The sequence below is a fragment of the Pezoporus wallicus genome, unplaced genomic scaffold (genome assembly GCF_028554395.1).
Source record: "Pezoporus wallicus isolate ANWC-B61680 ecotype Strahan unplaced genomic scaffold, APGP_CSIRO_Pwel_v1 contig_2439, whole genome shotgun sequence".
Taxonomy (NCBI): Eukaryota; Metazoa; Chordata; class Aves; order Psittaciformes; family Psittacidae; genus Pezoporus; species Pezoporus wallicus.
In genome coordinates this window covers 1,114,704-1,403,061 of record NW_026638501.1, presented here as the reverse complement: position 1 = coordinate 1,403,061, position 288,358 = coordinate 1,114,704, and the positions used below count along the sequence as shown (strand labels likewise).

General features: G+C 41.9%; 1 protein-coding gene across 10 annotated transcripts; it reads right to left on the bottom strand.

The window, feature by feature from the left end:
• Positions 1-49,605: 49,605 nt before the first annotated feature.
• On the bottom strand, positions 49,606-247,458 carry EPHA5 (EPH receptor A5). 10 transcript variants are annotated; one of them, XM_057411047.1, is made up of 18 exons: positions 247,187-247,458; positions 231,955-232,019; positions 201,062-201,725; positions 140,271-140,426; positions 134,472-134,807; positions 103,402-103,526; positions 100,420-100,579; positions 96,385-96,490; positions 87,193-87,258; positions 80,327-80,394; positions 78,736-78,861; positions 77,535-77,720; positions 72,977-73,038; positions 71,960-72,169; positions 69,979-70,128; positions 65,116-65,309; positions 61,209-61,364; positions 49,606-52,977 (listed from the first exon to the last, which is right to left on the bottom strand). In XM_057411047.1, the coding sequence occupies exons 1-18, from the start codon at positions 247,311-247,313 to the stop codon at positions 52,872-52,874; spliced, it is 3,063 nt and encodes a 1,020-aa protein (XP_057267030.1). In that variant the 5' UTR covers positions 247,314-247,458; the 3' UTR covers positions 49,606-52,871. The 10 variants fall into 10 exon arrangements, with proteins under 10 accessions (XP_057267030.1, XP_057267031.1, XP_057267035.1 ...); XM_057411048.1 differs by having other exon boundaries at positions 96,385-96,487; XM_057411050.1 differs by lacking the exon at positions 49,606-52,977 and adding an exon at positions 56,656-57,618.
• Positions 247,459-288,358: the final 40,900 nt, after the last annotated feature.

Below are 288,358 nucleotides of genomic sequence, written 5' to 3'. Positions count from 1 at the left end.
TTAAGTGGAACAACTTTGGACAGGATTTGCTGGTTGATTTGTCCTGCCTTCAGACTGCAGTGTGCTAATGCAAGTGTGCCATCAAGCGGTACAGCAAGAAAGAACTCTTTAGCTTAAGCCTGGAGACCTGGTGTTCCCTGAATACCACCTTTTTATCCATAAATAACAAGTGACAAATATTGATAAGCCACCATAACACTAGGTGGGAAAGAGCTCTGTGGCTGGGATTACTGGGCACATAACTACAAGGGCAAATGTCTATTAACAGGCTTCAAGACTCTTCTAATAGGCTTACATAGAAACCTAACCTTTTTAAAGTCTGTCAAAGGCTCTAATAATCACAGAGTGTGGTGTATGCCCTATGTAACAGAACAAAGCAGCTCCTGAATGACCCTTCTGAGTAACTGATGAACATCCTGGCTTGCTGAGATGATGCTGATTTCAATGTACCTCAAGTCAGCCCAGAAGGGAAGCTGCCACTGTCATCTGGGACCTACTGATAGTGCCTGCTTGGTGCCAGACACGTGGAGGCACCAGGAGATCCTCCATTCTCCTTCCCTATTGCTCCAGTCATGCTGGTGCTGATGGCTCAGAAATGTCTGACTGGGATTAGGGATACGAGGGGATTAATTTAGGTACATGAAGAATTCTTGTTCAGGATTTCTTAGAAACCTACACCCTTTCCATCATCACACTACCTCAGTACCTTAAATCTCAATACGTGCCTATGTCACTATGAGGAAAAGTCTTACTGCTTTGCTCTTTACAGCGAGGTCACTTGAGCGCATGCAAAATAAAGTTCATACTTCAAGAGCTGCTAAGGTGCCTGTACTCAGTAAAATCACTAGAAATTAACTGTCCCTAAATACATTTATAAATATAGTATTAGGCAATATGCCCCGGCATACAAGTACATACATTGTACACAGTTATCCTAGGTGAGGGGGTCTTAAGACCAAAAGCATCATAAAGTGGATCTGCTAGTTTTCCCTTGAAACTCATATATATATATATATACACACACACTCACACATATATGTTAAGGTAAAGGTTCAGTAAAATTATTGAGACAAAGTTGCCTTGCAAACCAGGCAGAATTCTTCTGAACTTCACTCTTGAACAAAATTTCCTCTGGATATTGTCTGATGCCAAACACATCTCAACACTGCCTCCTTAATTTGATGAAAAAGGCAATGCAGTTGTATTAGAGTGCAACTGTAAGACAAACATCATGGTTAGTGGGTAGTCACAGCTGTGCTGAAGCAGATGTTTGAAATAACAGAATAGGTAAATGTCAAGGAAAAAAGAACAGTATGAGCAAGAACTGAAGAATTGTTTGGAGAGCATCAGTAAGTTGTTGTTAGCAACACAGGCATGTTTGAATCAGAACCGCAGTCATTTATTTCCTAAGAAGAAACAAAACAAACCTTTCCAAAGCAGCTTGTTCTCACTGTCAAAAGCACTAAAGAACATTCAGCTTTCCTCTTTTTCACTGACTGTGAAGACTTGCACTCAGTGCAGTTACCCATGGTCAGCTGAGCTGGGATATCTGTCTGCATCTGTGTTCTTGCCCACAGCCAACCTCCCCTGGCAAAAAAGTCACAGAAGCATAAATGGAGCCCTCATTTACTCCTTGGGGAGCATCTGTAACACTGGCATGCTGAAATAGCTAGGTGTGGCATTCTCTTCATTGTCAGTATTTACATGGAGCTAGAGAGGAAGTGGGAAAGCAGAGATAAAGAGGAACCAGCAACTCACTGTATGTCAAATAGAGGAATGTTGCTTTTAACAGTTCAGTGGCTGGAAGAAAAAAATGAGACTTTGCAAAGATTTTAAGTGACCATGCTATATGATTTGTAGTCCAGGAAAATCAGAAAAAAAAAGAAAACAACAGATGGAGTTTCAGTATTAGTATCATAAAGCAAACAGCAAAACCTATTAAAACATATTGCATACTGTGGACTTTCTAAACTGCCAAGGAACTGTGACAGGGAAAAGTTCATCAGAAGACAATGGTGGAGAATGAAAGGTAATTTAGTAGGTGTATACCCAATTACCTGGGAAAGCAGGAAAAGGATGAACAGAGCATTAACTAAAAATAAATACACAGCTGAAAGCATTCATGATTAAAATTGCAGTTATTCTCTCCTTACTTTAAATGCTGTTGGAAAAGTAAACGTGCTGGTTGGTGAAGGTATGGCTAAGACATGGGAGGCTTGGAAAGTAACAAGTGAAAAGCAGAGGCTGTGCTTTAAAGTGTTCAAAGTAAGTGAACTTCAGAACTTCCCAGCCTCTTCCAAGAAGCTGCCTACCATGGTGAGCAGTCCTTCTGTCTGTTGTGCTCGAGTGACTGCAATGCTGGTTCATGGAAAAGGCAATTTACCTCTGCTCTTCTGTTTTCTTTCCTCTTTAAAAGGCAAACTTTGAATGAGCTTTTCTCTCCCCACACTGGATAATGTGATGTATAGTCCTATACAGCCAGACTGGCCTAGGCTCTGTAGAAGTCAGTCTGTTGCTGCTAACAAATCTGTACCAAAGAAGGGTCATCAAAGCTGAAAGCAGCATTAGAGGCAGCATCACATATATACTCTTGGTCTTGCAATATTTGCTATAAACCCTATGCTGAGCCTGCAGAATCAAATGAAAATACTCCAATTCATACAAACCTACTTCCCAACAATGTATTATTAAGAAGAAGCTTTCAAGCATCTCTGTTTATGTATGCAAACCTTCCTCAGGGAAAGTGGGCCCAGAGTTCAGTGAAACTAATGGTCTCTATGTACAGGTTGAGCTGCTGTTCAAAGGTTCAGAGGATCAGAGCTAATGGTGTTAGAAATCTAAATGGCAGTGAAGTCTCTCAGAGCAGTAAGATGGAACTTGTCCACCTCTCTTCACTGTCTTAATTATGAAGTTGACTTAAATCAGGTTTTAATCGAATTTACCTTTTCCTTTCACCTGCTCTTCAGTCTTCTTATTTCAACTTTTAAGCTTCTCTAATTTCCAAATTGATTTTCTCATAATTAATTAATTGGACAATTAACTGTAACTTAGTAATAATTTATCAAGTAGGTTCATTATGCAAATATCTAGATATCTAAAATATAACACACATGGATTTAATAACAAGGCCTCGCTGTGGATATTACAGAACTCTTCTTCACTTGCACCAAATATTTGAAAGGGAAATGTTGGGATTGTATTTCCTTTCACAGACCTCATAGGGTTTTGAAATACGTTGTAGAATAAAATTACTGCATTGATTGGAGACTAAAAAGCTCTTGAAGATATTTTAGAAAAAAAAAAAAAAGTGAAAATGGTTTGAAATTTGCATGACATTTCCAGGCTGATACAATGGTCCCTTGATGTCAGTTTCAGTATTCAGCTTAAGGAAGTTGTAGGGAACATCACAGGCAGCAGTGCAAATTCCCTCTGGCAGTGTTGTTCAGTGTAGTAAGCTTTCTAGGCTGCTTTATAGGTGTAATCCTAATTTTTAATGTCTCCATTCTTCAACTCTTCTTTTCCCCCTTTAAAGCATGGCAGTAGTTCAGTTACCAGAATGTGCTTAGTACACAGTACAGGAGAGGGTATTGGGTGTGTATATCACTGCCAGCAAAAAAGAACCAGCAGAGGCCATGCTGACCACTGAGTCCAGTTCTCTGTCTTCACAGGACAGCAAGCAATAGCCTATTATTGCTGAAAGGTCTGTAGACCATCCCTTTCATGTATCTCAGACCCTACCTATGAGCCATAAACCATCCTATAAGTTATGATGGTGGCTCCTGGTTTGTTTGAGATTTGTTGTTTTTTTTCTGTAACTGTCAAAATTACAGCATGCTGCATGAAGGAGTGAACACGAATTTAAAAGGTCTTGGAGATCTGCAGTAGCCTAGCTGCTTTTTCTCTGTTAATTATCCCCTCCCCAGCAGCTTTCTAACTTCATAAATTGGATAATTCTTTTTGCTATGTTGGTGCATGTCCTAAAACACTCCTGAAAAAATAAAATCAGTGTCTTCCTATCAGACACTTAAAAGCTCAGCTATACCAAATCAGCTTACGGTTCTACATAGTATCCTGTTGTGCATCTGCCACATTATTAAATCATTCTTTCTGCTCTTCCTTTTGTAGAAGAACTCCCCTTCTAATGTACTGTTTCTGTACCTGTTCTATCACTTGCATTCCTACAGCACTTCTGAGACACAGCCATGTTGCAAGCTCCACATAATTTGATTATTTTCCTTTATTTTGATTAGGCTGATGCTTAGGCTGATGTGAAGTGCCACAGCATTTTGGATTGAATTAATTATATTATGACAACAGGTAATGTTCTGAAAGAGCAAGTACAAAAGGAGGAACAATTTTACTTTTAATGACCTTGGTCTGGGTAGTTCTTGTTTCCATGCTTTATTCTTTTGTCTTCCCCCTTCATTCATACCTCTACTGACCCACGGTATGCTGATGTTTCATATAAAGAACCAAGGAACCATGAATGGCAATTCTTGCCACTTAGTCTCATTTGAGAGTCCCTCCTATGTCTATAAATCAGTGCCAGTTCTGCACTTCTACCTTTTTTGCTGCTGTTTTCCTATCTACTTTACCATGAGCCGCTCAGAGGAAGGTGAGGACACTGAACTGGAAAAACTTTGAAGAGTTATATGGCAGTTCCTGTGATTGGCTGTTTTTATTTTTATGACAGTCTGAGAGGCAAAGCATTGGAAATACCTGGCCTGCAGTTATTTGGGAGTAATGTTAAAACGTCAATCATCCTGACTAGTTGGAAAGCCTGGAAGGCCGTTTTCTGTTTGGAAATGAAGTTGTATCAACATTTTCTTTAAGAACAGGGATTCTTCCTGAATGTTTGATTTCAAACTTGCTCCCTTGAGCACACCCTGCCAAAGGTTCAGTTCTTCCTCCCACGGATGGCTTCCTTTGTGCATTGATCAATGCTTTGGTTTACTAATGAGAAGAAAAAAAGTTAAGTATAATGCATTCCCTAGGGTTAATGCTGATAAATCCTTAGCAGCTTTTGATGGGAATCTGAAATTAAACTATTTAGCCAAATTCTATTGTCATATCCACCTGTGAAGTCTAGAGTCCTCTACTGAAGTCATTGTGGATCTGTTTTGGTATTTAGAAGATAAAAATCTGACCTCTTACTGCTATACCAGCAGTACACTTTGTTAGTTCAGTCACTGTCTGCTCCCATGCTAAGCATACAATATCTTACCTTAATCACATCAAGATAAGATACAGTGGCACTCAGTACATGGAATTCCCTAGTGTCTGTGGTGGCAGTCAGGTGAAACAGTTCTGTTGCAGCCTGGCCATTAATAGTGTCCTGTGAGTAACACCAGTGAAAGGGGAGAGGAAAGGACATGTAATACTGTGATACAGTATGATGATTATAAAAATCATAGAATGGTTTGACTTGGAAGGGATCTTAAAGATCATCTAGTTCCACCCCCCCTGCCATGGGCAGGGACACCTTCCCCTAGACCAGGCTGCTTAAAGCAACTTTGGCTGCACAGGGTGTCATGTGCCAAATAGCACTTTAATGCGTAAGAATATCACCTCCAAAACAGACTTTTTGTGTAGCAATTGCTGATCAGTCATGAACGTGTGCCTACTGTTTTGGGCTACTCAGCCACCCAGGTATCTCAGAGGCTGTAGCTATAATGTGATCACTGGTCTAGCATTTGCACACCCATTTCAGGTCATCCTTATCAGTATGCCCTGTGATATTCAGGGAGGAAAAAACATGTGTAACCTATGCTTAAAGCACAGTTTCTCTGAAGAGTTGGTGTGCTCCCATTCTCCCTCTTCTGGGAGCAGTATTGCTGTACTACCAGCCTTCAGAAGGCATGCACCCTAACTGCTTGAAAATTATCAGCTAAGGCATCCGGTAATGAGATCGAGGGCTTTGCCTGACAAATAAAATCCCAGTGTTTCTTCTCATTGACTATTAACTGTAGACAGATGCCACTTCCAAGTGTCTTTCTGCAGTGCTCAGAAGAGGTGATGGTATTAAAGAAAGCTGAAACTTCACATGTGGGAATCGCAGGAACTGGCACAGGAGTGAATGACTTTTCTTCCTGGTTGTGATTATAATTAGCCACCTAACTACTTTTCATAAAATCAAATGTCAAGTCTCCTGGAGGGGAAGAATCTGTAATACTTGTGATAATGTTGTGAGATTTGGCATCAACTACCGTGTTGATAATGGGTAGGTCTTGCCCTGCAGGTGGGATCCAGGCCACAATCCAGGCAGACATGGCAAGCACAGATGGGTATGCTTTGCAGGGTGACTGGTGTAACTGGCTGCTCTCTCAATGCTGGTGGTGTAAAATGTACCTGCTTGGCTGATGACTTGCTGTGCTGAGAGATCTGAAGCTGTGCTGTGAAGTGAAGCTTGAATTTCAGTCTGTGTGCTTTGTGATGCGACTCTTGGGGAAGAGGGTAAGAGACCTCAGATTGGTGCATGGGTATTTATAGATGATGATGAAAAGATTGAAGTCTGCATCTGAATTGCAGAATACAGAAATGTAACCCAAATGGGAGTCTCAGAGGGGTCTGGAGGAACTGCACTAATGATGGTTCAAGATTTCTCCATCTCTGTGCATGGGTGTTTTGTCAAAGCGGGTGCATTTTGTTAAAGCAAATCAAATGACAGACAAGAAAGAGATGAAGACAGAGTTTCTGTGTGGATTAAGCAGTTGCTACTGGGTCGTGCCTTAGACTTCTTGGTAATAAATATGAATAGTGTACTCTGAGCACTGTTCCTGCTGCTTTAGAGTACAACTGCTCCTCCAAACCCTGGCAGCTCTGAAGACACTTGCTGCCTATGTATAGGAAATGTAGATTGTATTTAACAGCCACTGAACTGTGACAATGGGTGAAGAAAGGAGCTGGGACCATTCAGCATCTGACTAAGCACATGTATAGATACAACTTGAAGAGGGTGCAAGGACTGAAAAGAAGTCAAGCCCATCATGTCTCTATCTAAATGCCATATCTGTATTCACATGGAGCTTGATTCTGAGGATGGCTAAATTCATTCAGCTACTTAAAGAAACCTGCATACATGTAGTGTCTTTGGAAACCAAGTTATTTCTGTCACTGTCTAAAGACCCACAGGTTTTAAAGTTTTTGGTGAGATTCTGATGCTACTCAGATGTTGCTGATATAAAAGTCCTGCATATGTCAGAAATACTGTGACAAATGTATTTAAAGTAGTATAACTCCTGGAAGATGTGTATATAATGCAGAAAGATGTGATAAATCTTTATTCAATTTTGATTTATACATGAATCTAGCCTGTATAAAGGAATTTGTATTCATCAGGCTTTGCTTTCAATGGTAACAAGGCATTTATTCATACTTCTCTTGACTGATGTGGAGTTTCTCATATCTGCCAAAGGTAGTAAAGCACAGTAATAAGGGATTTGGCATTTGAATGCCAGCAGTTGCATTAGAAGATGTGTGGGGCAAGGAGTGACAGACAGCAGAGCTCATCTGGGAATTTTTCATCTTCAAGACAAATCCCACTGATGTTGAGAGAAAACTGTACCCAACTCCATCTTCAAGTATAGCAGTCTCAGGGCAAGTTTCAGGTCCTTGATGTAAAATTACAGTGGATGTCAAGCACACCCATGTTTTATTGACACAGAAACCTTAACAAGGAGTACTATTTTTACACATTAATTATATCCATAGGACATTAAAGTGGGAGACTGAAGGAATACAATTAGTTCTACTAAACACAAAAGCTGATGGAGGTGTGAATTGGCAATAATGTAGAAACAACTGGAGTGTTAGTGTGGGGGGAGAACCTTGATTTAGGTTAGGAAGTCATTACTTTTAGATTTAAAAAAATCAACTATTAATAGTGAGGTCAATTAACAACTGAAAATGTATGAGAATATTTGCTTGGTTTTTACATTACTTAATGGTCTCAGATCAGATGTGTATCTGTTTGAGCATTGTGTTATTAAATAACAGGAATATTTTGGCTCTTTTGTGTCCTTCAGTTTGTAAAGGACGTCAAATGAAAAGGTATAGTTGACCTTGATATTTAACACTTCTGGACTTTTCTTCTGGCACAAATCCATGTTTTCTCAAGAGCTATGCTAGCAGAAGATGGGTCTAAAGGTCCCCTGCTTGTTCCAATGAATGAGAGAGGTAAGTATGAAGAGCAGGAGGCTTTAGTAATTGGACTCTAGAGCTCAGGAAGAGTGGGGTCAAGGATTCCCTTTTGCCACTGTGAACGCCACTCAAGTAGTTACAGAAATGCACAAAATCATCTTAGGACGGACACCAGTGAGGAGTATGTACTGTATGGGAACAGCCATGTGATTATGTGAGTATTGGGGAAGGAAAGAAGGCAAGAACAATGACAGCAAAGGAAGGTCAACATCAAAGTGCCAAAGTCAGGAGAAAAAGGAAGATTAAGCTCAAAGGATATACTAAAATCAAGGTGTCCAAACTCCACTAACTCTTACTGTCATTACAAAAAGGCTGATTCACTAACCGCCATTTATTTTGATGTCAGTTTTGCTTCAGCCTTAATAATGAGGTGGGAGAGAAGTTTGCCTTTAAAATATCTTTGCCCAATCAACATGGTTAGGAGATAATCACTTTTTGAAGAGCTGAAGATGTTCCTGGAAACCTCAGAGATTTAATTGAGGCCTTCTGTCATTAAATTCATATTACTGTGCAATGGAGCTCTGCAACAACCTAAATTAAAATGAGTCATCTCAGTAGAAGCTGGCATCAAGATGGATCCTATCGATATTAGCATAATGAAGGCTTTCAGATAAACATTCAATTAGTTTGAAACACAGCAACAGAATGGCTTTGTATTAGCAGAAGCAGAGTAGTGTTACTATTGTCTGGTTTTGTGTTTGCTGAACGATCTTGAAAAGTCTGCTCTTTCTGGATGTAAGTTTAGTTCTTAATAATGCCCTCACTGAAAAGCATATAAGATATGAAATCCTCTATGGATTTGCAAGTTAATAATAAAGAAGGATTGATTTAAAGCTCAACTGGCTTGCCCTTTCAAATGCCAGAAAAAAAGACATTAAGAGCAGAAAAGACCAAGTAAATTAAAGACCAGAAAATCCACACAACATATACGCTTCCCTCACCCCCATTCAGGCCCGATTACCCATGTCTTGCCTGAAGTAACAGCATTTTAATTTTTGCAGCCACAGATGGAAGAGTGCCTAATATTAATTGCTAGTGGAATTAAGTGACTAGTCATCAGAGAAATGCTCGGGCGGAGAAAAAGCAACGTGTATCTTCATAGTCCAAAGTGCAATGAGAATGCTCCCATGGCTCTTCAGTAGACTGATGCAGACTTCAAAAACATGTTTATCAGCTCATATATAGATGTCACTCAGCAACTTAACTCTTCAGGTGACACCTTCTTGGGTAATTGTAATAAAAGATTGGACTGCAAGTAGGTACTTGAGGTTTTCTGCAGAAAACAGTTTTTTTAATAGAGAAAGTGTTGTTTCTGTGGGATATAAACAACTCCCTAGATTTATTTATTTTTTTCTGTAAACTTTGGATTAACAGAAAAATGCATGTGGAAATGCTGTTGACCTTCCCTATTGCATCTTGCTTTCTCCAGTTAGCTTGAGTATGACTCTCTTGTGCCCTGTAAACTCTAAAATCAGATGGACCTTTGTAGTTCATCTGATACCCATACAAATGGGATGCAGATGCTCTTAGTGTTACACGGTGTGATAGAGGAAAAGCCAGTTAAAGAATGGTGATGCTGAGGGGAAAATACTAGTCCTTGTAACAGTACTTGTGGTTTAAGTGTTGTTTTTTTTTTGATAGGATTCACTTGTGTTTCAGGCAGGCAGGAGGACTTGTGCAAGCCGGCAGGCATCACTAGGTGGTGCAAGCAGACCACTAGCTCCAGCACGGCTCTTCTTCCAGCCTGAAGGAATCCCCACATTAGCAGGAATGGATTTGGGTTGTTTGTTGTTTTAGTTTTTTTTTTGTGAAAATCCCATCTTACTATTTTTATATTTTAAACAAGCTTTTATTTGAATATTTTCAGGAAAAAATATACTGTTAAAAATTCTTGTACAGGCCAGTTGACTTCGTTTTCTTTTGCTTACCAGCTGTTCTCAAAACGCTGACAAGCTTACAAATCTCTTGACTAAGTGCCTTTTTTAAAGTAGGGTCTATTCAAAGTGAGAAGAAGAGGCAACCAGTGACCACACTGAGGTGACTAAGCCAACTGGACTCCAAATTTTGAAGGTTATTGAGTTCCCATGGGATGTGAACAATTTAACCACCTGAATTCTGCTGTCTTGATATTTCAAATGGATTAAACTCCATCAGTTTCGTCCCCTAGCAGAAGATTTGCCAGTGGCAATAGCTCTAATAGCAATTTCAACGGTATTTGTCCTACTTAGTCATAGTGAAAATGAGTAAAAGAAAACAAGGACAAAGGTGGAAGAAGCTCTAAAAATGCTGCACAGAATCCAGACTTCCTCTGTGTCAGCTAATTTTTCCAGAACTTTGGAATGGGATCACATTACTTTGGTCAATTTAAGTTAGATATCTTAGGTTAGAGGTCTCTTCCTGGAAGGCTGGTTTAGGGTTAGGGTTAAGGTTCGCTCCAAGAAAATTTCTGAACAGCTGCTGGAATTAAAAAAGGAAGAGTGAACAGGATGTTCCCATTAGCCTCTGCCTTGGATAAAACTTTATTTCTCTATTTATGTGCCAGGTCTGGCAACATCAGTCCCTTGACAAATATGAACTGTATTCTCTTCACAGGATCTTTCACAGGGTACAAAGCAAAGCATTCCGTCTCAAAGCTGAAGAGGGGCTAGAGCTTTCAAATGGCAGCTGTACATGAGAAAAAAAAGCATTTTTGATTACCATGACCAAACTCTTCTGCTCCTGACATGTGAAAGTGTTCTTCTGAGAATGAAGCGGGACATGGAGTACCTAACAAACCATTTGGGGGTCAGAAAAAGGATGTGGTGTTGACACTCATTTTAAGGAACAAAGCAAAGAGTGGTAATTTATTTAAAATTTCAGCCCTTTAGGATGCAAACAGAATCTGTTCACATATAGAAACTTGCTCCTTGATTGAGTTGTTTCATTAGCTGTATGAAATCAGACAAGGAAACACTTGGGAAACCAGTGAGATTTAGAGGCAAAGAGTGAATTCTAAGAGATTATTTGAAGGTTATGTGGTAAAACGCTCAGTTTCTTCAACTAATTAGGGCTGCTGGGACTGTTGGGGAATGTGCAGTTTCTAGGTTGTATTAAGCCTAAGAAGCTTTTTTAGCCAATTGAAAATTAAAGCTTGGCTGAACTGTTTTTGCGATGAAGCTGTTTTCCTCTTAGGTTATCTATCTTAATTTAAGCGTTTGGTATGCTTAGCAACCAAATAAGGTAGAGGCAGAAACCAACTACACCAGTTTATTAAAATCTGAAGTTCATCTTTCCTTCCTCTCTTGAAGACCCCTCAAGTAATTTTGAACTGTAAAACTTTGTATATACAGAACCAATGCTTAAAATGTACTTGTTCATCTGCACCTTATGACAACTGCTACTGCTGAATTTCCTGTACTCTGAAAACATGACCAAAAAGTCCTTATGAGTCATTATGGCCTGATCTGGGGCTCTGTTCATCTCAAAAAGCTGATTGCCTCAGTAGAGGATGTGACCCAAGATTTCCAAATGGAAGGTTCTTGCTTAAGAAGTCTTTGCTGCTGCTGCAGTGATACAGCGTCTGATTGTTCCAGACTCAGGACAGATTCAAGTCTGTAATCATAGCTGATCCTGCCATTCCCATCTTGCACAACCATGTAGTGTCTGTGAGCACCAAATCATCTTTTGAGCTTCTGTCAAGACTGGTTCAACCCTTCACACCTCAATGCTCCAGTGAGTTCTTCTCTAGTTATGTATCAGTGGCATTATCTGTTGTTTGCAGGCCCCTGGCATGGCCTGCAGGCAGAGAAAAGTCTGGGATTAAAACAGTGAGAAAATTAATCCCATTGAATAAAATAGTTAGGAAACGCAATTTCAGGGTTTTTTATTTCATTTTTTAAGTCATCTATGAAAAACATTTCTTTTATTTTTGTTCCTTAATCAGGAGTTGTGCAGGGTTGTTTTTTTTTTCTGATAGTGGACTCAGTCTTTATTTTCAACTGCTTCTGCAGTTTGGCTATTTTATTTTTTTTTTTTCCTTTAAGAAATCCAAAATGAAGCTGGAATTTTCACCTTCCAGTTGTGTTTCATTCTGTATTTTAATAAGCAAACAAAAAGAAATTTCCATTTCATAATAAAATGGAAATATAAATGCAGCTTGTAAGCAGGCTTTTTTGCCTTATCTAGAAATATTTACAAAGGGTGTCAAAACTCTTACTTCATATTTTGTGAAACAAATGTCTTTGGGCTTTCAGTCACCCTCCAGTCTACCCAGGTGGAAATGTAGCTCTCTCTGAGCCATTGGTTTCTGTCTCATTCATTAATTTCTTGACACTATTTTTAACTCAAAGCCTTTTATTTAAAATTGAAGCTTTCTATTTCTTCAGATAGCCACCTGAGCTATAGCTAGAGTACATGGTGTTCATTTATCATGACACCTGATTTTTGCAGGAGCGGTACCATTGTCTCAAATATGTCAGCAATGAAGGATATATTTACTGTCTATTTCTATAACTTCTGCAGTGCTGGCTCCTGTGGTCTGTTGGCAGGTAGGATGTGGAGAGGATGTCTCCTTAGGTGTAGCCTGGAACACAATGCAGGTCTTCACACACTCTTTTCTTCTGTGCTGTTCCCGGTATTATCAATGCAAGACAAGGTCTGTAATTGCAAGGCCTGCACACATTCAGGACCCCTGAGAGATAGTCAACTAGCAGGGCAGTGCCACAGAGATCTGGCTAGGATTTAGTTCTGATTTTCTCTCCAGGAAAAAAGTACACAATGGAAGAAAGGGGCAGCCCCTGCTATTCTTTGGGGTTTATTTTATGTACCACCATGCATGAAAGACAGTTATTCCTCTCAGATCTTTTCCTTTTTCTAATAAAAAGTCTCATTTTCAAGAAGACTGGGGTGCAAATTACCTTCTCTATTCAATTACAAAATCTGATCACTGCCTTTTCTTTTTTTTTCACCAGTAATAAAAGCTATTGAGGTAAAGCAGTCATCTCTTGTTATGGAAAAACAGGCAGTAAGTCACCTTGAGATTAAAATACATATTGCTATACCCTTTCCTGGGAATGTAGTGCAGTAATTGCTTAAGACAATGACAAAAGGGACTAGAGGAAACATTGCATTTTTGTGGAACATTTCTAGGGATAATGGATAAAATCTTCCACTGGTTTAAATCAGCAAAGCTCCACCAAGCTGCCACTCTGGCTAACATAAATTATCATCTCTTTGTTGAGGTCAATGGCCCACCTCCTCCAGCTCTTGTAACCTGAGATATTTCCTTGAAATATAAACTATAATCCAGTCATTTTAGATGACTATGACAACCCAGGTGCAGCAGATAAGTAACTAATGCTCTAGGCTTTGTGCTGGGATATGCTTTTAGGACAGGGCAGGAATCTGCTGTGGCCTTTGTTACCCATGTTACAGGTTAAGGAATAGCCAAGCAAAAAAGTGCCATATTTCCAGGCTGTCTTGCTGCCCATCATGGCTGAAGGGGCAAACCTCAACTAATTGCACCTACACTTTTTTCTGGAAGAACAAAAGGTGATGGGGAGTGTAGGAGGGCAGTAGGGGCTTGAATTGATAAAGCTTTTTTTTCTACTGTTTATGTTCTTGCTGAAGTTCTGTTGCAAGAACTCAGGTGATCAAAGAACTGGTGAAGCAAATAGTATCATAGAATACTAAGTTGGAAGGGAAATCACAGATCATCTGGTCCAACATTTCTTTGCAAAGCATGACCTAAACTAGATGTCCCAGCACCCTGTCCACTCAAACCTTAAAAACGTCAAAAAAGGCTTGCTCCAATGCTGTGCTGCTAAAGTTTGATGAAAAAAAAGAGACCTCACCCCTGCAGAGTGAAAACTAGAGATTCATCACAGTAATAGGAAGCAGAAGCCAAGAACAGATTAGGGACAAAGTGTTACAATCAGATACTTGAAAACTCAATAGAGCACCCTTCAAAGGTCAGGCTGTCTTATATATTAAGTATTTATAGAAACACTTCAGAGATGGGAAAGCTCAAAGTAAAGGTCAAATGTTTAACCCCTAGCTTTAAAAGGTTCTACATGCATCTTACAAAAGGAGACAGAAAATACACACTGGTAATTTTCATATGATATATGAAGGGATTTTGTTGTTGTTGCTTTTTTAACCCATATGCATGCATAGTTTTGCAGGTCTCTTTAAATATGAGATACTGTTCTGTTTTGTCAACATATGATCTTCATTGCATTTTGAGTGTCAGAGAGCTGCCACTTAGCTTTTAGACCTTACAGATTCGAACCAGGGTAACTTGGCTACCTCTAGCAGTGTTAGCAGAGACAAACCTTTAAGCAGTTCAGTTTGAACTCTGAGATGAAGCCCTATAGATTCATATGCAGACCTCACATCTTACCATGAATTAACCTTGTCCACGTAATGAATGCCAAGCATAGTGCTAAGTTTTACCTTTCTTCATAATAAATTCATGACAAGCCTTCCATAGCAGTCTTTTGAAAAATTAAGAGATCAAACATGAGCTTTAAAACAGGATTCCTTATTGAATTTCTGTGCAGAGGCACACATAGAGTGAAATCATGGTATTTACAAATATTAAGGCTTATGTTTGTGTGGCCTTGGACTCTAGGGCCAATGGTGGCTGGTGCAGGGAGACAGGAGAGAAATGTATTCCATGACTGAAGAGACAGCATTAAATTTTGACTGGGACTTTGCCTCATCTTCTTTAAATATCTGCCTAGCACGATACTAGAAAGCCGAGGTTCTGGTTCTGACCACCACTGACTCTGAAAAGGGCTAGAAGGACAAAATCTATTTGCAGGCTGGTTTTGGGCTGGGTTGGGGTTTTTTTTTTTTTAGACTTTTGTGTAGAGTGAAAGGCAGCTTAGGCCAGTTGGAGCTGGCACATAGTGCTCCCATACTGTATGTAGGTCCTCATTCTGACACCACCAGCTTCTCAGGGTGAATGTCTTCTGGAAGTCGCATTCGTGCACTATTGGCATTAACCCTTAAAGCAAGGCTGGTGACACCACATGATCTATCTTGTGTGCATGCTCTTTGGAAATAGCTGTCTGATGCAATGGGTCTTCTCTTTTGGGGTTTTGGTTGCTAGGATGAGTAATGAATGCCACAGCTAGAAACATTAGTCCAGGTTATCCTGGCCTTATGAAGGAACCATTTCTAACTGACCTCATGGCAAAGTTTCAGCTGAATTTAGGAAGGAAAATATCAGCCTCTCTGTGACCCTTCCCTTGTCTTTGCCAATTCAGCTTTTCTTTTCAGGTGTGTACCCCCGCCACAGGCACGAAAGTGCTGATTTCATTTAGTGTACAAAGCAAAAATGATTAATGGAAAATACTGATTCTGGAAATTAAAATATTTACTTTCCTGTACAACTCCATTGCATTCTCAGCCTTGCAAAATGGTCAGTTGGAGTCAATCATGTTTTTAATGCATTTTCTCCTTTTCTTCCCTGCAAAAGATTCTATTTTCTAACCTGTGTCACAAAGCAGATGTCCTGGTTTCATCTAGGATAGTTAATTTTCTTCCCAATAGCCAGTGCAGTGCTGTGGTTTGGCTTCAGTCTGAGAACAATGCTGATAACACACCAATGTTTTAGTTGTTGCTGAGTAGCGTTTACCCTGATCAAGGACCTTTCAGTCTCTCATGCTCTGCCAATGAGGAGGAGCACAAGAAGCTGGGAGGGAATAGAGACAGGACACCTGACCCAAACTAGCCAAAGGGGTATTCCATCCCACAGCACGTCATGCCCAGTATATAAATTGGGGGGAGTCACCCAGAAGGGCAGATAGCTGCTTGGGTTGGGCTGGGTATAGGTCAGCAGGTGGTGAGCGGTTGTATTGTGCATCACTGCTGTTTATTATTTTCCTTTCCCCTTTATAGTTTTATATTCTCTTTCTCCTGATATTTTCCTTGTTATTATTATTATTAGTAGTAGTAGTATGTTGTACTTTATTTTAGTTATTAAACTGTTCTTATTTCAACTGATGGGTTTTACATTCCTTTGATTCTCCTCCCTGTCCTGCCCAGGGAGTGAAGAAAAGGAGGATGTGAGCAAGTGGTTGCATGGTATTTAGTTAACAGCTCAGTTTAAACTACGACAGCAGTTTATTTTATGTTGAAGTTGGAATAGGTTCATTGGTCAATGAGTTTTTCTCTCTCCCCCTATATATATATATATATATATATATATATGTATACAGAGTGATATATCCCGTTCTGCCTTCATTCTGAATATGAAGGTGAAACTGAGATAAGGGTGGTCTACCACCAGGAGAGTACATTCCTAGCCAAGCAAACATTGTAGTTGCTTTAAAGCGTATCCTGAGCTCTTTGAAGTTTGCCTGCTACGCTAGTAATTTGAGAAGCAAGTGGACCAGAGCTGATGTTAGCACATCAAAGAGCTTGCTCCATTTTCACAGTGAAAACTCTATTTGAAGTTCTGTGTTTAATGGTGTGGGACTCCACAGACCCCTGAATTGCATGCTATTATTCCAAGTGTGCATTGTCTCTATAGGAATGTAATTTCACAGTCATTAAACATCTTAAGTTCATCAAGTGCTAATGATAGCAGAGAGCACGACAGCAGAATCTTCAAAGCCCCAAAGGACAGAAAAGCCTATTGATCATTCAATTGATTTTTATGACTTGGTATTGAGTAGCAGGGCTGCTTGCTGTTGTATAATCTGTTTCTTTTTTCTTTCCTGATCATTATACTAGACTCATGAAATCGCCTAGCGTGCTCTGAAACAGGACATTGAGTGGCAGATCACCAGTGTAGTGTACTGTATTCCTGCAGCTCCCCAAAATACCTGTCAGTGCTACTCTGTCTTCTGGAGAATGTGCAGCTTTTTCTAGACCTTTCCCCTCAAGCTATATATTCAGTGGTGACGTCTAAGGGACTGAATTGAGTTCCTCGCTCCTGGTGTGCTGTTGTTGATTTGCACCAGCTCCATTGGTTTGGTCAGTTTCTGGTATGGGAGGGGAAGGAGAATTTGGCAGTGTGCTGAGACATAGTCACTCATTACGGTTTTGGCACAGCTCCTGGGATTTACTGCATGTGATCTGAGTATTGACTCACTAGGAGCATTGATCAGTCACAGTATAAAGCCACTTGTCTTTGCTATAGCAAATAAGCCAGAGAAGGGTGTTTGCTCTACTAACTGCCACAAAGCTGTCAGATTTCTACCAGGATCCTGGGGCAGAGGCAAAAGGGAACAAGAGGTCCTGCCATGCCTGTAAGCTGCTGCTCCTTGTGACTTGCTATGGCTGATCTCTCCCCTCTTACACTCTTTTCTCTGTTCTGTCTCTGTTAGTTGCTGCTTGCAATGGAAAGATAAACATAGATACCTGCAAACCTTCCCGCTGAGGAGTTAAGTGCACAAATGAATTTTGATGTTAATGAACTACATAGAGTAGGCAACAGGCAGCCACGGAAGATTCACCAGGGGCTTGTGCCAGATACCTGTTGAAATAATTGGAAAGATTTCCACTGATTTCAGTAAGCTCTGGTTCCCTTCCTAATTGCACCCTCCCGTGTTTCTCAGGGATTTGAATCTAGGAAGCTATATATGCTGTACTCATGTACCCACAGCTCCCTAATGATCTTTCTGTGCCAGGGCTCTAGAGAAACAGGTTGTATCCTGGCAGCACTTTGGTCTTCTGGGTACATTAGTCATGCACCTTAGGGCCTCAGTTTCCCCATCTGCAAAGATAAAGGTAATGATAGTTGCTTCTTTAAAAACAATGGCCAAGGACTTCTTATTTGTTGCATAGAGAAGCTGACTGCTTCCATTGTTACTTTGAGTGATGGGACAGTGAGAAAAGGAGATAAGTCAGACCAAAATGGGTATATCTAGTATAAAGGGAGCTACCTTGATAATGCTCTAGGACTCCATGGGGTGACAGATGAAGATCAGACCACTGCTGGGCCAGAAGCAGTTAGCTTAGCTAAACTGTCTCTTTGCTGTAAACAACCTGTATTTAGGATAGTATATTTGAAAGCTGCCAGGATTGACTGAGTGTAATCATGCTGAAATCAAGTGCCAAAACTGAACTGCATTAGGAAGGAATGTAGATTACTGCAGATCTTTGTGGTAAAGAACATCCTGAATGTACAATCACTCTTTCGAGGTAAGGATATTTCTGCTAGCCCCTTCTGTCAGTTGTTTTCTTGAAGAATTCAGGGCAGACAAAGAAAGAAAAGAAAGTGCATTTAAGATTCAAGGAGACAAAGCCATGTTAAGTTTCATTTACAAAGATGAATTGGGAACAGGTGCTTCACATAACTGAGGGGCACCATTCTCTGTGAAAGCCCTTGAGAGTCAAGAGAAGGGAATTACAAAGAACAACAGTATGTTCAGAAAGGTAACTACAATCAAGTCCTTTCCATGTCTATTAAGGGTAAAAGACAGCCACAAATGCAACGGAAAGATTAAAACTGACTTTGTAAAAAGCCATTTTTTATTTATTTTTTGTTTCTCTGAAATAATTTCAAGACTGAAGGCAGGAATAATTGAAGCATTGAGAGAGTATATCAGTAATACATCATTATCCAGCTTTGCTTCGATCCACTGATTTCAATTTTCTTTTGAACAAGCAGCTTTTATCAGAGAACTTAGCATATGAATGGGGAGGGGGGAGAAATGTAAAATACATGCTCTAGATTTACATGTCTTAGGATGCCAAATAGCCATCATAACTAATTGTTTCTGAAATGCTTTATAAACCTTATCATATGTGTTGACCCGAATCAGAGCAATTAATTTCACAACAAATTCTTTCTACATATGCCCTATCTTATTATTATCCTTAGTCTAAATTAATAACATCATGATAATAACTAGTAGATATGAAATTGTCTTTTCACTACTTCTCATAGCATGTGGGCTTGATATAAAAGAACAAGGATGATAATTAGAGAAAAACATGTCAGCTGTATTGATTGTTGTGCACCTTAACCCTAGCATCTGCAAAACAGGCATTATTCAAATGTGAATGTCTTTGATATTCTCCCTGTACTTCTCCTTCTATTTCAACAGTTTTCCTTCCTGCAAGAGGCAAACATCTCTCCCTCAAAGCTCACTATAAAAAGCTTAAAGTAGAATTTTAGGGCCTGATTCAAGGAGTGCTGATGCCAAATTTTGGAGGAAATGAGCAATAGGGACCTATGATTTAGGAGAGCTTCAGCATCTGGAAATCCATCTGTAATCTCTAAATCCTACTGAGGTTTCAGCCTTCCAGAAATCTCAAGAAAAGTGAGTGGACATCCTTATATCTTGGACTGTGGTTTTATGGCCTCATTAAAACAAATTAATTTGAGTAGGGCGCTGCTGTCACAGTACCAGATCCATTCCTTGCTCTGTGTCACTACCTAACTGAGAAGGTAGTAGAATTGCCCATGTTTAGAAGAGTGTAAGACAGACATGGAACTACTGCCTTAGCCTGATTATTACTATTGCCTTTCTTGAATACATTATTGCGCTTCAATCAGTTACTGAAATAAGCCTTCTCTATTCTCTGAAAGTAAAAATCTCTTCTGCAGGCATGCCTTTAAGATGATAGCCTCTGTCAGTCCACAGCCCTATCTTTAGGTCCAGCTCTGTTACAGCCTTAGAATTTCCACTCTCCTTTATTCAAAGTCACTGTTCCAGCCTGTGCAATCACAAGAAAACATGGCACACCTGCATTAACAAATCATTGCCTAAAGCCAAAAGCTTGAACAGGGACTGAAACAGGACAAGGCACATGGAAGAATTGCCTCAGAATGTTTTATTCATGCACCTGACTGATGATTTATGGTCTACAGGTTAATGGTAATAAGGAAAAAGAGATCTTTTACGTGGGGTTTTTGGTTAATTGGTTGGTTTGGGTTTTAGCATTGTTTCTTTTTTAAAGAGGTAACGATCAAGACCATAGAATATTAAGCACAAAAGGAGAGTCTTCTCTGAAACAGAAAATATTAAGTCACTCGGTCCTTCAGTGCAAGCAGAAGAACTCAACCTCAGCTTCTGGAAATTGAATTTAGGAGAACACATTCCCTTGATGCCATTGCAAAAAGAGATAGCTAACATTTCCCCTGCAATGCAAAGTATTTTGAAGTTTCGCAAAGAAAGTCTGTGACAGAATCCACTTGCTGACAGTCAAGATGCAGGTGCAGCTGTCCCTTGTGTGTTTCTTTCTTTTTTAAATCAGTAGTGAACTGTCTTTGTATCTTTAAACTATCTTTGAATTTTTGAAATGAGCATCTTGAAGTGCTGCCTCTATCACAAAATCAGCAATTCAGCATGAAGGTTAAAATGTTAAGCACAAAATGTGCTCTTGATACACAGATAGTGAATGTTTCCTTATTATTGGTGATATTCATGGATTCCTAGATCATCAAACCAAGTTTACTGTCTCCTGGTGCTTTGTGCTGCATGCATGGGTAGTAGGAACGATTCAAAGATGCTCTGGACTGCAAACACCAGGGGTATAAGTAGGATGCAACCGTGACCTGCCTGATATACCTTTCATCTACAAGGCAAGGGCCTACAGCAACAAAAACATGGCACAGGCCACAAAATCCAGAACCTTTAGAATGAATACTTCTATAGAAACAGTGATCAAACAATCTATTTCTGGTTTATATAGTTTGTCCTGATTATTTTTTTTTTCAATCTTGAAAAAAAGAATTAAGATAATGGGTACCCAAAAGTTTACTTCACACAGTTTTCAAGTATTTAATTTTTAAAAATGCCAGAAATTTTTCCTCACTTTCAGTTTTCAGACCAAGAATATTTGCCAAATTCTACTGAAATTTTACATTCATTTTGGAAAATAACCCAAAATTCATTTCCATTGTGTAGCAGGGTTCACAAGCTGCTCTTTAATCTGAAAACAGAAGCTTCTTTGGCATCCTCACCTATTGCCTACCATGCTCTGTGGCACAACAATCCAGAGTTGGGACTTACTCGTAGCAGCATGTCCATAATGGCCTCTGTACCAGAAGATGGCAGCAGAACTTACAGTGGTATCTGTACTTGTATATAGCCAAATAGATTTCAATGTATGTAATAGTCATCTCCCAAATTTGCTCCCCTTTTTATTTTTTTTAACAGCTCTCCACTAATTCCTCTGTCATTTATATGGTTACTCTGGTCCTCTTATGCATTCACTTTATCTTTGGCTTTGGTTCAGAATATACAGTTCACACAACTGAAGTTAATGTGACACAGATGGGTTCCTTCTGAAAGCTATCGTTTACATGTAGGGACCAAAAGCCCTTTAGTCTGATTTACTGTCAGGTGAGATCTCGACATTATCTAAGACACATCTTGTGTTTTTCAAATAACAGAGGCTGATCTTAGCCTCGCTTTAACTCGGTTACTGGCAATAACTCCAACTTCTGCTCTATTAAATTTTGTGAAATGATGTTGATTTAACCACCTTGACGGTCAGGTGCTCTTGGGACAGATATTTATAAACAACTCAGTTCCTATTAAGGCACTTAAAATCTATGAACATTTTAAGTAATAAGACACTAGTGGTCACTAAAATCAGTGGGGTCTGCAGAGCTGAGAAATTTTTGAAAAAAGCTGTCCATAATCTGGGCAACCCAATGTTCTGGTGGTTTAATGGTGTTGCGCCCCATGGAGATTTAGGGACTCCGCAACATAGTTTGTGAATGCCTTTGTTCTCTAAATCCAGTGAGGTGAATAGCCACACAGTAAAAACAGTGTGCAAACTTCTCTCTTAGTCATACATCAGGCTTGTCACTTGGGATGGTCTCAGACTGAAGAGCTTTCTAACTGATCTTCAGGCCTGTAGAATCTGTCAGACGCATCTCTTCAGAGCTGTAGGCAAGCAAAGGGACTGAGATGTGGAGGACTCAGCCCAGAGCCTGTGTTTCTGCTTCAGTTCCACTAGAGTGCAGTTTTGCCACAGCCAAAGCTATGAAGAGTAGGTAAGACCAGAGGTGCAGCATGCAAATTCTCTCGGTTTGTGTTTTATCTCACATACTGTTGTCTCACTGAGATTAGGATGCACGCTCTGTTCCTTGGTTTTCTACACATCCATATTCAGTTTTTTGAGCAGAAGTAATACTAAAGACTAGGTCCTATTAAAGACCAAGTATTTACTTATTTTTTTTAGATTTGAATCAGAGAGTTTGATTATACTTTGAAACACAAGTTTAGCATTGGTTGTATTGAAACTACACAAATGCTTAATGTTTGGCATGTGTTTAGTGGTACAAGTTTGAATTTCCTTGATGAACCAGTATTTCCTTTAACATAAAACCTGGAAGTGCAGGAAATTTGCCAGAATTTGGTAAGACATGGTTAGCCGTTGAGATCACACTGAACAGTAAGTTATGTTGATCCTTTAACAGAGAAAGCACAGCTGACTTCCTTTGTGCAAAGGAAGAAAACAAGTACTTGAGTTCTGATACTTTATTAAAGAGATAGTTGCTTCTAAACATAGACCTTATGTTTCTAAAGCTGCATCATCAATTCATGTAGTGCTTTTGTCATTTATCAAGAAAAAATTTGCCTTCCCTCCTCCAGTTTCACAGGAGTATTTTTACCCAGGCAAACCTGTTTCACTGAAACTTGCTGTTCTGTGTAGCTGTACTGTTTAGAGTATTGCTAAATGCATGCTGTATACCATGGTCATAAGGTGATTAAATTCCCCCTCTGAAAAATGTACTTTATAATCAGGCTTCCTGTGACCTGATTCATACCATAGTGAAAGTTGTAGAGTTTTCCTCCCCAGCCTTCCTGCAGCAGTTCTTACATCCTTTTTATATATCACTATATAGACATGAGCAGTTCCAGAACAGCAGAGCTGGACAGAAATATTCTGTATAGAAAGCTTGTACAGGAAGCTCAGCTAGTACACAAGCAAGTCTCTTATACACAGCTGAGAGAAACTGATGGGAAAATGAAGGGGAAAAATAATGTTACTTTACCTGTCTCTCAACTGCAGGAATGAGTGACTGGTCAAACCGCACAAGATAAATGTGAATTCAAACTGGCTGACAAGAAACATTAGTTTATCTAAGGTGAGTCGTGTGGTTTCAATTAATTTCACGTAGGCCTGTCAATTGCTGTAACAAATACTAAAATAACTGTAGTGTTTTTCAAATTTAAAAAAAAATAGGTCTATAACTTTCATAGAAGCTACACACATTCAGCTGTGTCTTCACCCAGCTCTAAAATATTGTAGCTTACCAATTTTTTATGAAATGTCAGCAATTATGAAAGTGCTTATAGGGATGTCAGGAAAACTGTTTTTCAGCTGCTTCTACTGGGGAATGTTAGTTTTGTATTAGTATTAGCCACACTTGTGAAATAATTTTGCTACAAGCAGGTTTTCAAGAACTGGGTATTTCATGAAATCATCTGAATTGTCCTCACTTGCATCATTGCCTTCTGATTGGTTATGTTGCATTCTGATAGATTGTCTTCCAAACTGTTTGTCCTGCAGCCTGCCAGGCACCTGCTAGGGAAGGCAGTTGGCCCAAAGTCTTTTTGTAACCCTAATCCCTACTCTTTCAAACATATGCTTCTAGCTCTATGCTACAGAGTCATGCTTTCAAAAAAGGCTGTCATGTCCAATAACCAAACACAGATTGGATCAAGCTTACTATTTCATTGAGAGAATAAGGGCCCTAGCTGAGCACTTTACAGGGTAGCCTGAAATATCATCCAGGTCCAAACAACCTTGGTCCAGGTCTAAATTATGCAGAAAGTCAGAAACTCTTCCAAAGTATTTCCTATGTTGGAAGTGCTGTCTGAGCTGCTCAGACTTACGCAACGTTTGCCTCAATACAGTATCTCAGCTGATTGTGAGCATTACTTACCATATCCTCTTAGAAAAACCCAGCCTTAAAAACTGACAGGTGAGCAAAGGGAGAGAGGAATACCCTGAGGTCTTTGTTCAACAGAGTGGGTATCTGCCAATTGAAACAGAGCCAGTGAATGCAAAACCTGTTTCTGTAATAAACAGTAGTTTTCCTTATGCCTCCCAACAATGTTTTGCCCTCACCAAGAAAAAACCCCAGACATATTACTACTGGGTTTAGTTTGTGTATCTAATTAAAACTGGAATGGCTTACAGCTCACTGCAACTTTCCATCACGTAAAGCCTCTTGCCACTTATTTATGTGACTGCTAAGTGACACAGAAACACATCCGAGGCAGAAGCAGAGAGGAATAAATGGCTAAAGAAAGGTCAGGTCAATACCACATGGCTGCTTGGCTGCTTCCTAGAAAGGGAAAGAGAAATTCTGCTTCTTTTGAACCCCTCCTTTTCTGTTCTTTGTTAAATTAGATTATGGGTTGTGACAGTGAGGGCATAATTTTACTTTTATTGCTTTGGAGAGGCACAATTACACACAGAGTGATAAAGCAGAAATATAAATGTAGAGGTTCTCTTTTAAAAATGCCAGCTGTCATGCAGACAGCATCATTTCTGTTTGTGCTTTATGCTGCAGACACTCTCAGATCAGGGCAAGACACTTAAATATATTCTGTGTATTTCAGGAACGTGTGTTGGAGTATCATCATTTGAGAACAAGTTTGCCAACACCCATCATAAATGCCACTAATACATGTTTATATCAGGACCCCAAGCATATAGCAGGGGCTCAGCATTGTCTTGAAACTTGTGGGTTTTGTCATGGTATACCAGCCTCTGAAATCTAGCAATGCAGGAAAAGGTCTACAGTGTGATCAGTGGTACAAAACAGGTTTTGTGAAAGGAGCAATGTAGTGGATGAGCAGCTTCAAAGCAAATATAAGGAAACACTTTCTCATACAACATACAGTTAATCTGTGGAACTCCTTGGCATGGTGTGGATGCTAAGAGCTTACAAAGGTTCAAAAAGTGACTGAATAAATACAAGAAAAATAGAAAAATCACTGGAGACTGCTAATCCTCATCACCACATCCTATTCGAGGGGCCTTATGCCTTGGATTACTGTAAACTCCATTTTACCTAGGAAACAGCACTTTGATCTTCCTTTGGTCTTGTCCTTGTACATAGGCATTTGCTATTGGCCAGTCTCCAATACAATCCGAAACCAAATAGAGTTTTTTTACATTAAAGAGAGCAACAAATTTCACAGATGCTTGTTCTGAAGTTAGATCCTTAAAACTAAACACTTATGCCACTTAAAATCCCTTTGCATATGATCAGTCAGGAAATTTCCATATTAACTACAAAGATTACTGAGTGGCATGCCCAGCATATTTCTTTCAGCATAACATGTTATTTCCTCTAAAACCAAACCCACATAAATACGAAATTTATATTTTGTGGACTTAAAAAACAATGCAATGACACAGGACTATTTAAATCTGCAGAAAAATTCCACTCAAAACATCCTTCCTGTCCTGAAGGACTTCTAGCCTTCAACTCTAGCTCTTCAGATCTGGGGCTTTTATGTATGTTATCATGTTTGCTCCAGGTTGATATCAAACAAACAGAGGCTGTGACAAAACAGCTTCATCTATAAGAAGACCATTATGATAATGCAGATTAAGGAAAAAACTATTCTAAGTCTCTCCAGCTAAGGCCAGAAACACAATAAAATTAGGTTTTGAAGGGCAAAGTGAGAACACAGAAAATGAGGAGAGTTAAGGGAAGGAAAAGAGTTCAGTGATGTTAGAGATGTGCTAAAAAGATAAATAAAAAAAAAAAACAGCATTAAAAATCATACCGTGAAGAAAAAGCCAATGGCCTTGTTGATAGACTGATGTTTTTTCAGGGCAGGGGTTGGACTATGTTACACTTCACAGCCCTGACTTGACCTAGGCTGACTGGCAGTCTTTCTTCCCAATTGCACAGCCGTTAAGGATTTAATTTGGTTCACACTGCCTCTGTTCTCTCCTGAGTGTTCATTTCTTCCTATTTAGAAAAATGCCATGTATCCTGCAAGGGCATCATAAGAAAGTATGTCAGTTTAACACAAACGTCAGTTTAACACAAAAAGCAATCCAGATTCTGACTCTCCATCTCCTTTTAATTTCTAATCTGCACAATCGGTGTGTCTTTTTTAGAAGTGAACTGACTTTGCCATACCCACTCTTTGCAGGACATGAAATAGCTCTGAGCTGTTGAAGGTAATGTATCTTCAGTCTGATAGAAAATGTGTACTTGTGCAAATGGAATTCAAAAACATTGTGCTTAGATATTTACATTTTTGTTTGAGATATTTTGGTCTCTATCTTATGCTGTGTTGACTTGCAAAGGTTCCAAGTCAGAAGAAGGCTTGACTGTGTTAAAATGTCGTTGACATAATTTGGCTCCTAGATGATGCTTAAACTTTAGCAAGAGCTGTGTAAGGCTAACACTGAGCCCAAGTAAGTCTGATCTGTTGAGTGGGATCTTTCAGAGGTAAACATTCTGTTAAAAGGCATTAAGGTCTTATGAAAATGTGCTTACTGGTATCAGCTGATATCCACGGATTTTTGTCAGGTCTTGAGAATGCAAAACAAGGAAAGCAAAGCACTGGAAGATATTTGTGGATCTAAGTGTTTCTACTTTTGTGGTGAAGCACGAATACTACATTACAGATAAACAGCTTTCCTCTGCCATAATCATCTGAAATGAAATCCCCAGTTTTAAACTGATATGCACTGTAAGAAACCAACCCCATCATGCAGAACAACCAAACAGCAATGCCTTAAAATGAAAAAAAGGGGAAAATTGTGCTGGGATTTTCCAAGTCAATTATCTTTGGTGTAGCCCTTCTATGAATCGTGTCAACAAAATTAACACTGACTTCAGTGGAGCAGACCTCTCGGTTAATGCAGAACAGTTATGCTTCACACATAAGCGTGTAGTGCCAGTTATATTTGACCTAAGCAGTGGCACACACAGCTTGGGCTCCTCCAGCAGGAGTTGCTGGTGCATGTAGCTGTCAGTCTTCATCTCCTAGCCTGACAGTCTAGTTCAGGTCTTAGAAAGCTACAAAAGAAAACCGTCCCCATGCTGTGAATGAAGTTGCATGGCTCACTGGTATCACCAAGAGTTGATTAATGATTTTAAGCACACGAGTGCTGGTGTAGAACTTACGGGAGCTAGTCATTTCATATGTCTGAAAGACGGCGTGACAGTGTTTGTTAGGATTTCCCATACCAGGGAATTGGTAATGCAATGCCCTCAACACATCGCCATAGCCATGTGGTCCCTTCAGCCCTTTATCTGGTACAGTGCCTAAACAGTCATAAAATATATTATAGTAATACCCAGAAGAAAGAAAACACTGCACAAAATACAATGGAATTTTAGCAAAACACTTGTTGGCCTTGGCACTGGTGGCAATTCCTTTGACGGCAAAGCCATTCAGTTTCTGCAGGCAATAAAGCCTCATTGCATTCCCTCCCACTTCTTTTCTCTTTAGCTTGCATGCACTTGCAGTTAACTGCGGGGAAACTACCCAAGATCTCCCTCTCGCTCTGTTTTAGGGGAAACAAATAATTAATTTTTGCTTCCAGATCTACCAGCCTATTCTCTAAATCTCCAATTGACTAGCACCATGCAAACTGCAGGAAATGCACAGGCATTCATAGTCGCTGCCAAAACCAAGGCCCTTTCTCCCACAGCTAAACTCCACCTTCCTTGACTAGGAAGGCTATTGGTGGGCTGAGTCCAGGGTCTGCTGGAAGGTGAGAAATATTTCATTTATCCTGAGATGTGTGAAAATTAGTAGATGACGTAGTTGCTCTACTCCCAAGCTGGTATCTGCTCTGTAAGGCAGGAGCTCAATTCTGAAAGGTATGTGTATTATAAAACAATCTCTAGGTACTGTGTTCCCAGTGTGGAGAGCATTTGTATGCTGACCCTGTGGCCAAGCTTCTGAAAAAACTTTACAATACAGCTGTTCTGACCAGCTGAATGCTTTGCGGTGTGAATAGGCTTGTTCAGAACTGCTCTGATCACTGTTGTGATCCAGTGTATTACCCAAGGGGCAAAGTGCTTGGCAGAGCACAGTAGGCACACCTTCTACTCCTTGCTGTAGGGAGGAGAGGGTGGTTTGGAGAAGAAACTTAATTTAAACCCACCTGTAAGATAAGTACCTTCTCTTTAAAGTGCATTGATATCTCCTGATGAAAAGAGCTAGGTATTAGGATCATTAAATAAGCGTTAAAGCCTTCAGATCTTTCTTGTTTCCAGTTGCTTGAGCACTAATATGTTCATCTGATGGGAAACTCACCTGTGGTTTTCCCTGCATGAAGCCTATATTAACTTCTCCTAGGTAGATTCATAAAACATTCCTCATAATCCCCATTTCAAGCCATTTTGCTGCTCTGAATAGCACAGTACCTCATGAAGAACATTTCCTTTCATTCAAAAACAATTTGCATTTTATTTATGCCTCCGAGAAAGAACAATCCAAGCTGACTACAATCTACAGACACTGTCTGTAATAAAAAAAAAAAAAAAATCGTATCAATCTTTTTGCTGTAGTGGTCTTAACAAATCATTTTCAACTGGTCATTTCTCCACCTGCTCACCAAGGCCCAAGCAGCTGAAGCAAGCACATCTCTGACACTGACTGAATACCAATGAAGCTGAGGTCACTTCAGTGTCAAGTGAGTGGGAGAATAGCACCCAGCAAAAGATGTCGGTTTTGGACCAGCAGCAATCATTATGTGATAGAAACCAAGTAAGTAACAGGAACACAAATCTTAGCAAACACGCATTGACAAGCACATGCATGCAGAAGAAAAGTTGAAAGGGGAAGGAAGGATGTGTCTAAATCAGAATAGCAAACAAAGGTTGGTCTGGCTCCCTTCATCTGAGACATCACTTGGCAAGTATTGATGGCAGTCTTAAATCAAGATTTGCATGCTGGCTCCAGCGCTAGTGATTTGTTCTGCCAGGTAAATCACTCCTATAGAATACGTATTTATCAAGACTTGATTTCTGCTCTCTAGAATCAAAGCTGCTAAAATACAAAGGAAAAGTAACCATTAAAATTCAATATTTCACAAAGTAAGAAAAAAAAGGGGGGGGGGGGGGGAAGGAACAGCGTGATGATGGCTGTTACCTGCCTGTATCAATAACCCTGGAAGAGAGTAAAAGCATTTTATGTGCTGGGAAAGTTAGGGTATTCCATGTCAAAATGTGAAAAAAATAACCAGAAATGGCAAAAGAGTGTAACTGATTGATATTGGTTGAAATGGCTTGAATTTCCAAATCCTTTTATGATTTGATCAGAGCCCTGATAGGATTAGAGGATGCCTGAATTTCAGCCGTCTTTTGGAGAGTTTAGTCATCATCTACATAGCTGCCTGAGAAAATGCTTGTTTATATTTCACCACAATTTTAGATTGGTTTAGAAGAGTCACATATTTCTCTGATCAGGTTTTCTTTTTCTGCTTATGTATATCCACGTTCCGCAAGTAAACTAACCTGTGCTTTTGAAGGAGGATATTTTATCTGTGGGGGTCCAACATAACACTAGGAACTTTAAGAAAAAAATAAAAATAGAACACACAATTATTGAAAATATCCTGTAGCTCCCTGTGTAGCAGAAGAATTTAAATTGATTTTTTAAAATTGATTGTAATCATTACTTTTAATTTTCCTCTAGAAAGTGCTTACTACAGTTCAATAATGGAGGAAGGAAACAGCTGGTCTGCACATTTGTGAGTGAGCAGCATTTAATAAGGTAATGTGTTCATTTTCTAGGTGTCAAGAATTATGAATTTATGCCAGGTCAAATTAATGCACATGCTTTCAATCAACACAGCCAAGAGCTTTGTAAGTGAGCGCGGTTCTATTCACTACATCTACTCCTGCATGAATAAAAGGAGAGTGTCTGTATTATGGGGATGCAACATTTTATAACAGAAGTGGCAGGTCACATCTAACCCACATCTCACTATTCCCCACCAAAACCAAAACCAGCAAAACCGCTGGTCATAAAAACATTGGGCTACATTTGGTTCATAAACCTCAGGTTCCCATCCTTCTTCTGCTACAAAGTGCCCCATAGTGTTTCAATAATATGAATAAAACCTAATTTTCCTTTGCCTGCCTGTGCAGCAGTGTGATACTGTGTTTGTAGTGTAGATAAAAAACAGATATCAAATGCTATTAAACTTTGGGCTAGACTTTTTTTGCTTCTTCCCAAAAGCAAATAGTAAATATTGACTGAAGTAGGCTTATCAATATTTATCTTAAGGGGAAAATAAATCTTCCTATCTGGGAGAGAGATGAGTCAGATGGTAGGTTTCCCAGCAATAGTCTTGGTGCCTTTCAGCAAACGGGCACATTAAAAGGGAATGATCAGCTAGGGAATATTCAAAACACTCCCAGACACAACAAGGTGCTAAGGGCAGGTAGGTGCTTTCTTCTGCTTTTAAACAATACCATTTTCAAAGCCACAATGCCCTAAACTTCCCATTTAGGAGATGATGATCTGTTTGTGTATGTAGAGAGACAGGAACTGCATGGTTTGGGCACTGCAGTTACCTGGGTGCAGGATGTGATACTACTCACCCCTAGCAGATATTTACCTCTCAGGGCAAACACAGAGGCCATGGGCCTGTGAAGGAAGAAGAGGATGGAGAAAGCAAAACTTAAGTGGGCAGTGAAAGAAATTCACTTGTCAGCCCAGAGAGATCAAAGAGGTGTAAGACAGGAATATAAACAGATAACAGTCTGCACAACTGTAACTGGAGACAAAGCAACTGTCCTTATGGAGCTAATGAGACATGAGCCAGCACAGGGAGGGAGGCAATGTTCCTTGTACCAAGGGCACCCTGACAGCAGCAGCAAACAGAGCAGGTATAGTGGAAGAGGGACACAGGCTGAGGCTCCCTGACCTGGCACACCAGAGACAGTGAGAAGGAGGTTCAGAAAATTGTACCAGCCCCTAATTTCAGCCCTGGTGTTTCTTTCTTTTCTACATAGATGTGCGCTTTGTATCTTTGCCCATGCTCAAAGACTTAGTGCATTGACACATGTAAGGGAAAGGTCTGAGTCAGCCCTGAATTTGCTGACACTTGGTTAGAGGAAGTAAATTGTGGCACTGAACTAGATGTAAAAAGGGCTTTGCACTTACTGAAGTCAGGCCAGGATGTTGCTACTATGCATTTTTTGAGACTGTACCCTAGAATAGAACAAGTTTCCCTTTTTCTTCCACACTCTCATTGGAAAATCCCATTATTCTCGGTGGTACAGGTTGGCTTCTCCTTTCTTCCTACTCCTCCACCCTTGCACAGAGAATGGAAAAAAATGATTGTCTTGAGACCCCTAAATGAAGGGTTCTGACAAAATGCTGAGTTTATAAAGTCAATTATTAAATGTTCTATAGCCAGTGACAAGGAAAGGAGGGGATGGATTACCAGATCAGTGACACATTGCAAAATAAGCTTGGCTGAGATGCATACTGACTTGTCAGGTTAATTACTTCATTTGATAAGATAGGAGCATGTGGAAAGGTGCAAAACATAATCCTGCATGGGGTAGGATTCAATTAATGATTTTAATAAGCTGATTCTAAACTACGGATCTTGAACTATGAGTCACCTTCCTGTTGACCTTCAAGAAAGTGCTTGAGTGTTGGGATGATTTGGGAGGCTCCAAAAGGAATGTTCTAATCTACTTAAGTTTTCAGCACAGAGAAATAAGTTCTGACACCTTGAGGTATTACTCACTGAAGTATGGTGCATCTGGGAGAAGAGGTTATAAGAGGACAAATGCTTCCTTAAGAAATATTAGGCAAATTTTCTTGACTGGTTTATATGTGCCTGAAAGATGAGGTGGATTAATAGTGGGATGGCTGGCAGTTTCTGCAGGAGTAAAAAACCAAAGCATGTCAAAAACCAACATGTGGTCATCATCTCAAGATATTAAGGTGGATTGGGTAACCAGTATCCCTCATTCCTGTGTCATCACAAGAATGTATGCTGTTGAATTACAGGCTTTTGTTTTTTTCATGGCCTCCAGAGTTCTAGCCTAGTTTCTTCTGAGACCACACTGACTCTCAAAATTGTTTCCAGTTATCAAACTCAGTATCCTAAGCTTTGGTCTAAGAAGGATGCCAAGACCCAGGAACAGTGCCTCAGAGATGTGTGCTTCATTTCTGAAGAAGAAAACAAAAGCAACGTGATCCAAGTCTTTGTCCTTGTGCTACTGCTGTTCTGCATGAAGGTTGAACTGACAAGATCTGCATAAATTGCTGCCAGAGAGAGGACACAATACGTAGAAGAAAAAGCACATAGCAAAATGGGAATGTATAATAAAAGAAGCACCAGCTAAAGGGGAGGAGTTTTTAAAAATATTGCCATAAAATGCAATGAAATGCTAGTTTTGCGTATTGTACAGAAGAGTTGCCTTAAGGTCATGTTCTGCCATGGCAGCATTTATCTCCATAAGTGAGCAGAGACAAGGGACAACTGCCAAGAGGAATAGCCAAAAGTGAGTTATTCTGTCTTTTTGTGCTAGCAATGACAAGTGGCAGAAGGGAGATCATCATCGCTCTCCATGTCATACTTCAGAATTAAAGCTGTTTTATGCAGCAGCTGGAGGGGATGGAAGATGCTTAGAAAGGTGATCATGTGAGATCCTAACAGCTAAAGGCTTTAAGGATTTTCCCCAAATTAAGAAACTTGTTGAGGTGCACAGCTAGAACGACATGAAGGTCCAGAGTGCCCATCCTCTTACTCAGGCTTAAGTATCATCCTCTTATGTAGTGCTGAAGAGTAAAACTGCTAGGTTTCTCTCTGTGAAAGTGCTGTTTGGTATTCTTAAAAAGCAATTCCAAAAGCCTTGTCTGATCCAACTGTGGATGCCTCAAGGACCTCAGATGAATCTCCAGCAGGGGATACCTTGGAAGTGTTAAAATTTCTTCTATAATCATCCTTGTTTTGTCTTTTTCTTCATTCTCTCCTCTTCTAGGTAGACTCCCTGATTGTATTTTTAAGCTTTGTCATCAAATTGAATACTACATTTCAGTAATGTAAAAGTAATTTTCTATAATATCTTCACACGTGTAGCTGTGGTGTCATCTATGAATTCTCAGCAACGTGGCCCAAGTCAATGCCAGGCTTAAGGCATGCCAGAGGATAGCAAGAATCTAATAGAGAATGATAAGATTTCTTTTTTGTGATAGAAGGGTGAGGATGGTGATGGGGATATTGTGCAGAAAAAGCTCTGGGGAATTATTTAAAGCCATGTTTGCAGATTGAGGGCTTTAATAAAAAGAGCAAAGAAAATATTATGTGTGCTCTGATGCAGAGTTGCGGGGTCTTGCTAACTAACATTCACAGTCACCCTCTCTGAAGGAATGGAAGGAATCTTTATTTCTTGTTGGAAATAAAGATTTACTGGGCCAAGTAAGGAGAAGAGTAGTTTGACCTTGGCAGACTGGTGGTGGAATATGCAAATGGAGGAGGTCCTCTCTTCTAGTCCCTATAGGACTGTGTTTGTCCTTTCAAAGTGCCCTTTGGGACCAGTGCAGAGTCCTGATGCTGGTTGGTGCATTTGGATGCTACCATAACACTAATGGATGAGCTAATTGTAATTAATAATTTATTTTATAAATTTAACCCCTTTAAACATTTGTATTGCACTGTTTGCAAACAAGACTCATTTTTTTCCATCTTTTAAGTTATTAAGCAGGTATTTTCTACAGTTATATTTCAGCCTACCAGAAATAATTGCTAAGATGTATTTGAATTTGGTGTTTGTACTGTGTGATTGGTCATGCTGTAATTCAAATCTGTATTCTTTCACATTTTGTCAGAGACCAGTGAGCTCTAATTACCCTAAAAGACCTAAAAGGTGGGATTCTCCACCCTCACTGTCTGCTCATTGGCCAGGAGCTCCATTTAGTCACAAGCGCAGGCCTTCAGTCTTACTGGAGTAATCCTGAGGGGAGCATTTAATACAAGACATCAAAAAGAATCTCTACCTAACTTGGTTGAAGGCAGCATTTTGAAAAGTGTTGAGTGCTTGGAAGTCTTTTTTAGCAGTAATTTTGCCATTTCAGAGAAGAAGGTGGTATATAATTTGAATGAAATTCTACATTTCTAACTGCCTGACTGCAACAATGTTTCAGTTTGAAGAGTTGAAGAGTTTCAGTGAGGAGAAGAACCCCTATCTGTTCATTAGATTGCTAAGGCCAATCAAAACAGACAGCTTTTGGAGGACCAGTTGTTTTAAAATCACTTTTAGCGGTAATCATGTTTTAGATGGATATGTAACTCTTTTAACATTTGGGTGATTAAAAAACTTCTGTCTAGAGGTCAAGAAATCTTATTGAAGGGCAAGTTTTCCAAATGCATTGGAGTTGCATAGCACCCATGTCCCTTTAAGAGTGATGGAAAGGGTGCTAGTAAGAGATGGTATTCTATTGGGGAAGAAGAGGTGGACCCTAAAATGTTACGTTTGGCCAGACTGAGCTTGAATATATTTGGTACAGAAGTTGATGGGAATGCTCACATGAACTACAATGAGACCAAGAAGTACCAGGCACACGAGTGAATCCTGAACTACACAGGACTTTTAGCAAATTTTTGAAAATAAGACCAATTTTCTGCTAGTGCAAATCAGCTTACTCTTGCTGAAATCTATGGCCTCAGTTGCAGTAATCAGGTTACAGGCAAGTACATTACTTTGCTATGTATTCCAACTGAGAATCTGTCCTAGAGTATGCACTAACTCCCCTAATAGACAGCAGATGTTTCCAAGATGAAATACTGACCTAAACATTACCATCATCTCTTTAATAGCAATTTTTACTGCATCACATGCCTGGCAAAATATAGCTAGTACAAGATGAAGCGAACTACTGCCAAGACGGACAATCAGCTAAAGGAGTCACTTTTAAGCCTTGAAAATACACTGTGAGAAAACAAGCACTTGCAAAGGACCTTGGTGAATTCTGGTCCATTGTTGGAAATATTGCAGCTAATTAGCAGCTATAGTTTCCAGAGAGAAGAAACTGACATGATGGAATGGCTATTGGAGTCTCAGCCCATAGGTGTTTTGATGCTGGCACAGTTATTGATGTGACTTCTAGATTAAATTAATTTAAAGAGGGAGCCACAGCACAGGGCTTTTAAATGAAATAAATGTTCAGTAGCTAATGCTCTGCTAATATAATTTCACATAGGAGAATAGCCATGGCTATCAAGCATGGATTTTACTTGTTTCAGTCTGAGAAAGGTACTGAACAAAATAGCTCCATGTGAAGAACTGAACCTGTGGTTGTGTTTGCTTCCTTTTTGTAGCAAGGTATTGCAGTCTCAACCAGAACAGAACATGCCCACTCAGCAACCCCAGCACACTGTTTTCTCATGGTCCTTCAGAGCAATCCAAGTCTCAGAGCATATATATTCTGACATGTTTCATTGTCAGGTGCCAGAATAGAAATCAGAATTTCTGTGGCTTCTACCATTTATTTTCTCCTCCTCTTTTAAAGTTATTCAAAAATAATTCTAGGTGCACACAATCATCTTCCAAGCTAGGAGAGGGAAACTTGATTCTCAATTTTAAATTTAACTTATCTAGCCTTCCAAGGGTCGAGGAGGTGGAGAAAAGAGGAAAGAAGAAAACTATTTTTCTAGAGTAGAGAAACTCAAGCATTGCTTTATCTGTCTATTAAAGTTTTTAAAAAGGCTGTTGGTTATCACTCAAAGGCATAGAATAGAGTTTTAGGATCATGGGAACGCAGGTCCAAGCCTACATCCACTGTCTTTAGCGTCTTGTCCTCTACAAAACCTCTTCCCTTCCCTCAAAATGGGAACAATATTGCAACAACTGTATTTGCTGCATTCCTTACCTAGAAGGAAGCTGTTCTGATAACCACAGCTGCTAAACAGAGCAGGTCAATTATTCATCCCACAGTCAGGAGAATAAATGCACGCTTGAAGGCAAACAGGAGTGTTTCCAGTAAGTCTCTTGGACCCATGTGATGATTCTGTCCTTTATACTCTCAAATGGTGAGCAAGCAACATGAGGAGGATACTGCTAAGATATTTTTCATCATTTTCAGCAATCATTGTAGTTTATGTCCTCCGTTTATATTAATAACCCTTTGCAATCTTGACACCAAAATCTGTTTTCTTTCCAGGAGCATTCACCTCCATCACTCATGCACAAGCTCCTGGCTAATGGAAGACTGCTGGCAGGAAAATTGCCTTTCTTTTTTAATTTTTCTTTTCCTTCCTTTTCTTTACACCACTAAACCCCATGAGACTCTCTGTCTTGAGGAAGCCTCTGGAAGGATACTCAGCACTGGAAAAACAAGTGGAAAGCAGGAAAGTCAGGATGATGAGATGATGGCTTTGTGTGTAGGAGGAAAGGTGAGCCTTTTAGAATGTATATAAGACTTGATGACGTTGTGCAGATAAGAGGCCTTTCCCCGATTTAAATATCTTTATCCCATCCTTCTCTGCACATGGTGGATCCATATAGAAATGGACACATCTCTTTGCAAGTTACAACTGTGTTTGCAAGTTATTCCCCACCTAGCCCCATATCACAGAGGTAGATGCACAGGTAGGCACTGTCAGATCAACTTTGCCCCAGTGGCACAAAGCTAACATAAAGCAAGGCATCAAACATGTAAAACTGAGTTTCTAGTTGCTCTGCTGTGTTAAGTATGTAGCTCATATGATAGCAGGGAAATCAACCCACTGTTTTGTTCATAGTGCTGTCCCAGCCAGGGATGTACAGCATCACTGTTCATTAGTAACTGTCTTGCTATGACTTTGGGTTCCCTCAGTTCCCATCTGCCTGATGTTTCCAGTTGCTGCTTCTAGGTTGCTGTTCTGGCAGTTGCCAAATTTGCTGCTGACCCAGGCAACACATCTAGCAGCAGCTGGAGCATGGCATTGCCAGCACCACACATTGTCCCCATCCAAGCCTCTGGGAAGGCAACTGCATCACCTCTGGATTCCCTAGCAGAAAATACCTTTATGTGAAAAGATCTGTCACAACCTTTTTAACTACGACATGGAAGTGGGGAGGGAAGGGAGGAAGATATTAACAGGTGAGGTCTGAAAGTGGTGTTTTCCTTGTATAAATCACTTTATTACGAGTCCAATAAAATAAATGGAGGAGGTCAGAGTGAGCACCTTCTCAATGCACAGACATGGCTGGAACTTGCTTTTGGGGTTTATTTTAGAAATAAACTCTGAAAAATAAAAATGGGATCCAGTCAAGTGGAATTATAGCAGGAGACTTGGGAAGAGGATCTTTGTTGAGTGATTTTGGTCTCACTTGGATAGCCTTGCTAATATTAATGAAAGACAGTTGTAACTTGGCTGTTACTTTGCATGATTAAGAGCAGTGTTTTACACCATCCAAACTAAAACATTAAAACAAGTCATTAGCAAACAGTTTATCCAAGACTAAGACAAAAAAAGACAAAAAGAAATGGGAACATGAAATATGCCTTGTAGCAAATCCTGGAACAGGTTTTGCAGGCCACAGTGCAGATATTTCAAATGTGTCAAAAGCAGCCTGACATTTCTTTAAGTCAAAAGAAAAAAGAAATGGCCATTGTGGGAATCGAGCTGAAACACTCACCTCTTCATCACCCTGATGTACAGCAGAAGGCTGAGGCTTATTTACTGGAAACTTGAACTGAAATTGGTGACCTGTGTGTACCTTATTGATGCTTTGCATCTCCCGCAGGAGTTAGAACACCAAATTTCCCAACACAACCCACTGCTCTGTGCAGTACTGAAGAGAAGTTTAACAGGAGCCTAGCCTAGACCTCCTCCTGTAGCATGCCATTAAACTGCTGGCACTTGGGGTGGTGACTGCACTGGTCTCCAGTTCCTGACCAGTTGTGTCCTGAATGGTTAAAGTGAGCAAAAGGCCGTGGAGGAGGTAAGGGGAGGATGTGCACCGACAGGAGTGAAGTATCTGCAGAATCCTCCTTTTTGGGGGAGAATTGCCAGGAAAGCAGAGGCTGAGACCCAGGCATCTCTGATAGACCACTGGGTCCACGGGGGACCGGGTGTGCACATCTCATTGCTGGAAACCCTTTGAGGGCCAAGGTTAAACTCAAGTAATGGAGCGGGGGGACATGCTGCCGGTTTGGTCCATGGGAGTTCCCTGCGTGCGCCCAGTTCCAGCCCCTCGCTGCGGCTTTGGACAGAGCTTGCACAGGCAGCCCTCCCTGTTCCCGTCCCCGGCCGCTCCTCCCTTCGGGGGAGGCTGTGAAGACTTGTCCCAGCTCTGGGCATGGCGCTCCCGGAAGGTTTGGGGAGGAGGCGAGGCCGACTGGCCCCTGGCTACAGCAGCGCTGCCGCTCTCACCCAGGTCTCTACACCGCCACAGCAGAACCCCTGACGGGGGGCAGCGCTACAGCCCTGCATCCCGGCCACTGCCTCCGCCCGGGGAGGTCGAACCCCGGTGTCCGCGTCCCGTCTCTTCTCGCCCGGCAGGGGGCGGCACCAGCCAGGCCCAGCTCCAGCAGCGCGGCCGGTCAGGACGGGTGAAGAGCGGGTACGGGGTTTGGGGCCGCGGCTTGTGGGGCTGCGGCCGGCGTGGGCAAGTGCCGGCGGAAGGCGGGAGCCCGGCGTCTCCCGTCCTCGCCCGCCACACGGGGTCCCCCCGGACAGTTCCCGAGCACCGCCGGGGGCTCTCGGGGAGCACTGGCGAGGGGTTGGTGCTCAGCCCCGAAAGTCAGTCGGGGGTGTTTGTGGAACCCGGGACTAGGCTCCGGAGGCCGGTTTTGGGAGTCTGCAGCACGGAGCGGATCGGGCGTTTCCCAGGCTGGAAAACGAAGTGTAAATCGTTCGGGTTTGGGGCTGGGAAATGGGCTCTTGGGGCTAGGCTGGGGGTTGGAGCAGAGACGGAGTCCTGTGTATTTGGTCTTGGAAAGACAGTCGGCTGCTTCTGGTGTCAGACCAGGGGGGCAGGTTGGGAACTGGTGCATGAGATTGGGAGGGCATCCGGGACTAGGCAGGGCGTATGGACCTTGCTGGAGAAAGGGGTCTGGTCGTGTTGGCTGCTGAAGTTTGGGAGGCTGGCATGCACCAGCCTGAACTCAGCATCTGAGATAGATATAGATAGATGATAGATAGATGATAGATTAGATAGATAGATAGATAGATAGATAGATAGATAGATAGATAGATAGATAGATAGATAGATAGACAGTCAGTCAGTCTCTGGGGGAAGAGACACTTTTATCACCATCTTCTTGTCCAACTCTTTATTCAAGGCATGTACAACAGCCAGAATAGTCATTAACTCATTAGTCCATATTTAGACAATGTACAATTATGAGAGTTCATATTCATGTGTAAGAGTTCTGACACTGATTGATTTCCAGCCTTGTGAAAAGCCATGATCATTTGAACAAGCAGAAATTAACTGAACCCAGTACTGAAATGAACTAAAGAGGGGCTGTGAACAAACTTGAGCTGAAATCAAGTGGAGCCATCTGTGAGCTGGACCTGAAAAGAATCAGAGCAGAAACAAATGGGAGCTGTCCATAAGGTGGACGCAAAGCTGAACTGGAGCAGAAATGAGCTGCAACGATCCGCGAAGTACAGCTGTCCATGAACTGGACCTACAAACAAACTGGAGCCCAAACTAAACTGGAACCATCCATGAGCAAAACAGAGGCTGAAACAGCCGACAAAGCTGCAGCTGACTTGAAGCTGCAGAGGAGTGTCTCCAGGCATTCAGAGCTGGTCTGTCCCCAGCCATGTGCTGTGCACGCATTCTTCATGGGGGATTCACACCCCACACATGTCTTTTGGGCACAAGAGGCTCCCAGTGTGGCTGGGGCTCTTCTGTCTGTCCATCTCTGCCCAGGCTGAGACATGGCAAAATCAGAACTCCCTGAGGCACCAGGAGCTGCTGCCCCTGCAAACCCTACTGTCTGCAGCCATAGGCAGCTCCTCTCAATCCCTCAATGACTCTTTCAGCAGCACCTCCCTGGTGCCGCACACCCATGCTTGGCGAGGAGGGAACAATGGATCCGGGATACCATAAATATTCCATTTCTTTCTGGGATAGCAAATGAGAGTCAGGATCTGGCTTAAAACCAACTGCCCCTGGCCATCGGAGGAGGTCACCTCGGTGGGCACCGATCCCGTAGTCCTCAGCTCCTGAAGCACTGCAGTGGCACCTGCCGTGACCCACTGGTGCTGCCCTGCTGGCACTAGGAACCCTCCTTACTTCCCAAGGGCTCTGCAAGGGAGCCCTGCAAGGAGACGGTACCTGAAGGGGCAATGGCGGTGCCCCCGTTCCCACACCGGAGCCAGCGAGTGGGAGAGAGCGGGTGGTACCTCGAGGCCAGACGGGACACGGCGTCGCCGGCGGTTCCCCCCTGCTGGCTGCGACTGCCCCTGCACCGCGGCCCTGGCGCGCCGGCGGAGCCCCGGGGACACGGGACGCCCGGGACCGGCGCGCCTGCAGCCGGTGTCCAGCACAACGGCACCCTCTTCCCGGCCCGCAGCACGACCGGGGTGGAGGGAGGCGGAGGCGGAGGCGGCGGCGGCACGGGCAGCAGCAACGGCGAGGACCGGGCCCCAGCACGACCCCGCTGCCAGACCCGCACATCGCTCCTATGGCGTTGGCGCCGCGATGAGCACTCGCCTTACTGAAGCCTCAGCTCAGCACAGTGGCGCCGCCTGGCGGCCAGGGGGCGCGACACCATGAGGACACCCTTGGGAGGGGGACAGATGGGGGTATAGGAATGGGAATTACGAGACCTAAAGAAGCCTTCCAGAGTCTTTGAAAAGACATCGCTGGCCTGGTTTTGGCTGTGATAGAGTTATTTTTCTTCTTAGTGGCTGGTGCAGTGCCGTGTTTTGGCCTTAGTCTGAGAATAATGCTGATAACACACTAATGTTTTAGTTGTTGCTAAGTAAGTAGTGCATTCCTGTGCTACCAGTGTTAATTACTACTAACAGTGCGCAGTGGGGATTAAACCTATCTCAAGCACTTCCCACACTAAGCAGTAAGCCTGAAGAAAAATAATCTCTGAGATCCTTTAGCTAAACTCATAATCCTGCCTCTACCCTGGATGAAACACAGTGAGAATCTTGCCTTGATATCTGGCAGGTAAACTAAGCAACGCTTTTTATAGTATGGACTTCCTCAGCTGGTCAGTATAAAGCATGGCTCCTGCCTGGCTGTAGGGAGCTGGTGTTTTGTGGGATGTGTACAGACAAAAGGCAGTCTCACAAAAAACTTGGGGTTTGCCTGCTCCCTCCACTGCCAGAAAGCCTCTGCACAAGGGATGTTCTAGCATCATCTATCTGCTGGTTCTACCTGAGGGCTTTGCTTTGTACCATTTTCCTGTTCCTCTTGTACCCTCTTGTCTTTCCCTCTCTGTAAAAGTAAGTCCCATGTAACACAGATAAGGAAACCCACCTGCAGCCACCATGGCCAAATGACCACCCGCATCCACACTTACATCCCGAGGAGGAAGAAGCACCCAGCATTGCTTCCAGGCAATGCAGACGTTCCCAAAAGTGTTGCAGCAGACAGTGCAGTGGTGGAAGAAGATGCGGTGAATAGGGCTGGAAGTCACAAAACCTCCTCAATATTTCCCAGTTGTGCAGGGATTGCTCCAGCGTGAATGCAAATGCTGCTAATGCCTTCTTCTCCAGAGCTGACATTTCCTGAGCAGAGCTCTCTTCTTTGACCTCCTTCTGTAAATATTGACATTGCATTCACATGGATAATAGATTTCTGTCTGCTTTTACTGCAGCCAAATGTTTCCACTGGGACTCTTACTACTTCTTATGGCTGGAAATTCACCTGCACCAGATGTGAGGTTCAGCATAAAACCCCTGCCAGCCCAAATCCCCAGGTCTCTGAACAGACTACTGCTGCCTCATCGCTGCAAAGCCCCCATTCATCTTTGGACAGGGTGAAGAAATAATAGTCTCCTGACCATTCCTCTTCTTTGGGAAAAAAGAAAAACCCTCACATTTGCCTGCCTTCTCCTTAAATCACTTCCTCTCTCCACAGCACATGCTCCCAAAGCAAGTATCCAGCCTGAAAAGATACTTGCCCACCACACACAGCCCACACAGTCTCCTGAAATAAACCCAGGAGCTTCCCAAAGGAGGAATAACCTGAGGTTTTGGTTTTCCAGTAGTAAACTGGCTGTTTGTAGCTGTTTCTCCCCAAAATGAAATCCTCCTCCACCCATCACCCAGGGATGAGCCCCAGCACTTGCTCTGTGCTTTGCCTCCAGCAAAGCTTTGCTGCAAAGCATCCTGCTCCCCTTTCTGCTCAGTGCAGTCTCTCTTACCATGCCAAATAGCCTCCTTTAAAAGCAAAATGGCTTGGTGATGCTTCTTAAGCCTCTGCTTTCCTTAGTATTTTGCTGGCTTTTGGAGGGTTGCTCCAGGCAGGGCTTCAGAGAGCCAGTGCTGAACAGCATGCAAGAACTGAGTGGTCCACATGATAAAACAGTAAGCACCTAGGAGATGGTTTTGCACAAATGCCTGGGTTTACCAGTTGCCTCAGCAGCTTTGCTGTCATATTCAGCCCTTTTTTTCTGCTCTCTCCTGCTGTCTGGAAGGTGCTGTCGGAAGGCAAGCTGTCACCTGGCCAGTATACATGACGCACTGCTTGTCCTGCAGTTCTGGGAGCTGCAGCTTGACTTTTCAAATGTACTTTAATATTCTCTGATGGCCAGATTATATCCTCCAAGTCTGGACCATGCAGCATCAGCTCACTCCCTTTGCATACACCACTTGGCCTGCAGCCACAAGGAAAAGGCTCTTTAAGAAAGAGCATCTGAAGTGCTCCCTAAACTCATCCTTTGCCTTTCACAGGGGCACACAACAGGCTCGTGAGGATTTTGGTGTTCAAGGTGAATGCAGCTGTGTGAGCAAGGTGATTCTTCCTGCTTTCCCTTGCTCCAAGCTTCCCATGCTCCTGCGCAGAGCATGTTATGGGGGTGCCAGGAGTATCCCTCCCTTGTGGGCAGCTCTGGCTCCATGCAGAGAAATAATCACTCCCTCTTTTTTAAAGACATCTGGCATGCACTGAGCAGGAAAAATATGGCAAGCTGGAATTTCTTTCATTGGGAGAAGCAGACGACACTATTTGGGCCAAATCTAAAGTTTCTCCCTTACAATTTTTGCATATGAATGGGAATTCAGGCTTGGTCCCCAGCGGGCCCATTATTATATGTATTAACAGGCAGCTGGGCTTTAGAAAAAAGGAGAAAGCAGAAAGAAAATAGATGTTTATTCTGTGCTTAGGCAAATTCACAGGAGACGAATCATCTCCCATTCTCGCCAGACAAACACTTTGCTGTCTATAGGCTCTGAATGCATTCACTCATCAAGGCATATTGGGTAACTGCTTATTAGCACAAGTTCAGCTCCCTTTGTGCATCTCTCAGCTACACACAAATTTAAGTCCTCGGTATGGCAGGCCTGGTGAGATTATTTTGCTTTCCCTTTCTTGGAGGAAGCACAGGATTACACTGCTAGAGCTTTAACTTTGATTTGATAAAGACTCTTTGTTTATATATATGTATATATATATCAGAATATCTGTATATAAAATATTTATATCTGTATATACATATATGTATGGTAAACATTCCCAGGGAATATAAAAGGGCTTTGCTATGGGTCAGTTTCAGATGAAGCTAAAATCAAATCACAGGGCTAGGGGAACCAAAGAAATGCCATTTTCCATTTGACTCCTTATTTATTAGCTCCTACAAACCCACTGCTTCACCAGTGGGACATTTCTGCAGTGTAAAAAGCAACCTGAAGCACACCTACCATCCTTTTCATCTTTCCTTTAGAAAACAAGACACCTCTTCTCCTTGAATAGGTGAATAATATCATCAAACAAGAATGTACATTGAGAAAACTGTCCCCTGCCATCACTGGGGACCAGATGCCTGTACAACACCATTGCTTATGGAGGCATTTCAGCTCATTGCTTGGCTTCCTGGCATTTTTCTCCAAGAAAACAAACCTTTTGCCTTTTTTGTCTGTTTTTTGTCAGAGTTTTTTATTTATTGATTGATTGATTGGTCTCAAGGGAAGCCCAGTTTCAAAGGGAGCCATGCTACATTGTACAGCCTCCCACTGCAGCACTACGGCTGCAAGGGGAGGGCTGCTACCTTCCTTTCCCAAAACTCAGGTGCACTCAGGCTTTCCAAATTTTGAGGCATGGAGGGGTCACCAGGACAATTAGCTGGGTTTAGTCTTATTTTTACACCCAAATCCACTCCAAACCATAAGGTTTTACCTCTTTTTTTTTTCCCCCTTTTCAGTGCTTACCTATCAGCTTGCAAAACCCTGTGGCCTGTAAATTCCTCCCTCCCATCACAAATCCCAGTGGCAACACCCACAAAGGCACCTGCAATAAGCTGATTTTTTGAAAGGAAAGGTCTGGCTTTAGACTAGGATGCGATGCCAAGAGAGCTCGCAGAATCCCTGGGTGGCACCAGGGGTATCAGCCCCTCATTACAGGCATTGCTACCGTTGTTAGAGAAGCTGGCTGCGTATCGGCTATGGCCATAAGGATCACAAGAGCCTGGATAATAAGCTAGCAAGAGGTAGGCCCCTTTTTTCTGTCTCTGTACCCACTGTGGCTAAAGTCTGTATCTGAATGCAATCTCTTGCCATAATTTATTTCTCCATTACATTTCTGACCCAGGCCTGGCTTTGCAGATACCGCTGTCAGCCTTTTGCCATTCTGATTAGGCTAACAGCAGCACCTGAATGCTAATTGCCTTCCCTGACAAAGAAATCACCCACTTCCAGGGCATTAGGGAGGAATGGATAATATATGAAGGCTTTACCCCCGCCTGGATCCTCCCTTCAGGATGCAAAGTGTGGGGACTAACGGTTTGATGTCTCTCCAGCTGCTGCATAAAATTGGAGGGCAGTGCAATGACCCACAGCTCTTAGTTAGATCTGGGGGAAGGATGAAGCTATTGCAGGGCTGATTTCTGTGCCCTGAAGGAACTATCCTCATTGATTTGGGATGCTGCATGCCCATTACTGCCCTCCCCACGAGCATCCAAAGTTTTCCTGTACTAGAGCCACCAGCTTTTCACCACACAGAAGACTTACAATTTTATTATTTCATTATTTTTGTTTGTTTGTTTTTTGTTTTTTTTTTTTTTTTGGTTTTGTTTTCTGCTGGAAAAGTTGTAATTGCTGGTGCAAGAAGACCTATGATTTTGGCTGTGCAGCCAAAACCCACGCCTTCTCAGCCTGATCACTCCTGGGCTGTTTGCTGCCAATCACCATATCACCTGGTGTTCTGCACATGTATGCATATATATCCTTCCTTCCCTCCCCATCTGCACACATACATCTCCTTTCCCTTCCTCCTACATTATCTGGGTCCAACCATAGATTTTATCCCATCTGAAAGATATTAGAAAGCCCAGTGGTCCTGAGCTACTACACGTCTCGTGGAAAGACACTGCAGGAAGCCACTTTGTCGGCGTTTTTCTCACCAGATGGGAGAGGTTGTTGCCTATCTTATTTTTTAAATGAACATATCATTTCCCTATCTTCTTTTTCTTTCCAATGAAATACCATTTTTACCTTGCATTCCCTTTGGCTCAGCAGCTCCACACTCTTGAGGAGTAAATGATTAAACTTTGGAGCCTGGAGTTTTGTGTTTAAATGTCAAGCTTGAAACACAGCAGCTCAGAAGAGAAATCGATAGGATTTCAATTTTCTTGTAATAAATATGGCCTTTATTGGGAGCAAACCAAGAAAATAGCTGGCAGCCTATCTCACAGTTTTGCTGCTTTTTTTTCAGCTCAGATTTTCCTTTTGGTTTCAAAGTTAAAAAAAATAAGCTTTGAGAGAAATGTCATCTTCACCAGCACAAACACATCCATTGGCTGCTTATGGGGAAGCTTAAAGAGTTTTGTGGTCAAAAAAATCCTGGTTAGAGCTGTTAATAGGTTATCAAAGCATCACATCACCACAGAAAAGCATCTTCTTTCTTTTATTATACTTTATTTGCTGCATATCGCTAATACTGACACTACAAATAGCAGGGCTGACCCCAGCTGGAGGTGAGGGAATGATGGGGTAAGAAAATCATCTATATGTGGACACCTTGTTCTCCTCCATGGCTGGCTCATAAACCTTTCCAGGAGGAAAATAATCAGCCATACATTAATGGGTTATCACAGCTCACTATAATGCAGGGGTCTGTAGCCATCAAACCCCCGTGAGTCCCGAAGGACTTGCCCCAAATGCTCCAACTGGAAGTCTTGTTATAGAGGCAATCAATCAGTATATTCAGTGAGCATCACCCTTCCCTGAGTTTCTCCGAGGCTTTTTCCCCAGAGACCCTCTGGTGTGTAGTAACTGCAAGCACACCCTGGTTTGCTCTTGGGGGGTGCAGAGTGAGCCTTCTGCTGGCCATGTTGCTCTGGCTCCCATTTCCTACCCTATTATCAGCCCCAGATTGCTTCCTTGCTAACCATCTTCACCCACGAGGTCTGAGCTCTGACAGCAAAAGAATAATTGAAAATGCACACTTGGAAGCACACACGCCCTGCTGAGGGAACTGCCACCTTTGTAGCAGTGTCCCCACTGCAGCCCTGTGCTGAGTTATCCAGCGTAGCCCTTTTTTTCCCAACTTCCTCTGTTTTAGTTGTTTCTGCAATGCCTTGATGTTGGTTCACTTTCTGCACTGGCCTGTCTGCTGGTGCAGTGGCTTGTCCTAGAAGCTCCCTAAGTCTCATATTGCAGTGGAAGCATTGTGTATAAGGTAGATTCTCCCGTCCCACCCATCCATTTTACCAAGCAGGAACAGTGTATGCCCTTCTCCACTCCTCAAAGTCCAGCTCCCTCCTCATGTTGGCAAAAATTAATCACCCTTGGATCAGCTCATGCTGTTTCTGCTGCTCCTTAATGCACTGGAGGGTGACTTTGAACAGGCCCTGTTGACTTGAATAAATCTATCTCATTCTTTCATCTCTTCTGCTTGCTGGTCCCCTTCTTTGTGGAAGTATCCAGTCACAGTTTATGCATTCCATGCTATTTATGCAGTGCAGCCCATGAAAAATACATGAATAGTCCTTTGCTCTTTCTCCCCATGGCTTCATAAATCTTGCATCACTTTCTGCATGGCAGCTCAGCTTCACCGGGTGATGGGGAGCAGCCTCCCCATACTCCTGCCCCAGAGCTGCAGCATCCTGTGGGGATACTGGCACTATAGGCTCAAATCCTGTCAGGCTAACAGAGGAGAAGAAGGGGAGTGTTCAGAGCCCTCTGAGCCCTGTTTTTAGGTTATTGGACAGAAAAATAAGACAGAGGTGCTAGTTCAGTGCCTTGCAGTGTCTCCAGCACTGGGAGTCACCTCACTTTGCAGTTTGTTTTGGATTTACTGAAAATCAGAGTGATGCAGAGAATAATTCCCCTCTTCACAGCCTGTTAAGCATCCTTGAGAGATGGCATATGTGACTGGAGATAAAGCTGTCTATTTACTGCAGGGACCAGCTGGAGACTGTGTAGAAGCACACCCAAAATGTAAGCAAGTCAGGCACATGCTTTAGGACCCACTTTGCATGTAAAGCACCTTACCCTTCTGAGCAGGTTAAGTTTATTACTCTGTGGCCACAAAGTACAAGTGCCTCTTCTCACACTGAGCCCAATGGCAGAAAATACTAAGCAAACCCTGATTCGAGAGCTCTGTAAGGCTGGTCCCAAACCAGGATGGGCACAAAGGCTCAAAGAAATTGCCTAATTCCTTAGTTCTCACTTAAAATGGAACATTATGGAAGAAGTTTGCATCCAGCTCTCATTTTTACTTTCTTTCTTTTTTTTCTTCTTTGCATTGAAGCTGCTAGCAGTGGTGAACCTCCCTATTTTCCCTACAAGACTAGCCTCAGCTCTCAGATGCCTCCCCATCACCTGTAAAGCTATTTTGCATGCAGCCCCTTTAAAGAAGTTTCCCCATTTTTGTGTTTTCCTCTTAGCAGGCTCTCTGCCTCCATGAATGATGCTGCTAACATAGGGTGAGTTTTTTCCCCATCCTCAAAGTCCCTCTGATCCTCCCAACGTCTGTCGCTATCGTGGTCCAGCAGCAGATAACCGTGGGCTGAATAAGAAAACACTGCATGGGGACTGCCGTGTCAATCCAGAGTAAATTTATCCAAGTTGCTGACAAGCTCAGTTTGCTAACCCAATTGACCTTATGCTCCCTTTAATATATAAAGCAGCATTCGCCTGCTGTCCCAGCCTACCATGCCTTTCCTGGCCACGGTATGAGTGTACCACCCACTGTTGGCTGTGGTTTCCCAAGATGTTGGGAGAACCAGCATCCTAATCTGCAGCTCTCCCATTTGTTCTCCAGCAGCGGTCATCATGCAGGAGCCAGAAGATGCTGGCTGCCCACCACCACCTCTCTTAGACCTTTCCCAGGCTGATCTTTTACACCTTGCCCCTCAGCCTTTCCCAGCCATGGCTTTTCTCACTGCTCTTTAAGACTGGGACATGTGCCTTTGCAGCATGAGGTTGCCTCAAATCCATGGGGCGGGGGGAATGGGGTGGGGAATGTTGTGATGGGTGCTCTGGCCAGCCATGGGTCGGCTGGGGTACCTCCCCCAAAAAAATCAGAGAAAAGCAGTTCTTGGAGGAGGGAAATCACAAAACCATGGTATTTCTGAGGGATGGAAGAACGGTGTGGCCAGGAACTGTTCTGAGTCTTGATTGGCTTGGTGGATGCTTTGCCTCACAAGCCAGACTAAAAAGATTCCCTTCCCCCCCAAAATAAAAACACAGGAAAGAGGGAACAGACTGTAACAAGGTAGGATGGCTTCACGTAGGGTCTACGCATCTTCTTTGTCCCAGAGGCCCCTCTCTTCCCTAGGGACCACAAGATTAGCACCAAGTCTGTGTTTAGGAGAGAAAAAAATAGAATTTATTTCCTTTCCAAGGGGAAAATCATGACGCTTTGTGGACAGCGAAGGAGCACGTGTGCGTGTGATCCACAACTGAATGTCACTGTTAGTCAAAGTTTTTTATTTTTATGAAAAAATAGAAAATTTCATATCTTACACTACAAAAAAAAAAAAACAACCCATGTACACAAACAAAATGCACAAAGATCATCCAAGGAGGTGGGGGAGTGGGAAGGAGAGGAATAAATACAGCAATGCTAGTCTCCTATGAGTTAACACGCTGATGCGAGGAGACGCAGCTGGACACACCAGCTCCCACCTTACCTGCCCTAAGGAATTACAATAAAGGACTGGAAACTAAGTGTCACTCCTAAGACTGCTACAGATGTATGTTAACATATGCCTTAACTACTAATTTCAAGACCACAGCAGTCCAAGGAGTTACAATTTTTTGACCACTGGGACTTTCTACATTATACTCAACACTGAACAGACAAAAACAAAAAGAAAATTGCCTTCATTTTTTGTTCTTCTCGCCACTAACATATAGAAGGAATAAATAAAAATTTTAAAGTTTTTCTTTTTTTCATTTAAAACAGTCTTATTTTTTATGCTCAGGTTATTTTTCCAAATGGTAGCTACACAGTGAAAGGGAGTTAGTCTACACAAGCCATGCTTGGGGACACTTCCTTTTCCCAAAAGGGTAAACTACATTGAAAAGAGCCTTTTCACGTCCCAGATCCTTTGAAATACCTTCCTTACAATTAGCAGCAAAATATACTGGGAAAAAAGCACCCACTGGACCAGCCAAGCAAGATGGAAAAGAAAAGAACTTGGACCCACTGCAGGCAGGCAACACACCTAAAGTCTTTACAAAGAGCATAACAAGTAAAATATTACTGTCATCTCATTCTGCTGCACTCCATTATATATACAATCATGCCAAAACACCAACTACTTCCAGTTCTTGGACGGGAACCAAAAGTCTCCATTGTCTCTGGTATTTGCTTGTGGACATACAAGCTGTAACTTTTGGACCCTACTCATTAAATTACCATTTTATTGTACTTTTAGCTCCAAGACAAAGCCTATTATAATGGATCCGTAGCAAGAACAGCTCTTGAAATAAACAGAAAAGATTATTTGTTTATTTAAGGAACTGAGGTGTCCTATTTACAAATGCAGTCTGGCTTAAGGACAGTTTGTTTTCCACCAATTCATAATCTTGAATGTTACTCCAGCATCTGATGTACACCCCAGCCATATCACATATGCCTTTAAAACTCCACGAATGGTGAAAAGGGAATTTTGCTGTTAAAAGGTAATGAGAAAAGACCAAACCCAAGTCCGACAGAGCCAGTAGGTAAGGAACAAGCAGAGAACGATTCCTCCTGATGAAATAAGTTGTTTCTGCCTTCCTATGGATTATTTTCCCAAGCGCTGCAGGCAGGGAGGCACAAATCCCAAGACTGTTCTGCTGACAGCTCTAATAACCTATTATATGACAAATCTCTTTCTGTGCCGAAATTGTTATGTCTTGATTCCCCCTCCTCTTTTGTGGTCCAGTGGCTGCCAAAATGAAACAACAGGATGAGAAATCACAGTATCAAGATTTGTCAGACCTTGCTGCAGCTCCTTTCCCTCCTATTTCTCCAGATTCTTGAGTACTTCAGCAGCAGCTCACGGAAAAGGAGGAGGAGGCCATTCAGAACAGGCAAATACTGCCTGAAGAAGCCCTGCTGAAAGCGAGTAAAGCCCTGGTGCTAAAAAAAAAAGCCCACCTAACCCTCTCCTCCTAGACCTTTCTCTTTTCTTTAGAAAGTGTGCTTTGTATCAAATCGCATCTGAAGACTTGGGGGAACTGGGAGAAAGACCTCTGAAACAGCTGAAGGTGGCATTCAACACCTGCTCCTGCAAGACATGAAGGGACACAGGCCTCCTTTCAGCACTGGATGAGCTCTTCAGGCTTGGCAGCACTGGGGATGAAGGGAGCTGCGGCAAGTCAGTATGTCAATGTTATCACCAAGGAAGTATGCTACAAGATGCTACCCAAGCTCTAAGGAAGCAGTATATTTACAGAAACAGCAAACACTTGCCATCCACTGATCCACTTTTAAATCCTTATCTTTACCAAAGCCTTCACCAAAAAAAAACCCACCAACCTATGAATTGCAAATTAACTGTGCTGATTAATCCTATGTGCAACAAAAGGAGAAGGACAGCCCCAAACTGTTTCTTGGTGGGATTCCCAGGTGATGAGGTTGAAAACAGCTCAATCTGAAAACAGCAGCCATGAGCTTTAGTGGACACATTGAACCCCAACTACAAGAAAGTGCTGATCTGAGCTATACCAGCCCTAGACAGATGGTACCTTCTCACCCATGGGATGCCACTGCTGTCATAATGTTGTGCTGTTCTGTTCTTCCCTCCTCTCTGTGCTCTGCCCCAAAGTGGACAGGTCCATACCCAAAATCAAAATGCCCCGATACAACTTAAGACAGCACAGTTCCCAAAATAACCCCACTACAACCACCCCACCACTGCTTTGGGTGAAATACTGCAAAATCTCCATGCTGGATGACCGCAGTCTCACCTCCACACTCCACCCCAGGACTTAATCCCCTTCACGAGAAGAGGCATAGCAAAATCCTTTCCTTCCAGCTCAAACCACGTCATGGTTTCTCTTCTGGGCTCCAGTGACAAGTGTGAGGGCTGCATGTGGTGATGGCTGCCAGTTTGAAAATGCTGGTGTGGAGGCAGTCCCACAGGATCTTGGGTAGGACTCATACACACAAAAACCAATCCCATGCTGTTGCTGGAGGCCACTGAGAAGCAGATGTTTTACTTTTCTTCTTCTGGACATTCCCAGTCCATGGTGGAAAGAAAGAGGGGAGGACATCTTTTATTTATGCAGACTCCTTCTACCTCATGTATGCAGTCAAAACTCCTGAAGGCTTTATATGTTGCTCAAACCAAACAGCAGCAAAAATACAAGGCATAGTGTTAACACAAAAGGGAGCCAAAGCAAAGCAAGAGGGAAGAAAAGCACAAACCAAAGAAAGAGCCCAAATTTTGTACCTGATGCGTAGCAAACTGTACAGTATATACATCTTCATCATGTATTATCCTCCCAGAAGAGCAAACAAAAAGAGCTTGATAACACAGAGGGAGGGAAAAAAATATACACCCTGTATTGTATTTACCATGGAGCAAGCAACATGTTTATACACTAGTATCCATAACTTAATGCTGTGTAACAGCATTTTTTTTTTCATTTCTTTCAATTTACAAACAAAATATCGAGAAATAATCTAATCATATTGCTCTTCAATACACTTCTGTAGACAAGTAAGACTTGAAGTGAAATTTCAGCAAACCTCAGCTTTTGGGAGCCCACAAATGGCTACGAAACTCCTCTGCTCAAGTCAGTCCTTGGAAGTATTACCATGTGCTGCTGTAATTAAGTATATAAAGGTGCTATATATATCTCTCTATCTCCCATGTACAGACAATGTGTGGTGGGAAGGCTTGCTGTAGTCATTGCTGAAGCTTAAGAGATGGGTTAACCTCATGTACAGCAAATTCGTTTCCATGTTCCATGCATCTTACATTTACTTCATGAAAATGAGGACACAAATAGGAAAAAAAGGAAAACTTCAGTCAAAACACTGCTTTAGAAGCGCTGCAGCAGAGGCCAATATCCTTCAGTTACAGAAACCACTGAATTTCCCTTTTTATCTTTTTTTTTTTTTTTAGTCAAAATAAATCTCAGGGCTAGTGTACAAAGTGCAGGACCAACCCACTTGAGGAAGCAACTTTAAAACCAAGTTACAACGGCACCATTCCATTCACCAACTGGACCTTCATCTCTTGAAGGCTGTTCATTATCTTCTTCTGGTGACCAACAAGTGTCACTCCCAGCCGCCTCAAATCCCTGTGGGAGAAAGCAGACGTTGGTTCCAGGGGCCTCTCAGGTACACGCCGCCACACACACCACGCACCGCATGCGCCGATGCTGCTGTCAGCGCCTACTTCTTACCATTGGCAGCTCCTGAAGCCGAGTTTAGTTGGCAAGTTTAGTTTTCACTATTTCTTTTTTTTAATTATTATTCTTTTTAATGGTATCTCAGAGAGGTGACAGAATTTGACTGAGATCACCTCGCTGGCCAAGAAGAAAAGCTGGACAGCAAAGTGCCAGCACCACTTTTAGCCAGGGAGTCTGCTAGGTGTGAAAAGTCCTGTTTTCAAGAGAAAAGCTATGTAAGAAAGCCTGTGTTGCAGTTTCCTCTTCTTGGAAAGGCTGATATTTCATCTTGGATACAAGCAGTGAGGAGTGAGGTCAATCCATGCTTCCTTCCTCTTCCGAAGAGGCAAAGCCAAAGATACACAAACCACAATCCTAGAGCTAACTGCTACAGAGAGCTGAAAGGCAAAAGCCTCTGGAAGAGCCACTAGCCCAACGACCTTCTAACATGAACTGGCAATGCAGCTCCCCTCTGAGCCTTTGCACATCTTCCCATAAGCCCATGTTTGTTTTTTTTTTGGGGGGTAAATGCCAAAGGCATTTGTGTTGAATCTGTCTAATGGGCAGCCATTACAGAAAAGCTGTAATATAAGACAGTTTTATGTGAAAAGCAGGATTAGGAGGAAAGATTGTTTTCTCAGAAGCTCAGCCCTCTAAACTTTAGGTGTATAGATGATGATAATCACCAGGGTTCACGTTGATGGCATGAAAGAGGCCCCTCCAGGCAACAATTTATCCCATCCAAAGACAGGAGTACAACAAATTGTCCCCTGGAGATACTACAGCAGGACACTGGGTGATCAGAGACAATGACACACCTAAAGCCAGGTAAGGCCATGGGTTATGGTAGAGTATAGCTGTAGGGATTTCTTTCTGGGGGGAAAAGTGTTAACAAAGAAATTGTAACAATAGTATATCAGAAGAAACATCAGGACAGGTCCATGTGTTTCCAGCACAAGACAGACTGTTAGAGAAGCAGTTTGCCTTAGAGGAAACATGGTATTTTGTCTTAAGACTTTCACCAGAAAAATATCAGCCCCTTGCTTTCTACCTCCATGCTGGACTGAATAAAGGATGTTTTTGAACACCCTTTAGGGCTCTACAATTTTTGTAATACACACATGAATCCCAGAGCTGCTGACACCCTGTGGCAAGTCTTTGTGGAGAAAGCTCTCCACTGAAAGCCAGTGGGAAGTGACCTCCTCAAACATGCAGGTGCTTTTTGGAAACCACACTGGCAGGTCTGATGTGTGCGAGAGCTGGAGATTTCCAACAACACTCAGGAGCCCAACCATCACCTGAAACATACTGCAAACCTGGCCTATAGCTAACATCATGGCTGCATGCTGGAGTGCAGGTGAACGCACGCAAGTGACCACCAAAACGCTTTCATGTAATGTTGCGTGAGCTACCTATGGAGGTATACCTCTCTCAGCAGCTTCACACTCTGGACAGAGTCCTTTGAATACAACCAACCACCTATGTCCAAAACTTATACAGATGAACATTGCTTTGAATAAAAACCAATCCTGTGTGAAGGTTGATACATCAACACACAAGCTGATTGAAGCCAAAAGCTAGATCTGTTGTTCTCAAAGATTGTCATGCTTTCAGCCTTTTCATTGGGAAAATATCAGATATTCTGCTCCAGGTTAAACACTTCATTTGATTATCATACTCTTATTTGGCAATGCATCTTGCCAATTCATAGGGGAAATAACAAATATAACCAGCATGGAGCAAGGGAGGTCAATAAGACACATCAGCAATGCTCCTTAGCTGGCAAAGAAAGCAGCACCTGCAAAAGGTGCCTACCTTCTCAGGGGGACACACTTTCATTTCTGCCTCCACTGAATTGTGAAACTAATTCAGCAAGTCATCTAAATAATAAAGGAAAATGTAGTAATGCTATTGTTACATGCAATTTATTTTATGTACACAGCACAGTTGGAAGTTCACACCAAAGATCAAAAAAAAAAAAAAAACCAAACCCAAACGAACCCAGTATAGGACCTGATTTTAAAAGAGCCAACATCCATCTTCCCCCTGCTGAGTGCTGCTCTGATGGCAATTTTTGAAAATTCAGCTTTTTTTTTTTTTCAGGTATGTAAAGTGCAAGCTGAGCTCTTTTGAAAATCCAGCACCATGTATTTCACAGATGTACTGTTTCTGATAGTCTTGCATGTTATGCAGGAAAAAAATAGCTTGAAACTTGTGAGAAAGGCATGTACATCTTGGCATTTCACATCCCCTCCATCAGTCTAACAAAAAACCCGAAACTACTTAACTACACAGATTTCCCCTCACCACTTACAGTAACCCCTTAACTCAATATCCTTGAGGTGTGCCTTCTGATTACAAAAGGGAAAGAAGAAAAAAGACTTTCTAGTTTCAATCCATTAGCTGCTCACCAGGGGATCCAGTCTAATTTTTCTTTTTTGAGTATCAAATTCTCTCAAACGCAGAGTCACCAGTCAAAAGCACAGGGGCTCCTCAGAGAGGAGAAAAAAAAATTGCTACTGTGGAGTCCTTCACCTCCACAAAGACACACCAGAAGACAACAGCTCCCGAGCCAGATGCTCACCCAGTATAAAATTAGCAGCTTTATTCAAAAGCCACTTCACGCATTGCAAAGCCAGCAACAAAACTTACAAAACACTGCCTAAAGGTTGCATGAGCTTTAATTCCTTTTTCCCGACCATGTCTTACAGCATGATGCACACTCCCATTCAGTTCTGAAGGACTTAGTGCAAGGCAGAAGCCAATTTAAACAAAACCAGGTGCACAAACCAGCTGGTTTTGGGACAAACTCCTCCCCCTCGCCCAAACAAACCCCAGTTTCTGTGCTTAAGGGCTTCCAAGCAAGTGTTGTCAAGGTCCAGTGTAGAGCTGCCTGGCTCATCCGAAGGCAGCCAACTAGTAATTTCAGTGGGCTCAGCACAACAGAGATGTGTGTGGCTGTCTGCTGGGGCTTTGAAATAGAAATGTGCAATTCCCTCTAAGAAAAGGCACAGCTAAGACCCGTGGACAAATGACACTTGCGATCAGGATCCAGGCTGCATCTTGCTGTGCAAGGGGTCTGATCACCAGTGTTGGGTTTTGTGTGTGCTACTGCAGCAGCAGCACAGGCACCCCCCAAGGCCATGGAGATGCAGCAGCGCAGGCACCACAGAGGCCATGCAACTATGTGCTGTGGTGTCTCCCTGCTTCAAAATACTTAACCTCCCTAAGCAATCAGACAACTTTTATTTTTGTTTCAGGGATTAGTTTTCCCTTTGCATTTGTCTTTCATTTACATAGGGCTGAAAATGGGAACAGGCAGGAATTCAAATTACCTGCCAACAGAGTACTAAGAAGCTGACCTAAGTTGACCAAAAAGCCAAGGGCAAACTGGTGACCAAAAACAAAAGGGCAAATTGGTGTTGGCTCATCCAAACCAGCCTGTATTCAGCTGCATGCATGCTGCTCTCTTACCACTGCCTTGCACAGAAGCTCAACTGCAGTGTGCCAGGGACAACATGGTATCTTCTTCCTTGCAATATCCTCTATTTGCAAGGGTTGAATTCACAGTCTCCACATAGTAAGAAATATATTTAAACCATTTTATTTACAAATAGAACTACTTATACACCATGGACCAGTTTGTCAAACACAGTGTAGACTAGGACTGGTATGCCACATAAAATATAACCCTCTTCATTAGCCAGTTAGTCATGCAAACAAAAGGGCCACATTCATGGAAGATCTCAGTGGCTGGCACTAGTAAACCAATCACAGGTATTTTGTATTTTATCTCCTATCCAGGCCAGATTTCACCACCTTTATGTGGTGTAACTCTATAGTTGCCTCATCAGACTGGGACTACTCACAGAGTTAGTTGTTAGTTTGAATAAGCGATAAGAACAACCTCAAAGACCTTCAGGAGATGCTAAAGAGAGAGGAATCCACTTGCTAGGGACTTCAGCATCAAATAAGGACTTTAAGAGTTCATCTGCTCTTACTCATTATTCCCATCCTACTTGATTACGAGATGAGAACTGGTTTGTTCAGAAGCAGACACAGTATCACAATTTCAGGACTGAGATTTCAGGTTAATAATAAGCATCTAGAGCAGGTGAACTCTTAAACTCTTCAGTATAACTTTTAATAAATATTTTATTTTAGAAGGAAAAAAATACAATGCAAAGCAACACAGCACATATTACAAATATTCAGAGTTCTCCATCTAATAACAAACAAGAGGGTGTCCTGAGATTCAGTGAGTACAGATCTTTCAAAAGGTGGAAGTATGTAGTCCACATGGTTAGTAATTGGTCCAGTCAAGGGTCAAACTGAAACTCATGTCATGGATCTATCTATTCTTGAGTATTGTCCTGGTAAAGTTATTCTTGCAGTGGATTGAAAGAGGTCCAGACACACTCAAAGTCACTAGGTGATCCACAAGTTTAAAGAGCAGGTCTGATCCACTGGAAAGGTTGCCTTCAAGTCTGATATCCAGTTGGAAAGAGGGGGTGGAGGGTGAGGCTCCACTTTTCACAAGGTGATTCATCCCTTTGCAAGAATTAGAGCTAAATGTAGAAATCACTCTTTGTTTGAACACATACATTTTCAGGACTTTGCTTAAGCAGGCAGAGCTCAGGACTTGGGGCGATATTCACCAGTTTTAGCTTTTTTAATCTTTTGCTTTCAGAAATTTGTCACTACTACTATTCTTTTCTGGAATAAATGCATCCAGACATCAGTTTGAAAAAAAAAGCAGTGCAGTAATTGGGATTTTGCTTTGCATGCGAGAGGGGGTGGAAACAGTGGCAGAATTTAAAAGATGTGCTGAACATCTACCTTTTCAACCAGGTCCTGTAAAAAGGCCACAGGCTAGGTGCCCACAGTCGGCAGTCCCATCAGCATTATGGCCAACACCTACTACAGTGCTACTAATTTTTTTCAGAAGGTTTTATGAATCCTTTACATTAATCTTTTTTTTTTTTTGGCTTTTCTAGCAGCAATTCTCCTGTTCTCCTTTCTCCATTTGATTTCCACATCTGTCTCCTATGCAGTTTAAATTTGGAAAAGATCATTTTGGACGGTATTTGGAGGCAACCTCTTAAATTGTAAAGAATGTTTTACTGTTGTCATTTGGGAAAAGCTAGCTACTTTCAGATGTTCCGTTCACCTTTTCACCTGATCCCCCCAAGTCCCAGCTCTGGAATATACTGAACAGTTGCCTCTGTTAAAAATGACAAGGAACATTTAACGAAAATTCTCTTTTGCAGAGTACAAAATGGTTTGTGGCTCCCTTTTTCAGGGAGAAAAAAAAAAAATGAAAACCTACAGAAAACTGAAACCCCCAATATATCAACCTTTAAAGAACTTCTGTTGTTGCAGTGTTTATGTTCTGGAGAACCCATGAGTCTCAGCTGAGCCCACCCAGGAGCCACCCTTTGTTGATTTTAAGGGCAATCTACAAGTTTACATCATCCTGAGCATGTAGTTCAAGTTTTCAACATGGGACACCTTTCCTCTTAAGCCACTATGATGGTTTCTTCGTCTTTAATAGTTGAGAATGTAGTCTTTTGTCTTTTTTACTATACCTGAGAAGGAGGAGATAAGTCTTGATTTGGATGCTTGGCTAGCTTTTTAATGAACCTTTCACAGTTATCCCAAAATAGTTCCAAATAGGGTCAAGCCTTTTTGTTAATGCAAAGATGCGCTGAGTTGCTCAAGAACTAAGCCCGACTCATGCATCTTTGTCCAAGGCAGGGGAGGAGTTTATTTGCTGGCATAGATATCTAACTATTGGGAGTTAGTTTCAACATTTTCACTTTCAACTGAAATTCAAAATGGATTCATGAGATGTGTTCTTTTAGCTTAAAAGAACCCAACCCACAAACAAAACTCAGAAGCTCCCCAGGCATCGGCTCTACTGCACTGCTCTGCTGCTGTAAAGGCCCTGAAGAAAGCTGAAAGCTCAGACATGTGGTCTCCACTGGGGCTAGTAAAGGCCAGAGCAGGATGACACTTGTGCTATACAGCACATACTGGGACCCATTGGAGTGGGCCTTAGAGGCAGTTTGCAGCTGGTGAGGGTCAGAGCATCTCTGGCAGCCATAATCTTATTTAAAGACTTTTAAACCAACTTGCCTTTCTGGCTAGAACTGTACAGATAATGGCTTTCTTGGTTCACTGCCAACTGGAAAAAATGTTTTGAAATACTTCTTGAGTATCCTGAAAAGATTTTTTCGGGATACTTTTAAGATTTCTGGAATATCAAAGAGTAGGGAAATATTTAGATTTTTAAGTCAAATTAATGACATAATTTCGCAATATAAAATGTTGCACTCAAAAAAATGAGGGGTTTTGTCAGTTGGATGAGATGCTAAGACTGCATCAGCATAGGGGGATGCTAAGACTGTTTAAAGCTGCATGAGTAAGTAAACTTCTACTTGACTGTCAAAAACAACCATTAATTTGGGGTTGAACCCAACATTTCTCTCACCCAAACCAAAACATTTCATTTCTGAGCATTTCTTTTAGAGCTCTTGAATTTGCATAAAACTCTAAAGAGGAGCAAACTGGAAGCTTTATTGAGACTTAATTTTCTTTTTTAATTCAGCCAAGCAGCAATAAGTCTGTGATATAATTTAGACAACCTTCATTTTCTACCAGAACTTGCACTGGTAAGACGTGTGAGCTGGCACAGCAGAGGGGAATGTTCCAACATTTTCCTTTTCTTTTAAATTACTGCCTCATCCTATCCCTCCTCTTTCCACTCAGCCTCTATCTGCATCTTTCTGCTGCGTGGACTCTGACCACTCTGTGGATGGACCTCTTTCTTGGTCAGCATTTGTAGATCACCAGTCTAAATGGAGCTCTGAAGCCTGGGTGTTTCTGTGAGTAGGTAAGGAATGGTGGAGTGCTCAAAAGCCAAAGTAACATGGCACGTAAATGCAGTATTAGCTTGGAAATGGCATGTAAGGGTCTCAAGGCACACAAAAGAAGATCTCGGCAGAAATCCATGCACCCTGAGGTGCATATCCAGGTGTAAGGGATAAATATTGGTGATGTGAATGGTGCAAATATCTAAGTGAGAGCAGATGCACACATGGAAGGAGTGCAGGAATGTCATGCAAAACTGAACTCCATGGAGATGCTGCTGACCTGCATCATGTGCAAAGGACCTCCTATCCTGTACAGTGAGCTTCAAAGCAAGCCCTGTGCCAGGCAGGCAGAACTGCTGTGGTTCTGTGGAGTTTTTTTTGTTTTATTCCTAATCCTCAGCATGGATTCTGTATATGCACTGGCAATTAGCATGTGGTCAGAAGAGCCACAACCTTTTCCAGAGCAGCACTGAGCATAATCCTTCCCATTCTGCCTTAACGCCTGCACTAAACTAAGCTCAGATTAACCCAGCCAGAAAGGCAGGCTTTGGGATCAGTTTGAGTAAGTGGCAGGAGGAAAGTACAGACACAATTACACAAGCAAGGCACGCAATTCAAAGTGGAACATACCAAATTAGCAGCCATGAAGTTTTTACCGAGTCATTTGAATGCTGTCACGCCGATGGTAGTCATACCCATGTGCAAAAGCCAAGGGCGCATTCAGAGGGAAGTCTTTTGATGAGGGAGCCTATCCCCTAGAGCTGTGGGTTTGCTGACACTCTTCTGTTGGCATCAGCTGTATTTGTGCTTACTTCTGTTAATGTTGAATACTGTTTCTTGCCTTTACTGGGCTTGACTGGTCAACTGTGAAACCAGCTAATCTGGTGTAAAGGCAGTATACCACAGCAGGGACTCTAGCTCCTATCCATTTAATAGTAGGGTGGGTTTTTTTATTTGGCAATAACCCCAAATATTCAACTGCTATTATGTCAAGAGGCATTTATTCAAACTGAAGCATTGATTTCTGTGACCAAAGAAGCCAAAGAAGTGACTGTTAAGTTAATGACTGCCAATGTAGTGACTGTTAAGTTTTAGTCTTGCCTGTACTTGTTATCGTCAATACAATGCTAAAACTGCTGACTGCAAACGAAGGGTAATGGTTTCCTCTCTGCAGCGTCATCACTGCATGTTTTCGAATGGTTTGTCTGTCTTACCACCCTCTTAAATTCCAGAAAATGATGTGAGAATGATCTGGGCAGTACTCACTCTAGGGTCACCTGAGCCACAGCATCCATCGAACTGTATCCATTCTCCATGAAGATCTCTGTGTACCGGCCCATTTTGATGGCTTCCAGCCACTCACCCACTGACCTGTAGGTGCCGCTCCCAACTGGACTGTGCTCTACCAACAGATTTGATACTCTAAAAACAAGTGAAAACATAAAAGCAAACAGAATCAGTATTGAGAAGTACCCAACGTGACTCAGTTGCTCACATTTTCATATGGTAAAGATGATGCTTTTGTTACGGTTTCAGTGGTTGGTGAAGCCTAAATCCTCCCAGAAGGTTTGATATGCTGTGTTTCAAACATCCTGTGACTTCACCCACTTTAGACTCTGTTCCTGCCATTTCTGGTCCTCCCTGCAAGCAGAAAATGGAGAGGACTAACATCTATCCCCGTTACCTCTCACCAACAAGCAGGCTCACTCTTACTTCAAAGTCTCCCATTTCACTCTTCCTGCTCTGTTTTCCTCATCCTTCTCCTTTAAAGCTCATAATTAACTTAAGATAGGCCAGAGCCTAGAAGCTGTAAGCCAAATTACATTTCCCAGCAGTGGCCATCAATGGCAGGCTGCTGTTAACACTTCAGGGACTGCTTCAGCGAAGTTGGGTGGGGATGTCAGATACAAGCAGCATTCGATGAGCCCTGCAGAGAGCAGCAATGCTCCAACCATGAATCCAGAGGTAGACTCCTGCTCCTGAACCCTTGCTTAAGGCCTCTCTACTGCAATTGTAACCTGCTCAATGATGCCATGCACGGAAGAAGCAATTCAGGCAAATAATAACACTTCACCGCAGCAGAAACACTGATACAGTACCAGGCACAAGCGACCAGTGCCACGTACAGGTCCACCACCCTACTAATGATGCACAGAGGAAAGAGGGCTTGTCCACGGTCAGCCAGGAAAGAAACTAGATTTGTCCCTTGCTTTATAAATCAGGACATACAGCTAATGTAAGCCTTGCATAAAGATTATTACCCACAGGTAAAAAAAGCCCCATTTTTTCTGGGTCAGCCTCTGACAGTGAGAATTGTACTTAAAAGACTTTCAATTGGAAGGAGAGCTGGGATATTATATTATAGCACTTCAGGAACCTTCATATATTTTACGAGCACGTTAGTATTATTTGTTTATTTAATAGTAATGCTGAAGGATCCAATAAAATGTGAATACTTGCACTACCAAGAACATAATGGCTTCCCATAACATTTTATACACATAAGAAATTCAAAACTCCTAAGTAATCATCATGAGAAGTGGATTTTCATGACTAATGTCAGGAGGCACCTACTGATATGCACATGCTGTAATGTAGAGAGTGACTTCCTCCCTTATTTGCATTAATGACAATTTCCATAAAAAATAAATTACATATATAAAAAAAATCCTTTACAGCTGCTGTATGTTGAAACTGTGATTCATTTGGAATTACTGTGGTCTGAGCATGGCAATCTGTAACAATAGAAACACATTCCCAAAGCCTTGCTGCTCAGGTGCTCCATCCATATTGGAAATACCCACAGAAGCTCTGAAAAGGAAAGGCTTGGAATTGCATAGACATGTTCATGGAATAAAGCATCAGGAAGGTGCTTAGCAGCTCAAGGAAAGGTCTCACAACCTATTTTCCTCTTTCCTGGCATAACAGTTTGGTATAAAAGACTGCATGAAACTCTGCATAACAGGCCTGGAAAATAACTTGTTCTAAACTGAAAATGAAAGAGAAACACCACATATTTTATGCTATCATAAAGCTTTCCCTGCAGGTTTGCTGGGACTGACACTACATCTAATTGCTAATAAGAGTAATTTCTTCTTCAGATGGTAAATGATACACGCAAAATAGCTGGGTGAATCAGATCTACCTTTTATTTAAATATTAACAGAGATTTCATGTTTCTTCTCTTCCAGTGAATGACATGCCAGCACAGGGATGTGAAGTTGAGCAACAGCAGTCGAGCAGTTCAAGCAGGTGAAATAAGCCACATGCAGCTGTGCAAGACTCACTCAAATGGTGCTCACAACAGTACATATGCTTGTGTCCACACTACCAGTCCAACCTCATCTTAGATCCCTTTCATTCCTGTCCAAGGAAAATGATGTGTCTTTTTTTTTTTCTCCCCAGAGAATAAGCTTTTCTAAAGGGCCTCTTCCAGTTTAAATCAGGGGAGTTCCACTGCCATCAGTGAAGCAGCAATGACTTATATTCATCATTTCTTCATGACCTTGCAAGCCACTGAGTGATTAGCAACACGGATGGCTCAGAAGTAATACTTGTGTCCTCCCAGTGGAAATAGAAAAAGCCTCTCCAAGATTCCAGTATGGTGGAGACACTGTTACTAAAACTCACAAAAAAAATATTAATCTCTCTTGAATAAAGTGCAGCTTTATTTCTTGACCATATTTACCTTATTGGAGCCATGCAGCTATTCATATTCATGTTTAATTGTGCACCCGCTGTTCTATTAACTTAATGTGGCTTTAGTAAATAGTTTGTGTAGAACTTTGGGAATCACAGAGATCCTCTTGTGATTACCAAGACTATCACAACTGGCAGTGGTCGCTAGCATGCCTAGGAATGGTTGTGGGAGAATGTACTTGGGTATAGAATCTTGGACATAGAATAGAATTGTCCGAGTTGGAAGGGATATTAAATATCAACTAGTTCCACCCCCCTGCCAAAGGAAGAGACACCTGCCACTAGATTAAGTTGCACAAAGCTCCATCCAACCTGGCCTTGAAAGGGGAACCAGGGATGGGACAGCCACAGCTTCTTTGGGCAAACCTGTTCCAGTGCCTCAGCACCCTCACAGTGAAGAATTTCTTCCTAATACCTGACCTAAATCTTTCATTTTAAAGCCATTACCCCTTGTCTATCACTACATGCCCTTGTAAAAAGGGCAGCTTTCCAGCTTTCTCATAGGCTGTTTTTAAGCACTGCAAGGCTGCTCTCCAAGTCTCTTAGCTTGTCTTCAAAAGGAGGTGCTCCAGCCCTCTGATTGTTTTTGTGGCCCTCCTCTGGACTCACTCAAGCCTGTCCATATTCTCCTTATGCTGGGGACCCTGGAGATGGATGCAGTACTGCAGGTGGGGTCTCAGGAGAGCCCAGTAGAGGGGCAGGATCACCTCCCTCAATCTGCTGGTCACAGTTGTTTTGATGCAGCCCAGGGATATGTTTGGGTTTTTGGGCTGCAAGTGCACACTGTTGGCTCATGTTGAATTTCTTGTCAAGCAAAACTCCAAGTCCTTTTCTTCAGGGATGCTCTCAAGTCATTCTCTGTCCAGCCTGTATTTGTGATTGGGACTTCTCTGAACCAGGCGCAGGACCTTACACTTGGCCTTGCTGAACTTCCTGAAGCTGGCATTGGCCCACCTCTGAAGGTCCCTCTGGATGGCATCCCTTCCCTCCAGCATGAGGACTGTACCATCCAGCCTGGTGTCATCAATGTCTGTGAGCTTTGCACAGCCTAAGACTTTCCCCGAGAGATGCTCTTCATTTGCATCACCAATATGAAGTCAACAGGCAAATAAGTTGAGCAGTGTTTACTACCTGCTTCCTGCTCTCAAGTCTTGCCCTCTCTAATCTTGTTATAGAGCACAGGTAGCTTTATCATAGAACTATAAATACCACTGAAACTCATGTTTCTGAAAGACAGGTCACAGTAATTTTCTTTGTGGCAGCAGCACTGCATTTAGACAGTAAGTGAATTGCTCACCTGCCTGCCAATTTCAACAGAAGTATATTTGGGAAAAATCCTCTAGACATAATTAAACTGGAGTAACATCCACCTGCAGACACGCAGAGGCTAAATAGTAAGTGGTAACTCAGCCCCAGGGGCAGGTATTCAGACAAGAATCTCACTCTGAGAAATGGCTTTGGCCCTAACTTGTACCTGCTCGATGCATTAACCAATGTCTTCAAGCTGCTTGGGTTACGGATGAGCTTGTCCAACATGCTGACGATTTCATCAAACTTAGGCCTGCTGTTGCGGTCTTTCTGCCAGCAGTCGAGCATTAGCTGGTAGAGAGCAGCAGGGCAGTCCATGGGACTTGGCAGGCGATAGCCTTCCTCCACGGCTTTAATCACCTACGGGAGACAAAACACAGGGCTGATGGCTTGCTTTTCTTCCTCTCGTCTTTTCCCCAAATGCAAACTGACTTAAACAGAGAACTCTGGGACCACCAATATGCTCAAGCAAAATCCCACAACTCCCCAGCTCCACACACAAGAGGCAAACCTGTCTTTCATACTGTCTATGGAATGTGTTGAATAACTTAGGTTTTGGTCACTGCAAAATGAATCCAGAAAGCCACAGCACTGCTGCAACCGGGAGGGCAGATTGTCATGTCTCACTTGTTCAAAGCTCAGCCGAAGGCTGTAGGTTATATACCAGGAAACTCCAAGAGCCTACCCTAAGTCCATGAAAAGCAGCCTACGGGGCTTTCTGGCATCTTCTTGAAGTACAGTGATTTTATTTATTCAGATGTTGGCTTCTTTCTAAATGAAAAAGCATGTGCTAGACCACAAATTTGTATTACAGTAATAAAAGTCTGACTGCATTTCAAAAGAGACTTTGAATGCTAATTGATGGATGGATTCAAGGCAGAGGCAGAATAACCATCTCATATATCATTCAATACTGTCTGGGTCTAGTTGTTTCTTAGTGTGGCCACATTTCTGCCAGGAATTTAAAATGTCAGCCCAAAAGTATATAAATTAAAACCAGGGGAGGGTTGTTGCGCTGATTTCAGATACAAACCGTCTCTGGTTCGGTATCTTAAACAAGTGGTATGCACATGTGCTGCTGTCCCTCTTGAAAGGCAGAAATGGATAAATGAGGGGAGAATTGAAGAAAGCAACTTGTTTTTTTCCCAGTTTGGGGCAGATTTACAGCAGGGCTTCAAGCTAAGCAGTTCTCATTTAGAACCATTACGACTTTCAGGAGAACACAGCTTGTGTTTCAAGCCACAGGGGTCTGTGCTCATGCCAAGAGTCTCGGCAGCCCATCTTCACACCCTCTACTCCCAAGATTCCTTGTCCAAAAGGAGCTGGAAGCAGCTATTTGCAGTGTGGAAAACCACAGCGCTTGACTGCTTGACTCCAAGAGCTACATCAGATACTATTCATTCTAGGCACCATCTCATGATTTGAAAACATCCTGTGTTCAAAAAGAAGGTGCTGTGGTTAGCATGGAAGTTGTTTTCTTGATCTTTAGTCTCTATACATGCAGTACAGGAAGAGCCGTGTCGAGCTGGCATTGCATTTCAGAAGGCTCTGAAATTCAGGACCACATGTATCACTTTAAAATTATCCTCCACCACACAGCTTCTTGCCAAGTGGAAGCGTCTCAGGAATGAGCTGGGCTGGCTGAGCAGCAGTAGCAGGAACCTTAAACTCCCTACGGATGTATGTAGTTGAGAAGTAGGTGAGGCTTTGTAATCTTCTCCAAATGCAGTGAGCACATCTGAAGATTTGGCCCACAAGACCTGCAGTGCTTTTGTGCCCATTTAAGATTTCATCTGTCAGTAGAGCAGTTGCACTGCTTTCTACCTAACCTGTGCTTGCAAAGTAGTCTCTTCGATGACCTGGCTCTTGCTCGCAATATCAGAAACCAGCCCCACCACACTATGCTATCTGCACTGTCTGTTCTTCACATCATGCTTTTCAGCTAGTCCCTGATACTAGATTTGTAGCTGCCCTATTAAAAAAGAGCCTCATTGTGGCACAGCCACAAGATTATTATTTGCTGTGTCCACATCTGTATTTATAGCAATAACGGCTCATCTTCCAGGTGTAGGAGAAAGAAAATAGTAGCAAGACAGGGAGTAGACCATCTGGCACCAGCTCAGACTATCTGAACTACATCTGCAGTAGGGTTGTGCATGTTTGATATTCCTGGCAGTAAGTAACATCACAATCAATGTCTTTAACTTGATTTACAGGATGTCGTTTGTTCTAGCGATACAATGTAAATGGCATCAAAGCACTGTGAGGAGCTAGGATACTGAAATAGACTCTTGCATCTAAAGGTGCCTTGGGGGTCTGGCATTAAAAGGAGCAAAAGAAGGAAGCAACAGAGACCAAGTCACTTGTAGCCACCACAATAGTTAGAAAATAAGAAAGTGGCACATTCGCTGTTCCATTCATCAGTGTATACTGCTTTGTAAGACTTGAAGAGCTAAAATTTGCACCCAAGGAGGCATTTTTGTCCCTGTTCTTCTTCTGGACAAACACTACTCACTTATGGATTGGGGTCACTGAACTGGGTGTTTGGGAGATGATGATTTGGGATAGTCTATTCCAGTAAATCAAAGCAACAGTTCTAGCTTTCTTTTCATAAAACTACCAGTGTGAATACTAAAAAGCAACCACTGTGATCATTTAGCTTAGCAACCTGTGTAACACGCCACAGAATTCCTCCCAACAATTCCTGCATCAAAGCCTTATCTTGTGGTCAAGTCAAAGCATATCTTTAGAAGGTCATTCAGAAACTAGCATGACTCTAAACCATGGTCTGTAGCCTTTACAGTAACAATGCTGCCTGCCCTACAGCACTGCATCTCCTTTAAAGCAATCCAGCTGTAACATGGTGAGAATCATTTTGTTCATTACTGACTGTGCTTGCAAACGATGTGATTTAATTACAGCCCATGCAACAAGAAACTCCTGTGCAATGGAGTCCGAAATTCATGTGAGTAGAGACACCATGTCCTCCGTATGAAAGCTAAAGCTGTATTTAACACCACTGATTCTTCTGTCAAGACAAGCAGGGGAGGAAAGAAGAGGCAGCCTTCAGAAGATGGAGAAGGAAGCCATAAATCACATAAGAAACATGCCACAGCACTGAATCAAGTTTCATAAGCCTCCAGCATCCAGGCACTTGCCACCTTCAGAGGCAGAGGTAACCCAAGCAAAACCTGAGCAGAACTGATGCTCATAAACATTTCACCAGTCTTCTACTTTCTGCTGCTAAAGAAACCAATCCCTCATCCACTTCCCTTCAGGCAAGCATGAAATTCGTCGTGCCCCACAGTGCATGGAGGCATTTGGGCTTTTCAGAACAGTTCTGCAAAGTGTGGATATTCATAGCAGTATGGTCCAGACATGGGACTTCCCCAGCCACAGAGCCTTATTTTACTGGCACCAGCTTGAATCTTAGCCTGGCATTTACTGAACAACATCTGTGCTATGCTGAGGCATCAGCATTAAAGATAGTTACAGAGCTCAGTGTGACAAAAAAAGCTTGGCTCTCAATTGCTGCATTCTCCGCACAGGCTATGCAAAAAAGTCTCTGTATTTGACTGAGATAAATCCCTACGTAAATACATGCTGCGTTACCAAACTCCCTGCAAACGTGACAGCTTTGGCAGTGCAGGAGTGGTGGGGCAGTCATGCCAAACAACAAGCTTGTCTCCCTGGCAAGAAGCATGGCGTGACCGTCTCAAAGGTACCACTCATTTCCACGCCTGGACTCAAACTGAGACGAGACAGCAGCTTGGCGTGACAGGTAGTAACGGTAGTAACATCCACTGATAGCAAAGGCCTGCAGAGAAACCACAGGAGAAACAGAATGCTCAGCCAGAGCCTTTGCTGCCAGTGAAATGACAGAAACTCACAGGGATACTGCTCAAAAAAAAAAAGATGAAATATCAGGTGTTGTGACCAGAGGAAACCATGGTGGAACAATGACCTGCTTGCTTTGCCTAGCCGGCAGCAGCACCTCCACAGGCAGCAGGGCTGCAGAAATGTAGTGGAAGGTATGAGGAATGACTCTCTTTTCCACACACAGGGGTTGCATTGTGCTCCACATCAGAAAGCTGCTTTGGGTGGCCCCGCATGCTTTATGGTGATCCCTATGTCATGCACTAACTGGCATTCTCAGAGACCTCCACACATCATGGTTCTCAGAGATATGAAGAGGAAGGTGAGGCACATAAAATCTGGCAACCCCAGACTTAATTTTTTTTAGCCTTAGACAAGGACAGATGTTTATGATGAGCTCGGGGTTGGATTTAGCCCTGCAGCAGGATGAAGGGATCCATACACAGGCTGGGATCAGAGCTGCGACAGGAGGAAGACAATGTCCCCAGGCATCTCCCTGTCTGGCGAATGCTTCAGAGGGTGGCCTTGAGGTCAGAGGCTCAAGAAAGCAGGGGCACAGGAGCAAGGGAACTTGAGGGTGCTGTACAAACAAAGCATTAACAGCTTGCATTAGGACAGACTTACAAGATGCTCACAACAGGAACAAAACTATTCTCTTGAAATCAGCAATGCAAGGGCAACCAAGAAAGCTCTCTGGACTGCTGTCACTAGATCAAATCACCCAGCTTTTGTGCAGAGAAACAAAGCCCTTACCATGACTCCCCTGAGTTTCTGCTTTACGCGGCAGCAGGGGTTTGAACACACAATTGAAACGCTGCCAGTTTATCAGTATCTATCCCCTGGCAATCTTTGTCATTAAGCAGAAGAGGGACAGGCTCCAGCTCTAACAGCATTAGTGAAGCTCCAGCAGTCTGCTGGGGGAAGCAGGCTTGCCTCTGTGCAGACACATTTCCCTCTGCACACAGTCAGCTCTCTGCTGCTGCCGCTGCAGAAAAGAGCACCAAACGGGAAGAACATTTTTGTCAGGCATAGGGAAGCAAAGCCATTTTTACAGCAGCTCTCCTCCTCTTGTCCCCATCCTGCCTCTCTGCTTGCAGAATGAACACCAAAGCCCTCAAAGTCCCAGCACGCGGCAGCTGTCACACATGCTTACATCTTGGTTTGTCATTTCCCAGTAAGGCCTCTCGCCGTAGGACATCACCTCCCACATCACGATGCCGTAGCTCCAGACGTCACTGGCTGATGTGAATTTGCGGAAGGCAATCGCTTCGGGTGCTGTCCATCGGATGGGGATCTTCCCTCCCTAGAAGCAAAAGAAAAGGGAAAAAAAACCCAAATCAAACAAAACCAGATTGCAGAGGAGGGCAGAAAACATGCAAAGGAGGATGAAACAGAACTTCCTAGAGCATCAAGGGATGTTATTTTCTCTCTGGAAAGAGACATCGAATTTTAAAGTAAATCTGTTTGACAGCATGGGGCCCTTTTTCACATTATCTCAGCCCATAAGCATTTGTAGGCTGCCTACTAATTGGCTGTCCTGAAGGTTTGTTGTTTGAATGCTGTTTGAATGCTAGGACATGTATAGGATCAACATCTCAATTATGTTGTGCAGGTTGGTAGGGGAATACAGTTCCTCCATTTCTGAGAGCGAGCTGGGGAGGAACAGACAGCTCTGAAGCTGAGGAAGACTTTGATCTAATGCGGGATACATGCAAATTGCTGCAGAAATAATGCCTTTTCTTTTTTTAATGCAGTCCTGATCCTGCAGAGAAAGCTTCGTAGCCAGCACAGGAACCTGTGTGTGCAAAGACCAGTCGGCTTGTCCTCTGCCATGGGACTGAAAATGATGCCACAGCTGTCAAATGCGCTTTGCTGTTCCTTTTCCCCTTTCTACCATTTTAGAAATCAAGCTTCAGACCAGCTCTGAGAAGGAAGAAGGGAGGAAGAGGAAAGTTTGGATTAAGGAATACTTTTCTCATTGGGTTTAAAGAGGTTGTCTCCCTTGATTTATTTAAAAATATATTTTACTGTGAAGTCCATCCCTTTCAGTGTTGAGCTAAGTACTGGAAGGTCTCCCTGAATGCTCCCTAACAGTGTTTGTTATTGGAAAAAGGCAGAATTTGGAATACATTTTCAAAGTAGATTTTAAAAAGTCCCTTCTTCCAATAATTATTTATTCACAGGCCTATCAGCACATGCCTTAAGTGATGGGCCAGATTCTCAGCAGTGCCAATTAGCACATGGCAGCACATTGGAATCACAGCAGGGCTGGCCAAGAGCCCTCCAACCTGCAGGGAAACTGCAGTCCAGTCGTGCACTGAGTCCCATAGTGGGGCTGTGACTGCCAAGAGCTGAAAGACCTTTCCCAGATCTCCACAGGAACTGGGAATGTGACCCAGAGCTCCCACTACCTGTTAAATAATACCCTTGGAAAAGCACGCTAACAGGACAAGTCTGGGTGTGCCAATCCCTGCCATGAACACTGGAAGCTCTCTCCAACCCTGTGCTGCTGAGGATGGATCCTGTTCACCCCCTGTCTGTAGTGCTGGGCTCATGTGACCTTGCACTGGGATAGGTGGGCTGAGGCCATGAAAGGATGAATAAAGGATGGAAAGGGGCAGAGCACCGAGGCTGAAGTAGCTCTTTCTCAGACTGGGGGAAATTACCTTCAACAGAGTAATGTTATAGACCATGTGCATCATTTGCAACAATATTACATGCTCACCAAAGTTTCAAAAGGGTCAAATTGTCCAGAAGACTGTGGCTTACATCCTTGCATGGGTGCCCAAGCAAAGCACTTACTCTTTCCTTCCTTCGGTATTCACTAAAGAGGACAGAAGGAAGCCTGGCACCTTTGCAAAGTTTACTATTCCAACTCAGGTGCTCAACATGAACTTAGTTAACATAAAGTTATTAGTTAAGTTCTGCCTTATTTGGCCACCTCCACTACGAAGTAACAGGCATTTGCAAAATTAATCTGACAACGATTAACTGGTAATACCTGGCCAAACCCTTGTGCACAGTTTAAGGGCTCTGGATTTGTAGAAACCTCTTTGCTAGAAAGCCTGAATGCCAAAATTTGGCAGGAATATGTTTTACTTGTGCTCAATCATTTTCTTGAGCTCCTAACTCACCCTGGTAGTGTATGCTGCTTCGGGATCATCTTCTAGGACTCTGGAGAGGCCAAAGTCTGACACCTTGCAGACTAAGTTGCTGTTGATTAGAATATTCCTGGCAGCCAGATCTCTGTGTACGTAACCCATGTCAGACAGGTACTTCATTCCTGATGCAATGCCTCGCAGCATCCCGACCAGCTGAATGACCGTGAACTGCCCATCGTTCTTCTGCAGAAGGAAGGAGACATTTGATCAGTTAAGAGTCTCTGCACCCTCAGCATTGTGTGTGCATGAATAAACTGCAAAGGCAAGTCTCCAGGGAAGAAAAACAGGGAAATTAATAATTCATTACTCTCATGCTCTGACCATGAAGCTTTTCAAAGTTTCATTGTTTGGATTAGGATCTCTAGAAACAAAGCTAAGGAAATGTAGTTCTTTTAACTGGAGATCAAGGAACAAGCTATTTCTACTGGTGACTGATAAAGAGATGGTGACTGCGAGTGAACACATGTAGTTATGAGTATAAAGGAAGGGGAGTGGGCTGTCTCAAAGTCAGCCAACTGAATGGCACCAAGTTGCATAGAAATCCTACCTGCAGAAGTCCATGTGTGAATATCTGGTGTTAGGGGCTCTTCCCCATGTTGCCACACCACATTTCTAACCACTTCCCCTATCCTCCCTTCGCTAGCTCTTATGTTTAATGGAAAAACTGACAAGTCTGGGGTTTGCCATGATGTAGTGTGGATGTGCTCTTGAAACACATCAAATTTTGCAGGATAAGTTAATCATTTCCATGCAGTAGACTGCCTTCTAAAATAAACATCCTCCAATTTATTCTTATCTGTTCATATCAATGTACACACCAGGTCCTTCATGATGCTGTATAAATGTAGATCAGACAACCAAGCTACTCCTGCCTCCAGACAGCATCAACAGCTGGACCACCACCCAGCAAACACTTTCATTGATATTAACCATCTGCAAAGAACCCAAACTGTAACCAAGATCCCCCTGGAAAAAGGGTCTAAGAATTACCTTTAAAAATGTATCCAGAGAACCATTCTCCATGTATTCAGTTACTATCATTACTGGTTTGCCTGGAAAAAAAAAAGTGCATGAGTTTGTCAGCATTTTATTTAAAATAACATGAACAACAATAAAGTCTTTTCATAATGCACCTGAATGCGAATATACAGCCATGCAACAGTAAATCTACAGAGACACTGCTGTCCCAGCAGGATAAAAATAGGTTTTGCCATAATATATGTAGACATAGGGGAACTGAGGAGTAGGGGATGAAAAAGAAATCCTGTATTATAGGTGGGGTACCAAGCCCTAAAGCTTATAGGCAATGCTTGAGGAAGAGGTTGTAAGGATAATCTGAAGTATCTGTGTGAGCTTGGTAACCACCAAGACTAAGACCAGGACAGAATGGTATTACATCCCTTGTAATTCAAGTAATCCCATGTGACTATCCTTGTAAATACATCTGGAAGAAAGAATAGGAATATTTATGCTGCAGAACAAAAGCAAGTTAAGTATGGAATGAGTTGAGTGGAAATCAAAATAAAAGTTCTTAACAAAAGACCTGGTCTCCTATTGTTGACAGGAATAATAATGTTTTTCCAAATCCATTTGATTAATTTTCATCCCCGAGTCATTTTAATGGTAATTTTATATAGTTTTTGCTCAGATTTTATATCTAATTTCTCGCTAGCTTGCCACAATGACATAGCAATAATTAATGTGGTGTGCTCCAGCCCTTGTAAATTCAATGAAATCTTATAAGCACACGTAAATTATTTTTTATTTAAATCAATTTCCATTAGCTAGCATGAAGCACAGACAAAAGAGGAACTGTCAATTATTTGTAAAGTGCATTATAAATGTTTTTCATAGAAACGATCAACAAGAGTTGCTGCATGTCATAACATGCACATGAAGGTAAATGCTCCTAAAAATCAGCACATGTTCTACCATTTAGATTGATCTTAATCTTCCCACTTTCCTGTTATCTTAACTATTTGCCTAATTTACTGCTTAATTATCCACATAATAAAGGTAATTGTAAACTTGTCAATCAAAACACTCATTGTGCAGATACTATTTTTGCAGCATGAGGGACCTGAGCTGCTTCAGTTCTTTTAAGCTAATATCACTGTTTCTGCCTGAGCTTCTAAGCTTCCTGAAAGTATTACTTTTGATATGAAAAGTGCACCCTGGGGACATGAAAAATACCCTTAATTCCCAAAAGAAATAATGGGCTCCATCTTCAAGAATGACAGCTGTCTGTCTATGCACATGGGCTGCATGCAAGAGGAAGGAGAGATCTCATGCAATGTTCCCATAAGTTGGCAAACACATCAGTAACTACACAGGGAAGGAAAATACCAGGTATACCTCAATTTTATTTTATTTTTTTATTTTTTGCTTTTAAACATTAAACCCTGTCCTGGGTTCAGCAGTAGCAGTCATTTTTCTCCTTCTTAGTAGCTGGTGCAGTGCTGTGTTTTTGACTTTAGCCTGAGAATGACGCTGGTAACACCAATGTTTTCAGTTGTTGCTAAGTAATGCTTACTCTGACCAAGGACTTTTCAGCCTTTCATGATCTCCCAGTGAGGAGGAGCACAAGAAGCCAAGAGGAAGCAGAGACAGGACACCTGACCCAAACTAGCCAAAGAGGTATTCCATACCACAGCACGTCATGCCCACTATATAAACTGGGGGCAGTTACCCAGAAGGCCAAGATCACTGCTCGGGTCAGACTGGGTATCGGTTGGCAGGTGGTGAGCAGTTGTATTCTCTTCCCTTGCTATTTCCTTTATCATTATTATTATTGGTGGTAGCAGTAGTGATTTGTGTTATACCTTAGTTACTGGACTGTTCTTATCTCAACCCATGGGATTTACATTCTTTCGATTCTCCTCACCATCCCTTCAGGAGCAGGGGTGGAAGAAGAGGGGGAACGAGCGAGCAGCTGCATGGTTCTGAGTTATCGGCTGGGCTTAAACCATGACAAACCCTCAACTGTAGCATGAGGTCCCTTATCTGACACTGCAAGGCAGCATTGCAGCGAGACGGCATCTTGTTACGTGACCATTCTGGAGGACCTTCAGACTCCTGCCTTTGGTTGCCATCAGAGAAAAGAAAATAGGATTTCTGGCACTTATGTTTCATTACCTGACTGCTGCAGGTTGACAGTAACTGTGGTATAAATTAGCCCCATATCCAAAAGCATGGAATTAAAAGATACAAATAGAGTATTTTTCAACAAAGTAAATTAAAAGTAAACAGTGGCCCTTCTAAAGCAGTAGGCTGATTCTCAGTATCAGTAGGGCTCCCTCCTGGCATTACAGGGCCATAAAATATGTGTAGATGTCATTCACATCAGTGTACTAATGCAATGCACACACCTTCAGTGCAACCAAAAGGATGCAAATGAAAACAGGACTGTCGTTACCTTTGTAAAGCAGAAATAGCTAAGGGCTTGTCTGCACAGGGACAATGAAGATGATTAGTCCAAATTAACTAAGGTGTGCATTTGAACTAGATTAGTTAAATGGTATTAAGCCCCTGTGTGGATATTCTCATTCAGAATTAAAAATGGCCTAATTCAATTTAACTTAATTTACTTCCAAAGTAAATCATGATGCAGCAAAGACATTTTACCCTAAAGATCTGAATCTACAACAGCCCAATGACTAAAATACTGCAGGGAAAAAGAAGTTAAACAATACTTGGAGATAGCAACATAGATTGGGATTCATAAAAGCTGGTTTGGTCCATTTAAAAGAAAATAAAAAAGCTGGGAAGATGCTCCAGATGCCTGATGGAAAAAAATTTGAGTGCAGTAAACGAGCATTTACTCAGCTAATGAGGAGCTCACGGTGAACATGTGTCCTTGCATCCAAACTACTGTTGCCCCAAGTTCAACTTAGAAGCAAACCTCCCAGCACTGCCATGGCCTTTGGAGCAGACAGCCACATTATATAAAAGAAACCTCACTAGGGAGGCACATCCTCTCTAAAGTGGGATTCCCACCCATCCCCTGAGGCCTCAGCAGACAGAAAGACTCAAGCCTGTGTCAGCAGTAGCCTTTATGAATGTATAATCATGACTAGCTTCTTGCCCAATATCCCGCATCCCTGCAGTGCTAGAAATGGGAGCTTTTATGCATTAAGGGGTATACAGGGAGACCCTGAGAGATCTTCATATTTATTCAATTTTCGGGGAGAAACCTATCTTGGTCATTTTTTTCTTTTCTTGAAAGTTTTAGGAAATGCAATTTCAAGGAAAAATGCAAGAAAAGGCTTTTGATTGCAAAATAGCAAATTTTGGAGATGCTGACTCTGATGAATGACAAACGGCACTAACCATAGCCGCATGGCCCCAAACAACAGCATTTGAGCAGTAGTAGCTAAGCTCTGACATCACCAATCATGAAGAAAAGGGGGAAGAGATTCTTCTGCCCTTATCTTTAATGAATACAGTAATTTAGAGAAGAACTGGGCTGCGAAAGCTATGGAAGATTATTTTGCTAACTGAGCGGTCAGACCTTAGTAACTCTCATGCTTACATGTTTTGCCAGCCATTTCACATTTTCCCCAAGCCTTCAACCCCTCTCATAATCTATATGCCAGCATCAGCAGCAACTATAACTATGGGCATCACCAGCAGATCCCAGAGGGAGCTTGCCTTAATTGTGGTTGTTGTCCTGTTGTCTTCAGCTACATTGCTGTTCTTCTTCTCTGTTTCTGGAAAGGAAAACTTCCGCTAACTTCTGTCCTTGCTCACATGCCCTGTGAGTGATCACAAGGCTCAGCACTACCCTCCTGTGGGCTTTGCTTCAGTAGTTTCTCAAAATATGATGGCTGGAAATCATCAGGAATTGACGGGTTTTCTTTTTTAATATATTTATTTACTTTTCCCAGACTCTTGGTAGCAAAATCCTCCCCGTTTGCCTGCTAGGGAAATTGCTTCTTGGCACATCTTTGCTCACTCTGGAGCCCACGTGGTTTGAAAAGCAAACAAATAACGGCAGGAATAAGAAGTAAGCCTTCTCAATAAGCTTAGCGGGTGGCTTAGCATCACTGCGTTCAAAATGGTTTTGCAGGCAGTAGGTGCTGCTGAACTACTCACAAGGCAGCAGTCAGGCAGTACACTTCAGACATCCCAGGCTTACTGTTGTCTCCATCACCTGTCCACTGCCTGAGGCTGGCAAACCATATAATCTCCTATTTCTGTCTCATTTAATTTTGGGCTTCTGAAGAGGGATTGCCTCTTAGGCCATGCGCATCATGCCTAAGTGAGGCAAGGTTTGCAGAGGGAGTTAACGTTTCTTATCGGTTTATCCATTATTTATCCTTTCTAGCTGAAAGAACACCAACATCCTTTGGGCCCAAAACCTCTTTACAATGTTGGGGAACTTGTTCTTGTCTGGACCTACAGGGTATGAGGTAAAGCGAATTCACTGCTTTGTGAGAAATTAGGAAAGGCACAGTCAAACACGTTACCCAAGTCTTACTTCCTCCCCTCACCCAACTCTCCCATCAGCCAGAGTTCCAGAAGAGCAGTCCACAGAACTTGTACCTACTTTTTGTTACAACACCTTCCAGGTGGATGATGTTGGGGTGGTCGAACTGCCCCATGATGCTTGCTTCTCCCAGGAAATCTCGCCTCTGTTTCTCTGTGTAGCCCACCTTCAGAGTTTTGATAGCCACTGGAAACTCGCGCTTTCCCTGCAGCTTCAGCCGCCCACTGCAGACTTCCCCAAATTCACCTTCAGAACAAAATCAGAAAGAATGGGATCACGTGGAAGGAATGCATGGCACGTGTCCATCTACAGCAAGCAGTCCAGCCCTTATAGACAACTGATCAAAAGCACGCAGGGCTGTTCCACAGTCACAGATGTGGAAAGCTGAACATCACAGTGATCACCCTCTCAGTCAGTGTACCACAAGCCAAGAAACTCATAGACACACACAAAAAAAAACCAAAAACAAAAAACAAACTAGGAAGAAAAAAGTAATTTTCCTATATTTAAAGAGCTATGTTCCATAGTCTATTGTTTTTTTTCCTAATTTTGTCTAGTAGATGAAAGAGTCCTATCACATCCTATATCATCGCCCTGTGTAGACAGCTTGCGTAAAACACAAGCTACTTGCTTCTTAACCTTCCTTTAGTAAGTTACATAGATGGAATGCTGTTAGCCTTTCACAGCAACATATATTTTTATGGACTATAAACCCTTTCTGATTTTATGACCCAAAATGGATTTTTTTTCTTTTTTTTTTCTGGTGAACAGTAAATTACCTCTAAAACCATAATTTCAGAGGATAGAAAATATTCCTAAGGTTGGATGCAAGTCCAAACAAACAGCTTAACTAGAAAGAAAATGGGAGTTGCTTCTTTTAACCAAGGAAGTTGAAAGCTTTGGACTTTGGTTTGTGGTTTTTTTTTTGTAGTTGACTTCTTATTCTTACTTTTTGTTTTGAGACTGACCTTAATGGGGAGGAGAAAAAGGTTAAAATGGTGAAAAGAACCTGAACCCTTAGCATCCATCAAAATAACTCAGCTTGGCTGAAATGTGACCATTTTGTGCCATTTTCAGTTCAGTCCCTGAGTTTCAAAACTGCAGATAATGGCAGGTTTTGTTTCACACTTCAGCTGGAACATACTCTCCATCACTTGCAGGGTACCTAACAGCGCAAGTATTTCACGACCATTCCTTGATCTCTTGTGTTAAGAAAGCCAACCCTCTATGCTGCTAAGGATCATGAAATGCATTTCCATACCAGCTCCGATAACTCTTTCAATGGTTATGCATGAAGCTTCAATCTCCTTAGCAAACTCATGGACAGCTTGGTTAGGGTCCTCATAGGTGTGGGGGTCAATGTAGGTCCTTACTCCAGGCAGCTTAACTGGAAACAAATTGAAAGCATTAATGGCACATGGCATGACAGAGGATGGGCAATAGACATTCCTGTCCTTTGCACTTTGCTGGAAAAGCAGGAAAACTGCAGCAGGGAATGTTATTTCTATTAAAAAAATAAATAACTTTCTTGGAAAACGACATTCAGTTTATATGTGACATACATGTAATTTCATTTGTTTAGAAAAGCACATGACACTGCTTGAGCTGGAATGATGCACAGCTAAAATTCCCTCTCAGTGCTGTGTAAAGGGCCGGTCCAGGGTCTGGTACAAAAGGACCCTTTTCTGGATCTGGAAAGGGTATGCCAGGAGGAAAAGTACAAAAAGCTAAAAGTTAAGTGAACAATTTGCAGAGCAAGTTGGACAGATGGGGGGTGATGAAGACCTGCAATAAATTATCCCCTACTAGTCACAGATTAGGTCATCAATCAGCCACATTATTTCAGACAGAATTACTGAGATAGAAATGAACTGAATGTTTGCAGTGCAAATCCTGTGGGTTGTACCAATATAAATATAATCAATAGCAGGCTTTTTCTGCAGGACATGAGAGAAAAAAGAACTATTTTCATTATCCATATTATAAGTTTATTTTGACAATCATTAAAGTTACTCACATGAAGAACTGCTCATCAGTCTAATGAGACAGCTACATTACACTGTGGCTTTTAATTGATTTGCTTCCTGCTGCCTTCATTACACAGCACTAATGGAAATTTGACTTTCACAAGATGTGTTTGCCTTTTCCACCCCAAAAGGCACCTTGCTGTTACCCATTCCCAGTTCCCACAGCACCGTACAAAGGAATGCTTTTCAAACAACACTGGCTTTGGGTGTTCAGAAGGACTGACAGTAACCATGAGCTGTATTTTCTAGCATCACCACAAAGGGTTTCGTATACAAGGGCATTAACACAGAATTTCTGAAAACTTCCTAGGAGCAAGATGTAGGCATTACTTCTCATGCCTCTGCAGAGGCATCCAAAGCAAAGAGTAAATGTGGGTTTGGTCCTTATGGCCACCTATGGGGGGTGGAGTAAGGGTTTCAAGCAGGTATTCTGGACTGACAAGTCCCGACCAGAAAAATGTAAAGTTGTTATGCGCTGACTGGGCAAAATTAATAGCACCTTGGGTCACACAGCAAAGACAGAGGACAGGAGAAAATGTCTTGCTAGAGAGATCTGTTGGAAGTGTACAGGTGTGGATAACTGGGCACATATAAGGCCTGTTCAAATGTTCAGTTCTCCATGGAGCTTAGAGCAGGGGCAGATGTGGACTTACAAAATAGCAGAGCAAAAAAATCTTCTGTGAATTACCAGCAAACCCAAAATTTAAAACAAACAAAACACAAAAAATCCTTCCCCAAACCAAACCAAAGAAAACCCTCTCAGTTGTATGTCTTACTGCTACTGAAAGTCAAAAACACATACGTGTGTGTTTGATCTTTACTCACTGTGGCCATTATGAAAATGCATCTTTTCTTCTTCTGGATCTTGTTTAGCCTTGCTATAACCACATCTCCTGGAAAAAAAAAAACGACAAACAAACAGAAGAGTGTTTTTGTCTCTTGTATGGCAGAACCCCACTCTTTACTTCAAATCACACAAAGCACAGAAACCCAGAGCAGCGATAAACCCAACCTCTCTAGCAGCTGTATTGCTGCTGTCCCAGTTTTAGCTCATCAACTACTTGCAATTTCCCTAACGGGATTTAGGGCCCAAGGCCCACTGATTTTCAATTGGACTTGTGTTTGCAAATCCCACAGATGATTCTGAACAACTTCACTCTACTATACATCTAATTCAACTATTATTAAGAAGACAAGAAGGCAAGGACAGGAAGGACATTAAAGGGGAATGGGATGAAATATCAGAATCACAGAAGCAAGATCTACTGGACCACAGAGCTTTTTGCAGGCACCATGTTGTATGCATTGCATGCTCCCCTCCATCCACTGTCCATTTGCATAGAAATTTAAATTTCAATACTTTAGAAAAAAGCCCTGTGTAAATATTATACATGTAAAACCTTAAACACATGCAAAATAATGGCTTACAAAGCAAAAAAAAAACCCAAACCATTGCCTCAGTGCCTTCAAGGGTCTCCTATGTATTTCTGGGTTTGAAGGGGTTTTCTGCATGTCTCCTATCTATGCAGGGAAGCTACAATTCATGCAATCCCCTCTGCCCAGCACCAGTAAAGATGAAAAAAGACATGCAGTCACTGCCTGATTGATTGCTCCCATGTTAGCACCCGGAAGTTGCAAGGATACTGCTGAATCCTAGCCACAGAGTTGCAACCACAGCCATATGAGAGTCGTACCTTCCACAGGACATCTTCCTCATATTAGCCTTTGGCTGCTCTTCCCTGACTCGTCCTTCACTCTTCTCACTGGTTCTCTAGGCAATGTTATTTCATTAGCATTAACTGAATGCTTTGGTGGCATTTATGAGATCTGCTTCACTTAAGACTACCATGTAAGAAGCCACAGGGTAACTGCATAGGCAAAACCTGCTATATACTCACATATATATGCACATTTAAGAATACGGAATGCGGTATGTACAATGCACATACATGCACATATGATGCCAGTCTTTCCAAGGACCTGATGTGATAACTGGGTACAGGAACTGGACTGACCTTAAAGCAAACTGCATGAACATGAGACAGAGGGACATTGCCTGGTAGAATGGAAAACCTGGAATAGACACCTACAACCCATCTAGCTCACAGTGGGACTGCTAGCTGGCACACTTCAAAGAAAGCCTCAGATTACCACGAAACCACGTAAAGCTGAGAGACGCTGGGTCTTTTCCATTGCCCATGATTTTTGAGATAGGGGGATGCAAGCACTCCAGCACCACTCACAGCAAGGAGGAGCATACAATTAGCAGAAACAAAACTGCAATTAGGAATAGGCAGTAATAGGCATCTGCATGAAACATGCCCTCAGCATGAAGTCCTGCTGTCTGCTTGAATGCATGGGGCCAAGCATTCTTTCAGCTACAGGATTTTGGCACTGGATCTGTGAAATGATCACAATTACAACAAAAGCCCCAACACAGTGGGACGCATGCACCGCTGCTGAGCTGGCCCCAGCAGAGCTGGACAGACAGAGAAGGAGAAAAGCAACTTGAGCTCCTTGGGTTACTCCAGGGAAGGGGAGCAGGCACTTAGACTTACCTTGGGGAGAAGGGGACACCTATGCCAAGGGGAGAGGAGGAAAAAAGTCTGCAAAGGTTGTGCAAATGCAGGGGAATGGATCGAGACAAGGTGCAGAAGAAAAGGAAGGAGGCTGACAGGCAGTCCTGGGACACGGGCAGAGAGACAAACAGGTTGCACTTGAGAAACAGCCAGGCTATCTATCCATGCAGGGCATGATTTCAGCAGCAGAGATCACCACACTCTGAATGCAAAACCTATGAGAGTGGCAATGAGGCTCAGTTATTTGCATGTCAGTACTCATCACCTTGCTCTAGCAGTGGCAGTGCCATTTCCCCAAGGTGGGGTCCTGCCTAATTAACTCAAAACCTAAGGATTAGGTGTACACATTGAACCTGGGAGGAAGGGTCATTTAAAAGCATGTTTTGGTATTCACAACCCTTGGGTGAAAATGGGTTCTTCTTCATCATACTGCCTCCCCTTAAAGTGTATAAACTAGAGTGGTATTATCAATTCCCACTTCTGGCAGTCCCAGATTTTTCTGTTCCAAATTGTCAAAAGTTACAGCCATTTTCCACAGAAGTACTTTTCTGGATTGAGGCTTATAACTCAGTTCTCCTCTGAAAAAAGCACAAGTGTTTCAATTCATCCTTCTACCAAATGCACATATACAAGACTGAATCTGTTTGCCTTTTCAGAGCAAATGCCCTTATCACTTCCTCAGGTGTGGAGTACTTTACCTATAAATAAGCTTTCTAACATTATCCTATTTACTATCCTCATCTACTGGTTCTTTGACCACGAAGAGAGAGGAGATAGAAATGCGGAACGTGCCATTGCTAGCATTCAGTGATCCAAGAAAAAGCATGCGTTGATGCATGATGGTCCATATTTTACTGCCCAGGGACACACTCAATGAGACAGTGTGAAACAGTTGGCTCTGGCCGTCCCTCTTTCTCAAGCTAGGTAACACATACAGCAGCACATCACATCAGCATATGAAATAAGGCTCTGGGACCCGCAGAGCATCATTAAAAAAAGTTCTGACAAGACACACTGAAGTGAAATGGCAGTAAGTGGACTGCAAACAGCAAGCAACAGTTGGGTGCCACTAACAGCTTGCTGCAAAACCTATCTGTTGCAATCACTTGCACCCTTTACATACTCACTTCCTTAAACTACCCAGAGAAACAAGCCATTTACACGTTGACTGGGGCTAAACTGCACTTCTTCCCTTCTTGACCTTCAGATGCTTTAAATAACACACACAACTATTTTTTTGTCGAAAATCTGCTGTTTCAGGTTAACGGTCCTGGTTCACGATGTAAATCTTACTGGCAGATAAAAGTATCTAAATATTGTGGCTTTGCAATGTATTTTGATGAAAGAAAAAACACACACTTGTTTATGAAATAATCCATTTCTGCATGTGTATTGCTCTTCATATTTATCGGAAATGCTGCGAGTCAATAGCCTCCTGATGGAAGACTCATTCTCTAGTTTATTGTCATTGTACAAACCATAGATTTCCTATACCTTTTCTATATCACGTACAGCAAAAGCATAAAGATCCTGACACTTGCTTCATCTCCCACTGAGCTGGAGACATTCAGACAAAGAGTTAATGCAATTCAGCAGCACACCTGAATCTCAGCTCATTTACTCTTGTTGTGGATTTGTCCCAGTTTCTCTATCTAGAAAGCAGATGTCTTCATTGCACAGCTCTGTGTTTTTCAATAAAAATATCAGAGGGAAAGAAAGCGAGACTTTAAATATTCTTAAGGCATCATGTCTTATTTAAAAATGAGTTGCAGATTGGCAGGCAGCTCATAAAATATTTATGGAGCAGATTATAAAAGTGAAATTGTAAAATGATCCCTATATAGGTTTATAAAATATAAAACAGACAGGTAGAAAGATGAAGAATCCAGCTGGGAAACCAGTGACCACTTCCTTGAATGGCAGAAGCCAACTCATGGAGAAAAATCTGTCAAGAAATGAGGCAGGAAGATGTTTTTTTTCTCCCTGGACTGATAAAGATACTCTGTGTCTGACCCTGTGCTTTGGGGTGCCCTTACCAGGTGGAGTGTGGTCCCTCAGCCACCCAAGGCATTCCCAAAAAAACACAGAATACCCAAGGGAAGCGGTTTCCTCTTCTTAGCCGGGGCCACCACACTGGTCACAACCCACACAGGACACAGTCAGAGAACTGTGGAGTTGGGCCTTGGCCATCCAAGCCCTAGTAAGTGATGTGGGAGAGTCTTTACATACTTCTTTTATAGGCATAGGCCAAAGCATTTCAGCACACAGCCAAGCTGTTATTGGAAATGCACAGGGGACTGCACTTAAGACATCCCCAATGAGGAAAGGGACCTCACCTTGCTAGATGCAGTCAGTACCATTGAAAGGCTTGTGTCCTGAAGCAGCATGCAATCTCCCATCCCAGTCCTGCAGAGAATCATTCATGTATTTAATCTCTTAAATATGAGATAAATGAACTCTGTGCATTTCTCTGAAACAGCGACAAAATGCCAGTTTCTTTTCAGGGGCCAGACCTCCACTCAGAAGCACATCTTTTACAATAAATCAACTTTGAGGAATGCATCAAACCCATCTTGAGCTGTCATTTTACCAGAGGTTTGTGAGAACTGCAGGACTGTTGTTTACAAGGGGTTAATGCTCATTTCATGCCATTGATTCCAAGATGTTAAAGTAATAAGGCTGCATACGTGTTGCAGGGCAGGACCGTGTTCCACCCAGAGGAACAAACAAAAATGGATCCGTCCATCTGGCCAAGATCCTGTCGCCTCAGCTCTGGGTCTGGAGACAATAACTTGTTCAGCAAACAGCTTTAGCCTGGATAAACAACACCAATCCTGAGAGACAGAGGCAAAAGTCTACCTCTAGCAGTGTTGGTCTATGTTCAGCATTCACCTTTTCTGCTTGCAATTCAGTATTCAGTATTGCAAAACCAGGGAATACTCAAGGGACTGGTGTAAAATGAACAGCTTTTATACTGGAAGTTGTTTCCCATTTTTCTGTTCACTTTCCTCCTGCATTTTTAAATGTCTATAAGGAGTTGCTTCCATCGTGCTGGATCAACCTTTCACCTGGAGTAACTTGGAGCAACCCGTGCAGGCTGGGAATATGACTCATTCAACTACTTTATCTACTCTCAAAGTCCTATAATTTGGAGAATGGGATCAAAAGAGCAGGAAAAGGTCTTGAGGTGACAAGCTAAGACATTCATCTCAGTTCAAAGACACACTAGACAACTGGCCTGAGGTAGGGTCCCTTCAAAACCACTGCAGGCTCACTGGCCTTCGCAGCAGCTTTCCCCAGCCACTGCTGTCCCCCTCTACACAATACTACCCTGCCTTGACCTCTGATTAACTTGGATGCCTTACAAAGGAAGTTTCACTGTTCCAGCAGTGGTATTTTTAGACTTTAGTCTTTCCCTGCCTTCACACTGAATGACTCCTCACCTTCCTCAACCACCACCAGAACAATTGAAAATAAACAAGATCCCATTTCCCCTTCTTGCAGGAAGCTCCCTCTGAAGTGATCTCCATAAATCTCGCTAAAGAGGTTGTTGTGCCTTCCCACAGCACAGCTGACAGCATCCGTGCCTTGTAGTCACTTTTCCCATTTTCCCCTCCCAGTCTGCTGCCACATTAGTTTCTGCAGCTTAGAAGGAAACCTGTAGAGAATGTTTTCCAGGTCAGCCAACTTTCTCTTTGTAGCCGTTCAGTCCATTGCTGGTCTGAGAAGTATTTTCCATTGCTGCCACTCTCTGGTTGGGAGTCTTGCTGAGCACATCTGAAGCATGACTTCCACTGAGGGACTGCTTGTGCACTAGTGGCACAGGCACAACAGACAACAGAAGTACTGGGAGGTTTTCTTGTAGCACAATCGTTGCTTGCAGGAATGACCGCACATACCAGAAGAATAGTTTGCAGCCTAACGCTTTGAGCTGAGCTTCCTTGCTTATTAATGTTGCTCTTAAGCACTCACAAAGAAAACAATTTAGAAATGCTCAAACAGGCAGGAAAAAAAACAAACTCCTCCGCTTTTAGGCCTTTGAGATTTGTATTCGAAAACTCCTGCCTGGTTCAGGCCTCTGACGGAGCCAAAATACAGCATTAGAGAACCCAAAGGTACTATCACTAAAGCACACATGACTGCTGTGCCCCACAGCCAGGGACTGCACCATCACCCAGCTCCCACCATATAAATCCTCAGTATCCCTCAGAAAACACAGTAGAAGAGTTTCACACCTCTCACCCAGCTGTGCTGCAAATCCTTCCCAGTTTAACAGCACTTATGGGATGTTTTAATGCTTCTGTGGTCTCAAGCAGCTATCTGATGGGGATGGTGACTGCATGAGTCTCCTTAAGGCTTAAGAAGATCTTTGTCAGCACAGATTACAGCTCATTGAAAGACCTAAAATATATTCCTTTCAGGAAGCAACCCAACTCACGTCCAGTCAAACCAACAGAAGTTAAAATTACTCTTCTTTTGATTAGTTAGAAAAGAGAGAAGAGTACAAGAGAGCAGGATCTGGTGAGACATCTCAGATGGTGGCAGAACAGGGCAGCATGCAGCACGGATACGCAGCTCTCGATGCTCGCAGGGATATGCCCAATGCTACTGAAGCATATCATTGGCAAATAGCATCATGTCATTGCCATGTAGGTCATACATCGACACGTGTCGATGACAAGCTGTTCGTTTCACTGACATGCATCTTACATGCCACTAAATACCTTTCCACTCCCACCTGCCTCCCACCTCCTTTCTGAGGGCATGTTACCTCCCCCAGCCCCTTTTGGTGACAAGAAGCAGAAGAATGTGTCCAGCTTATATGATGGTTTATTATGACACATGACGTTGCTGGTGCGGTGTCTGGATCAAGCACAGCATAACACATTAGTTTGGTGGGTTTTTTCCCCTTGAGACCCCTGCTCTTGCTGGAGACACACTCTGCTTCAGGTCATGCTATTTCCAGTTGTTGAGATAGACATACTGGGTGCAGAGATCAGAAGAGAAAGCGATTTCCAGGCCAATACAAGAAAGGCACGGAAAGGCAGACCATGCACAAAAAACATGGAGGGAGGACACGAAATAGGAGCCAGCATGGGTGGGAACACTGACCATGTTAGGTTTGGATAGGCAACAGCACGCAGAGAAGAAGCCCACCCACAGCCATGATCGCAGCAACTGAAAAGCAAACAAAAAGGCCCAGGATAAGGAATAATCCCACTGCCCTGGCAAGGTGAAAGTACATTTTGCAACATTTCTATATGAACTTCTTCCATCTTATTGCAATTATTATTTGGACCTTAACACCCTGGGCTGCAAGAATTTCATGGCATGTACTACTGATGGGGAAAAACGCCTTGGGAAGAATGCATGGATCTTGGTCCTGCAAAGCAATTAACCATATGCTTCCTGTACTTGAGTACAACTGTTAGGATTAATGGGGCCACCCATGTGCTTAAACTTAAGCATCTGCCTTGGAGCAGGCAAAGGGACTTTTTCCACAGGTGTGTGGAATAGTACAATTTCCTTTAACAAAAAAAGCACTGCATGAATGCAAGCCCTGCTTGCGCATACCGTTATGCATGTACTCAACTACGCAGCTCTTTCTGGATCTCCTTGTATCAGTGAAGCTTTTTGCATGTGCATTATATGTCTGAAGAAGCAGGACAGGTTGTGTGTGAGCATTCAGTCTAAATAAACTCAAAATATGGTGAGTAGAAAGGTACTGCGTGCATCCACAGCTTGCTTTTGAAGGCTGCTGAGCCCTTACTCTAGTCCAGTCAGAGTGTGAGTTCATCTGGCATCAGTCCACAACCCAAGGTTGGCTTCACCTCAGTAACTGACCTTTATCCTTGTCACAGAACTTTGCATGGACAATTTTTAAGTTACCAAGTCTATTAAGGTAATTCATCCTGAAAAAGAACACACTGCAGAAAAAAACAACAGGAAGAACTTCAGTACAACATACAAGCAGCAGCCCAATGGTACAGACATACTCTGGCTGGAGTCAGCTGAAGATCTCACTCATCACTTCTCAAATCATCATAACATTTCATTCTTGAAAAAAAGATTGTGCCCATCAGATTTTTATAAAGCGTAACTTGCAATGCCAGAGCATGTTAAAATAGCCTATTTAGACAAAATTAACATTCTGCGACTGCATTGCCTTGAATTATGTTTCAAAATAACTTCAGGCATGCGATGGTTTACAGAATTACATACTCAATTATGTGCTTACTTAAATTAGAACTGGTGCAGAATGTCTCTCTAAGCTCCTTTTGCACCAGCAAAACAACGTGCTAATTTTCTAAACAACGTGCCAATATTTTTTTACTGTAATTGACAATATTTTGTATATTCATAACGCCCTAGCTTGTGCAGTCATACTAATATGGGACCAGCTCAGCTTCACAAACCTCTCCATTGACTCGAGTTAATACCAGAGATCCAAAACTCAAAAGCACACAAAGGGAACTCAGCCATTATATATTTGGAGTCCATTTTGCATTTTCTGGGTTTGACCTTGCAGGATTTGAGTGCAGGGAACTGGCAGTCTCCAGAAGATCACTATGGCTCTGGCAATTCAGCTCATATTTTAGCTAGGAGGCCCTTTTCCCCAGGTATTTTCTAACGCTTGCTGTCACCAGACCTTCCCACACTACCCAGCAAGAAAAGTCAAGGGTTTTGAAACCATAGTTCAATTAACCTGAAAAGCAACCACCCTGTTAATATGCAAAGAGCTCGTTGTTTTTTTACACAAAGAAAACTCTTTGAGCACCTCATCAGTAACTGGGCTGGTCTGAGACAAAATCAGTTCTCTGCACTAAATGCAAAACACTTCAGATCTCATTTGCTCCCTTTATGGAGAGCAAAAAAACGCTCAAGTGTAAGGGAAATACGTCAAATGCAACCTCATGCCTGCACAGCCGTCGCATAATGCTGTGCACTTAGGGTGAAAATACTCTGAGGTGTAACATTAGGGGAAATCTAAAGCTGTTAGAAACAAACTAAACTGGATCAGCAGACAACAAAATCCACTTTCCAATCCCAGAAGCGCTTGGCTAAGTAAGTCAATGGACTACTTGGCTGGCACAGTTAAGACAAAGGAAGATTTATTACTGCTTGTGTTAAAAGGATGGCTTGATTTGGCAGACAAATGTCAGAATATAAAAATCCTGAGGCAAACAAAACTGGATATTAAACCGCAACAAACCTGCCGTGCCCTCATGGCCACCGCATCTGGGTGCTGATGGCTCCTGGTAGGGACAGAGTTTCCCTGTCTTCTCGCTGCACACAGGTCTTGGTTTAGAAACTAAGAAGGTGAGAGCAAATGCTTTCCCAGATGAGATCAAATGCTGTGGCAGGATAAGAGATTGCTGCTTAATGACATACTTCCAGACCTTTCTGGGGTTTTAAGATCTTTGACCGGCAAGCTGACCTGTACTGGGGAGCAGTCAGAGTTGAACCAAGCACTGTATACATCAAAATTATCTGCAAAGTCTCCTCCAGCATCATTGAACTGACCAGCAGACTACAAGGAGAGCTTGTGGGGACTGCCTCTGGCCCCAGTGGGCGGTCAGGAGCCCCTCCAATCTGCTGCAGGTTAACATGACACATCGAGGCAACATGCACCAGTTAAGGCTATTGAGAGAACATCTACAGTGTTAAATCGCCTTTGCTAGGAAAGAATGAGGTGCTGAGGTAGCAGTGTCTCCAAAAGCCAAGCTGGCTTGAAACAAAATGTGACTCCTGCTTTGAGGCCTGGCTTCAAGGAAAGGGCTGCAAGGTGGGCAAACACAAAGTAGAGGAGCCTGGAGCTGCAGCTGCACCTTCTGAACCTCTGTGGCTGGCTGGCACTGCCCCACTTTTTGGCTAGATGAACTCTACCTCTTCCAGCTATCTCATGTACACAAAGCTGATACAGTTCTAGCAAAGGTGACCCCCACAATGCCTATGTGGTTTGCAAGCCCAACTGTCCAGAGAGCAAAGTTTAATAAACCTGTGCTAGGAGGACTTATCAACACCCTTGGCATCATTTCAAACCCTGGGCTACATACTTTGTTAATGAAATGTATATATCTGATGAGCACCAACAACTGTGCCTGCAATCAACGTAATTAATTTACCACAAGTCAGCAGATGACCCAGACAGCATTCGGAATTAAACTACATTTCTAGTGGCTAGATAGATCTCGGAGAGGCTGTGCCTTATCTAGCTGTGGCTTTTAAGAGTTATAAGTTGAACACTCAGAGTCATGATAAATGAAAACCTCATTTGTTGCTTTTAATAAGCTACTCTAATGGGATGTTCTTCAGAGGCTTGTAATTAGAGACTGAAATACTTGAGGATGCCTGGGAAGATTTTTCTAATCCTTCATACAGCCTTAAGCAATGCAATGATTGCTTCCTGCATCTCCAGGTCAGGAGGCCAGCACTACACCTAGCACCTTGTGAGTAAACATGCTTGCTTTAAACATCAGAGCAGCAACATTACACACTGTGAGCTGGCAGAAATATATTTCTACTTTGCCCAGAACTACACAAATGTTTAAGAAGTCATCTCATTGTCCTACTGAGCTATACCTAGTTCACATGTTAAAGCATGCCTCCACACTGCCCAAGCAGACGATATCTATGCAAACACTGTGGGGAAGAAAATGCCCTTGGAAAGACCTCTGGCATTATGTACACAAGGGGCTTTCACCAGTGCTCAGCAGGAGCCTAGAGCTGCCACCACTGAAGTCAGGCTTGAAGGGCCATTTTCAGCTTGAAGGGCCACCCAGTTCCTTTCTTAATGTGGAAATGAGATTTGCAAAATGCCATCAAATATATCATCTGAATGAAGGTGAGGAGCTTTCATCACTGACTGCTGCACTGCCCCATATTTCCCCTGCTCAGACAAAGCTTATGCCACCTGCTCATCTGTTCATGACGATCCTGCTCCATTCCCTTGGCTGCTGCCAGAATAACTCAGAAATGATCCTTTCAAGGGCAATGCCTCATGGGCTTACAGACTTGTTCAACTCTCACCTGTCTGGGCCAAAGTCATCTGAAGGCAGATTAGCCTGGGTCCTTAAACCCTCCTTGAAACTGCAGCAGCTCAGACTGGCTTGTGGAGCCCGGTGTGTTTGCACAGATGTACTAAGCCAAAAAGTGCTTAGAATAAACAAGAAAAAGGTGTTGGAGCAGCCAAATTTGCCAAGACAATCTAGGCAAGATGCTGAGATGGGAAATACAGGCAGCAGATTTCCACACTGGCCCTTGGAGGGCATCACCCTGTGCAGAAGGGTGCACTGGAGCACTTTTTTTTGTTGGTGAAGGATCCTTTATACCAATGGTGCTAACACTTATCCCTGAGAAAACATACTGCCAAAGAGCAGCGAGGCTGCTAACGTGATGGCGGTAGTAAAACCTTGACCCAAACAGAAGCAGGACCAGGCCCTCCTGCTCTTTGTGGATGGGAATTTTGACTTGGCAGAGCAATAGCTTCTCTAATAAAATCCTCTTGTCAGGTGAATCACGGGGAATATTTGGCAGTAGGCGGCATCATAAAGTGGCTATAAATCACAGGAGACAATGTCCTGTAGGAAGAAGGAAGAGCAGGGAAGAATGTAGATAAAAATCCTTTAAAAAAATCACAACTAACAAAAACTGTGACTCATGCTGGAAAAATTCTCTATGAGAAACATTATCTACAAACTGTCTCCTGTTTCCTACAGAAATATCAAAAAAGCAAACTATTTTAAGCCTTGACATATCTTGGAAAATAGGATGGGGGCAGGTTGTGGAAAAATTCATCCATTTTGACCTTCCACATCACAGAGGGCTGCAAACTCTGGCTCAGGACCTAGGATATAAGCCATAATCCTTTCATCTTCTCTACTCCCTGAAAGTCACTTTTAACAAGATGCACATATTTGTGTCCAGAAAGTAGCCCTTTGCCACCACAGGGGCTGATATTTAAAAGTCTAAATCAGCTAAGGTCAAGGATGGATACTCCAGTGCAGAAGTCTCTAATTGCCAATACCCAGATGGCAAGATTTGTCTTTGCTTTGTCTTTTGAGAGCTGGTTCCTCGCCAGAAAGAGACCTTCTGCGTATGCACGACACAGGGTGAGGGGCAGTTTTTTGTTGCTTCAAATCTGCTTTTTTCTTAAGTTCTATGAAAATCTCCCTCTAGCTCGTTGGAAGATCACTCGAGATGGAAAGGTCATCTATAATGGCTATAAATGCAGATGCACAGTACACTTAGTTATTTTGAGTAGTTTTTCCAAACATGTACAAGCATTGACCTAATAGCATCCACATTTTACTCTGTCAAAGCCCATGCCTTTGTTTAGTGGTACAAAGTTCAAATGCTTAGAGGACCAGCAGTCTCTTAACACTCACCCTAATACCCTGTCAGTTTTGTAAAGAGGGTTTCGTTTGAAGGACAAAGAAGGTGAACTGTTTTAGAGCAGTGGGTCTCCTTCCCACACTGATGCAAACCTGGTTTCCTACTTCAGTTTGTAGGAAGAAAGGGGCTGATGCCACAATGACAACTGTGGCACCTTATTGTTCCTTGCAAGACGGAGAGCAAAGATCTCTGCGACTGGCATTGTCTGATACAGACTGTAAAACAGAAGTCTGTAATGATTTTAGATTTCAGGAGCAATGATCTCAAGCAGCATCTAATTCAAGCATTGTTAGGAAAGCAGAATTTATAGCCTTGCTCTATCTGTAAAATACATTGCACTTTTGAGAACACAATATCCTAACAAAACAAAGATAATAACAACTCCGTGTTCTTTAATTCAATGCTTGTAGCTGGTTTAATAATAGATTTTCAATCCACTTCTCTTTTTTTGCTGAGACAACTACAGTCTGATTTAGTGAATCTTTTTGATTTGTAATCCTCATCGCTATATTATTAATATGCCCTTGATGCAAATAGCAGGATAACTTAAAAAAATGATCAGCTGTTTTTCTTGGCATTTATGACCTTGGTCAGAGGATGCATTATTTACAGGAAGAGTTTTCTGGAACATCTGCAAGTAAATCAGCTCTGAAACGCTGTTTAATTGTTTAGGGCAAAGCACACTTAGTTTCACATTCCCAGGAACCTCCAGCTACAGACACAATGTGTTTCCACAGATGGACACTGGCATGTGGAAATGCCACTGTGACTACCGTTCAGCTGACCTTTGGTTTAGGGCCAGCTGCCAAGGGGAAATGCCAAGCTGTTACTTACATTCTTTCAAAAGAAGCGAGAAAACTAGAGAGATACTTGAAAGCAAAAAAAGGGGAAGAGGTGTAAAAACTTCTGCCTCTGGGAACCTAGCAGAAAATAAAATCCCTGCAGAGACCAGCAAACCCCTGAGTCCTACAGCTGGGAAGATATTTTCCAAGATGCTGAGAACTGAAGGACATCCCCTTCTCACTGCAGAACTGGTCTCAAGCCGCTTCAGCCTGACATTTGGGAGGATAGGCACAAAGAGATGCTATACAAAATCCTAGGGAGGAATACCCTAATTCTGAGGTGTCCAGGGCCTCCCAAGCATAGAGCCAGCAACAAGGAGCCTGTTGGCATGAGCTGGCCAGGCTATGTCCTCAGTGCTGCAGAGCAAGAGGGCTTTTCTCCTTAGTTTTGCTACTGGACTGTATATGCTTTCCTATGTTAGCAGGAAAGACTGAGCTTGGGCTTTGCACAGCTTCCTTGGCATGGAAAGCAGTGGTGGTTCTAGCTGCAGCGCCTCCTGAAGTTGAAAATGTCTGGTTTTATAAAAGCAAGTATGGGAAAGAATAGGAAAGGAAATTTAGCTCTCTGGAACTAGGCACTGGAACAACGTAACCACTCCAAAGATACAGGGAAGTGTCTTCCAGAAACAGGTTAATAGTTTCAGAAAGGGATTAGCCTGTGACTTGGAATGTGTTTATCACCCCCGCAGAGTCACAGCAGGAGAGTGACCATTCACTCCATGAATTGTCTCAAAATTACATCCAAGGCAAAGCGGCATGAATGACTCACTTCCAAACAGGAGCAATTTTTTTGTTTTGCTTTGTTTAATTTCAAATTGGCTGTCAGCTTTCTGGCTTCTAGGGTTTATTTTTCTGGTCTCACAAGTCACTCCACACATTAGATGACCTTTAAAATTCATGGGAACTCAAGCCAATTCTCTACTGATGGACCAAACCTTGATACTGGAAGCTTCTACACTACCTCCAGCTGAGGGATGAGGTTCTTCCCAGTTTAGGGGAAGGGCTGAAAAGATAAAAATAGATCAAAAGCTCAGCTCCCTCTGCCTGCACTTTTCCATATGTCCAGTGTGGCACCACGGAGAAGCTCCATGGGGTCCATGGAGAGAGGTGTGAGTACCAGGTAGGCAGATTAAAGCAGCAGCAAAAGCAGTGGTAAAATTCTAGCCAGAGAAGACAAGGGCTTTTAAAAGCATGTCAAGAGATAAAGAGACAAGAGGAAGCACATCCTGGAAAGCCCATTACAGCAAAGGACAGAAAGAGATAACTAACAAGAGTTGGTGACAAATGGCTCAGGCTTTGAAACTGTTCAGACCAGAAACGGTAGCAGCAAAAAGGAGACCTGCAAGGGCATGTCTTCCCCTTTGGGTCCCAAGCACTTGTCAGTGACTGAGGGAAGAGCAACAACTGCTAGTTGCCATGCAGTTCCTTATGGCCACAGAGGGATACATGTCCCTCCACCTGCGATTCGCTCCCCTGGACTCTTCCTTGCAGAGGTGCCAGATTACATCTGTAGCTTCCCTATGGCCACGCATGCATCCTCCCGTTTGCATTGATACAAGCACACATTCAGGCTGGGGAGGCCAAAGTCCACATCCCCAAGCTCTGTTTAAGGAGGGATTTGACTCAAAACATCCAACATTTAAGGAGAGACTTGAACTCCTGCCTACAGCGTTCAGAGCCCAGACTTTCTGGCTACAGCTTTCCTGTAGCCCCTGGTGTGAATGGTCTGTAGTCATTCACACCCCTCATGCCACTGCATGTTTCTTGTGGAGACAGAAGTATTTACTTTTCCATTTTTAAGCCCAACAAGTCACTCAGAGCAGACAACAAGAGCTCAAACAGCTGAGCTGGAAGAGACTGTCAGTCTCTGACCTTGAGTGGAGATGAGTCTGGCAGCACACTTACCTTTCAAGACAGGAAATAACTCTGTCCTTCCATGAATGCCTTTTGCCTGGGGACACTGCTGCTCAGCCTGGCTGGATTTCACTGTGCTGAATTCACAGATTGATACCCTACTTCCTCTGGGAAATAAGACCCTCAGACAGTATGTTCAGTATCAGTGCAGCTCCTCTGTATCTTGCAACTACTCTTAACACTTAAAACATCCTGTAATTTATAGCCACCATGATAGAGCTGAGCTATAGACAGATCTGTTTTATGAAAGCAACAGTGGGCTGATGGATACCTTAGAAGCATAAATATTTACTTTGCACTGAAAATAAGCTCAGCCTTATGAATAGATGCACTTCACATTGTTTTACATTGCACAGGTTTACTACTGCCATTAAAAAAAATTACTAATACACAAGTAGTATATGAAAAAAAGTGTCTTGTGTGCTGGCTGCTACACAAATTTAGTGCTACAGTGCAAACTGATCCTGATACAAGCCAGATTTTCCCCAAATACCACTACCCCTTGTTCACCAACGAGTTCATCAACTTCCATTACAGTTGTCAAAGATGGTATAGCCCAGACTTTCATTACTTGCCTATGTTTAAGCACATGAGAAGTCAACAGGATTGCTTTATGGCTTTAAGCAGAGTGTCTCCTTCCATGGATAGGAGCTTTCTGTATAATCTGCCAGCATTGGGGTACACATTAGTGTCCTACATATGAAAAATGAAATGCAGACCTGACCAAAACTTGTGACATCTGGCCATTCAGCTGGGTTTCTTCTTTTTTTCTCTGAAAGTGTTTTCCTGAAGTCAAGTTTTGTCTGTGAGCTGAGTGTAAACATATGGGCTTCAGGATATTTTACCTGTAATAACATGTCCTGCTTTTTTTAAAGGAATGTGAAAACACTCCAGTGAGAATCAAGTTGAATAATTAGGGCCAGTATATCGAGAGAGGAAAAACCATTGGGAAGTGAACCACATTTGTGAGCAAGCCTTTGCCGCTCCTGCCTTTCCAAACAGATCAATCAGCCCACACTCGTGCTGTGCTACAAGACTACTGCTTGACAGATTCATGCACGCGCTGCTTTCACCTAAAGTGCACTAACCAGCTGGTCAGATAAAAGTTATTACAGAAGTTGGAGAAGGATAAATACACAGTTTCTTCTCTTACCTTCCACTGAGAAGAAAACCGATAACAACAGCCAGCAGAATGACTCCCACTGTTACAGACACAACAATTATAGGAATCTGGCTCTGGTCGCTGGATGCAGCTACTGCTGAGATTAGAAACAGAAAATGGAGATTAAGGTTAAAATGGTAGTCATCACTCACAGAAGTCTTTCTAGTGAGGCTGCCAGCAAGGTTTCAAGTCTTACCAGTTCACTACTTCTTTTACGGTTTATGTTTTCCCCCCTAGCTGGCTGTTTCTAGTTTGGAAAGGAAATGGGTGGAAAGAAACCAAACACACATGCAAAACCAAGCCAAAACCCTAACAAAATTGCATTTCATCGTTGAATTCAGAAACAAAAACACTGCAGAACTCATCCTTTGAGTTTGCAAACTGAAGTTTGTCTTCCTGGGTTGGCTGCATTAGAAATCACAGAGATAAAGGACGAAAACCTAACAGGTTCCGTTTTGCAGAGAGAACATTTATGGAATGTCATTGTTAAGAGACATATGCCTTACTTGTGCTTCAAGAAGCTATAAACAATTACAACCTCTTCGTGGCATCTGTATCACATGGCCAGAATGTGCACTCTGTAATACAGGAATTTGCTAAGACACATGTAGAGGTTGGTCTTTTAATCAGCTAAGGGAAGCAGAACTCCCCCACCCATGCCTTGTAGAGAGCTTTCATGCCAAAAGGCAGAAGACAAGTCCTGTGATAAAGATACCAGCAGAAAGCTCAGGAAAGCTGTTTAAGACCCGGATTTTGTCACAGATTAAGTAAAAGCATGTGAGCAAGCTCCTGCAGCCTGTAAAATGGACATGCTAACATCGCCTGTATCGCATTTATCTGCTTTGCACTGCAGGGCAAGGAACCCACATGCCCCAAAGGGTCCCCATGCAGAAACTGAACTCACCTCACCCTGCTCTTTCCATTGCCGGCTTATTTAGCTGCATACATTTAACCACTCCAGGATACAAATCTGACTTCCTCCCTGTAAAACTAGCTCTCTGGCATAGGCACTGCTGCTGGGCGGGGAAAAACCTCATTATAGCTCTACCCTTGTGCCAACCGTGGATGAAGCTTCATCCACCCCAGGGGAGCAGCAGGTGAGCAGCAGCAATCGATTGCACATTGAAGAAGCCTTTAACTAAATGACTTAAGTAAAAACGGGTCCTTAGCACAGGATTAACTTTATGGAGGCTATAAAATAACTGAATGTAGTGCCATATTATTTCTTAAGAGAAAGATGAAAAGGTATGGCATTAAAAGTTGATCTGCAATGGGTTTCAAGCAGCTCTTCATACAGGAGCTCTTCAGCACTCAGTGATGAGCAGTGTGGACCTGCTATGGCAGTGTAAATGATTTCAGAAGGATTGGCCATGATACACTAAATATTTAATGTTAACTGCTCCAAACTCATGCCATCATCCAGAGATTTTATTAGCCTCACTAATTTATTGAGGCTCCTTAAGATGATGTTTTATTGCTTTCTTGACAAAATAATTAAAAAGAAAAACATTTGAAGGAGAACGTTAAGCTGTGACTGGTGGTTTTTTGCACAGCTCTAGGTATGGGGAAATGAGATAAATCTTGCTGTGATCTATGGCAGCTAAAAAGCCCAAATTCATAAGCTAAGTTGGGACCCCCCTGCCTTTTAAGGCTGGAAAGAAGCCGCATTACCCTCCTTGACTTGATGACATGTTCCCATTCTCGCCTAGCAGACTAGCTAGATTAGTTCACCAATTCAGTAAAAAATCATCTTTTGGCCAGGTTAGTTTTATCAGGGTTAGATGAGTTTGGTGGCATTTGAAAAGGAGGACAGTAGTAAGTGGATATACCTAGCAACAGTTTCCACCTAAATAAAAAGTAAAAATTGAAGCTGGGGCTGCATCGTGGTGCTTTGCAGAATTGCACATAATGGCAGCAGTATGTAAAAAAAACCAGAATCCGGAAAAAGATAAAAGTCCAAAACAAGTTATGGCTTCCCCCCACTGCATTTGCCAGGCTGTTGTTTCATATTTCCTCTAAGTGCATTAAATATAACTTGCAGAAACCTTGCAAACTGGAAACAAAACCTGTTTCTTGGTCCAAATGATTTTGGAACCTGTTTTTGCATCCCGCAACAGTCACTGAAAGGTTTTCATTTGTGCTTGAATCAAAATAATTTGCTTTGGCTCTAAAAAGAGGTGCAGATCTGAACTCTGATGTAGCAGTGCGATTTCAGTCTGTGCTTGCTTTCAGATTCCCTGGGATGTGCAGGAAAGCAGTGGGAGTCTGGTCACACACTCCAGCCACTGATACTGACTTTAGATTGGGCCTTGGAAAATAAAAGAATAAATAAAAAATTGATTCTTTTAAAAGATTTTACATGTCAAATGGAGCTGCATCATGCATTATACTGAGGCTTACATTACATTTTAATTCTACCAAGCATTTAAACATCTGGTTAAGTCCTGCTTCAGCCAGAGCTCAAGTCCAACAGAGGAAGAGTTCCCAGATCCCACGCAGTAGGTATTCCTCTGACTACGCTGGCAGCTCCTTAGTATTAGAGAATTACCTACTCCTCTGTCTTTAAAATGCTAAAAAGATGGGGGTGCAGGTGTGACTAAATGACTAAAGGGGGTTTGGGTGTTTAAAGATTTTAACGTGATGTCCTCAAAACATCCTCGTTAACACAGATACTTACATGATGGGCTTTATGAAAGTGCCATTATTTTTGGACCAGGATTGTAAGTACTGACAGCACTGGATGAAATGTGCATATATTTAATATATTATATGAATAGTCTTGAACACTATTACTCAAATGGCTCTATACTAGAAACTTTCCAACTGCTAGCAAAATTCTCCTTGGTATAGTGCAGTATAATTTTTGGCATAACATGATTTTATTGCTATTTATAAGGCACAATTAATGGTTAATAAAATAAGAAATACATTAAATGGACCATTCTTACTGCATTAATGTTTTCATTGTGATGCAATTTGCACTGTATTAGTTCAATCACTGGCTCCACAGCTACATCTGCTCGTGTATAATGACTCCTTTAAAATCTATTACAGCTTCAAAGGTAGCATGCATTGAAAAACCAACTTGACATCCTCTTCTCAAAGATGATGAATTTTAAATGAACTGGAATAACAGTAATCAAGGTATTGACAAATTTAAATTTTCAAGGAAAACATACAGAAAATAGCCTTTTTACCACAGGAATGAACCACATATTCCCACTCTTTTCTGAGGGAGAAAGTTATTTTGACACCTCTGGAAAAATTTGGTAATTGGGACAAAAAGAATTTCCCCACAACTGTGCCTGAGCACAGGAGAAAGAGCAGCTGAGCCTCTGTGTGCCTCAGAATGTGCTGCAGAATCCAGACCTGGATGATCAGATTTATTTAAATACAAGAATTTTCAGTTAAAAAAGGTAAAAATCAAACCCCACAGATTTCTAACAGGCCAATCCAAAGTCCTGTGCCTGCAGTGTGTGTTTTTCCTGTTTCTGATCACAAGTCAAATGCCTCAAGACTGTGGCACTGGCAGCAAACAGAAACCATCTTTCAACTTGACAGAAACTTACACCAAAGGACACTAATGCTGGTTCAATTCTTCCCCTTGCAGAAAGACACCATTTCAGGGTTTTTTCTTCAGATGCAATACTTAAGAGATCTCAGCAGACTCCACAGATCTCCATTAAGAGGCGGGGAGGAGCAGGTCCCATCCCTCTGTCCCTCGTGAGAGGAGGACCTTTGTCTTCTTGCATCAGCTTTCATAAACGCAGAATTTTTCTAAACAGAGTGTGCTATGAATTTCTGGAACCTGAACACCTACTGAATTCACCCCCTGCTTCACTATGCAAGTTGAGGAGGCAAGGACAGATATGCCTGTCCACTGCACGGTCATAATGTGCCTGATGTTTCTAAAGTCAAGGGATGAGGCCAGGACAAGAAACAGCTCTCTGCAAAGGTATTGATCCCCTGACTCATTTCTGGTAACTGTTCCAGCAACACGGGCTGACAGTAATTAAAAGGACTTACACACTGGGCTGGTTTCAAACTCAAATCTTCGGCTGAAGCCACCATAGCCAGCAGCTGTCCGGGCTCGGATCTGGAAGACGTACACTGAGCCTGGTTTCAAGCCATCTGCTGTAATCGTTGTCAATTTGGATTTGATGATGGTGTAACTTGTCTCTTCATCCTTTTCCCAACCCCACCCAAAAAAACATAAAGTTCAAACATACATACAAATAGTATCTCTCAGAGAAAATAGACTCTTAACAACCCTCACAGCAAAGTTACAAAGGATGACCAAAATATGCATTTTTGAGAGGATACCTCTTCCTCCCCCCCAAAGGCCCTTTCTGCAGTACAAAATGTGAGATATGACTTTCTCCTTTTTAATCAATGGCTCTAGAAGGAAACAAAGAAGAAGGACTGTCAACCCACAAATAATACGGGGACCAAACCAGCATCTGCAGTAGGAGCAGATTTCTATTTCTTGAGATGAACATGGCCCAGAGCAATGGAAAAGTTCATCCTACAAAATCAATCTCAAGGCATGGGGAAGAGGAAAAAAGTCCCATTGCCTTAGAGAGAGATTTTAATTTGTAGCAGAATGACTTCCCAGTAATGTAATTAGACCTAAAAAGAGAACAATATATTATATATTTTACAAGTTTATGCTGGCATTTCTAGAACCATGAATTAGACCTTGGGAAGGGAATAATAAACCAAAACTCCAGGAAAATATCTAATTTTGCATTGTTCTTCTGAAGCAACAAACTTAAGAAAAATTGCTGAAATAAATCTTCATTTACATCAGTTCCTAATGCGAAAGTGTTTCAGTTCTCTGATTAAAATTTCACTCAAATGCTTGGTAATTACTCTTAGAGTTATTTACTGTAACACATAATCTAGACAAGAGCTCATAAATTCACGTCTACAAACTTGGAAACTGCTTTTTATTCACCATATCCTCTCAGATCCAAATTATTCTGAGGTAAAGAGGAGGTCTTAGTAATTTCCTACCAAGATTTCCGTATAGCTCTGAACTGATTTTATTTTTTCCTTTTGAATTTAATGGACAACTTTCCATAGACAATAATATGCCTGGGTAAGGCCATGGGAATTTCATTGAAGCCTGTAGCTACACAAGACTGATTTGTTGAAATGTGTATATGTGTGTGTGTCTATGTATGTATATATATATATATATATATATATATGTCCTTTTTTTTTTTCTTGTTAAGGAGTGAGTTCTCTTAAAGGAATGCGATCTGACAAAACCTAATTTTCCAAAACACTTAATATAGATAATTCTAATCCCTTGGAAATGAATGCTGCAAATTTACCCTTATAAAGGGCTGAAAACCAAGAGGATATAAAAGACAGTAGCAACAGAAAAAGAAGAATTAAGGATGACATCCCAAATCTAACCCAATGACTGATTAAAAAGCAATAAGTGAATATTAGGTCACATCTTTGCTTGTATGTCAGCCCAATTAGGTTTTCAATACACTGTTGGCTTCTGCAAACACTTAAACACTTGAGCATTCCTACAGAAAACATTAAGCTTTGCTATCAGTCAGCGAGAAATATATCAAGACAGCATAAACTCGGACTGGCTGTAGCTACCTCCCCGTGAAAGACTTGCACTTGAAGAACTATTTACTGAAAATATTTCAGACTAGTTCTGAACCACAAATACATTTTAAGCCCCTCTTCCCCCAATTTGTTTGCGAACAAAGTCAAATGACCCAATACATGGATTTTTTTTTTTTGCTTTAATTATTTGGTCATTATCAAGGTTTCTAGAGGCTAGTCTTTCCAGGCCACTCCATGGGAAGCATTCAATATGCCACAATGGTTGTTCATATAAATTATTAAAAGAACCTGTAATGGATTATTTCCAGCAATACCATATCCTGATTCTTGCTTTGTGCTTCTATCTTTTTGAAAACCTCAGCCCTATTTAAGCCACTCACACATCTTGTGCACTTGCCCAAGACCCCTCAGCTGCAAAAATGATGTTGATTTTATCCTGATGCAGAAGACTTCTGAAATTCTTTCCCTGCTTCAGCAGGTCCCTCCCATGATCACAGCAAGGACAGAGGAGTAAGGACCCAGTCCTTGTCCATGTTAAGTGGTTTCACCTGGATCACAGGCAGAACGAAGGGAAGATCTTCCTTAAAATAGGAATTCAACCACTCCCCTCCATCCCCAAGTGAATTGTGACTCAATTTAATTATTTTCCTCTTGTTTTCAAGTAGAAGGTCTGGCTGTTCCAAAATTAAAAAGAACACCTTACAATCCCAGCTAAGGCAAGATACTGCTATTCAGTCAACTCTTGCAAACCTGATTTTTGGAAAGGGAACATTTGAAAGATGTAACACTCCATCACTCATAAGATGCTAGTTAGAAAAAGTGCATTTGTTACTGTTTGCATTTAATCTCCATTAATTTTGTAGGAAGGGAGCAAGTCACCATTTGAACTGAAGACTAGGAGAGGCACATTTTGTAGGAAGAGAGAGTATTTCCCATTAGACCAAGAAAAAGATCTGGAAAGCCTGGCAAGCTTTTAAGCCAGGATACCCTTCTTCATGTCAGAGCAGATACAATGTCTCCATAAGACCTCTTTCTTCTTCTTAAACTGTGAGTGTAAAATGAAGTGAGAAATTGAAATAGTAAAGGCAAGGACAGCCTGATGATTCTGGGAGGAGATAGACACTCAATTCCCAACCTCTCCTATTTTTAACAAATGACCGGGCTCTATCTTAATGTGATAAGGCTGGTGAGGAATCTGACATGCAGATTTAATGTATTTGATCTACAGAAGTGACACACTAATGGAAAACAACACTCTCATTTCAAGTCTTCCTAATCATTTACTGCAAAATCAATCTAACATTGATTTATGCATAAAATTGCTCCATTCCCTTCCATGACTCGAATAATTATCATTAAAATAAGAGGACAGTAAAGAGAAGGTACTTGGGATGCTCAGCAATCAGTCTGTCACACCTTTTCAAAATATTTGATTTCGTATTCCAGGATGATGCCGTTGGGTCGATCTGGCTCCTGCCAGGAAAGGGAGATGCTGTTTTTAGTTATCTTCCCTTTTTTCACACTACTGACTGGAGAAGGTGCTGCAAAACATTAGAAAAACAGAACAGACAACGTACATGGTTAGTAAGATGGTCTGCCCCTGCTGAAGTCAAACTCATCAGTGCATCCTCAAATGCAAGGCAATCCTTAGCTACTGCAGATCAGCAGGCTTTGTTTTCACCTTGGCGGTATTTACCCATTTTTAACAACTGGACTTGCACAGATTTTCAGCTGCTGAGGATCTGACCAGCATCACCCACCCAATGAAAGTAATATGAACTACCATCAGCAGCTTACATATCAACATTGTCTTCTCAAGCATTTTCAAACACATCAACCCCACACCTTGCCTTTTCAAATGTGGCAGGGGTCTACATTATCAGAATTATGTTGATTATACATTGCTTTCTTCCACCTGCTTTGAAGGTACGTATTTTTCAGAAGACCTTAGATTAAATGGGCTCTTAACTATTCCTTTCTTTTGGCTTGTACAGTAGTAGAAGCCTAGGCATCTTTCAGACCCCTCCTTCCAGATGGAAGGAACAGGGTAGAAAGGCCATTACAACTTATATAATTCAATTGCTCTCAATAAATATCGCTGGGGTATTATAGCTCACATAGTGACGCTAATTCCTTGCAAATGCCAACTGTAAAGATTTTAATGGCAATCATGGTCTGGAATTTCGCAGCATGCTTGGGGAAGCAGCAGCATGAAAGTAGATATACCAGCTCTGCTTATTATTTTAAGATTCAGCCCTGAAAGGTTATCTGCCCTTTGCAGTACACATGTGCATTAGACACAGGCCTGATCCTTTGTTTTCAGTGCACTATCTGCAGGGACTTTTCAAGTTGTGGTCATTGTCACCCCTGCCAGCTCCCTAGCAAAAGCTGCTATGGGCAATGCAACCCTAAAGCCCCAGGTATTTTGTGCCAGAGATTAGGAAACAACATGGAATGAAAAGGGGATTGAAGAATTTCATAGTCCGTAATTCACAGGGCCAAGACCAGCTTCTCCAGATTTAAAAACAGCTCATGCCTGGCTGAGGGCCTTTGTCTCACCCTCCTGACAGGCCAGACCTTTCCAAGGATACTGAATGCAAAGAGCAGTAGCAAATGACCACATTTTATCTTCTAAAATGTATTTGGAACTTAAAGAAAAAAAAAAACAAACCAAAAAACTTCTATACGCAGGATATTAACTAATTATTATTATACTAAAAAAAAATAAAATAAAATAAAGTCATTATGTAAAATAAAACCAACAAACTAATTTTGCCAGGTCTGATCTTCAGCCAAAAAGAGTAAGCAAAGAGCTACAGTCAATTATTCCTGGAACAAAGGCTAGCAGCAAGTCTTCGCTTATAGCAAGCTCCTGCATCTCAGTCTCTTTTTCAGCCTCAGGTTTTCTCCCTCCTGTTTACTAATCTCTCCCCTGCTTGGTTCCTGGGAGGATCCTGAAAGGTCTGGCTATTTCCATACTGTTTTCTGCTGGAGACCTGGCATCAAGCTGCACAAACAATGCTCAGTTTTTAGCTTGGTGTATCCTATACCAAGCTGATAACTGCTCCACTGAGCAAGTAAAAACCACCTTGATTTGAATGATGATCATGTTATATATGTAGGCATTGCATGATGATCACCAACAATTTTTCATCCGCAAAAGTCACCTTACCCTCGTCTGATGTCCTCCACAAATTCTGGGGCTATGTGAAGGCAAATAACCATCTAGACTCAAATTGCTAATCTGGTATAGGAGTTCCCATTAAGTCATCCAGGTGCCTAAATATGCTATGAATGCATGTGTACAGCAAGCTGAGTTGTGAATGCGAGGTATATGGTCCATGCACATGCATTTAGTCAGATGTGTTAGCCCAGAAGACATAGCAAGCAGTGAACTCTGTTAAAATAGCATGAACTTTCCTTCTAATGCAAAGGGAGATAAGATGGTTTTCAGAAGCATCAGAAAACAAGTCTCACCACAAGGGGTGGTGATGCCAAATAACAGGCAGTTCTAACCCCCTAGTTAAGTAGACCATATTGATCACTTCTTATCATGAGCCACTTGAGTGATGTATATAAGGGATGGAGACACACCAAAGTACTCAGAAGAAGGAGCCCATGGCCCTCTGGAACCGTTCCCTGCAATGCCTATCCCTTGCTTTCAGAGCTGGCAGCAGAGGTCTGGAAGGATGGAAAAACTCAGCACTGAACCTTTTTAAACTCCTAATAGCAAAAGCAAAGTTGATGAGTGCAGCAAGGGGAGACCTCAGCTCTCCTGGTATTGAACACCTCTCAGGAAGGTGAAAACTACGCAATTCACAGTCTCAAGGTTGCCTGACCAAATAATGGACTTTTCATCCACATTACTGAGGTTTCCTGAAGTGTTTATAGGACCGAGGCTCACGGGTCCTTTAAAAACAACAGAATGATGCAAGTGCTACTGAACTCTGCTGCAAAACCTTTCCCTGGGAGGTTCAGAGGCATTAGCTCTCCTTCACCTGCATCAGCACGGTACAGTACAAGATGCACCATCAGCCATCCAAAAGCACCCATCAAACCCCCTACTCCCATAAACCATGGCATCCTCTTTAAAAAGCAGTGTGTGAAAAGCTTGGCTAGTTAACAGCTTCATGGACTTAAATCCCTGCTGTGCAAGCCTCTAACACGTTCAATCATGGCTTTGCAGAACGCTCTGCACTACCAGGAAAAGGAGGGAAGATAAGAAAATAAGTAACCCAACCCCCAAAGTAAATTAGAAAAGGAGTAACTGTATCCTTTTTGAATCTCCTTCAAAAGAAGCGTTGAAATGTAACTGTGAGATAAAGGCCAATTAAGTAAATTCAATAAATCCCAGCGGTGCCGGGATGATACAGCAACTACTCTGCATCCTCCATGAACGGAGATTACGATACTCTGAACTGACGGAAGGAAGGTATAAGTATTTTAGAATTTTCTTTGTCAAACAAAACGTAATCCAATCCAGGCAAGCGGACAAAGCCTGCAATCATTCCATCTTAAAAGCCTGCAACTCGATACTGTGCTATATGATCTCAGAAAAATAAAAGGATTACTTGAGACTTGCTTTTCAAAGGTCACTGCTTCTGCAAGGGCAGCATCCTCTTAATAGAAAGTAACCAAGCCATGGAGCATTTCCATTTGGAGTACAACATGTAAAATATAAATTCACCTAAGAGTCACGATACATAAGAAACATGGGAGATTTATGTAAGGAGGCAGAATTCTTGTTCAAATTCCTGCCTTGACACTACAAAGGGTGGATGTACAATGTGAATTGATCAATTGTTGCTGTAACAAGTAATTTGCACATATGTATTAATTTCTTAGCAAGACACTCAAAATCAGAAGGATGTTACATCATTTATGCTTATGTTTCCCACTCATGAAAACAGCCATTCGTGTGATGAAAGCAAACAGAAGATGTAACAAGATGTGAAATTTCTAATGTACACTTTTGCTTTCCTGAGACCAAAATTAATTGGGACACAAATAAAAGCACAGAAAACTGATTCTAACTTTTTTTTTTTTTGTGTTCCAATATTTCTTAAGAAGAATAAGGGGACATAATTTTTTGCAGAAGACGTATCATTAGTCACATCTGAATAACTGTAGGAAATGATTTTATGAAGAATAGACCTCTAAGGACATTCTTGCTCTGCAACCTTTGATAATGACATTAGCACTGAATTAGCCACCTAGGCAGCAAACCCAGTATTTACAACACACTGCACTGTGTCCCACTAACATCTAATGTACAATGATGCTTACTGGAATAAAATGTTAATTGTATTTTAAAAGAAAATAATGTTATCAGGTGAATGACCACTGCACCTAGATTAAAGAAATAATTCAGTTTCTGCATTTCATGGCCTATCTAATGCTCTCTCCAGCCCAATTACTTTGGTATTTTTCACTCTGGCAGAAACAACAGCTAATGGCTCACCATCCCACCCTTAGTCCCACGGCCAGTAAAGTTTTCCACTTCTTATCAAAAAACCCAAACCAAACAAAAAACTAGCTTCCTTCACCTTTTGAGCAAAACTCAAGCCAATAGCCCAGGACCTTCAATCCAGCTTTAACTCCTGCCAGGACAGGTCCTCAATTGGAGCAACCCAGAGTATCACAGGAAGAGATGCTGGTTTGCATGGGCAAAGGGGCTGGCACCTCTTCATCCCTTGCATCTCTAAGTACCTAGGTTTCAGGTCCCTTTCCAAAGATAACTAAGGTATCAAAGAGAAAGATCCTGCTACCACCTCTGTCCTGGCTGCTGTTATAGACACTTATATTACAAATGTCTACAGACACAGACATCACCTTTACAGACATCTATGCTGTGGATTTAAATGTTTTCATGCATTTGCAATTTCTTTTACTGTGATTACATTCCTGTATGTGAAAATGTTTGGGATCCAACACTTCAGACTTCTCAATACACCTTGGAGTTCCTCCCTCCATGTGATGGCACATTTTTTTTGCAGTCTGAATTTATGCCAGAAGATTTAAAAATCAAATTCATGCTTGTGACTGAATCAATACCTTCACCTGTTACCATATAACCAAATAGTTATATTATCATTAATGCACCTATAAAGCCAGGTTTAATTGAAGGAAATGAAACCTGTCAGAAGAGTAACCACAAGACAAGTAATTCTGATTCCACTTCAAAAGCATGGTATACTGCAATTTTTCACTCAGTTTCTAATAAATGACATTATTGATTTTTTTTTTTTTCTCAGGCTTTGGTGACTTCAGAGTTTGGAGCAAGACCTGCTTTATTCACCAAGTCACACTAAAGGCATGTGAAGCTGCAGATGGCTTCAAGCAGTAGATTCATTTTAAACAAGATACACACATTAGTTAAAATAGAAACACTGGAGAATAAAAAAAAAAAAAAAAAAAAAAAGGCTTCGCTATATTATTTCTTTGCATTTTTTGTACAGAAATTATATACTTTTAGAAAAGCTCAATACCCAATGGCTCCCCTAAAGGTACATTTACTAAGGATATTATACATTGGTCAAAACTTAACATTTCAGTCATAACTTGACTTTTAACTAAGCATAACTTGAGTATTGGGCTTCAGTTTTTAATATCCCAAAGTGTACCCCAGTTTGACTGATAATGGGTTTTGAAACTCTTTGTTCCTTGAGGACAAGTAGTTGCAATCCATGCCTGGCTAGTTAGGCAAGCAGATCAGGCCTCAATTTGTGGGTCCTTCTAAGTGCTTCTGAAAACTGAGTCCAGGGAATGAAAGGCCCTTGAACTACATAGCATTAAATGCCATTTCAATTCAGAGATCTTACATGGGATTTTAATGATGCACAGGCCCTAAACAGTGCAAGGGGTTAATTTTAGCCCCAGAATTAAATCCAAACAGCCTGCCAAAAACAAGCCAAATACTAAAACACAGGTTCATATATGGAAATCATCTTCTCTTAAATGAGTTTTCAAGATATCTCTTCAGTATATGGGGACTTCACGCTGGTCCTTTTTACACATCAAATACCAAAAGAAGAACACAGACGTCTTCAAATTTACTTGACAATAGATATACAGTGTTTCTTCACATCTCCTACCTCCCAAGATGAACACCTGAGGTAAATGCCAGGTCTTAGGCCAATTTACAGTCTGTTACCTCCCTTCATTTTTAATGCCTCCAAAACCTGAGACGCCTTGATGTATACCTTGAAATAAAAGAGGTCACACAAAAGAGAGCAACTCAATTCAAGCACTCATTGCCCACAACAGAAGGTAGGGCCCCATTTTTGTAACATGAGTCCATGGATAACCCAAGCAACCAGATTTATCTCATATGAAAAGCGGTGATCTTTCAGATGGTTCCTACCCTCGTCCCGAAAAGATTAAACACAGCTCCTTGAGCTTGACAGCAGGTCATCACTTGAAGCCCAAGGTGGTCACAGAGCTATGCTGCTTCCAGACCTTGCGGCCTCATAGCTGGACATAGGGTTGGGGTGGTGCAAGGTGAAACCCGAATCGCTGCCTCTCTTGGATAGCCTGTTCTTTCTTTGGCAAAGCTTTCCTCAGATAATGACTCCCTAGACTTCTAATCCTTGGATTTAAGATACTAGAAAGGTACCCTTGCTAAAGGCAAAGAGAGCTGGATGGATTCTGTGGGTTTGTGGACACTGCTAACCTGATGCTTGTAATTACCAACATCCCCACTATAGAGAAGTGTTCATAGTTGGAAGAACACAAAACAGGAAAAAACCTCCAATTCATACTCCGAAAGATAACAGAAGTAATCTGCATGCAATTTGTAGTAGCACAAGGATAACAGTTAATCTCTCACTTCTGATCTATGTAATAGCTCAGGAGATACGCTTGGTTGAGACTGGGACTGCAATGCACCAGTGTGGTCTAAGGCTTCAAATTTTACTGTGCCCCAATACCCTGCTCTTGCTGTAATTACACTGTGCTAGCACAACATGGGAGAAGGAGGGGTGCGTGCACACTAAATTCACCTAACTCAAGACCGCCTTTCCTCTGAGGATCTCCTGAAGGAAGTTGCAAGGAGAGAAGCTGCAAAGAGAAAAATCAGGGGAAACTAATCCTCTTCAGTTTCACAGCAACTAGCTAACATCAACTGATCCACCCATAAGAACTGACTGCTTCTTGCCACAAATCTTTTGATGAACACTCCATATTTAGCTACACCTATAAAATGGTATTATAAGAACAAATAGCAAGAGAGCAGTACTACAGCATGTAAAAATCACTACTCAAATCCTTGTTATATTAACTTGTGTTATTAAAATATATCTATAAATATACTTTGTTATTAAGACTGATTACTGATTTTTGATGCATAAGGTATGAAAACAATAACATGCATAGCTTTAAAGCATTTGTATGAAGTCTTTTAATCAAAATACGGTGTTAATTGAAAGCAGGACTTAACACATATTCCTCAAAGGACAGCAGATGCAGCAAATACAAGCTTTGCCATTCACAAAGTATTTTGCCATGGCAAAATACTGCTAAGACTTATTGAAGTACCTACCTTTGTGGAGGTGAGTCAGGCAGGGGTAGCGACATTGTACCTCCAGCCCTCCTTTCTGTATGCCCTATTGCTGACTGCAGAAATGTTTCCAAAAAGTTACTGCTTTCATCACAAAAAAAAAAAAAAAGGGGGCAAATAACTTCTAAAAAAAAAAGTTTAGCATAACGAAGATATGCCATGACACATTTCATATGCTGCAATTGTGACCAGGTTACCAGCAGAGCCTAAAGACATCACAGAATCTGGGCACCAAGCTACAGAGCCTTTGGGGCAAGACTGCTTTTGCATTCCTCATGTGCACACCACCCTATGTACAACAGACCTAGGATATTTAATGGAATCTATCATATATCACTGCCATCTCCAAGTACCGCATAATCTTGGGCAAGACTCTTAAGTACACATGATTTCAATAAATAAATTGGATTCTTGCCATTTGCCTTCTGTTTACATACTTTCAGCTGCTGGCAATCTTGGATGTGAGACGTGTACTCTTAAGTGGAAGCCGCCTGCAGATTCACGACTTGCAGGCATGGGGCTTTAGGTAAACATGACCAGATATCGCAAGAGAAAATTACAGGTGATAGAACCCTGTCTTTCCCCAGGCAATCTTAAAAGTTATACATGAGAATAATGGCATTAGCGGTAGCTTATCTCCAGATATTGCGAGCTAACTAGCATGTAGCATAGTCACTATTGGAAATGCCAGCTGTTCTACTGTTGGAATGTAGAGAATTGAGAAATGTCCTTACACTCCAGTTGTTGAGCAATCCTTTATACTCCATTATTTTCATTTCTTTTGTGATTTACAAGAAGACATCCTAGACAACTGTAGAATATAGAGCACACTCATCTCGATGGGAGGGGAAGTATTACCTCCAATTTGTTCACTCAACAAACACATTCAATGCCTTATCAGTAACACTAGCGTGTAAGAATTTTAAGGACTGTCTATATAACAAAGGCTACAAGGGCACCAAGCTCTATAACATTACTAGAGGTAATTTTTTGCTCTTGAAACCTGAACACTTGCAAACACTCACCTGTATTTTGCAGGAACTCCAAAGCCGGACTCACAGACATCATGGTGCAAAATCCCCTTAAAAAAGCTACAAACAGTTTAAAAAAATATTAAAAATTGGCCTAGCAAGATTCCCAGGGCCATAATTCACTTTTTGGGAAACTTCTTTCCAATTGCCAAGCCTAGCATACATTCATTTGTACTTACAGCAGCATCAGCCCTAAGTTCTGTGCAAACAGTTTATGTTCAGCTGTAACTTACCCTGATCCCAGAAAGGAAGACGTAAACATTAGGGCATCACGGTTTGCCTGGGCTCAGAGAAAAGGGCTCTTTGCCATCCCTAGCAGGTGCTTGCACTCGGGGCTTAGATGCACTCAATATGAAGGGCTGCCAGAGCAGAAGGGAGGCATGAAGGAGTATCTTGCTATGGGGTGCAGATCCACAGGGAATTGCAATACCAGGTTTTGTTTTTCTAGGGCCTTTGGAAATCGAGATACTAAGTTTTTCTCAAAGCTGGGGAACAATTTGTGGTTAAGACCAGAGCCAGATTCCTTCATGCCACAGCAGAGCTGTAATTTCCTTATATTCCATTAGTGGTTTAGTTGTGAAGCCTGTGAAACCTAAGAATAAATACTATTGACTCACAAGACTCTTACTATAAATTCACTCCTAGCAAGGTGATAAGGACTGTAGCTCTGATCCATCAAAGTGCTTTGGGAAAATGCTTAACTTTAAGCTCATGAGTACTACTACTGCTGTCAGCACTTTGCTGGATCATAGCCACAGGGCTCAGCATTTTGCAATAGAATCCTCATTATTGAGTGAATTTATCAGGTTAGCTTCCAGAACATTTACCAGTGCCTCTCCTATCATTAGTAACCCAGTATCTTATTTGCATGTAAGCAAAAGCTTCCTTTTAAAAACCACATGCCATTAAAAAAAAAACAAACCTAAAACCATAGCTACTGAATAAAATGCATAAAACATGCAGGTTCCTGCTCCCTCCCATAACTCACCTTCTTAATTCCTATATTGGCTTCTTTTTTCATACATGACTCGCTGCATCCTTCTTCCAGCTGCTATCAAACTAAACTCAGTAAATTCACTGACCATTTTTAAACTGTGCAGGAAATTTCTTTCTCTGCCAAGCCTGCCACTCTATATAATATGCCAATCAGTCTTGCTGATGAATTCTAATATTAAAGCCAAATTACTAAACACTCCAGTGAAATCAGAGGCAGCCAAATAAATTCCTTATGTTTCCACTTGAAGAACAGCTACTGAAGAGTTGTAGCAGGTCAGAGGGAAGAATGGGCAAAGTCCTCAACTCCCACAATGCCTAGTTTTGGGTTTCCTATGATACTTAGTCTCTCCTACCACCACTGCTCTTCTCTCACATCTAACTCATAAATGGGAGAAAAGCACAAGCCCACTACCTTTGACAGGAACCTGAGCTGGCCGTAGCTTTGCAGAACCATGGTCCAGACCTCTTCCATAAGCAAGTTCCCTCCCAACAATGAAGACCAGAAAGCTTGAAATAAAATTCTTAAAGATTAAGGATATCAAACAGTTTATATTAGAATAAAAACCTAGAACAGCAAAACATCAGTGACTAGAGCTGAAATGGAAAGGTTTATATGCCTGTGATCCATAAATGCACTCCCAACCTATCTTTGGTTTCAGAGTGACAGTGGCTGGTCTGGAAATGGGCAAATGCTGCCCAGGCTATCACTGTTTTTAAGGGAAATGGCAAACAAATAGAGATAAAACAACAGATCTCATCCTTGCTGCCAGCCCACACATACTGCCCCGTCTTTTGTTACTTAAAGTGTGACCACAGGTACTGTTTGCCCTAAAATCTCAGGTTCCAAGCTTTGAAATGAAGCTAACTAGCAAATGCAGCATAGATCAAAGTGCACTATGGGTGCCTGGGAAAACATTTCTTGATATTACCAAAAGAAAGTTGGGTACATTCAGCTTCCTAAGAAGTAACCTTTGGAGTGTGAAACATGGGAGCGTGCAATGCCCCTGGATCAGGAGGCAAGGAAGAAGAGCTACAGCTTCAACCTGGGTCTTCCAAGGAGGCAGAGAAGTGATTTATCAGAGCCTTGGGGAGAAGGGGAAAGTACTTGAGGCAGTTGGCATCTCCATACTGTGCCCCATTTTGAATGTCAGAAGAAACACAGTACATTTTGAGGGAATCAAAGAGGGAACTGGAGAAGAAGCACAAGCTGAGAAAGCTATGAACAAGTTGAGAAAGCTCAAAGAAGCAGAGCTGTTCAGTCCTGGGAACAAAGAGATCGAAAGAGAATATGAGCCCCCAGATAAATAAAACACTGCTGTCTCTAGAGCAAGACAAGGACAGAATTAAATTTAGGAACAGCTTTCTAAGGACAAAAATAATGAAGCACCAGGAAAAATCACCCAGTGAACCTGTGGCACCTGTGTCTTTGGAGGTTTTAAAGCAGGTTAGATGTGCACATCCTGAGATCCTTCCAGACACACACCTACAAAGGCAGCTGGGCATAAGGTGAGTGATACAAAGAGAAAGGATCTTGAAAGGCAGAGTTCAGGGAGGCATAGATTTTGTACCATTTACCAGCCTGCATGTTTGTGCCAGGAGATATTTAAGGAAAAACCTAAATTGTTGAAAGCAGCTAGTTGAACAAAAGAATGGCACTGAGATAAAAGCATCAGAGCAGAGGAAATAATACTTTTCTTCCTGGCTCTGCCAGAGACTCGTGGCAGGATGACCATGAGCAAGTCACTTCATCTTTCCCTGCTGTTATCTGTGCAATGAAGATAATGGTAATGCCTTTATCTATTTTGACTTGAGGGGCAGGAACTAACTATTCAGATGCTTCCAGAACAATTTTGCTATGGCCTGCAGGCACTGCTGTAAGGCAAATAAAGAAAAGAAGGAATACCTGCAAGCTTTACTCCTGGCAGACGGCTTCTTCTATTTAAATCACAAGCAACTTGGCGACACCATGCTGAGCTCAAACATGGAACAAAAACCCTATATGAGTGACAAAAAGGAAAATTACTGGGAAATATGTGGAAAATGCTTATTTTCATAATTTAATAACTCTCTCCAACTTCTGTTTCCAAGCAGAAGCACTAGTTGTGTGCTTGAAGATGAGCACTGTGTAAAACTACTTTGCTGAGGTGAAACTGCAGTGATCACAACTAAGCAACACAAAGCCTGGGATGAGCAGTGTTTTGAATGGGATAAATGCAGCTGCATGTGAAAGCATAGTTCTTGAATCTCTTGCCCTGCAGAGGCATTACTTTCCTGCAGGAAGCAAGTGAGAGAGAGACCCTCCTCTGACAAAACAGGGCAGGCTTTTCCAATCCAGTTGGTTTCTGAAAGGGTTGAAAAAGGTTTAGAGACAAACTCAAGAATACTCCAGAACAATTCTGACATGAAAACGCAATTTACAGCCTTTACAGGCACTCTCTAGTCCCCTTTACTGCTGACAGGGTATGTCCTAAGCACTTGCCCACTTAACTGGGTCACCACAAATTCTGGAGGTCAGGGCAATGCTACAGGAACAGGAAAACAGCCCAAGCATCTGAGGCTAAAAACTAAATGGTCTTAACAGAGATCTCAGATGTTTTAAATTGCAGTTGCACATATAATGCATAAATCAACACATCTTTAGCTTCTCCTCAGCATCAGAACTCTTGATCAAACAGGTTTCTGTTTGCAACATGCTGCTTAGTGCAATCTGCACTGGTTGGTGGCTGGTCCTCCCATTACACTATTTTTCACCACTTTGTGTATATGGCTGGTCAAAAAAATCAGGCGATTATATATGCATACAGGATAGCAGAATGAGAATTTTCTGCCTTTTTGGCTTGCATTTCCAATAGCGCCACTCTCTGAAGCCTCAGTGGAAAAAAATGAACCACAAATCCACATTTTAGAACCATCCACCTCCTGGCTACAAAACAAAGCCAGTAGCTTCACTATTTCTAGATATAGCCTGGAAGAGGCTTACAGGAATCAAGCAACGTACTGCTTCAGAGTAAGCATCTGTGAAATTGCAGTCTCAAACACATCTTGAGGCTTTGGTGACATCGCCTCATTCAGCATTCCCAAGCCCTCATTATAGAAGGATAGAGGCGAGACAAGTCTCACTGCATCCAGATTCTTCTTTAGGTTCATGACCACTACAATAGGGCTACAGATCTGGTTTTGGCAAATTCTCATTATGCTGATTACTCACCTCCTCACAGCTTTGCAACTGCTAGAAGAGAAAACAGGTTTTCAACATGATCAGTCACTAGGGGTTTGTCCTTCAGAGGAGTTTCTTGGTTCTCTTCTCCAATGTGGACCAGGGATCTAAAACCTTGCTTAGATCTTAGACCTAAGTGCCCTGCTCCTTCCAGATCTTTCACCTGCATTCATCTATTCAGCATGTGGACTAGACCACCAATATGTTTAGTGAGGAAATAAAATATGTACTTGCATGTCTCCATACATGCAATACATAAATAACTTCCCTATTTAGTATTACTGTGCACATTTATGACTCCCCCTTCATGCTACAAGTGCTCACCTCATCCAGTAGATGGATGAAATTGTACCTTGAAGATGGTTGAAACTAGCCAAAGCAAGGCAGGCAACAAGATGGGGTGGCTACTAATGCTTGAAGCACAAATACCAACTGCTCACAGGCATTTGCCTGCATCCTTCACAGGTCTGTGATTATGTTAGCTCCCAGTTGCTCTTGGAAAAAAACAGTTTAACAGCACCACTGAGGGCTATCCACCCAGCAGAGGTGGGAGTTCACAAAGGTTTTCCTTCAGACAACAACTTGAGTCATCCACAGGGCTGTAATCTCAAGATCAGATGTGTAGTATAGTTTGTCTGCATGGGGCCAGGGATCTAGCTACTTAGACTGAAGAGCCAGATATTGAACCCTACAGGTTTCTCCACTATTCTATTCCCCAGGACATTGCCTAATAGGATGACTTTTCTCTCCTTAAACGTGCCCTGCATAAATGTGAGATGATAACAGTAAGCAGCATTAAAAAAGTGAATGATGAATGGTATGCATCAGGCAGGATGATTAAATAACTATGTGTAGATTCTAGGGTATACTAGCTTCTCCGCCTTCTGACATTATAATTGATCATCCTTAATCTACAGCAGAAAGAAAACAAAGATTACCTCCTCTCAAACAATTCAGCTTCTATTCGCCTGTTTATTCCACCCTCCCACCCCAAGGGGAAAGCCCATTAACTAGCTCTAACTGATTTTAATTCACTGGTATTGAAAATGGGATCCTAGGAAAGCATGTAATCGATCCTGTTTTTAAAGGACCGCCTTCCAAGGACTAGCAAAAGTGAAACATTCACATTATCAAGGTCATTGCAGTAAAGGCAAGAATAACAGACTTGAGTTTGCATCAGGATTCAATTACAGTGAAGTATTCAACTGTTGCTAAACTGCCCCCCCCAAAATGAGAAGTACTCTAAGAGAGCTACACACGGTTAAGTGGGCTTACAGAAAGAGCAATATTTGAAATAGTTTAGTTAAAAATCTGTACAAACACACTGGACTAAACCAGAATATGTTTTATGTTAATTTAACTTGAATTCACAAATTTATAGGCAGCAGGTAAGGCAAGATAATCAATTTTAAATCAATATCCCTAGATTTTAAGGCCAGAAGAGGTAATTTAGCCCTCCCACAAAACACCACTGAGTTTTCATCTTTCTTTAAATCAATAACGATTCACCCTGGGGCCAGTTTACCAAACTTCACCATCTAGTGACTTGCTGGATTACTGCCCATCTTGCCCTGTGTTCTTAATTACAAAACCACATTTACATCTAATAGTGATGTATGTTTGGGTAAAGAAAGGACAGAATTTACAAAAGGGAGTAAACGGTTAAAAAAAATGTAAAAATTAAGAGATAACTAAACTTTGTTCTAGAAATTAGTACAGAGGACAAAAAGCATAAAAAGAAGTATCAATACAAGTTACTTGCTGAGAAGCTGAAAAAGAAAACAGAAAAGGACAGTTTAAATACAGACATACACACATACATACTTCCATGAGTCACCCAGGAAAAAAATTAAGAAAAGCCTTAAGTAAGGATGCATGCTACAAGTGTGTTTTTTAAAGTTGAACGTCCCTTGAAGATTGCCAATTAATTTGCAAGGAATTTGGCAACAGTTATCAGCCTATAAAAATTATAAAACCAGCCTGATTTTAAAAAGCCTGCAGATACTGAACTATCTGATCAATGCAAACTGTCCACACGCACTTTCATAGTATTTAGCACTAGTGTACAGAATTCAGCTCCATGGATTACCCTCTCATGTGTCTCTTCCTACCAGTGATAAATGCACCTGAGAAAAGTGGAAATATATTTTTATCAGTGTTATCATCCATTCAAATGTTATATAGTCAAGAAAAAAAAAAAAAATCCCATCCAGTTGTACAGCTGCCAAGCAACTGCTTTCAAAGACATGTATTACTTCTTACGCAATCGCTTTATTTATTGTACTCCAACAAAAATTACTCAAACCATTAATGCCCATCTAACACCTTGTGCATTGCTCTGATGAGAACTTCAAATTATTTACTTCTTTCTCCTGCTAAATGAAAGGCACGCCAATCATGCAAGCACATCTTACCTTATATTTCAAGAACGATACTGCTATCATTCTTGCATGGTTTCCAATGATGCTTAGCCTTGTATCTGCTGAATAAATATGGACTGCAAGTTCCCACTGGCATCACTGGGGTGCTGCTAATTTTAAAGCTGCTAGAGCTAGCTGCATTCTTTTTTTGTTTATTCTGAGACTATGGCCTTTAAAGCCTAGATGTGACATTTAAAGGGCCATTAAATGCCATATCCTCTCTCAACCATGAATCTTGTCTAACAACAGTATATTATAATCTCAATGATCTAATTCTCGAGATCATCTCTTTATTGACAAGACCCAGAATGGTCACTATGATAAAGCTCTGGGAACTCAAGAAATCTCAGTCACTGACCCAATGATAAATCTGATGCTCTCTGCTTCATCTTTTACTCAGTAAGGCATGTCAATTTATATACTACAACTACATACTAAATGACCTGGGCAAAGGGATTTTCAGAAAATTGTGGAAGAAAGAGACACTACATCCTCAAAAGAATGAAAATCAAAATTATTACAATTTCATGCACCAGAAAAACTTGCTTTTTTAACACCCTGGGAAAATTTTATCTTTAGAGCCAAAATTTCTAAAGCCCAAACAGAAACACAAGCAGCAGCTGTAAAGACATCCAGAGGAAAAAGTGGGAAGATTAAATCTATTTGAGACATCAGGCCATATCTTCCATTTGTCCACATGACAGACTATTCACAGACTTCATCAGAAGTAACTTCCATATTACTAAGACAAGAATTAGAACCACTAGGGAAGAAGAGACATAATATATCCCTCCAGGTACTGAATTAGCCAAGGCAATTAATGAAAGAGAAGACCACTTGGACCAATGGCCAGCTGCAGATTAACACAGAAAAAAATTGTTCTTCCATTGTGGAAGAGATCCTATCTATGGTCTCAAACTGTTCAGCAGTCCTTATCAGGAACAACTCAGATGTACACCCTAACCTTAACAATCCCTAACCCTGTATTCCTTCACAGAGCACTAAAAAGTAGTCAAGAAACATGAGGGAAAAGAGAAGGACACAAATGAACTAAATTAACTTTACAGCTCAACCTTGACTCCAGCAAAGCGCAGTGCCACCAGACCCCGGTGACTTTTGGTCTTTTCCTAGCCCCACTGCTGAACTGTTGGGTGACCTTGGGAAAAATCACTTCACTCTCTCTTGCAGCCTGTAAAATATGTGGGAGGAACATTCACGTCCCTTGCAAAGCACCACAAGGTTCATAGTTAACATGTTCCACTGAAGTGCGAACAACTTGATCTTTGGTGGTAGCTTTAGGCCTGTGGTTGAAACAGTCTCTCCCCCGAGATCCACCTTGTCCATCCCTTCCCAAACACACTTAATTAAAAAGGCTAAATTCTGAGCTGCTAATGATGATCTTTTATTGGAAATCCTCTTCCCGTGGCAAGTTGCTCCTGTCTTATTCCCAGACATGACTTCCAATCTTGCTTATTTCCACAATAAGCTGCTTCTACTTATACTTTATTTGATTGACTGACAAGAGAACAGGTTTAATCCCCAACAATATTTTTTCTCATTTAAGACTGCAGAGCCCTGTGCCTGTGATGTGTGGCTGGGGTTATTTCACAGACAAGCCTCTTCTCAGGACTCCAGGTTTCTCTCCTCCAATGCTGGCACACAGAAACCCCCTGCACAAGAGAGTTCAAATGAGATAAACACTGCTCCTTTCTGGCCCTTGCCAATTTTGGTTATGCTTTTGCCTTTTTTTCTTTCACGTGTGCATATAAAACAGGCAGATGTGAATACTGGAGCCAGCTATGGGGAAACCTCTGGAAATGCATAAATATCAGGGATCCAAAATGTCATGGTAGTAGGGCTATGGGAAACATTTGGTGCCTCTCCAAGCGCTGATAAGAACTTCTCTTTGACTTAAGTCCCCTAAACTTGACTAATACATGTGCAACATACAGCAATGCTACAAACACATCCTAATGGTCTGAAGCGCCAGCTCCCATGATAAATATATGCATCCTATGTGCAATTATGCCTGTTTCTTAATGGCATTAAGATGGCTGAAAGATACTAATTACCAAATAAGAATTTTGCCATTATACTCCATCATACTGTACTCCTGACATAGCTACTTTTAAATAAACAAGGATTTTTATTTCAACATCACCAAAGAAAAGGGAGTTTTCTCCTTTGAGCCATTTAACTTTTCCAAGAACAATTGTGGAATTACAGAAGAGCAAAATTTCCCATTTGTTGAAGTAATGCCAGGCTTTCAATGCAGCCATTTCACTGCTATTAAGAAACATTGTTAGCTCTTTTATTAACTACTGTGAGGAATGATGCTATCTGAGATGAAAACAATATCATTAGGTAATTCCTAGTATTCTCCAGCCAGGATTTCGGTGTTTGTCATTAATTGTTTGCAGATTTACCTTTGCTTTAATCAACAATACCACCAGATCCAAAGTACTCTCCATGCCTAACACCAATCACATTAGACAAAACACATCTCTTACTTGCCTCACCTGCAGAGATACTGGGAAACGGGTTACACCACAACTAAAGAGCACAGAAAATCCTCTTTCTGCGGCACGTGAGAGGGATGTAATGAGAATTGTCCAAAGCCACTCAGACACAGGGGTACCAACCTTGCAGTGAAGTAAACGGCAAAGTCCCTGGTTGAGTACACTGGAAAGCGAATTAAGCCAGAGCTGAGCAGTTTATACATCTCCCCTTTTGGTTTTACCTCCTGACATTAAAACAAACAATCATGGTCATCTGGGTAAAAAGCCAGCTGGGTGAGATTATAACAAGGGTAATGTGAACTCAGTTCAAACCATTCTGTGATTCTAAGTATGGGAACCTGCAGCATTAAACACAATTTGAAAGAATGCACTAATGATAGCAATATTTTTCTACTGGTCATGCGAGCACAGAGACAAATGTGCAATCTGTCTCTGCCTGCCTTTTTGCAGTACTGTTTTATGACACAGTTAATGATTTGGCCAAAAAAAAAAAAAGAAAAAAGCAATAGCCTTGTACCGCAGCAATTGCAAATGATCTTTGCCTTCCATCTTGGAAGATGAGCAACAGAAGTCTCTGACCCCTTTATGTGCATGTTGCTTGTGGTGGAGGGAGAAGGGAAGCTGGAATAAACACCTAAAACATATATGCAGTAAGTGTACAAATGATGCCCTGACGCACAGCTACCTTGTTTACCATTATCCTTAGCCACAGATTCATCACCATGCTTCTTAATGCATGCTGTACATCTTTCCTTTTTTTTTTTTCCCCTTCCCTTCTAATTGGAACTCAGTCTGTGAAATGTAATTAAAGCTCCCATAAATACTGCCAGTGAGTGCACCTTTTTTCTTCCAAGTAACTACTTATATCTTCAAGAAGACCTCATCAACCACTGATAGGAGATAGACTAATGTATCTTCTCACACACACTGCTCAGGATGGAGAAGTCAATCTTTCCACCTTCCACATAATTAAAGTCACCCATATTATGTGCTTTTGCTTTGCCAATCCCTCCTCTTCTCCAACACATGTATCACCCTGTCATCAGCTCCTTTCCCTTCATCTGATTTATTCTGTTTCTAATCACTGAAAAAAAATATAGTGCTTATGCGAAGAGCTGGAGCAGTCCTAGGCACGGCTCACACCAGCCTTCTTTTCTCTTGGCTCCTCCCATCTTATATTAAAAGACAGCGCTTTTAACTCTCCTTTAAGAGGGATTATTTCCAGCAATCTAGAGAGTTTATTCATGCCTGCAAGTGAAAAAAAAATATACCCTCTTCTACTCAGGGTAAATGACTGAGCCATAAACAGTAAAATTCAATGGTACTTCAAAGACTCCTTTGGGCCCTAAAGAACATGTAAGGCTGCCTGGGGACCGAACAAAGCCCAGTTATCCCAACAGGTGGCTTCATTTGGTCTGTGAAAAATAGCTGCTACTTTTCTCGGAGAGGAAAACACTCCTGGGTTCAGCAATAAAAACGTCTGACTTCAGGCATCTCTCAAGTTTTCAAGCACCCACGTGGCAAAGGGAGAAGGTGGCTGGTGTGTGTGCCAGAGCACTGCTCTGGCTGTAGCACCAAATTTCTCCTGCTATGGAAAAGGGCATAGTCCTCCCAGGGTCCAATGGTTTAGGAGCCACACGTGAGCCCTGTCCCCAGAAGTTCATCATTATTTCTACGAAGCAGTGTAGCTGGACCTGGATACATGGAGGCAGGAGACCTGACAGCTCCTTTCTTCAGATATTTGGATATTATCCCACCAAACCACCAGTGGAGCAGCTCCTCAAGCACCTGCCTAGGGCTTAGCAGGGGACCAGGGAACAGAGGGCTGAATGACCCTGGACCACATCATCCCAGGGGAGGACAGCCTGACACAGCTCTGCATGGTGATGCCTCTCACTGGAGGACAACCCCCACACCAGCCACTAGCAGATGCTGTCTCATGATCCAGAAGAGGCCGAGAAACCAGGAGAAGCTGATGAAATCTTTGCTAACCTCTCAAGAGAATAAACAAAGTGTCAGCATCTTTAGCACTTCATTACTGTTATCCCTTGATTTTGTTAAGTGCTTTTTTTGGACCCTCATCAGTGAATAGTTGCCAAGCCATTCTAAATACTATTACTGCAGAATGCCAAATAAAATTCATCCTATTTACTGAAGAGGTAGCAATTGCTCTCCTGCTGGATAGGAAGTCAAAAGGATCAGGATTTTAGTTACATTTAATCGGCTGGGCATGGGAATTTGCAACCACTTGGAATGGATACTGTCACATTATTAACGGCTCCATTTTTTGCAGACAAAGCACTGTTCACCAACCAAATGTATTGCAGGCAATACCTTGCACCCAGTTGAACTTGGATCAAAGACTGTCTTTCCTGACTGATGGTGTAAAAGAGGGAAGGGAACTGCCACTATAGCAATTAAGATTTGAGAGCAAACAGACCCCCTGCCACACTTTTCCCCAAGTTATTCGTCATATTTCAGCTCACTAAACACTTTGGATAAATATACTATTGACTGACATGTGTATGAAACCACAGTAATACTGAAACCAATTCAGAAAAAAACCAAACAAAACAAAACCCCAACCAACAAGCCTATCTCCAGAGGACTCTGGCCAGCCTCTTCTATCAACTTTTAAAGTCAGTTTGGCAAACAGGTTAGGAAACATCTCCAATGCAGGTCAGGGCTCCAGCCTTACAGCAAGGGCTCAACACAGGCAGATGAACAGCAAGAAGAGTCCAAGAACAGGTACGGGCCCCCTAGCCTGTCCCACCACACCTCTATGCCTCAGTTTCCCCATTAACAAACACAAGAAAAATCTCCTTGATGAAAGGCAGTATAAAAATTGTAGGCACTGAAATAGCAATTTACTGGCAATCTTTTCAGTATTGCTGTATCCATCAGGTCTGGATAAAAGAAAGCTGAGCTAAGTTGCATTTATTTACTGTATATATTTGCATAATGACCATGTATTTCACATCCATATTTTGTCCTAAATGAAGAACCAGACACTGTACCAGCTGAATTTAAAACAGCAGTCTTCATTTCTTGGCTAATATCAGAAGATACAGGAATGGTGTGAGGTCACAACAGCTGCACAATTGTTATTTGAACGCATGCAATATTTATCAACTGCCTGACTACTTTATGGTGATTTGCTTTATTTTACAGAGATGTTCTGCAAAGGTTGAAAATAGCACACAAAGCCCTACAAGCCTATCTGACTCTGGCAGAAGCCCCCCTCAAAGCCACAGCCAACATGTAGGAGAGAGTTTGGTGCATCACCTTGCAGAAAGCACAGGGCATTTTGTCCTTCATGCACACCAAGCTTTGCTAGTTGCTAACTGCAATTTTGGAGAAGGCAGAAATGGACCTGAGCCTTCATGCGCATCCTTGCTCAGCCATCCTCCAGCTCCTTTCCATCACCTTGCAAGGACCAAGTCACACCTGGTACAAAGAGATGTGCAATAAATTAAATTACCTGGTCATTTCTGCAACAATAATCTTCCAGTTTACTGAACTGGGTGAGACCACCTCTCTGTGGAAACTGCCCTTGCATGGTCTTGTGCTTAATGGCTCACACCATACGTCTCTGGCAAGGTCAGCAAGTGATTTCATGCTCTTAGTGCCACCCATCAGGAGTACAAGGCAGAACCACAGAGCTGCACGGTTTAATGACCCAAGGCAGGAACCCATCATGGGGAAGGCAGAGCCCTGGGTAACAGGATGATAGGATAACAGTGCAGTGCAGATCAGTCCCTTGTAATAAGCCACACTAATGCTGAACTGTGTGAAAGACAACTCAGGAGACAGCACCATTAATAGCCTACTTGGCTGAGAACCACTTTCTCTCCTTGGACTGAGGCTGATTGCACAAAGCTGTGAAGAAGCTATGAAGGCATTACACATAGGGTCCCGTAAACCCTTGCAGACCAAAGGTGGGAAGGCAAGCCTAGTTTTCTGCTTTTTACCTGATTCAGTGCTGCTTCCTTTCATCTCACTTAGGAACAAAGAGCAAAGATGTACAAGTTTTGAACACAGGATGCAAAAGCACGCTGGACAATTACAGTGTGTGTTCCCAGGAAGGTAGCAAGCAGGTGCTGGTGCCCTCCAGTAGTATCTTCCACGTAATTCTGCAGATTTGCTTTTGGGGCATCTTTACCTCTTTCTGCCAAATACCATGCAGAGCTAATGGGTCAGGAGCAAAAGGCCTCTTCTACAACTACTCGACTTATCCACCACCACTGGCCAAAACCTACAGAGTGGATTTTGCCAAATTCATAACAGAGTTTGCAAATTTTTCCATCATTTTCCACAGGGCAGTGATCTCTCCAAGGCTAAGTGCTCACACACAGGATCACATCAGTGTGCTCAGCACCCTTCAGCAAGAGCAGTGCTCTGGCTTGCTGCATTGCAGCAGAAAAACACTCAAGCAGCGGTGCCACAGCCAGTGGGTGTCCTGCATCGATTCACACATGGCCTTTGATCAGACCCAGTATTCTTAAAAGTTATCAAGCCTGAGGAAGCAAGAAAATAAATAAATAATAACACTTTCCTTCTGGTGATTTCTATTGTACTGATCTAGCTGGAAATCCCATTAGTTACTCGCCTTGATCAGGACTGTTCCTCCAGGACCAGGAGATGCAGAAAGCATTCCACCACGCCAGCAAATGAGCACATCTGAAGTGCATTTTAATTAAAGCCTTCTAACTCTTGAGCTTTTTGCAGTATTTACATGTAGCTGAACTTTGGCCCAGGTGCTGTGTTTAAGAAATATAGTTTACTGCTGCACTGTCTGTCACCTTAGTGCTGCTCTCGGCTCTCCTGATAGAGGTCTCCTGCCCATTCCAAACCCCCAGACGTGGGGAGAAGGGGCAGTAAACAGGGATAAAGCACTAACCAGCTACATTACAACTATTATGTTAAACCTTTGCAAGCAATTACAGTGCCAAGAGTAGCATTTCAGAGATCTTTCAAGGAATGAGCAAGGGGGTTGCTACTGTAATAGCAACCACACTAGAAGACATGGAAAAGCCTTCCAGGCCTTGCTGAAACATGATTATCCAATAAGAAGCAAGCCAGGGAAGAAAAGCATTTCAGCTCAATACTGTAAAATACTGATTGGGAACCCATAATTCATGCATATTGCGAGCTGGAACTCAGTCTGGATACAGAAAAATCCTTCCTGAAATGCAGAAACCAGCTTGCTCCATAGGCGCATCAGCAACTGAGGGGAAAAAATCTGGTCAAATGAACAAATAGATTAATTACAAACTACATATTAAAGAAGGTCAGGCTGAAGGCATCATAAAGCAGGCAGGAGGAAAATACAGCAAGAAAACTGTCAGGTGGCCTTGCAGTACAGTCACCCTATGTGAACATGGGCCCAGCTAGCACGCAATTTGGTAGCAGGGCAGCAAAGCAAAATGCATTTCCACCACCTGAGCTTTACAAAGCTGTCACAGATATCCACGTAAAACAAGGGTGGGTAACCTTCATCTTCTGCTTGGCATGTCCCCTGCATGTTCGTATTACACACAAACATGTACACATTTCCATGTGCGTACTTACACCTTTATGCTCATTCAAATTCATATTATCAACATGGCAGTTGCATAGGAAAGGAGAAATGACCTGTAAAGTAGCTATAGCCTGAGTGGTGTTTCTATAGCACAGCTCACTCAATGCCCAATTACTGAAATGCAGATGTTGCAAACTACTCTGGCTCCTCCACCATTATATTTAACCTTTGAGGGAGATTACTATAAAGAACTTACTTGGTATGGTAAAGAAGACGCAGCCAAAGAGCAACTGGGATGTTTATTAAATGCTTATGAGTCCCCTGCTACTTCTCTAACAGGGCTGGAAGTATTTTTATATTGTTTTTTTGGCCATTGAGTCTTGGTGTCTTACGAGCACTTTCACACATATCATCTACGCAGAGTGTTAAAACTATAAAACCACTTTTAAAATGAAAATCAGAGAAATAACATATCAGACAAAGGAATTATCAGCTTTCAGACTGAGACAAAAGAGCTGAATAGGATTTTATTAGTAGTAAAATTCAGAAGCTACATTTATGTTAAAAAATAATCTATACATTGATGAGCTGTTTCTGGGCAGTGAAAACATTTTAGATGCTTTACTTTTGCTGTCTGCCAGGTACTATGCTCAACACAACACAAAGAGAACTCCTTGGCCAAAAAGACTGGTTTTTAAACAGTCAGTGATCAGAATTAGATTAATATAAAATTACTTGGCAATCCTTTAAAAAGATGCCAGCAAAATGGGAAATAAAATTTTAAACCAGCACTATCACTCTTGCAATGGAACATCAGTTATGCTCTACAAAAACACAAGTTTTTTACAGCTCTGACCTTGTGATGCTCTTAGCACATCTGACTGCAGCACAGACTGCTCTATGACTTTGGGAAAATATCAATATTTGCTCCTCATACACCTCTAAAAATCTAGACTTGGGCTGTTCAGTTTCTGCTACTTTACCCCAAGGCAGAATCTATGTTGCTGGTGGTGTTCCCTGTGGCTCTGGGATGTTACGGAGCAACCAGTCAGCCATGCTGGCTGCAGGAACTCAAGCAGTGTATTTTGGGCAGCTTTTGCTCCCTTATTCCCAGCTGCATGGCACCACCTCTGTGCAGTCCATAGATAAATCTTCCCCAGGTGTAACCTGGATCCTGCCCCTCTATTCTGCTCTTGTGAGACCCCAGTGGGAGAACTGTGTGCAGTTCTGGTGTCCTCAACATAAGAGGGACATGAAACTGCTGGAGCAAGTCCAGGGGAGGGTCACGAGGATGATCAGGGGACTGGAGCACCTCCCGTATGAAGACAGGCTGAGGAAGTTGGAGCTGTTCAGCCTGGAGAAGAGAAGGCTGCGTGGAGACCTCATAGCAGCCTTCCAGTATCTGAAGGGGGCCTATAGGGATGCTGGGGAGGGACCCTTCATTAGGGACTGTAGTGACAGGACAAGGGGTTATGGGTTGAAACTTAAACAGGGGAAGTTCAGGCTGGATATAAGGAAGAAGTTCTTTACTGTGAGGGTGGTGAGGCACTGGAATGGGTTGCCAAAGGACATTGTGAATGCTCCATCCCTGGCGGTGTTCAAGGCCAGGCTGGACAGAGCCTTGGGTGACATGGTTTAGTGTGAGGTGTCCCTGCCCATGGCAGGGGGGGTTGGAACTAGGTGATCTTAAGGTCCTTTCCAACCCTAACTATTCTATGATTCTATGATTTATTTTTCGCAGCTCATGCAACTACCTCACAAGCAGCATGCTCTGAAGGAAACTTACTCCTTTAAAGATATTTGTCTTGCTGCCACTGAGAGATGGTAAAACCTGCACTCCACTGCACAACACAGAACAGATGTCATTGATTGAATTTCATAACAAGAATTTCAGTGCCTTTCTCTCTCCCTTTTTTAGGAGGAGGGCGTATGGGGATGACTATTGCTTACTATTTTTATTTTTATCTATAAATAAGACATTTTAATTTCATGTCAAAATTGAAAGGTCTGCCTGTAGATGGAGGAAAACATTTTTTATTTCAGCTTTTAATGTCCTCATATATCAACAACAGGGTTGTCTTCAAGAATAAAAATGACCTCTAACTAAAAGTCATATTGTAATTCGGGGGATTTTCTTTCATATTCTAAAATATTCTTTCAATATTCAAGCACATATTTCTAATACTCCAAGTATAACAAAAAGACTTATAACAAACTATGAAAAAGTAGCAATTACCAACTGGGGAGTTATAAATAAAACTGTAAAATATTCAGCTGATCCATAATTCATTTGGTAGCAGACACCCAGCCATCTGGGCTGGGGTGAACTCACGACCCTGGAATAAGACGGTGGATGAAGATTTTATATGCAGAATAAATGCACCCATCACATTCACACACACAAAAAAATCAAACAATAAACCTTTTGTGCAACACTGGCTTTCAAGTTTTACTTTGCCAGCCTATTTGGTTTTTAACTACGTGTGATTCCATCCTCTGATTACATGTGATCACCTTCAAAAAGAGCAAAATACTTCTTGAGGCTTATTACCAGCATATGCACAGGACAAATGAAATTAATCTCTCTTCCTGCCTGAACCCTCACGCATAGCTTGATACTCATTTTTGCATCTCCCTGGACATGAAGGGTGTTCACAACTAGCAGAAGGATCCTGCTGCAAGGTGCAGCCATGCTGCCACACACTGCAGTGTAGGGTGCACCCGAGTTTAAATGGAGACCATGGTCTTCAAGGAGTACTAGATTACCTCTGCTTATTAAAATACTCATGTACTCACCATCCTTGTCTGGATGATTATACTTCGCTTTTAAGAGCACATTATTCTAGGTTAGATGCTGCAATACCTGTGTTAATGCATTGGAAGCTAGTGCGGCATCTCTAAGTAACAGTGCTTTCCAAATAGGTAGGTAACTGCGAGCCTTAAACCCTCTATTTATGCCACTAATAGCTCCTCTCTGACCCACATGAATCTAAAGCACAGCTTAAACTATCAGACGTACCAAATTCAAACAGGATTGCCTGCAGCTGCTAAAATTTTCTTGGAGTTCATAAAATGATGAAATTCATGGGAGAAAAAATCCATTAAGGGCTATAAAGCACAAAGACATTGATCCTAGAGGTTTGAAAGTGCTCTAAGCAAGCATCAGTGTCTGCCTCATGCTCATACCCTTTCTGTGGTATCCTGACCATTGCTGAGGAGATGATGCACCTCATGGATCAAGTTCTCTTACAATGGACATTTGCAGGGAAGCCCTGCTCATCACCCTGGCAGTGAAAAGAGTGCCAAAACTAAGCATCTACTTAAGCTTTCACAGGCCCTAGGTCAGTAGTTCTGCTTGAAAAGTAAGAGCTGCAAAACCAGCCTTCATGAATCATGTGAGATGCATGAAACACACTGCATCTACTGGAGCATCCTCTTGGAAATTTTTTATTATGTCTAAAGAAAATAAGCAAACTCCCCCTCACCAAGCCAAACCAAACAAGCCTGTGAGGCTTGAAAGTTCCAAGAACCAGCCCCTGAACCTTACAGGACTTGAACCTGATGGCAATCTCTGAAAACACGCTTCCCAGCACAGCCATCTTCTTGTCTCATTTTCTGATGTTTTCTTCCCAGACTGAGCAGGGCTGCACTCTATTGGTTTCAAAAGCACACAGCTGCTGATATAAGATTACAATAAGCTCTATATTGCAGGTTTCCCTTTCTGAATTGCCTTTGGCTGCTTTTCAAAGACTGGTACATCCTGAGTGCTAAGGAAAACACCTTCTCCATTGTTCTCTCCCATTGCAGCATCCCAGAATGCAAAATCAGAGTGAAGATCACGGCTCTCAGCACACCTCCCTGTTCCAAGAGCTTTCCAGCTTCTCCAAGCATCCAATGAGTTGTTGGGATTTTGTTTTGTCAAGCAAGAACCTAGCCATGCTTCCCAGGCAGCAGCACAAGTTGCCAGGTCCTGTCCTGTAACCCATTTACTTGAACAGTGTTACTGCACCATAGGATGCAACTTGTATCTCTGGTTTGGCCTCAGGCACACACAGACTTCTTGAGGCATTAGACACCTTAACACCTCCTCTGTTAGCAAGCAGATCTTGATCTTTCTTCTTTTTCTCCCCCAAAAGGCTTAAAAATATCGTACAGGTCACAGGAGAGGATTGAACACTGCTGACTTTAAACAGAAAACAGGCAGGCAGCTTATCTGAAAACACACATAGATAAGGTCTTTAAACGTAAAGGACCCTGTGGCATTTGGGATGCCAGCAGGAGAACCGCCCCACTCTCACACCCCCTGCCTCCAGGCCAGCACCATGCCTGAAATCATACCCAGCATGGAGATGCTGGAAATGAAAAGCAAAGAAAACTGCTTGGCTGTTTAGACTTAAAGTGAGTATTCTTGGCAGGTTTTAAGCCTAGAAAGGTTTTATACATGGCATCTTCTCCATGTACTCCTACGATGATACAACCAGTGTGCAGGCAACCATGAATCACAACTGCTTTCTCTCTACAGACCCATTACAAGACACACATCTCTGACCAAGACGTCATGGTAGGTGCTTTCTATAAACAGGGCAGATAAGAAGAAAGGCCTCGAGGGAGATGCACATCTCTGTCTAGAGGACAGCATTACTTAATCATTCATCCTGGTGAAATTGCTGAGAAAAAAACATCACGTGGTTGTCACTTGAAAAGCAAACTTCAGTATTAGCTGCACGCGGAGACTGCTCTCTGGAAACCATCTAAGTAGGTGGCAGTTCCAAAAGTATGGAAACTTGAGCAAAACCATGAAAACAAAAAGGATGAATAACTTAATACTATCATTACAGCCTATGAATTATTCACTGGGCTCCAGCCTATGTGCACAAGGCACATTTTTTAATGCACTGTGAGAGTGCATTACAGATGGCTCCCTGCCATCTGTGCTGGGAAGTCCCTTGGGCATGTATTTTGCAGCAATCCCACAAGAGAGAGCCATACTTTGGCCAACCCATGGACTTACAAAGGGAATAAGGTCCTCTGCCTGCAACAGCTCTAGGGTAGTCACAATGGAGGCCACTGCACTTTCTACCTCCCCTTGCTTGTGGCATTGCTCACCCTTTCTAGATATATGTTCTCTCTTGAAAACGTCTGCAAAATCCCACAGAAACAACAGAGGCTTAGGGATTGCAAGAGGGTGACAGAGGACCTAGTCCTGTACTTGGAGCCTAAGGCCACTGCGTCCCACATGGACAGTTGCATCTCAAGTATCACCAGGTCCCAAGGGACTGATGGAGCAGAAGCATGCTGGAGTCACCAGCTGATCTGCCTCCTCTTGTGCACAAAACGTTACTGCTTCCTTGATGTTTTTCCAAATCTAATTTCAAAAGTTCAGTGGAAAATCAAATCCGTGTAAAAATGCTAGACTTACTGCCAGTGCAAATTCTTTTTCTCATTAAAGTTGGTGAAAGGGGTACAAACTGTTTTGAAGAAAAAAACATTATTTTCAGGAAGCAATCCCTTCAAAAGCCCAACCCAGAGATAGTTTCTGCTGCCAAAAGCTCTCATGCACAGAAAAGGTCATGCACCCAGCACCCCATTGCCTCTGCATTCTCTGCAGTCCTGAAATTCACATGGTCTTTTTGGGACAGACAAAAGCCAAACCAAAAAAACAAAACCTGGCATTTCTCTGCAGTGCTGGGTTAGTGAAGAGCTGCCAACAGGACTCCAGCAGCCAGACCTATCCCGCAGCATGCAATTTTTTTCATTTTCTGCAGCCAGCATTTCTTGCAGCAGGATTTCTCCTACTGCTGCAGTTGTCCTTGTGTCTACACTTCTAGTGACTCAGCTTTGTTACACCAGCCTTCATGAAAATATAATCATACCACCAGAAAACCTGTGCGAGGGAAAGGATGAGGCCCCAGAGCTGTACATCTTGGTGGTAATTTCAAGTGGAAGACGAGTGGGATGAGACTTCCTGAAGCCCCATGTGCCCTGCCTGCACTTATTTGAGAGAGGACAGCTGAAGGTGAGGCTCATTCAGGGATATCCAACATCTTTGGCCATGGCCAGGCATGGATCACTCCACCTGCACACTTCCATTACTTGCCTCAAAGGATACTTTTGGAGGCAGCTTAAGAAAACAGATATTCATTTTCCATCTGATTTGCAAAGTCTCCCCCTCTATGGCTGCTTTGTTTCTGGCTTGAACAAACTGATTATCATCCCAAGGAGTACTGAAAGAGCACGTTACTGGGAAGGATATTTGATGCTGCAGGTTCAGCAGAAAGGCCTGGTTCTCCTCCTGAACGATATCAATCAGATAGATAGACAACAAAATACAGTCACCACTCCTGTTGAATCAAACACGAGACCATAGAGATGCAATTTCAACATCACACAGTGAATTAAGCACTCATGGCTGGATCCATTAGTATATCTCCTGACTGCAGCTCCACCACGATAAACAGCGAGACTGAACCAGAAACTACACTTACCCACTTGTCCTTAGCATAAGACACATTCATCACAGGTCTACCATTTCCTGTAACAGACCTTTCAATACAAGGTTGAAGGATATACCTGCACAGGGAGGTTATTCTTGGCTTGATGAACAGGAAGACAGCTACATGGATAAATCCTACTGAACCTATGGTGAGTTTGGGATGTAAGTCATGAATTGGGACCATTTCCTCACAGTCTGCATGGATCAGCAATGTATCATCTCCCCCCATGCACCTACACTTACTGAGATTTATGTGGATTTAACTCCATGTATCAGGGAAAATCCATTGCCAGCAATGAAATACTAATGCAAGCCCACTAACAGGAAAATACACCTTTTCCAACAACAGTTATTGGCAGCAGCCTTCACAATGGGAAAAGAGTAAACAGCATCATGACCATGACACCCACTGATCTGCATTAAACAGGTGCCCTCAACAGGTGTCATACTGCCATCCACTGATGCTCCTCCAGGAGATTTCCAGACACATCCATCAGGATGCCTTTATTTCCTCTCCACTCTAATTACCAGCACAGGTATCTGATGAAGTGTGATGCAATCACACTCTTGAGCTGCTGGCTGCCAAGCCTGCACATGTTCACTTGGGTAGCAGAAATGAAATGCAGCCTTGCTTTCAGATAGCAGTTTTTCTGCTCTGCAGTGAGGATCTGTCAATCTCCATCTACCTGTTATAATGCATAGTGCACCAGACTTTCTGGCTAAGCCCTGTCTGTCAGGAGAAGACAAGGGGTTCACTTCAGTGATCTGGCAGCACGGTCCTCACAGCCCCAAACACCATTTGTTCACATTCCTGGAAGGACTCCACAGTGGACGAGTGTCACTGGGGAGCCCTGAATTAAAAAGGCAGGAAGCAAGCCAGGTAAGCAAAGGTTAAGACCCTAAAACAGAGAGCATGATGGACAAGAGAAGAACAGGCAGGTCTCCAGGGCTTACAGAAGCTATGTGATATGCCTAGTGTGTTGTTGTGTATGGAGGGACATGGAATCATGTTCTTGCCTCCCATCACAACTCCAAATGACAAGGCACAACGGCAGCTCCCTGTCTGTGTCCAAGGCAAAAGCTCTTTTCAAGTGCTGGGCAAAGGAAGGACAGACAGACTAAGCTCTGGACAAAGGAACAAACCAGTCTACATCTCTGCTGGTACAGGGCAAAACCAAGAAGTACACAGTACACAATGACATGTCAGCCCTACCTTGTTGGAGAAGCTGTGACAGTGTATCATAATCTTACCAGCCTGAGTCCAGTCACTTTAGCATCACAGTGCAGAAGAGGGATTAAATTCCCTAAAGTCACTCAAAGCATTTTTCTTCAGGTAGCTGTTTGCAAAGGTAGGACATTTTAACGACTGGAATTCGGAATTAAAATGAACTCTTAGAAATTTCCCTTTCTCAACAGGAAAGGCAACCGTTTTCTTTCTGGTTTAGCAGGTGGATCCAGCAAAACGCAAAGAAGCGGAGGGATCTCCAAGTAGCTTAGTGTAAAAGGAAAGAACCAAATATCCTAAAAGCGTGTCCTGCTGGGAGGAAACATGCTGAAGACTGCAGTAATTGTAACCTATGAGAGACAACCACCCGCACACATATATTTGCAGATGCCACAGTCCAGCCCTTCATGTTGGGGACTTCCACCCGTTTCAAAGGGAGGTCTGCACAGGGTCTGACTGGCTCAAGCTCCCACCCCAGACATTTCCCCATGTTGAAGATTCACTTACCTGCCTGGTTTGTGGTTACATTTACAGACACAAACTGCCGGGCTCCAGGGTTCTGGTCGGATACTCCATTCACTGCCTCAATTTCAAAGGTATAGTTTGTATGGGCAAGCAGATCCACCATCATGACAGAGGTGTTTTTCAGGCCGGTTTGCTGGGGGAGGTACCTGACATGACTGCCACACGCCTCACACAGACCTGAGTGTGAGTTGCACTTCTTGCATGCAATATAATAAGACACATCTTTCCTTCCACCAGTATCAGCAGGGGGAATCCATTCCAGAAAGACACTAGTCTCGTTAACATTTGAGATGGCACTCCGAGGAGCAGAGGGGGGTCCTGGTTTGTAAAGTGAGAAAAACACATGGTAAAAACAGTATTATCAGTCATCCTGCTCTCTACTACTCACTAGGCTGAAGAGAGATGCCCTGTTGCTCATGCGCCAGAAAGTACACTTTGCAGAAGCACCTGAAGAAGTGGGAAATGGGGATTTGAGTATTCCCACCTCTCCTCAAGGGGTCTGTGCTGGGATGCAGCCACCTGCATAGGAGGACAAGGCATGGGGCTGTCTCAATCTCAACAGGAAGAGAACTCCATCCCGGAACATTGCCTCTCATGCTCTCCTTACCCTTCCTGAGAAGAGAGCTGCAAATCTTTGCTCTGCGCAAGTCACTGGCTTTGCCAGCAGCAAGATTCCCCCTCTGCACCCCACTGGCCCTATATTACTCGCCCTAGGTCCTAAAAAAGGACATACGCTGTGGCATTCACACTCCTTCAGTACTCATCTCAGACACCAAATCTCTCCTCTGTGTGCACCCGCCTCTCCCCATCAGATATTTGGCAACAGTGAAACCTAAGCTTGGGCATCCAAATCACACCTAAATGAGATGCTCAGTGTAGCCCAAAGCAGATGGTGATCTACACGGGTCACTGGAAACATGGCCATATCCAGCTACTCAATGGCAGCCTTCTTGATCCCTGCCAAGCTCTAGCACAGTTGGTTAGCCACACTGTGCTTGCTTATTTTGCCAAGCCTCCCCGCTCAGGATGCCAGCATGGTGCTGGCAAGGCTATCAAAGGAGAAACAGCTGCTGCAGAGGTACCAGAGCTCCTGCAAAAGATGAGCTGTTTTCCTTCATCCTGCTGGGAAAGACCACAGCTGGGCAAGCAAAGCCCACCTGGAGACACCTTCAAGACTACTTACTTGCAGAGGTGCTGCAAGTGTTTTTAACAGGCTTGTGTTGGAGATGAAGGGCAAGCTGCATATACACCCTTGAAGACAATGTGAAAGGACAAGCAGGAATCTCACGCAAGAGATTCATGTGTTATATACTCAGGGAATGCTAATGAATGAGGAAGAAAGAGGAAATTTATCAAAGCAAGCCAGGAAGGATTTTAGTCACAGTACCACCAGAAGCTATGAAGCAAAGACTGGGATTTTTTCCAAGGGAGGTTGATGAGGGAAGGCAACACACTTCCCTTCAGTTTGAATCAAGCTGTCAAAACTCATGAGCAGCTCATTGAAAAGAGCCCGACAAGTAACTTCATCACCTAGAAATCCATATGAATTCAAGTCTGTCTTAGGTTGTCACCTTCTTGTTTTGTTGTAATAATTAAACTCAATATCATATTTTAAAGAGGCAGTGTTGCAAAACTGAAACTACCTTATAAACCAGAAGCACTTTCCTCTATTTCCCTTTCCTATTCCCCTATTTAAGTCTATAAAATTGGTAACACTGATAAAACACTGCCATGATTTCGACTCAAGCTGTTATGACTCAGTGAGAAACTTACAGAGGAAATAAATAATACTGATTTTTTTTTTCTCCTTGGGGGGAGGGAGGAAAGCAGTTGAATACAAGAGCTAAGTTAGTTTAGGAAATAACACATCTGCCTCGTTTGTCCTGTGATCACTTTAGATCATGGGAAGCAAGCCACTCGCAATCTGAGCCACAGGGACCTACTGCTACTTAGCTAATGACACCAAGGTACAGCCCAAGTCAGGACTATTTTCTGCACTGTCATACTCATACTGATACAATGGAAAGTATGAAATTCATCCCTGGAGCTGTGTGGAGTTACATATACTGCACTCAGAGGTTTTCTATATGTTTCTACTGTTTAGATTGGCCTATTTTTTCTTCCAGTGGATGAATGCCCTTTTACTGCTACCAGTACCCTAAGAAGAAAATAAAGAAATCAGGCACAAGAAACACTTACTGGACAATGTGTCTGTAATTAGGATAAGTTACTACTTTTGTAAATTCACCAGAGAATTTTACTTTGTTTGTACAGAAGAGTCAGCTGCTGTTCTTGAAGGCTTAAAAACATCAACTTCAGTGGAAGCACTTTGAAGCTAGCGGGACTTCATAACCTATAAAATTAGAATTCTCACAGGGGCTCAGATAAAGGTCTTTAGTAGTCTACAGATATCTTACAAGACCTACTTGACGAATCCTGAAGCCACAATGGGTAAAATTCTGATAAATCACAGCTGGGATAACAAACCAATGTTTTATCTTTGGAAGAGGGGGCCCTAGGTCTGCTAGAAAGGTCTGTTTTAATTTCCAACCTCCTTTTATCAAGGACAAAGATACTAGTTTACAGATATATATATATCTGTGTGTGTGTATATATATTCATATATATGTATATATAATGTATATATCTATATTATGTATATATGTGTATATATATGTATATATGTATATATATGTATATATATGTATATATGTATATATGTATATATGTATATATGTATTTGTTCGCTATTTTATAATCTAAACATCCCTTCTGCACCACCGTTTACTGACTAGACTAGAGGCAAACACTTTCTGAAGACAAACATTAGTATTTTTCCTTGATGGACATCAAACCTGTTATTTGCTGATGTATATATTTAAAAAAAATAACCTGAGAATTTACCCTCCAGATATAAAGATGTATATGCATGCACTCAAAATAAAGTTAACTGTAAACTTCTTGTGAGTAGTACATTACGCTAAATACTATAAAATCTTCAGTTTGTCCTATGTTTCATACTACTAAACATATTTCCCCAATATGCTCTGAACAGCCATAGGGTTTCTTCTCTGAGATGGGAGGCAGGGGGAAACCAAAGGGTGTAACTATGTATTAATTTCAAAAAGATGATGTTCAAGGAACTGAAGCTAGGATTACTTAGCTATAATCAAGGTCAATATATAATATAAGGTCAATAAATATTTCAGACTGCATTAGAGCAGTATTAATTTCAAAATCACCAAACATTACTTATAAAACATGCATATGGAACTGGAAAAATTAAATTAAATCTATTTTTCTTTTCCCTTCAGTGTACTTAACTGAGCAGTTAACAGTGGTGTAGCAGTTAGTTTTCTTCGGTGATGCTGCTGGTGGTGGGGAGACTCATGCAGCTTGGGACTGAAAAGCATTTGCTTTAAATAAGGAAAATGTCATTTCATAGCTACAGCAACTGGCAAGGGGACTTTGCAGATATAGACCTGAATTGAAGATGGACACTGATAGATTCTCTAAAACTAACAAGATTTCAAGGTGAGGGAAACCTACAAATATTATCAAATTCTGTGGTAATAAATATTAAAAACATACCAAATCTTTGCAGTATTTTCCTAACAGTCACGACTGAAGTCTGTCTCGCTGTATTTCAGTTCACAATGAGATGTTCCTTTTCAGATCTATTTGAACTAGCTTTAAACGTTAGTGTCACTACCTTCTCTTCACTGTCTCTGACAAAATTTACTACCTACTTTTTTATTAAAAAAAAAAAAAAAAAGAAGAAGAAAAATAAAAAGCCCAAACAAACACAAAGAGAAAATCCCATAGTATGTGCAGAATCAGAAATTACAGCCTTTACCTACAGGATTCAAATTGCACCAGAAACCTGGGGGCGACAGGCACTCCAGTTGTACTACTTTTTAGTATGAGCTGGTCACCAAGCTTGCTTGTGCCTCTGAAAATCCTGCCCTACACTCAGGTCATAGGCACGCATAAAGCTCTTCCTTGGGGACTCCAACTCCTTCCCTGTGTTGCTTCGCCAGCAGAACAGGCTGGATGCATACCCCTCCATCCTGAGAAGGGACAGAGAGCAGTATCATCGATGATGGACAGGAGGTACTGCTGACACTGGCAGCCTGGCATACCTGTGTCAGTCCCTAGCTTTGGTTCTGCCTGCATAGAAAAGCCAATTTTATATGTGTTTCCAGAGCTTAGAGTATTCCACTCCCTTCCCATCTCCCAGTACCATGCTGGACCTAATCGTCTCTCATTTATCTAAGTCAGGCCAAGGGGCAAAATGGACATCAAGAAACCCTGGTAACAAAGTTTTTCATGCTGTAACCCACCCTAGCTACTGCTCCGAAAGACACCAGCATGCCTATTAAATAAACTGAGAAGTGCTTGCATGATTCATCCCCCTAGACCACTTTGATCTGACCGCACCAGCTGCCTAAGGCCGTCTTCTCCTTCCCTGTAGCACACCTTCCAACAGGCACATGCTTTATGCTCCTTTGGCTGGTGAAGAGCAAACACAGAGTTCAAGGGCCCCGATTCTATTCTGAGTGCCTCCTTCAGGCAAGCAGAGACCTGCCGAGGGCAATTTCCTTTGCGTCTCTCCAACAGGAACAGACTTTCTTTCTGTTTTTGAAGTGCAAGCTTGGGAAGATAGGAAGGACATCTGTATTCACTGGGATGAAGGCACAATAAACCATGCTTTTGATGAAGGCACAAAAACCCATGCCCACATGATGCAAGGAAACAGTATGGAAGGCACCTCTGCACTATGTCCCAGCGGCTCCAAGCATGCATGGACTCGTACACCTACTTTTTCCTCCAATGTTTAAGTTTGTTGGAAGCTCTATCTCTTCCTGCTCCAGTAGCTCAGCTTCTCTTTGGTCCCTTTTAACCTCTTTTGCCCCACAAAAAATTTAATTTGGAGCATGAGAGACCCAGAAAAAAAATGTGGTCTGTGCTACACTCAGTGGGACTAGCTGGAATGTGGCAAAATGTGGCCCTCAGAATACTAAACATAAATTGAACAAGAAACTTTCGAAGTACAGCTGACAGGACAGCTTACAGATGGCAGGAAAAGGGCAAAATTAGTGATTCCAAAGACTCCACCTTGGACTTCCAATACCCCAATTTGCTTGTTATCTACCCTCCCCTTACACCAAGGGGAAAAGCTCTACATTTCTGCTACAGGTTTGGAGAAGCAGTTTCCATCACAGTTTTGAGGCTACCCTGAAGAATGACCTTCTCCAGATGGACCGGAAAGTTAGGGGTCTCTCCCTGATTGCTTGTTGAAAATGAGCTAAGAGAAGATACTGAGCAGGAACATGTAGGCTCTATCCATGCCTAGCACTGACAGGTGCTACCCATCATTTCCTAGATGTGTGTGCCCCACACCGGTACCCATACACACACCGATGCGGGTATCTGAATGCCATGCTGCTGGCTGAGTCTGCCCATAAGTGGCTGGTGAGAGATGGAGCATTTGCTCATTACAGAGTCACAGATCACAGAGTCATTAGTGTTGGAAGGGACCTCTGGAGACAAAAAACACTTCCTGGGTTTAATGCCAGCTTTTGAAGCAAAAGGCTTTGAAAGTTTATTCTTGTGTAACCAGAGGTCTGGTGGACAAAACCAGACATTAAAAGTGTGTCAAGGCTAGTTCAGACTCCAGCCCAGAGCCTGTAAAAGCACATTAATTAGGATCATTATGTCCGGGCATAGTACAGGAACAGCTTGAAAGGATTAAAAATAACCCTATAAGCACATGCTTACTTGTACAGGCCATTGTAGGTGGGTCTGATTCCTTCCTAAAATAGTGTTCTTCACACAGGCAAGATGTGGATGCTTCATCAAGCGTGTAGCTGTGAGGGGGACATTTGCTGCAGGATGGACTGTGGGGTGAAGCTTTGAAGAACCCAGGTCTGCATACTGTGAAAAGAAGAACCACAGGCTAAGCTCTCCCATCATAAAATTAGTCTCTTCACATTTCCTTAAAAAAAATAAAACAAAACAAACAACCAAAAAAACCCCAACCCCAATAAAAATGTATGTTCAGCTAGAAAACAGAAAAACACTTGCAAGCTATTTGGTTTGCATATTTTAAAACAGTCTTGGACATTAGCAGTCAGTGAATACTTAAATATCTGCATGAAAAGAGAATGTGAAGCTGTTGATTGTTCTTTTTCCCCTAGCATCTGCCTTTGCTGAGCATTTCTTTTCCTTGTTGAATGCATTAGAGGCAACATCATTTGGGCTCTGCTTTAGAAAACATTACTGTGCTTGGGGATTTTTTCATTCAGTCTTAGAAAAACGGGTAAAATACATCTCATGTTTTTTGTTTAAGATGTTCTACATCCAGAAATCAATGTCTCAGCAAACAAATAGCAACACGGTGGTGGAAGGACCTCAAGATTGACAGCTTTAAGACACTGTGATAAGGTTACTTCCCTAGGGTCTTTTCCTCTGCAAACCTATGATGAATTTTAAAGTGCTCCATACAAGACAGACTGCTCTGGGTATAGCCTGAACCAGGCATGCTTGCCATACAAGATATTCCTCCCAGCTCCAATATATATGCATGACAAGGCACAAAGACTTGATACAAGAGCTGTTTTTTGTTCTCACAAACATATGGATTACTGTAACTTAGGAACATTTCTTGTTTTCTTTTTTTTTTTAATAATTTGAAGTGAATACAGTAATATCTTGTTCCCAGCCTCCTGAAAAATGCACTCCTTCACCTAAGCACAGCACTCTGCACTTCACCTGTGTGCGTGCAGTCAGCCAGAAGCAGTGACAACCATAGGTTTGCATGTATCCACCCTGGCATTAGCACAAAAGCAGCTGGCCCTGTAATCACACTGTTATATGCAGAATTACAAACCCACTGTTAGCAAAAGGAGGAAAACTTGATTTTGTGTTTGTCTCAAAAAGCAGAGACATGGAGATAAGTTAAAGCAGCTCCGGAACGCTGCTACTTTTTCCGTCAGAGATGCTTTAAAATGATTTTGCCCAGTGTGATACCAATGATGCCCAGGTCTGCTGTCAGACTTACAGAAGTTACCTGGAAATCCCATCTGCATTCAAACTTCCCCAGTTGTAATCAGTTTGCAAAGAAAATGAGCTCACAAAAAAAGCATTAATATTATCCCATCAGGAATGTCCCAGACAAACACAGAATGAAGATCAAGTGCTAAAATTCAGCCAGTAATGACAGAATTCATCTTCATGGTAGATAAAGTACAGTTCATTGCTAGAGATCCCTTTTCCTCTGATGGACCAACTAAGACAACTGCTTTTAAAACTGGATATGCTTCCTGCAGTACCAGAGAACGGTCTCGACATCTTCACTTTTATGCCACTAGCTTCACCGAAGGTGAGAGACTTGCACATCACCTTCTAACTCCTGGAAATAACCAGTAAGTCTGTTGATCAAGAACACTCACGAATCAAAGGGGTGTGATCCAAGAACATCCAGCAGACTTCCCCCCGACTTCAACTCCACAGACATGCTCAGAACATGAAGCTCTCCCATTGAATACCATGCAACCCTGAAGCAGTTCACAAGCCCACCACAGGCTGCCAGATCTCCATCATGCATATGCAGCCTCTCCATCTCTCTATGGGACACTCATTTCCAGCACCCCTGCTGACCTCCCCAAACCGGGCACCCTCCCATACCTTCCCCAAACTCTCTTTTCTTCCCACAAGACAGGCAAAGAAACTAGTAGAACTGGAAGGATTTACAGGCTTAAAAAGCCCTGTAATTTTCAAAACTGCGGATCATCCAACTAGTGCTCTACACCTAGGCTGTGAGCTCTGCAGGATGCAGTCATCTGCTTTGTGTCTGTACACCAGGATCGGTGAACAGACCTAGGGCTGAATTTATTCTTGATGGTTGTTAGCAGACTTTCCACGAGCTTGCCCTCATGCTTTATGGCGCATTCCTCAGTTTCTAGCACAGAGTTGAGTTCTTTTATTTACTGCACAACCACCTTCAAATGCTGCCCTTCCTACAGCAAGGACTTGTTATACAATCGCTGGGGAATCTTCTGGGAGAGGAGACCACCAAATGGCTCCTCTATACCCTATAATTTGTATTTCAAAGCCAAATCAAACTCACTTGCACCTGCAGACAATAGGGATGGGGAAATGAAAGCACAAAAATGTGCAACGTTAATGAGGGCAGCCCACGTCTAGCATGTACTTGATGTAATTAGCCTTCAAAAAATGACTTGAATTTGCCTCATTATGTCCCATCAAGACAGACAGAAAATCATTACAGCACAAGAGTTTAGCATGTTTCTATTTTGTGCAAAGCAGCAAATGAAGAATAAGTCAGTTTTCCTTGACAGACTTTCAACAAGGTGCAGCTTGTTAATGATGGTATGATACGTAGCTCAGCTCAAAGGGAGTGTTTGGTTTTTATGAATAAGTATGGAGTCAACAGATGTACAACACTAATAACACATGTTTTAATAAGGCATGTGAAATAAAACTGAACTGGACCAATTTCCGTATAATCCATAGATTCCCATGCATCAGGCAAGTCCCTTCTCTATCCAAAAGATATAAGAAAGAACAATCAAGAACATTAAATAACACTGAAGCCAGAAGAGTAGTGTGCTATCACATCTAAGCGGAATACTCTTGTGTTGGATAGAAAGGAAGAATTCAGGGGGAGGAGATGGGATATGCTAAAAAAGGAAGGACAGGAAATAAAAATAAATGCAACAATTAGCATAGCAAGTGGTGGCATGCCAAGTCCATGCTCCTGCATCAGAAGCTGTGGGGAGGACAGAACAGGATTTGCAGGGTGCCCACCACATAGCCTTCCAGCCTCTCATGGCTAGCAGGTTGGGGACCACTCCTGATGGGAAACACACTTGTGCTACCATGCTCAGGAGCAGGAGCAGAAGCAGCTGTAACTGCAAAGGGGTTTCAGACATAATTAGTATCTATTAAAACACTTCTCTCTGTATACTTTCCTATGTTTGCTTTGTACCTGACACAAGGGAGAGGATAGATGGATGAGATGGTTCAAGCAACAATCTTTTAATAAACAGGAATGCTGTGATGGATACTGTTAGATGAAAGCTGAGCCAGGAACATCTTATGCCTCCACACTGCACAGCAGGTATCACGGTAGCCAGATGGGCACAGACTTGTCTGAGCTCAACAGCCAAAAGCAGGGGCTGGTACCATATCATTTTTCTGCCACTGGTGGTAATATCTCATGTATTTTGGAAACTGGATTCAGAGTAGAACAGGGCCACAAACAGCCTACCTTGCACATACCTTGGGTTTTGGTCTTTAGCTCACTATTCCTCTTCTGACAGTCAACCTTACAATCTCTTCATAAAGTATACATGACTTTTTTAAAATTACATGCATGTCTTGGGTTTCATTTCTAATTGAACCTTATTTTAGTCTTCTTATATTTTTATCTTAGTATTTCTAATTCAACAGCTCTTGAAAGGATGTGTAGAACTAGCACCGTACAGTCACACATGTAAGGGCACTATCTCTTTTCAAGGTGGGGAGAAAAGGAGGAGAAATAAGATGAGCCTAAGACTCCCCACAATCTGCTGCAAGACAGCTAAAAAAAAAATTAAGTTTTAAGCTGTTGATGAGATCTGCTTCTTTCTTCCTAATATTAAAACTGATAACTCCTTAACTGATTAACAGCCACTGATGTGTGAAAATAGACTTTAAATGAAATTGGTTGCTAGAAAAAAAAATAAAATAAGAGTATTTTTAGACATAGCAAATACGCATAAGCAACCTGCTGGTGTTAGGTACAAGTGATGTGTTTCTGTTAGTAGCACATCCATTATTAGCGATTAATTTCACTCTTTTTATTCTTAGTAGCAACCACAAAATGTTGCGGGCACAGAGCATTAACATCTGTGCAGTCTTCTGCTTGCCCGCTTCCGGATGGGCCAGTGAGAGATGGCTGCAATTAACGATGGCAGTAAGAACCTCCTGGGACACCAATGGTGTGAACTGATCCCTTAAACTGGCAGTGATTGGATTAGAAACTGGCTTTGTGCTTTGCAGACAGAATCCCACAAGAGCTGTGCTGAGAGAAGCTGGCTCTTCAAATGTGGGTGGATGGAGGAGGGATCACCTGTACTCTTACAATGAAAACCACCCTCTTCAAACGGTATGCTGAGCTTTTATGAGCTGTATCAGTGCTAGAGACAGTGAGTACCAGTGGAGGGTGCGAGGTGGGGGGAAGCAGGCAGAGTAACAATCAAACAGCTGGGACTACTTGACAGATTATATTGTGCAAGCCTTAACATCAAATGATTCACTGCAACAATCACTGCAACAATCCCTGAGCTTCATTCAATGGGCAGGGCTTCTCCCCTCTCTGGCTACCCTGTGCCTTTTCTGCACAACAACCCCAGCCAATAAGTGCTGGAAGCAAGAACCACCTTCAAGTCTTTCCATATCCAGAGGCACATACATGGCCATGCAGGTAAAGCAATCCAATTAATATTTAGTAGGAATTCCAGTTTTGTCCCTGGAGATAAAAAAGCTAAGAAACATGACCCTATATGTGTTGAAACTCTAGGAATCATGAAAAAGGTCCAACCTAATAGTCCCTTTGCACTCTCCTAATGCTGGGAGGATAAGCTCAGAGGACTTAAGTGCTTAAGATCAGCAAACTGACCTTTCATATATCACAGAAAATAAAGCTCAAACAGGCATTACAATCTCTCTTGCAGAGCACCAAATTAGTCTCCACAGTAATCAGAAATTACAAGTATAATTCATAAGGCAGTGCCACTAATCCATAAATAAAGCTAATGGACAAAATCTTACAAAAAAATAATGAGGATAAGGATGCCTAATCTAGACAGAGCACAGGTTATCCAGCTGAAACAGGTTACCACCCCAAAACACAAAACCTCTTTGCTTTTTGTTCCAGTCCTTTAGTCTCATTTGCTTTCTCAGACTGCAAACTTCTGTCAGGGACACACAACTCAAATTACCACAGTTCTTAGAAGCAACTACAGCATAAAACTCTGCCCCATGCCAGACCCATAATCCACATCGAGCAGGCTCTTGGCAGAAATACAAGCAAGACGTGGTGCATGCATGTGTGCTCAGTAGAAAGGAAAGCAAGCAGCTCTGTATCTCATCAACTCTGCCTTCATTAGCACATCGCTCTGGCACAGGGAATATGGCTCAAGAGTTGAAAGATTTGAGCAAAACCAATCTACAAATAAACAACCCCCTGTTTTCATCTCTGGAGCTGCCATGCCTTGAAGCAAGAGGGGGCTGCTGCCTGTTAGATGCATCCAAAAACTAAAGAAGGGTTTAGGGAGGTACAGGTCTTTACAATGTGGAATCAATTATACTGCTGAGCAGCTCCAAGCTCCAGCTTGTGCTCCTGACAGACTTTTACTTTCAGGAAAAAAACAAACCAAAAACCACAGCAGACTGCATTCGTATCTTCCAACCAATATAAACAGATGATTGCCATGCTCTTCTAAAAAGTATTCCAAGAACTACAGCAACCCACTATTGAGCATCCTCCTGCAGAATTCACAAGCAGGCTCCCAAGAGCTAATCCTGCCTTCCCTAACAGCTCTCTTTGAACTGCAGGCCGACATTGAAATTGCTGCCAAAGTTATAAAGCCATAGACAAATGTGTAAAATGCCCTGGTGATATCTCCTTTAGGGCTGGTCTCTCTATCTGCAATGGTGCTATGTTGCTTCCCGCAGCACACCTTGGGAATTTGAAGGGAATTAAATAAAACCCCACTAATAAAACACTGTAATTCAAAGTTGCTGGTTTGCTTGAATCCACTGTACTTGCCATCATCCTTCAGCAACTTCAACACCCAGTGCTGTAGCCCAAGACCTCGTAAAGGTTCTTTTAAACGGGTTCCTGGAGCTTGCCAAGTGGGGATATGTGGGGCATCTGAGGGCTTTGCACCTTGAAGAAAGAGACTTGGACATAAGTCGATTCATGCATCTCAAGTGGGAAATATTCGTGTTTTTTTTTTTTTTTTGTTTTAAGAAAACAGTGCCTTTTGATGCTGTTCTGTCCAACCTTACACTAACTCAGGCAGAATTACCTCCACTCCGCATTGAAATCAGCTCTAGCTCGGAATACCAAAACAACCTTGAAAACTTGAACAGAAATAAATTAGTACTTGCAGTTCCTCCCTTTGAAATACCACTTTTTGTACCATGTGACTCACTAAATTGTCACATGGCAATTTATGACATGACCATAGTTGTTAGAAAACTAAGAATTAACTGCCACTAATGACATTAATGTGTTTCTTCTAAATGGCATAAAACTTCATCACATGGCTTCATTCTGAAAAATTAATCAAATTCCCAAGTCAGCCACATTTGCAAGCCATAAAAATACTTGGAACACAATGCATTTGAAAATGCCTATGATTACATTAAGGTCTTAATGGCCTATATTTCTGCACATTCCTATGCTGCTCCAAAGAAGATTTTGAAGCAATCAATGAGGCAAAACCTGAATCAAGCCTAAACTCTCATCAGTGTGACAGAGAAGCAGGGAAAGAGATTTATCCTGGCATATATGCAAACCCATGCTATCATTTGGGTTTAATTTTGCAGAAGGAAAGCAAGCTATGGAAAATAAATGTTTTTAGGGGAAACAGAAGATTTCTCAAAAGCACTCAGCACCATGCAAGGGTACTCTCACCAGCTGTGTTGACAGTGGGGCTAGCTCAAAGTGGTTTGTTTTTTTTTCATTTGGTTTGTTTTTTTTTCCCCAAACTTGGTTTTCCAAAAAAAAATCAAAAAAACAACAACAACAACCAAAAAAACCTAACTGTGAGAAACTGGACCATTTCTAGAGAAAGCACTGCTTCAGATGAAGTGCCATTTCCTAGCAAACCCAAAATTTCTGGGGCCAGCAGCTGCATGTACAAGGGCTCCTTCAGCTCTCAGTCCAGGTGGCACCTGTGTTTCTCTTTGCTCTCTGGTTACAAGAGAGAGACCCAATTTGGTCTCACTGAGCCCCAGCTATCTGGCATACAGTAAGAAAAGGCAGTCCATATCCTGTTGCTCAGACTTTCTGTCTATTATAGCTATAAAATATCTCCGTAATTTTCTAAATCTCTATCTATAAAACCTATATATGCATCTTTACCTTGTTCTCCAAAGTATGGGGAAAAGATGAACTTAAATTATGCTCAAATTGCTGTTTTGTTTTTTTTTCTCGTAAATCAAGACAAACTGAAATAATTTTATTCTCATAAACAGAGGAAGCAATGATTTACAATGCTGCACCTAAGGGAAAAATACGATTTAAGATACAGAAGGCAGCAGGGACACATTTGTTTCTGCACGCTTGTAAACATAACTTTAGATGCCTGGCTCCACGTGTAATCCAAGAGACACAAGAGTCTGCTTTGGAAGCTTCTGTACGCATAGACACACACCCCAGTTTATCCTTTGTTGTGTGAATGGCAACTTAAACATTCAAGCTGCATTGCACTCTAAGTGAAGGGAGGATTGATGGACAAGCTGCAGAACTCCCTCAAGTTCAATAGAGGCATTGACTGAATAGCAAATAGCAATCATCATCCCTAATGGCAACAGGGTGATGGTATCAAACCTGAAAACAACGCAGACAAAACCCCGCTATATCTATCTGTGTGCAAGTATTACGGAGAGTAATGCAAAGACATGTTGGAAAAATCTCTTGAAAAACAGTGCTCTTCAAAGCTGCATGTTTGTTAGCACAATTCTACAATAAAAGGGCTTTAGTCTTCTGGTTCAGTCCGCCATAGGGATCTGGAGCCCAGCCAGCAAAGAAAGAAAGATTCTATAATTATGCTGTGGCTTGGACAATTGCAACCCATCGTGGTTAAGAAATATGACATTTGGGATGATTTATTGTCATGAGTTATGTCATGTGTGTTTACTTGACCAACATTTCAAGGTTTTAGCCTGAACTAATAGATTGCATACATGCAGGCAGTAAAGAGAAGTAAAACCGCTTAAAATATTTCCTTCTACTTGGTTCTATCTTGTGAAACTTCATTTATGTGGACAACATTTCTAAGTGGTATAAAATCAGCCTTTCCTCTGCTGACTATTTTGGTCCAAAATAGGCAGCATCCCACCAACCTACGGTGATGCTGACACCTACGCAAAAGGATCCTTTCAAACCCTACCTCAATGTTTAAAGACTTGTTTGCTTCAAGCTTTACGATCATCCGCCTCAGGAGGTAAATGTGGTAGGACTGGCTGCAGACAATTTATTTTAAAATTGTTCCTCTGTAATTTATAGTTGAACATATGTCACACCAGACACATCTATTCAAATTCCATCACAGGGTGACAGAGATGGATCGTTCACAGTCCTTCTGACCAAAAAAAGATAGGAAGGATTTATCTAGAGTTGCCTGGACTAAGTGTGCTAAATGGGTTTATGCATGTAAAAGTGACTTCAGGGAAGTGGGGTTTATTTTGCAAATTTAAGATACAGGCGCTGCTAAGCAAAATTCTGCAGCAGGCTGGTGGCTTAGAAGGACACAGAAGGAAACGTGAGCATGCCTCTTGGAGAATACCTCCCTTCAGTCATGCTGTATTCCACAGAAGCTCATGGCTTTTTGCATTGGAGCACAACGGTTGGAGTTACAGATGCAGGTCTCACTGACCTAAATTCTCCCCCAGTATGCATATTCTGAAATACTTTGACTTTAGTTAGGAGGCAATCAAAGGGTGGGTACAACGAGGGTAAGACAAGTATTAATACCCTGAGAAATTTAATGAGGAATGCTGAGCAAGCTACACTACATGCACACAGAAGTGCAGAAACATCAAGTGGTTATCCCATCACATGCAGATACAAAAATTTCTCCCATTCCTATAGGAAAACTTGCTGCATATCAACAAACATGCGCAAACCCCAAATGAATCAATACAACTTGATACTTTAAACCTCCTGATTTTGGAGCCGATCACAATACTGTTTGAGTAGATGGCCTCATGGCTTTTGGATGCCAGAATTGGATCATCTTTGCCACAAACGAGCTAGAACTCCTGTGATTCCAGACCAGTCAGAAAAACACTAAAACCCCAAAGGAAAAGAGAAAACCAAACCCAAACAGTTCTATTTCAAGAAGATATTTTATCAGACTATAATCAGCACTTTTCTGAGACCAAGGCATCTTAGAGTTGGGAGGCAGATGTCCTGCTAGCATCCCTGCCCACTGTCTCTTCTCATGGGCTTTGTTCTTGCCCCCAAAATGGCTGTTTGACATACACAACTGATCCAGAAATTCAGAAGTGAAGCGAAAAGTAAAGCAAAGCAAACACTGCCTTCCCTCTTGCTACATGAAACCTCACCACAACCTCCTTCCCACCAAATCCGTTTTCCCATACTAGAGAGCACCAGCACAAAGCACGCTCTGCAGCAGTGACGTTGGCCATTCTCAGGTTTTTTATTTGAGGTTTTGAGCTGCCAAAGCTTGACTTATGGAGATTTAATTATTAAACTATTATATAGGGATGCTGTTGCTCACATGTAGCTTAGCTGGCTCTCCAGCTACATGAAAGAAGTAAGCATTGCCTCCACAAGCCTATTTACCCTGGAAACCCAGCACTAACTTTCTTTGCAATTTACCACTGCATCTCTGCACCCTTGCATCTCATCAACTTGAACAGTCTTCCTAAGGCACTTTGGGGAAAAAACCCAACACTTGTGTTTTATAGAAACCATTAACATTTGATTTGTTCAAGAGAAGACTGGAAAATAGGAGAGGAGAAAGGGGAAAGCTGGTGTGGACACAAGGGCATTGCACCCTGGGCTTGGTCTTGCAAGAGACCGCAACCTGTTCATCTTATGCCTCATACACAACCACCCCAAACAGTTTGCCATCCCACAGCTCTTCCACATCTTGTTTTCAAAGCCTTGTCAAGTATTGTGGCATCTATCCTGGGATACCCAGCTGGCAAAGGTGGAACAAGGGGATGCTGCTTGTCTTCTTGGCAGCCCTGAAAGGTGGAGACTGAAGGAGAAGCTGAGGAATCAGTTTTGTTATAAAAAAAAAAAGAAAGAGTTTTTTAGCCTTTTTGAGAAGAAAGCCTGAAAATGCAAACACCAACAGATCAACCAGTAGAGGGCAAATATAAGAAGCCCACTATTTATTCTTTTATTGGAAGTGGTATGCTTTGGACTGAAAGACCAAATGGGAGTTTCCTGCATCAAGTAGGGACTGGTAATATTTTCCTCCCTGCCACTTGTCCTCCCCAGTATCCTGCATCCATTCTACACAGATGTAATCCTGATTGTAGGTTTCTTTTCAGATGCACTAGAGAAGCTAGGAACTCCTGAGGCCCAAATACTATTCACAGTTGAATTCTTTTTAAGTTGTACAAGTCACAAAAACACACGGTTCGTTATTCCACACAGAAATTCTCTCATCATCCAGCCAAAATCGAAAATAAATAGTTGCAATTAAACGCAGCACTACATTATTTATGTAGATGCATTCAATTTTCAGAAAAACGCTATAAAATATTCCCCTTCAGTACAAGGGAAATTTATTACACTTTTATTGCATAGTTTCTTCTCCCTGCCTTTTATTTTTCCCTGTGTTACTTAACAGATCATTTTCTAGCCACTGTTTCTGCTGCTTCTGTCTTTAAAGAATGAGGGATTTAATCCAAATCCAAGTGTTTCTTGATTATTTGTGAACAAGGCTGCTGAATGATTGCTAGGCAGATAATTCCAGTATTTCCCTTGCAATCGAGGATCTCTCCTCGTCTCTGCATTTTGCTCTTACAGCTGCTGTGTAAATGATATGCACCGAGGCTGTCCAAGGCTTCCGAGTGCATATTAATTCTGCCAGGAACTCCAGAGACTCTGAAGAATTGCTAATTCAACAACAGGCTGTGAAATTATATTTTCTTTGTTTATTATCCACACAGCTTCCCATTGTAGGTCTTTAGATGGGGGCATTGTTTGAACTGTTTTATTACAGCAGGGCTTGTTGTGATAGGATGAGGGGTGATGTCTTTAAACTGAAAGAGGGGAGATTCAGGCTGGATGTGAGGAAAAAATTCTTTACAATGAGGGTGGGTAAAACACTGGCACAGGTTGCTCAGGGAGGTGGTGGATGCCCCATCCTTGGAGACATTCAAGGCCAGGCTGGATGTGAGTCTGTACAACCTGATCTAGTTGAAGATGTCCCTGCTCATTGCAGGGGGGGTGGACTGGATGACCTTTGAAGGTCCCTTCCAACCCAAACTGTTCTATGATTAATTGCTCGCTATTTGAAAGCTACTTCACAGCCTCAACTGTCTTTCGATGTGAGGAAAAGGGGGCATTTCATCCTTCCAGGAAATAACTGAAAGCTTTCTCCCCAGCAGTCCCTATATTCGTAACCAAATACAAATATGTGAAACAAGTGCTAATAAAAATAGCTTAACTTGCTGCAGGTGCTCCTCTGTCAATTTTTAGGGGTGATATTGGCAAAATCTGACAGGGAAACACAGTGATATATTTCGCTTATGCTTTGACATTTTGATTCTGTTTGTTAGGGTGTATGTGCAGGGATCTGGCTTTTTCTCCAAGACCTCTATAGCTGTCAGTCTGTGCAAACAGGATTTGACAAGATGTCCATTTAGCAGGATGGGAGGGCAAAGGAAAGGTAAAAAAAAAAGAGCTGGAGAGACCAGGTATCAGGGTAAAGCTGCACTGCAGTGCAAAAATGGATGCTCCTCACATAAGAACCTGAAAAAAAGAGCAGCTTGATATGCATGCTCTAAGGCAGTTTGCATCCTTTAATCAATAGCTCCTTCAAGAAAGGTGGCCAAGAATAATACAAAGTGGAGGAGAAAGAAGACAAAAGGCCAGCACTGGAGAAGGCATTGGGATCACTGTACACTCATTCACAGGAAGATTTTTGGATGGTTGTCCTGGGTTCAGCAGTAGCAGTCATGTTTTTCCTTTGTGGTAGCTGGTGCAGTGCAGTGTTTTGACTTCCAGCCTGGGAACAGTGCTGGTGATACCGATGTTTTCGGTTGTTCCTAAGTGATGTTTACCCTGACCAAGGACTTTGTGAGGCTCATGCTCTGCCAGGGAGGAGGGGAAGCCAGGAGGAAGCAGAGACGGGGCGCCTGACCCGGGCTAGCCAGGGAGGTATTTCATACCACAGCACGTCATGCCCGGGGTGGGGGGTAACTGGGAGTTACCCGGAAGGACACGGGCTTCTGGGTGGGACTCGTTTCTTGGCCGGTGGTATCGTATTCTCTTCCCTTGTTATTTTCTCTTAGCATTGTTGTTGTTGGTAGTAGCAGTGGTGATTTGTATTGTACATTGGTTGCTGGACTGTTCTTGTCTCAACCCGTAGGAGTTGCACTCTTTCGATCCTCCTCCCCGTTCCTCTGGGAGCGGGGAAGGGGAGAGCCGGGGGGGGGTAGCTCGATTGTTGTCAGCCTGGCACCACTCACTGGGAGTGAGTGAACAAGTTGCCTGACTGGGTTTAAACCACGACAATGGTCTTACTTCTTTTTTAAAAGGAGAAATGAAAGGAAGAAAAAATAAACCTATCCTTTGCTCCTGAGAATTAAATTTAAGAAGAAATCTAAATAATAAGTTTTGCTTTCCAAGGCTGCCCTCTTCCAGCCTGAGAAAAGAAGCAGAAGGTAATGAAGCTGTCTTCCAGGAATAATATTGGAACATGCTCTGCTTTTGGTGCCCTGAATTTAGAAGCCCTCAGTTCACCTCTCCCTGCAAAGAACTTTGGACCAGAAGCACACAGATGTGTTAGAATCAAATACAGTAAGAATAAGCTCCAAAGATGAAAACAGAAAATGAATGTAGCATTTAAAAGAGACAGTAATCAGAGATGAGAGATTTAGTAAAATGATGAAAGGAGACCTTGGCTGAGCAGAGCCAGTTGTGCCCTCCTTCCCTTGCTGCTCCACCAAGATAGAAAGCATGTATTACTGAAGCTGTAAGTGCTTACAGTTATGGCCCCAAACCCAGCAATCTCCACTGATGTAGGTAAATTGCTGACCGCTCTATCACTGTTATTCATGATGCAAAAAATCCTTGTTTTTTCTCTGCAGCTTAATAAAACCTGTTGGGAATCAGTGCAAGGCTTTCATTCCTTATAGCTAGCCTTTAATGTTGAAGTCTAGATTTCCTGGAGGGGAACTGAATAGTTTAGAATAATTAGTGATTTACATATAGAGTTGTCAACAAAGATAAACGGTATTAAGTTACCAAGATGAAGGGTTCCACTTTCTCAGTTGCTAATTTTGATTTTATTTTATTTTAAAATTCTACATTTTAATTCCACTCACATTCTTCTATCACTAGTAAAGTGGCCTGAAATGGACAGCAAGAACAGAGTGCTAAATCAAAGGCTTAAATCACTTCTTCCTCCGTTCCCTGGCAGATTTAAAGAGCAACTTGGCACTAACGCTTTCAAATAATATACTGTTGGACCTGACACAGCAGAGAAACTCTGCTTCAAATCAAACAATAGCCCAGGTGACTGCACAATTACAATTAACCTTGTGCCTGCTGTGCCTAATGACAGATGATCATGTAAATGATAGACTCAGGAAAGAACCCAGGTATCAAAACCAAAAAAGCTCCCAAAAAGTCAGATTCTTACATATTTAAAAATCCATTTTCAGTTCGGAAGAAGCCAAGGGACACTAATTTTAGTTTTCCATCCAAAAGAAATTAATAACCCTTGATAATACACATGCAGGCACAAGCACACACTGTCAGCCTACTAGCAGTAAGAGGGATGCATGGAAGCCTACCACCACAGCGCTGTAATCGGAAAAGTACTAATATCCTGCACTGCTATAAATCTCAGCCCAGCCCAGAGAACATGAATTTTGCCCATGCTCGACTGAAAAAAAAAAAAAAAAGTGATATAACCTCAAAATAGCATGAAATACCTTTTGGCACATTTACTGGGCCCATGGGTTACCATTACAGGGCTACTAACTGGAGGGGGTTACCCTATGTTGTCCCATCAAATTTTGTGCTTTTTCTGCTTTATGTCCCTTATTCCTTACTTATCTCTTAAGCTCCCTTTACCATGGAGCATCTTCCTCTCTCTAACATAACATCTTCAGGTGTAAGCACAACTATTTTCCAGCTTGCTCCCTTTGCGGAACAGAAAAGCACAAAGATTGTCCCATACTGGGAAGAGCCAAAGGCACCCATTTCTTTTCTAGTACTAATGTTTAACGGGAAAGAGTTTATTTGTCCCAAACACTCTCCTAGTCAGAAGTTACTGCCCCTCCAGATCTGCCTGCAGATCTGCAGCAGAGCAGATCTCTCCCTCACCTGCTTCACTGAAGCAAGCCCAAATTTATAAATAATTCATGGGTTTTGTTAATTACTCATTCTAATTAGTGTTCAGACTTGAAGAGGGAAAAACCTCTAGCTGAGGAGCAGGGAGACATGTGTCTGTGTATATTTTTTTATATTTATATGTATAGGACATGCTTATGCAAACTCTATCCCCCACTCTTCCTAAATCTGGCATTTTCTAGCATAAATACATCTCCCAAGAACAGAAGCAATATGAACATGTCCACCCAGATGGCACCACTAGCAGGCACTGCCAAGACGTCTTTAGAAGCAAAGCAAACCTTTGCCTCCCACTTTTTCCAGAGCTAAAGGACACAGCACCACCAGTGATACATGGGCCATGCTCCTGATCAAGGTAAATGGGCAATGAGCAGCACTGTATTTTGGCAGGACCCTCCTGCAGAGCATGTTATGGCAAGTACTCATCAGGTTGTATGCTGAGCTGCTTTACAGTGCTTAACCACAGACATAAAACAATTAGAAGATAAGCCTTATAATGCAAAAGTTTATGTATAAGGGTTTCTACATGTATTTATAGCACCTGTTTCAGCATACCTTTAGACAAAGACTGCTCATATAAAAAGAAATAAATACAAATATACTGTTTTCTGTCAATTTAGTCTGATGGCTGATTAGGGAAACGTGGCTTCATGAATTCTAAGCTATGACATTTTCACTAATCTTCCTATTTCAACAGCAGGGAAAGAAATGGCTTTCATATCTCCATGCTTATCATTTTCAAGCTGAGTATATTATCTGCTAGTCTCTGGATTTACCAGATAGCTCTTTAAAAAACAAAATATATTGCCAGGGTTTATAAAACTTATGTGTGGCTTACTCAGAGAGCTGTATGTCATTCTTAAGATGAACAAACGTAGAAACTAGCTCTCATCTTTTTTAAAGTATGTCAAATAAATAAATAACCAGATTGCTATCTGTTATTTCCCTTCAATGAGATTGCTGCTTAAAAGGTTATAAACGATGACGTTTTTGCTTTTGCAGAAGGCTATGCATTAAACTTCTCATATCGCCTTGCAGGGATCAAATATGCTCTGTTTGTTAAGCCTGCTCTTCTGCAAAGCTCCCTAACGTAATAGCTACCACCTCTCTATATGCTACTTTGGCCTTCAGAGACCTTACCTTGCAACCTTGCAGCATCTCACCTTCTGATCCCCAACCTCAAAGACATTTTAACACCTAAAATGAATAGTAACGAGCTCCTCAGCTGCAACTTCCAAGTTACAGATTTAATTTTGTGTTAACTTTGGGTTTCTCATATCTCAGCTCCCCAACCAGTATGAGTTGTTGTGTGAAAAGATACCTTGTCACCTACAGTCTTAGCTGAGGATGCCCTCCAACCACTGAGCATCAAATGTGATTGCTTGCACACACCTCTAGGATGCAGCCCCTTGAGGTCTTACAGTGAGGTGGAAAGCACATTCCTTGAGTGCTGGCTTTGAACCAAAATCCTAGTTAGCATCACAAAAATACATGTCAGTACACACACCTTCCCCACATAATAAATCTATATAATTATATAAAATAATTTATCTTCATATTGCTTCATTAGGATACCTCCATACCAACATCAGGACAATAAATGTCTCTCAAACCCTTCTTAGATGAGAGAAACAGATTTTGGGTTGTTTTCATTGAAGCTCTTTGTAGCACTTATATTTTTGCTAAAGGTCTCTCCTCTGGAAAGACCTGCTGGCTAGCTGAACCAGTCTTCAAAACACAGTCCCGTAACAGTGCTGTGTATTTCATAACAGCACAGTGAAGAGTCATGGTTTGATGGAGAAAAGACATGCTTGTTTACAGTTGCAGGGCTATCAAAGTTACTGACTGTATCATGTTGTGGTGCCAAGATGGACAGTTGCTTAAATAACACAGTGTGAACAAAAGTAAATGCTTTAAAATACAATGTACATGTACTTAAACTGTATTGGTTACATTTCTTTAAGGAGCATATTTTTGAAGTGAACCTCTCAATTATGCCAATTTACTTTCATCAGCACATAGTATCAACTGTGCAAAATGGATCGGGGGGGATGAAACTCAACACAAAGATGTGCCCTGGGAGTGCAGTTACGTGCTTAAGGGTTTTTCCCAAAGGCCAAGAGACAGGCAGAGCCAAGCAGGGTCCTTGCAAGATGCACAGCATGCTGCTTCATCCTGTGAATCCGTCCCCAGTGTGTCATCCCACCTGTCAACATTGACAGAGCTACTATCATTAACTACACAATTCTGCTTTTTGTTTTGCCATAGTACATAACTATGGGAGCCTTTATGCTGTAATATATTCAGATTCAAGCTATCTTTGGAATTTGCTTTCCCAATAGCTGTCATGCCCCAACACTTGTCAGTTGTCTCAGATAAGAAAATATTACTCTGATGCTTGCAGCGTAACCTAGAAACTCCCTACACAAACTACAGGGAATTCTGCCAGTTCTGAGCTAAATTAACTGCTTATCAAAGGTAAAACTGACAAGGGTTGTTAGGGTTGTTTAGTTTGGGCTTGTTTCTTTTTTTTTTTTTTTGCATGAATCCGTGGTTTGCTGCTTCCCAGCCCTGTAATGCTACTTAGTTTTTTCCTGATCCATGCATGAAGACCTTTAGATATACAATTTCAGCTTAACACCACAATTACAATCACTTAATGAATTTCAGGGAACAGTTACAGCTTAATTTCCAGTAGGAGCAAGGAGAAGTGCCATGCTTTGCTAGCAAGGCATAAACCATCAGCCTGTACTCAAACTCCTTTATTTGCTTAGCCAGAAACTTCCTTACCCACTGGCACAAGAAGGAGCACTTAGCCCCTGATCCCAGCTCCTCAGGGCAAAGTTCACATGACTCCTTTCGGAGTTTGACTGTGGCACTTCCCTTTCCCCAGCCTGAAGGAATAGCACTGCAGCTTCTTTGCCTGAGGTTATGCTAAGCTCTAGCAGTGAATCTTTATTTTTCTTCATTAAATCAGCCTTCTGGTTCACATTTTGGAGGTTATGTGCTAAAAGCCCCAAAATTTATCCTGGCAGCAATTGAATCCCAAGCTACAGAGTTTTCTCAGTATTTAAATGCCAAAGCACTTTGGCTTCCCCTGTCCCTGGAAAAGCAATTCACTACACAGACCTCATGGGCACAAGGATGCCAAATCTTGGCATGAAGGATGAGAAGGCTACCAGGGGATCACCAAAATCAGCCCTACACATATGGTAACCCAGGCCTGTGGTCAGCAGCCTGCCTACAGAGAAGCTGGTGCCCTACCGCCAAATAACCCATTCCATTCAGTCTGTATGATCCATTATCCCATCATCCTTCCAACCAATGTCCTAATTTCCCAGGAGGGAAGTTAAAAAAAAAAAAAAGGAAAAAAGAAAGAGAAAGCCCAAAAAAACGCACCAAAAAAAAAAAAAAAAAAGAAAAAAAAACAACAAAAACTCAAACACAAAAAACAAAGGCACAAAACCCAATCAACCAAACAAAGAGAGTATAATGCTTTCCAACATGGAATAACAAGGTGGGCACATTTCAGTGCCACAGCAGAGCAGAACTGATGCTGCCCACACAACCTGGGGTTTGGCAATAATGTATTTATAGAAGTACATTAAGACCAATTTAGAAAAGGTTGATTAGATAAAGTAATGCTCATCCAGGCAAGCCTAAACAATTTTCTTCTTTCATTGAATCAGCAATAATGTACTCCTACAAATTCAATAAATACATATCTAACCAGGTCCTCCTTCAGTGACTTCTCCCCGTGTTCCTTTCAACTGGCAGCATTCGGTTTGGGTCGTTTCCAGAAAGGGAAAAAAAAAAACAAAAACCCCACAACAAAAATTCCAGTAGCTCATTTATAAAACCTTCTCTTCCTGGTAATTTTATCTTATCTCTGTAGCATAAGGCAATCCAGCAGAAGCAAACATTGTTTACTTGTTAATACCAAACCAGAACTCTTAGAGAGAGTCTATGAGACCACAGAGGAAAACTATTGCTGTCTTTGTTATTCTGCTGGAAGACCTCTGGTAATATGTCAGACATCGGTAAAGCCTATTGGGGAAAATACAAATAGTTCTTCTCTTTTCATCCATATGCATGGAAACTCATGCTGGTCTACATGCTCTAGAAGATTTCATGCTGTTGTTCAGCCAGCTCTTCTCACACTGTAACAACACCTGCTTTAAAAAAAAAAAAAAATCACTGCAATTTGTAATTCAGAAACCAAAGTATTTCAAAAACCTTGACTGTTTGATTGTGTTACTATACCAACTGATTATTCAGGAGGTCCAGCTCAAGAGACATGCCACACTAACTGCAGAACAGGCTTGAGAACCAGCCCCCCATATCCCCAGGGTAAGCCCCTATAGCAGGATCTGACCCACCATCACTCAGATTAACTGAGAAAATGAGGAGCTGGAGGCAACTAAGGGTCCTAGCAAGGCATACACATACAAAACCCTTTTGGTTTTGTGTACAGTTACAACATCTGTGATCAGGTTACCCTTTGTTTACCTATGGCTTTCATAGCAGCACGATTGCTTTTGATCTGAGAGTACCATTAGAAGGCGGGGTTGGGGAGGATTGTATTCATCTTTTTTCTACGCAAGCATTTGCTTGTTGAGGTACAAAAGCAGGTGTATGTTGCTACAATGACTTCACGAAAGATAGACTTGAGCAAATTTCTGCTTTTGGCCAGAAATTTCACAGCTGCATCTGTGCCTAACTTAAATTCCCAAGCATACGCTCTGAATAAAGCCTCCATCAGCTCCCATCACAGAGAACCGATCCATAAAGTCTACCCTTTATGAAGAGAGACGTTTTTCATCCCGTGCTACAAATTCAAATTTAATAACGGATACTGCTTATGTAGGCTTTTTTTTTTTTTCCTAGAACCAAGTCTAGCAAATTTCCCTGAATGAATCTGGGTTCAGCAAGGGGACATTCCTGAGCTGCTACCAGAGTTTGCTCCCTCTTAGAGGAAAAATGGCAACATTTGGCCCCTAAAAACAAAAAGGCACCAATTCAACAAATACTTCGTACCCTTTGCAGATATTATTTTTTTTCTAACAGCAAGATGTTGGATGAAAACTTTCTAAACCAGAACTGGGTTTTCAGAAGTCCTGCATGTCCAGTCGTTAAACACCTAAACACATTTAAAAGCCCAATCTTTAATGATTTGGCAACCCAAGTCCAAATCACTCTCAGTACAACTGAATGGTTTGAAAAGTCCTACAGTTAGGCAAGGAATGAGTGTGGGATTTTTGTCTTGTGCTATATAAATCAGTGCCCAGCCACTCCTAGGGACTTAAACCCTCCCAGAAAAATATTAGTGACTACAGGTTCACCACTACCTTCAATAGAATAGAGGCTTTAATCCAGACCTTTCACTTACATGCCTGCATAATACATATTTAGAAACCTAACTTTAGTTTGCTTCTTTTGGAAATCTCACTCTAATAACGCAGAAAAAAAAACAAGCAGAATTTAGTTATAAAACCAAAATTAGCCAGACTTAAGTAGCTACACAGCAATACACACAGCTGAATGGCTATTTCTAAGGAGTCAGCACAAAAGCCTGGAAAAAGATTTGCAGATTTAGGACTTGCCCTATAATTTTGTTTGACCCAAGATTAACTCCACTCAAAACTGAATTGAAAACAAATGAATGCGTGCATTCTTTGCATTACAGACACCCCCCAAAGGCAAGGAGAGTGCTTACCCAGCTCATCTCTAGTGTGGTATGGAAGAAGCTCAAACCCCACTTGCCACATCTCAGCAACTACGGACCTGGAGAAGCAACTGCTTTTGGCCTTGTCCAGCAATGAAAGTAGTGAAGCAAAGAAAATCCTACTAATAAGAGAAATTTGGTCAGGACAATCTTAGCTGATCCCCCAACTCCAGCCCCAAGAATAGTTCCCTTGAGTAAAGGAAATACATCGGACTTTTTCAAGTGACATCATTCTTATGGACTATCCCTTTCCTAGATATTTTTCCCTGCCGCAACACTCCATCCTGAGCAACACTGCCTGGTACCTCCTCCCTTGATGTGACCAGGGCAAAAGTCAACTTTGGTACTGTCTCACAGTAAAGGAGTGATAGCAGAAAACAAGTAATCCATAGTGAGACAGTATGAAAGTCATGATGGAAAGGTGTGGGACATTTGCTGGAAGGGGCAAAAAGAACTGCATTGGAAAAACTAGGGGAAAAGAAGAAATGTAGAGCTGGGAACCTGCTGATGGCAGTTAACACAGCAATGCTGCTCTCTGGAACTGCACTGACCTTCCCAGGGAAATTAATGTATTTCTGCCTACTACCTGGTGGGTTTTTTTTCCTGTTTTTTTTAAAGGATTTAATGACTATTATAACCCCACAATACCTTGGAGCACTCACTCTCACATGCATGCACACATTAAGTCTAATATAATGCAGTTCCCATTACTGAGCAAAGGTGCAACTGCACCTGCTCCGCATTGCTTCAGGCAGACAATTGCCCTGTTCTAACCCCTTCTGTAGCCAACATAGCAAGTAATTTATCACCATCATCTAACTTCATTCACTTCCCTTGCTGAGTGACAGCCATCAAAAGTCATGTTATTGGCCTGTTACTAGGTGGCAAGGCAATCACATCACCTAACAAGGTCTTAAAGAGGAGAGAAACTTCCTAAATCCCATTACCTGAAGGCCCTCCCTCCCCCAAGATGAAGATTTGAGTGTGTTTGTGGCACAGATGTCAAATGCATTTCTGACCCTTTTTAATAACTTTCGACCTTGCTTCTAGGTGAATGAAGCAGGAAAGTCCTCATACAGATGCACAGATTTGCTTCGTGGAGTTTAAAACCATCAACAGTTGAATTTGCTGGATGTTTTCAAGGCAAATCCACTTACTTGACTAATACGTAAGCCTTTCAGGCAGGGGCAAGTCATACAGTGATTTATCCCTGGTAACTGATGCATACTGCTAGGAGTGTATTTCTTGACAAGTAGCAGGAAGGCTACTTGTACCATATCCAAGTGTATTGCTGGAAGTGAAGCCAAAACCCTTCCTAAACTCCCTACTCTATTAATTTCTGTGGAGTGAAATGGAAATGGACATTTTTGGGAAAGGAAATCACAAAATATGAAAGATGATTAATAATGACAACTGTAACAATCAAGAGTGACATGGCAGTCAGCAGTCTGTAATGGTGGCTCACAGCATCTGGAAATGCTACAAACCTGGCAAGGTAGCAGCTGCTGCCAACAACAGCCAAGCACAAGCCATTTTAGATTCACTGTATGGTTTATATAGAATCATAGAATCAACTATGTTGGGAAAGACCTTTAAGATCAACTCCAACTGTTACCCCAGGCCTGCCAAGACCACCACTAAATCATGTCACTAAGGACCTCATCTGCGCTGCTTTTGAACACTTCCAGGGAGAGTGGTCCCACCACTGCCCTGGGCAGCCTGTTCCAATGCCTGACCACCCTCCGGGTGAATGAATTTTCTCTAATGTCCAGTCTAAACCTCCCCTGGCGCAGCCTGAGTCTGTTTCCTCTTGTCCTATCACTTGTTACTTGGGAGAAGAGACAGACCCCTACCTCACTAAAACCTCCTTTCAGGTAGTTGTAGAGAGTGGTAAGGTCCTCCCTGAGCCTTCTCTTCTCCAGACTGAACAACCTCAGTTCCCTCAGCCATTCCTCATTACACTTGTGCTCCATACCCTTCATCAGCTTTATTGCCCTTTTCTGGACCCACTCCAGCACCTCAATGTCTGCCTTGTAGTGAAGGGCCCAGAACTGAACACAGGATTTGAGGTGCAGCATTGATTGCCTAAAATCCAGAATCTTTCACTCCATAAAAGGTCATCTTAGTTGAAGTTACGAGAAGAATTTTAAGAGTTTAATTTCATTCCTAAACATTCCTGGAAAACACTTAGTAGCTGCTCTAATAACGATGTCCACAGCAAAAAGCTGTGCAGATGATGCACATACCTTACATATCCTCAAAGCATTTAGTTTCATTCTTCCTATATAGCACCATGGCTGCTGATTTAGGTTAATTTATAGCAGCATCTGGGGCTTCTGGTCAAAATTCCCCTGAGGACCGAATCAGGAGGGAGAACAAGGCAAAGGCTGAAACAAAGCCAAACCATAAGAATAACTTACAATGTATAAATTCAATTTTTTAAATCAGAGACAACACAGCATCCTCCAATTGACTGTGCTACAATTGGACATCAAACGGCAGCAAAGATACCAGGGCAAATGAATGATCCATTACTTTTGTGCAAGGCTGTTAATATCTAGCAATGAAATTCACTCCCTCCACTAGGCAAGCTGATCTAAACTGGAATTGGTGGATTTTGCTTTCCTGCCAGCTGGGCTTGCAGACATGTCCAAGAGAACAGAACATACCTCAGTATGGGAATGCACCAGGTCTTAACCTCAAGTCTGAAATCCCTTTTCCTTCTGCAGTACTAAATCCACACCATCACTGCAGCGCACTGCTGCTCAATACTTGTTTAGCAGCCAAGTACCTGTATGTTTCGGTGGGTTTTTTTTTAAACACTCCTTTGTCTGGGTACCCCATGCATCTGAGTAATTTAGAGGAAAAGAGCAGTCAGTGTTCTTACTGATGCAGGAAATGGATGCTCTCCAGATAAAAATACTCAGGAGAGAATAATATTTGGGTCCCAGGTCTTGAGCTAAAAGGCAGTGATGCACAAATGAAAGAATCCATCATACTATTTGTCTAGAAATAGATTACAATCTGTCCCTTAAAATATCCTTATTTTTAGAATATTCAATGTAGAGCTTTTGCCATTTACATCTTTTTTTTTCCCCACATACAGATGATTTTTTATTTTTACAGAGGAGTCAGTTATTATCAGTGGATTTCTTAATCTTCACCTTGTCTTTTTCTGTATTGAATTTAAGTGCATATGACTTAACAGACACACCAGATGAGCTTTCCTAGGTGGTTTAGGAGATAATGCTTCATTTGAAGGTGTTTTTTTTCTTAAGGTGTTGTTTTAAAAAAAAACAAAAAACAAAAAAAACATCAAACAAACAAAAATCACCCCCAAAACAAAACAAACAACCAACCAAACAAAACAAAAAGAAAAAAAAAAAGAAAAAGAGAGACTCACTATTTAGTGGATGAGCCAAAGTCCAGGGACTTAAAAGGGGCTGTGCAGGTAGCCTAAACTCCTTCCCTTTTTTAAAGCATCTATCACAAAAACAACAGTGAAATGATGTCTTGCAGAAATAACATCATTTTCCCCTCCCTTCTCCAGGCCAGTCAAGGACTGAACCCAATAAGCACTCTGACATCCTCCAAGGCTATTCTACAAGCCTCTTCCTGATTCAGTCACTTGCTCCTCATTTCACCCTCCCTTAGGGTGTGGAAGGTGGATAGAGGTATAAAAAAACAAGTTAACACACATTAGCCTTTAACAGCTGCCTCTACCACCTGCAGAGATACCAGCAGTCAGCCAGCAGTGACATCTTGGGTACAGGAGTGAGACAGATTGAATCGACAAGTATGGTGATCTCCACCCCCAACTCTCCTCCCACCCAACACAAAAAGGTTAGATAGAAAAGTGAGCAATTCTTGCTCTCTATTACTGATAAACCAAGAAATAGCTCCCATGTGTCACTTCAAATGTATGAGATCATACCTGCTCATTTCAGAGGTAGGCAGGCAAGAGTTCAAATATCTCCGGCTGCAAGAAACATCGTCGATGCATAGTGAATGAAGGGTTAATGTTTATATCAGAGTTATGTAGGTAAATGCATATTGCATATTCTGGACATCAGAAAAAAGCCTGCTGTACATGACAGTGAATGTGGTTTTAAATACCCATGCAGACAACATACTTCTGAAGCCAAACCCATTGAAACAACAACAGACTTTCTACCATCTTTAGACTGAGCCAGCTCTAAACAAATTTTTAAGATAAATATGGAGAATCTGACAAATCTACATCCACAATTGCTATAGATTACTATAGTACTGCCTGACTGAAAATTCTGACATTCAAATCTCCTGTGTTGAAAAAAAAACAAAAACAAACCCAAGCCTCCAAAAAACAGCCCCAGAAAGCCCAGCCAGGACCCAAGGCCTTGCCATAACACATCTGCTGGCAGCAGGATACTGCTCCCAACATCAGAAGCTGTTCAGGCTGCTCCTCAAAGGGAGATCACTTGTTTCAGTCTCTTCCAGCCTTCCCAATGCCTCGAGCTTGTTTGGAAGACGTATGGGCTGCAAAGACACAAAGTGGAACTGCTTTATTTTCCCCATTTCAAGCAGGTATCACAGTCCCTGAAAGCAGAGGCTTTCAGATAGGTACTGCATATGCACAAATTCTCCGTCAAAGTCTTTTCCTTTTTGGCACCCTGGTAGCAGCAACACATAGCTCGTAATTCTTCCAAAGTGGAGAGGTTGGTGGTACAGGGATCTACAGAAAGAACTAAATCAGCATTTCCCTTGGTTTTCTTTCATTTCATCAGGAGTCCTCCATATAAAGGAAGTCTAGTTTGGCTTTTTACTTGCAAGTGACGCTAAACCACACCTCCAGTTTATTTGAAGTTTGTGGTAAATCAGAGATATTAAAACGAGTTAATGGTCAGGATTTGTGTGACTCAGCACTTATGGTAGACAAGAACTAGCATGAGAACAGTGGAAATCCTCTCTGCTCCTCAGCCCTCTGATGCTTTCTAAGTATTTTCATTAACAACAAAAAAAATAAAAAATAAAAGGAGAGAAAAATATGAACTCATAAGCTTTAGGCCAAGTCAACCAGCTCTAAGTGCTTGCTGCGAGGCTGAGTAGCTACTGCAGAAGCCTGTGCTGGAGCATCTCTTCACTCCCACCCACCAAGCAAGGATTTCACCTGCCCAAGTACTTATTGCTGGCATCAGGCAGCTGTCTGCACAATGAGGTCCAGGGCATGGGCTCTCAAGATGACATCTTGGGTTGTCCTTGAAAGAGCTCATTACTCTACATTACCATGCCAGGCTTCAGGCTCTCTCTGGAAACAGTGTTAGATATAAGCTGCTTTAGACTTCTGTTTCTGAAAACATGACATGCTGACATCAACATGAGGTGAGAGAAAAAATTTGTGCAGAAATAGCTTATTGCAGCCCAGCCAACCGCCGACACATTTTGCCTCTCTAGTGCTATCACACAGGAATCGTCACTTTAAAGGTGAGAGATAAACTGGGCTAGAAGAAAAAGAAACACAGAAAATCTGCAAAGCTTACCAAAATAAAGGGGGGAGAAAAAACATGACACAGATTACACTGGCCCTAAAGAACTCCCAAGCTGTGCTTCACACAGGCCAGGGCATACTCTTTTCAATGGCAGGTTATAAATATGCTTTCAAATACATAAGGCTTAAAATTCCCATCCCTATTCCAAGAACATCAGGCATAATTTCCCAAGCCTCGCTAATACCACTAATCAAGAGCTACAGCCTAACAGCTACCCAAACCTCAATCCCTGGAGCCCCATTTAGGTACTCAAAACGACCTCAGCTGCAAGATGCTGACACTGGGTCAGCCAGCAGGAGGCGTCACATCAAAGGTCTCCACCTTCACAGAAAGAGCTACCGCAAATAGTCACTTCTGGGCAGCCGCCTAACATAGCTGGCAATTTCTCACCCAGTGCCCTGTAAAGACAGTCCATCGACCTGCAGCACTGCTGCAGCCTGTCCCAAAGTGCTTTCATCCAGGTTCAGGCATACCCTGAAGCTGCAGGAGGCAAGAAAACCTCACACTGCAGACAACTCTTCCCAGCGGTGTTTTCACCACATCCAGCCACCAGTGTGAGCACTTCACTGTGCTGGGATTGGGACAGTTGGCTGATATCCTGTAGTAGATGTTTAGTGGCCTTTAATATCTGGCTAGACAGTAGTCATCCCTTTGATGTACAAATTCATTCAACAGATTGTTCTTCCAAGGTATCTGCTATTTCTAGTGCACATCAGCCCTGAGATAAGTTCAGAAATGTAAGCATATGCTTGCTCTCTATCTGCTCCAACACCTTTCTGATACACATCATCTCACAGTCCCCATCCCAGAGACAGGCATTCATTGCACGTAATGCATTGCATGAGGCAGGTATTTTCAGTGAGTAAAACTGTGCACAGGCATAACTCAAGGGAGGGGAGCATGCACACACACGTGCATGAGAAGCAAAAGGAGAACTTCACTTGTAACAAGCAAAAATGCATCATCTTTTAAGTGCAGCCACCTAATCCTTTTTCTTTTAGATCTGTACAGCACAAAATCACATTGATAACACTATCCTATCAAGGCACCAAACCCCTTCTATCTGGTGTTGTTGCCTTTTTTTTTATTCTCCAAGGAAAAAAAAAATAAGTCTTTTTAATGAAGCTGTTCAGCCTTATGTTTGAACAGCAGAAGCAGAAGTCGACCTCATCAGTGTTTAAGAGTTACAGGGGCCGAGAGTGTTTTCTCGCTGAGCATCAATTCCAGCTCTTTGAACCAATTGCCACAGGTTCCAGGAGCTTGCCCACACTACAATTTTCACACTTAGCAACTGTAAAATTGTTAAAGAGATATCTTTCCACACAGTTGCTCTGTTATTAGTGCTTAGTTTGGCATGCCACCTTAGTTATGGGCTTTAAATGCCACTTTCCGGGGTAACCTTGGCCATGAAATCGGAAAATCAGATCATTTTCTGGTCTGTTTTCTTCTTTTTCTCTGGATGAGATTACATTTTGCTACGCTTGACTGGCAAACCTCATTTGGGATTCCAGAGGAGGCTGAAGCCCTGACCTCTTTAAGAAGTGGGAGGCAAAGATGTCTCAAGCTATGATAAGGAAGAAAGAGCTTAATTTCAACACATCACATAACAGGCAATTAGTAATTAATTTGTACTGAGAGATAAACATGCTTGAAAAATATGTTCAGAGTGCATCCCTGTCAAGTCAAGGCACTCAGATTTTATTTTTCTAAAAGGATACTAAAACGTAAGAGGTTTTCTTCTTCCTCTGTTTTATCTGTTTCGGTAGCGTTTATCTCCGGAAAACAGATCTATGGGAATTTGGGGGTTTCTTTAAACATTTCAACTAAATCCAATGAAGAAGCAGCCCAACAGTGTTTTCAAGATTTTTTTTTAACCACGTTTAAGTGATTATTTGACCTTTCCTTTGCTGTAATCTTTTGACAGCTCATTATGTTCCAAACATGTTATCAGTGCTAGATGCAGTGTTACTTCAAAAGGATGCCAAACTGCACATCAACCCTAATGAACAGCAGACAAATGTCAAAAAAAAATAAAAAAAAAATTAATTTCTAGCATTTAGTCATGCCCCTGTTGGAAGTTAACATCACATGAAACAGTATTATGGAGTAACTTTTAAAATGACAGGGCAAAACCTCAGCTGCTCCATCAAGTAATATGCTTTAAACTGTAAGACATCAACATTTGGTCCACAGAACTGTATTAACTGATGATGTGGAGGACCACCCACTGACACTGTAAGACTTACTGCTGATTAACCAGTAATAAAAAAAGAACAACAAACCAACCATATCAAAGCAGCAGAGATGCCCAGTACTAAGGTTTTAATTTTCTTAGAATTATTCATAATTATTCTTAACATTACAGAAGGAAAACCAAATCAGTCAATATGAAAATATTATAGATTAGGAAGACTAAAATACAGGCACCCCCTAGAGAGTTTATATTTGCCTGGAGTTATTCCTTAAACTACATCTCCAACTAGAAAGGTTGTAGTACATTCCAAATATACCCAATGCTCCAGTGTTTCCCAAACAGCATGGGCTCACTGGGTTTACCTCACTTCAGGAAAACTTTATATACTGGATCTTCACAGGACTCCATCCAAGTTTCAACACAAGCTGAGGAAGAACTAGCTTCATACATGCAGACTTATTTCAGAGCTACAAGACCCAAGAAAACTTTTTTTTTCCTGAGCAGCACTTCCAGCTTTTTGAACTGACTTTCACAGAAAGCTGTTTACAGACAGGTTTACAGAACTGGGAAAAAGGGATGGACTGTCCCAGACAGCAATTTGCAGAAGAGAAGCTTTTCTGAGCAAAAATGAACTTGCAATGGGGAGCACCCTTCCAAACCCAGCTTCAAAATCCCTTCAAAATCTCCTACAAGAGACCCTGTTTTGTGCCTTTGCAACCTTTCTGACAGTCAAGAGATTGCTAACTTTTCCATTGCTGCCCATTATCCCCAGGCACTGAGGCAGGATAAATGAGGCACGCTGACAAGTGACAGCAATCAATTTTTCAGCATGCATTTTTTTTTATATTTAGACAGAGTGCCAAGCTAATGAAATGAACTACAAAAGTACAAAAGTGGATTACAGCATATATCAGTCTGCAGAAAACACCCATCTCAATGTCCTGCAGTCTTCCACTGCCACTGTGCTTTGTAGCCTACCACTTGACTTTGATAGCCTTATCAAAGCAGGAACATGGGATCATGGGCTTGTTCGAACCAAGTCAGCTGGGACAGGACTATGCCCTACCAACAAGGTGATCACAAGGAGCCTTACAAAGCTGGGAGCATCAGTGCGGGGGAGCCCATGATGGGGCAAAACCACAAAGATACATTATAGACAGACAACAGGAAGAGATTTCTGCAGACATGAACTGGCCACTGTTGAATGCCAGAAGTCACAAAAGCCACCAGTAACCACTTCTAACATCTTCAGCAACAGCTCTGATTCAAACAAATAAGACATTCCCACTTTTAAAAATTGATATCCCTTCATTTTAATTGTTACTGCTTAAAATGTAGACTTGGGAATAAAGGCTTAAGGACCTCCTGTCAAAAGACTTTGCAAGAGTCCCTGGATACACAGATGTGAGTAATTGCAGTCTTCCCTGCTACTACCAGATCTCCATGGAGCTCGTGTTTGAGGATCGTATCACAACTCAGTGAGAAGCAGAAATCTGGAGACTGTGTCTCTTGTTATTCCACATCATTGCTGTCCAGCTCATAAGTTGCAATACACTGCAAAGCCTATATGTTTTACCTCTTCATCAGGCATTCACAGCTTTCCTACAGATGATGTTCAAGCTCAGATACAGCTTGGCTTCTTCTCATTCAGCTATATCATGGATTGCACCTGCTTGGACCAATTATGAGCTGACAGTTTTGTATGCATGCCCTACACACAGCACATCCCATCTGGAATATTATTTATGGCTGACGAATGAGATGAGGCAGTTTGTAAACCTTGTCCAGCCATAACCTCACTCCTCTAGATCTGCGGTAGGATAGGATGCCAAGAGGTTAAATTCCTCAAGCATTTGTTTCTTAAAGAGCACTAGGTTTACTGATCTGTTATCCCAGTTAAGAAACAACATAAAGAATGTCCATAGTGAAGATAAATACTGATAAAGGTCATCACTCCCAGCTACATTGCTGCTTTGAGGACAACCACATGATCCAGATTATTCAGGCAGAAGAATCCCAAGCCCAGTGCTCTTGCCACATCTCTTCAGTTTTTCTCCCCCTACCTCCTTCCAGTGCAATTGAAAATTAACAGCATGAAATTTCCTATTTCATGTTACAAAGTTCTTTATCTGTTGCCAGTGTTGTATTTGATCTTCATCTTTTCTTCTCATCCTATGTTTTTGTTATGAATAAAATACAAATTAAAAAGTAAGGTAATAAAATAAAATGAGATATAATGAATATCTTGGGCATTACACATAGAAGGAAATTAGAAAAACTTCTATAGAGCTGCGTTTTTACTCAACAGGATATTAACATACATATGTCTTCGAGACCCAAATCAGAGCATCTTTTTATCACTTGCAGTGATACAGGGGACTGGCAGGAGAAAGAGGATGTGGGCAGTCTTGTCAATAAACTGCTCAGATCCGCCAGACATGGAGCACATAAACAGGTGAGTAATAAATACCAATTTGATTATGCCAAAGTTTCTGCCTGTTCTCAGATGTTGTCATGAGACAGAATGGAAATCAAATAAGTCCCACTCCAGTACAGCATGATGTTCACTTCTCTTGCAGTGCAGCAAGAGAAGTGTTGGAATGAGCCCTTACTGCGTGGAAAGACTGCAGCAATTTTGTAACTGTGCAGTTTGCTTTGAATCAGCATCAAGAACTTTGCTGTCAATATTTTTATGACAGCATTTTCTGTTCTGAGTTTGCTTGGTTCAAGAAGAGAAGGTCTGGTGCTTTCACCACCTGCATTTTGACTTTTGGCCCTCAGTTTGGTCAAGGTGCCTGTCCTGAGACAGCCCCCACTTGCAGCATCTATTCCTATCACAAGGAGGATGAATTGTGAAGGAAAAAGTCACACAAAGCACCTCCTTGTACAAAATTAATTGGTCCAAGCTCATCTTTCCCTGTTAGTCCCAGAAAACACTTTAACTGAAGAGAAGATTGATTTCAAGTTCAATTTACTCCTCTTTGCACTGAGTTTAACACTATCATGCACAGCAGAGACATGAAGATTTTGTCCTTCAGGTCCTCCTCTACAACATAGTCACTCTTCTTCCAGGGATCTGCAATGTCCTTTTACTTGTTTCCAGCATTTCAAGTGATTCAGCATGAGCAGAGCTGTATTCCCTCTCCTTTTCTTACTTGTTTTCTAGAGAAATACAGATCTTTTTCTTCAACTCTCCCTGCTTTTGCGAGAAATGTCACAACTCAGCTGAGGCTGGCATTTATGCTTTCAAAACTAAACTTCACAGCTATTACTCTTGCTGCAAAGAGGGGAGCAAGTGCTATTAGTCATATTGCTTTCCACCAGAAATGTAAAGATATCTAGTAGGTAATAAAAACTATTCTTTTATATTAAAGATAATAAATTTGTCAAAGTTTTGGAATCTGTAAGGCTCAGAAAGGTCTAAATTGTCATAATCCATCAAACCTGGTGTTTTCACGGGAAAGAGGTGATTCTTAGTTGCAACTTCAAGTTTTGAACTCGAGTAAGTAGTAAGAACTTCAAGTTTTGCAAATTACAAACAATACTATTCACCATGGACATGACATCTTTACCTTCAAAGGGACTCTACGAAAAAGGAACCAAGTAACTTGCACTTAACCTTTTTATCTATTGAACATTCGATTTTTAACACTAATAAAATTAAAACTATGTTCTGCCTGCAGTACAGCACTGTATTTTTTTTAGAATAATAAACAGCCTATTTTACAAGCTACATAATTCATGTATATGGTAAACCCAGCAAGGAAAACTTACCATGATTGATAAGTTTCACATTTTTACTTAGGTCACACAGTCACTTTCAAAAGACATCAATAAAATGTTTTACAGTTAAATAACAAATCAATCACTGACAAGATAAATCACTGTAATGGGCAACTACTTTCCAATTACACTTTATTTTTGCAGAAGTCATTCTAGGGAAACAGCATTAATTGCCACTTGGAGTTGATAGGGCATTACCACCAAGCAGGGAGGGAGGCATCTTGGTTCAGAACTGTGAATGCCGTGTGTGATACCAGCATGATGTTTAAGTTGAAAATAAATCACAAGCAGCATGAAGATAGCAGGGGTAATAGTTCCCCTCCTCCCCCTAACAGATGACCTAAATAAATGAGAAAAAGTTCTGTAAAAGGTAAAACAACTTTTAAGCAAGCTATTCTTCCATCCAGCAGCTCAGCTGCAGGCTTTCCATGGCACTTGCTGGCTGCAAATATCCAAAGGTATCAGCTATCGGCAATGTGCTTTTACTGATGGAGGTTTTTTTTTCCTCAAGAACAGGCAAAAATAAAGGAAATATACCCGATGCCTCTTGCACAGTCATGAGATGGCCAAAAGAAGTCAGACATTTACAGAAAACCCTCTTGTGTAAAAATAACTAAAAGAAGAAAAAGTCACTATTGGTACAGAAGACCTACTTTAAAAGATACTATAATTTCCCACAGTTCAAGCAATTCCCACAGTCCCCCAAGTCAGAGTGACTTGCTATTTAACTCATGTGCAACAACAGTCTTGTTCAATATCTTCAATATTTTTACTGATGATCTGGTTGAGGGGATTAAGGGCACCCTCAGTAAACTTGTAGACAGCACCAAGTTGGGCAGGAGTGCTGATCTATTAGAGAATAGGAAGGCTCTGCAGAGGGATCTGGACAGGCTAGATTGATGGGCTGCGACCAGTTGTATGAGGTTCAACAAAGCAAAGAGCTTTGGCCACAACAACCCCATGCAACGATACAGGCTTGGGGAAAAATGCCTGGAAAGCTGCCCGGTGGGAAAGGACCTCAGGGTGTTGACAGCTGCTGAACACAGGCCAGCTTGTGCCCCCAGGCAGCCAAGAAGGCCAACAATATTCCGGCCTGTATCAGCAATAGAGTGGCCAGCTGGGCCAGGCCAGTGGTCATCCCCCTGTACTCAGCACTGGTGAGGCCACACTTCGATCCTGTGTTCAGTTCTGGACCCTTCACAAGAGAGACATTGAGGTGCTCTAGCGGATCCAGAGAAAGGCAACAAAGGTGGTGAAGGGTCTGGAGCACAAGTGTGATGAGGAATGGCTGAGGAAACTGGGGTTTAGCCTGGAGAAGAGAAGGCTCAGAGGGAGACCTTATCGCTCTCTGCAACTACCTGAAAGGAGGATGGAGCAAGGAGGTGGCTGGTCTCTTGTCCCAGGTAATTTGTGATAGGACAAGAGGAAACAGCCTCAAGCTGAGTCATGGGAGGTTTATACTGGCTATTAAGAACAATTTCTTCACCGAAAGGATAGTTAGGCATTGGAACAGGCTGGCCAGCAAAGTGGTGGAATCACCATCCCCGAAGTGTTCAAAACAACACAGATGAGGCCCTTAGTTACATGGTTTAGCAGAGGTTTTGGCAGTCCTGGGGTAATGGTTGGACTTGATCTTAAAGTTTTTTTCCAACTTAGTTGACTCTATGATTCTATAACAGTAGAGGAGAGGGAGCTATTAATGGAACAAACCTAACACAACCAGGCAAGTTTAAAGACATAAGAAATCCCAACATATTAAGGAGAAAAATACAATCCCAAACTCCTTCAATCATGCCCCCAAAGCAGCGCTTCCGATCCTCCTATCAAGAAGGAGCTGAATGCTTCAGCTATGAGGAACATTCCTGTCTCCCCTGGGCACCACCAGCACTTCCAGGAGTCTGGGCAGCCAAAGAATATTCTTATTTTTATATGAGCAACCTCATCTGCTGGTGTTGGTGGTCAGTCTCTGTGTCTCAGCAACATAATAACGTAATATACTTGCCCATTGCAGGAATAACTGTAGGGGCCCTGGATTAGGTCAGAGATACCTAACCAGGTCAGTATGACATTGCTACATGGAGAGAGCAATTCGGGATTTCAGCCCCACAAGAACATCTGTATCCCTTTTTTAGATGCCTACACCCATTTTCGGATTTGACCCATCTGCCAGCAGACTCCACAACATGCCTATTCCATGGACCAGAAACATGACTATAGTTCAGGTTAGCACAGCTACCTTCTGCATCACCACTCTGGGCTGGAGCATGGACACATTCAGCAGCACATGAACCTGGAAGAAAACACACACTGCATCCCAGCAGCCAGGCTGTCTACAACCTAAGGAGATGTGGGAGTCTTTCTAGATCTGCTGCTAACATGTTTGCCTTCACTCTTAAAGGAGTTAATGATTAGACTTACAATCTCTCAAACTCAAGCATCTCAAGAGGATAACCGCTTCTATTAGGAAAAAATGTGTTTGATTCGCAGCCCAAGCTTTATTATGGAGTCATAAAACACCCAGTTGCAAAGTATTGCTTTTGTGTCTATGTGCATCTTTTTTAAATTACTAAATCAGGGCAAGTTTCTGGACTGCACTAGAATCTGAAGAAGTTCAAATCCTTCCTTCACCCCTAGTTTTGATCCATAAATATTGCAAAATTCAGGATTAAGGCCAGACAGGCAGCAGATAAATGCATGGCAATGTCGCTTTCCATAATGCAGTAAGCAGTGCCGTCAGCTCACCAATTTGGCAGTGTGGGGCAACATCTGAAATTCCTATTGTAAAAACTCCAAGGGAAGCACTTAACTTGTCAGCTCCATTCTGCTACAACACAGGCAGCCAGCACAGTGGATCTTCCTTGTTTCAGCAGCACCAAGGGCACGCTCCACAAATGAGCCAGGCTGCTCTTCAGCAGCAAATCACTCATTTCCAAAGGAGCATCTGTGACGTCTCGTCCCAACAGCTGCCTTCGGGTCTCTCTGCAGTCTTTCCACAATTCAGTGTTTTCACAGCGATTTCACAGGCTGTTCATTTCAATAAACATTAGCCACCCAGGCTGCCCATGCCACACCCCCATGTTTGTGGGCTGCTGCATCGGGAGCATGTGCATGAGAGCAGGTCTGATCATCCTCCCAGGAGCTTTAGCAAATTCCAGGATCAGTTGGTTCACCTACTAACTGCAAACGTCATTTTCCAAGTGCTTGTCCCCCTTCCCTTCTTATCATTAATACTTTAATAGATGCAACTGTCCAGGATAAGGCAGAAATGCTCTTGGACTCTCAGCTGATAACTAGCGTTTAATAAGGGCAAACAGATGGGTATGCAAAAATCAAATGTCAAGCATACTGTTATGTGCAATACAGCAGTACTGATACACCCCATATAAGGTTAGGAAATCTCCGTGCCATTTGGTACACTTTGCCCCCAAAGACAGTAAGAACAGGCTGAACTGATGGAAAGGTGGGAAACAGTCAGAAAAAGAGTACTCAAGGTCACAAGAATTGCTTTTAACATCCCAGCCTCTACTCTTTGTGGAGAGATGGATGTGTCCACAGCACACTGCAATGCCTTCCCCAGATTTACACCAATTCCCTGCACTTCCTATTTAGTCCTCAAAAATCAGGCTGTGCATCTTCCTAAAAATGCACTTTCAACAGCACATTCAAGCCATAACTCTCCAGAGCAAGACTGAACTTTCAAAGGGAGACACAGTCTTGCCCCTAGTGCTGCTTTCTGCAAGTCTAACTTGAAATTAATCTTTTCAATGATTATTTGTGCATCTATGTAAGTCACCCAAGTAGAAAAAGTCCTTTTGTTCTAGCAACTTCTACCACTTCAGCACTAAGTTTGACCACCAGGGCAATCGCACAGGAGTTGAAACACAGATGTAAGGTCACTCAGAGGAGCTTGTTTAGTATTTTGTCCTGATGGTGCATCCATGTTTCTTTTGAATATGTCATCTACTTGTCCAGTCACTTGTCATGATGGTGAGAAAAGATCAGATTTTCTTCTTTTTCCAAATTAGCACTGCTTCAATTTTTCTTTGAATCCTGACTGCATGAGCAAGTAGCCACAGAAACAGAAAGCCTTCCTCCCTTTTCTCCCCTTAATTGCCCTTATCATACCCTTTTCCCTAACAAACCTGTCAGGGAACAAGGTGGCTTAGGTTCCCTTTGCTGAAACAGGAGAACACCTCCACTTTTACTGAACTTAACAGGCAAGATGAAGCTCTCTGAGTATCCAGAATAGGCTTTAGCTGTTCAGATGCTGTGCCTAAGTACAGCAAGAGGACCTACACACACAGAGCCCCAGTTCTGTACTGCCTTAATACTGACAATATAATCTTCTGGTCAGGTATTCAAAGAGCTCACTGCAATACACTGCAGCTATAGCTGATCTTCAAGGCCTAACACACATCCTGAAACAATCTCTTAGTCTCCATTCAAGATGCTGAGAAATTTATAGAACCTGGCTTCTGACTTGGAAATCTCCTCCCTTCTCAGCTTCCTTTGGGTGCAAGGGAACACTTTCTGCCACCAATTCTGCATAGGTAATTTCTAGCCAGAAAAGCATATAGGAAAAAAATACAGAGGTCTTGTGGACTGCATTGGAAGAGAGGCAAGATTTGCAAAAGCTGGTCTTTAAAGGCCAACGTAAGAACCTGAAAACAACTCCAATTTTCTGATTACGGGGTTTCAGCTTTCAGTAGGAGACCAGTCATGTGGAAGAACCCTTCAGTGGGAGCCTGAAAAGGTCTCAAAAGTTTGGGCGACCTGTGATTTCCCTCAAAACAAAGTGCATGAAGCTCAAACATATGAACAGATGTTAAGGCTCCATTTCCTTCCCAAAACAGCACAAATCATTGCATAACACTTGCAGAGCAGAAACACAGGATTATTATACCTAAAAGCAAAAATCCCCACATTGACCCCCCAAAAAACTAATTATAACATGAAAAATAACCCAATACCCTAACACAATTCAAGCACTGCAATAGAAAATACAGGGAGAGTGGAAGAACATGGCAATATCTATGATTGCTCCTTGACTCTTACACATCATTTCACTAAAACAGGGCTTTGAAGAAAGAAAGATTAGTAGAGCACACTAATGCAAAAAGGGGTAAAACTAAGGATATTTTAAGGTCATGTTTTCTGAACACGATATATAATTGTATTGTTAGCACTGAAGTAATGCAAACACTAACCTAGAAAACACATGGTTTTTACACTTGAGGAAAACACTGTGTTCATTACTGTCAGTAATATTGCCAGAAAGTAGGTGTCCTACCTAAAGTGGGTGATAGATGCAAGATTTCTTTAATGCTGTCATATATGCTTAAAAACACTACTATAGGGAACTAAATTCAGCCATGGCTAATTAAAATAATGCATTTTAATAGGTAAAACAGTATTCTTGTTTTATTCTTAGACGGTGAGTTTCATTATAAAAGCTCCTTTACAAAACCTTAACTCCCACCATACCGGCCACTGTTTCTCATCCTTATGTGTTCTCCCTATAGTCCTTAAATTCCAACCAAAAATACTTAACAGAGTCAAAAAAGATTTCCACTGATTTCTGTACAAGCCATTTGAGACCATCGCACCTCTCATCCTATAAACTCCTCCTCGAAACATACTTCTCCCATTTGGCTTGCAGCTGTGGTTCAGATCTTACTCTCTCCCCATTCTCTTTTTGCCCTTTCTTCTACACAGAAACAAAAAAAACTGGGAGAAAACAAAAGCATGTTGCTGGAATTAGACTAATAGTGTTTTATAGGGATGACTGAATTAGCAAAAGCAAAGACGACTCAACAGATCTGCTTTTGCATTCACACATAAGGAGGAGAATTCAGAGCAAATGGACAAGAAGTTTGCTGATGACCAGCAACACAACCACTATCCACTTCCAATACACCAACTCCCAATTCTTTCACCAGAAAAACATCAAGTATCTACTTGAAGAAGGAGGCTGGGGAGGATCTCTGCCCTGCGACCCTACAGAAAATGGAAGTCCAAAAGCACATCATCTACTTAGGAGACTTCATCACCCAAACCAAGGGGTTGACTAGGGACAGAGCAGCCAACAGCAGAGCCATCAAGAAGAAAACCTTCCAACGGCATGAAAAAACATGCAGAATTGTTAAATTAAAACACAGATTCACTGAGCTATTTTGGGTGACAGTTCTCAGGGTTTCAGGAAGTCTCACAGAAACACAGACCCTGGGAGAAAAAAGGTGAGAAGATGCAAAATAGCGGCCATCATTCCCCACTGTCTGCAGGATCAATTTAACACAATTATCAGCTTCTTTTGAGTGAAATCATGACTGACAGCACAGCACTGCTCCAGATTAATTTGCAGCAGTGGAGGAGCAGCCATAGCACAGAAATGGCCAGAAGCAGCTGCTGGTTAAGTCATGCCCACTCCTGCGAGCACCACGGTACCCAATGCTTCCCATGCCACAAACATGGCTCCTCATCACCTCACAGTCCTTCTGTGCATCAGCACAGAAGAAAGCCTCTGCCCCAGTATAAAGTCTTAGAGCTTTACTTTTTACGGGAGAAGAGAAAGTACTCAAATATTTACGTAAGAGAGCTCAAGGAGCTACAGTTACAAAGGGAGTATTGTGTGCAGTTCTGGTGTCCTCAATATAAAAAGGACATGGAGCTGTTGGAGCAAGTCCAGAGGAGGGCCACAAGGATGATCAGGGGACTGGAGCATCTCCCGTATGAAGACAGCCTGAGAAAGTCAGGGCTGTTGACCCTGGAGAAGAGAAGGCTGCATAGAGATCTCATAGCAGCCTTCCAGTATCTGAAGGGGGCCTATAGGGATGCTGGGGACAGACCCTTCATTAGGGACTGTAGTGATAGGACAAGGGGTAATGGGTTAAAACTTGAACAGGGGAAGTTTAGATTGGATGTAAGGAAGAAGTTCCTTAGTGTAAGGGTAGTGAGGCACTGGAGCGGGTTGCCTAGGGAAGTTGTGAATGCTCCATCCCTGGCAGTGTTCAAGGACAGGTTGGACATAGCCTTGGGTGGCATGGTTTAGTGTGAGGTGTCCCTGCCCATGGCAGGGGGGTTGGAACTAGATGATCTAAAGGTCCTTTCCAACCCTAACTATTCTATGATTCTATGAAGACTAGTGGTTATGTCAAGACTTGCAACTGTTGCGAATTATAAAAGTCTTATAAGGCCTTATAAAGGCCTAATTTGCACATGCTCATCATCCCCAGCACTACCATTCATAGGAAACAAAAAAGCGCTTCTAAAACAAGTCTAAACCAGTTAAGGCTTATATGATATATGCCACATATAATATAAACAGGTATCCAGACTTGAAGATTAATACATACAGTGAAATATATGACATGTAACTCAGTAGGTAAATAATAGTACTACAACTAGGAGGCAGCTTTCAATTTTTCATGAACAGCTTCTAATCAGGACTGAGTTTGGAGTATAAGGTAGACACCATTAGTGACAGGGTAGCTAACAAATACAAATCAGAAAAGCTAAAACCTTCTTTCTAGGCATATCACTACACAAGCATTAAACCTATGCTTAGAGATGCATGCCCCCATGCATCAGCCTCAAGGTTCTCCACAGCTTCTAAATATTCACTTTGCTTACAGTGGCATTGCAGTGCTTTAGTTCATGGCTAGCTGCCTGGCCCTGCTGAAAAAAAACACTGTTTTCATGAGGCAGCACTAGCCGAAAAAATAATTGACTCCTAGGAGCTGCATGGGTATAGACACCCCTAATGTATTATTAGGTATGATGTCATCTGTGAGACACAATTTAATGACTATTTATCATGTATGCAACACTTCATTTGGAAACATGCTGTATAATTTTTCATCTTCAGCCTACTACACAAGATAAGAACTTGCCAGTGCATTGATCTTAAATAATTTACTACACCATGGATAATATCTTAATTTGCTGGGAAAGAAAAGTGACAGAACGGCAGCACTGGGGACTATTGTTTGTTTGTCTCTGATGGAGAATTCATAGAGCCTAGGTAAAAGCAATACATCTTCCCCAAACTCACCTCTATTATTTCAAGTCCTCTCAGAGACTGTTACTGATGCAGACAGCAAGGTTGATCTTCAGATGGGTACAGTTGTTTGCCCCTCTGATGAAAAAAAAGAAATCAGATACAAAGCACTGAAGTGTTAAAGCCAAATGGGTTTTATTATACTAATCTCATCTCACCAAGTAGTCAGAAAACCTAACCCGGTTATTCCTGGAGCAATCCCCTCAGCTGGAGCATCATCTGTATCAGATGCAAAAGGTTTGTTTATGTTTTCCTGCCACTCTTGCCAGGTATCTTATTTTCATCCTATTTGGTATTTACACTAAGATGGCCCATTAGAATCACAGCCTCCATCCATCTTTGTCTAATTAGGTTTGCAGGCTTCACATTTGCTAAGTAAATCTTGAAAATGAAAACCAAAGGCTCAAAACATGTGAGGCAATCAAAGAACTCAAACCAAGGAGTAGCTTTTAAAATTAATGATTTTCAATCAAACTGCACAACTTCTGAATGCATACATTTGCAGTACTGTGATACGGATAACTGCAAGAAGCAACAACATGCATCCAATATTCTACCTATTTCCTTGCCTCTCCCTCTTTTCTCACACTTCTGTAACTATATGTATGGGGTCACCATATGGTAATTACATCTTGTCACTCCTGGCTTGAGACAAGCTGGGGCCTATCAAGTGGAAACCAGTACCAACCCCCTAAAACCGTCTCATTTCATAAATTACATTCTGTGAAACAACCAACATGAAAAGATTGGATGAGAGAAAGCCTCACAAGTTGCTAAATCCCAAGACTTTTTCCACATTTTTTGGCAAAAACCAATGCAATATGTATTGCCTGAAACTTACTGTTTTTCAAGATGAGCCTATACTAACAAGTTGAAGCCCATGTCTCTAGTAATATTTCTCCCCAAGGGTTGATATTGCTAAGACAATCTCCCTTTTGGCTGCTTGATCCATACACCAGCCCTGCCACAGTCACCCAGTACATCCACCTGCCTCCAGATGGAGCTGGGAAAACCCACTGAACACTGTGCTTACTGACCACTTCTGACAAATACTGCTTTTTAGTAATTGATTTGTTTTGTTCTACTACGAACCACACATATTTCTAGGGATGCAAATATCTTCCCTTCCCACCAACATCTCTTCCACCAGAGAAAACAAATAAAGCCAAAGGATGGGTTAAAATGAAAACTGTGAGCTATACACAACTCAGGCTCGTAACAACTCTGGCTCATAATATTTTCAGCATGAATTCTTTATGTCCCTAGTTAACAGGGTAGAAGCTTCGTTGAAACAAATCAGCTTGTGTTCAGTTCATTGCTTTCCATGAAAACAAAGAAAAAAGATAATTAGTGCTTTTAGAAAATTCTGATCCATCAAAGCCTATGGAGAAGACATTTTTTAAGTAATTTCTAAGTAATTATGCATTATACTTAACTACCTCCCCACTTTCAGCACTTGCTCTTGATTCTACCATGCTATATCTTATTTCACCTCTAACAAGATCCCTCAGCAGTGTATGATTCAAAGCAGCATCATGACTGTTGTTTTCAATGTAATAGCTGCATCTGGTTATTTCTGCAGACTGATATTTCTGCACAGACAGGCAGCCATCATGGACAAGAACATCTCCCAAGCAAGTTTTCCAAACCCTGCTAACAAATCGGATAACATTTCCTTCACTCTCCATAAAGATACCAAGAAATTAATTTCTACTTTGAGGCTATTTCACCAATTTTATTACCACAAAGAGTGCAAAGAAGGTTTGTAAATTTCTTTGATGGTGAGCATCTGTTGTGATAAAGTGAAAGAGCTGGTTAAAAAAAGATAACATACAGTATTGCCTGATTTCTCGCTGAAAGGGCTGGATTTGGAGGCTGACCAGTAGTTATCTGGGGAAGGAAAATACTTAGGAGGAAAAAAGTTTCTTAGCATCTCACAAACAACGTAGAAATATTTCCTGAAGCTAAGGCACCAAAAAAACCAGCTTCCTCCAAAATGACTGACTTCTGCAAAGGTACAAATAGATAATTCTCAACTCCAGATAAGCAAGAGAAACATTGTAAACCACCGGCATGGTGAAAGGTTTGCCATCTCTGCGAGGGCCCCTAAAAATATGCGGTTTAGAAGCAAAGTAGTAAGGAAAAGTTACAACTGCCATCTTCTTGTAGAAAACAGAGGACAAAGCATGACCTGGTATCAATACAGGCTGAGGGGTGAAGGGATTGAGAGTATCCCTAGGTACTGGCGGATGAAAGATTGATTATGAGCCAGCAATGTGCACTCACAGCCCAGAAGACAAATCACATCTTGGGCTGCATCCAAAGGAGCGTGGCCAGCAGGTCAAGGTGGGTGATTCTGTCCCTCTGCTCTGGCAAGACCCCGCCTGCAATCCTGTGTCCAGCTGCGGTGTCCTCAGCACAGGAAAGAGACAGACCTGTTGGAGAAGGTTCTAGAGGAGGGCCACAAAAATGATCAGAGGGCTGGAACACCTCTCCTGTGAGGAAAGGCTGAGAGAGCTGGGGTGGTTCAGCCTGGAGAAGAGAAGGCTCCATAAAGACCTTACTGTGGCCTTTCAGTTCTTAAAAGGGGCCTATAAGAAAGACAGGGACAGGCTTTTTAGCAGGGCCTGTTGTGATAGGATGAGGGGTGATGGTTTTAAACTAAAAGAGGGGAGATTCAGGCTGGATGTAAGGAAGAAATGTTTTACAATGAGGGTGTTAAAACACTGGCACAGGTTGCCCAGAGAGGTGGTGGATGCACCATCCCTGGAGGCATTCAAGGCTAGGCTGGATGTGGTTCTGAGCAATCTGATCCAGTTGAAGTTGTCCCTGCTCACTGCAGGGGGCTTGGTCTAGATAACATTTGAAGGTCCCTTCCAATCCAAACCATTCTATGATTCTACGATTAAACTGGCATTTCAGGACAGAACACAACCTGCTTCCAAGCCCACTGACCCTTCCTGACAGAGATACCAGAGAAAAGCTTCCCTACCAGTGGGCTTGGAAGAGCATGGGAAGGGCTGTGGGGTGCAAGAGGGATCTTCCAGGAGAACAGGGAGGAGGAAGGGAGGTGGAAGTGTTAGGAACAAGCTAGGTGGTTTGCAATGAAAAGCAGGGGATGGCACAAAGTACCAGAGGGTGAGTGGGAGGGAATGAGAGCAGATATGTACTCGATAATTATAGCTGCATTTCAAGCAGCTCCAGGAAAATGCTGTGGCGTATGCCAAGGCAGAGAGAAGAGCCAGACACACTGAGGTGGTTTCACTCCACCTTAGATCTCATGGAGGACAGGAGCAGAAGGCAGACACAGGAAGCCAAGGGAGGCAGTGAAAATGAGAAATCCTATTTTTGCACCTTAGGAGCTGTAGATAATTCATTTCAACATGTGCTCAGCACTGATTTACTCACCCACTCTCTGGGGAAGGAGCTGCATAGTCTCCACTCCTCTACCATCACACCCAGCAGCAGAAACCTGCCCTAAAGCAGCATCCACCATTCTGTGTCTCAACATCCCCCTGCTCCAGCAGCAGCACAGTACTCAGTAACCAGCTTCCCATCAGCTTTTTTCCTTTCCAGACCATCTTTCATATTGGAGGCCGCTAGACCCAGCAGAAACGTGTCAGTTGACAGAGGCCAAGCACCACAAGGCAACAGAACATTTACCACAGATAATTTATCACGGCTACACAGTGGCACTGCCAGGAGGATGCACGTCCTGACTTTTGTGGTCTGTGTCTTTTGATTATTAAAAGGGCCAATTAGCACATAAATTGAGCTGTGAATACTGAAAGGGATTTGAAAACAATAATAATTAAAGAGCAGGACAGCAACTGGGCTCACGAGCTGCCCCTCATCTTCCCTGGCCTGCTTTGCTAAGCCACTCACATATCAATGAAAGAAAAGCAGCAGTGCTCATTAACTGCACAGTGTGTACAGGTACAGGCTGCTTTGCCAGCCCCATGCTTGCAAATACACAGGCTCCCTGCCTCACACCAAGAAACACAGTATTTATTCTGATTTCTCCAACTTCACTCAGCATTGAGTCCCCAAGAAACCTTTTCACCTCCACACCCTGCCAAATGCCTGGGAAAGGTGATCCACAGGCACTCATCTCAGCTAGATGGTGGGTCACCAAGCCCCAAAGGAAGGGGTGACTCAGTAAGAGAGAGGAAAAGTGCCGAAGCTCAGCACCCTACCTGCCACCTTCCCCTGTGCCAGCCGCCACCTAATGAGGAGCATCTCATGGCAAACTATGTTCTCAGACCTTAAGCTGCTCCCCAAGGAAGGCATCAGCTTTTTTTATTTACAGACTGACAAAAATCCCTAGAGAAAACAGCACCGACTCCCTGCTTGGAACATGGGAAATGTATATCTTTTTAATCACCACAGCACCAATTCATCTTCAATGCTGGTACAGCTTCCGCTTTTTGTTGCTCTGAAGCAACTGCAGTGATTCAGCTCCCCTGTGAATACCACTGCTTCTCAATCACAACATTTACTATCAGGACGTCTAAATACTCACTGACATGCAGGCAGCTCCATCCTGACCCCTGAGGCAAGGTCTTCTCAGCTCTCCCATACAAGCAAACTAAACATGGAAGGGAGTTCATCCGGACATACTTTGCACCAGTATAAATGACAGGTCCACAGAAGTTGAAAAAATGCAAGTTTAATGAACAAGCCACCAAGATCTCCATAAGAAGGAATGCAAATCCAGCATGTTACATATATGGTTTATATATATATACAGTAGAACACAACTCAAGTAAATGCTTTCCCTTCCTCATCTGAAACATACCAATTTGATGATTTCTTATGAAAAGTACAATTAGCTAAAAAAAAAAAACGGGGGGGGGGGAGGGACACCAAAATGCCAATGCCATAGGGCAAAAAAAAAAAGGAAAAAGAAAGAAAGAAAAAAAAAAGACAATGGGAGCTTATTTAGGAATAAACAAATGTGCTCATGAAAACTGGCATATTTCTACTCCATTTAGCACTGCATGAAATCTCAGTGTGCTAGGCTGATGCAGCTATAAAGTGCCATCTCCTAATGCCTTGCAACCAGCAAGATCAAGTAGTGGCACTGATACACCTCCCTTTACAAGGCCAAAAAGCAAAACACAGCCTGTTACACAAACAAGTTTCCCAAAAACAGGGGCCAGAATCTCACCTATAAGGCTTAGAAGACAGTGAGACTCACACCTGCAAACTCTTTTGGACAGGGTCTAGGCATCTACAACATAAGAGAAGAAAGAATGAGGCACTCTGCAAAAAATACAGGACGATTTATACTACATACAGACTCTGCCACTTCAGTTTCCTGTTCACCCCTGACGTCAACAACTTTTAACAATAAAAGTGAGCATCCTCCAAATTCATGGGGGCAGTAAACACCTTTGAAATTAGTGTGAGCCAAGTACCCTTGCAGACTGCTACAGGCTTGAGAGAGACAATTACAGAGGAGCTGAGCAGATTTATATCAGTTGGCTTAACATTAAATCTCCTCAGAGCATTTAAAAACATTAAATTGAGACCTTATTTAAAAACTCGGCATTTTTATTTCACCAGATTAATGACACTTACATTACTAAATTCAGTCTGTAGTTTCAAACACCAACAACAACACAGCTCTAAGTGTAATTAAAGAAGTAGTCATCGTTTTGGGGAAAATTTCCGGAGGCACACCAGCAAGTTTGACAAATTCAAGGAACTCACCCTTACATGGTTATTCTAGCACGTGTATTTTATTATTCCCTTGCCTGTCTGTGTAAAATGAAATATCCGGATAGCATTACATTATCAAACAATTCAACTAAAGGGACTGAAAGCTCACAGCAGGCTTCACTAATACACACTAGTTAATCATAATTTATTGGAAACTTTGCACTTGTATGTTTTGGCTTGTTAATCTTTTGACTGTGAAGCCACAAGTCTGTCAGGTTTTGTCTAAGCAGTAGATTGCCAGTTTGCATGAAAACAGCAAGAGCTTTTGTTTTCATTTTTACTTGAGAGGAAGAGTTCTAGTCCTGTTGCTGCAGGATGCAAACCAGAGACATATTGCTTTGCAAGGCACTGATCCACTTTTATCCTCTTTTTTCCACTTTTATCTCTTATTTCCCCAATAACTTAAGACATTAGAAATTAAATACTCCCATATCGATGATGATCGCCTGTCTCTAGCTTTCCTAACTAGTTGAGAACATCTGTAGACTGTGAGAACATGCAATACAAAATGTAATAGTCTGACTGAGCTACAGCTGGAAACCTGGCCTAGGTATTTGGAAAAAAAAACCCAAAGCCCTCAACTGTTAACTACAAATCACATCACTGAAACTAAATATTGCCAGGACAATGAGTCACTTATGATCAGCTAAAACATCATAGTAGGTACATGCCTACAGTTACTAATGAGAAGAAATAACAGTTATGTATCTGCATCAACATGTGGTTCAGCAAGTGTAGTACAAGACTGGAAGCTTGATTTTCCACTGAATGATAAATGATTTTGGCAATTTCCTTCTTTGCTTTGCTTCTTCATCACCAAAATCAGGGTAATGACATCACCTATGTACAGCGGATATTTAATCCTGTGACAAAAGCCTTGAGGCTAGAATTCCCAGAAGGCAAGTATAGAAGAAGAGTAACTGAGCCTCTCTGCTCAGCTCTTTTTCCTCCATCAACTGCAAAACTCCCTTGGCTTTGAAAATCCCATGTTAGCCCCACATTAGTGCTACTGTTATGTTGTTGCTGGGTTTTTCATGGTTCTTTCTCCACTCATGATGCCACCTTGTCATGGCTATTAATAGTCTTTTTTCTCCCTTCAGTCCCAACAGACCTATAGACCAACTAGTTCAAAATCAAAACAGAACAGAAATACAACTTTTCTCTGGAACAACAATAGCTTTTGTTATATTCCAGTATAGACTGAACAACACACTACATTTTCCAAGTAGTGCTTCATGTCATATAAACCTAAGAAAAGTGAGGGGAGGAGAGGGAGCAAAGCTCTTCCATTATTTATCAGCCACACAGTCTAGTCTTTGCCCCACAAGCTATTTCAGAGATCTATGGACGCAGCATTCACAGAAGATTTTCCCTCATTAATACTTTTAACCATGCTGATCTGCAGCACAACATTAAATTTACACACCACTGATTGTTGTGAAATATTTTTTTTTGCCCCCAGGAATGCTTAAAATAAAAATAATTAAATTCCTTTGCTTTTATGTCATAACAGTGTGCAACAAAGTAGTATATGAGCACTGTGTATTTACTGAAGCTCGTAAGTTATTGATGAGACTCTTAAAGACTAAGCTGAAAAAGCCATTCCACTTCTGGTGATTTACATAATTATATTTTAGGTACAATTTATTTATTATTCTGCTGCCTATAATCAACTTTTAAGCAAACATTCTGTGTATACCCTTATGTTTTAACCTGAAGCAATCCAAATTAATAAATGCAGTTTCATGCAAGAGCAGAGGTCTCCTGAAAGGCATCTCAGTTACATGTTTTAAAGCAATGGGCAACAATGAGGGGGCAGAAAAAAGTAATCCTCATCATCACCTCTTTACATTTCCTGTGGCTGTTCATTTGTTTATATCACAACAGCACCTAATCAAGAACCAGATGCCAGTTGTTAGACAGACAAGTGTTACTTGGGCACTTATCCACTTGCCTCTTCCTGCTGAAAAGCTGTTTCCAAAGTGCCACAGAAAGCCCCGGACACCAGGGCATTAAATTTCAAAGCATGTGTTCATCTTCTGTTATCTGACACAAAACCAACATTGTGTTCTGAATTACACTGCAAAAACCATGCCCTTGAAATTCCTCCCTGTTCCAGCCAGTAGAAGGCAAACAGCAAAGCAGTCACCTAAACTGAGTGCTCAGCTCCTCCTAAAGGGAAACTCTGGAGGGGAAAACACTGCACATACAAAAGAAAAGGGGCAGAGAGGAAGTGAGTCAGGGTTACTGGACAATATTTACTTGCTGATTTGAACACAAAGGAATCTCAAGCATTCCTCACCATCCCTTCAGCGAGGCACACTGCGCATAGCACATTGGATCTGTTGCCACAGTGTATTTAAGGTAAACCTCTGCCATTTTTGTCCTTCAGGCATGTCAGTTCAAGTTACTCTCCCAGGCCCTGACAGCACAGCATCACTCTGCAAGGCCTTCCCAGATGTGCAAGGATGCTACACCATCTTCTGTTAGATAACAAGTGCATTCCTAGATCCTTTTCATGAAAGCAAGAGAGATCAGAGGAATTGCTAATGATTTTGAAGGAAAGATGATGAAACCAGGAAGCCTGAGCCTCCTGACTTCATCAAAATTGGTTAGTGGACCTTCAGCATGCCACCCCGCCTTTATGTCTCAGTTTTCCCCTCTGAATACCTACATTTGTATTTAATATGTGTGTGTACCAGCTGACAAATCTGGAGAACTCCAGAAGGCAGCCTGGGCAAAATGTCAGAGCTAGAAAGCAGCAAAAAAAGACCTCCCAAAAATCTTTCAGATTAATATTATTCTTTAGGTAGGCACTGTGGCAGAGAGGGATTGCTGCAGCTCGCTGCGTTTTCCAAGTGCTGCTCTGGAAGCTATAGGCACCTGCAGCACAGTAATCTCAGGATAAGGGAGTGACTCAGCCTTCTGAATGCTGGACAAGGAAGATAGCAGGATTTCAGGGGTGAAACTGAGGAAGGATCAGATGAATCACAGCACTGTGTAACTCCTCCTCCTACATGACTCTAGTGGACTTATTACTGGCTGAGGACTAAATAGTGCTGGTTTCTTGAACAGAGAGAAAGGCCAAACCCTCTGCACCAGAAACAGGCTTTGCAAGTGATAGCCACTGTTGGCTAGAACTTTTGCAAACCAGTTAGCCAGCATCTCCCCTGCTTGCAGCTGAGCAGGGCAGGGAGCTGGGAAGTAGCCAAGGGCACCTCATATTTAGCCCTTGTGCTTGAAGGAGCCCTGCTGGAAAGGGCCTTCTCCAGCTGCAACCCTTGGGTTGGGAATGGAGATGCTTGAGATCTGTGCTGGGGTACTGTAAGCCTCCGCAATGCTGTAGCAACAACATGACCACAGCACTTCAAGGCTACAACGAGATACTGCTGATCTATTAGCACTGAAAACACTACTGATGTAAAACACAGCACTACTGACATCACTAGTGCTATACCCACATTAGGTCAGATGGGTGTTAATAAAATCATCTTGTATCTCCCACAGTCCTGGAGGTCTATGCCCAAGCAAGTCAGGAGTTAAACATTAAAACTATGGCCCTTTTGACACCCGAAATGTTTTCCATCAGCATAAGAGTGCCTACATAATTTATATATCACAAATATGATTTGGCAGGATTAAATATGAAAATAATATATCAAGGATTTGTTATTGGAAGGGAAAACATTTGCGGTATACAACAGCCCAACAGAAGAAAAGCCTGATTGCTGTGATGAATAATGCATATTGCCTATGGTACTAATTAACCTTGTACTCCAGTAAGATATTATGGAACAATAAGGCTAATTTGAATGTGGCCCAACACTTTTCCCAATGGCATCTGGAAATCAGTCTTTGGAACATGTAAAATTTGAATTTGTTAAACCAGAAGCCTTTATTTCTCAAAGAATAAACTTTCAGAAAGAATATTTTTGTTTCTCTGCATTCACAGCCCACTCTGTTGGCATGCATGCACACAGTACAAAAATACAGAAGGGGACTCCACAACCAGAAATGGTCTAGTCTGGCTTTCCAAGAGCCCACACCCATCTGCCAACAGCATGCAGGCAGTGATAACGTGCTTCTGACTAAATTCCACAAAGCCTCTGCAGACTCAGATGTCCTACGGATGTAACTGTGGCACGACTGTTGCACAGCCTTGCCTTCTCCCTGATCTGAGTGACAAAACAAGCTAGTTGAGAATGAACACTGGAACTTCAAGCTAATACTTCTATGCCTCCAATCTAAAAGCACATGCCTCCACCTGAAAACACTGACTAATTTAGGCTGCTCTTGCTTTCCTTCCAAAATACTCATTTTCTTGTTAGTCCAAAGCTACACATGGTATTGAACACACAACACATCAGAAGCACTGTGTTCTTAGTCATGTGCACAGTATGCACAACTTGCAGCAAACTACTTGCACACAAAGACATGCAGGCATGACCAAAGGCACAGAAGGCATCATGCATAGGCATCTTGATAAACACCTTTAAGAGCAGACATTCAACCATAAATTCACACAGTCACGGGAACAGGTTTTCAGATAACACCGGACAATTGCTTTATACACCAAGGTCTGATATAGCAAAGACTTACCTTGGGGGGGGGAGTAGGGAACAAACCAACCAATCAGGGAAGAAAGACTTTTTGGCTTTCTGTAAGTATCCTTCTACCCTGGGAATTGCTGGGAGGTCACCAAGGAGGTCACCAAACCAGACAGTACCCAACAATGTTTTGGAAGGGTAGGGTCTGACAGGGGTCATTGACCCCCCATCAACCAATGCACTTAACACACTACCTTTCAGAGCCGGTGGGTGACTCTCCACCTTCACCACAAGGATGACAGCTCTTGTCAATGCCATTAGCCATTAGTTCAGAGCTCAGTCAATAACAGACTCACACAATCATTTCATTTGCCCCCAAGCACCAGATTTCCAGCAGGCAGCCATCCCACACACTAGTGTGAAAACCCCACATAGAACAGCAAAATAGCACCAGGAGATCTCTGACCCGACTGCTGAGTATTGTGTTATCAAGGCATCCAGGAAGTGAGTGCCCCAAAACATCAACAATGGGTATGCCAACTGCAGAGCAAGAGTCAGTTGAGCACACAAAATGACAGCAGCAGCTTAGGGAAAAGGCTTCCTATGATAAACCAAGTCCTGCAAGCAGACTCAGAGTGCTGGCATGCCATTTTAGATGGTAGTAATAGCGAGGAGTGACTCAAAACTTCTTCCCTACTCTTTTCAAAGGAACACGATGCGGAAACACATGGATGAGCTTTAGCCTGTGTCCCCCTGCATGAGATGAGAAAAAGACAACCATAAAAAGCCAGAAACACTGATATTTGGGAGGTATGGAGGAGATCAGGACCAAAACATTTGCTGAGAAATAGGTCTGATGTGAATTACATCAATTATTATGAACTACATTTCTATCATATAGGCTGTGCTCTGCTGGCAGCCAGTGCAACAGGAAATCATTTAGTTGTTAAGAATATATTACAAAAGATTATCATCTCCAACCAAAAATGAATGATAAAATCCCCACTGACTACAGAAAGCACAAGATCATGCTGCTACTCACTTCTGCCAGGAAACCGGCACCCAGACGTATTAGCCTGGCAGCACTACCCTGCAGCAAGGGCTCCGGCTGCTATTTCTGCCAGGCTTACCAGCACAGACACCAACAGGACAGTTTCTGTCTCTGGTAGTAGCTAGACTCTCAATCTGGACTGAATTGCCTTTGCACATAAATGGTCAATTAACTCCCTCAAGCATAAGCTTGTCTCTGCATCTGCCTGTGTGCGGCCACACTGCTCTGACCCAAGCCATGTCTGTAGCCATTACCTCCATCTAAATCCCCTGCTGCTGGCTTTGCTGGTGGATGCTACTGCTGTCACAACACAAGAGCAAGTCCTAGCAGCTGTGACACTTCATTTGTCTGGGCAGCAGCATGCCTCAAAGGATGACTACCCTGTTTTAGTGAGAGTATGCAAGACAATCAATGCAAACTAGTTTTGACATATTAAATCATGCTTGAACTGTGAGAGCAAAGCAAAATAATGTAAAAGTCATGAAAAAAAAAAAAAAAGCCTTACAAATAAATAAATAATGTGGGCCAGTCTTGAGTACAGGAAGGGGAGAAAAATCTTTTACCTGAGCCTGACTGAAAACTTTGGGTAGGCACAGAGTGAAAGACTGCTTTGCAAGACAGACACCTGCCTTTTTCTACAGAGGTTTATAGCCATTTACATGCATTTCACCTCCAGGATGAATCTCTTGCCAATCACCTGCTCTGGCACTGAAAGAGCATCAAGTGTTCTAGCAAAGAGCAGCCCCAAAAACAGATAGGACAGGAAAAGTGAAATTCTATCACATGTATATTTACACCTTACCAGCACATTCACCTGCATGCAAAAACCCTGAGCAACATCTGACTTGGTACTGGAGGTCCCACGCCTGGTTTTGCCACTTTGTGAGCCCTTCAGCCATTTTAAAATCAAATTCCCTCTGCAGACACTTTGCTCTAGAGGTTTCTTGCCAGAGAGATAATACTCAATATCTGCTGCAAGTCTACCATTGCAATGCAGGAAATCCCACCAGTACAGGGTCACAGGGCATCTGTGGACACTGGCAATTAACTGTGGCATCTCCCTGACATCCTGAACCCCTTCCTCCCTGCTGTGGATTTTTTTCCAGTAATTAACATGCCAAATTGCCTTGGATTTATACGAATAAAATGCTGACTCCTGTCCCAAGATCACACCATCACTCGTGCTTCTCAGAACCTGCACAGAGCCCCAGCAGTAATGAAGTCCATGGTCCTGTCTCTGTCCCTGCCTGGGTTGCAGGCTATCTGCAAAGCGGCTTGGAGCTGGGAAGCTGCAACCCAGAGGCTGCTTCTGCCGAATACCAAATTAGCACATTCTCCAAGCTTGTAGGGAGCAGCTTTTCTCTGGCTGTGCAGTAATTAAAAAGCTTCCTTTCCAGGCAGCTTTTGAAAGCAACACTGTGACCTCCATCCCTGCTGCAATGGGATGAGAGACTCAGTGTAAGACTTATGATGCATTATTTGGGGAATTAGTATTATAGTAGAACGACCCTTCTGACCATGCAGGAGGCAGCCATTTCACTCAGTGGATGGTAACCATGACTCCAGAGTTCAATAAAGATCACGTTGGCTGCCTAGACAAGTTCAAGTAATACTAGTCACATGTGCAGAGGGCCTGCTGGGGAAGGAGCAGCATTTTTATCTCTCTGCAGATTGTCTGGTACTCAATAAAGCTGAGGCTTTGGCAGTGAAAGGGACCTTTGGGTAGATATGAACTCCTAGGCACAGCTTCTACACTAGGCAGAGGCTCTGGTTGATGTGAGAGTCCTGCTCAGAAAATGCACCTCCCGGCCAAACATTTTTTTGAAGGGAAGCATCTAGTCAAGGTACAAAAACAAGCCTTTTGCAAAGACAGCTTCTATTTAAATTCCAGATCTAGAGGAATGTCAAGTTTGTTGTTACTTCTCAATGAATCCACTTGGAGATGAATGTTCTTGGGGTTTTAGGTTAGTCTAAGACCATAAAAAGAGCACAGGGGATCAAGTACAGCACTGACACCCAGAACCTTGGTTCAGGCTACAGCCCCTGGCTGGCACTGAACAACTCAGCCTCTGGCCCAAGGCTGTAATCTATTAAGTGGGGAACAGTGACTCTGACTTACTTCATAAAGCAGATCCTTCAAGATCCAATAGAGAAAAGCCCTTTATACAACCTGCAAATGTTTTCAATAATCTGTATTAACCATTTATTTCCTCACACTAAAACAGTCATATCTGAAGTGCCAGAGAAACTACTCACAAGCCACTCAAAGTCTACAATGATGCCTTGACTCAGGATACACCACCAAGTCTTACCACAGCAATGGGTCACATCACAAGCCAGTGCTGCATCCTGTGCCACACTGGCCAGGTAAACCGGCCGTGGGAGCTGAGCCCACCACCATCACCACCACAGTGGGCTGTGCAGGGATGCCACGCTGAAGATGCAGATGAAGATGCTCTGCTGATGCATATTCTCTCCCACTCACCCAGCTGGCACCCAGGAACATGACTTAAGCTGTTTTTTTAAGGACATACATTTACAGAGATAAAACATGCGTATGAAATCAGTAAGAGACATCCACAAGCCTGGCATTATCTCTTTTGTCTTTTATTTTTCCCCCCTTTAATCTGCTTTGGTTATAGAGTTTGGGGTTTATGTAACACCTAGCCTCCTCACTCTTCAAGTTCATTCCGGTATTAATCTCAGCCATCCCTGACTGAAATAAAACATGGAAGCACATCAGTACCTGCTGCAGCCTTAGCCATCTGTTCATTGATACCATCGTGCCTATACTAGATTAACTTCTTCAGTGACAGAAAATGAGCAAACTTCAAGCAAAATAAATGGGCATTTCTATTTACATGAAGAGCATATTCACCTCTTTCTGCAGACATCTGCGCTGCAGTCTCTTTGCTTTTATTGCAGTCTATTGAACACTTACCTTATACACGATACAGGTTTATCCAGTTAAAGAAATTAAGTAAAAAGTAAGCTGCAAATCTGTTCATACAAGCACAACTGTATTCTCCTTCTGCAGAGCCAGGATTTCAACCTCAATGTTAACCCAAAGTAAGTTAAAATGGTCAAAATGTAAAGCAGGCAGATGGAAAAGCTTATTATTGAAATGTCAATACATCATTAACTACTGCTAAGTGCTTCTAAACGAGCAACACAGAACTGGAAACCCAAATTATGAACAAAACACTATAGTACTTCATTTTAATACCCCATTAAATTAGGTGGAATGAGGGTTCTGACAAATGAGCTCTGGCAGACCATAGGCAGCTCAAGAGGTTGCAGATACCTTCCTGTTAAAGATCACAGTGGGATAGTGCCCACGTCCTGGGCAGCTGGGGCATCAAGAAAAACCCTACACTTGTCGCATCAACTCTTGGGCAGATTATCCCGTTCTGCAGAGCCAGCAGCAGCTTCCAGGATTGAGAGAGAGGGCAGCTGGGGACAGCCATACCTTAAATCAAGGCAATTAAATTCAGTGCATTGCCAACTAGCATTTGTGGACTTTATCCTTAGTATTTCTCCAGAGTCCTTACTTGTTTCTAAAAATCCACAGTTAACAAGAAAGCTGTTTCCAAGAATTTCAAAACCTAAGGTGGAAATTAAAGGAACCTAACAGCAGTATGGCTAACACTCCCTTTTCTCCTGCATCAGCTCTCTCATCCCATAATTTAAGAAATCCCAATTTCTACTAATGGATACTCTATAGTAAAGAATACTAAACCCAAAGGCAGTATTCAAATAAATATCAGTTAATTATCTAGGACCAGACTAAAAAAGGGTACCCTAAGATCTGCCCCAAAATATCTTACAGCTAAAAAGCAAACACAACCTTCACAGTTGACACTTTTGGAGCCATTTCCAAACCTTATTTGCACTGTTCAATCTACACTTTGTAGGGGAAAAAAAGTGCTCCTTAATTGTCCTTCTGGAAGGTGACTGTCAGCAGCCACACTGCGAAAAAATAAGGTTAGGTTGGTCAAAGTAATGGCCTAAAAGTGTTGCTGCAGAATGAGGAAAGATCTTCAGAGTCATTGGGGTTATGAGCAAACAAGGTAGTGCAGAAGGTTACAACTCATTAGCAAAGCACTATTGCACATAAAAAGATACCGAGCCTTCTATAATGAAGGCACATATACATGCAAAATAAAGCAAAGAGAATAATATTTAATTAATCCTGCTGCAACACAGTTTTGGTCTATGGAAAACATTTCCCCGCTCTTCTTAATTATTTCAGCTGCAGAACAAACCACCTAAAGTCACTTGCACATATCTCTCTGCAGAATAAAGCCTCATTTCCCCTCTGGTGACAACTGCCTTTCGCTGAAATGAGGCATTCAGCTGATTTTCTTTATATTTGAAAAGACAATAGACACTGTGTGGCCAAAAATTCAGCTATTCTGACATGGTTTTGTTTTGTGCCTAAATTAAAATTAACTAGGCACTTCAGCTCATAATTATATAAACACCTATGATGCTATACTCCTAACCAATTTGGTTTTAATCAGAAAAAAGCATGAGAGGTATGAATGATGGGCAAAGAGCTCCCTTGAGGGGCAACTGTATTTCCAAATTCAGTATTCTCCATATACTGAATAATTCCATCAATGCTTCTCTTTCCATGTAATCACCTCCCAGTAGAACAATTAAAAGTGGGGTGGGTTTTTTTTGTTTGGTTGGTTGCTTTTTATCCCTGGACCGTGCTTGCTTTCCACTCCACCACAAGGGTAAAAGCACACTTGCCTTATTCACCTAAGCCCCAGCTGGGAAGTGTCCCACAAGACAAGCAGGATTTAGCAGCATGCTGTCATTATAGCATCTGCAACAAGGAGTTTAGAGCAAGAATTCAGCCCTGAGTCAGAAAGGCAAGCAAACAAGATATAGAGGAAGAAAAGTTGCCCCCCTCCTCCACCTACATCAGATGCAAAACTAGTTTACTGGCTGCTTCGGGCAAAAGCCCAAGCTCCAAAATAAGGGTACCTGTGCAGCAGCATGTTTCCATTTCCTAGAAATAAGGAGACAGGGAAAGCAATGTCTGAGCTGCAGCACTATGTCACTTGAGGAAACCACACACAGTGAATTTGTTAAAAATAGAGATGTTTTTTTTTACTGTGGTATCAGCAACGTGCTTCATTCACAGGTCAGGCCTCTAGGATAGCTGTTGCGCAGACACAGAAATGCGATATTCATCAAGCCATCACCATCACTGGCAAGCCTAGATGGTGCCACCTACCAGCCGAGGGTCACTACCTCTGCCTGCCTGCTCCTGCACAGCTGCAAGAAACCCAGTTGCCTCTGAATATCCTTCCAGTAGCTGATCAACAGGGGGGCAATCACTGCTCTAGGAAAGTGCCTTCAAATGCCTGCACTGATTGCACTGCTCTTAGAGGAAGAACTCTGTTCCACCCCCAATCAGCCAGCAACAAAATCACCTGAGAACTGATTTATCAGGTAAACTTCTGATCTATGTATACTAGCTACCTATGTCAATTAGTTTTAATTATATCAAGAATAAAAGACCTGTGAACACAAGGTTTTTTTCCAGCTTTGTTTTCTGTAAGAAATTCTCATTTCTCTTGGCAGAGCTCAGCTGAATTGCAACACAAGCAATGAACAATCAGCAAAAATAAATATTGTTTGGCAAATGCACTGAGGTATGCTCAAAGTTGATTAAGGGAAGAATAATCAAGCAAACATCAATATTTAAGACAGCAGAAGGGCTTGAACACTAGAGTTGTTTTACAAATGAAAAATATCCAAGTATTTCCTCTGGCAGCAATTCCTTTCTAAAACCAGAAAACAATACTGCAATCCATCCTCCCTCCAGCCCTCAAAGTTCCTCCTCAGAAGAAGGCAAGGGTAAAGAAAGATTTCACTGAGTTTTCCTCCATTATTTTGTCCACCTCTAACATCTGTAATCTTATCCATACTTGTAGCTGACTAAAACCAGCTGTACTCTTTTTGATGTCTCTTAAGTAGCAGCATGCACTGATTCTTGGAAAGGAAAGCCTTACAACCTCCTGAACTCATTATCCACCTTCTCAGCTGGGCTCTCATTCAGTACAGTTTTTCTCCCCTCCCCCCCCTTTTCCTTTCTTTAAAAAACTCAAATATTTAATTAATTTTTGATTCAGCTCTAAAAGCAGATGAAAAAAAAAAACCAGGCTCTGCAAATCAATTACACCCACAATTACCACTCTGGTCACTAGCAGGACCTCAGCACTGCAATTGTATTTGGGTCTCATTAGCTTAACCTGTCAACATCCTCTCCCTTCCAGTACCATGGGCTCCGAAGCCTTGAAAGGCATAAAAGTAAGTACTTCTTACTAAGAACACATTGGGCTGAAGGTGAGGATGAATACAAAGAGAAGTGCTAGAAGGTGCCCTTTTCACAGCAGCTTTATTAACTTCCTACACAAACCCCAGTAGTGAGCCCTGCTATATACAGAAAGCAACTAAAACTGAAGTTACAATAAAACCCATCTATGCCAGTGCAGGAAGAAGGAAAGCATAGACCGGGGCAGATAAGAATTTTTTTTGCCAACCCCCTAAATGGATAAAGGCAGATATTTCAGTGGTGCTGCATGATGTTTGTACAGTATCTGGGGAGCTGGCCATTAACTTTGGTTGAGTACTGCCTGCTAAGAAGGATACCACCATTAGGAGACTTGAAATAGACCAAACAGACTTGAAACTGGGCACTTCCCTCAATTTTCCTCAAGGTCCCATTCAGACAGCACCAGCTGAACCGAAGCAAAGACAATAACCATTAGTCCTTTCAGCAGTACCAAATCACAGCTCTGGAAACCAGCACAGAAATTCACAGAGCAACTGCTTTCATTTCTCTTATTAACTAGTACAGCAATTTATTCTTGTGAATAATGAACCTTAACACCAGTCCTTTATAAACATGTCCCAAAACAGTCACAATTTACCTCTAACTGTTCCATAGCAGATGCTGATAAATGAGCCATGTTGCCAAAGGATGTATAAAATCCAACTAGTTTGGGTTCTTTACAGTAAATACTACCTAGCCACCTATATTAATTGAGAGAGTGAGTACATTATATAAGGAGATTAGACCATGTCATATTTACAGCTTCAGTGTCCCCAGCGAGAGAAACTGCTCAGCTGTTACTGTCAGTACCTTCTTCAAACAGGAACCCTGCTGACAGGATGATGAATTCAGAACATCGTTGCCAATTAATGATTTGTAGGCAGAAGGGATTTCAATAGTTCCCATATGTTTGTGAGAGCGACTGGGATTTACATTACCTCTAATAAGAGAGTGTAGTCTGCTCTGTCCAGACATGACACTAGAGCTTGGAAAATGTCATATTTGCAGGAGAAATTTTAATAAACAAAGCCAGGCTCTTCTGGGTTGAAAGAGTTTCCTAAAGCATGATCATTAATAACCTGCTTATGCTTAAGCAAAAGGAAGCAGGGAGACTGCTTGCAAGATGCAGCCAAGTGATTTACAAACCAAAGGTCAGAGTTTATTTAGGTGTTTGTCTAAGCTACACTGAAGAGTGCCAAGATCATCATTATGTCAGCCAGGAGCACAGAGTGCATTTCCTAAACACCAGTCAGGCCAGTGGGGCAGTAGGAAGAGGCATCTACAAGCACACAGGACCTTTCTTGGTGTTACTTATACTGCTTGTGGGTTGCAAAATTTAACTTCACTGTCCTATAAAAAAACCCTCATCCTTATGACTATAATAATACCCAAACAAGAAAGCACTTTACTCACAAAGCTTCAGCATGAATTCCATACACGCTGAGTGCAGACAACCTGAATGGCCTAAGGCTGAATATCTCCTATGGACTGAGCATCTCCTCAGAGTCAACAAGCAGGAAACACTTGGCACAATGACCTGGGTTAAACACCAGCATACCCAAACGGGGCCCTCAAACAGACTGTGCTGTAGGCGCTCAGATCCCAGTGTCCCACTGATTTGGTGATGGAATTTAGGGCTTTCCTACAAATAAGAATTACGGGCTTTAACAGCTCTAGACCAATTAAATTACTTAATGAACTCCTGCCAAGGGTGAAGCCTGTAGGTGAAGTATAAGAATATTTTTATCCATAACGAAGCATATCCTTGTTGATCTATTTGACCCACACCTCTCATCTGACAATGTGGATTTCCTCAGCTTGGGCTAATGTTGATCTTGGCTCCCCTTGTGCAGTATCAAATATCAAGTCTGATTCTTCTCCCCCTTCCCCATGGAAGAAGTATTTTTATTAGCACAGGAAAAGCAAAACCAAGTCAGATGCTGTTGCATGGACTACATCTGCAAAAAAAGAAGACGACTACCCTGGTTAAAAAGCACACTCCACATGCTGTTTACTAGAGGGTTCTCCAAAAACAATATTACCTACATTTTCTCTCCAAGAAAATTCTCCCTTGAAAAGACTTGAACTTCTGAGGTACAGTGTGTGACCAAGTATAAAAGGATCGAGGCCAGTTTGCTTTGGATATGTACTGATCTAGCCTTTGCACCAACACTACAATCATAAATAAAAAGTGTCTGGAGTGAGTTGAAGAGAAAAATTCACCACCACCTTTGACTGGAACAGAATCCCTCTGACTTCCCCACAGGCTAGGTACTACTAAGTGGCTGAAGTGCAGGCAGTTAAGATGGGACTGATAACCAACATATAGTTATTTTGCAAAAGGCAAACTGCAGTGAAATGTTGGGCTTTTTTTTTTTTCCCTTTCCCCTTCTTTTTAATGTCCAAATCAGTTTTAAGCTACCTGTTACATACTTACAAGAGAGGGGCAGATTTTATAAACCAGCATGTAATACAGCAAACCATAAAATGAGATTATACACTCCTCGAGTATGTTGCATTTTAAAAGTATTCATTTTAGGTCTTAAGCTTCAGATCTCTTGCAAAAAGCCCCTGATGATTCAGGAGACCAGCATTGCTGACCAGCAACTCAGGAACCTCAGCCAGCTACTTGTGTCAAAACTTCAGCACATATGAAAGCATTTTTGTTGGTAGCTCTTTAGGTTTAACTCTAAACAGCTGAACAGCTTCGTATTAAACTGTTTACCAGAGAGGAAAATCAATCACCTCACCACATCAAATCCTCACTCCCCCCCCACAAAGAAAGAAAAACATACTCCTTTAAATACAGAAACAAAATGCATCTTGCAGAGGGAGATTAACTTCAAACATTCCCTATTACAATCCAGAAAAAAAGAAATCAAGCTTCTAAAATCCATAAGGAAACACCAATGCTGAGGAGAAAAAGGTACAGCCTTAAATAACCGATAAAATTGCAATTGGCTCATGGACTCAGCAGTACAGTGCTCCAAAGATAATAGTGGTGTGACAGATTCTCCTTGTCCACAGCCCTGCAAGCACCAGAAGCACCCATACACAAGTGTCAAGTCCCACTATGTCCAGCCAAGGCCTCTCCCTTCCTGATGCTAAAGGCATTCAAAGAACCTCAGTGGAAGTGAGAACCTGATCCACCACTGTCAACTCAACCAGGCATGAAGGACGTGGAAGAGAAGAAAGCTGAGACCGCACATCACCTCAGTACAGCACCCTTCCTGCAAACCCTTACCTTGGCAGGTATTGTTCTTCTCCTCATACCCTGCCTTGCACAAGCACTTGCCGATGGGCACCAGCCATTCCCCCTCAGCACTGCAGTGCATCTTTGGTGCTTCATCAGTCACCGAATGGTTGACGCAGACGCCTGACACCTCCAGCAGCTGTGAGGAATCTGCTCCTGTGATGGTGTCAGGAAAGCGGGCCAGGTTGCGGATCACCGATGGGCATTTCTTGTAGTACACACGCACAGAGACCAGGGCAATGCAGGCACCCACATCCTGGAAAGCAAGGTAAAATCCCTTTTTTGTTAAGGGACCAACATCTCTCACCTCCGTGTTTAGCTTCATAACTCTGTCACCAAGATCTAACTCTGTAAAGCTCTCATCAGCAGCAATGGTGTCAATCTTGATGTACTGGTTTTCTTTGATGTTCCTCCCATCTTCATCATCTGATTCAAAGTAATACATGTTAAAAGTCTCTTTGCAAGTCCCAAGTCCTCCTGGAAGGCTGTTACAGTCCCTCAGGGTGAATTTGAGCTCTATGAAGATGCGGGATGCCCCTTCATTAGAGATCCAGCTGGTCAGAAGCCAGTTGTTCTGGTTCTGTTCCATTACCTTGCATACTTGGTATGTGTGTATCGGAGCGTAGTTTTCATCCACCTCACCAATTTCTTCCCACTGTATAGAAAGGAAAAGTATTACTGTTTTTAAATGTTACAGCTCCCGCAAAATCTTAGCTAATCACACCTAAAAGCGCCTTGTCCTGCAGAGGTTTAAGAGGACTTTTAGGGTGAAAAAGAAGTTAAACGGCAGTTTTGCATACTGGAGGCACAATACATTTCTGATAAAGTCAGATAAAAGACCCTTTACAAATATAAAAGGATGCTGCTTAAAACCTTTTCTTTCAGGTATTTTGGAAGTGGGAAAACATACTGCTGGATTTGTCCACTAACACTTTATTAGGAAACAAAACAAAAGCAGATGGGGCCATGAGCTGACCTTTTCCAATGCATCAATATAGGACAGGAAAAGAAAAAATAACCAAGATCACTATTACGGTCCGTCTGTCCCTGCTCCCCTAGGCTGCTTTCTACTACATCCTCAAATCACTGCCGAACACAATGAGAACAACCACATTTCTCCAAGCTATTCTCCCCCATCAAACAGCCTTCCAGAAAATGAGCAGAGTGATATATGAAAGAAATAGGCCTTCGTTCTCCCCAAGTGCGTTAGTCAGAGGAGTTCCTGCTCATGCAAGAAGATTACTTCCAGTAAAGGTTACAAGGATCTGCAAATGTACAGTTGTTCGTGAGCTACACAGGTATTTAAGCAGAGCTCCAGATAACTTCTCACAGCTGTCTGTGGGAATTGTAGCAACTGTTCTTCTCATTTAATTTGGCCATACTCTGAAGCACATCACCTGGAAGAAATGCTTTTCCTGATCCAGCACACCACAGTTAGTAGTACCACAATAGTACCTACAATAGAGACACAACATTGTTTCCTCTTTGCTTTTGACAACTGTAGCATCACATTAATGAGATTAGATTAACCCATGTAAGTACAGCAAAGAACTTGGGAGAATTTGTGATGATTTCAGTTTTGTTCCCTTCTACTTCTGACCTGTTCACCTGCAAGGGCTTAATTTCCAAAGCCTCTTCCATCCTCTGCTCAGCATTGCTGCCAGCATCAAGTCACAGCACAGAGAAAATGCACAGAGCATAAATTAAACGTGCTCCAGTACAAGGTAATAGCTATATTCCAGGATCCATATCCTCTAAGGCTAAAGGCCAATTTTTGTCATTGGAAATACAGCCTGAGATTAAGTTGAGAGCCTTATCAACCTGGCTGCCATTACTGCAAAGCTGATGAGAAGGAACACCCTCAGAGTCAGCCTAATGATAAAGGTTTTTAGGGGAAATGCTGTTCTTAAAATTTAAATAAAAATGGCAGCAACAAGTGGAATGAAAACATAATCTGATACTACAGTCCCAAATGAGTTATAAATACTGCCAGCAGAAAAGTCTTTTCTCTCCTCCCTGACTTGGGATGTGAAAAAGTGGAGACTTTTGCAATTTCAGCAAGACATACCTGCCGCGATGTGCAGAGTTCACATGCACAGCCAGTCTTCCAAGTGAGGAACCTAACCTGAGGACATTTTTGTCATGCTAAGCAGTATCTTAATTTCTAAACTCTTTTTATGTCTCTGGGCTTAAATAGGCCATGACCCTATCATGATTAACATGTACTTGTCACTTCTTCCTTCCTGGTAGTGCCACAGAGTTAGCTGGAGACATGCCTGCAGCAAAAGCTAGGCAGATCTGTGCAGGATTCATTCTCCTTACTTAGAGGAGGGGCAATTAACAATTATAAAGAGTAGAGCCACTGAGAAAACACATAGGAAGAATATGCAAGATAGCACAAATCAGCAGCTAGCTTCTCTACATTCCAGCAAATGGGGGAGGTTTAAATATATGAAATTAAAAAGCAGAAAAGCACCATCCTTCCACTACTGTGATTAAGCGGTAAAAATGCTGTACATATAAGCTTCCAAGTGGATTTATTTAACATGACACTTCATAAATGCACAGTCTCCTTTTTATCACAGCAGCAATTCTCCATTTGATGAAGATATACCCCATATAGGCCACAACCTTAATGACTTTATACTTTTGCTTTTTCTGGCTGAAGGTCAGAGGATCACCGGAACAATCACACCCATCAACCAGCATATATCAAGAAGTGTTAACCTCCAGCAGGACGTGGTGAGGGATCAAAATTGCTTAGACCAGTTTTAGCAAGTGGGAATGTGTACAGATAGCCACAAGGCACATAATGTAACTCCGCAGATGCTCCCTAAATGTAGAATCTTAGAACAGTTAGGGTTGGAAAGGACCTTAAGATCATCTAGTTCCAACCCCCCTGCCTTGGGTTAGAACTCACAGTAGACCATGTCGCCCAAGACTCTGTGCAGCCTGGCCTTAAACACTGCCAGGGATGGAGCAGGGATGTGTATTTCTTTCAGAGAACTGACCATTTGCAGTGACTGTAGTGTCGCAGTAATATCATTAGAGACCTTACTTGAAGGCATATCTAAAAACATCACTTCCTTTTAATACGTGCCAGATCATTTATCAAAGACCCAGCCCATCATGCTTTCCAGGATTATGAAGTAAAGCTCATTTCCATTGCTGCTCCAGAAGTTCTGTTAGTGGGAGCTAGTATAAGAAAGCTCATTTGTTCAGAAACTAAATCCAGTGAATCTAACAGTTGCTTTCACACACTGACAGCACTAAACACTGTGAAAAGGAAGGCCCAAGCATCAATACATCGGCTGAGCTAGTTTAATATTAGCTGCAAGAAATGGCACAGAACCTGACATCTCAGTCTTCAGGATGTGCCACCTTTCCAGCACTGCACCCCAGATCAGAGCAAGTCCTACCATCACCAGCTGCCATCAAACCTAAAGCAATCACCAGGGAGCAAGAGGAAAGGGAGGTGCTAATGAGCTAAGGCAGTTTATCTCTGTATAATCCTCAAGGGAAAGCCAACCTGATTTTATCAGAAGAGCCACTATTGTGCAAAATTCCTGCTCTGACATTTAATGTTCTCTCCCATCTGTATGTAGGAGTGCATTGTTTCTTTCTCTTCAGCTGGGTCTGCCTCTCTCAAAGACTGCAAGCAGCCTGTCACCCTTCTGCTTTTACATCCCTCCATGACAAGGGGAGAGGGTAAAGAGCCCCTGCACCTCTGCCTGGTCCCAGCTTCCCAATTACTATAGACCACAGACGAGCTTTTCAACCAAAGGACTGCAAACTAGAGAATGAAATGCAGCACCTTACGGTTACTGAAAAAGAAAACTCACCGCATTAAAGAAACAACATCTAGCTGAAAATGTTGGCATAAAAAAAAAAAAAACTAAGTACAACTGAAAAATTGTGTAATATTATAATTCCTCTCTGCAGAACATATCTGAGATATAAATCAACCCTATCTGTACGATTAAAACAAAAATTCAACCATTAATTTGGTGCTAGAAGTTTTTTCTACGCCTTTAATAGCCCTAAGAAGGAAAACACAAAAGCATTTCAATGGTCTGATGTTAAATCATTTATAGGAGACCTATTTCTGAATCAGAAATTTCCAGTACAGTACTGCTGGCAAGTTAACAGAAGCTAAAGACTGCACTCTGCTCCATCAATAGGAAGCATGGGATACATGAAGGCTGTCTGCCTATAGAAAGGGCAAAGATATCTCACATCTAACTAAAAATATAAGAGCTAAAAAGCATTCAGTGGAGCAGCCTTGGGTTAAAGGGGCAATTTTAGAACACATTCACCAGCTGTCTGCTACTCAGGCTTGTGTCTAATCTCTGAGATTCCAGGACTGCAATTTGCTAGCACAGCACAGCAAAAGGCTGCTGCCCCAAAAACAAATACTGACAGCAGGGATGAAAATTTCAGAGCTGCTGTTTATTTGGTTTCAAAGTTATTTCTGCAAGAATTTTGGTTACTGGTCTGCAGTAACTCACTCTCTTTTGCAGCCACTTAAGGTGGTGCGGATATTTCAAGCTCCCTTCATAATTTCACACATCCTAGCACTGCTGAAAGAGAAATCAAGCATTTAGCAAAATCCTAAGAGTTTAAAGAGGGAAAGGGAGCTTAAAAGCACTAAGCAAAGGGGTTCCTAAGACTTGCCTGGAACCTTCCATGCAGGACTCCCTACCTCCAAGAACTTGCAACCTGCCTCTGGCTCCCACTACCTATTTCACAGGCTCCGTGGGTACAAACCTCATCTTCTCTCATTTAATTTTCCACCCCACCATGTAGAGCTGTACAACATATGCAGGTTAATTTAATAATCTGCTGGCAAAAAGATGTAAAATTCAAAAAGGATTTATGCATTTGCACTGTTCTTTTGGAGAAAGGCAAGACTGGCATAGATACTGAATCCCAGGCTTTGAATGAGCTACGGTTGGAAGAGACCTTAAAGATCATCTAGTTTCCTGTAGTAGTGTTTGGGATTGTCCTGACCCACATGCAGAACCTTGTATTTGGCCTTGTTGAACTTTGTAAGGTTTGCATTGGCCTTTCAAGGTCCCTGTGGATAGCATCCCTTCTCTCCAGTGTGTTGACTGCACCACAGAGCTCGGTGCCATCAGCAGACTTGCTGAGGGTGCACTCAATCCCACTGTCTGTGACGCTGACAAAGATGGTAAACAACACTGGTCCCAGTACTGACCCCTGAGGAGCACCACTCGTCACTTGTCTCCACTTGGACATCAACCTGTTGACAACTCTGGTTGTGACCATCCAACCAATTCCATACCCACCAAGTGGTCCATCTATTAAATCCATGCCTCTCCAGTTTGGAGAGGATGTTGTGCAGGACAGTGTCAAGTCTAGGTAGATGACATCAGTCACTCTTCCCTTATCCACCGATGGGCCAAACCCACCAAATTTGTCAGGCATGATTTGCCCTTAGTAAAGCTATGCTGTCACTAATCACCCTCCTTTTAATGCAAGTGTTCAGGAGCACTTTGTTCATCCACACAGACCTCCTGGTGGTTGTGCCTGACTTCCTCTTTGTTGGGATGTGTTGCTCCTGAGCCTGGAGGAGGAGATCCTTGGATATACAACTTTCCTGGGCCCCTTTACCTTCCAGGGCTTTATCCCAAGACACTCTACCAAGCAGATCCCTCAAGAGGCCAAAGCGCACTCTTCTTAAGCCCAGGGTAGCAAGACTGCTGCTCACCTTCCTCGCTATCCTAAGGATTTCAGACTTTCCCATTTCATGGTCACTGCAGCCAAGGCTGCTCTCCAGCTTCACACTCCTCTATCAGCCAAGGCTCCAGCTTCACATTCTCCACCAGCCCCTCCCTGTGGGTTAGAACAAGGTCCAGCATAGCCCCACTCCTCATTGCTTCCTCTACTGCTTGGACAAGGAAGTTATCATCAATATATTCCAGGAATCTCCTGCATGGCTTGTGCCTTGCCGTATTGTACCTCCAACATATATCAGGGTGGTTTAACCCCCCATGAAGACCAGAGCTTGTGAACATGAGGCCATGTCTATCTGTGTATAGAGGGCCTCATCCTATTTTCCTGGTCAGGTGGCCTACAGCAGACCTGCATCGTAATGTTCCCTGTCCCCACCCTCCCTTTAATCCTGACCTGTAAGCTCTCAGTCAGCTCCTGATCCATCCCCAGGCAGAGCTCTGTGCTCAGCTACTGGTCATTGACATAGAGGGTGACCCTCTCTCCTCATCTCTCCAGCCTGTCTTTCCTGAGGAGCCTGTATCCTTCCATTCCAACAGGCCAGTTGTAGGAGGTGTCCCACCATGCCTCCATGATACCAATGAGTCTGTAGCCCTTCAGGCATGTGCACACCTCTAACTCCTCTTGTTTCCCATGCTACATGCATTGGCGTAGAGGTATTTCAACTGGGCCCCTGACAATGCTGGGTTATTGGCTGGAGTGGCTGGAAGTCCTCTGTGCTGCTCATCGGGTGCTCCCTTGCTGATCATAGAATCAGCTAGGTTGGAAAAGACCTTTAAGATCAACAAGTCTGACTATTACCCCAGGCTGGTGATCCCCCACCAGTTTCTGGGCATCTCCTACTGGCATCAAGACCAGACTGGTAGGAGCTGGATGGATTGAGGTTCTCCTCCCCAAGCAACTCTTAGTTTAAAACTTACTTAGCTAAAGATACTCCATATGATTTGCCTACAGACAGAAAAGGGTAATTTCACCCCTGGATCCTGCTGTCAATCTCAGCAGAAGCACACACTCATGCAGAGGAGAGCATGATGTGGGGCTGTGCAATCCCTATGCCAAGTTAAAAGGGGAGACCTGCTGCCCTTCCAGAAGGGCAAACCAGCCTGATGTTCAGCTCTGTGCTATTTATCCTGCCTTTCATCCTGGTAATATCCAGGCAGTCTCTTCGATTTCCTTTTATGTAGCTGATGTTAAGACCTGGCTGCCAATCAATAGCCTCCAGCTCAGCTCCCATAAGCATTCACTCCTGCTACTCAACTTTTTCTCCCAGCCTGCTTCTTCCCTCCCTTTGCCATTCTCCTCCTATCCTAAAACCCAAAAACTTTGGTGTTTGGGTTTCTTTTAGCTGCCTGCCAGCTTTCCACCTGCTATCATATCACAGAGTTAAAGCAAGTAAGAAGCACAGCTTCAGTGACTTCAGTGAGGTCACCTAAGGCTAAATCTCTAGTGAAAGCCAGGCAGAACACTGCATCTTTTTCTTCCTGTACTGCGGAAAGTTTTGCAGGGCTGTGATAGCTGTAAAATAAGGCTGACTGTGTCACCATCTTACCTGTTGCAAACACCACCTACAGACACAACAGTCCCAAAAATTCAACTAGCACGTCACCAATATTGCAAGTTTTGCCAACATGCTTTGCAATGCATGACACTGCCCAGATTTTCAGCTCTGGAGCCGTATGATTAAAGAAGAGTCTTTGCTTTAGCTGGGGGTGTTTCAGTCTTTGCTTGATCAAAGAATAAAAAATAGAAAGTACCTTATTTATAGTCACCCTACTTGTAGCCCCCTCTAAGGTATGCTGACCTCAGGATTGCCCGGAGCAAAACAGTTCCGTTTTGAACACTGGAATTGGCAAGAAGTATATGTATAACCTATATGACCTATTGATTGTGGCAGTATCCACCAGCACCTAATGGCGCACTTGGGAGGCCAGGCAAGGGACAATGATCCAAACTATTCTCACACAGAATTAAAATGCAGCAACGATGCTGCAAGTTTGCAAGCCTGCTCTTCCCAGTGGAGCAACACTGCTAGGAGCAGAGTAGAGACATGACAAGCAGCTCAAGATCTACAGCATAAATGATCCCCGCTACATGTCCAATAGAAGGAAAAATTGCTTTGTTCAGCTTTCTTCCACCACTGCCAGGTCACTGGACCCTGCTTTAAACAGAGCTCTTAGGCAACTATTTTTTGGTACTTGTGCCAGTGTTATAACCCAGTCTCCAAATTCAAATTCTGCTTGGGGGCAGGATGCTCACGCACTGGGACAGCCCTAAGCATCCCCCCTCCTGCCCAGCACCAACCAGACAGTGAAAGGAAACTACCAACCACAGCTGTGAGACTTTCTCCAGTAAATCACAAATTTGAAATAAAAATCACCGGGAAACCAAAACTATTAATGTACTTGGATCAAGTTAGGAAAGAAGCGAAGGGGGCCAGAAAAAGAAATGATAAATCAGGGAAACAGTGGTTTTGACAGCCTCCCAAACCATGTGTTTACCATCTTTCCTTCCTGAACATAAACAACATAGAGGGCAGGAAGGGAAAAAAATAGAAAAAGAAATTATAAGAAAACTGTTCTAGAGTAACCCAAACTTCGTTCTTTCAATCTCAAACAAACTTCATGTTTTTATTACAGCTAACAACAACAAAAAAACACTTATTATTTGTACAAACTTTTCCAATACCGAAAACCACTTCTACAATGCAAAAGGCAAAGATTCCTATGCAGCCTCAGCTTGGGTTTGGGGAGCTTGAAGCTCATTTCAAGGGCAGGAGCCAGTGTCAAAAGGGTACTGCAGTGAGTTCAATACAAACAATATTCAGTCCAATGTTTATTAAAACCTCTAAATACCCGAAGCAGTTGTAACTGCCCAGGATCTTACCATTTCCATACATCTGCTACTCCCCCCACCCAAGGTCAAGTCTTATTTGGATGGCAATTTTACAACTGTGACATTTATAAATACAGACATATATTCCTACTGACAGCAGTTACTAGTCAAGCAAAAAACATAATGGATAACAGACACAGAGGATAGAAAGGATCTGATTAATCTCCCTACTCGGGCAGAAATCTGGTCTAATGAAATTAATTTAAAAAGCTTAGTTTCCAAAGAAGGAACTTAACATTTCCTGGTTGTTTGGCACACTTCCCTCAATTTGTCCAACTAGGAAAATAAATAAAAGCAAATAAGAATACCACAACATTGGGGCCTACACTTCTCATTTTACTACTGGATTGCAGTTTGCTTCTGCTGCTTACAATGTGCCAGCTTAAATGACACAGCTTCTGGCCACTAAACTGCACAATCCAGTAAACATACAAGCCTTAGAATATCCTGAAGTTAATTACCTGAAATAAACATGAGTTTCCTCACTCACTGGAGTTTTCCCAGCGAGAAGCTAACTATCATTTTTCATAAACTAAAACCTAAGTGGAGGAAGTAAACTCCAAAGAGGTATAAACTGGAAGTTCATAGCATCTTTTTGAGACATACCACATCTGACTTTTTTCTCCATCTCTATATTAACAAAACACTCACATATTCCCTGCTATCCCACAGGTGATACTTGCCTAGCAGAAAGCAAAGTCAATCCCAATACCCTTCCCTCAAAGCCCACAAAAACTTAAATCCTCACTTCAGCAACTTTATAGGAACAGCCAAAACTGTGCTCCTGAGCAACCTTTTTTAACATATGGGCAAGCAAAAGTGTGCAGAGGAGAAAAAAGGCCTTACTACATATTAAAGACTCACCACTGCATCAAGATTTAACAAGGCTCAATTTCACTTGATGCCAAGGTTTTATGTACTGCTATGCTCTGTGACTGAGGGCAGAAGAGGGATTAGTGAAGATAGGGGAATGCTTAAAGTATCATCTCCACTATAAAACGGAAGTACACTGACAATAAGCTGGGTGAATGAATGTTCATCACACCATCAATCTCCATCCCAACTCCTGCTGCCAATTGCACTCTCCAATACTCAGAAGAACTCATTGTCAGCAATCAGCTTAAAAAAAGCAAAAAGAGTTTGTAGAAGTGAGAACTTGAGCATTTGGGGTTTTTTCTTCTGTATTTTATAGTGGTTTGGATCTTTTAATTCCTCTCGGGTCAAGCTTCCAAAGCCCTGTGCACAATCAGGACTGCTAGAATTCCCTCTTCCTCCACAAAGTTATGCCAAGTGAGGTTCTCACAAAGCCACACTGCTCAGAGCTAAGGGAAAACACAAAATAGGACAGACCATGCAGAAACTCTAAGACCAAGCATGACTGCTCCTCTCAAGAAATGCTAGATGTGAAGATGCACCAGTCGCCTAGAGTTACACGGAGAATTTCATAATCATCAACTCATACTGTTTAAACATTTGGATTTGGTACTCCAACACTTTTTCAATATTCTTTTATGCATGTAATATGCATGTAAAGTTGGCCACCACGCCTTTTATTTCTGCAGCAGGCTGTGCAGGGGCTTCTCAATAAAACTCCCTTTGTCTAATATAATGCCAAGGTTTTTGACAGTTCCTGGGTTTCTCTGCACTACCAACAACACAAGAAACAGCGCAGATTTCTGTAAAACTGAGGTAGCATCTCAAAACACAAGTAGTAACTTGCTAAACCAAGTGCCACCCAAGAAAGCCCGTAAAACAGAAAAGCAATGAAGGCCTTAAGAATTATGTGCAGTACATGCTTATGATGAAATATTTGTTCAGAGACCTGCATGATTCAAATTGTTGAAAAGTGAAGAAACATCAGGACAAAGTCACCTAGACTTTTCAGTGCTGCACACCAAGAGACAATGGGAAAAATGCTAAAAAAAAATAATAGTAAAAAAAAACAGAAAAAACAGGACAGAAGTTTTGCTCAGACTTTGATCATTTGCATGATCAATGAAAGATGTCAGGACCAGAATCCAAATGGAAAGAGAACCCAGCTGGAGGTTAGCACAATTGAAATGAGAAGGAGCATCAGCCCCTCTCTAGCATGCCTAATCAGGGACTGCTCTGACTCCGTGCCAGAACAAAGCAATGTGTTATTTGCAATCCCCTCTCCACAATTTTATGTCTTTTTTATTTTTTTAAGGTTTGAAATTCTCTGTACATCCAAATGAAAACATCCATTTCAAACCTCAGTCCAGTAATTGAGGGTAAAACAATGGAGATGAGCATGAAAGAGTCAATGAAGAAACACAATACCATTAAATCACATTTCAGTGCTTAATGTAACACTCATTGCAGAACAATTTAACAAAAGCCATAACAAACAGTGTTGACACCACAAGGTTTAATACTGGAAGACTGACAGAGACAGATTTTCTGAAGGACTAACAGTATGACATACATTTAAGGTTTATAACCAGATTCTTGGATTTTTCAAACCTTTTGGAACACTGTTCACACTACTTATCATTTGATAATACCAATAGGTTCACAGAATAATTTTTGAAAGCAGGAAGAAAGGAAGCTTTCCCTGTTACTTTTATATTGTCCTAATATTTAAATGAATCAAAATTTATTTGGGGCTTCTGTTTACAACTGAAATACGCACAGCATTCGGCTTTAATAAAGCATTTGGCTTTAATAAGCACTTCACAGCAAAAATTTGTGAAAACTAAACCAAATCCTTAATCTTTATCATTGTCATTGGCTATCTATAATTTCCTGAAAGCAATGAAACCTTTTTTAAGAGTTTCCAGTAAAAGAGAAAGAATACTTGATCAAAAAGTGCATTCAATGAAAATAAAGCAGATTAAACTTCTTTGTTTTCTAGTATTTCAGGCACAGTGATACAACTATCCATGTGCTGTGCTAGCAAAGCCTAGCCTCTCACATATATACCAAATTTGACTAGATTACAGACAGCCCATACACTATATCAGATCCTCCAGCAAATGCATTACTTTGCCCCTGCTCCCTGGTCTGTAATCTACCCAAAGCTTTTCATAGAGATAATATTACATTCATGGCTTAGGCCTTGACAACTGCACCCATAAATCAATTTTAAATCTTGCATTAATCATCATTCTGTAATCAGTGGCTATTCAGCACAAATTTACATCTCATTTCTGTTGGCCAAACAGCCACATTAGGGCTTTGAAGCTTATTCAGGCTTAAATGATTACATTCCCCTAATAAACACTGACGTCCTCTCAGTCCAGCTGCCATGAGCTGCATTAATGACATGCCACAGCAGCAGGAGCTATCTGAAGTCAGCCTTGCACAATGCCACAAGCAGCAGCCCCTGCGCCAAACAGATTTTTTTTCATTTCCAATACACTCAGACGAAGAAATGAGAAGGTTGCTCTGCCTGGACAGACCCTCGTAGTGAAACTGGCATGCACAGCATGCTCATACACCATGCAATTTATTGCACCTCTTCCTAACAGCTCCATTTGCCACCCCTTGAATACATGAGGTTACCAGTAAGAAAATCAAAATCGAGATTTTATGATTCCCTACATGCTGAGCACTTTACAACTGTCACCAAAAAATAAAGCAAGCTTTTGACACTGAGCCCTGTAGAAAATCCACTATTCCCGTTTGTCAGGCAGCTGTAACTTGGTTCACAGCACCACCAGATTGGGCCTTGGCATGCTCTTTGATCACCTCAGAATGAGGCACTACATTTTTAATATCCAACTATGATTTTTTTTCCATTTTTTTGGGTTGCTTTCACCAGTTTGTGTGACAAAGACTATCACACAGGACTATAGTAAGCAGCTAAAAATATGACCAGTTCAGGGCAGATTTTGCATGCTCTTGCCCGCAATCCCTACAGTGAAGCAATCTATCCTGATTGAATGAAGAATAATTATTTAATTAAAGATCCTCAGCAGGATTACATTATTAAGCCAGCATAAAAAGCCTCACATTGATTATATATTCACTTTCAGTTAAGGTCTGAATCAGTATTTCAAGATCTAAAAATGAATGAAGAGAATGCGTTCATTATGACTGTTGTTAAGTACTTACCCACTACAGGTAATAAATTATACATGTGGGTGCTTGTTATGCTTATTCCACAACACAATGAAACTTCTAGCTACTTTTTATTCAATGGGATTTAATTCCCACCATGCCCAGTTGATATTACTATTTCAATACAGCATCAGAATTACAAAGATGTAATCTGTTGGACAGAGATGCAACCTGGACCTCAGTATTTCTTTAAATCTGGAATTAAAGAAACATGGATGCACTAATTTGTTTATGATGGATATACTATATCCTATCCATCACAGAAAAGATACATTTCTGAAAAGGCTCCAGTTTAGAGACAAGGAGGTTGTGTAGAAGTATCAAACGCCTTGCACAAGTCTAGGTAGATGACTTCAGTCACTCTTTCCTTATCCATCAACACCAGGATACTTCCGTTTTGTGCAGCTTATGTACATAATGTAGCAAATGGCAGCAACAGCATTTTATTGCGAGGCCAGATAATCCTCATCTGTGGCCTGAATTTCTGGTAAAAACAAGTTTTAAACAAGCTTAAGGACTTTCCCAGAGGAACGGCACTACTCAGCACAGAAACTATTCCAGGCCTTACACTCACTGTACAAAATGGACCGATTTAGCTCTTCGCACAAACATGAAATTACAAACCCAGTTTCATCATTATTTAAGCAGTTAAACCTGAACTCAATCCCCTCTCAATCTTTGTCTTCTGCAGCTTCAGACTCTTTCAGTGAAACTGAATGCTGAAACTGGATGCATGTTTCACAAAATGTTGAAGTTGGAAAGGAAAAGGATGAATGAATGCACTTTAAAAAAATAAAAGTACAATTCTCAGAGGAAGAACTAATTAGCATAGGAAACAGCATTCTATAGGTTATGTGGTTAATTGACATCATTCTTCTTATCAAAACACATGCCCACTGGAAGTTAGACAGCTGAAGAAATGGCACTGTGTTGAAAAGTTGCCCCCATAGTGCACAACACAAAGCTATCTAATAATGTGTGCTCTCATCCATAAATTATTGTGCACAAAGAAACTTCAACCAGTAAGCAGTGAAAGAAAATTCATACTAAATAAAGGAGTAGGCCATTTAGGGAAACGACACAAAAACACTGTTATGCACCTCCATAGCTTTCCTTCACCTGGGGTGCAAGTGACTTAGGACCAGACCCAAAGAACTCTGCCACTCATACATACAAAAAAGCAATTTTTACACTTGTGTGGACTGAAGCAGTCAGAGACAGGCCATCCAAGCACACAAGTGATTTCAGTGCAGTTTCCTCTGCATCTGCTCAGGGATGCAGAGCCCTGGGATGCTGCAAGATGCAAGAGTTGCATCTTCCACTGTAACAGGAGCCTGCCTTCCCACCAGAAATGATCCACTCATACAGTACTGCATCTATCTCCCTTGGACTCCCCCTTGCCAAATAATCAAGCACTCAGGTCAACTGATGGCATAGACTTCAGCACAGCCCTAGCACAGAGTTTCAGGTCATGGATGCATCTGACACTGTACCCCAACTTGTAACTGACACAGCATCCACCTGAGCAGCCACTAAGTTTCCACCTTCAGTTCTACGTGGCTTCCATTACAAGGATGATTTTCTTCTCCTTGTGATCCATTTGCCTCACAGAACAAATAAAAAGATAATGCAACATTTCACTATGACCACTTCCAGAAAGCCACTTTTATTTCAAATGGCAACAACTTCAGAAAAGACAAATTGTAAAGATACCATAAAAGAGAGTCCACAGCTACTCAAGAGATCAAAACCCTACTTTACAGCACAAAAACCTGTAAAGAAAAAAAAAAAGTAGTGAAGAAAGGGCAGGGGGGTTGGAACTAGATGATCTTAAGGTCCTTTCCAACCTAGACCATTCTATGATTCTATGAAAAGGCTGGGATGTGGCTAACTTGCTTGTGGCCATTATTTGCCTGAAATAGGGTGTGGGGAGCAGAAAGACAGAGACAACTGATACATACCTGTAAAGTTAAGAAGAGGAGGTATAGCAAGATCCACTGACTGAGAACTGAAGTTTGACCAGTTCAAGATAGGAAGACTATTTTTTCTTATGACAAGAACAGCTGTTAGCACAAGCTACAAAGGGATATGTTAAACTCGCCATAACAGACTAAATCAAAGAAGAAATCCTTCTCCAGAAGATGCACTGGAGGTCAAATCAAGGTTACAGACCTACTGCAAGGACCCCTGAAAAAGTTTCTATGCTGTACGTACCACAGGAGATTTAACTACGTAATATTAACAAACCCACTGGCCTTAAATCCCATGAAGCTACAACACCATTACTTTTCATTCACACATTCACAAATCTGTTCTTATTTTTAAATAATGAGAACTAGCAAATACTATAATGTTGTGCTTTTTTTCCAATTATTTTACTCCACCAGAAAGGAAACTCAATAAGAAACAGTATGCCTAGAATGTCAATGATTTGCAATTAACATATTTGAACAGCAGGGAGTTGCCCAACTTTATTAATATTATTTTGATTATTTACATATTAACTGTAAAAGTATTTCAGTTTGCAGATTTAAAACTCTGCAGAGCAGAGAAGAAAGGAAATTTGCCAAGTAATAGCTTCAGTCACAGCACTGTGTGGGAAAATATTGTTTTCATTCTATCTTCTCTCTTTGCTGCTTTATTTTTAAACAGACAAAATGCAGGTGAGGAAAGAAGGAAGGAGGCAGTCTTTTTAAAGACCACAATCAAGACTCTGCTAACTTAGGCTCATTCCCAGTTCAAGAAAACACAGGACACCTATGGCACTAGCACCCATTTTGGGTCTCAGTGGCTTGCTTTATCCTTCATCTCTGGGGACACTCTGTGGTTTTCCAGCAGGGACAGATGCAACAGGGAATTCATCTGGGAAAAGCCCCTCTCACGCAAAAAAGCTCAGCACAGATCCTGGCTTCTGCCAAAGACCCTCTGCAGCACCTGGAGAGATGCACATCCAGCTTCAGTGAGGCCAGCCTCTGCAAACTGCAGTGCTGAGGGAAACATCCCATGTTACTGCTGGAGCAGCTAACACTGTAAGCAGAAAACCTCAGGACTAGCTCTGTGCTCAAAAGCAGCACGGAAGAGAGAAGTCCAACAGGTTTACCTGGACTAGTGACATCAAACTAAAAAGTTTTGCAAACACCAAGCAAGGGCTGCTTAACATTCCCCCGCTTTCTCTCCAACACCTTCACAGCAAAATCCTTTTACAAGTATTATACGGGCAGCATCATAACCAAATCCCCTGGGGACTTACGACATTTGCCAGGTCAGTACAGTACGGTAAATCTGTACCATTTATATGGCTCTGAGAAACAGGCTCTGCCAGACTTAGTTACAATGACTCCAAAGGACACAGGTACCTTCCGTCTTATCTGTACTGCCTGTCCACATCGAGACTACCCCTCTGCACTGAATATACCAGACTCTGAATAAGCAGCACTTTGAAACTGAATCAACAAGGCTTGGGAAGCTGAGCTTACAGCCTGTGTAATCAGCACAGATACTCAATTATCGTTAAAATTAATAAGTAGGACAACAACCAAATCCCCTGACGGGTTTTGATTATCTCAGTCTGGGTATTTATCAGAATCACTGTGACACACTGAGTCACTGGGCTCTGGCTGATAGGCACAAGTCGCTCCTTAACCCACTGCGGTTTCCTTCACACTGGAAGCGTTGTGACATCCAACATCAGGAAAAGACAGGTACCACACAAGCAAGGAGTTGGATATCTGAAACTGTGAAAAAAGGTTTGATTTGGTCTGAAATCTATTTCTAAGTGAACTATTCATTTCATTCCTGTTCAGAAGCTGTACTCTGCCTCACTGTAATTCTGCAGCAGAGCAACTGCAGCCACTACTTTTTGAAGGGAGGCATTGAACTACAGTCACCTACTCCACCACCTAACACCATGTACCAGTGACTGCAACTCATTTATTTTCTGATCATCTAACAAGATATCTTCAGTGACTGACATAACTAGCAATTATTTTCTAAAACTTCATAATTTTTAAGGTGGATTTTCCCAGCTCTATAACTGAAATCATCAGGACTTTGTTCAACTATTGTATTAATATCCAATGCCAACCTCATGCAGTTGAACCATGCCAAGTGCAAGGTCCTACACCTGGGTCAGAGCAATCCCAGGCACAGCTACAGGCTGGGCAGAGAAGAGATTCAGAGCAGCCCTGCAGAGACGGACTTGCGGGTTTTGCTCTATGAGAAAATGAACATGAGCCAGCTTCAGTGTGCATTCGCAGCCCAGAAAGCCAACCGTATCCTGGGCTGCATCAAAAGGAGCGTGACCAGCAGGTCGAAGGAGGTGATCCTGCCCCTCTACTCTGCTCTTGTGAGACCTCACCTGGAGTACTGTGTGCAGTTCTGGTGTCCTCAACATAAAAAGGACATGGAACTGTTGGAACAGGTCCAGAGGAGAACCACAAGGATGATCACGGGGCTTGAGCACCTCCCGCATGAAGATAGGCTGAGGAAGTTGGGGCTGTTGACCCTGGAGAAGAGAAGGCTGCATGGAGACCTCATAGAAGCCTTTCAGTTTCCGAAGAGGGGCTACAGGGATGCTGAGGATGGACTCTTCATTAGGGACTGTAGTGATAGGACAAGCGGCAATGGGTTAAAACTTAAACAGGGGAAGTTTAGATTAGACATAAGGAAGAAGTTCTTTACTGTGAGGGTGGTGAGGCACTGGAATGGGCTGCCCAAGGAAGTTGTGAATGCTCCATCCCTGGCAGTGTTCAAGGCCAGGTTGGACAGAGCCTTGGGTGACATGGTTTAGTGAGGTGTCCCTGCCCATGGCAGGGGGGTTGGAACTAGATGATCTAAAGGTCCTTTCCAACCCTAACTGTTCTATGATTCTATATTTTTAAGGAAGTAGAATAAACTCCAGAATTCACAGAGTCATTAAAAGCATACATGCTGCCATTGAAGTTCACTGCACAGGAACATTCAGTTATTCACTCTAGCATCAAAATAAAGCAAACAGTAAAGCAGAAGGAGATTGTGTAATGAAGAGACTTTATCTCATAGGATTATACTTATGACTTTTATTGTGCAGTCTAGAAGGATTTGCAACAAAGTAAAGCTTGCATTATTGTAATGATTTGCAATCACAACACTGGCTATGATTTATTGGTTTACTATAGATTTACATTGCAATCAATCGAAACAGTTTGTGCATTCCCTACAATTTGTAACAGCACTTAAAATTATGTCTTTCAAGGAGGTCCAACAGCTGCCCAGTCAAAGAGTTTGGAGGTTTGAAACTACAGCAAAGCTCTGAAGTGTAAATCTTCCCAATTTCTGAAGGACGTAAAGCTAAAATAAATCAAAACTGCAAAACTCCCAAGGTTTCTGAGCAGAAGATCAAAGGCCACGTTTCTGCTGCCCTTTACTGTTGACTGACCCAGGAGCAAGCAATGCTGAGCAGACAGCATACAGAGCAGAAGTTAATTTGATGGCACTCAACTTCAGGAATGCCTCTCGAGCTCCAGCAGGAAACTAGGAGAATCACATCATCAGTGCTGTAACTAGAGTTTGCAGGCTGAATATGCAAAGACAACACCCTCTACACACAAACACACACACACACACACACAAACACACACACACACACACACACACAAATGAGGTCTCAATGAAAAAGGTCACAGAATCACAGAATGGTGTGGGTTGGAAAGGACCTTAAAGATCATCTAGTTCCAACCCCCTGCATGGTCAGGGACATCTTTCACTAGGCCTGGTTGCCCAAGGCCCTGTCCAACCTGGGTTTGAACACTGCCAGGGACTGGGCACTCACAACTTCCTTGGGCAACCAGCTGCCAGCAGAGGCAGAAGGTGCTAGTCTTTCTAAACAACTGGAAGAAAATAGCAAGTCTAAGTCCTGCTTTTCAGAAACAGTTTCCCCACCCCAGCTGGTATCTGCTGGTACAGATGGGTCTTGTGGGTATCATCCCAGCAGGACTGCTCTCTACGAGCAGCACATCTGCATTACAGAGAAACTCAAACACCTAAAATAGCCATTAATTCTGAAAGACCATTTTCAATAAGTAGATATTTAAATTACAAAGTCCTGTCAGCACCTCTCCCACCATGCCCTCGCTCACTTGGTTCTTGGTCTAGCTTACAGCCAAAGGCAAGGCAAATGAAAGGCTGCCTCAAACAAGAATAACACCAAGCCTGCATCTCTTCCTCACAACTGGAACAGAACTGTAAATGGATTGACTGTGTACACCAACATCTCAAATCACATTAAGAAATACTCTGTGCTATCTTCTCCTGCCAACTGCATCTTCTGTACAGCATTATGGACTGTCAATATTACAGGAAGACCTTATTAGGCTAGGGCCAGGTCACTTACCCTAAAATAGTTTTGCTCAAGTCAGATGAGAATTTCTGCAGCATAAAGGCTCAGTCCTTCCCCCACTTCAGAGCCAAAAGTTCTCAGCTTTGATACTGCTAGAAAGCATCCCAAGGAGGACGTTTTCCACAGAAAACACACATCTTTACAAGCTTTTGGTTTATCTTATTCCAGCACAGTAACAGATCTAGAGGACATTATTTTCTGTGTTTCAATATATAGTTCATACACATGAAAATCGGTAAGATCATAGAATCATGGAATAATTTGGGTTGGAAGGAACCTTCAAAGGTTATCCAGTCCAACACGCCTGCAATGAGCAGGGACATCTTCAACTAGTCCAGGTTGCTCGGGACCACATCAAATTTGTTCTTGAATGTCTCCAGGGATGGTGCATCTACTACCTCTCTGGGCAACCTGTGCCAGTGTTTCACCACTCTCATTGTAAAGATTTTTTTTCCTCGCATCCAGCCTGAATCTCCCCTCTTTTAGTTGAAAACCATCACCCCTCATCCTATCACAACAGGCCCTGCTAAAAAGTCCCTCCTCATTTTTCTTATAGGCCCCTTTTAAGAACTGAAAGGCCACAGTAAAGTCTCCCTGGAAGGGGTCTCCCTCCTGTCTTTTTTCTCCAGGCTGAACCACCCCAGCTCTCTCAGCCTTTCCTCACAGGAGAGGTGTTCCAGCCCTCTGATCATTTTAGTGGCCCTCCTCTAGACCTTCTCCAACAGGTCTGTGTCTTTCCTATACTGAGGACACCGCAGCTGGACGCAGGACTGCAGGTGGGGTCTCACCAGAGCAGAGGGACAGAATCACCAACCTTGACCTACTGGCCACGCTCCGTTGGATGCAGCCCAAGACACAATTGGCCTTCTGGGCTGCGAGTGCACATTGCTGGCTCGTGTTCAATCTTTCATTCACCAGTACTCCCAAGTCCTTCTCCTCAGGGGTGCTCTCAATCCCTTCATCCCCCAGCCTGTACCAATACCAGGGGTTGCCCCAGTCCAGGTGTTCAGGAGTTTGACTTGTTGAACCTCATGAGGTTTGCATAGGTCCATTTCTCGAGCTTATCCATGTCTCTCTGGCTGGCATCCCATCCTTTGGGTGTGTCAGCTGCACCAGTCAGCTTGGTGTCATCTGCAAAGCTGCTGACCGCACACTCAGTCCCACTGTCTATGTTGTTGATGAAGATATGAAAAAGTACTGGTCCCAGTACAGACCGCTGAGGGACACCACTTGTCACTGGTGTCCATCCAGACATACAGCCACTGATTACTATCCTCTGGATGTGACCATCCAGCCAAGTCTTCACCTACTGAGCCATCCACCCACCAAGTCCATATCTCTCCAATGCAGAGAGAAGGATGTTATGGAGGATCATGTCGAAGGCTTTACAGAAGTCCAGATAGACAACATCAAGCCCCTGCTTTGTTCACTGATTCAGTTACCCAATCATAGAAGGTCACTAGGTTGCTCAGACAGGACTTGCCCTTGGTGAAGCCATGTTGGCTGTCTCAAAATAACTCTGTGTTCCATGTGCCTTAGAATATAGCTCCTAGAAGAATCTGTTCCATGATCTTCCCAGGCACAGAGGTGAGGCTGACAGGTTGGTAGCTCCCATGGTCCTCCTTTCCACCCTTTTTTAAAAAAGGGTGTGATATTTCCTTTTCCAGTCATCAAGGACTTCACCTGACTTCCATGACTTCTCAAATACCATGGAGAGTGGCTTGACAACAACATCAGCCAGTTCCCTCAGGACTCTGGGATGGATCTCATCAGGTCTCATAGATCTGTGTATGTCCAGGTTCCTCAAATAGTCACAAACCTGATCTTCACTTACAGTGGAAGGGACTTTGCTCCCATAGTTCCCACCTTGAAGTTCATCCATTCGAGAGGTGTGGGTAGAGGGCCTGCCAGTGAAGACTGATGCAAAAATTTGTTGAGTACCTTAGCCTTCTCCTCATCCATCATTACCAGTTCTCCACCCTTGCTCATCAGGGGGCACACTTTCTCTGACCTTCCACTTCTGGCTGACATACTTGTATGCTTGTATAAGCCCTTCTTGTTATTCTTTGTGTCCCTTGCCAAGTTCAGCTCCAGCTGCACCTTGGCCTTCCTGACTCCACCACTGCACAACTGGGCAGTGTTAATACACAGCCTTAAAGGGAAAACAGGCTTTAAGGAAAGGATAACTTTTCTAACAATTCAAACACATCTGCTTAAAAATACAATGATTTGATTTCCTTTCTACTGTTCAGTTTGTTAAATCAGGAATTTAACGCAATCAAAACAATAGCCTGGCACTTGCTGGAGTAATGAACACAAAAGAGAAATAAGTAAGAATATACAAGTTAAATGCTTTATCAGAGCATTTTAGCAAGAAACAGGTATCTCATAATACTTCCCTTCTTGTGAGCAGCAAAAGGAGGCAAATCAAGAGCTGTGTTGCAGGTGTTTCAGCATAGCCTGACAGCTGCAGCTTTTAGAAAGCCATCAACAACCTCTACTCCTTGCTATCACCATCCTTCTCCTGAAAGCTGCCCCAGAGGTTCCCAGCTCAGCAGGAAATTCCTTGTTCTCCTCCACCAACATGCTGAGGCACAGTTCCCACGTGTCTTGGGGGGGAACACACTTGCTTCCTACCAACCCTCAGGGCCTCATCCTGCCCTCCCCTGCAGCTACCTGGCAACATCCATGGATTATTCCATACTAAGAGCATACAGGGGTAGGTGAGTGTCATTCACTCCTAACTCTAAACCACTACTAGATCACTTACGTGTTTTCAGTAAACCCTTTTGAAAAAGAAATTAGGATCAGCAATTTTCCACTAGACGTGGAAGAAAAACTGCTCTCTCCCCTAAATACTGACAGGTTCCTATAGGACAACAGGATTTATTTTTTTAATTTATTTTTTATGAGGGGTTTTGTGTGTGTGTTGTTTTTTTTTTTCTCCCCAAACCCTCTGATCAGGCAGGGGAATCAGCAGCCAAATCAAGTTCTGCAATTCTTTCATACTCACCGTTCATCCCGTGGGGTATAGACAATCTATCACAGAGTCTTGGCAGCATACAATGTCACAGTGATAAGGCACAGATGACTGATAGTTGGGTGTCACCATCTTCCCTTCAGCAGCATGTCATCGCTCGTGTTGGGAGAACCTAAAAACTGGCGAGAGGAGCTGCCACTTTTCTTTGGAGAGAGTTAACACACAACCTCCTAAAGGATGTATTTGGATCCATGTGTACTCCTGGTACTTACTTTCCATGCTGCTTTGCCACAGTATTTTTAATATTAAAAGTGACCAACCTCATTATTACTACCTCCCTTAGTCAAACCACACTAAATCATATAGCTCTGCATGCTTTTTCTCCAAAAAAGAAAAGACATCTTAAGGTAAACTAAGACTATAAAATAAAAATATTTTGAGGCAAAAAAGAGCTTTCAACTGAAATAATAGTGGCATTTTCTTTCAATGGCCAAAACCCCAGTCCATCTCTCCCCTTTCATTTGTGCACATAGCCTTCACGCACTGAAAACCACCCCGTTTTACAAACAGGCACAGAGAACATGGTGTCACCATTTTCAAGCTTTGAAAATCCTGAACCATTCTAATACCTTGAAAAACAGATGGAAGTTTTTCTAACAGTAATAGATGTTTGGTTGTTGAACTATTTCTTAAATAGTCACTTATCAGGATTTTGCAGTAAAACAGCAGTCAGTCAGAAAGCTTTTCTTGCTGGCTTTAAGCAACATGATGAGTTTTCAAAACAGCCCTTTAATTTTTCTTGTCTCGATTCACTGTGCAATACACAAGGCAACCACTGGTCCTGAAGACAAAATAGCAGCTTCGATCTTAACACTATTTTCAGGAATTTTACATTTTAAATGTTGCCCTTCTAGACAAACATACCATGTGTTTCCCTTTCCAAAGTTAGCATTCATTTTATATGGGTTTTGAGCTGGCTTCCTGAATGAGTAGCATTGAAAGAAAACCAAACAGGACTGCAATCCTGAATTTAGTTACGCCAAAAAAAGTTATTAACCTGAATAAAAATATATGCTGTCAAAAGGGGCAAGAGCAAGGCCAATGCATTTTAAGTCTTATAAAAGGATTATGCAATTAAGTGCTAAGTAACCCACTGACACATATTTAGCATATGAAATAGTAATATACTACAAAAATTCATCAACATAAGCTATAAAATCCTAATGCATGTTTTATAAACCCCAATTTGTTGTATATGCATTCTATAATGATAATATTTTATTCTGCAGAGTTTCAGATTCTCCATGACAGCACTACATTTATACATTTTAATTGTACAGTTACTAACTGTTGGATACAAATACTTCTGAAACTGGCACAAAAGTGACAGAGAAAACAATGGATTTAGAAGATAAAGCTCTTCAAAGCTCTTTTATCCCCAAACGTAATTCCTAGGCACTAAAGGGAAAAGAAAAAAAAAAAAAAAAAAGACTTTTTAGCATGAAACAAGATTATTGTTTGCCCAATGAGCCTGTCTGGAGGAACCTAATGATGACAACTGTATTTACTGAGTGATATAGTGAAGGATCAGCCTTCGTTTTTTTTCGTGGTGTATTTTCAAGACCAGGATAGTAATATATTATTCCTGTAATACATTTCTAGTGAAGATAAAGATTTGCTTTATTCTCAGTCTTACTAGTATTAATTTATTTTACAGTACCTTAGAGTACTCTAGGCATTTTATATCTTCTTTAATAAGACCTATGCCTCACTGGACACTGCTACCAAAGAAAAGCTTGATTCATGACAACAGCATACAAACCAAAGGGCAGGTAGCTGAGAGCCCAGGACAAGTTTAAGAGCATTCTCAAATGGAGTAAAAAGATTTAACTTCAGACAGGAGGAAGAACATGAATAAAATGGTGAGGCTATTCAATGAGAACTGTTTTCCAGCAGGAGGTTCTCTGGTTTAAAAGCAGCTACATACCATAGCTGGAAAAGGTGAAAACATCACTTGGTTTATTCCTCCACAAGAGATGAACTCTGTTTGTCCAGAGTAACAGAGATGAATGTCTGACCTTCTGTCAGAGTCCTCCTGTGAAAGAAGCACCACATCTGCCCCAAAGATGCACCAGTAAAAGTTCCTTTCCATCAAATTTAACCTGAACCAGCTTAGCTGAAACCAATCTTGTTTTTCTTATCCTACCCATTACAAACCTGGGAAAGAAGTTATTCCTGTCTTCTCTGCATCCTTCAAAGTGGGTGGTTGTGGGCCAGTCCAGTACTCTATGCTTCACCCAACTCCATCAGCCTTTCTATACAAGATGTATCTTCCCATTGCAGTACTGATCTCTTTAGATTTGGGCTGATATACTCAAGCTCTGTGAAACAAATGCAGCTCTACAAGCACTGGCAAGGCCTCCAACTCAACCAGGGAAATCCACCAATTCAAACAGTAGTCAGCTGGCCTAATCCAGTTCTCTTGGCAGTGCCCCTATTCCCATAAACTTCAGCACCTTCAGTCTCACTCAGGGGCTTTCAGACTTTGAAACATGAACTCCACACTGCTTTAAAATGCAGTTTAGTTCAATTACCACAAGGGTCCTGCATAACTACATTATTAGTCTCTGGTGTCTTTTCAGACCCAAAGCTCAACCTCTTTTGTTATAATTATGCTGCACAATGCAAGCATTCATGAATCACTCTGGCTCAATAAAACAGGCAGCATAACCAAAAGAAAACACAAAATCATGGCCCCAAAGGATATAAGCATAAGTGACCATGTCAGCTTATGAAGAACCAAGAGGAGGGTCACAGAGGACAAAAATTTACATATACACAGATACTGCATCTTACCTTAAGGAATACTAGTAGAAAACAAACCCCCCATGTATTTCCATTCTACTGAACTCAACATCATCCTCCAATTACTCATGTAAAATTCCTTTATTCTGTATGTAACAGAAATTTTTATGTACTGTTTTGTTCAGTTTACTTCAAATACTTAGATGTGCAGTATGTTTCTTACCAACCTGTGCATGCACAAAAGCACATACATATAAGCAAATCAGCCAAATTGTTGGTTTTAAGGATATCATTAATATATTTTTTCATGTACTCTGATAATAATTATTTCCACCATGCTCTCTGCTGCAGTATGAATTGCATTCTTGACATGTTTGCAGTATGTGCTGGTTTTGGCTGGGATAGAGTTAATTTTCTTCATAAGTAGCTAGTATGGGGCTATGTTTTGGATTTGTGCTGGAAACAGTGCTGGCAAGACCTTTTCTGCCTCTCTCCCCATCCAAGCAGTGAGTAGGCTGGGGGTGCACAAGAAGCTGGGAGGGGACATAGGCAGGACAGCTGACCCCAGCAGACCAAAGGGACATTCCATACCATACAACACCAGCCTCAGCATATAAAGCTGGGGGAAGAAAGAAGCAGGGTGATGTTCAGAGTAATGTTGTTTGTCTTCCTAAGTAATGCATGATGAAGCCCTGCTTTGCTGGAGATGGCTGAACACCTGCCTGCTGATGGGAAGTATGGAATGAATTCCTTGTTTTGCTTCGCTTGCACTTTTGGCTTTTGTGTTACCCATTAATCTGTTATCTCAACCCACAGGTTTTCTCGCTTTTACCCTTCTGATTCTCTCCCCCATCCCACCAGGTGAGAGTGAGGAAGGGACTGTGTGGGGCTTAGATGCCAGCTGGGCTGAAACCACAACATACCTCCAGTTCCTCTTCTGCACTGGTCACAGTCAAGAAGCAGTTTTTGCAAGAGAAAAAAACCCAAACAACCAAACAATTACAGGCTGCCAGAAGTACTGCCCTAAAAATGCCAATTATAATCATAGCTATATGACACAGCTCAACGGTGCCAGGAATCCTCCTTCTCCTTTCACTACCCCACATCCCTCCCCCTTTATTTTATTCCTGTCCCTGAGGGCAAACACTGCCTCCAATCCAGGATTCTTGTATAAAAATCTCTATCTGAACTAAGATTGACATAGAGCAACATGAACCTATTCACAAACCATGCTGAGTAATCTAAACCACTGTTATTTTTAACTTCAAAGAGGCACCCTCGGGTACCTGTGCTCAAAAGAATGAGCCAGAAATGCCGCTTGGGGAGGGAAAAAAATATCAAACCCACCAATGTCCTTCATAAATGAGAAGCAACTTGAAGAATCAATCTGGTTGAATTTATCCTCTGACTTTTGGTATTTGCCCTTATTAACCACCAAAAGCAGGGGTAATTGTCTTCTCTCTCACTATTCACGCACAAGAAGTCATCTAGCCTTATTTTCTGTAATGAATAAAGAATTGTAACCTCTCCACAGGACTAGGTTTCTTAGTACATGCTTATTTTCCTGTCTGAGCCTAAAAAGAAAATCACAGCACATGGAGCTGTGCCATGAGCCACAGAACATGGCCAATTCCCCAGGTACCACAGAGGCTTTCCTGTTCTGTGCTACAGGAAGAGCAGGAAAATCAATGGGAAGTGGAGGAGATGGGAGAGGACCCCATTACACAAAAGCATAGCAGGTGTGCAGTTTTCTAACTGGGACAGAAAGAGGTCTTCTAAGCTGCAAAGAAGTTTTAAAATACGCCCTGAAAGGAAGGAGGGTCTAAAACAAGTAAATCAGTGCTATTACAGCCGCTGGAACAAAAATCAGACATAATCACTGAATAAATCAAACAGGCAAAAGAAAACATTTATTTTAATCAGTTTTGCAATTATCTAGATATTGTTAAAAGTGGTTATGTTTTTACATGGCCAGACCAAATACGACTGAACAGCACAGGCTGATAGGAGATTCTCCGCAGCTATGGTTTTTTAGGAAGTCAAAATGCATCACTGAGTCTCCTGCCAAAACAAGGAGGAGATGAGGCAATACAGCCTGCAAACACCCTGTATTTAGGCTTATGTGTACTTCCGTATGATAAAAATACATGCTTAGCACAGGCAAGTGCAGGCAGTTTCTGTAGGTGTCAGTGTCACAGCCATATGTAACGCACATGTAAACCTCTGATGTGTCCAATTCAGATAATCCTAAACAACACTCCAGGAATCAGTCCAGAGGTAAAAGACTTTGCAGACCTCTGTATTTTAATGCATAGCTTTAATAAAAAAGCCTGACTGGTTTTGTTGATGTACTTGGAACACTTCCTACTACTCAAGAGGGACCAGACTTTTCTGATATAGCCTCTGGTAATTCTAATAACCTCCTCCAGGTTAAAATAAACTTCCATGAGCTGCAACACAAAGTCCAGATTGTCCCTTTGGCAGATAATAACAGGATCAGTTCCTAACTTGAGCTGAAAAAGTGGCAGCTGACCACAAACCATTGGCAGGGAGAGTCCTTTTTCTGAGCTCTATGGCCATGCAAAGACTCACAAAGACTTTGCTCACACTCTAATAGCTATAACTGCAGGTTTAAGAGCTGACTGCTCAACTGCTGCAAGCTGATGAACCCACACAGCCAGAGAAGGCCTCTTGGGGCAGCCAGGAAGCCACACTACCACATTAATCTTTCAGAGCAAAGCAGCAGAAAGAAGAAAGCACCTTCTGCTGCACAAAAGCTCTTCACACAATGTCTCCTAGACATTGTTTCAACCCCTGCTTGGCCACAGCATATTTCAGTCACATCATTTCATTTCCACTGGCCACTCAATGCTCCACACAAAAGGAAGAGGAGGATTTTTCTTACCTTCGATGTGCATGGAAGAAATGAAGGACACCCAGGTTACAGGGATCATGCACACCAAAACCTGCACCAAATAAGCACCTAGCTAGACAAAGCTCTTAAGAGACAACCTTTGGCTAAACTGATGGTCTCCCTTCCCCTAAAACCTATTACTCACAAGATGAGTTGCTGAATACTGTTTATCAGTAGATATAGGTCTGATCTTGTGGGGAGTAAAGCAGCTGCAGTGCTTTATCTGGAATTACAGACATGAAACAGGTCTACCTCTAAAACTCATCTGCCTGCAGACTACAGGATCAGTCTTCTTCCCAAACACTGCTGCTTTCATTTCCCAAATTAGATCACACTTTCCCATTATGTTCAGCAAAAATGGGGTGAGCAACAGGCTAAATAAAGGTGGCTGGACCTCTCTGGATCATGGAATGTCTTAAAGCTTTAATACACAAAAATTACCATGACACACCGCTATAATAAAAATTTAGACTACAACACCTACACAAGATGTGCCAAAAGCACTACTTTGGCTTGACTGGGTATCTTACCCCCATTGTTTTGGTGGGATTTGTGTTCGGTTGAGGGTGATTTTATTTGTTTGTTTTTTTATAAATGTGGAAATCTGATTTGAAAACCTACCAGCTTGAACCTTTGTAATACACAGATAACCTTCTCCCAGGCACTCACATACAACTATGAAGACTAAATACTTGCTTTCTTTAACAGCAGCTGTGCTCCTGGTGCAATCTCCTACTTGCAGCAGATGTAGTCAGTCCTAGGAAAAACACTGTTTCCTTAAGATTCATAATAAAAATCAAGTGGAGAAGCAGCAACACTAGAAGAGTGGAAGCATACTTCAAAAGTTAATGTATCTTCAGCTGGAACCGTATCACCATTGAATTGCTATCATGCATGACTAGACTCTACAGAATACTGTTAATAACAGTAATAAAATACCACGCATCAAAAAGCTTATTTCAGCACATGGTCTGTATCTACACACTATAGTGTTGCCAAGTGTGACACATTATGACATTTCTGCTCCTTTCCTTGATGCAGATACACAGGCCTTCCAAGATTTTCCCTAAGAGGACATCTTAACAAATTTGCGTGATAATACCTCAAAAAATAGCTGCATATCTCTGATGTCAGTTAAAGATCCCTCCTTTTACAAATTCAGATCCTGAAGTGAATTGCTTTAAATCTTTCTACAAGGTAGATCTTTTAAAAAACTAAGTAAACAGTGCATGAGTGCAGCACAGCTGAGTGCAGAGCAGGTAAGGCAGTTAGAGAAGTAACTCTGGAAAGTACTTGCAAAATACTGCAACTATATTAGGCAAAAAAAAAAACCCAGACAGTTGGACTGACCTCCTAAATTTTTATGATATCCCATGAAAACAAAGAAGATTAAGAGGAGATCTCTGGAAATTCAAACCCAACTGCCTGATTCACTTTTTATTTGTGGAAGTTAATTTAAGGAAGGAAAAAAAAAATCTTCCTATTGAGTGAGTAACCATTCATTTGGCATTCATGAGTGCACTTCCAAGTGCTGTTTGGAAACTGAGCTCGTAAATGTAGAAAGGTCTCTCTAAATTATTAAAAGATACAACTGAGGCGTTTGCATGGGATATTTAGCTTTACATTTACTCATCTACCTATACAGACTCAGCAGTCTTTTGAACTCATCAGGAGTTATTTTAATACTGATATTCCTGTCAGACATTGGAATATACAGCAATTGTGCTTTATACCACAGGAATAACACCAAGAGGTGTTCAAAAAGGAAAAATCTTCTATTAAGAAGTGGACATCAGGATCTTCATAGCGTGCCATGGCACCAACACATGATGCTAGCACACCTAGTACTGGCTCGTTATTCTGATGCTCACACATGCAAGGGGAGCGAGTTTAGTTCTCAGCTTTAAATTAATAGATTAAAAAAATATATATTGTTATTGACTTTGACCACAACAGGATTAGATCTTGAACTAAACTGAGGATAAAGTCAGCTCCCCATGTAGCTTTTACATCACTGCCACACAGCTTGCCTGAGTGAAGTTGCCATTTCTACCACCTTTCATCCACACAGAACACATGGAAAGCCACTGTGTCATTCACTGTGCAATATATATATATGTATATATATACACACACATATATATGCAGGGTTGGCTGCATTTCATATAAACACTGCCACCATTTTTATGACAATCCAACTGGAGCCCAGGACAGTTTTGCAGCCCATTTCAGCTGGTGAGTAAAGCTCTGGAATAACACATTCCTGAGAGCGGCTCTGTTGGAGGGCTCAGTCATGCAGCATTTCTGTGTTGGGATCATTTCTCACCTCAGATGCTGCTCATGGCTCCCAGGAACTGACAGAAACACTCAGCGCTGTGAATAAGTCAACATTTCAAGACTGTACCAAAGCTCTGTTACAGTACAGCATTAAGGATGCCCTAGACAAGCCAAAGCCACAGCAATGACTGCTCACATGATGTAGTCAGGCCAGGCAGACACAATGGAGGGTATTAATGCATCTAAACTCCAACACTTATTTCAGGTATGAAATTAGGAAGCCAGGTTCTTTCAGTTCTCATTATAGGGACAGAGGCTCTTCAAGGTGTTTAAAACTCAGCTCCTGCTCCAGTTTTATCAGATCTCAGAATTTTATCATGGGCCTGAGAAGTGTTTCTAAACTGCCCTGTTTATTTAAATCTAACAGTAATGGCCCAGGGCCTGTGTTTCAGAAAAAGATTTCCAGGAAATTGTGTCATACATTTGCCCCAAAGGCTCAAAGAGAGCAGGAATTTATAGTTTAAAAAAATTTAAATAACCTCATGGATTTTCTTGGTGAGGGAAGGAGTGAGGGGGTTGACTTATGGGTTTTTTTTAAAACTTGTGGCTGGCTCCACTGCATAAATAAATCAATCCCCTAGCCACACAGCTTCATTTTTCCAGTCACAGCTTGTTGTTTTATTTTTCTCCCTCCATTGCTGACAAACCACTCCAGGGAGTTTTTAAACCCAGTAGTCTACTTTCCAAATGGAAACAATTAGTATAATTTGCAAGAGAGAAAGCAAACAACAACAGAGACTTACCCCATTTTTTGGATAGGCTATCCATCCTAGATCCCCCATTACCGTCCGTGAGTCCAGTAAATTCACTGAAAATAAGAGGAAAAAAATGTTAAAGATGAGTGCATTGCAACATTCAATAAATATTTCAAGGTTTAGGTGGCTAGAGTAAACAAGCTACTTAAAATTAACCAAGGAAGTTGGATTTTTGTAAAGCAGAGTAACAACGCTACAACTCCTCTAACAATGAGGTCATACACTGAAAACAGTTCTATGTATGCATTACTTTATTCCGTTGAGATCTGCCACTGAAACCAAGTTGCACATGCACTAAACTCTTGTAAGATCCAGATCCTTCCCATTCCTAGGATCTAGTCTTCTGTGGGGAATAAATAAATAATGCACACTGTGTGTTTATGTGCATATGTAAGACAAAGTACATAGCTGTACATACAAACACCTATGCAGGTTCACACATACATTTCTTCTAAGGTAGCACATGCTGTAGCATAAACAGGCCTTGGAGACAAAATGAAACATGAAACAACAGATGCAGAGTTTCCAGATTATCATTAATTCAAAGTACTTTATGTGCAGGTATTATAGTATTACTGTTACCAGGAATCTATTCTATCTCCCACATTTTTCCCCAAGTCTTTGACAACATCATTATAAGGTATCCAAGGGATAATTTTTTACACACACACACACAAATCTGGAGGCATTTTAAAACACATAAGCAATCAGCAATTTATATTAAGCAGCAAAAAAAAAAAAATATTCCTAAGCTTTTAACATTTCCTCCCCCCCCTCATTTTACCTGAAATACTGAGTAAAAAGTGTGAAGTAACTAAATCTACACACACTTCACTCAGCTAAGAAAAACTATAGGAGCTTCTGACGCTGAACTTTCAGCTCCTGTATTTAGGGGTTTAAATCTTGAAGTAAAAAAGCTCGTCTCTGCATTAACAGCTGTCATCAAAAATCTCAACCTATGAAGACTTTCTTGTACTTTAGAAGCACGCTTCCTTGTCTTTGGATTACAACGCTCACTTCTCACAGTATATTTGTCTGTGTGATACCTCACTTTTTGTATTCATGTCCTTCCTGAAAAGGAAGCTATTTCCCTGGGTCTTCAATTCCTGATCTTCTCCTTGCTCTTTAAAAATCCCACTGGAAGTTTTCCCAGTTGGACTTTCAAGACTTCCCAGCCCATGATGATCTAGTCCAAGAACAAGCCTGAAACAGATGGAGGAGGCGCTGTGCTCACTCCTTTTAGAAATGCAGCCATGTAGGTACTTAGATTGCCACAGAACAGAAACAAGCATGTTGCATGCACAAGAATAAAGGATATGAGTATCATAACCATCACCACTAATTCTTTATCAGGCTGATTTGCTGCCACTGCACATCGAAATAGCCAACAGAAATGGCTATGAAGTATACAGAGCCTACCTTACACCAGCACAGGTCATCCCACTGCAGGGAACTGCAGACAAAATTACCAATGCTGCCATGAAAGTTCCTCAGATATCAGGATTACACTGTTTCCAGAGAAACAGTAAGAAAACCCAGAAATACCTATACTAAAAGGTATGTTCCTTTAAAATCTTAAATATAATATTAAATTATGAATATAAGTAACATAATACAAAACAAAATTTTAGAATGATTAAACAACAGATTTGGTTAAAAAAAAAAAAAAGAAAAAACACAACAAAGTTGTCTGAGTCAGTTTGGTCTTCATCATTTTACCCACACTGAAGGCTGACTGCTACAATCCCGTGTACACAAAACCAGCCCAAGACGCAAAAATACACACTCGGGCAGAAAACAATCAGTTCTCAGTTCTGGCATCAAATATCTGTCTTAAAGAGTTGTCTATTTGATATTCTCACAATGTATGCAAGTATTACTAAAGGACACTACCATAAGGTATATAGACGTTCTACCTAGCCAAGTACATTTTCATTAAGTTGAGCAAAAACATTTGGTAGCTCAGGGTTTTCATGCCTGGAATGCTTTCTCCTGCCAAAACAGAAAACAGTTGGGAGCTGGCAACGTTACCAATCTACAGGACATTTGGTGGAAGCAATACTTAGAGACCGCAATGAACTACATTCACAGTAAGTAAACATACAATTAGGTGGCTTTCCACCTCATAGCCCAGGCAAAATAAAAGCATTCCTATTACCTACCACTAGATGTGTCACCCAGTGCTGGGCAGCCTTTCCCCTCCCAAAGTCTTGAGGAAAAATGCCCATTAATTTCTCCCGTTCCAGTTGAAGTCAAGCACTAGTATCCAAGTGCTCCCGAACCACACTGCAGTTTCTTTTCAATAGGATAAAAAAAAATGATCTTAACATATTCTTCACAATAGGACATACATAAATAGCATACAGTTATAATACAGGACATGTTATTTTAAAAGGCAAGAGACAGGAGTGTGACTGCCAAACTGGCAGGTTTACTCAAATTCCTTCTATTACAGACACTGTAATTAAACTGTGCAGAACAATATATTCCTGTCGTAAGTTGAAATGGATTCAAAACAAGTATTGATCTACATTGTACAATTTAATTAAAACTTGTCCTGGAGATGCTACTAATGAATGTAATTAGATGGTGTGTTTGATGCCACAAACTTCTTCATAACATGCTAATTAAAAAAAAAGAAAAAATGTTTCATTCAGGCATCAGATCATAAAAATAACAAGATACAACTAAATATTGTATTATCTTGCTATCAATGACAATTTTAAAATTGCAGTTATTAACTTCAATTTCAAAATAATTTTCTGCATATGAAAAGATAATACAACCCATTCAGCTCTAACTCAAGTCAGTGGGAATCTTCCTAGCGGTGAGTCAGCCAGCAGAACTGAATACTGAATCTCCAGTTAGAAAAGACTCAGTTCCTCCCTTATTGTAGTAGAATTATGCATAGAATAAAAATAAATGGGAGAGGACTGGATACACCTTTTGACAGGTGTGGCACAGTAACCCAAAATTCACATACCAGAAAGACAAAAGGCAACAAGTGACTTTAAGCTCCTCCTGTGCTCAGGCTACTCCGCAATGGAGGGGCTCCTAGCACAGCCCACACAACTCTGGGGGGCCTAAGTCTGTTCCATATGCTTCTGCCCAGGACTGCTTTCATAGTGTATCTTCTAAAATACCACACTACATTGATCTGCCAGGAATATATTTAGCCAGCAGTTATTCTAAATTGCCTGTAAGGACCATGTGCATTTGTGCTGTGAAAATGCCCAAAATTCTGATGTAAACACAAATTACCACTGTTTCATCTAGATACAAGGTATCTGCATCTTCTCCATCAGTACCCTACCCAGTCATTGCCAGTACATCTGTCCTTTACTTGCATCATTGCCAACTCCCAGTCCCACCTAGGTTCAGCCTTGAATCAGGCTAGAGTCCCGGCACCCCCTCTCCAAAGGCATGGCTCCTTTAATAGCCCAGCTGCAAGAGCTCTCCACACAGGGTGATGGCGCTACCAACGCTTTTGGGACACACAGGCAGCCTTTCCATCCGGCCCTGCCAGAGAGGCCACCAGCACACAGTCCCACTACACGAGTCCATGCAGACTTGGCACAAACTCTCTTCCCACCGCTTTCCAGCCTAGCACAAGCAACATTCTTGCTGAAATAGATATCATAAAAAAAAATAAATGTAGATTGGCCAGGTTGGGGAAGAAACGGTGGGAAAACAGCATCTAAAATCAGTACCTGCAACACAGAGGAAACCATTTTAGCAGAGACTTTATAGAAGGGTTGCCACCATCCCAAAAAGATGCTTCCATAATTCATTGCATGGCTACTTGAGAAGAGACAAGGCTTTTATGCACTCAAATAAAAACCCTGAAACTGGCTTTCACTCAAGCCACAGCAAGAAAGAGACCAGAGGTTTTCTCCAGAGCAGCAAAACCACTTTGTCCCCATCCGACTTGTGATGACTATCAGCACGCATTTGGGTATGGTAATAACCAACTGATCCAAACATTCAGGTCACTGAAGGAGGTAATTCAGGAAAGCCTCCAATTACATACTTGAGGCTTCCACACTTCAAGAGGTCTACTGCCAGCTTCTGTATAGCTTACGACTCCTGGGGCAGTCCCAATGCTGTAGATACTCCACAGTCATAACCCAGAGCTGTACTCAGTAGGACTCAGTGCAGGAATGCTTACACTGAAGAAATCTCTCCAGAAGTCGCTAGCAGCTCTGCTTGGCTCATAATCTTAAAACCCTCCAGAACAACAGATCTCACTTATTCCCACTTTCTTTTTCCTCAGCACTAGCTAGCTATGTCTCAACAAACAAGCAAGAAACCGCAGAGCCCATAAGCACACACGTAACCTGTATCTTTGCCAGCAAACTTGGAAGAGGCACATACACACAGCAGCAAATGTTTTCTGCTCATCTCCACCATCAGTGCATCCATCCCACAAGCCCTAATTATTTCTAATGCTCAGTCAAGGGGAACACATAGCCACGCAGATCTATATCATCATTAATTTCTATGCCTTCAGGGTAGGGTAAATGATGATTAAGTCTAAAGTTATACCATAGTCTTTTTTCTTTTTTAATACAGAATAGCCCAGGGAATTGGCATACACTCTTGTTCTCAGACAGGCTGGTTACTACAGGTGAGCAATCAAATCACAATAAAACCAGAAGTGATCTAAAACTTTGGCCTGATCTCTAGCTGGTAAATTAACAGTGTGCTTTTCACTCGGGAATTGCCGACAAGGAGACTGGATATAGATTTTTACTCAAACATCCCTGTCACATTCATACAGCCAACATTTAGCAGCTTCACCATGGCTGCAAGAAGCACAGAAAATACCAGGGCTGATGGTATTCACCATTCACCTAAACCAATATTGCTGCGTACACAGCAAAGTACACCATCCGACACAGATATCTAACACAGTGCCATGTGGCAGTATTAGGCAAAAGCAGGACGTGTTTGTCATAATGATACAATGCCTGAAGTACAAGCCACTTATCCATGGACTTCTGTTTTGGCCATGCCATTGGAGCATAATCAGCTTCTTCACTGCAATTTCAAATGAGGGACAGGAGGAGAAAAAGGGAAATGATCTGGGGGAATAAATAAAAAAAGCCCTACCAACAGTCTAAACTACTGAGCACTTTTGACCCTACCAGCAACACACCCTCCTGCCATTTCAGTATGTAAGGATCTTCCAGAAAAACCTTCATTGCTCACGTTACAGGAAAATCCCTGCAGGCGTACAAAAGATTGAACTCTCCTGGGTTGCCACGGTCTTTGAGAGGATTTCTGCTAAATCCTTATGCATTGGAGTAGTCCTGCTTTTCAGTAGCATCATTTGCATGCTACAGCCTATCACAGGGCACACTTTACCAAAATTTATCCTGAAAAATTGCTCCAGAACTGGCAAAATGATCAGAATAGCAAAAGCTGATGGAGTTCATGCCATGAAGCTGTAAAACCGTAAGAATCTTATTTCACTAAAACACACCTAAAACAGGAGGACAGGAACATCCTCTTTGAGCAAATCAATACCCTATAAGCACAGTTTCCATCACAAAACAAACAGAAGAAACCTTCCTTAAAGCCTGCATAAATATTTCAAACATCACATGATTTCTAATATTTTAAGCAAATGAAGCAAAACTCTGGTCTAATATATTTGTTACAAATTGAACAGGAATATGAACATTGTTTTAGGTAGCCTCAATCTGAACTCCCATGTGACAAAAAAAAAATGTGAATCAAGTGCTTCTGCATCCTCCTCAAGGTTCCTTCTGCAGCCCCTGGCCCCCTTCACATAGCACTCTGCAGGATGCAGCCACCCATGGGAAGGCCGGAGCTACATCAAGTACCCACAGGCATGACCATAGCTTATGGGACCAACTACGTTTAAAGTACTTGTGAGAAACCTCTCATGGGAACACTCACACACTGCCAATTAAACATTAGGTGAAACACTCTGCTGAATGGGTGTCAAGGAACATGACAAGATGTGACAGCAGCACTTTGTACCCAACTCTTATTGGGAGGTCTCCTGAATAGCATCACAGGTTTTCTACCAAGCTTCATTCCCCTGCTCTCCTTCTCTTTCCTCTGCCCAACACAGGGGTATAGCTGCCAAACACATCATTAACAGAGCTGATTCCTCCTGACACTGCATACCTCCCCCATTCTTTCTCATGCACTCCCGGAGTTCACAGCACTACCAAGACACACTAACTGCAGAGGACTCTTCATCATGAGTTTTCCTGCTTCATAAATCCTCACTGGTTTTATTGCAGTATTGTTGCCATTCATTTTCCAACCATTTTCCCTGATGTGCCAAGTATTTCTTCAAAAAGTATAAATCCAATGCACTCCAACGAGTGACAGTCAAAAATAATCCAGGAAAACAAAAACAACCAAAAAACCCAAACTCTTAAAAGAAATCAAAGCCATCAGGGAGCAGACATTTTGTATTAATTAACTTCACTGAGTTGGGACCAAACACAACACACACAGGCAAGAACCTCTGAAACATTTCCATCAGTGGAAACAAGCTACAGCAGAGTGCAAGCTGTAGCAGTACCTATTATTTATGGCCCACTGGAGGAAGAAAATATACACTACTTAATGAACTAGCAAACTAATATTAACTGCAGATTTATATTTTATTATGTTGGCTTCATTCTGCTCCAAGTTTTCTCATGATTCTCTTTTATAGCAAGAGCCAAAACACTAGAATCTGCATCAGAGATTAATAGGTTTTTAAGGCCAGATGGACAACTGCAATCATAACATCAGCTAGAGAATTTTATCCAGTAATTTCTTCATTACGTCTGTAATTTGTTTGAACACACTGCTTATGGGGGTGCAATACTGCACTTTGACAAAATTCTTTGGGTTGGCAGCATTTTTTTCCCCAACAGGCACAGCACCAGCTGTAGCACCAGGAACTGGGACACACAGCCACGTCGACAACCGGACTCAGTTCTTTACAAGCACCTGCACAAGAGGCAGTTGTTTGGTCTTCCCACCATACATAACTTAAAGCAGAAGCTCAAGAGATTATTAGCCTGAAATCAAAATGCCTGAAAACTTAAAAACTTCAGTCCGGTTTGCCTTTTTTTTCTTTTTAAATGGCAAACACACCCATTCCCACCCAAAATCACCACGTAATTCAAAATTATTTATTCACTGTGAAGAAAGCTAGTAAAATACTTCCAGTCCCACTCATAAGATCCAGTGCAAACAACACTGTACCACTAGAATTGACCTCTGACCTGGCCACAGCACAAATCTTTTGGGGAAACCATCTGGGCAAGTAACATTCTGTCAGTAAGAATGAAGCAGCAGCTTCCACTGAAAGCAGGATACAAGCAGCACCTGCAATGAACAACCTGACAACCAGCCTGTATGAAGAAACAAAATACCAGCATTGCCTGCAGACCCAGGGTCTCCAGCCACTGCAATCCATTGATGGACGCAGTTTCTTAAAGACCCTACTTTAAGCAAGCACCTTATTAAACACACACATAAAGTCAAGCCCTAAAATTCCCAATAGCTTCCCAGGGCAATCAAAACACGTGCTGAGGTGACATCTCACCTTCTTCCCTAAATCCGAGCATTACCAGCTAAAACTAATACAGTCTCCATTCCTAAAAGGTATCCTAAAAGACATGGTGAACAAATTCTGTTATGCATATAACTAAAGGAAAGAAATCTGTGACAGACACATCCAGACCTGTCAAGGCTGTCAGCTTTCACTACCAGTGGACTTGCAAGACCTCACTGTCCAGCACCAATAAAGCCTTCCGGTTGACAATAATGACTACTCTGCTGCCACTGAGCTCACTAAAGGATAAAAAAAGGAACTGACATAATGCTTAGATAGCATTTGGTAGGGGAAAAAAAAATGTTTAAGATGATCTATCAGCTTTTCAGGGGGTTGACAGTTTATCCCTTCTTATTTCTGTTGAGGGAAGAGGATGGAGGTTGCTAGGGGGAACAGCACATTGCCAACACATTTTAAAAAGGTAGTGTGTAAATATTAGGAAAGCAAAGATGGATAAACCAAAATGGCCAGGGTTTTTTCAGAAATTAACTTGCAAAGGCAAGGATGCAGATAATTTCACCAAGTAGTTACACTGGTCTGGGGCACAACTTCAAAAGTGATACAAGTCCACCCAGAACCATCACGAATTGCACATTACTGATACTGAATAATTAATTTCCTCCCAGGTGTTTCTCTATCCCCTCAGAGAATTAGAAAGTTCAGACTGGTTGGCCTGACCTCTTTCTAACATTAAGTGATCCAGGTTACAGAACCCAGAAGTTAAGAACTTGGCAAGACGCTTCAGTACTGCCCCCTGCACCAAAATGAAGTAGCTGGCATGAAAACCTGCGAGCTCAAGGGCTGTGCCCTCTCTCCTACAGCTTCAATTATCTGCTACACAGCCACCTAAACCTAGAAGCACCCAGCTGTGGCAGGGGCATGGTTTGTTCAAAAGCATACCAGCTGTAACCCTGCTGATGCTCAGGAGCTTGCTGGGATAAGACAAGAGGCAAGAGTTACCTTCTCCCTTAGGGCTGCCAGACCAGCTCACACAGGTATTCCTCGATCTGCTGTGATAGTACATGCTATATCACCGTCTCCTGCAGACAACTCATCCTTCCGACTAGGGGTCACCAGAATAGCTCTCCCTGGTCAAAGTCCTCCTAACAAACTTCCTGCACAATTCAAATACCAGCAAAGAGGGAGATAAAAGAGGGTGTTTCTGCACAAGCAACTCTCTCAGTGAGACAGTCACAGCATGCTTCCATGGCAATTACTCTGACCCAAAGCATCTTTAGTCCTCTTTGCAAGGCAGAAGAAGAAGGCCATGCTCAAACACACAGCTCAGGGCAGCCTGCAGGTCCCACCACACTTGTCCACAGCAGTCAACATGCCACTGCACGTCTACAAGCACCCACCCATCACTTCCCACACCCACAAGTGCTGTGAATCGCAACGTTCCCATCTCCTCCCAACTGTCCCCTCTTGACTAGCTTCCTTGCAGAAGACAGGGATAATTGCTTTCTACCTCCAAGAGGATAAGCACATTAAACCTTCAGACAGGCTCAGACACCGCATTGGCTAAAGCCACAGCAAATACCAAAATTGAGACTGTAAGAGATACAATAGGTCAAACAGACAACTAAAAGGGTAACAAATCCCTTGAGACACCTAAGCTACTGAAGGGCAGTGCTTAAGTTTGCTAATACAGAAGGCTGTGAAAACAACTGCGGCAACAAACCCTTTCACCTCCACGAAACCTTTCACCTCAATGTCCAGCCAGTTGCAGAGCAATGTGCAACACAGAGGACAATCCATCTCTCCATTCTGCCTGTGCCAAAAACGAGGGACATCTTATGAACAAAATATATTTTCAAAGGAAAAAAAAAAGATTCTCTAATAGCTTTTAAAACACACTGCAATTTTACAAAGATCAAAGAAAATGAGTTTAGTAAAGAGTAAGTTATAAAAATATTGTTCTGTCCAATGCAATCATTAACACAGTAAATCTTCAACGTTCTCTAAGAAAAACACTTAGCTCAAGCCCATCCCAGTTGAAATGAGGCCCCATCTCTCACCAGCAGTTAGTCACTGAGAAAGGTGCACTTATGACCAATATCTCAATTATGTGTTTAGATGTTTTATTATAAGCATGAGATTTATTTTTTTTTACCTTTTATCACATGGTAGGCTGAGTATCTGCTGAAGAGCCTCACTGAATACCCTTTCCTCCATAGAAGTGAGTACTTAATAACCAAGAAATTTGGTGCTTCCACAAAGTGACTAATCTGTGTGCATCTGGGGCTTTCTTTACATCTCATTTTGGCCTTACGCTACATACAGATTTCAATTTACTTCCTAAGGAGGAAGTGAGAAAAAAATAAGCAAGAGTTTGTTTTCTTTTTACTCTGGAGTAGGGTCTCACATCCCTAACACCCCTGAGCAATGTTTAAAGGTCATCTCTATTCAAGAATATACATTCCTGTGCACTAACAGGAACTGAGTAAAAGTAAAAAAGACCGGGGACATCTAACAGCCCTACTTCTGCTCAAGACCCTAAAATCAGCTGAGCTGAGCAATCTCAGCACAAGGTGAAGGGCTCTGTGCTACCTCAGCACGTGCTGGGAACAAGAATTCCTGCAGAAGCAGCACAGAAACCCTCAAAACAGTAAAGCATAAAACCTGCAAGATCAGAGAACAAGGCACACATAATAAACTCTTCCAGCTTTGCAATTTCTGACAGATTTTATTAAATCCTGATCCTGCCTGCAATCCCCCAGAGCCTGATGCAAAACACTGTATTTTAATGCAAAGAATAAACACTTCTTTATAGGCGAGATTTTGTTCACTTATTTAACAGAAAGAGAACAGCAAACATGGAAATAGACTGTATACTGGAGCTAAAAAGTGAGGTAATGGTGCGAGAGTTAACAGAGGAGAGGGAAGAAGCTGTTAGACAAGCCCACTAACTTTCTTTTTTCCCATGGTACCTGGTAGTTTACCCATCTGTAGATTGATGTGCAAATAGCTTCTTTATACATCAAATTATGGTGTCAACATTTACGATACTATAGGCACTGTCAGTGGTTCTGTTTAAGACAATTTGCCTGTTTCCCACTGTTTATTACAATTTTTAAAATAAGCTTCAAAAGGAAACAGGTACTATCTTGGAGTCAATCATTGCTATTGTTTATTTCCCTTTTTCTAAACATGTGTCATTAGGCACTAATGCTTTTAGTCATATACTTAAAACTGCTGCATTTCAAATGTTGTTTTACTGTTAAAAGGACAGCAGTTTCCATTTTAAAGCCATGATTGAGTCATTCTAAACCTCCTGAAAAGCCATACATCACACATCAGACTGATCCCAAAAAGACCATTAGGCATGAGCTGTCCTCCTCATACCAGTAAATCCACTGCAGTAAATTTAAAAGTTAATGGGATTACTCCTGTGAATAAAATAAACACACAGCACTGAGGCTATGCTCTGCTATCACAGAAAGCACACCAGGAACCATTCCAATTTACAAAATGAAGAACAGGTAACTCCTCAAAGCACCCTTACAAAGCATTGTGAGCAGACTGAAAGGTGTCCAAACTTACCTGTTCTGCATACACACGGATAGGCATGCTAGCAGTACTTAGTTCCTACATAATTACACAAAACGCAATTGCTGTGTGAATACATGATATACAAAGACAAGCTACCAGAAGCAAAGTAATGAGCAAAATGTTCAGCTCGTGTGTATTTTTACCTGAAGCATTAGTCTAATTGAAGTACATTGATATGAAAATTAGAATCATTTTCACACCTGCTTCTATTAAATATATGAAAAATAACTCCCTCAAAAAGACTTCATTCACTGATTAAAGATAAACATTGTGATGTTATACCTAAATATATACTTATCCAGTGTGCCACAACACCAAAATTATATGCCAGTATGAAACAACACACAAGTAACACACAGAACAGGTAGGCTCATTCCAGGCTCCAGAAAGAATAATCTGCAAATTAAAACCTTCCTTTATTTTTGCCTGCACCAGACCCACCCCTTTAATTGCAGTCATTTATTCATTCATTCAAAATAAAAACGATACATTAGGATAAAGGAAGCTTCAAAAAAGATTGGAAGAATTATCAGGAAGAGGAACAAATGCATAAGTTTGTAACTAAAGAATATCCTTCTGATCTTAAATACAGCACATTACGAAGACTCATTTTGTCTTTCGAGCCTTTGTCTATTTAGGTCAATGTCATTATTTCAAACTGTATTTCTTTTATTCTCTTAACAATATACTTAATTGTTATAGCACTGTCCCATCAGCACTTACTTCTACTGAAAAGCCCTAAAATGAAATATACTATGCATTTAATGACAATTACACAAATGTGTTGTGGAGTTACTTTGTTACAAGCAATCAGCTATAACTTACTCCACTATTTTAATAATTAGCCTGCATGACACTTTTTAAGGTCATCTGGGTGCCATCCAAATGAGATCTGCAAACAAATCCAAAGCCACAGGTGATGCATAACAAATTATGAACCTGTGAGGGGGTGTGTGCTGTGTGTCTTCATTCTATGTTTTATGTAAATAATTTATACAAACCACTTCCCAAACTCCAGTACCTACAATAGAAAGACTTAAAACACACACACTTTCAAACCAGAGGAGGTACAGGAAGCCCAGTCGCATACTGCAGGGCTCGCCTCTCACACCCTGTTATCATAGGGGATTCATTTTACAGCAATGATGCACTTCCTAAATAAGGGCACTTGGAAATAGTGTAATACTTATGCTATACTCTTTGGAACATTTTTTTTTGTGACTAATTCCTGCATTTGTAGAAGTAGTCAAAGGGAAGACGGAAATCTCTGGTTTTAATCAATGAACTCTGATAAAGAGTTGAAAACAAAGGCTAAACCATAATTGAAAATGCATGAAATATGTTTTGCTGTTAACATATAAACTGAGATATAAAAATTTGTTTTATTTCTCTGTTAGAGGAAAACCTGAAAAAAATATAAATCCATTTTCCTAACGTATATCCTTCTATCTATAACTGAAGTTACCTATGAAGGTGACCAGGCTTATGATACATGCTGGGCACTTGATAATTCCCCAGAAAAAAAATGGCAGGAGCTTCTGAAATTCAGCTGCCCTCGCAAAAAGCTATTTCCACACTAAAGAACCCAAGCACTGGGTTTTTTAGCACTGAATTTACCTTCTTTTCCCTCCTCCCAGAAATCCTTACCTAGATTTTTAAAGTCTTTTCCCCTAAGTGTCCCTCCGCTGGAGGGTAAAACAGAGAACCATGCACTGTGAATTGTTACCTGCATATATCTTATGCTACAAAGTCACTGTGTATTATGGTGAGATTTTGAAAAGTAAAATAATGTAATACAGGGTTAAAGAAAAAAGTAATTATGAGAACTTGTTATTCTTCATGCACCTACATATATGTTACACACCTACACAGAACAGCGTATTGGCTAGCTGTTTAACCATGGTGAGTAAGATGAGGGATAATAAAACACAAAACCCAGAAAAAACAATACCACTGATTTTTGAAGATATTATTAACAGGTCTAAGACGGCTACCTCCACCCAAGCAAAAGTAAAGTTCCTAACCAGCTGAATATGACAACTAACCCCAGGGGAGGATCTTTCTCATCAGAGCCCAGAAGCGGCCAAACTGAATTTTTCAAGCCCAAATTCATGACAAGTGTCAGTGGCATACAGCTAGGCAGGCAGACTTCAGCAGCTCAGGTTTCTCATGCATTAGACTTCACGTACTGCAGGGTGAGCCGTTCCCAGAGCAGAGCGATTCAGTAGTAATTGGCAAAAGAGACATGCTGTGAGAAGCACTTGTCAAATAATGCTTGTTTACAGATAAATCTGCTAACAGCAAAGGACAGTGATTATTGAATAAGTTCAGGTCCAGAGTCAGACCCCTCCTATCTGAAGTCTTTTAGTTTTGCATTTACTAAAGAAACAGAGTAACAGCAAGAAAAGTAGGGGGAGAGAGACCACAAAGCAAGCGCTCATGCTGCTCATCATTATTGTAATATTCTCCTGCAACCTCCCCATAAAGATGCCACTAAACCCCCCTTGTTAGGCAGCTTCATTAATGCTTTCCAGTACTGTCTCCTATCGAGTGAATCCTATTCTAATGTTGCCTGGTCACGGGCAGAGACACCTCCATGCTCAGCCAAAAGTCCCACTGACTCTCAGCACTATCCAGATTTTCCAAGATCTGGCAAAGATGACTGAGACAGGGCTTGGAGCATCTGCCGGTCTCTCAGCAGGTATCCAGAGTACACAGGACATAATCCCTTCCAGGAAGCAAGTAACAAGGGAAAGCCCTTCAGAAGCATCTACACCACCTCCCACGGGTGAAAACCTCCAAAATCTCATAGGAGCAGAAGGATTGGGCCCACCGTTATCTAACCAAGGCAAAGCCACTTCTACCGTCCCCTGAACCAATGCACTTCCTGAGCGTTGGATAACTTCACACATAGAGGAACTGTATTTTCCCCTTCCTCTGCACTTTTTTTGAAAGAAAACTGTGATTCACATTATTCTCGCTCTCCAAAACAAATTACAGCTAGCTGCTTACCTCAGGCCACACACTTGAAATTCTGGTACGGTTTTGCTATATCAGACCCTGCACACCTCCTCCCTCTAAAGGAGTTTCAGCAATAATTACGGTGCCTCAGCAAGCCAGCCTGCTACGAGCCGCCGGCATCCCCTTCAGATACTGAACTTCTCCATCCATTGCTTTCACACCACAGCTTGCCCACGGATCCAAAAATAATAACAAAAAAGCCCCAAGCAGTGCCCACATCAAGTAGAGAGGGGAAAAAACATAGTCCAGTTTTAAAGTCTGGAAGTACCCTGCCAGGCAAGGAGCCTGGGCATGGTCTTGGCTATTGGCTTCACAGAGATCAAACGTACCAAAAAAAAACCATCCCTAGCGGCCGCGCTCCGCTGCGTTGCGGGCTAAATACCGGCACCTCCGCTGATTCCTCTCCTTTTTATACATGTATTTCAAGGCACGAAGTAAGCGCACTGCGGCCAGCGCTTGCAGGGCTCCCCAGCGGCAGCCGCCACCGGCCCGGTCCCACCGAGCCCCGCTCCGCCTGCGCGCAGCACCGCAAACCCCCATGCCCGTGCGAGCTCCCCTGTGCGAAGCCCTGCGGTTACAGCCGTGCAGCCCGACCCGTGCAAAGCCCTGCAAAACCACCCGCACGAATGTACCTGTGCAACTCCCCCTGCGCAAACCACTAGGAAGCCCGGCCATGCGAACCCACCCGTGCAAACGTCCCCATGCAGCGGCACCTATACAGTACTGCTGCGTCTCTTTCCACCCTCCCTCTCCCCAAAAAAACCCAAACCCAAACCACTGCAAAATCCGCCCATGTCAAGGAATCTGGGCATACACTGAGGCAGCGCTGCCGCTCCCACAAGCAGCCGCCACCCTTTCCCGGGACCCCCAACCCCATCGACCAGTATCGCCCCCTTCTCCCGGCGCGGAATCCGCCTCCCCGGGAGCAGAGCCCCCTTCACCTCCCCATGAATGTTCAGAAACCGAGTCACATAAGCCCGAACCAGCCCACCGCCGGACAGCCCCCCTTCTCTGTGGGCTCTGCCCCGACGGTCCGGCCGCCCCGTCCCCGCTCACCCTCGCTGCCGGGGCTGGCCAGCAGACTCCGGAGCACGGCGCACAGCAGCAGCGGCAGGAGGCACGTCCAACCGGGAGCCGGCGCTCCGGCGGTGCCAGACCAGCCGCCGGCTCCCCGCGGCCCCATCCCGCCTTCCCTCAGCACATGAGGCTGCGGCTCCCCCGCCGGCGCTGCCCGCTAGGGTCGGCTCGGGACGGGGCGAGCTGACAGCACAGCTCCTCTACGCTCCGCTCCCGTCCAGCGCCCGGCGCGACTGGGGAACCGGGAGGCGGGGATGGGGGAGGAGGCCCCGCGCCGCCGCGGAGACGCCCCCGACGGGGCGGACCTGCGGCAGCAGCCCCCGTCGTCGTTGTTTTCCTCGCCGTCCCCGCACGGGGAACGGCGCCCGCCGCGCTTCACGGAGCCCCGGGGCGCAGCGGGAACCACACCTGGAATGCGGCATCTCAGCCTAGACCCGCGCTGCGCGTCCGGGACAGCGGGCAGTAGCGCTGTCCCTGCGTGGCGTCCCTCGGGCTCCAGGGAGCCCGCCGAAGGGAATCGGGGAGCCCCGATGCTCCTCGCAACAGCCAGCGGTTACGGTCCCAAAAGCTTAGCCGCCATCCTCTGTCAGCCCACAGAGACGGGGAAGCCGCGATTTCACAGAGTGGGCAAACGTGAGCAGAAGGCTCGTCCGCGGCCAGGAAAGGAAAAATGACAGAAACTCCATAATGGAGCCAATAGAAGGATGATTTTCCGGTGTGTTTTAACCTCAGGTCACCATCAGGGCACAGCTCTGAGCCCAGCACAGACAATTAGTTTCATAGAAGTTTTCACTGAGGTTTTTCATCCCTCAGAGCCCTACTTGTCACTCACTTCATCTTCATTTAAAAACAAAAAGCCAACAACCCAAAAGCATGAGGAATTAATTCCTGGAGGTTTATTCACCCACATCAGTTCCTCCCCTGAGAAGACTACTTCCAGAGAAGCCAATGAAGACAAAAATCCAGTATTGCAGGTGCACAAGCAGCAAATCAAGGTTGACCAAAACCCTGCTCACCCACTGCTGCCTCCTCCATTTCACCCCACTGCCAAAATTTTGGCCAGTTTATTTATCTTATAAAAGCAGTAACCAAAGGTTGAGCACCTGCAAAAGCTCTCTTTCAAGGGGGCAAGGCTGAGGACCAGGGCTCCAAAGAAGCTGAAATTAAAATTACAATACCCCCAAAGCCAGTTTGAAGAGAACAAATCTTCCAGGAACCGACGCTAACACATCTCTCTACACTGCCAAAGCTCATTTTTTATTCATGAGTAGCTGGACAATGTGTTTCTCTGCGTCCTTGCATCACATACAAGCCTCAGCTGCTGCCAAAATGTTAACGTAGTCCTGAGCTGTACATGCATATTATTTTCAAAAGCGTTTACTCATTTTGCAAGAGAATTTTCTGCCTTAAGCTGTTCAACATTTTTACTGCCACCAGGAGGACGAGGAAGGGGCTTTGCTTTACAACATGAGGTACATCAGTAATTACCAGCCAAATGAGAAGCATGGCATGCATCTGTTTAAAGCAGTGCATCAGACCTTCACTATACATATCTCTTACTGGTCTGTAGTTCAAAAGACACTAAGGTTTGCCATCAGACCACCCGTGCATAAAGCTGCATGGCCAGATCCTCAGGTGGGATAAATCACAACTGAGAACTGTTTTTTTTTGTGAGCTGATCCCAGCCCTGCATCAGATTCAGGACGGGAGCAGCACCATGTGGTATACTCATTTCTAGGGATTTACCATCTGTAAAAGCAGTGCTAAGTTTTGCCACCCAGGAATCAGGGCAATGCAGGAAAACATCACCAGAAACAGTGCCTTGCTAGCATAGTAAAAAGGATCAGATGGCAAAAAACAAGCAAAATGCCAAGCTGGACAGGCCTCTCCACTGGCCAAGGGGCAAGACTGCTGTAGCTAGACAAGTCTTTTATCACAATCTCTTGTCAAACTGGTGTTTGCTCCTGATTTTCAGCTGGTATTTGACAGTCATTAACTGCTGTTTAGACTGCCAGGCTTATAATTTAGAAGCATTTCAGATAATGTGTTAGTGACATTTTAATTTTCTAGGAAACACTGAGGTGATCTTCATATGGTTCATAGCTATTTAAAAATAGCCGCAGTGCTCTAGGTTTCATCCTAGCTGCCTTTTTTTCCTTGCAGGAAACCAGCTCTTATTCCAAGACATTTGATTTGTTCTCCATCCTGGCTGTGGCACAGGAAAAGTGTCCCTACCTCATCTCCCAGGATATTATTGAGTTCTGATAAACTAAATACAGCCTTATTCTTATAAGGGTTATTCTCTTATCCCCAAATGCAGAGTATTGCAACTTCATGCATTGTCTGCTGGATCCTACTTGGTGGGGGCTCAGTCTTCTACAACTCTACTAATAAGAGCAAAACCAGGAGGAATCTGCAACAGGCAATTTTCTCCTGCCTTTTGCCTTATCAGTGCGCGCAGTGGGCTCTTAAAGAGAGGACAGAAATTTTAGTAAAGTGCTGCAGCATTCCTGATAGCCTTGATGGGTAATCAGAGAGAACCTGGATGATCTCTGCTGGGATCTCTTCCTATCTCCCACCAAAGAGTATCTCTTTTATCACTTCGATTAAATTCACTGTAAAAATCACAAGGTGTGGGTCACAAACTATTCAGAAATCTAAGCCATCTCGGGCTCATGCCATTTGTCCCTATATCCAGCCAATATTTTATGTTAGTATCAAATTTTTCTTCCTGCATCCCATTAATATATTTCTGCCCCTTACATTCATGCATTTTCACCTATGCAAACAGCATTACCTCTTAATCATGACTCAGATAAGGTCTGAATTTTGTTCTTTGTATCTTTTTCTCATGAGTCATTCCTATAGAGCATTAGTAATACTGTTATTATCCAAACTCCCCCAGGTTTTCCCAACATCTTCCTCATAACAGTTTGCCCAGAAGTGTAATCATACTAAAGCCATTATAAACAACTATCTCTAAAATGCTTTTGCATATGGTGTCTGAAGCTGAAATGACATCTGTGCCTAGTGTAATTTGCCACTTCATATCTAATTTGCTGTCAGCTATTCCACATCTTTTATATATATTTTTTATTATTATTTTGGTTATTTATTAAACCAGACATCTTTTGAGTTAGTGCATTTCAGGTTATTTCACTTAGATATGCAAAAGTTCATTTTCCCAAATTTATATATTTTCTCTCCCATGTATATAGTTCCTTCATCTAATTTCTGTGTTCTAACTGGCTTCTAATTCTGCATTGCAATTCATTTTGTTAGCATGCTGTTTATCCTATCATCGACAGGATACACTTGAACAATAAATGAGTCTATCCTTCAGATTATTTCAGGAACCAGAAACTGCCAACCAAATCCATTCCCTGTATCATTATCCTTTACTGAAGTGTAAGGGCATAATACTTATGTATCTCCACATTCAATAGGGCCACCATCTGAGAAAAGATTCAATTTCATACTTTAAATCTAAGGGTAAACAGTCCAACTAAAGCTGTCTTCATTGCATTAATGGAATAGAAGTCCCACTGTAATACAAAAAAAAAAGTGTTTAATTAGTTAGGCATATAGGCATTTCCATTCTCCTTTGAAAAGTACTTTCAAAAGAGGCAGAGAAGATGGCACCTTTAAGGAATACCCTCTTTAAATTTATTAATTTGTGGTTTATTTTTTTTTTCCCACAAACCCCTTTGAAACTGAAGAGTTACCTCCTATTCAAAAACCAAATGCATATTAAAAGCAGAAGCAACATGGGATGAGCTAAGCAGCTTTGCATTATAGATATATTTGGATATGTACCATGAACACAACTGCAATTTTAACACAAAATGGCTGTGTTCAATAAACACAACAGCAGCCTGTGGAGGACTGCAGAAAGCAATAACCAGAGCTCCAGAGGACAACAGCAAAATGTACCAAAAGCCAGTAGGAAGTTAAACAGTAAGTGCAGGTGGGCCACCCCTTGGCCAGACGAGGTATACCAGAGACTGTGCCCCTCGGCCACTGCTGAAATCTTCATGCTTCGGAGTGGAGGAAGATGTTAACAAACAAACCGATATTTGCATGAATAAAACGAGCAAGTGATAAAAAAATCATTGCTTGTGCTAGTTCACAACCCAGCCTCTTGTATGGTCTCAGCGCTGATTTGCCTTTTGCCACCCCCACAAAACACAGGATCTACTGGCAGCTGTGCATTTAGGAAAATCTGCTCACTTCATTTACAGCCTGAAATTAGATCCAAAGCCATAAAAATCCATGAGAAAAACACGTGAATATTGGTTTCAGTCAGAAAAGGCTTAGAGAAAGCATGACATTTCAGCTTGGCATTTCATTTTGGAGCACTTCATCAGTAGCCCTTGTCCCTGAACAGCCCTTCCAAAGGCCCCTGACCTGGCAGCACACTCTCCCATTTGCAAATGCGGTGTCACTACTCCTCTCTTTCTCTCACTGCCCCATAGTGATCCCATGGAGCCAGATCCCAGATGATAAAACCTCACTGTCCACCTGCAAGCAAAGGAATGGTGCCTGGCCCAGGAGCTCAATGTATATCTCTTCATGTGCCAGCCTGGATTAGACTGATCAGCAAAGGCATCCAGATCAGTCACAGTCACATTTGTGAGCACCAATAGCAGCAGCAGATACAGCTGGCAGTACCTGCAGACCACCCACTACTTAGCAAACATTGAGGTGTTTCTTTGCATCACAGCAGAGGAGAGCAATAAATGAAACAAACGGAATGGCTTTGCAGAGATTTATGGATATTTTTTCTAATGCAGAAAGCGGAGCATGGGAGAAAGTGCAAAGGCTAATTTGATTACATTGTTAGTCTGTATAAATTTAATAATGGACTCACTTCAACATTTCTCATCATAAGCTATTTACTTGCATCCACTAACAGCAATAGTTCAGCACCTCAGGCTCTTGAATCAGTCTTCCCAACCCACCCCTGTGAGGAAGAAGAGTTACAACTCCTGCACAGATAGACACAAAGATGTTAAAGATCCAGATAAAAATTACCAAATTTATTATGGCTCCTCTAGATCGGGGTAATGTTCTTAAAATACTAATGAAATTATCTTATTCTTGTATCAGAAAAAGAATCAGCAGATGTTAAGAGGAACTAGCTTATTTGCTGAAGACATTCAGTTGTGAGCTTTACCTGCATAAGCTTGGGCAAGTGACTTGGGTACATTTGCAAGTACTACTAGAATGCTTATGGAAACCTAGTCCTTGAGTAACTTGCTTGAGGTCACACAGAAGGTGTGCTGCAGACATGAATCAAGCTCAAAAGCTATTAGAGCATCCATTTACTTTTTTTTCTCCCTTTTCCTTTTCCAGTATGTCATTTTGGATCAGGATCTACGCTAGCAAATGTGGACATTACTGTAGTTCAAGGGTTCACATTCAGCACTACACTCATAAAATGCACACTATTGCAAGGTACAAACACAATGTATATAATGACAAAAATCACTATATTACTGCATCATTTAATAATGAAGTACATTATTCTCCTGTATACAGTACTGTCCAGAACTCAGTTCCTTTCTGAACTATGTTTCATAAGATCAATACCACCTTCTTTAATTCCTAAGGGCAGTCTGGATGGCTATCCTGAATTTCTTTGATCATAAGCAGACTAGTTTCATTAGCTCAGGCTACTGCCCTATATTCCAGATTGGAATAGTGGAATACAGTAGATGTATGTCTATTCATATTAATTTGTTTGATCCTGACTTCTCTATTTTAACTTACTCCTAATGATAATAATTTATTCCTAAATAAATTACATCATTGTCAGTCACTTCATAATCTCAAATACTTGCAAATGCTTAGCAATTTCAGCTGCCAACACACTCATTTACGTTCTTGTGAGATGGCATCTGGATCACAGCTATAATGTTTGAGTTCTTTCCATCAGCTAATTGCAGCTGATTTTGAAATGCAGGAGCTTATTTATTTGTTTCCTTCCTTTGCAGTGTTCAAGTTGTGCCTTTAGGTAGGCCTTGAGTTTCAAACTCAGAAATACTTAGCTTGCAAAACTCCAGTGTCTACCTAGAGAAGTGCTTCAGAAAGTTTAAGGGTTTTTTTTTGGCATGTGCTTTGTTAAGTAATTTTTAAACAACAGAGTGACAAGGTAGGATCAGGGCCAGCTTTCTGGGGTGGATTGCTTCATGTGACAAATACTGACACAAATATTGCTCAGTGGCATACAATCCGTGTGTTTCCCAACTTCGCTCTTAGCTTTCAATGTGTCTTCCCCTATCCCATCCTGGAGTTACAAACAAAATACTACTCAAAAGAGTTTAACTGTGCTAGATTTTGAAAAACGAAAGAAAAGGTAAAAATCTAGCAGCTAACCCTTTATACAGAAACTTCCCAAATTGAGGGTCTAGCTAGCATAAGAAGGCAAGCCTTCCAGGCAGACTTCTGCTCCTTGTTTAGAAAACCTGTTCCTTTCATACGAGAGTTGCTGGAGTAACTAGGTGATATTGCAATCAATCTACAAGACTCAAATGCATTGATACAAGTTTTGCTTCTGATACAGATACCCTGAGTAATCCTATCACAGTAGTATTTTTGCATTACTGTTCATTTGCAGTGTGGTTTAACCCAACCCTAACTATTCAATGATTCTGTGATTCTATGATTCTATGATTCTGGACCAGCAAGCCAAATCCAATGACTGCAAACACTGATGTGCCTTACTTCACCTCCCTGTTCTTCCAAGTCCAACCCCTTTCCTTGCCAGAAGCCCTTTGCTTTCTCTTTCCAGCAGGACTGCTTTTTAACATAGCCATTAGCCATGTCTACTTGTCACCCATTTCCCCACAGAAGCCTTTCTCATTACTTTTGACATCCCTTGCCGGATCCAGTTCTAGCTGGACATTTTCTGATATCATCCTTGCATGCTCAGACAGTGTGTTTATATTCCTCACAGATTTCATTGAAGTATTACCAGGGTAGTGGACAGTACTGTGGTATAAACACACCATGCAGCATGACATGGCTTTAAATGAGAACTGACAGCTCGTTTTCCATTATTTCTCCTTTTTATAGCTTCTCCTCTTTGCTCTCTAAACTTCATTCCCCTTTCTGTCTCTTGTAAGATCTTCTGTGCTGTGGCACCTTTGCTTAATCTCCACTCAATTCACCCTCTGGTAGGTTCTGCCTTCCCATGTGTGCACTCCCAGGCACTTCTGGCTGCCTCTGTTTTCTGCTTTTAATTCTGCCCCCAGCTAAACAGAAAAGTAGGTGATTACAATTTCATTCAATCAGGAGAGGTGAAGGAGATGGGGGCATATGCACAGCAAGTTGAGAGAGGAGTGGCAATCAGATTACAGCTATAGCCTAGAGCAGAATACTTCCTAATGTGAATTTATAATGGTTCTCTGGTCTAGGGCATATAATAAACATTTTACCCAGAGTGCAATGGTCACCCAAAGACATTTACTTCAGGAAATATTGAGCCTGGTATAAACATTTAAACTTTAATAAAACCATTACAGATGCACTGATTGCATAGCTCCTGTAGACAGTGAAGCTACATATGGAAGTGAATAATAAAAATAAGCAAGGTGAGCAGAAGTCATTACCAGGACATTTAATAAAGATTTACTGAAAACTCACCCTTAGCATGGCTTTTGGTGGATGCATTATTAATGTCCAAGAACTAGCCACCAACCAATGACCATCTCAAAACATATTCTGTCTTAGACACAAATTGTGCTCTGCAGATCAATGTATTTATAGAAGTTATATCAAAAATTAATATTTTCACTCCAATTTCATATTCACAATGTCCAGGCCCCTTATAAGCTCAACAGAACAGTAAAGTAGAACATAAACATCATATTTTTGTGGGGCTACATATTGTTCCTGCACATGCTCAGAATGACTTCAACACTAACAAGCAAATTGTGTTTAACTTGTCATACTTCAAGTAACAAACATAACTCTGCCCACAAAATAAAAAATGCTGAAAGAGCATTTACAGGGAAGAGAAGAGTCCAGTCAGGAGGCAGTGCAAATCTCCCTCTCTGTCTTGTTAACCTAACTAGCTGATGAGTCATCTTTCTGGACCACCTCAGATAGAATTATTCCAAACAAACATTTCAACACTAAATAAGCTTTCTCTGTATTCTGAGGAAAGCATCAAATCCACAGTCCCGCCTTTCTGGACAAGTCCCCTAACCAGAAGGCAACTATACAGAAAATATGAGTACCTCAGAGCTACAGATAAGTATCCAGGAGAGAGACAGGGATTTGCCCAAGCATTATCCACTGAGCAGCACAACCCTCTATGCCAAGGATGAGTATTTACCAAAATGCTGTACAAAGGGGCTGATTATTGCACAGGATAGCAGTTGACACTTCTGTTCTCTGCTGTTTTGTTGCTGGTGGGTGTTTTGGATTGCTTTCCTCCACACCAAGCTCTCCCCATTTTTTTTGTAGCGAACTCTGTCCCATTAATTCTCTTCATAACCACCACCCCAGGAACTGGACACCTACACATTAGGTATCTTGTTTTGGGCCTGAGTTAACCCCTAATCTGGAAGGTGGGAACACATTCACATCGTGTCTGCATCCATCGAAAAGGGGCTGCTGCAGGTATGTAGCCACCAGGAGAACAGAGCAGACTGAGATTATTTTCAGATTAATAGCTACTTTCTCAGTACTTGGATGTCATTCCCCTCACAAACACTGGAGGCAGAAAAACACACCGAGTAGAAAGAATTGACAGAACTATACCAGCCATCAGATCTCACTTGGACGCTGCTGAACATGGGAGAAAAGGCCTCTACTTCCTAGGCCATGCTTATAAAGCAATACAGATCCCTTTACTCTGCAGCTGACCTTTTTCCTAGAACTGATCCATAAACTTCTAAAACCAAAAGATTTCAACACCTCCCAGTAAAAATACAAGGACAACTTCTGTAATTTTTTTTTCTATCCTTATCTGAATCAGCCCTCAGTGCTCTTATGGAAGGAAAGCTAATGGTGACAAGCACAGAATAAATCTAGACACTCAGAGAAAGCAACTGTCTTTACACTAAACGCAGTAGGAGACTCATGAGGTCACTTAAACATGGTAATATGCTGTAACATACTACACTGAATGCAATTACTTAGGTTTTACCTGGATCTGTTCTTTGTCCTGATACCAAAGAAAGCCAGATTTTCTATGGCATTGCCACTGATTTGCTCTGGTCTTAATATATCTGTAGCTAAACATAGATAGGTTGATAATCCATCTTCAAACTGCAGGTCGTAATTACCTTTTACCTTCTCCGTTCAGACCAAAGGTTTGTCTCCATATATAGACTTAGCTCCTTACACAACAGTCCCTGCTTTGACTGGGCTCTGTTCTCCTGATACTCATAAACACCTGGGTTATACCTGAGTTCCAAAAAATCAATCTTAGCTTAACTGCATTTGGCTAACACCTCCATCAAGTTTTATTCACAAAAAAGTCATCTTCTGTTCTATGCAGAAGTCTGCTGTTCTGTGATCACTGTTCCCACTTCCTGACTCCCCAAATCCTGACTAATGTCCCCTTCCTGGCATTAAAAGAAAAATGTGTTTGCTGGCACACAGAACAGGGCTGGACTCTAAGTGGAGGCTTCAAAGCCATTTAGAAAACACTGTCCTTGAATTAACTCAAGTAGTTCATTTCCAGAAATTCAGTCCCAGGAGAAGGTCTGAGCCCCCCTATTCAGCTCCTGGTTTTGAACACATACCTCCTTTCAGAAGAGAGTTTTATCACTCGCTCCCCAGATCCATGCAAGCTCTAGGGTAAGGGCAATATGCAACAGAACAGATGCTGTGGCAGAAGAATGTTTACACGAAGCTGCTGACAGCAGATGCCAGCTTGTGAAATTAGCCAATAAAAATACCAGCATCACTGTTTACGACTACTCTGAGCAAGATGGGCTGCCAGCAAACTGCAAATCACATTGTACTGACACACCAGGTTAAAGATACAGCATTTGGCAAAGCATCGTCATTTTTACACTACCAGAAGTGAGATTCTCATTCAGGTAGAAGAGAATCAATCAAGAGCTGCCCAACAGTCTTAGCCCTTAGTTTTGCATTTCAAAAGAATCCTATTTAATGTTAAAACATAAAAGAACCAGAAATACTGTAACACATGCATCACAAGCTACTGACAGGTTTTCTTTATCCCGCTATGGTCAAACAAGAAATTGAGCAACACGTATACAGCAAGCATGTTATAGAGCAGGAAGCTGTTACTTGAACTTAAACCCTCTCCAGTACTTTTTGTAACTACAAATGTAATGAAAAAGTCCTGATTTTGCACCAAATTTTTGCCTACATCTTGCCCATGTATATTGGGGGATGCTCAGACTGATCTTTTCAGAAGGTTTAAATAGTACTAAATTTTTCCCCAGTTAATTATCACTAATCCTTTTGAACCATTTAGAACACTATTAAAGCCATCACCTAGAAATACAGAATATAGAAATAAAGAAATATAAAATCCTCAAGAAAATTATTAAAATTATGTTTTTAAGCTTAACACTGCCTACAGTCAGGACAATCCTCTTTTCATAGTGTTAGATAAAGGCAAGTTTTCAAATCTCCCCCCCATTAATTTCCCTACATTGGAAAATATCAACCTTCATTAAAATCTCAATTAATACCTTCTATAATACTCTCAACTAGGAAACTAGAATTATTAAAAAAAATATTAAAGGAACAGAGATATTTCAGAGACTAACTTTGAGTCCAAATTTAGTCAGTTATTACTTTTATGTTAAGAAAACACATAAATTCAGTCCTCTGGACTGAAAAAAAATCATTTCATAAATGGTTAATGAGCTATCAAATGCTTCTGCACAACTCTTGCAGGCATAAGCAAGAAGTTTCAGTAAAACAGAAGTATTAGAGAGATTATAAGACATGATTAAAAGTAGCCTCTTTTCCTCTATAATCAAAGACTGATACCAGTTAATAACATAACCCACTTTTTGAATGTATCCATGAAACCACAACACTAAATGAACCATATGCCTACAACGTCTTTTCCACAAGAAATACTGAACAGCTTCGGTATTCTGTATGCCGAACTAACATAAGGTAAAACAAAAAGAATAAAATCAAAGTGTTGAAATCCTGTTGCTACTGAATTAAATACAGCAAAATTCAAAGACTCCAAATTAAACTAACACTTTCTGCAATATGAAAAAGCTAATAAACATGACCTACCATAACATTTAATACAAATATAGCAGCAAACCACCTTCTATTTTACTCTCCTATAAGGAACAAACGAGAACCTCAGCTATGCACCAAAGGGGAAGGGGAAGGGGAAGGGAAGTGTCTGAGACCTTCTTCCAGCTGTGGTCAAGCAGCAATTAGACGCAATTGACATAAAGTCTGCATTTGGAGGGGTTTTCTAATATCTGAGAAGGAGTTTGGCTGGGTGGTAAGGGAGGGACAGATTGTAGCATATTCTGGGAAGGTGGGGTGATTTTTCTTCAACTGAAGATTTGTGGTAAGAAAGATTTGTTTGCTCTATTAAAAGTAAAGGCCTAAGGAGTGATAAACTAGGGGTGTGAAAGTCTACAGAGATGCTTTTGAGCTGCAGACAGCATCATATTTTGGTTTTAGGCCCCATTTCCAGAAATTCAGTCCCAGGAGAAGGTCTGAGCCCCCCTATTCAGCTCCTGGTTTTGAACCTTTACAAGATGTCTCTGGTGGCAGTGATGTTGCTAAGCCCTTTGGTTTTTTTTTCTTGTCAACTAAATAATTGTGCCTCTTCAGTAAGCAGCTCTTGTCCATGAGTAGTTTGGTGTTTCCCAGTTGTGTAGGTGAGCTCTGTTCCTCTGTACTAGAGGATGTTTAAAGTGTTATGTGGAGAATAAGGAAGTCTCAGTTTTGAGAGCCGAAAAAAAATCTGTATTTTTTGTAGCAAGTAGAGGTTTTTCTTTTCTCTGTTTATTTCTGAGAAGTAGTATTGTAGCTTTTTTTCCTGAGCCATGTTTTACACTATATGCATATAGTAGTAGCTTTCTTTACCTGGAACAGTGGAGGGCAGAGAGGGTGGTTACTAGAGCTTCCTGTGACAATTGCTGTTTCCAAAAAGTAGTTGGTTGAAGCTGTAAGTCTTCCTTAGGCAAAGCAAAACCTCGTTAATTAAGCTTTGCCTGCTAGGTACAGGAGAAAGCTATATGTCTGTTCAGTGCAGGCTACTTCTATGCACAGCTGCTAATATACTGATCGAGTTTTGTTTCTCTGCTTAAGCATATGCTCAGCTTCATGCTGTGGGTGATCTTGCTAACATGTTTGAAGCTTTCTCAGGTGCATAAAACTAAGCATATGCAAGAAACTACAGAAAATAGACCTGTCTCTATAGTGAGCACAGAAGTAATGTGGTCTGTCAGTAACACTTGATGTGATTAATGTACATGATGCATATTTTCAGTCTTATAAATTTATGGAACAGTAAGAAGCTTTCACATACTTCTGAAGAGTTATTGCCTCCTTAGCTGTTGAGTTTTGAGTTGAAATTAAGGCTTTCCAAACAAACTTCTCTGAAATTTGCAGAAGACAACTATGTCCCTGAAGGATTTAAAAAGACACTGTATGTGAGATATGTAAGATAAACTAAAAGTGATTCTTGGTGCCTTTAGATGTGAAATCTGGAGATCTTCACTGGAAGTACTTGTTCACGCTGCAAAGCCCAACTCCCTTACAGGTTTAACTTGCGGTAACTAAAGTCACGCCTAGGTTTTTATTTGTCAATTTCACTTTCCTTGCTGGTATTTTTTCCATAGAAAGAGTTGCAAAAGAACCAGTCAGACACTAATTTATTGAAGGTTCTTTAGTGAAAAAATAATTGACTGATTAATGTTCCTTTAACATAGAGCTGTAATGGCTGGTTGATTTTTATAGTCTCACCACTTTGTACTGGTCCTAGGGACTACAGCTTTTTCTTCCTCACACTAGTGTGCATCTGATAATACAAATGTGGTCTGTCAACAGGCAATTAAGTAAAAAATAACATTTGAATTCCTGTAGCATGTTAAGATACATAGCATGTGTGTCTATTTAATGAAACTAAGAAATAGCAATTTGGGTGTTATCACATGTCAGAGATAGCCCAGGCTCTGGAAAAGGCCTCATGAACGTGAAGTCTGAGTCCTGTAGCAAATTAGCATCTAGCTCAATTTCTTCTGTTTGGACCTGGGCATATAAAAGGCATGAGAAAGTATGATTTCCATCTCAAGACACCCAGTAATAAAAAAAATCATCAGGTGATACTTGTCAAGTTTGCTTGACATATCTACTTTGCATATGTGCATAACTTACCTCAACTGAAGTCCTGCTTTACAGTTTAATAGAACAGTTTGACTCTACTTCATCTGCTCATGTTACATTTAACTATCCATCAAGGGACCAAAGTTGCATGGGGCAACTCAGGGGAGAGCAGGTAGTTAAGCAGCAGTATGACTGCACTTGGTGTATATGTCTACGTATGACAGGTGTTTTCACTGGTTTGTGGGAGTGGGATGCATATTTTGGTGGTATTGGGTTCCTTGCTTTGTGGCCAGAAGTTATAGTGTCTATGATGGACAGGGTTCTTCATGAAGGAACTAGTTGCAAATATTTCCTCCTGTCAAGCTTCTGATTTTCTCTTGCATCTATAGCACTTTGCAGTCTGCCTTCAGGGCAAAATAATCAGTAACTTTCATCTCAGATGGTGAGAATGTTCATAGGTTTTCCCCAAACTATACTCCAATTTGAAGGGAATTGCAGAGCTAGTGATAACTGTACAACATACTTCTCAGTGAAAAGAGATTGGCCTTGGCTTAGGTTTCCCTGAGGTAAATGTTAGCTTGGCAATTCATTGGACTGACCCTCTTGCTCTAATTGGTCAGTGGCTGACCCAAACACCTGTGTGATTTCCCAGAATAAAGGCTGACTGAAATTGCTTGCAGTGAAATATTTGATTGAAGAAGTCAAGATGTCTAAATGTGCTTGTTCTTGTCTATAGGGAATTCTGGTTACGGTGAGTTAAAAGGCATTTTCTACCTCACTCACAACAGCAAGCCTGGGCCATGTGTTCTGTGGTTAGCAGTTCAGGGGCGCCCAGAGTGTGTAGGAACTACGTTCACAACTGAAGGCCAGTTACTTGCTCTACCTAACAAGCTGTTTTGGAGATGGGAAGTCTGTTGGGTTTGTGTACAAGGTTTTGTTATCAGAGAGGCTACAGGAGTGGCTTCTGTGAGAACCTTCTAGAAGTTTCCCCTGTGTCCAATAGAGCCAATGCCAGGTGGCTCCAAGATGGACCTACCACTGGCCAAGGCTGAGCACACCAGTGGCAGTGGTAGTACTCTGGAATAACACATTTAAGAAGGGGAGTTCCTGAAGAACTGCATCCTATGGAAGGCACCCACACTGGAGCAGTTTGTGAAGAACTACAGCCACAGGCAGGACTCACGTTGAAGCAGTTCATGAAGGACTGTCTACTGTGGGAGGTATCCCACACTGGAGCAGAGAGTGGCAGAGACAGTGTGTGATGGACTGACCTCAACCCTCATCCTCCATCCCCTTGCCCTGCTATGGGGAAAAAAGTAGAGAAAATAGGGAGTGAAGTTAAGCCTGTGAAGAAGGAAGGGGTAAGGCAAAGGTGTTCTTTAAGGTTTGGTTTTATTTCTCATTATCCTATTCTGATTTAATTGGTGATGAATTAAACTAATTTACCCAAGTTCAGTTTATTTTGCCTGTGATGGTAGGTGATGAATAATGTCTCCCTGTCCTTATCTTGACCCATTTCATGATGTTTTTTCTCCCCTGATCTGTTGAGGAGAGGTAGTGATAGAATGCCTTTGGGCTCCTGGCATCCAGCTGGGGCCAACCCACTGCAGGTTTCCAGTTCTTCCTGTTGAAATTTTTACATTTCTAATCCCTTACAGAAGAGGAGACTGGTACTTGAATATTCCACATAAATTTCTCTGAGATATTTCTTGGAGGCAACTTTTGATCAGTGTTTGAGTGAGGCAGTTTTGGTACTGCTATGTGCCCTAAAATCAGCACTTGCTTAAACGCCTATTGCAAAACTGACATCCTTTCTGAGTGCAGTACCATTCAAGATTTGCTGGTTTTCCATGATTTAAAGAAAAATAAGCTGCAGCTCACAGTTTGAGTCAAGTTAGATGCTATCATTTGTACTGGATTGTGCTACAAATTAACACAGCACATGTGAATCAAAAGTAAAATATTGAATGAGCATTAACATGATTTTGGGGTCTTGGTCACAAGAAGCAGAAGCTTAATGAAAGCTGGTATAGAAATTCTATGAGACCATTTGATATAGCTCAGTTGGTTGTGCTGTCCAGGATTCTGGTACATCTTTTTGAACGGCCATCCCAAAGTTTCCAAAGTGCTTGCTGTGTGTAGTTAAGGCTGGAAAAGAAGTCAAGTGCAGCACCCTGATTTTCAGCTTGTCCTCAGCAAGAGCTCAGCTGTTATTGAATATGTTGGTTTTGACTGATCTTGTTTGCTGTGTCTGGAGCAATGAAGGACCTGCCCTCTCTTACAGAATGGTCAATGCTAACAAGTGTGAAGTTATGACAAAACTAATTTCCTCACTATTCTGAAGCATTAAAGCACGTTTAAAATACACAAACTAATGTCTGTCCACTATCAAGTTCTAATGGTTTCCTCAAGGTATCATATAAACACATCAGGAACTTGAACTTTTTGTGTCTTGCTGACACGATGGGAAATAATTGTTGGTACATTCTGAGCTGACCTTTGGGATTGAGTGCAGCTAGAAGGTGCTGCTTTCTTTGACATGCTGAGCTCCTTGGTCCTGTTGTGAGGGCACAACAATACTGCTACCTGCATCTCTGGCTTTGTTCAGTGGCACAGTATATTTATGAATTCAGTGTCCATGCTGTGCATTTTCAGGAAGATGCATTTTTGACGATGGCCATCTTGAAATTTGTTGTGAGAATGAGGGGTTAGAGATAGTTCTCTAATACCCAATTTTGCTACTTCCTTCTGCGCAGCAGCAGTGGCTTTCTTTGCAGTAAGCAAGTAGATACTGCATGAAATGAGGAATAGTCAGAAACTTCAGAATAAAACTACTTAAACTGAATTCTGGCTTGCTGTATGGTTCATTAGACCTTGGCCATAGAAGGGGAGTTGTGCTGCAGGGGTCTATCTCTTAGCTGGGAACTGTAGAATGCATTTAAACCTTGTATCAAAACCCCACTGCTTTGCAGGAGGACGAGCTACGCGGCGGTAAGAGTACAGGCAAAATGCCACAGACTGGTGTGTCAGTGTAACTGCAGGACATGCTTGTTCTTGAAATCCTTTCTTTTTCTCATTCAAGGGAGATGCTAATCTCTTAAAATCTTAATGACTGATCAGGTGGTAAGTGCTGTACATGGGTTAATAAAAAGCATCTTGAGCAACTGTTAACTGTGCTCACACAAACCATCAGCGCTGCTTGACTTTGATTTTACTCCAAGGCAATCAGCTTCTGAAGCTTATGGAAAAGCTTATATTGTATTAGTAGCAATCCTTTTTCTTGTCTTAAACATAATGCAAGCATCTATAACATATGATGCTACCAGAACAGATTGTGGTCCTCTTACCTCCTGATTTGAATGGGATTCTTGCAAAGTCGGGTTCTAGCCAGGGGCTTAAAATTGTTCTTGGCAATCATGTCTGTTAATTATCTATGATCATGCTGTGTAGAAGAAAATTTTGCCTAACTAACCTCAAGTGGATGCTTATCATAGTCAGTTGATAATGTTTCTTTTTTTATGGTGGGTGGAGGGAAATCTTGCCCACTTTTCTTTCTCCTGTTTCTTCTGAAAATGAATGCTAAGATATGTGTATCATCGGAAAACTACTGAGCTGACAGCTGAAGAAATACAGGAAGATAATGAGAAAGTCATGTGCCTTGGGCATATGATAGCTTAATCTGTTCTTCCATGAGTGAATAGGTCTGTCTTGCAAAAATTTATCTATATATGCCTCTATCTTTGGTAGTAGATGGAGGCAAGATAATTAATCTTCATTCATTAAATCAATGTGAGAATGTATTCAGAATAGGCTGATATGTCATCTGCTGTAATCTGGGTGGTTTGTCTCAGTAGTGGAATAACAGTGATCCCAGGACAGCCAGATTCTGATGGATGTTAATACATGCAACTTATCTGTGTGAATTTGGCAATCTGTCATGTGACTGTAAAATAGCAACTTGTGTCAGTCTTTGGTTTAGCATCTTTCTGAGGCTTACTCTTGTGTCCACCTCACCTGTGGAGACTGATACCTGAACTACTGTGAGCAAGATGGTCTACCTCCCAGCACCTGGGGCTGAAGTGTGACTCCCAAAAGCTTTCACCTACAAAGCAGGCATGTGAAAGTCTGTATTTTCCCAGAAGACTGAGCACAAGTGGATTTTGCCCCCTTCAGAAAGATTTTAGAAGAGTCTGTGGTTTTGGGCCAAATTTCACAGGTCATAAATTGGGCATAAAATACTTTAAATACTTTAATCTGGTTTTGTATAATAAATTGTGGCTCAAGGACTGCTTAAGGTCAGAAATGAGTGACAAGGTGATGTCCTGACATGATCTTGTCCTTTGCAGGACAGTGACATGTCTTTTTTCTTAGGCCAAAGCCTTGGGAGAAAATTCTGTATCTCTGCCTGAAATAGCCTATTCTGGGATTAGGGAAAGGAAAAAAGCTTCCTTTTATGGAGAAGTTCTACACAACACAGTAATCTTGAAACTGCCTGCAACTGCAGAAACAAGCTCAAAGGTTATAGCTGGTCTCATGCATCCTGTTTCTCTGTGAATGCTAGGTTACCTTATTGGGGTAAAAAATTATGTGGAAGTCATTGTAGGACAGTTAGAAGTTGGTCATGGAATGATGATTTTTCTACAGAACAGCCGGAAAATACCATCATTTCTTCTCTGACTTTCTAACTTCTATTAGAGTTAATTGAAGTCAATAAATAAATATAACTTCTCAGTCCCTCATGATGACTTATTATGTATTTCATCTAGTTGGCAACATTAGAAGCTGGAAGTAGACTATGTTAGCTTTTCTTGCTCGTTCTTCTCTGCTGCTTAAGAAAACCTAAACACTTCAACAGAGTTTGGGGGGGGGGGAGGGGGTGAAGCCTGCTTTTAATTTTAAAATCTAAGAAATTGCCATCAAACTTAAGGTAAGAAACAAGTCAAATAACAGGGGAGGAGTGCTGTGCTCTTCTGAGAAAGCAGTAGTTAAGGCTGCCCAGCAGCTTTAATTTGGACAATTTTTGTATATAAAGCCTGATCAGTTATCTAAATACTGGCTGTCTTTTGCCATGAGATCCCTGCTTGTGTTAAGATGCAGAATGAACTTTCTGTAGGGTTTATTCAAGGGCAGACAGTTGGAAATGCTGATACTGAAGTAAATGAGAGCTCTCAATTAGAATGTACCATAACATGCACACATGAGGTGCTCATCTTTGTGGCTTTATGTCTCTAGTCTTTTGAAAGCAAACCAAATGAAACCAATGGTATTCTGGCATGTGGCTTTTCATCAGTCTGGAATTTGACTGCACCAGTTGGTCATCCAGGTCATGGTGATAGTGTGTTTGTGGTATGGCTGAAGAGAAATGGGGCTTTGGCTTGGATGAAGGATTTCGTAGGAGCTTACTGAGAGCAGGGTAAGGGTGATCTGATCTCTGGTTTCCATCCCAGGCTCTGAAAGGAAATGTTTAGGGTGGTCCTTATGGTCAGCCATTTAGTTCTATACTTGGCCACACTAGGTTGCATGGTCAAGCTCTGTTGTGTCCTGGCCAGCCCTTTTGCAGGATGATCAGTCCTGTCCTTGATGGCAGGCAACTATTCTAGTATCACTTGCTCCTGCAGATTGGCTCCTTATGTCAGGTCCGGTCTCTGTCAGTTTTGAACTAATGTCTGATTTAAAACTATTTTCAGCATATAATTACTACAATGAAAATACCAAAGAAATTGATTTCTTGTATTCCTCACATTATATTACTCTGGATTCCTGTCTATGTGCCAAGGAGTTAAATATGATTCATGTAATCTACTTTCCCACTAATCATTTATTCAATTACTTATTAAACTTGGGCAAGAAAGACCAAAAAAAAGGAAAGGGGAGAGACTAACCTGGAGTGTATATTCAATAAAATGCTACAACAAATAACCATTAATTATCTAATCAGCATTCTGTGAGTCTTTTAGCCATAATCTCATTACTGTAATTAATTGCAAGAATCATCTTGTAAACAGAGCACAATAAAGTATATGCAACATAACAGTACCTAAATTAAATTTAAATCCCAGAATGAATAACAGAGAAAGCTGGGAGATCTTGCTAAGAGAGGGTGTCATTAAAGGAGATCATATTTCAATGTCAAAATCTGGTGGGCTACTTGTGCTGCAGGAGTAAATCAATAGTGTTGCATTGAAAAGACTGGACCACTTTGGTGCAATAAATCACAGCTCCATTAAAGCTTGGAGAGATGGGGGTGGCTTGTTAGCTAGAGAAAATGGATCTTTTCTTGTAGTTAGTGGGGCTGGTCCATGTTGGCAAAGCTGCTGCACTCCTAGCTTTTTTGCACCTAAGAAGTAAGGTTGTCCAAGTGCTGAAGGGGTTTAGAATAGCTAGTCACTTTGCTTTCAGTGGTGAAGATGTGCTTGAAGGCTTTCACATGCTGTTGAACATCCTCCCTTTGGCCAGGTTTTGATAGTCTTTCACTTCTGAAAGCAGCAGCCCTCCTCTTTTTCTTTTTCTACAGTAAATAAATTATGCAGACAGATCCCACAGGCACTTGCTGGGCTTAGAGCAAACTTTCTTTAGAGACACTATCAAGACCACTGCGGTCTTTTGACTGCAGCAAGCATTTTTGTCATATTTTTCTCCTTTTCATTTAATTTTTCATTAATTTTTGTAAGGATCAATGTCAGGATTCATTTAAAAGCTGTAACACAATATATAAAACGAAGTTGCAACAACCATAGGCTTGGTTGTGCCATTGATTTTTCTGAGTAGAATTCCCTGCTGACTGCAAAAGGGAGTTGATCAAAGATATTGATAGCGTGTGCCCCTCTACAGAGAATTTAGATTAAAAACATCATACTTTCTAGTCAAAAAGTTGTGTGTGAAGTGCATTTACTTGGGGGGAGGGGGGGGGGTGTGGAAGCTGGGTTGTAAAAAGAAGCTGGCAGAAGCTAAAATAGCCCTTACAATAGAAATGAGTATTCAGATGAATGCTGTAATGTAAGGGAAAGCCCATATTAATGCTTCCACCTTTCCCTGCTGAGACCTGACAAAGTGCTGGCCCATTGTTTAAACTGAGCTCCTTGGTCAAGGACAGAAGGCTAGTATGCCTGATGATAGCCTGTATGGAGGATCTCTCCGGCCTGCTGCTCAAACCAGTGTTTGGCTTACCTGGACAGATTGGTCAAGGATGAATTCAAAGCCTTATGTTGCATTATACTATTCCTTACTCTCAAGTGCTACATCCCTGCCCTGTACGCCGATGTGTGGGTCAGGATGTACTTTAGAAGGTTTGCCATGACACTTCAGTGTGTTTATTGAGCATCCTGAATCCACAGCATCCTTTAAATTCTCCATTAAAGCAAATTCTACAGAGGAAATGCCGAATGCCTTGTTAATTCAGTTTTTAATGGTGAATGCGCTGTGGCTTTCCCTTTTGATAATCACAGTTTGCTTCTATAAGCAGGTCGTACCTCTCTTTAGTTCACTGTGCCCCTTCTTAAGGCTGCAAATGCCTCCAGGTAAAACTGAGTTAGCCAGTTCTGTAAGTGAGGGGAATAACAAAAAGTAGAACTTTGGCCTGTGCCTGTACTGCAGGTATATAAATAGTGAAAATGCAGCTAAGCCAGAGAATTGTTTTTTATTGTGACCAAGACAAGACAGTTTTAAGTAACTGACTAATTTTATTTTTAAAGATCTAAATGTCTTCAAAGTATTTTTTCGTTTGGAAAGGTGATTCTGGTGTTTTATAGAGTCAGCCTCATGTTTGAATTCATTTGTCTTCAACAATGCATTACAGCTACATTTAGCAAGTATATTTTAATGTTAGGGTTAAATTAAGTGCCTTTTCTTCCAAGTAAAAATAGTGCACCAGCTGTATGAATTAGTAATTTCCAAAGTAATAAATATTATGAACTTAGTCTAAGACACACTGGAATAATATTTTTTCTGGTTTTAGACCGTTAGCCAATTTCTACATATGCTGTGTTTGGCAAGTTGTGGAGATGCCATAGAGGTGCCCGATTATCTTTTCTTTCTAGTGCACCTGTTAGATTAATGGCAATGCCTGATTTATGGCTCACAACAGCAAGCCCTAGGGAATATGTCCACTTCTCTGGCTATAGGAAGGATGCCAGGACCTTTCACAGGACATAGACTGGGACCTATGCTGAATCCTTGTGAAGGCTGAGTGGGGAAGGTGTTTGTTTTCTTGCGCTGGGAAAGCTTTGCTATGTGCAGAACTTCATTTGCTTTTGGGTTTTGTCAGACTGGACGCTTAAGTCTTGCTTTGGGTACTGAGATATCTGAGTATTATTTCTCCTTTGAATCCCTTCATGTGGAGCATCTGCTTGTTTGGGTTACATAGTCTGAAAAGCATTTGTGGTTATATCAGACTGTACTTGTTTGCTGTTTCTGTGTGGTGTCTGAAATTAGATTACTTTTTAAGTTTAGGTGTTTAGGAAGGCTTTGGAAAATTTTAGCTGTTATAAAATGTAGGGTGTTTTGTATTGAAAATAGATGCTTACCTAAATAGTAATAGCTGTTTTTCCTCTTACTTACCATTGGCTTTAATCCTGACCCTCAAAGGATAGATTTTACCATCTCTGAGATAACTGAGTTTGGGAAATAAGCTTCTAAAGAAATAGTAGATGCATCATTTGATCACGTGGGATTATTAAACTGAAACAGCTACATGCTATTTTGTCAGTTGGCTCCCATCTTCAATTTGAAACCTGGACAGCTCAGTTTCTCCATTTACAGCTTTGAATATACTCAGGGAACTAATAAACTGAAATGACAGATGCAGAGGGATTACAGGATATCAAGCAGTATTTTCCAAATGGAGTACCAACTGCTACAAAGAAGCATTCTCTTCTAATAATGAAAGTTATCTTTTTACATCTTGTGCTTGCTCATCTGGAATCACCAAAGAGATGAGAATTTCTCCTGCAACTAAAACACTCAGTAAAGCTCCTGTGGGATGTTTACCAGTGGTTTGCACTCTGAGCTACTAATGTATATAAGCCCCTCACCATTACATTGGGAAATACTGAATATAACACTCCTTGCTGCTTAGGCTGACTTGAATCTTTCACCTCTCTGAAACCTTTTCTGCATCTTTATAATACTAATGAGTCATGAGGTAACTGACCAGGCTCTGGGGCAGAGATGAAGCCATTGGATTTGCTGTCTCTGTTTCTCCAAGACATGGGTCCTTCTGAGACGTGTGCTGAAACTAGAGGACAGAATTGGTGGCTGTGCAGTACAGCCCCTTCGGAAGCATCCATGGATGGGGTGTGGGGACACTGACTTGTATTTCCTTGGTGAAAATAAGTAAAGGCTGAGGTCAGAAACACCTGAGATGAGCCCAGTTGAGTTGGAGGGATCTTGGTGCAAAAGGAGCTAACCATAGGCCTGTGGAAAGTGTGTAAAAAGGGAGAGCATCTTGGCACTGAATTTTTTTCAGAGGAAGTACTCTAAATTTACACTAGAAAGTTATTCTTCATAGGAGACTTCAATATTTGCTGGGCTATGCTGCACTGAGGATCTCAGGACAAGACTAGTATTTTGCTTTAATTTCATTCAAATATAGAAAAATATTATTTGAAGGAAAACTTCAGGCATTAGTAAGTACTGTAAGTACTTGCTTAACAACATTGTATTAATGACCTCTCTGAATGGAGATGATGGAGTACATGTGTATTTCCCTTTCTTCATAGTCTCTTCTATCACTCAGCCAGGGATGAAGCTTAACACAGTTTGTATAAGAGGATTACAGGGGTACTCCACAATATATATACACGTGAATGCGTATATTGCATGTTTTACAGCACATAACTCTCAGGCTTCAAAAATGCTGTACCTCCTTTCTTCAGAATTTCTTTCTCTGTGGTTATTTTGAAACTGTGTATTTATCTCCGTGTAATGGCTGCAGGTGTCTCCGCCAAAGAGGAAGAACAGACCTTGGGATCAGCTTGGACAGCTTGTATGTCTTTACTAGCATGTAGGGTGTCCTTTCCTTGCACTTTCAGGGAAATCATGCCTCTTAATATCTCTCCAGAGAAGACATCCATCATTAGGCTGGAGAGAAACCCACTGTCCATGCAGCCTGCTCTGTAGCCTTTCTTACTCTTGAGGAAGCAGAAATAAGTAGGTGAGAGAAACCTGCAACTTGCTGAGGCAAATGTTTCTTTGCAGTTTACTAGACTTCTAAATATTTGGTAGACTTACAAAGGAATTGGAGGGGATTGTGCAGACTGTATTACCTTCTATATATAATTCTCCTGCTCATGCATCTAACATGGAAAGGCACCCAGGGTGTTCCTCAGATGAGCATTTCAGCCACTGCGATAAGGTGTAAAATAATCTTGCCTGTAAGTTAACTGAGCAAGTGATTGCAAAAAGCAGAGGTAGGGCAGCTGTTCATGTGGTGAAGGGTGTGTGCTCGAAGTGTCCTTTCATACTGGGCAGTCAGATGATGTGCAAATATCCTGTTGCCTTCTCATTGGGCTTTCTTCTAAATGAATAAACTGTATTCTTGCTCTTCTGCGTCAACTCTATCATGCACCCTAAAGAGTCAGGTCTTAGCCTCAAAGGCTTATTTAGCTGCCTGATCTTAGAGAGTAATAAAATAATTTGCCTTGAAATAGTGGACATGTATTCTCCAACCTTCTTCCATTATTCTTCTCTTCTATAAGGATGCTTCTCTGAGATAATCTACCACATTGTGCTGTTTCCTGAAGATGCCTTTCTGCCCTCTTAAAGTATCGATTAGCTAATGCATCTTAAATTTTATTGTTTGAGTTTCCATCACAACTGGGATAACATTATTATGAAACTTTCTGATAAGGTGGTCATAGGTAGGTGTGTGGATGATGGGTATCTTAACTGTGGGGATGGAGTTATAATTGAAGGATGGACGGATGGACTACTTTCCCTTTTGTTTCTTTCCCTTCACCTTTACCTTTCTAAACATACAGATGCTTAGTAATGGTGTTAGTAAGATCACCAAAACGTTTTTACTGATCTTTGTCCCCATGTAACATACTGGAAAAAAGCTATTGTACCTGTGGCCAATATCTTAATTTCTGTTTTCTGAAGTCAGTATCTTCCCCATTGTCCCCCAGACAGTGCCAGTGTAAGGTTTAAAGCTGTCTCTACTCTTCAGCTTTGTTTACTGCATTGCTGCAGTAAAGCTTTTAAAAGTACAATATCAATGCATCTATAATGGCCACTTGGACGCCTCTGCCCATCAGTTTTCTTTAGCAGTATAGCACAGAATCTGTGTTAAGAAAGTTGTAACAAATACAGGTAACAATTCCAGCTCTGCTACAGTAACAGTTTTCTTAAGGAATATCCATAGGTGGTTAATGCATTGCAGACCTAAAAATGTTAAATGTAAATATAGGGAAGGGATCTTACTTCTGAGGGAAAATTGTTAATTTCTTATCTCTGAATATCGGGTAAGACTAATTTCTGACACATGGCTTCTTGTAGGTTTTGTATTGCAGGAAAGCTTGCAATCCTCAACACCCTCTCTATTCCCTGCAAACATATAGAACAGCTATTTTCTCCTTCAGATGACAATTTTCATTTCAAGCAGGCTGCAAGAGGTCATTTAGCTAATTTATGTGGAGATGAGGGAGGGTTGGTGGCACCGGCTTGAGAAATCAGGGAGATACGCAGCAAATAAGACTGCAAAAATAGTTGATGAAGTGCCATTGCTGTCAGCATTTGTAACTGTAGATTAAGGTGTTCCCATCCTAATTTAGCCTTGTGCTTGAGGCACACCATTAGCTTCCTGACAGCTAGCAAAGTGCATGCACTATGGATCACCTGATCGTTTTTCCTAAAAATGTTGACTGTTTAAGTGCTGAACAAGTGTTAAAACTCTGTCCACAGGCTCCTGTTCTAATTTTAAACTAGAGTGATTACATGGAGATACAGAGCTGATGCTATTGAAAGGGATGGCATGTTGTCTCTGAAATACAGACAATGTTCCCAACTATTGTCACACATCAGCAGCCTAGCTTCTCTCCGAGCTGTGTGTTACAGCAAATCCCAGAATAATAAAAATTCAGATGGTGTTGTTTTCTGTGAGTAATTCTCCTGCTTATGCAATGTTATTCCAAGAAGTGTACTCCACCAACACCAACACTTGGCACAGAATTTTCTCCAACCCTTGCCCTGCTTTTAAGTGGATTTTTACTATCACACACAGGGGGGGAAAGGAGGGAGTGGGAGATTATGATGTGTTATATTTATTTTTCTATGAGAGTTGTGTTGAACTTGATATTTGAAAGTTAGCTCCTGTTACAAACTTTACTTGCATTCATCTTGATACAGGGTGAATAATATAAGAATCATTGGTATGGTTTACAGAGATTCTCTGAAATGTTTTGTTTAAGTATGCTTGAATCTAGCCAATAAATTGCTTTCATAAAAATTAGCCTAAATCCTGATATTTGATGGACAGTTGGTGTGAGATACCATATGTGATTTCAGTAAGGCACAATGGAGAAATAGCAGCTCTGTGCTGTTTCGTGCCCAGGTGATGATGGCAGCACCATTCTTTCTCTTCAGCTTGCTGCAAATTGGTATCAGAGCAGGTTTTTGTTTAAAATAGTCAGAAAAATGTTTCCAGTGGGATTTGCTACATAAGCAGGTTAGCTTCAACTATTCCTGGATTTTCTTCTTCTCCCCTCTGAGATGCAGGGATTTGCAGAATACTTTGATCCTGTAGGTATTTCTCTGGGATGGGAAAAAATATCATCTCGCTCTCATTGCTCTCCCTTAAAGTTGTTGGAGTTCTCAGCACCTTCCTGCTGTGCCAGAGGCTTTTTGCTGAGGTGCAAGCCAGAACAGATCTGTTAAGTGTAACGTTGCTCCCTGTTCCTCTGCCAACCCTCCTCCCTGTGCTAGGGCATAATAAATGTTAGCAAGTGCATCAAAGTTCTCACCTCCATGAGGCTCCTGGTTTTTATTTGTGAACTTGCTGTCTCTAAGAAAAGATTAAGCTAACTGGTGTACTTAGACTCCTTGGTGTTTGAGTAGCGACTAGTGGCCTCCAGGATGGTGAATCAAAAATCAAAGTGTCTGAGCTGGTGACTTCTTTTATTTTGCTTGAAAGATGTGTTAAGGCTGGATTCAGTTGCTAAAGGCTGCTTTAGAGTTTGAGGTCCATGAGGAAGCTGTATCACTCTGCTCTCCTGGAATGAGTCGCCTTGTAACTGGGTGAGTTGCTCCCAGAATAGTGAATGCTTGAGTCATTCCTCAGTTGGGTACTGGCTATTGTACCATATATAGTACCTGTCCAGAGCATCAGTTTTTTAATTCAGAGGCTGAATTTCTTAGGTGTTTTTTTTTCACAAGAGACACCGTGAGCCAGGATATTTCTCCATGTGAAAGTAGTATGGTTACATGCCACTTCTTGGAACAGGGTATGTAAGTATATTAAATGTCTGATATAGGGTATGTAAGTATATTAAATGTCTGATATGAGACACCGTGAGCCAGGATATTTCTCCATGTGAAAGTAGTATGGTTACATGCCACTTCTTGGAACAGGGTATGTAAGTATATTAAATGTCTGATATGGGAAAAGACAAACCTTCCACACTTCCAAAAGCACTCTTGGTGAATGATTCAGAAGCTGCTAGTATAATGACATTACTCTTCCATGACAGGGCGCAGTGGGAGATGGTGTTAGCACTGGCTTTCCCTATATTCTCTTTACCATGATCGTCTCCTTCAGACACCTGGGCTGTTAAGGATGCTTGAGAAAAGGCTGTCAAGCTCTAACTGCTTTGTCTCACACTCAAGCTGTGCCATTGAGTGACTTTATCCTGATCCATGTGAGGGTTATGCCTCATTCTGCAGTAAAATAATATTTCTGGTAATGTCTGCACAGACGTGGCAGCAAAGCAAGAGCACTCCCACTTCATGTTTCTTCTAGTCCTTCACAAGACTACAGTGACCTGATGGAGGACTAAGTCAGTATTCCAGTACCATAGGTTTGCATCCTTGCCTTCTGCAGTAGAAAAGTTTTTATGCTCTTAAAAAGTTGAAGATAGAAAACAGTGAAAATACATGTATTTAAAAGTTCCTTGATATTGAACAATCATTGAAAATGCCTTTGAATAACTATACAAATGGCATTGTTAGAGCATGATTCAAACTCTGAAATACTTACCTACTGATTTTTGGCTTGGAATTGGAGTCCAGAAAGCTTCCAGTTCCTGTACTAGCTTTACAAGTTGCAGCAAATGGCTGATAATTGCTTTAGATTTAGATTGTTTTTACATGAAATGTAGTGTGGTACTGAAAATTAGTATCTAAGCAATTCTATGCGTAGACTCAGTAGTCTCAGTTCCACCTATGGAGAGTATATCTTATTAAAACTTCATGCATAATGCTTTCCAGGATGCTGGCCTCTGCTTTGAAGTAAAACATTGCTGTGAGTTTCTGCAAATACTCAAAAGAGTTCCAGCCTGCAGATGCTGGGTGCTCTCACACTGATTTTAGCGAAGCATCTAAGTTATACTTGACCATAAGAAATCTTGGGTTGCACCAGTGGCTTTATATGGGAAGTGTTAATATTTGTATGTTCAACTGGAAATACTCTCAAGAAATACTTGGCAAGTATTGTACAAGCTAAGGTAGTCAGGAAATAGGTATTTGTGTCTGTCCAGGATATTCTTATTCCATCACTCAGAACTGCTGCAGATGAAGAAGCAGCCTTATGTCTGTCTGTATACAGTGTTTACAGGAACTCAAGAGAAAATATCCTTCTTAAGTGCTAGCTGGTGTAGCTGTGTGTAAGAGCCAGGTGACCGTTATATATGAGCCTGTACAAAACTAACTCAGGACACTGCTTTTCCTTTCCTAGAAAAGGTAAAGCACGCTGTTAAGTAGCAATGCATTGAAAAGACTGTCTCATCCAGCCTCTGTAGGATGACAAGTATCAGTGCTGCTAATTGTCCATGACAATGTGCTATTTGTTTCTTTTAATGAACTTAAATAGTACTGTGGTATGTCATAATACGTGCCCACACAGATGACCGCTTTGTCTCTACTACCCAAAAAATAGCAATTCTCCTTCTTCTACATGTTGGAAAGAGTATTTCCTATGTACTTGCCAGCTTTTTATCCTGGGATATGTGTAACAGTTTGCTCTGTAGTGGTTTGTTTGGCTACTTTAATCCAAGTGGGCTCTGTGCAAGTCTAAACCTCGCTTTCACTACCCTTGTCAGGCACCCTTCTGGCCCAATTGCACTAGCATAGTGTTACAGGAGGCTTGTCTCCTGTGCTTAGAGGGTGATGCATCCAGCCCTCCAAGGTGAGGTATTTTGCAACTCTTGTAGGTGGAAATAAGTTGAAACTCTGGAGGCATAAAGCCAAGCAGAAGCTTGTGGGGTCATGATGAGAATTATATCCTTATACCTCTCTGAGCACTTATGGGCTTGTGCAGTGCATCGTAACTCAGTTTTGGCTTTCAATCCTTCAGTCTCCAGGGTTGCACTTCCTCAGTCCCTATTTCCTTTCCTCTCCTCTGGTGAGGCAGGGGAGAGCTCCCTGCTTGCCTAATTAGCCCAACATGTGTTTCCTAATAGCCAGTAACTCCTCAAGAGATACCAGATTCACTCTGCAGCCCAGGTTATGAGTGACAATCAGCTAGGAGGAGCAAAAGGGAGTTGGAGGCAGACTTATGACAATAACCGCTGGTAAGAGACAACAGGCAGGGAAGTGTATATTTTTCATCTTGGTGTAATAAGATCTTGTAATGAAAACATGGGTTTGTTTTTCTTAAGACATGAATGTGTTTGAAAACACAAGCATGAATCTGGATGTGGCAGTGAGTCACTCCTGGGCCCTCTGATGGGGAGAGCAGTTTCCTTACACCTCAACAGCGCTAAATGACAGTCTTAGTGTGAGAACTGGGTCTAAATATTTTTAGTATGTGCAACTGACTATAGCTGTTATTCCTCCAGGCTTGTTTAAGATTATTGCCATATAGATCGAAAATATGTCCTATCCTGCACAGGTGGAGTTCAGGTGCTCAGTTGCTAAATAAAGGAGAAGTTTTTTCTTGCAGCTTAGTGTGGAATAAATGTGGTGTGGGTTTTGTGTGTTTGTGTGGTAGGGTGTTTTTATTGGTTGTTTTTATTTCCAATACTCCTGGGCTTTCTGGGTGGATAGATAAAAGCAGGTATCTTCTGCACTAGCCCTCTGTTTCTGGGCCCCCCTCAAGAGGGATTTTCACTGAACATCTTTAAGGAAGCCTAAGGCTGAGTTATGTCCTTGCAGCTTGCAGCATGGCTCAATGCTATTCTAGAGTAACACTAAACAACAAGAGTTAGTTCACAGAAAGGGAGGCAGCACCATTGAAATGCTACAGGAAGCAGAAATCCTCCCTAGCACTGAACAAGCAGGAAGAGTTTCAAATGGGGTGGTTTCCTCTGGCTCCTGGGTACCTCTGTAAACAGTAAGCTCTGGTTAACTGTCTACAAAGAATTGTTTACCATTACTACTTTGTTGTAAGATGTTGACACCTCTGCCTAAATGTCCAGCCAGATAATGTTGTCAGGTAATACTCATTCTAGAGACTACTCACTGACTGATCATGTAGGCAAATGGAAGCTTAAATAACCATGAGTTTGGTAGAGCGAGTATTACCAGGGTTTTGTACAGGAAAGTTTGTTATTTTCTACTTTAGGGATCTTCTCATAAATCCACAGGTCTAGTACTGTTGTTGTTGGTCTCCATTAACTTGGCAATGCATCAATGCCTACCTAAGAAAAGCCTCTTCAAGCTGCTTCTGAAGGTACTATATAGTGCTGGCTCCCTCAAGCCTTCATGGTCTTGCAGTCAGAGGCAGTGCAGAAAGATGGTTTTCATAGCTTTCTCCAAGCTACATGGTATAAAATACTATTGTCTTCATATGCTGCTATGTGCTGATATACATGTGTCGTGGTTTAAACCCAGTCAGGTTTGCTCACTTCCCCCCCTTTCTTGCCCTCCCCCTGCTCTCGGAGGGACGGAGAGGAGAATCAAAAGAATGCAACTCCCACGGGTTGAGATAAGAACAGTTTAGTAACTAAGGTATAACACAAATCACTACTGCTACCACCAATGATAATAATGATAAAGGAAATAACAAGGGAACAGAATACAACACCTCACCACCCGCTGACCGATAACTCGCCCCCCAAGCCCGACCAAGCTCCGACCGATACCTCCTCCAACCCTGCAGTCTCCCAGCCCTTCCGGCTAACTCCCCGTTACATCCTGGGCATGACGTGCTGTGGTATGGAATAGCTCTTTGGTCAGTTTGGGTCAGGTGTCCTGTCTCTGCTTCCTCCTGGCTTCCCCTCCTCCCTGGCAGAGCATGAGGCTCACAAAGTCCTTGGCCAAACCAAAACATCTCTATCAGCTCTGTTCCCGAGCCGAAAGTCAAAACACTGCACTGCACCAGCTACCAAGGAGGAGAAACATGACTGCTACTGCTGAACCCAGGACAACATGTATGCCACTTATGTGCATACATGTATTTATATGCAGGTGATACTATGGCTTTGCTGACTTGAGAGATCTTTCAGTAGCAAAACCCATTTCCATGTTACTTTACAAAATAGGCTTGTTTCCTTTCCTTTGCTGATCGCTACCCTAATGCTTGGTTTAGTATACTTGAAAGCCTACAACTACAAGTTTATTCTCCTTAAATGCTTATCTAGCACTGTGTCTTTTATTAATTGTTTGAATAACACCCATGAGTACTAAATAAGGCAAGGCCCCACTGGGACAAGTACTGGGCAAACACACTGTAAAACTCCCTGCTTTGAAGAGTTTCAATACAAGCCGTATTTCTTTGATTAGCAATACATGATGGACTGCTGTGCCAATCTTGGTCCCCTCTGAAGCTGTCTGGCTTCTAATTTATTCTCTGTTTCATCCTGTAAATTACAGAATGGAGGCCTAGATCAACAAGATGGCTGAGGTGGGGGGAAGGAGAAAAGTGCAGTGGAAATAAGAGCAACAAAAAGGTATTTTCTATAAGTGAACAATGATTAAATAACAATGGTGAAGTGACTGGAGATACAACAGGTCCAAAGCCATGAATGATATATCAATTTAAATAGGGGTAGGATGTTTCCTGTTCTAGCACAAGAGGTACAAGGTATCATGGTGACTTAGTGGTGTCTGTGCAGGAGGAGATAAAAGAAGCAGTCTGTAACACAACATGTAGTTAAGCGGTTCATGTACTTGCCACAGGATACTGAGCATGCTGAAAGCTTATATGGGCTCAAAGTGTGACTGGACAAATTAATGGAATACGAAGGCATTGTAGGCTGTTGAACAGAGCTGTTGCCTCTGGCACAGGACAAATTGAAACAACCTTCTGGTAGGCCTGGAAGTAACAACTTTGCTCTCTGGCTTTAACTCCTTATGTTTGCAGATATCCATGTCTGACCTCTGCCTGTCAAGGGACATTAATCCTTGTTGTGATGTAGTACATCCTGGTCTTCTTCTCCTGTACTTTTTCTTTTGGCATCACCTTCATGGGGGAGTCTGGTATGGTAACTTATTGTTAGCCATTAGACTTTGTTATTGTTAAATTTGCTAAAACTTTCTTGCCTTTTGGACATACACTGGCCTTTATTACCCTTTCCCCAGCACCACATTTGGTCATTTATAAATGAGTCATTGCTCTTTCTTGGTTAGCTTGTCATGGCCAAGCTCTTGAACAGTAAATAGGCATGCCCTACTCTGACAATCAGTTGGATTTGTTCCCTCAACTACTACCAAAGTCTGTCTCCTGTTGCTCTTCATAATACCTGCTGACAACGGGAGCTGCTGTATCCCTTATGTTGAAGCCAAAGTAACTAATTCAAGGGTCTAGGAAGCTATATTACAAGGCTGGAGTTAAATAAATGAACGAAGAAAAAGCTAAAATCAGATATAGAAATCAATTCCAGTTGTGCAAATAACTTTGGTAATGGATGGCTTATAGTGGTAGATGCATTCAGAGCATAAGAGGTCACAATAGAAAAAAAAATGTGAAGAGGTGTGTGGAGACAGTGTTCTCACAGGAGAATGCATAATTGGCACATAAACTCTGAATAATCCTGAAAGATACAGCAAGGCCATGAGAGGCCTGAAGAAGCTTAAGCAAGCAGGATAAGAAGAAGCTGGAATTCACTGAGTTAATGAGAACTGTGGACTGTTGGCAAGCTTTTGAGGTCAAATTCTCATACCTGTGCTTAACCAATTATATGTTAGTCACTAAAGGTCTTCAAGACATGTATCCAATCATAATATGCCAAATCACTGTAAGTGCATGTAAGAAATAGTAGATAAGGAGTTAAGGTTTCGTAATAAATTTGGCAATCACTTGATCACATTGATCGTCTCTGCGTTGTCCGTGACTCCCGCGTCAACAGAGGTGGTTCCAAAATCAGCAGCATGTGGAGGGGGAACAAGACCTACGGAACCTATAGAAAGCTCTTCCTTCTGGAGGAGCATTGACAGACTGACACACCATATGCTCTGAAGTGGTTGCAGTTAAACTTCGGTTTTATTGTTGGTTAACTATTGTGAGGATTCAGGCACCAGCATGTGTCATGGAGGTCAACAGCATGTGTCATGGAGGTCAACAGCATGTGTCATGGAGGTCAACAGATACTTGGAGAGCCTTGATTTTTCAAAGGCTCAATTTCCTAAATATGGAGTTTGAATGTAAATATTTCTGAAACATTCTGCCTATGATAATTTAGGCCCTAATCATGGGGAGTGCCAGAGCACTGGAATAGGCTGCCCAGGTTGTGGAGTCCCCCTTTCTAGACATATTCAAAATCCACCTGAACACATTCCTGTGTAACCTGCTCTAGGTGGTCCTGCTTTGGCATGGGGGTTGGACTAGATGATCTCCAGAGGTCCCTTCCAACCCCAATGATTCTGTGATTGTGATCTTCGTGCAAGGCACAGTTGTGGAGGGTTACATAGAAATTGGATAATATCCTAGTGAGAGCTGTAGGAGTCCAAGTAATATAAATAATTTAATGATAAATATCTGTACAATGCACTTAAGATATTCAGCATGCAGAATATACTTCACTTCTTTGAGGCCCAATGGATAACTGAGCAACAGTACCTGCAGAGACAGTATAATCATCACAGCTGTCAGTAAAGCCTACATTAATGTGTCTTGAAAGAGTGATTAATGAGTTTTGACAATATCATTGCATTTCATATTTAATCAGATTATGCATCTGTTAGGAATGGTGCACTCCTAACATCTGCAGTCAGAGCCCATGATCTGCATCCAGATCATCAGTTTGGCAGCACTGTGCAGCATGGTCTATGGCAGGCCTTTGGCAAGCTAAAGCTGTGTGCTGTCTATTGTGTTTTTAAAATCAGGTGTTTACTTGCATGCCTCCTACATGTACGTATGTATGCTCACAGTCTCCTTTCTTGATGAAAATCCTGCTATGGCAAAACATACAGTCTGAAGACAAACTAATTTGAGTATTTTACTGAAGAGGAAGGCTGGTGAAAACTAGTGTTAGTACACATACCCCAGTGTATGTGTGCCTAATGCTTGGTTCCGAGCTCTGTTAGGTGCTTCTTGTGTGATTTCTGTCAAGTTGGCTGCAGACTAGTCTTAAGGGCTTGTCCTGTTTTTTTCTGTAGCTTGTTTTCACCTCTGATTTTGTTGGTAGTGCTTTCCTATGTTGTGTGGCTGTGGGATGGAGGCAGCATCACGTACTACAGTAGTGGAGGCTTATCTGTACAATAGAAATATAAAGGCTTACAATTTAAAGATTATCCCATATGTATTTGGGCAGCTGTTAAAATACATGGAAGTCTCTGCCTGGAAATACTTGGAAAAAAAATGTACTTCATATAATGGCTGTCCTAACACATCTTTTGGACTCAATCTGGTTTTGAATTTTCTGAAAATAAACTGCGTAAGTAATGTTCATGTTCTATTTTTCTTTTGATTTGCTCAGCTCTCAAAACACTTCTCAAATGAAGAACCTGACCATAGTGTCACAAATACGCATGAACCAAGAATTAAAAAAAAAAAAATCCATTTAGTTTCTTTTTTTTTGTTTCTTGGAACATAGAGCATGAAGAACCTCCCTAAATGCTGCTGGGGATTTATTACTAGGTGCTTCTGCTCTGCTGTGCAGTGGCTGTGTATGAGGTAGTCATTGTTGGCCTGGAGCAGGCAGGGGAATGCAGCAAAGCTGAACATGGAAAGCATGGCACAGAGCACACAACGTTTCTGGTTTTCCTAGGCACCTGAGAGGGAGCACTCACTGAGCCAGCTGCCCTGATAGCAGGTTAGGAGATGTAACAGAGAGAAGCTGTGATCTCAAGTGAAATAAATTACTGGCAGCATCAGACAGTGAGGAGCAATTGTGGCTCTGTACAGCCACATTCTCTCATCTTTGCAGATCTGTCTCAGGGTTTAAAAGCAGTGCACTCCACGGTCAGTGTGAGCAGAAGCTATGTGTGAACCTTTGTTGTCAGACAGACACTGTCTTCCTAGGATCTGTTGGACTGTCACCATTGTAATATGAGTGTTACTCTGCTACCCCACAGAGTTCCCCTGGATTATATGGGAGCAGGGCTTACAAGTGAGCTGGAGCTTTCATGGGGAAAGATGATTTCTAGTTTCACCTCACTCATTTATTCTTCCTGTCAGTGACTTCATGATGTGCAGAGTTTTAAGCCATCTCACACTTCCTTTGGAAGATGAGGTTCCTGCTTTGACAGACTGAGAAGAATTAATTTTCCATTTAAATACCAGCTGTCACCCCAGACTGGTTGCATGACCATCTATGTCTGCAGGGCAATTTTCTTTTCAGAAAAACAAGTCATCTGATTTGCTCTGTGAATCTTTAAAACTGGGGATTTATTTTTTTTAATAAACAATAAGTAGTTAAAAAACACTCCAGCCAACAAAACCAGAATAACAGCCTATAATTCCCTTGTTGTGACGCTCGTGAAAAGCTGTATGTTACTGGACAGGCTTATGTCATCTTTTGGTGTCTATTTGCCTTCAGAAGTGTCAAATTGTGTCCAAATGTCCATGAACAGATGCAGGGAGCTGCTTTGAGAAATAATTACACACTGCTACAAAAAGACACTGGTGATTCACAATTTGGTTAGATAAATCATCAGTCTCTGTTAGGGGAAGGGGATAAAAATCTTTTGTTCAACAATGTCATCTCCAAAACAGTCTTAAGGCTTCACTCCATGCTCCATTCATTCATTCTGTGCCTTTTCTACAGTAAGGTTGGAGCCCTGTTGTAGGAGATCCCAGTTTCATCCAACGTGGAGAAGCTGCCTGTTCAGATAAACTATTAGTCAAAACTAGGGGAAGACAAAGCAAAGGTATTGCTAAAGGAAGAAGCAGGATAAGACACTTGGTTGAGAGAAACCATCCCAGTTCTTGAACGCATGTGAATACCCATGTATATGGTCCCCTGAGCAAGGAGCGATGTAAACAGTAATGTAAGCACTAACAGAAATAGTTCCTTAACTCTGACAGTTTCTCTTGTGGGGTGGTGTGATGGTGGTGTAAGTTTTGGGGGAGCTGGACTGTTTCTATCTTGTTAGAGTATGTTGCCTTGGGTATAATGAATGAGCCAGGGGAACTCTTGGAGAGCAGAGTCCAGCAGCAGTTGAACCTGAGTATGGTACTCTTCTAAAGAGATAGGAAAGACTCCAGTGGCCTAGTGAACACTGTTGGCTAGGAAATTATTCCTTTTCCTTGTCATTTCATTTGCCAACAGGGAAACTTGTCTGTGTGAGCTACCCTGAATTTTGACATTTGAGCTGAGACTTAGTGTGGGTGCAGTGCCTGGAAGGCTTTCAGTGTATCCCTTATATGCTGTTAGAGTGAGAACTGCAGCTGGATTTCTTGAGCACCACATTTCACTGCTGAAGATTTTTGAAGTGTTCCCAACTTTTTTAAAAGGTGAGGAAAAGCATAACTGCAAAGGCCTGCCGAATTTAAAAGCCTGAGAGCTACTATAAAAACTGATGCAGGGCTTCATTAGTTCTGCTTCATTCATTAACCTCTGGACTGAGTTTGCCCTAGGGCTCCACTAAAAGCAAAAGTCTTGTGCCTTTGACACAGATGTCTTTCTGCTTGCTTGCCCTGCAGTCACCCAGCACCTCAGGGAATAAATTGGCTCCAGATTTTCTAAAGCCTCTAGAAATGGAGGTTTCCAGATTGTAGTTAGACCATCAAATTTGGACTTGGTGGTCAGATACTTGACAAACTTAGTGGGGTTTGAATATGTGCCTATTTGAGCTAGATGCTACAAATGCATGTTTGTGCCCATTCTGAAATGAGTATCTGTCATGTACTCAGGCAGTGTTGGTGTTATACTGAATACAGCTGAGAACAGTTTTAAGCTGTGGTCTCCATTGTTGTGTAGTGAGCTGTATGTTTTGAAACGTCTTACCTGTGTTTTCCCTGTTAGCCTGCTTCCCTCAGGATTCAGTCTAACATTACAAACAGCTTTAAATACCGCAAGATAAAAGCTATCTGAAGAGTAACAGCTTGCCTGACAAATATATTGATATGCTGCTTAGATCCAGTCACCAAGCTCAAATCTAACTTTACTTCAAAATAGCTCTAGCCTAAGATGTTGGGTGGGCAATGTAGAGTCTTGGCATGGAGATGAGTGTAATAATATCCTATATGCTTAGAAATAGCAATAGGCTCCCTCTGCCATTGGGAAGCAAGGACTGTTATGTCCCACTGGAGGAAACCACTGCTTCTATTCCTTCAAAAACCTACAGTGCTGCTACAGTGTACCCTAAAGAAATTTATCTTATTCTTCCCCCTTTTTAAATCCCTATAAAGCTAGATTCATGGACCTGAGAGCCCTATATTAAGTCAGAATTTTTAAAAATGGACCAGTGAAAGCAATAGAAATAACCCCCCATTGAAACCAAGTGTTTGTATTACTGTGGAGCAATATGGTATCAAAGCTTTATCAGCACTGGGTTATTGACCTGAATTATTAGTAGCTCTGTGCAACTGATTATTCAAGGAAATTAAATTACCTGTAGGTATTTAATTTCAGTGGTATTTAGAACTGACTCACTCAAGCTGTTCAGAAAATCACATCCAAAATCTGAGATGTGATTCTGCTCCACAGTATCTTCTGTCTGCAGAGAATTCTGTATCCTTTGTGCGTTTAGATTATACTTAGTGAAGTAGAGCTGCAATTTGAAGTTTGTGCTTCTTATATACAGCCAAACGTATTAAATTCACTTTCCATACTTTTGGTCTATTTTCTGGGCTTTCCAGTTTGTCATTGTAGCAGCCACACTTGAAACTAATTCTGATACTGAGCAATTAAGATGCCTGAGCTACCCTGTGGTCCTGCAAAATCCATCATCTACTGTTCTACTTAAAGATAAGTTTTAGCAAAGCAATGGTATTAAGAATATACAATTCCCAAGTTTGCTGCACTTTGGCATCTTTTGAATTGATTTATCTTCCCTGAGCACTATATATATATATGTAAGCGTATGTGTATGTATAAATATAAAAAACAATATCTGGCAGTTGCAAGGAGTACAAGGCTCTTGTGAAAACCAATGAGCATACCAATGTGCATTATAAAAGCTGAAATTCATAATAGCTACAGGAGTGCAGAGTTATTTTCTTTTTTCAAGGAATTTTTCCATAAAGTAAGACTTGTTTCCTTTTATTATGCAGCTACAGTACTTACCATGCTGGAAAACTTTGAAGAAAAAGTACAGAATAGATTTGACCTTAGAAAGGAACACGATAAATTAGAGTTGCTTTGAAGAATTCAAATTAGATTTGCAAACTGTTAGTTTGATTGAGCCAAGATGATCTTGTAGAGAATGGAGAAGATGACAGTAGCAAGCCAGACATTTGGCCATTAAATCCTACAGAAGGCCTTTTCTACTTCCTCCTGTTTTTCCCCCCTGGTTTTCTGTACTCAATAGTAAACACTGGTAAGTGACATCTTTCCACTGCTTAAACTAGGGAGAGGAATTTTTATGTTTTGAAGGTATCTCCTCTTGGGGTTTTGTCTTTGCTCACTGAAACTCTTCAAGATGCTGAAATGGGGATCTGTGAAGTTTGTTTCCCAAAGGCTGCAGAAACTGATGGCTTTTCTGACAAACTGGTAAGGGAGGGAAAAGGAGGCAGCTAACTTGTAGGGATAACACAGAAGGATTCAGAGAAGCCTAGAATACTCATTGTGAACATCTGGCGTGAGACAAGGGACAAGGTCAGGGACAAGAACATGTCTCAGACATTAGTCAGTGTTGTTGGGGTGAACGTCTCCTGTGAAAAGGCATCCTCCTGAGGCTAGCTCCCATGCAAGTCCTTCCCAGATCGACAAGCAAAACTGGGTGAGCTGGGTTCTCTCAGTTCAATTTTTTACCTAGGGTAAGTGGGAAAAGACTACAGTCCACAAAAACAAACAACAAATGCAATCTGTTGCTTAAACTACCGGTTTTGCTCACAAGGGCTTGAATCTGTCTTCTGATTCTAACTTCTTGATTTACTTTTAATCCCCAGGCATTTAGCAAAATGAAACCATTGGAATGGTGTGAAAGGAAGGGATGGGAGTGAAAGATGAGATGTGCTAACAGGTCTGAAAGTGAGTAAGTTAACACAAAGAACTGCAACTGCATCAGTTCCTTCTTCAGGAGGAATTTTCTTTCTAATTCAGCTTGATATTTTGAGCCCTAGTTTGGCAGCGGAACACTGCCTGGATAATAAGAAGTTACCCAGTAACCTCTTATTTTGGAGAAGTTGAAGTGTAGTGAAAAGGGAATCGTCACAAAAACAGACCAGTTGGGCAAAGTGGTTTGGCTTCTTATAACTGGCTCATTTTCAAGATGAGTTCTTAATTCCCCCCTTGCTTTAGGAGGGGTGGATTAGAGGATGAGCAACTAATTAGGTCAAGACACTGGTGCTGCCCTGGGAGCAATGGACTTCGATCTTTTAAGGTTTTCACAGTGGTCCTATGGGGAGTCTCATGAGGGCTACAAATGCCTGTATGGTATCCTAAGAGGAGGCAGGGTTTGCCCCAATGTTTCATTACATGGGCCCCCATCCCCTTCATTTTTGTGTGTATCTCTGTCACTAGGTTAAGGCCAGGGCCACCTACTTGCATGCTTTAGGCGTCTGCCCTGTTTAATGTGTCCAGCATCCCCTGCCAAGATTCTTGAGGCTCAGCTCTAGCTGGGTCTCCCTGCCAGGGCTTTTGCAGCTGGAAACTTAGCCTGAATTGAAGTTCTCAATTTCAAGTGTGCTCTGTTTTCAGCAGTTGCTCAACACTGGTGTCTGGTTCTCACTCAAAACCTGGTTAGATTCTTGGTGTCATCTTGACCATCAGCTAAATGTAAAGTGAGCGCTTGGGGAAAGTCACCATTTGACCCGTATCCATGGAAACTGTATGGTCCCTCTTTTGACAGGCAGTTTGACTCCTGAGCTGGGGTAGAGATTTTTCTGCAAAATTCAGTGTGTTTACAGTATGCTTTTAAGCTGTGGAGGAGCAAGCATACACCTTTACACTTCCAGGGGATCAGTAAACCAAAATGCAAAGGATTGTCACAGCTGTAAGCATGTAATCTGGGGTGTGTTATGTCTTTTTCTGATAGTCAGCTCCCAGCAGTTACGGGGTTGCCATCTGATCTAGCACCTAATTTTTTTCAGGCAACTTCTTACATGAAGAAGGACTAAAATATGTGTTAACATGTATTCGGTATGTGACCAGGTTAGTTCCTACTTCCTGATTTTGTGCAGGAGGGCAAAAAAGAAATCTCCAATCTTGAGTGCTCTGCATGTATAGCAGTAAATCAAGGGCAAATGTAGATGTACACAAAGATGAGTTTAAAAAGCAAACCTCAGACAGTTTATTCTAAATGACTGAAGGAAGATTCTTAGATTTTCTGTTGCAAAGAAATGAAGTCTGACAATTGTATTAAATTCAATAGCTGCATGTAACTTCAGGAGTGTCAACCTTGGACTGGATCAAATCCACATACCAGCTAAGTCTTTGCTTCCTGCAGTGGTAGTCACCTGCAAGCAAGTTGTGTATAAAGCTCCCTCCCGTGTTTAAACAGTTGTTGATTTAACTCCTAAAGTAACTTCATTTACTTATTTTTTTCCTTACCACTGGTAGTGTTCTGTATATAGAGACAAATGCTGCAATTGTGAATGCTTCTACAGTATCTTCCACTGTCATCTTACGGTAGAACTCTGCAGTGTAGTAATGGGAAAAGTGTTTTATCAGTTCTGCATCTAGCATTTTTCATTTTCACATGGACCCCAGTCTATTCAGAATACGAACAGCAAATCTTGGAAGAACTGGTTATCATTTATGTAGCTGTTGTAAAGAAGTCACATTTTTATATAGCTGAAATTCTCACAACAAACAACATTTTGCTATCTTTGGTGGGTTTTCTTACATTTCTATTTATCAGATCTTTGGAGTTTTATTGTTGGGGTTTTGTATGAATACTTAGGAATTGCATTTTTATGTTTAAAAACTATGTGATATGGCCAGTATCTTTGAAACTGCACTCAGTTCGGACTTCAGCATCCAAAGACAGAAGATAATCTTCTGTTTAAGAAGCCGCATGCTGTGTTAGCTGCTCCACATTTGACTTACTATTTTTGATTTACTCAGTATGGAAAGGGCGTATGGTTCTATCTTAGCACCTGTCATTGAAATCACTGGTATTATATTGTTCATGATTCAGACCACCAAAAACTTCCACAAAATTGCTATGAACTGTAGAGGCTAAAAAAGCATGGGTATGTCTTTAAGCACTTCA

What these genes read in the sequence shown, in the direction of transcription:
- EPHA5 (XM_057411047.1), bottom strand. Translation starts at nt 247,313, where the DNA reads ATGGGGCCGCGGGGAGCCGGCGGCTGGTCTGGCACCGCCGGAGCGCCG. An exon ending in GCATTTTCATAATGGCCACA is followed by an intron (nt 78,862 to 80,326) that starts GTGAGTAAAGAT and finishes ATTTGTTTCCAG; the next exon opens with TTAAGCTGCCTGGAGTAAGG. An exon ending in CTCTGGATACATTTTTAAAG is followed by an intron (nt 72,170 to 72,976) that starts GTAATTCTTAGA and finishes TTCCTTCTGCAG; the next exon opens with AAGAACGATGGGCAGTTCAC.